The sequence below is a fragment of the Mesoplodon bidens genome, assembly GCF_964165515.1.
Source record: "Mesoplodon bidens genome assembly, chromosome: 3".
NCBI lineage: Eukaryota > Metazoa > Chordata > Mammalia > Artiodactyla > Ziphiidae > Mesoplodon > Mesoplodon bidens.
Genome location: NC_138178.1, coordinates 115972948 through 116192888, shown reverse-complemented (window position 1 = coordinate 116192888; position 219941 = coordinate 115972948). Strand labels below are relative to the sequence as shown.

The 219941-nt window shown below is 38.1% G+C and overlaps 1 protein-coding gene and 1 long non-coding RNA gene across 3 annotated transcripts; one reads left to right on the top strand and one right to left on the bottom strand.

Moving 5' to 3' along the window:
- Positions 1–6287: 6287 nt before the first annotated feature.
- Positions 6288–48152, top strand: MBIP (MAP3K12 binding inhibitory protein 1). 2 transcript variants are annotated; one of them, XM_081228825.1, is made up of 9 exons: positions 6288–6478; positions 10121–10240; positions 11977–12201; positions 12291–12387; positions 15084–15149; positions 15385–15537; positions 19099–19196; positions 25118–25156; positions 47596–48152. In XM_081228825.1, exons 1-9 carry the CDS (start codon positions 6350–6352, stop codon positions 47698–47700), a joined length of 1032 nt encoding a protein of 343 aa, XP_081084951.1. In that variant the 5' UTR covers positions 6288–6349; the 3' UTR covers positions 47701–48152. The 2 variants fall into 2 exon arrangements, with proteins under 2 accessions (XP_081084951.1, XP_081084950.1); XM_081228824.1 differs by having other exon boundaries at positions 47593–48152.
- Positions 21252–124823, bottom strand: LOC308614407. The gene is made up of 5 exons (XR_014015384.1): positions 124762–124823; positions 84771–84876; positions 52279–52438; positions 50449–50611; positions 21252–21825 (listed from the first exon to the last, which is right to left on the bottom strand). It is a non-coding gene; the product is annotated as an uncharacterized lncRNA (long non-coding RNA).
- Positions 124824–219941: the final 95118 nt, after the last annotated feature.

Sequence of the window (219941 nt, the reverse complement as noted above, 5' to 3'; positions counted from 1 at the left end):
GCTCTTCAAGCAAAGGGGAAATGAGACCAGATGGAAATTTGGATCTACCCAAAGGAATGAAGGGCACCAGAAATGATGAATATATGGGTTAATATAAAATACATTTTTTCATTTTTTTGTTTTAAACATAATGGATGGTTCAAGGCTAAATAATAATCATTATTTGTGGGAAGATATAACATATGTAGATTTTCCTGACTATTCTTGTTTATTTTTCCATATTAACTTTAAAATAAACTTTCCAGCTCCAGAAAAATGTATTTTTTGAGATTTTTATTCAAATTATATTCTTTATCCATTAATATGGGGAGAACTATCAACTTTATGATATTTAATTCTTAGCCAAAAATGTGGGAGTTCTTTCAATTTGTTCAAGTCTACTTTGTGTTTCTCAGAAGTGTCTTATAGTTTTCTTTTTTATACACTTATTTATTTTTGGTTGCATTGCGTCTTCACTGCTGCGCATGGGCTTTCTCTAGTTGCATTGAGCGGGGACTACTCTTCATTGCAGTGTGCAGGCTTCTCACTGCGTTGGCTTCTCTTGTTGCGTAGCACGGTACTAGGACTTCAGTAGTTGTGGCACATGGGCTCAGTAGTTGTGGCTCACAGGCTCTGGAGCGCAGGCTTAGTAGTTGTGGCATACAAGCTTAGTTGCTCTGCGGCATGTGGGATCTTCCCAGACCAGGGCTCGAACCTGTGTCCCCTGCATTGGCAGGCAGATTCTTAACCACTGTACCACCAGGGAAGTCCTCTTATAGTTTTCTTTGGATAGATTTTGTACATCTATTAGGAAACCTAAATCTTAAATATTAGGAGCTACTGACTTGTGAAAATGAATTAGAAATGTAGACTAACTACCTCTGAAATTAAAATACAAATCAAAGGGGAAAAGTGGGGTTGATATTGTAAAGTTTGATTTACATGATTTTCCAAAGAAAAATATCTTTAACATAAGGTGAGCATTTATAAAAATAAATGAGGTGATTAACAACTATAATAAAATGGGAGAAGAAATGTAAAACATACCTTTGTACCCTTGAATGAGCCATTTTTCTTTTAGTTGGTCTATTTTCTACTAAAATTAGCAATTTAGGTACTGTTTTTCTACTTTTTCTACCAATTACTGAGAATGGTGTTGAAGTCTCCAAACATAATTGTGGTTTTGTTTCTTTTTCCTTTCAGTTCTATCAGTTTTTGCCTAAAATATTTTCAAGATCTGCTTTTGGTGCACAAACAATGTTGTTAAGTCTTTTTGGTGAACTGTCTCTTTTAACATTACATACTGCTCTTGTGATATCCACACTGTCTGATATTAAAATAGCCATTCTGGCTTTATTTTTATTGGTACTTGCATAGTATATATTTTTTCCATCTTTTAACTTTTAAGCTTTATATTTAAAGTGGGTTTCCTTTAGCCAGCATATAGTTAGGTATTAATTTTTAATCAATCTTTAATTCTGTGTTTAGATCATTCACATTTAATTTAATTATTGATATGGTTGGATTAAAATCTATTACCTTGTTATTTTCTCTTTGCCCCATCTCTTTTTTGTTTCTTCTTCTTTTCCTGACTTTGAATTAAATATTTTTATGATTCATTCATATCTCCATTATTAGGTTATTATTTATACCTTAAAAATATTTTAGTAGTTACCCTAGAGCTTGTATTTTACATCTTTAATTTATCACAGTCTACCTTCAAATATTACACTGCTTCATGTGCATGTAAAAACCTTACAACTGAATACTTAAAATTCCTCCCTCGCAATTTTTGTGCTATTTTTGTCACACATTCCCTTATATGTGCTATAAACCCGCAATGATTTGCCACTATTTCTACTTTAGACAGTTAATTATCTTTAGAACAAATAAAAATAAGAAAAAAATGTCCATATATCACTTTATTTTAATCATTTTTTAAGATCTTCATTTTGTTGTGTAGATACCAATTTCTTTCTGATATCATAGTCCTTTTGCCTGAAAAACTTCCTTTAACATTTCTTATAGTGCAGGTCTGCTGGTAATGAATAATCTTCATTTTGTTTACCTTTAAAAAATCTTCATTTCTCCTTCATATTTGAAATGGAGATATAGAACCTAATTTCCTTCCCCTTGGGTGTGGGCCAGACATAGTAACTTGCTACTAACAAGTAGAATCAGATGGAAATGACAATGTGTGACTTGAGAGACTAGTCCTAAAAGGCCCTGTGGCTTCTCTCTCACTGCTTTTCTTCACAGTGGGTGACAGAACCACCACGCAAAGTCACTCCTGAATTTCTCACCCACAGAAACTTGGTGATAAGAAATATTTGTTGCTTTAAGCCACTAAATTTCAGGGTAATTTGTTACACAGCAGTATATAATATTGGAGTTCTCTGGGTTTCCTGGATCTGTGGTTTTATGCTTTCACTATATTTGGAAATTTCTCAGTCATCATCTTTTGAAATGTTTCTTCTGCCCCAATCTTTCTCTATTCTCCTTTAGAGGTTCCAATTATATGTATATTAGACTACATTATATTGTTCTACAGTGGTTGGATGCTCTATTTTCAGTTTTAAAAACTTGCAAAATCAGCCTCATCATGCCCCCGCTTAAGCCACCAATCCAAGCTGAGCAGCACCCCCTTCTCTGAGGGACTCCAGAGGGATGTTCCTCTAAGCTCCTGAATTTTAATAATTCCAAACTCTTCCCTTTGTTCCTGCAGCCCTAGAGGGGTTAGCTGCTTCCTGAATTTGCTAACACTGTGATAGATTATTGTTTTCTTGATTAATTAATTAACAACTTATCATAAGTAATAATTTATTTAAAATTTTTCTCTGTTCAAGTAACGGGTATGTTTTCTAAACCTTGAATGAATCACAAATCAGTATGGGAAGTCCCAATAAACCAATCCTCAAAGTTGGGATTTTGAAACTGGTTTATTGTGTCCTTGGACTTGATTGTAGTACTGAGCTCCTTGCTAATAGCTCCTTGTGATCTGTTGCATGACATGGCAACACAATTAGTCAGTTTTACTCCAACTTCTTTGACTGTGGAAACTTCTGTTGGAAGAAGCATCTTACAGAACTGGTATTCAGCAGAGCAAACTTTGGGAAATGCTGGCTTCACCATGCTTCTCTATCCAATGATCCTCCCTAAACACATCAGTGCATGTTCAAGTTGCTGCTCCTGTTTTACCTTAATTGAGAATTTGTACTCATCATTTGAACCTCAAAATCAATGTTTTACATCAAGTGTTTAGAGCTTTTCCTGACACTGAATCCAAACACCTCCCCAAAGGAACTAATAGGTTGTATTGCTTTATACATATCTCTAATATGATCATTGTCACATTATATCATAGATATTTGTTTACATATATGCCTCACCCATGAGAACTGGAGCTTTTTGAGAAATATCCTTGCCTGATTCATCTTTGTACCTTCAACATGGTCAGAGTGTCTGGCATATAGTAGGTACAATTAATTTGTATGGGTATCATTCGTGAGAAGGTTATGGAGACTAGCTGTATTTATTCATTAAGAAAAATTTGAGCACTTTGAATTTGCTGTTCCAGAGGAGAATAAATGGACATGCTTCATTATGTGAAATGAATTGTTTGTAGCATTCTTACTACATGTTACAATTTCCCCTCAAGTGTAGGAACTTCTTTTTTTTTTCCATTTTACAAATCTGTTCAACTTAGGCAAATAAATTCAGCTCCACAAGCATATACTGAGCAATTACTCTGTGCCAGAAACTATGCTAAGCCTTAAGTATACAAACATGATACATATAAATTCTCATAGCTGAGTGGGGAGACAGATTCGTAGTCAGGTAAATTTCAGTATCAATGTGATAAGTACAATCATGGAAGCATATATGAGTTGTAGGAGTTGTTTAGCGGAGAAGATAAGGTCTTTATGACAAGGAGTATGAGGAGAGACTTCCCAGGGATTTCTGAACTGGAGTTTTTGAAGGAGGAATAGGAGTTTTCCAATCGGATAGGAGGCAGGGGCACAAATAAAAACATGGAGGCAAAAAAATAGTAAAGCTTTGAAGAAGTAAAAGCAGGTTTGAGAGCATTAAGCACCAGGTGGTTTGTGGCAGAAAATGAGGCTGGAAATTTAGGCAAAGGCCAGATCATGAGAAGAGCCTTAGATGCCATTCTAAGGAACTTGGGCTTATCCATCAGGTGATGGGGAGCCAGAGAAGGCAAATTAAACTTTTTCCTTTTCTACATTAGGAAAAAGGTGTATTATACCATCTATTGAGCATGTATATCTCAGGCACTTTGCTGGGCACTGGTTTATTTAATAGGGTTGTACCTTTAAAGCTCTTCATAAAGGACATTTTTGTTGATAAGGTAGTTAGCCTAGATTTCATTTATAGTTTCTATCCTCCCAAGTGATTCTTAGGATGAACTTTCAGGACAGTATTTCTAATTCTGTTGCTAATGCCAAGACCAACAGTTTGAATTATTTCTGCCAGGCAGAAGATTTTTCAGCAACCCACTTTATAAACTGTAATTAGTTTTCTATAAAGGGTAAATTATTTCCTTTACTCTCTAAATTTCAGAGCTTTCATCATATTTTTGTTACACATTATTTTCTATATGTTTCTATTTAAAGTTAGCCCAAGGAAATCCACATCTTTTCAGCCTACAAACTTTTTTATTTAAATAAGAAAAAGTTCCAAAATGAAGGTAATAGGCATCAGGAAGGAGTAAGAAAAGTCCCTGGAAAGAAGAAATAATGCACAAAAGAGTTAAATTGCAAGTATTAGCTAAGTAAGCAATACTATGATATAAGTGGAAGTCTGCATATTGAAACAGAATATCATAAAGAATTTATATAGAGATCAAATGGCCATCAATTAATTCTATATTAGATGTTCAAGGGAACAAGTAAAACTTGAAATTTCAAAATCAGTGATGGCAAAGAAAAGAATGAGCAGTACCTTATTAAAGATGGTATTCTTATAATGTACAAAGCAAGTTCCCAAATGTGTCTCATACCACTGTCCTGAATATTTGAAAAAAACAAACAAACCTCACACCTAGATGAAAACAGATAATCTGAAACTAGTCACTAATATGTTACAAAACAAAAACTTTTAGTTACCCCATTAGAATTATTCTCTAACAAGAGAACCAGAGGCAAAGAAAATTGCTAACATTGCAAAGAATCATGAATTTAAGTTAAATATGGGGATGAGTGGCTTGAAGGAGAAGGTTGCTCAATTTGGGATTAGATATTGTGAAATCTTTTTATGGACATCTCTAGACATAGGCTGGATTATAAACTGTATATCCTGCTGTGAACAAGGGAGCAGACAAGATTACTCAAGATCCTGTCGCCTGGTGATCTTTGGAAATGAAAGCCTAATTAACAGGCTCCCTAGAGGCCGGTCAAAGGCGTTCTTTTATCCCTACTGCCCTTAATCCCGGTTCCTTGATGCCTTATTCCTCCCCCTTTCATTCAGCGTACTCTAAAACTGAATACACATTGTGCAGGTTTCCACCTCTGCTTCTTCTACTGTAAGCGCATTAGACTACTGGAATTAAGAATTTTAAATCCCTCATCTCTAAACTGATGATGTTTATTTTTTTCAAGTGTTTTGGAATAAAGTTTAACACTAAAAACTTTCTAAACTTTTCAATTGCACAACAAAATTTTTAATGTTAGACTGTAATACTACAAAGTCTTTCAAATATCTTTTACTAAAGTTATCTGATAAGTAATACTTTGTCAAATTTCAATTATGATTGATCTCTAATTTCACAGGTTGTGTTGCATGCGATTGCTTACTTAAATTCCTGTTAGAATCAGATTGACAGTGTTTCACTTCTTTGAAACAGTTTTAGGATGAGCGTCTCTACTGTAGTACCCAGGGAATAGAAACTGATTTATCAGTTTTAAAACTTGACAGAATTATTTTGCAGATTTAAAGTAATTAATATAATTCCCTTGATGGTAAATGAGGCATAAAAGTTTTTTCTTGTTTTATATCCTCTTCCTCGCATGAAAAATTAGTGATGATAACTAATTTATGTTAAATTAATGATGTTAACTAACTAATGAGGGTTCAAGAAGCTAACCCTCATTAGATAACGACTCCAATCATCTGAAATACTGTAGCTAACCTCACGCAAGTTCGCAGTCATCCGCTCAGGGTCCTCTGCGGAACCCTGTAGCTGCACCTGATTGGTGCACGTGCTTGTCAGTCACATAGAGGGGGCGGGTGCTCAAAGCTCCGCTCTAAAAGAGACGCAGTGCTTTTACATCATCGCGCAGCGACCAAAGCAGGGGAGGGTGGGGTGAGTTGTGAGGCCTCTTCGGTGCTGGCGGGGGCGGCCTACGAAAGTGTCATGGCTACTGACGCTGAGCTTAGTCGCCCGACCATCGTTGACAGGAGCCTACAGCGGAGCTGCAGCCCCAACCTCTCCCAAGAGGTGGTCTGCGAAGTCTTTCGCTCCTTGCATACCCTGGCTGGACAAGTGAGTGGTGGTCTGTGGGAGTAGGGGTCTGGGAACCGTCTAGCCCCTCCCCCCTTTTTTCCTCGAGCGGAGGCAGGGGGCAGCGGAGGCCTGCAGAGTGTGGGACCCGGCGCGAGTAGCCGAGGCCGGGGGAGGAGCTCGGGCCCAGCCGTCTGCAGTGTGAGTGAGGATGGCCGCGCGGGTTGGTTCACGGCCGGTTGCAGGCTAGATTTCCTTGCAACTCTTCTCCCCAAGAGTGAGTGAGGCTAGTGTAAGTGAAAACCCGGCTCGGAGATGAACAGGCTTGGAGAGAATGGATGCAGAGAAGCTTCTCTGAGGGTTTGGGAGGCGCCTGGCGCTCAGGCTCCTTTTACTTCCAGTTCATTCATTATAGAAATTGATAGGTTAGTACGGCCTGCGATTTCTGGAAAAGCTCTCTCTCCGCCTTTTTTGGGTGATTTCCTCTTATGAGTCACTTGCTTTTGTTTATTTCTTTTTTCTTTCTGGCCGTTGCTTGCATCTCTTCCCCTTTAAAACGGGGAGGAAGAGAAAAGGAATTAATCTAAACTACTCATAGCGTAAAGTTGGCTGAGTTATCCATGGTCGATACTGTTTGTATCACAACTGTTGTTTAATAATTTAGCTATTAACTAGTTTAATTGGCTGATAAATAGCTTTTGTAGAAATGTCATAATAAAATCGGGTTTAAATAAAGGTGCTCCTTACACTCAAGTCACTATTTCGTTTCATGATGTAAAGTGCAAAGCAAATTTTAAATGAGAAACAACTTGAAAATATGTTTGTCTGCTTTTAAAAAGCAGATTTTTAAAATCTTACACGGGATTAGGCATTTATGTTGAAGATAATGGTAACTTCCTTTATGAAAATAGAGCGTTTGACTTGTGAAAATTATTTTTAAAAGCCTTGGGTGGATGGAGAATCAGTCTCTTAAAACGTTATTTAAATATTTTTTAAAATCCTAATATTTGTTCTAACTTAAAAAGAGCATTACTCTAAGTTAAACATTCAGTTTGGTGTAATGGAACGATTATTAATAGAATCGGCTAAAAGTTTTAAACTCACCTGTTCGTCAAGGACTTAAACATTTTTTTTTAAGACTTGGGGACATATTATTTCAGTCTCAGACTCAAGACCTGTAAATGGTTTAAAAGTTTGAGAACTTTCTATGGCGTGGACATTGGAACTTTAAGGCTTTTTTTAATATCCTAATATCAAGATGAAAAAAGTTTATACTGACCTATAGTTTACACAAGTTTTTTCCCCCCACTGATGAGATACTTTTTTAAAATAACATTAAGAAATAATTTAAACATTTCTTTTGAAATAGTTTGTATACTGAATTTTTAAAACTCATTTAAAAATTTTAAACATTCAGATATTCTGTAGATAAAAGTAGAGATGTGATTAAAATTTACTTATGTCACCTGTCAAAAATGTTTAGAGCAAATATTTGGTGAGTTTTCATGGCAGAGTGAAAGGACCATTTATACAAGTGTCAAAAAATAAGATCATCTCATCAATTAAATGCTAGCCAACTTGGAAATACTCTTTATATTTCGAGATGTACTGTTTAAAGAATTAAAGCCCGAGTACTATACTTATAAAATTGCCCTTGGTGGAAATCACTATTTCCTTTCAAAACAAGTTTAAGGAATTTTTTAAAATGTATGTTGTAAAATGCCTTGTTTATTCTGTATAGTATCATTGTGTTATTAGCTCTCCTCAATAGGAAACATAAAGTGGAATGTTTAAAAAGTATTTTTTATCCCAGATTTCCAATTTTCTAATTTTAACTTTATTGCTTACCTCTGGTTGGTCCATTTTACCAAGCTGAAGAAATATTTATTGTTAGCTTGGATTTTCATATTAATTTAATAAAGTTTTTACTGAAATACATATTTTAAATAGGCCATATTAATGGCAGACTAATACATTTTTGAGTGAACGGTTTACAAGTTCTATAGTGTAAAAATACAGAGAATTCATATTACTAACAGGGAATTTGTTAATAATAGTTGGATGTATTGGGATAGTTTTAAAGTTAATTTGTGACATTATTATGTGATTTTCTTAAAAGACAAGTATCTTTAACTGCACTTGAGAGCTTACATAATTCTGCTGAATTGAAATGAGAATATGATCCAAACATTAAATTTAATTTCTATAAGTTATTATTTTCTCTAGAAAATTTGATGCTTTGCTTTGGTTGAGGATTTGCCTGCATTATCCCCAAACTGTATTCATAAATTTGTTATAATAGACTATAGATCTCTTGAGAACTGTAAAAGTATAGTAATAGTTTACTTCCATGCATAAGTTGTTCTCTAAGGAAATCTTTACAGGCATTAAATAATGTAAATTAAGATTAATGTGGTTATCTTAATATAAAACCTTAGTTAAAATAATGTAAACTAATTTTTGCTAGTGCAAGCTACACAAAACTTATTTCTTTACACTTGTCTAATATGGACTTTAAATATTTCTGGTCAAAGGGTGGTAAACTTCTGTCATATAGTGTTCATTCATATAGTGCCTTTTTTGGGAACTTTGGATCTTTTCGTTTCTATGTACATTGGTTTATCTTTTTGTTTTATTACAATCACAATTTATAAGATCTGTATTTGAACTAATGTAACACTTGTCTTTATTTTGTAGAAAACATGGCTAATTTTAAATAAATGATTTTTGAAAAAATAATAGTTAACTTGATTTTGCGATGTAGTATATCCATATAAACACGTGTCCCTAGAAAAGTTTACAGTGATTCACTTTTATTCACTCGAAAGACTAGAGATGGAGGCTTTCCCTCTAAAATCTTCACTCATTTTGATATTAATTTTATATTCAGGTTCTTGGTAGTTTTCTGTATATAATTTTATTGTAATAGGTCACGGATAGGCAATTTATAAGAAATTTCCATACAATGAGCCCTCATACTTTACTAGAAAATACTGTTTAGCAGTAAGTTTGGTCTTTCCATCCAGTCTCTGGCTATTTATTTCACTATTGTGGAAGAGTATTTGTTTTTCAATTTCAGATCTCCACAGCTAAATAATAGTTTAATTTTTATTTGAAGTAGATAAACACATTGCCATGTATCACTAGACTTTATAATATGTATGGATATAAATGTATGAACTGATTTTTAAATTATTTTTAAAATTGGTTAAAATTGAAAACAATAAAAATGTGATTCAGAAGACATCAGAGGAATGATATATTTCAGTTATGTACTTATGTGCATATTTAACAAAAAGAAATGTGTATATCAGAACTTTCATAAAGGTACCTACCCCCTCTGTTTACTGCTCTGAGCTAGAAGCAGTAGGATTCTGAGTAGGACAAGACTATTTTGACCCTTATCCAAAGTTTTTTAGATAATTATCGAAAAAGATGGTCCTGTTACACACACCCAAGAATAGAATTAGAGTGAGGTGTCATTCTATTTTTTTATGAAAATTTCACGTTTTTTGGCTTTTTAAAGTGGTAACTAGGTGTAGAGCATTTTTATGTATGATTGAAAACTTGAGAACTTTGAGCTAAATGGTGTGTTATTCTATAGAAATCTTATTTTTGGACAATCCCATGTGTACAGCTTAATCTTGTAATTTTTTGTGATGTTGCTGGTTTGCCCCTTTGAAGCTTAACATCAGAGATGATGTGGTGAAAATTACAATCGATTGGAACAAGCTCCAGAGCCTCTCAGCATTCCAGCCTGCTTTGCTCTTTAGTGCACTTGAACAACACGTTTTATATTTACAGGTAAATTTCATGTTAAAAATGCTAACTCGATATTGAGACTAGAAATTAATTGTAGTTAAATTGTAAGCTGTAGTATTTGTCAGTTCTATCTTAACACTGTATTAATAGTGGTATTAATAAAAGGTTACTTTGGCCAGATTGGATCCAAATCTGTTAATTTACATAGTGATCAGGACAATTACAGGAATATAGCCCAATAGGCTGATGTGGGTGTGAAGATTGAATGAATGCAGTTCTATTCAATTCTAGACTTGCACTGAAAATTCAATACAGTTGCATCTATGGTAGGTTATAATTAAGCAATAAGGCACGGCAGGTGTGTGTCATGCTATGATAATGATTCCATGCCTTGGGTGAGTTTGGAGGCTCATGGAGTGCTTTCAGTGGTTCAAGAAGTGGCATTATCCCAGCATGACACATCCTGGAGTGTCTATTGCAATTAAACAGTTTCAGCATAGTTCTTAAAAAGAAAGTAATTTCTGTGACATTAATGTCTCATATTAGTAAGTAGCCAGTCACTATTTTATCCTCTTTTTCTTGAGTTTGAAATAATTCATCCTTTATATTAAGTCAACACTGAATTGTTAATTTATAATAATATTGTTATATTTTTTAATATTTCAGTTCAATAACTGAACAGTATTATGACCTTGCTAGTTTCCAGTTGAACATCTCTGCAGTTACAATTGATGCAAGTTTGCAGTTTATCTCTAATCAAAGTATAAAATATGAAGTGTCGAAAAGTTTACTTCTGTTAAGATGTTACAAGGATTCAGAAGAGTATTTGGTATAGCAAATAATGGAAGCAAAATTGTAGATATGAAAAAATAATTGGAACACTGACAAGTGTTGGTGTGTTTTGATTAATGGAGTAGACATTTAATTTTCAGTCCTCTATTCAGTGACTTTATGGGAAATTTTAACTCTGTTTCATGTTAAAAGTAATAGTTAACCCTAGTTTTAAAGGGCGGAAGCAATGAGCTATAGGACTCAATTGAGGCCTAATTGTGGATGGGTCTGGGCGGGGGGAATGGGTAGTATAATTTACATTATACAACAGGGTTTTTTCCCCCTCCAGTATGGTGATAGGCATCTACCTCTTTTCAGCTTTGGCTCTTGTTCGTTTTCTTTTTAAAAATTTAATTTCATGACCCAAGAAGATATCTTGCCATGTCAGGAGAAGCTTGAGTGTTCACTCAGCATAACACCTATATATTTCATGTCTATGCTCTCTCATTTACTTCGGCCAACTGTAGTTTCAAGTGGAGAATCTCCAGTGATATAGTGATAATACAGGGCTTTGCTGAGTGAGAGCACTGGCTCTCGTGTTAAGGAGGAAAAATACTAAGCCTTAGTATTCTGAGGAGGCATTTGAATGACATGTTAATTAAGTGGCATTGGTGCCAGAGGCTGAGGCTTTGATTTGGCACAAAATAAAAGATGAGTGACAGAATGATTCCCTCAAAGAAAATTTTAAATTTCCTCAGGTTTTCTTTTTCTTCTTTTCTTTCCTTTTTTTTTTTAAACAGATTTATAGCAAATGATATTGGTCACAGTAGCAGAGAACAGCACAAACACTTACATGTGCTCAGATCTATGTATGATGTGCCAACCTTTTAAATTTAGTTAATTGATATTGAATATTGCCTTTACTTAGCAGAAATTTATATAAATATGGTGAATATGTGATTAATTTTGATCAGTTTGAACCTCAGCAGATGGAATTGTGTTCTCAGCCTTTTTTAGCAAAACTTCAGCCTCTGATTAAAGAGGAGAATACAACTGTTGTTGAAGAAATAGGAAAAACAGAAACAGGGAACAAGAATGAAGTAAATGCCAAATTTCCCATTGGCGACCTACAGGAGGAAGAAATGCACAAAGATTGTGATTTGGGAGATGTGAAAAAGACACAGATCCATTTTGATCCAGAAGTAGTTCAAATAAAGGCTGGAAAAGCAGAAGTAAGAAGTTGGGTTTTGGGGGGGTGGGTGGAATATTTTTTTTAATCTTACTATGTTTGAATTAAGACACACATGCTTATTGTTTGTAGATTGACAGACGAATATCTGCATTTATTGAAAGAAAGCAAGCTGAAATCAATGAAAACAACGTCAGGGAATTTTGCAATGTTATTGATTGTAATCAAGGTAACTACCTAGAAGAAGTTGATTTTTGTAGGATTTTAATGATCTTTCATTTGTTTTTTAAAATGAATAACATTAAGAACACAGTTTAATTATTTCACAGGTTTATTTGGAAACTAAGACAGCAGTATTTCCTTCTGTTTAATAATACAAAATGGTTTTCATCTTGGTTATCCAAAAGTCAAATAAATGCTAACGTAAAAAGGCAAATGTTTACCACAGGTGTAAAGATTGTTTTAAAGTTCCTTCAGGAAATGAAGATAAAGTGTGGGTGGCAGGGTGTCTCAGTCTCACTAGTAAGAAGGTCTAAGCTATATAAATTTCAAGTCTCTAAAGGTAGTTATGAAATTATGATATTAATACATGAAGTGAACTTAGTAAAGTTAATACTCCTCAAGAGGGAGCAGTTTTCTCACTACTTAGCTGTTTGAAATGTTTTATGTCACAATAAAACCAATTTGTCATCAAGACTATGGTGTCTTACGCTTTTTTCCTTTCTCTCATAGTGCATACATTTGCTGTTTTTCATCAGATTCTCCTTTCCTCTCCACATGATGTTATTGTATATTTACAGATCTGCAGATATGCTGCAGAATACAAAATTGCAAAGCACTAGCATAGATCATAGGCATCATACTAATAATCAGAACAAGTAGTTCTTAGAAAAAATTATGGAGAAGAGTTCCTAATTGGAATGAACATTTTTCTTGTTGCCTCTAATATCTCGTGGCTAATTATTATGAACACAATTGTCAGATGAACCTAGAATTGACTCGTATCACATTGATACACTGATTCTCTTAATAATGAAATAATATAGGCTCAAGGTGGGTCCTAAATGCAGCCTTTTCTACTATTAACGTTATACATGCGTATCTCTAGATTTGGTATATTTTACGGTTAGCTTTTCAGGTGCAGCAGTGGCAAAATCTCAGGTACTACAATCCAACTGCAAGCTACCCATGAGAAAGCGTTTGTTGAAGGGGCAAGCACATGTATCACTAATGTTATTCCTCTGTTCTCCCTGCTAACTCTATTATTATAAACCACCAGGGGATAGAAATTGACAAGAATTGAAATGCTCAGCAGGATTCCTTAGCCCATTCAATCCCTTGCTGGCTCCAAACAGTGTTGGGAAGAATTGCTGTGGAGAGTGACTAGCACTCATACATTCACTATCTTCACACCATGCTGAATTTTTCTCTAATGGGTCAGTTAATCTATATATTTGGAATATAGCTCTGGAATGGATGACAGCTTCTTTTTTTAACCCTTAGCCCCATGAAATGGTAGAAAGAGAATGGAGAGGTGATGGCCCTTTAAACATATTTTCAGGTGTTTCAAAAAGAAAAGAAAAAGAAAATGACTCTGTCTAGTATCTATATATAAAAGATAAGTGGGTTTGGAATTTTATTCACACAGTTTGATGTGTCAGCAGAACTATCTTAAGGAAACTTAGACTGAAAAAATTCAGATGTATTGTAATGTGTTAGTGTGTTCCTTTTAATACCTCTCAATTGACCAAAATATAAACAAAGGGTTTTTTAAAAAATCAAATTCCCTAGGGAAAAAAAGACTTTTCCTTCATTATCTCTTTTACCATCCATTTTTATTACAAAATAATTAAGGGGAGTTTTGTAGGAAATTTACAGCAATGCATGGTTTTACTTAATGTCATTTTAAAGATTATTTTATAATATTTGAATTGTTTATATGTTAATATCATTCCAACTTTCTCCCTTGTTTTATGATTTATTTGTTGATATATAACTTGAAAGAAACTATACTTTTCAGCTTAGAAAAAATTTGGAACAAAATTTCACATGGTATCATTCTTAAAATTGCGTTTTTTGAAAGGGCGGTCTGGAAAGAGATAGATAGCTTTTGTGATTAGGGATTTTTTTTTAGATGAGCACTGGAAATCTAGGAAAAGTATAAAAGTATGTGTTGTAGGTTTCAAGGTCTTTTTTATGTGGTATTCTGAAATAAAAATGTGTTAAAGGCATAATACTTTATATTACATGTTCACTAATTTGATCAGTAAGTAATATCAAAAATGCTGTATTGGGCTTCCCTGGTGGCGCAGTGGTTGAGAGTCCGCCTGCCGATGCAGGGGACACAGGTTCGTGCCCTGGTCCGGGAAGATCCCACATGCCGTGGAGCGGCTGGGCCTGTGAGCCATGGCCGCTGGGCCTGCGCGTCCGGAGCCTGTGCTCCGCAACGGGAGAGGCCACAACAGTGAGAGGCCCGCATACCACAAAAAAGAAAAAAACAAACTGTATTTTTAAAAAAGATATTTTAGTAAAAATACTGAGTTTTGTTTATTTCTATGCTGAAATAAAGTGAATAATGTCTCTTTAGCTTAGAAATTTTAACTATAATATATAAATTATTTTCTCCAAAGGCCCAGATGGTTTTTAGGGATATTGGTATTCATTAAAAATTAAATTATGCCACCAAATATTGAGGACTTTTCTATATATAAATCTGGAAATTAGGTAACATTAGATATAAGTTTTAGAGAGTAAAGATCACTAAATTTTATCCTGTGCATGATAGTAATTTAATTACTGTTATTTAAAATGATATTCTCTGATTATGAGTAATATGTTAATATGCATTACTGAAGGGTTATCAAAATATCATACATTTGAAGTTAAGAATATATTTAAACTTATACTCATCTGAATTCTCCTTAGAAAATAGTTGTGCGAGAACCGATGCTGTTTTTACTCCTTACCCTGGGTTTAAAAGTCATGTAAAAGGTAAGTATCCATTATATAATATCTTCATCACTGGCAGAAGCTTATTCTAGATTATAAGCAAAATGGAATAGAAATCACTTTCCTATCTAAATTTTATTTATTTTAAAACAAAAACTCTTGCCTTTCTTTGTACTTGGGTTTGTGGTTATGAAAAGAACATAAAGTACTGTTAAGGAGAGAGACTTTCTGATTTTTGAAATGTAAATTTAATAGGCTCAAAAGTTTCTTAATTTAGTTTCTAGAGTTGTGAATACATATGGACCACAGACTAGATCTGAAGGAATTCAAGGGTCCGGTCATAAACCTAACAGCATGCTCCGCGATTGTGGTAATCAGGCTGTAGAAGAACGACTACAAAACATTGAGGCTCACTTGCGATTGCAGACAGGTAAGCAGAGTGCTGGGCAGTGTCCTGTAATATATCTTTGCAAGTGGTTAAAGAAATTCGACTCACTTAGTCACCAAGTTTTCATTGAGCAGCTGTCATGTACAAAAAACATTGTTCTGATTGGTACAAAAATGAAGAAAGCATAGTCCCTGCTCTCAAGGAATTTACAGTTCATGTGTTTACGCCCTTCTTCCTCCTCTTACACTTCTCAACAATATCCTGACGCTCTCAGTTTATTAAAGTCATAGCTGAAAACTAATGTAGTTCTTTTCCTGCCATCAATTTCATAACTTAACCATGACCATCTCTCATTCGTATCCCCCACTGTGTTGGTAAAAAGTATTAATAAGTGTAACCCTAGCCCTTTAAGATCTTCCAGTGAGGATAAGCATATAAATAAATAAGTGCCATTGGGGACTAACATTTATTAAGTGACTGACTAAATTCTAAGTGCCAGTCACTCTGAAAGTATTATACATATATCAACTCACTATTTAACAGCACCCTTGTGAGATGTTGGTGCTGTAATCATTGTCAGATAAAGGAACTGAAGTTTTGAGAGCAGCATGCCCAAGGTAGTAAGTGGCAACTACAAATCAAATTTAGATCTTAACTGGCTGCAAAGCCTCAGTCTCCCAATTTAGTCACCAGATCCTGTTGATTCTATCTTCTAAATATCTGCAAAAAGCACAAAGGCATAAAATATGGTTCAGGGAATTTCTGAGTCCAGTCTATCTGGTGTATTTGTGGATGGAGGGAGAAGATGATAAGAGAATGAGTAAATCTTTGAGGATAGTAAGAGATTAGCATTAAAATTAACTCCCTTTCTCAGAACTAGATGCATTTACAATACAAACTGTATAACAGGATTGACTGGTTTATTAAATCTAATAGTATCAAGTAGTTAATTTTGAAAAGTATCTCTTGAATGCCTACTATACACCAAGCACTGTTTTAGACAGGAGGGATACTGAGATGTAGTCACAGTTCCTGGCATCAAGGACTTTATAATCTGTTTGGGAGAAATATTAATAGCAAAGGGGGATGTTAAAGGGGCTGTGAGGGAAGGGTATGGTGGGGCACAAGGAGCCTCCATGTGAAGATTCAGGCAGTGCTTTGTTGACCCAGTGAAGCTTGAAATGGTTCTTGAAAGGTAGGGAGGTGAGGCAGAGGATGTTCTAGGTAAAGGGAGCAGCAAGAGCAGAGTCAGGTGAGTAAGTTACTCATTTTACTTTATTCGAAAGCAAGAACAACCAAGATCCTAAAATTTAAAAATTCTCAAAAAAATCCCCCCATATTTCTAGAGTTTTTATATTTAACAACTTGATACTTTTGATATGAAAATTTACCTATATTCTTTAATTGCATAACGATTGTTTAATCATATATTTGTTCATTTAGTAAATATTGAGCACCTGTTCAGTCTATGCACTGATGCTTCCTAGGTTTGTGTAGTGTACAACCTGCACAGCCATACCCAATGAACAAAACATAAAATTCTGCCCTCTAAGAGCTTACATTAGAGTGGAGAAACAGGCAATAAATAAGCAAAATACACAGAATGTCAGGGGGTAGTAATGGTTTGAAGAAAAATAAGGGAAAAAAGATAGGGAGGGAGTGCTAGGTAGGGGGAGGTGGTAGTACTGGTATTTTTTAAAGTGTGGTCAGAGAAGGCCTTACTGATATGGTAACTTTTGAGCCAAGACCTGAAGTTGGCAAGTGCAAGCCTCGTGAATACAGAGGTAAAGAGAATCACAAGTGCTAAAGTTGTAAGAGTACTTGGCCTAGTTGAATAACAGAAAAATGGCTGAAATGGTATGAATGTGGGGAGAATGTCCAAATTGTATAGGATCTTGTAGACTATTGTAAAGGCTTTGGTTTTTAATCTGAGTGAAATGCGAAGGTGTTGGAAGGTTTTGAGCAGAGAACTAACACTGAGTTACATTTTAAAAGGATTGCTGGCAGCTGTGTTGCGAACAGACTTTATGTGTGCAAGGCAGAAACAAGAAGACCAGTTTGGAGGTTGTGATAATCCAGGGAGAGATGATGGTGGTCTAGACCAGAATGTTTGCATTGGAGGTGCTAAGAAATGGAAGGATTTGGGATATAATCATAATCTTGAAATTTGAGTAACGTTAATTTTACCATACCCCTGCCTAGAAAGTTTGTTAGTTAAGAATTATGGTATTTTAAAGGAACCTGCATGCTCTTTTCCACAGTGGCTGTATTAATTTACATTCTCACCAACAGTGCAAGAGGGTTCCCTTTTCTCCACACCCTCTCCAGCATTTATTGTTTCTAGATTTTTTGATCATGGCCATTCTGACCGGTGTGAGGTGATACCTTATTGCAGTTTTGATTTGCATTTCTCTATGATTAGTGATGTTGAGCATCCTTTCTACCATATGACCCAGCAATCCCACTACTGGGCATATACCCTGAGAAAACCATAATGCAAAAAGAGACATGTACCACAGTGTTCATGGCAGCACTATTTACAATAGCCAGGACATGGAAGCAACCTAAATGTTCATCGACAGATGAATGGATAAAGAAGATGTGGCACATATATACAATGGAATATTAGCCATAAAAAGAAATGAAATTGAGTTATTTGTAGTGAGGTGGATGGACCTAGAGTCTGTCATACAGAGTGAAGTAAGTCAGAAAGAGATACAAATACTGTATGCTAACACATATATACGGAATCTAAAAAAAAAAAAAATGGTTCTGATGAACCTAGGGGCAGGACAGGAATAAAGACGCAGACATAGAGAGTGGACTTGAGGACACGTGGAGGGGGAAGGGTAAGCTGGGACGAAGTGAGAGAGTGGCATGGACTTACATACACTACCAAATGTGAAATAGATAGCTAGTGGGAAGCAGCCACAGAGCACAGGGAGATCAGCTCGGTGCTTTGTGTCCACCTGGAGGGGTGGGATAGGGAGGGTGGGAGGGAGACGCAAGAGGGGGGAGATATGGGGATATCTGTATACGTACAGCTGATTCATTTTGTTATACAGCAGAAACTAACACAACATTGTAAAGCAATTATACTCCAATAAAGATGTTAAAAAAATATATGGGTAAAGCTCCTTTTAAATGTTCTTCTGGGTTAAAGGAGAAAATATGGCATGTAAGGAGAAGTATAAATTGAAGAAAATGATATGACATATTACAACCACTGAATTGAATTGTCAGTTGTCACTATGCATTTTCCTCCTCCTAAATAACTGTCAGAGTCTGTCAGAGATACAAGTTCTATACAGGAACTATTCAATGTCTTGTAAAATGAATTTAACATAAAACAAAATGCCTAGCAACATAGGAAGCATAAATGGGGCTTGGGGAGAAGTGTAGTATAATAATATATCCCATAGAGTATATTATGAAAATGTTTGCTAAAGATTTCATTCTGTCTTACTCTTGTTAACTTATTTTCTTAAGTTTAAATAATTCCCATTCTTTTGCATAAGTGTCTTGGCATGGTATTTTAAGAATAAAAATTGTAAGAAGAAAGAATTATCCATGGTATCTCAGAATTTTTTTTAATGTATTTAGGTGGTCCGGTGCCAAGAGACATTTATCAGAGAATTAAAAAACTTGAGGACAGAATCCTTGAATTGGAAGGCATCTCTCCTGAATATTTTCAATCTGTAGTAAGTATAAGTGTCTGTAAGAAATAAATGTTATTTTAGGATTCATTATCACATAATTCACTCATCGATCTGCTGTGTGCAAAACACTGTTTTAATAGTTCAGTGATGAATGAACATAGTTCTGAGTAAAGAGTTACCTAGTTCTTTAAAGATTGTGATTTTGAATATTGTATTATAGACTCAATTTTTTTTAAAGGGTTACTTTTATGGTACATTACCCAAATTCTCAAACTTAAGCCATTTTTGTGGCATAATAAATCAGCCTGAATAGTGGTGAGTCCTGTCACTCTGAACTTGCTATCTTGTAAAACAAAGACTGTCTCTGGGACCTTGTTCTCTGTTGTCCCTTCTGTCTCTTTAATCTCTCACTCTCCACAGACTCCTTCCCTCAGCTCATACACGATTACATTTCTCCCCCATACGAAACAAACACACACCTCAATCTGCCACCCTATCTTTTTCTTTACCCTAACCACTAGACTTTCTGAAAGACTAGTCTATATTTGTTTAATTTCTCAATTCTATAATTTATTTATTCATTCATTCTTATCCCTTTTACCAACAGTAAAAAAAACAATTTGTGCTGATAAGCATCTTCTTTGTCATATCAGCATGTTTAAGACAAGCCATCCTGAGCTCCTTGTGTTAATTTCCTCAGTCTTCTGGGGTGATTATACATAACACCTGCCTTTTCTGGGGCTTAGTGTTTGTTTGTTTGTTTGTTTTAAAGCAATGCCATATTAGAACTAAAGTAAAAGTGAAAAAAAATTTTAATTTACTAAATTTTTAATAAAATTTACTGAAACTCCTGTTTCTGAAATATTATGTAAGATAGCTCAGTTAGCATGGATCATTATAAGTCACTGGTGAAAATGCGCTTAGAATTATTTTAGGAATAACAGCAATCTTTCCAGTTTCAAATTGGTATTAGAGTAAGGTACAAAAGAAGGAATATTTCCAGATGAAGAAGGCAAGTTGAATAACCAAAGTGAGCAGTGAATCTTAAAGCTCAATAATTTAGAGACTTTTAGTGATTTACTTCCCTCAAATATAAAATGATGTCTATTAAAGTACTGAGGGCTGAAGCAAGGATTAAATGAGATAATACCAGTCAAGCACCTAGCCTGCTGTCTAGCACATGGTAAAACCTCAGTAAATATTAGCATTTATTTAATTTCAAAAACCATCTATGAAGTAGCTGTATAAACATGGATAAGTCATACAATTACAATTATCTTCTTTAATTTTAGAAGATTTGTTGGTTGTTTTACATAATTACAAAGGTCTTTCCACTTCTAGGATTATTCTTTGTATCTTCCTAGAAAACTTCATAGAGATTGTATGCCTTTTCCTACAACAATATACCATAAGGTTTTCCCATTCAAGCTGCCTTCATTAAGAAATCCCTAGGCAGATTATTTTTTCTAGTTCAATTTCATACCTTGTTAATATAATTCTTGTTAACAATAGAGCTCATCTTACAAGAAAGTATCATAGTATTAGATGCCTCAAGTGAGATCTTGCCCCATCATTTATCTTTTCTCTCTGATTCTGATTTTAAAAGCTTAACATACACCAATCACTAAATTTAACAAAAGAATAAGCCCTTTAAATCATAATCTTATTTTGGGGGATCCATTTTACACAGGATAGAATGTTTAGAATGTTTGATTAAGGAGGTAGAAATAGATTGTAGAGGACCTTAAATGCTGTCCCCAGAAGTTTAAAGTTTAAATGCTATTGAAATCATTTGAGCAGGGAAGGGACTTGTGCAAGTGCTATCTAGAAGATTTATCTGTTACTGTTCTGGGAAATATATGAAAAGGGAGAGACTGAAAATAAGGAGACAGTATTATACTAGTTTAGATGTGAACTGAGATCCTGAAACAAGGACATGAGAGTGAGACTAGAAAGGATTAGTGCCATAGACAGTAGGAAAGAAAAGTTGGCAAATATTGATAATTGATTGGATATGGAAAGAGACATGGAGCACGAATGAGTCCAGTTTCTGGTTGGAAAAATTATACCATCATTGGTAGAAATAAAATCTGGAGAGAGAGATTTTTGGGTGAAATGTGAACTTAGAGTCATAGCAGGATATGCAGATAGAAATATCGGGTAAGCTTTTCAAAATGTAGGACTTACACTTGAGATAATTGGGAGAGACAGTGTAGAGGTGAGAACATAGAATTGGTAAGAACACTGAGACTGTCAGAGGCCTAAGGTCTGAGACTAACTTCAGGGGCAGGAAGTGTGATAAATATAAACAGGATGGCATGGATGCGTTGGGTTGTCATATCTGTAACAAAACTAGTGCTTTAAAAGAATAGTTCCAAATATATTAAACAATCTGTATTTGATTAGAAGGATCACTTCTGGATTAGTATCGGAAATGACATACCCAAATTAATACCGAGCAACAAGCACAAAACACTGACATGGTTTAAACATTCAGATTGACTCTGTCCTTAAGGCCTATGAATATGTATGGTACAGACCCAAAGGCAAAGATTTCATACCCACCCTTCCATAACAGATGAATGTGCCATCTCTAGGAGCTGCGCTTCTCGTTCAGAATGGAGCCAGCTTTAGGGTTGTCCTTGCACGTGAGAGAAGATGAACACATACCCTGCAGACGACATAGCACATTATTCACCGCTCTTACCTTCCTCTTGCTGGGAGTACACGTATGGCAATTGCATAGTTTTACGTATCTGTTCCTCAGAAGTCTATGGAAAAGACTAGATATGTAGCTTCTAAAGTTAGAAAGTAAGGGAAAATTGAGCCCATTAAATTTCCTAAGGATTGAACTTTTGTTAGAAATTGAATTTATGAAAAGTTTTTAACTGAAATGTGTCTAATCCAGGTTCACATGTAGATGAATTCTAGACACAGTTGGATAGAGATTATTTTGGGTAACCTTGAAGCACAGCATATGAAAAGGGAAACATTAACAGAGAAAAGATATAAATTGTATTTGGTTCCTAAAAAAAAACTAGATTATGTAAAGTTCTTTTCATTTATGAAACAGACATAAAACTCCAAAAAAAGTTACTGTATGTAAAGCACGAATTAAAACAAAGTATTTGTTGCACGTTTTAATGTAGTAGTTCTAAAGATCTTTACCCATCACATTCAACATGGAAAGATTTGAATGTGGTAATGTTTTAAAATTTTTAAGGGCATTGCTTAACAGACCATTTAAAAGATACAATTTTATGAGTATTTCCAGAGAATTACTTACTGATTTTAAATTATGACCCTTGAAAACAGTAAGTGTAATGTTCTTCACAGGTATATTTCCACAGCACTTTGTTCATTTTATAGCACTTACCACTTATAATTATATGTTTACACATCTATTTTTCACACTATATTTTCAGCCTCTGAAGGGCAGGAACTGTGTCTTGTTCATCTTTGAACACAGAGTGTAGTAGGCATGGAATAAATGTGCGAATGAATGGATAGGACCTGGCTGATAGTTAATTATTGGACTTTTAAAGTATGTTAACTTTGTTCGAAAGCACTGACTAGGTGGAATCTTAACTCTAGTCGGTAATGGTTAAGTCCCGGTTCTAAAGGGAAGCGTGGGTAGAAAGGAGCCCTGAAGGCCATGTCAACTTCATGCATGCAGGCCGCTTACACGTGAAGGTCATGGTGGGCCTGTAGCATGAGGTGAACACGTGGGTCTGGCTGGAAAATTAAATTGCAAACACATTTTGGAGGGCCTTGAAGGTCACATTAACCTGTTTGTAATTCCAGTGTCATTGGGGCACAGCTAAGTCTTTGCGAAAGAAACCTAGAATGGGTTTCTGATGACATTGTGAAGTTGTGAGTTGGAGAGAGTTTGGAGTCAAAGAAAGTAGTTTAGGAAACATGTCATTGTCCATACCAGGGAGAAATGAAGGTCTGAATCAGGGCAGTGGGACTAGAAGGGAAGAAATATTTAAGGCACTCCACCTGTAACCCTTAGCAATTGGTTACCCTTTAAAACTGATTAGAAGTAAGGAAGGGGGTTGGTCATGAAAAAGGCCTCCTTAACACTGAGTTTCCTTAGAGCATGGGTTTTCTGAACCTCATGTATGTGTTTAATCACCTTCTCTTTGGGACACAGGCATTATAAATGTAGCTATAAATTACCTGCTAACTTAAAATAGTGGGAGAGTAGAGACAATTTTTAATTATCTCTGTCCAGCTGTTTAGGGTGTTGTGCTCTCAAATATTTTCTCTCAGGTACCAAGACTTGTTAAAATTTCTGCCTTTTACATTGAGATTTCCTTGTACCCAAACAATAAATGTTAAAGCTGGTCCAGTGTATCCACAACAGATATGTTTCTAAGTGTTCAGCGTGTTGAAATATTCTGCTCAGACCTAAAATAAGCCCCCAAAGGCCGCATTTTACTGTTTTTAAGTCATTGAACCACTGATGTCCTTTTTCTAATACTTCTCACTTTGGTTTCATGATATATTAATAATCTGATTGCTCAGTGACATGGAAACTGTCCATATTTTACATATTAAGCTGTTAGGAAAACAAGGGGAAGTATATTTTCATCAGGATGTAAAAAACCACCTTGTGGGAAGGTAGGCGACTGAGTAGTGACCAAATTAAACATTAAGCCCTTACCTGCCCACAGGCCCCACCACAGGTATCCAGCTCAGTTTGGCACAGGAAGGAGCATGTTTATATAGGCGTTTTCTTCCCCATATTTAATAATTCCAACACTTAACTGATTTCCCACTTACTAGAAACTACTGATAAGAGGCATACCTTAGTATTCTTTGAAAATAGCTTTTGACACAAGGAAAATCAGAATTTTTACTTTCTCTTCTAAATCTCAGTGGTCACAAATGTTCAAGAGAAAATTTTGCCACCTATGTTGACAGTTTCTTTGTCAGATGTACTAATATACTAATTTTCCATTCAAGAGCTTGTGGTTCTATGAAACTAAGAACAAAGTCTAGAAATAATTCATTACGTCAGGGTTTAAAAAACACACAGCAGTGTGTTGGTGAGAATGTTATCAGCTTCAAGTAATAGAAGTTTATACTCAAACTGGTTCTAACAGTATGCAAATAATCTTATAAAATGTGAAGTTCAGCAGAATGCAATCTTCAGGGTAAATTGATTTACTGGGCTAAATCATGATTGTCAAAGAACTGAGCTCTTTCCCCTCTCAGCTCTGCTTGGTGTTGGCTGTTTCCCCAGGCAGGTGGCAAGATAGCTACAGTGCTTTCTGGTGTCCTAACCAGATAACAGCAGTGTCCAGAAGAACTGCGTCCTTTGAGGGCTTTCTCTTAGAAGTGAGGAAGTTTCTTCTGGAAGTTCTCCCCCTAATCCCCAGCTGACTCTCCTAATTATTGGCCAGAATTGGGCCCATGCCCATTTTGGTCACTGACAAGACCAGTGGGGTGGAATCAGTATTCCTCTGAGTCACATAGAGGAGCAGTAGACAGCTGCTCACTTAGACAACCACAGTGTCCATTATAGTCATTCAAGGGTGTGTGTTTTCACCCCTTTGCCTGGTGTTCCAAATTCTGTTTCCCTCTGTCTATTGCTGCTTCACTTGTTCAGTATCCTGGGATAGAAATGTTAAAGAAAGGAAACTAAGTAGGAAATCCACAGAACAACTCTTTCCACAATCACTCAGCCTCATTAGAAGGTGGGAATTAAGGGGAAAGTGTGTGTAGTCAGGGACAAGCATGTTGCTGTGATGTTACTATTATATACCTTTAATATCATCTCTGGAGGGGAACTTCCAAAGTAGAAAAAGGCAGATATTAGTTACAGATAGTGCTAGGTGAGTTTGTGGGCTTTATTTCTGCCAGGGTTCTCCTTATTTTGTTCACTATTCTATAAAGGAAAATTGTTTAGATTTTCTAAGCATTGATTACTTATTATTTTTTTACTTTTAATCTAGAACTTTTCTGGAAAAAGAAGAAAAGTTCAACCACCTCAAGTAAGTTACTACATTTTTATTTTGTTTCTGAAATAGTTTGATTGGTTTTATACCTTTCTTATTAATAAAAGTTTCTACTGTGGTTGCAGACTTGGTTGTGGTTTTAAGGACTGAAAAAAAAAGAGCAACATAAATTAGTGTGTTGAATTAGAAAAATGATTTTATTTTAAGGGTGTGGAATGACTCAGATGGGCCAAGTAAGTATTAAAATCTATCCAGATGTTAACTGTAGAAGAAAGTATCAGTTACAAAATGCTGAAAAATAATAAATGCTCAAGTAATTTAAATCTCATCCCTTCACTTCTGCCCCATTTTTTGATTGGGATGTTTGTTTTTTGCTGTTGAGCTGTGAGAGCTGTTTATATATTTTGAATATTAACCCCTTATCAGTCATGTCATTTACAAATATTTTCTCCCATTCAGTAGGTCTTTTTGTTTAGTTGATGGTTTCCCTTCCTGTGCAAAAGATTTTAAGTTTAATAAGGCCTTATTTGTTTATTTTTGCTTTTATTTCCTTTGTTTTAGGAGACAGATCCAAAAAATTATTGCTGATTTATATCAGAATGTTCCACCTATGTTTTCCTCTGAAAGTTGTATGGTTTCCAGTCTTACATTTAGGTCTTTAATACATTTGGAGTTTATTTTTGTATATGGTGTTAGAAAATGTACTAATTTCATTCTTTTACATGTATCTGTCCAGTTTTCCCAGCACTACTTATCAAAGAGGCTGTGTTTTCTCCATTGTATAATCTTGCCTCCTTTGTTGTAGATTAATTGACCATAGGTGTGTGGGTTTATTTCTGGGCTTTCTATTCTGTTCCATTGATCTACGTGTCTGTTTTTTTTTTTTTTTTTTTTTAAAGTTTATTTATTTATTTTTTTAATTAGTTTCTGCTTTATAACAAAGTGAATCAGCCATACATATACATCTGTTCCCACATCCCTTCCCTCATGCATCTCCCTCCCTCCCACCCTCCCCATCCCACCCCTCCAGGCGGTCACAAAGCACCGAGCTGATCTCCCTGTGCTCTGCGGCTGCTTCCCACTATCTATCTACCTTACGTTTGGTAGTGTATATATGTCCATGCCTCTCTTTCGCTTTGTCACAGCTTACCCTTCCCCCTCCCCATATCCTCAAGTCCATTCTCAAGTAGGTCTGTGTCTTTATTCCCGTTTTGCCCCTAGGTTCTTCATGACATTTTTTTTTTTTAAATTCCGTATATATGTGTTAGCATACGGTATTTGTCTTTCTCTTTCTGACTAACTTCACTCTGTATGACAGACTCTAGGTCTATCCACCTCATTACAAATAGCTCAGTTTCGTTTCTTTTTATGGCTGAGTAATATTCCATTGTATATATGTGCCACATCTTCTTTATCCATTCATCCGATGATGGACACTTAGGTTGTTTCCAGCTCCGGGCTATTGTGAATAGAGCTGCAATGAACATTTTGGTACATGTCTCTTTTGGAATTATGGTTTTCTCAGGGTATATGCCCAGTAGTGGGATTGCTGGGTCATATGGTAGTTCTATTTGTAGTTTTTTAAGGAACCTCCATACCGTTCTCCATAGTGGCTGTACCAATTCACATTCCCACCAGCAGTGCAAGAGTGTTCCCTTTTCTCCACACCCTCTCCAGCATTTATTGTTTCTAGATTTCTTGATGATGGCCATTCTGACTGGTGTGAGATGATATCTCATTGTAGTTTTGATTTGCATTTCTCTAATGATTAATGATGTTGAGCATTCTTTCATGTGTTTGTTGGCAGTCTGTATATCTTCTTTGGAGAAATGCCTATTTAAGTCTTCTGCCCATTTTTGGATTGGGTTGTTTGTATTTTTGCTATTGAGCTGCATGAGCTGCTTATAAATTTTGGAGATTAATCCTTTGTCAGTTGCTTCATTTGCAAATATTTTCTCCCATTCTGAGGGTTGTCTTTTGGTCTTGTTTATGGTTTCCTTTGCTGTGCAAAAGCTTTGAAGTTTCATTATTTCCCATTTGTTTATTTTTGTTTTTATTTCGATTTCTCTAGGAGGTGGGTCAAAAAGGATCTTGCTGTGATTTATGTCACAGAGTGTTCTGCCCATGTTTTCCTCTTAGGAGTTTGATAGTTTCTGGCCTTACATTTAGGTCTTTAATCCATTTTGAGCTTATTTTTGTGTATGGTGTTAGGGAGTGATCTAATCTCATACTTTTATATCTCCCTGTCCAGTTTTCCCAGCACCACTTATTGAAGAGGCTGTCCTTTCTGCACTGTGTATTCCTGCCTCCTTTATCAAAGATAAGGTGACCATATGTGCGTGGGTTTATCTCTGGGCTTTCTATCCTGTTCCATTGATCTATATTTCTGTTTTTGTGCCAGTACCATACTGTCTTGATTACTGTAGCTTTGTAGTATAGTCTGAAGTCAGGGAGCCTGATTCCTCCAGCTCCGTTTTTCTTTCTCAAGAGTGATTTGGCTATTTGGGGTCTTTTGTGTTTCCATACAAATTGTGAAATTTTTTGTTCTAATTCTTTGAAAAATGCCAGTGGTAATTTGATAGGGGTTGCATTGAATCTGTAGATTGCTTTGGGTAGTAGAGTCCTTTCCACAATGTTGATTCTTCAATCCAGGAACATGGTATATCTCTCCATCTATTTGTATCATCTTTAATTTCTTTCATCAGTGTCGTAATTTTCTGCATACAGGTCTTTTGTCTCCTTAGGTAGGTTTATTCCTAGATATTTTATTCTTTTTGTTGCAGTGGTAAATGGGAGTGTTTTCTTGATTTCACTTTCAGATTTTTCATCATTAGTGTACAGGAATGCCAGAGATTTCTGTGCATTAATTTTGTATCCTGCTACTTTACCAAATTCATTGATTAGCTCTAGTAGTTTTCTGGTAGCATCTTTAGGATTCTCTATGTATAGTACCATGTCATCTGCAAACAGTGACAGCTTTACTTCTTCTTTTCCAATTTGGATTCCTTTTATTTCCTTTTCTTCTCTGATTGCTGTGGCTAAAACTTCCAAAACTATGTTGAATAAGAGTGGTGAGAGTGGGCAACCTTGTCTTGTTCCTGATCTTAGTGGAAATGCTTTCAGTTTTTCACCATTGAGGACGATGTTGGCTGTGGGTTTGTCATATATTTCCTTTATTATGTTGAGCAAAGTTCCCTCTATGCCTACTTTCTGCAGGGTTTTTATCATAAATGGGTGTTGAATTTTGTCGAAAGCTGTCTCTGCATCTATTGATATGATTGTATGGTTTTTCTCCTTCAGTTTGTTAATATGGTGTATCATGTTGATTGATTTGCATATATTGAAGAATCCTTGCATTCCTGGAATAAACCCCACTTGATCATGGTGTATGATCCTTTTAATGTGCTCTTGGATTGTGTCTGCTAGTATTTTGTTGAGGATTTTTGCATCTATGTTCATCAGTGATATTGGCCTGTAGTTTTCTTTGTGACATCCTTGCCTGGTTTTGGTATCAAGGTGATGGTGGCCTCGTAGAATGAATTTGGGAGTGTTCCTCCCTCTGCTATATTTTGGAAGAGTTTGAGAAGGATAGGTGTTAGCTCTTCTCTAAATGTTTGATAGAATCCACCTGTGAAGCCGTCTGCTCCTGGGCTTTTGTTTGTTGAAAGATTTTTAATCACAGTTTCAATTTCAGTGCTTGTGATTGGTCTGTTCATATTTTCTATTTCTTCCTGATTCAGTCTTGGCAGGTTGTGCATTTCTAAGGATTTTTCCATTTCTTCCAGGTTTTCCATTTTATTGGCATAGAGTTGCTTGTAGTAATCTCTCATGATCTTTTGTATTTCTGCAGTGTCAGTTGTTACTTCTCCTTTTTCATTCTAATTCTATTGATTTGAGTCTTCTCCCTTTTTTTCTTGATGAGTCTGGCTAATGCTTTATCAATTTTGTTTATCTTCTCAAAGAACCAGCTTTTAGTTTTATTGATCTTTGCTATCGTTTCCTTCATTTCTTTTTCATTTATTTCTGATCTGATTTTTATGATTTCTTTGCTTCTGCTAACTTTGGGGTTTTTTTGTTCTTCTTTCTCTAATTGCTTTAGGTGCAAGGTCAGGTTGTTTATTTGAGATGTTTCCTGTTTCTTAAGGTGGAATGTATTGCTATAAACTTCCCTCTTAGAACTGCTTTTGCTGCATCCCATCGGTTTTGGGTCGTCATGTCTCTGTTGTCATTTGTTTCTAGGTATTTTTTTATTTCCTCTTTGAATTCTTCAGTGATCACTTCGTTATTAAGTAGTGTATTGTTTAGCCTCCCTGTATTTTTTTTTTTTTTTTTTTTTTTTTTTTTGCTGTACGCGGTCCTCTCACCGTTGCGGCCTCTTCCGCTGCGGAGCAGAGGCTCCGGACGCACAGGCTCAGCTGCCGTGGCCCACAGGCACAGTCACTGCGTGACATGCGGGATCCTCCCAGACCGGGACACTAACCCGCATCCCCTGCATCGGCAGGCGGACTCTCAACCACTGTGCCACCAGGGAAGCTCTGTGTTGTTATTTTTTACAGATCTTTTCCTGTAATTGATATCTAGTCTCATAGCATTGTGGTCGGAAAAGATACTTGATACAATTTCAATTTTCTTAAATTTACCAAGGCTTGATTTGTGACCCAAGATATGATCTATTCTGGAGAATGTTCCATGAGCATTTGAGAAAAATGTGTATTCTGTTGTTTTTGGATGGAATGTCCTATAAATATCAATTAAGTCCATCTTGTTTAATGTATCATTTAAGGCTTGTGTTTCCTTATTTATTTTCACTTTTGATGATCTGTCCATTGGTGAAAGTGGAGTGTTAAAGTCTCCTACTATGAATGTGTTACTGTCGATTTCCCCTTTTATGACTGTTAGTATTTGCCTTATGTATTGAGGTGCTCCTACGTTGGGTGCATAAATATTTACAATTGTTATATTTTCTTCTTGGATCAATCCCTTGATCATTATGTAGTGCCCTTCTTTGTCTCTTCTAATAGTCTTTAAAGTCTATTTTGTCTGATATGAGAATTGATACTCCAGCTTTCTTTTGGTTTCCATTTGCATGAAATATCTTTTTCCATCCCCTTACCTTCAGTCTGTATGTGTCTCTAGGTCTGAAGTGGGTCTCTTGTAGACAGCATATATATGGGTCTTGTTTTTGTATCCATTCAGCCAATCTGTGTCTTTTGGTGGGAGCATTTAGTCCATTTACATTTAAGGTAATTATCAATATGTATGTTCCTATTCCCATTTTCTTAATTGTTTTGGGTGTGTTATTGTAGGTCTTTTCCTTCTGTTGTGTTTCTTGCCTAGAGAAGTTCCTTTAGCATTTGTTGTAAAGCTGGTTTGGTGGTGCTGAACTCTGTCAGGTTTTGCTTGTCTGTAAACGTTTTAATTTCTCCATCAAATTTGAATGGGATCCTTGCTGGGTAGAGTAATCTTGGTTGCAGGTTTTTCTCCTTCATCACTTTAAATATGTCCTGCCAGTCCCTTCTGGCTTGGAGAGTTTCTGCTGAAAGATCAGCTGTTAACCTTACGGGGAGTCCCTTGTGTGTATTTGTTGTTTTTCCCTTGCTGCTTTTAATAAGTTTTCTTTGTATTTAATTTTTGACAGTTTGATTAATATGTGTCTTGGCATATTTCTCCTTGGATTTATTCTGTATGGGACTCTCTGTGCCTCCTGGACTTGATTAACTATTTCCTTTCCCATATTAGGGAAATTTTCAACTATAATCTCCTCAAATATTTTCTCACTCCCTTTCTTTTTCTCTTCTTTGTCTGGGCCCCTTATAATTTGAATGTTGGTGCGTTTAATGTTGTCCCAGAGGTCTCTGAGACTGTCCTCAGTTCTTTTCATTCTTTTCATTCTTTTTATTCTTTATTCTTCTCTGCAGTAGTTATTTCCACTATTTTATCTTCCACATCACTTATCCGTTCTTCTGCCTCAGTTATTCTGCTATTGATCCCATCTAGAGTATTTTTAGTTTCATTTATTGTGTTGTTCATCGTTGCTTGTTTCATCTTTACTTCTTCTAGGTCCTTGTTAAATGTTTCTTGCATTTTGTCTATTCTATTTCCAAGATTTTGGATCACCTTTACTATCATTATTCTGAATTCTTTATCAGGTAGACTGCCTATTTCCTCTTCATTTGTTAGTTCTGGTGGGTTTTTATCTTGCTCCTTCACCTGCTGTGTGTTTTCTGTGTTCTCATTTTGCTTATCTTACTGTGTTTGGGGTCTCTTTTTTGCAGGCTGCAGGTTCGTAGTTCCCGTTGTTTTTGGTGTCTGTCCCTAGTGGCTAAGGTTGGTTCAGTGGGTTGTGTAGGCTTCCTGGTGGAGGGGACTAGTGCCTGTGTTCTGGTGGATGAGGCTGGATCTTGTCTTTCTGGTGGGCAAGTCCACGTCTGGTGGTGTGTTTTGGGGTGTCTGTGACCTTATTATGATTTTAGGCAGCCTCTCTGCTAATGGGTGGGGTTGTGTTCCTGTCTTGCTAGTTGTTTGGCATAGGGTGTCCAACACTGTAGCTTGCTGGTCATTGAGTGAAGCTCGGTGCTGGTGTTGAGATGGAGATCTCTGGGAGGTTTTCGCTGTTTGATATTATGTGGAGCTGGGAGGTCTCTTGTGGACCAGTGTCCTGAAGTTGGCTCTTCCACCTCAGAGGCACAGCACTGACTCCTGGCTACAGCACCAAGAGCCTTTCATCCACACGGCTCCTCAATTTAGGATGATTTGTTGTCTATTCATGTATTCCACAGATGCAGGGTACATCCAGCTGATTGTGAAGCTTTAGTCCGCTGCTTCTGAGGCTTCTGGGAGAGATTTCCCTTTCTCTTCTTTGTTCTCACAGCTCCTGGGTCTCAGCTTTGGATTTGGCCCCACCTCTGTGTGTAGGTTGCCGGAGGGCGTCTGTTCTTCGCTCAGATAGGACGGGGTTAAAGGAGCAGCTGCTTCGGGGACTCTGGCTCACTCAGGCTGGGGGGAGGGAGGGGTATGGAGTGCAGGGCTAGCCCAGGTACGTGGGGAGTTTCTTGCCTTTTGGGAGGTCTGAGGTCTTCTGTCAGCATTCAGTAGGTGTTCTGTAGGAGTTGTTCCACGTGTAGCTGTATTTCTGGTGTATCTGTGGGGAGGAAGGTGATCTCCACGTCTTACTCTTCTGCCATCTTCCCCGGAAGTCTTGTTTTATAGTTTTCTAAGTACAAGTCTTTTACCTCCTTTGGTAGGTTTATTCCTAGGTATTTTATTCTTTTTGATGGAATTGTTTCCTTATTTTCTTTCTAATAATTCATTGTTAATGTGTAGAATTCAACAGATTTATATATATTAGTTTTGTATCCTGCAACTTTACCGAATTCATTGATTAGCTCTAGTAGTTTTATGGTGGCATCCATAGGATATTCTGTGTATAGTGTCATGTCATCTGCAAGCAGTGACAATTTTACTTCTTCCTTTCCACTTTGGATTCCTTTTCTTTTTTTTTTTATTGCTGTGACTAGGAGTTACAATACTATGTTGAATAAAAGTGGTGAGAGTGGACATCCTTTTATCTTAGAGGAAATGCTTTCAGGTTTTCACCATTGAGTATGATGTTAGTTGCAGGCTTGTCATATATGACCTTCATTATCTTGAGGTATGTTCCCTTTATGCCCACTTTCTGGAGAGTTTTTATCATAAATAGATGTTGAATTTTGTCAAAAGGTTTTTCTGCATCTATTGAGATGTTCATATGGTTTTTATTCATTTTGTTAATGTGTATCACTTTGATTGATTTGCAGATATTGACAAATCCTTGCCTCTCTGGGATAAATCCCACTTGATCATGGTATATGATCCTTTTAATGTATTGTTGAATTTGTTTTGCCAGTATTTTGTTCAGGATTTTTGTATCTGTGTTCATCAGTGATATTAGCCTGTAATTTTCTTTTTTTGTAGTATCTGTCTGGTTTTGGTATCAGGACGATGATGGCCTTGTAGAATGAGTTTGGAAGCTCTGCAGTTTTTTGGAATAGCTTAAGAAGGATAGGTGTTAATTCTCTAAATGTTTAGTAAAATTCACCTCTGAGGCCATCTTGTCCTGGATTTTTGTTGTTGGGGATTTTTAAAATTACTGATTCAATTTCATTACTGGTAATTGGTCTGTTCATATTGGTATTTTCTGTTTCTTCTGGGTTCAGTATTGGGAAATTGTACATTTCTAGGAATTTCTCCATTTTGGCATATAGTTTTTCATAGTAGTCTCTTATGATTCTTTGTATTTCTGTGGTGTTGGCTGTAACTTCTCCTTTTTCATTTCTGATTTTATTGATTGGGCCCTCTTTTTTCTTGATGAGTCTAGCTAAAGGTTTACCTATTTTGTTGATTTTTTTTAAGGAAATGACATTTTATTGATTTTTGTTTCTATTTTATTTATTTCTGCTCTGATCTTTATGATTTATTTCCTTCTACTAACTTTGGGTTTTGTTTATTCTTTTTCTAGTTGCTTTAGGTGTAAGGTTTAGGTTGTTTATTTGAGGTTTTTGTTGTTTCCTGAAATAACCTTGTATTGCTATAGATTTCCCTCTTAGAACTGATTTTGCTGCATTCCACAGATTTTGGAATGTTGTATTTTCGTTATCATTTGTCGGCAGGTATTTTTTTTATTTCCTCTTTGATTTCTTCAGTGATCCATTGGTTATTTAGTAGCATATTGTTTTTTTAGTAGCCTCCATGTGTTTGTCTTTTGCAGGTGATTTTTTTGTTTGTTTGTTTGGTTGTTGATTTCTAGTCTCATAGTGTTGTGGTTGGAAAAGATACTTGATATGATTTCAATTTTCTTAAATTTACCAAGGCTTGTTTTGTAGCTTAGCTGTGATCTATCCTGGAGACTGTTCATGTGCACTTAAAAAGAATGTGTGTTCTCCTGCTTTCAGAAGGAATGTTCTCTGTATATGAATAAGTTCTTCTGGTCCATTGTGTCATTTAAGGCCAGTGATTCCTTATTGATTTTCTGTCTGGGTGATCTGTCCGTTGATGTAAGTGGAGTGTTAAAGTCCCCTACTATTATTGGGTTACTGTCAATTTCTCCCTTTATGTCTGTTAATATTTGCTTTATGTATTTAGGTGCTCCTATGTTGGGGTGCATATGTATTTACAATTGTTACATCTTTTTCTTGGATCGATCCCTTGATCATTATGTAATGTCCTTCTTTGTCTCTTGGAACAGTCTTTATTTTAAAGTCTATTTTGTATGATATAAATATTGCTACTCCAGCTTTCTTTTGATTTCCATGTGCATGGACTACCTTTTCCCATCCTTTCACTTTCAGTCTGTGTGAGTCTTTAGATCTGAAGTGAGTTTCTTGTAGGCAGCATATATAGAGGTCTTGCTTTTTATCCATTTAGCCACTTTCTTTTGATTGTAGCATTTAGTCCATTTACATTTAAAGTAATTATTGATATATATGTTCTTATTGACATTTTGTTAATTGTTTTGGGGTTGTTTTTTGTAGGTAATTTTTGTTTGCTTTTTTTTTCTTGTGACTTGATGACTATCTTTAGTGTTATATTTGGATTTGTCTTTCTTCTCTGTATGTATCTATTACAGATTTTTGGTTTGTGGTTACCATGAGGTTTTTATATAGCAGACTATATATATATATATACACACACACACACACACACACACACACACACACACATATATATACACATGATTGTTTTAAGTTGTTGATCTCTTATTTCAAATGCATTTTAACAACCCTGCATATGTCCTCTTCTTTCTCTCATGATTACTGTTTTTGATGTCATATTGTTACATCTAATTTTTTTGTGTGTCCCTTAATTGTTTATTGTGGATGTTAGATGATTTTTACTACTTTTGTCTTTTAACCTGCTTACTATCCTTTGTGCATGGATGATTTACTACCTTTACTGTATGTTTCCCTTTATTGATGAGGCTTTTCCTTTTGTAATTTTCACATTTCTAGTTGTGGCCTTTTGTTTTTGCTTCTAGACATTCCTTTAACATTTCTTGTAAAGCTTATTTGGTGCTGCTGAACTCTTAGCTTTTGCTTGTCTGTAAAGCTTTTGATCTCTCCATCAAATCTGAACAAGAGCATTTCTGCATAGAGTATTCTTGGTTGTAGGTGTTTCCCTTTTATCTCTTTAAATATATCATGCAACTCCTTTCTGATCTGCAGACTTTCTGCTGAAAAATCAGCTGATAGCCGTATAGAAATTCCCTTGTATGTAACTTGTTGCTTTTTCCTTGCTACTTTTAACTTTAATTTTTGCCATTTTAATTACAGTGTGTTTTGGTGTGTTCCTCTTTGGGTTAATCCTGAGTGGGATTCTCTGTGCTTCCTAGACTTGGATGTCTGTTTCCTTTCCCAGATTAGGGAAGTTTTCAGCTATTATGTCTTCAAATATGTTCTCAGCCCTTTTCTCTCTTTTCTTCTAGGACCCCTATAATGCAAACATTAGTGTGCTCAGTGTTGTCCCAGAGGTCTCCTGAGCTGTCCTCATTTCTTTTCATTCATTTTTCTTTTGTTTGTTCAGCATCAATGATTTCCACTGTTCTGTATTCCAGCTCACTGATCCATTCCTCTCTTTCATTTAGTCTACTGTTGATTCCTTCTAGTGTATTTTTCATTTCAGATATTGTATTCTTCATCTCTGTTTGGTTGTTCTTTATATTTTCTAACTCTTTGTTAATTTCTAACTTCTCTCTCTGTGCATCCATTCTTCTCCTGAGCTCTTTGGTCATATTTACAATCACTACCTGAACTCTTTCTCAGGTAGATTTCCTGTCTCCACTTCACTTCGTTCTTCTTCCGGGGTTTTATCTTGTTCTTTTGTGTGGAACATGTTCCTTTGTTGTCTCATTTTGCCTGAGTTGCTGTTTTTACTTTTATGTGTCTGGTGGCTGGTTATGTTTCCCAACAGTGGAGAACTGGCCTTTTGTTACATGAGCTATATGCTCTAGGGGTTCCCTCTATGAGGGCTGCATGGGTCCTTCTGTTGTGGCTGGCTATGTGGATGGTCTAGTAGGCTTTGTTGGCCCCTAGTCTGGTTGGCTGCCAAGACCTGCCTTGTGTGGAGGCTGCCAACCACAGGTTGGTGGGACTGGGTCACAAGGTGGCTGACTGCAGCACCCCAGGTAGCCCCGGAGCTAGTTTTGCCCCACTGGTGGCTGGAGTCAAGGTCCAGAACACTCCAGGGCTGTTGCCTGCACATGGTGGGTGAATCCAGGTTCTGCAGCTAGTGCTGGCCTACTGGCAGGCAGAGCCGGATCCTGGAGTCTTAATTCTATGGCCAAGGCGACCCAGAGCTAGTGTTGGATCACTGGTGGGTGGGGCCGGTTCCTGACACAGTTGAGTGTGGCATTCAGGACATCCTGAAGCTTGTGTTGGCCTGCTAGCGGGCAGGGCCAAGCTGGTCCCAGTTTAAGGTATGGCCTACTGGTAGGCAGTCTGGGTATGCAGGCTGTGGAGCCGTGGTTTTCTTGTGGTTGGTGTCTGTCCCTTGGTGGGTGAGACTGGTTCAGAGGTTACAGTGGGCTTCCAGGGCAGGGCTGGGACCCAGGGGATTCTGGGACTGGTGCCTGCCCACTTGTGGGTGGAGCTGGGTCCTAGGTCCTCTGGTTGCCAGGGCTGTGTCCAGAGGTAGCCATGGGCTGAGGAGGTCTTAAGGCAGCCTTCCTGCTGGTGAGTGGGGCTGTGTCCCGGCCCATTTGGTTGCTTTGGCCTGAGGCATCCCAGCACTGGTGCCTACAGGCTGCTGAGCCAGGAAGGGGCTGGGTCCTGGGGCTAATAATCTAGAGGGAGGATTCCACAATGCCACTTGCTAGCACCAGTGTTCTCTGCATGTTAGACCAGGCTTCTAAAAATGGCTGGCCCACCAGCCAGTGGCTGTGTAACCAGGGTGAGCTGCAACTACTTTCTGTCTCTCTGGACGACTCTGCAAGAGCAGAAGGTTGGTCTGACCCAGGCTTCTGTCAAATTACTGATTCTACTCTGGGTCCTAGAGCATGTGAAATTTTGTGTGTGCCCTTTAAGAGTGAAGTCTTTATTTCCCCAACCCTGTGGGATTCCCAAAAGCCATCCCTGCTGGCCTTCAAAGCCAAATGCTCTGGGCTGGTCTTTTCTCTGTGCTATATGTTGGTTGTCTTTTAATTTATTGATGATTTCCTTTGCTATGCAAAAGCTTTTAAGTTTGATTAGGTCTTGTTTGTTTATTCTTACTATTACTTCTTTTGCTTTGGGAGACTGATCTAAGAAATTGCTGTGGTTTATGGCTGAAAAATGTTTTGCCTGTTTTTCTTCCAGGAGTTTTATTGGTGTCATGTCCTATATTTAGGTCTTTAAATCATTTTCGGTTTACTTTTCTATATGGTGTGGGGGAGTGACTTGATATACATATAGCTATCCAGCTTTCCCAGAACCACATGCTGAAGAGACTTTTTTTCTTTTATTTTAACATCTTTATTGGAGTATAAGTGCTTTACAGTGGTGTGTTAGTTTCTGTTTTATAACAAAGTGAATCAGCTATACATATACATATATCCCCATATCTCCTCCCTCTTGCGTCTCCCTCCCACCCTCCCTATCCCACCTCTCTAGGTGGTCACAAAGCACTGAGCTGATCTCCTTATGCTATGTGACTGCTTCCCACTATCTATCTATTTTACATTTGGTAGTGTATGTAAGTCCATGCCACTCTCTCACTTCGTCTCAGCTTAACCTTCCCCCTACCTGTGTTCTCAAGTCCATTCTCTACATCTGTGTCTTTATTCCTGTCCTGCCCCTAGGTTCTTCATAACCTTTTTTTTTTTTTTAGATTCCATATATTTGTGTTACCATACGGTATTTGTTTTTCTCTGACTTACTTCACTCTGTATGACAGACTAGGTCCATCCACCTCACTACAAATAACTCAATTTCATTTCTTTTTATGGCTGAGTAATATTTTATTGTATATCTGTGCCACATCTTCTTTATCCATTCATCTGTCGATGGACACTTAGGTTGCTTCCATGTCCTCACTATTGTAAATAGAGCTGCAATGAACATTGTGGTACATGACTCTTTTTGAATTATGGTTTTCTCAGGGTATATGCCCAGTAGTGGGATTGCTGGGTCATATGGTAGTTCTATTTGTAATTTTCTAAGGAACCTCCATATTGTCCTCCATAGTAGCTGTATCAATTTACATTCCCACCAACAGTGCAAGAGGGTTCCCTTTTCTCCACACCCCCTCCAGCATTTATTATTTGTAGATTTTTTGATGATGGCCATTTTCACTGGTGTGAAGTGATACCTCATTGTAGTTTTGATTTGCATTTGTCTAATGATTAGTGATGTTGAGCATTCCTTCATGTGTTTGTTGGCTATCTGTATGTCTTCTTTGGAGAAATGTCTGTTTAGGTCTTCTGCCCATTTTTGGATTGGGTTATTTGTTCTTTTGATATTGAGCTGCGTGAGCTGCTTATAAATTTTGGAAATTAATCCTTTGTCAGTTGCTTCATTTGCAAATATTTTCTCCCATTCTGAGAGTTGTCTTTTCCTCTTGTTGATAGTTTCCTTTGCTGTGCAAAAGCTTTGAAGTTTCATTAGGTCCCATTTGTTTATTTTTGTTTTTATTTCCATTTCTCCAGGAGGTGGGTCAAAAAGGATCTTGCTGTGATTTATGCCATAGAGTGTTCTGCCTATGTTTTCCTCTAAGAGTTTTATAGTGTCTGGCCTTACATTTAGTTCTTTGATCCATTTTGAGTTTATTTTTGTGTATGGTGTTAGGGAATGTTCTAATTTCATTCTTTTAAAAGTAGCTGTTCAGTTTTCCAGCACCACTTATTGAAGAAGCTGTCTTTTTGCCATTGTATATTCTTGCCTCCTTTTTCAAAAATAAGGTGACCATATGTGTGTGGGTTTATCTCTGGACTTTCTATCCTGTTCCATTGATCTATCTTTCTGTTCTTGTGCCAGTACCATACTGTCTTGATTACTGTAGCTTTGTAGTATAGTCTGAAGTCAGGGAGCCTGATTCCTCTGGCTCCGTTTTTCTTTCTCAAGATTGCTTCGGCCATTTCAGGTCTTTTGTGTTTCCATACAAATTGTGAAATTCTTTGTTCTAGTTCTGTGAAAAATGCCAGTGGTAGTTTGATAGGGATTGCATTGAATCTGTAGATTGCTTTGGGTAGTATAGTCATTTTCACAATGCTGATTCTTCCAATCCAAGAACATGGTATATCTCTCCATCTCCTTGTATCATCTTTAATTTCTTTCATCAGTGTCTTACAGTTTTCTGCATACAGGTCTTTGGTCTCCTTAGGTAGGTTTATTCCTAAGTGTTTTATTCTTTCTGTTGCAATGGTAAATGGGAGTGTTTTCTTAATTTCACTTTCAGATTTTTCATCATTAGTGTATAGGAATGCAAGAGATTTCTATGTGTTAATTTTGTATCCTGCTACTTTACCAAATTCATTGATTAGCTCTAGCAGTTTTCTGGTAGCATCTTTAGGATTCTCTATAGTATCATGTCATCTGCAAACAGTGACAGCTTTACTTCTTCTTTTCCGATTTGGATTCCTTTTATTTCTTTTTCTTCTCTGACTGCTGTGTTTAAAACTTCCAAAATTATGTTGAATAAGAGTGATAAGAGTGGGCAACCTTGTCTAGTTCCTGATCTTAGTGGAAATGGTTTCAGTTTTTCACAATTGAGAACAATGTTGGCTGTGGGTTTGTGACATATGGCCTTTATTATGTTGAGTTAAGTTCCCTCTATGCCTACTTTCTGCAGGGTTTTTTAATCATAAAAAGCTTTTTCTGTGTCTATTGAGATGATCATATGGTTTTTATCCTTCAATCTGTTAATATGGTTTATCACATTGATTTGCATATACTGAAGAATCCTTGCATTCCTGGAATAAACCCCACTTGATCATGGTGTATGATCCTTTTAATGTGCTGTTGGATTCTGTTTGCTAGTATTTTGTTGAGGATTTTCGCATCTATGTTCATCACTGATATTGGCCTGTAGTTTTCTTTTTTTGTGACATCTTTGTCTGGTTTGCGTATCAGGGTGATGGTGGCCTCATAGAATGAGTTTGGGAGTGTTCCTCCCTTTGCTATATTTTGTAAGAGTTTGAGAAGGATAGGTGTTAGCTCTTCTCTAAATGTTTGATAGAATTTGCCTGTGAAGCCATCTGGTCCTGGGCTTTTGTTTGTTGAAAGATTCTTAATCACAGTCTCAGTTTCAGTGCTTGTGGTTGGTCTGTTTATATTTTCTATTTCTTCCTGGTTCAGTCTCAGAAGGTTGTGCTTTCCTAAGAATTTGTCCATTTCTTCCAGGTTGTCCATTTTATTGGCATATAGTTGCTTGTAGTAATCGCTCATGGTCCTTTATATTTCTGCAGTGTCAGTTGTTACTTCTTTTTCATTTCTTTTTCTATTGATTTGAATCTTCTCCCTTTTTTTCTTGATGAGTCTGGCTAACGGTTTATCAATTTTGTTTATCCTCTCAAAGAACCAGCTTTTAGTTTTATTGATCTTTGCTATCGTTTCCTTCATTTCTTTTACATTTATTTGTGATCTGATCTCTGTGATTTCTTTTCTTCTGCTAATTTGGGTGTTTTTAAATTCTTCTTTCTCTAATTGCTTTAGGTGTAAGGTTAGGTTGTTTATTTGAGTTGTTTCCTGTTTCTTGAGGTAGGATTGTATTGCTATAAACTTCCCTCTTAGAACTGCTTTTGCTGCATCCCATAGGTTTTGGGTTGTCGTGTTTTCATTGTCATTTGTTTCTGAGTATATTTTGATTTCATCTTTGGTTTCTTCAGTGATCTCTTGGTTATTTAGTAGCGTATTGTTTAGCCTTCATGTGTTTGTATTTTTTACAGATTTTTTTCCTGTAATTAATATCTAGTCTTATAGTGTTGTTGTCAGAAACTATACTTGATGTGATTTCACAATTTTCTTAAATTTACCAAGGCTTGATTTGTGACCCAAGATATGATCTATCCTGGAGAATGTTCCATGAGCACTTGAGAAGAATGTGTATTCTGTTGTTTTTGTGTGGAATGTCCTATAAATATCAAGTCCATCTTGCTTAATGTATCATTTAAAGCTTGTGTTTCCTTATTTTCATTTTGGATGATCTGTCCATTGGTGAAAGTGGGGTGTTAAAGTCCCCTACTATTATTTTGTTACCATCGATTTCCCCTTTTTGGCTGTTAGCATTTGTCTTATATATTGAGGTGCTCCTATGTTGGGTGCATAAATATGTACAATTGTTATATCTTCTTCTTGGATTGATCCCTTGATCATTATGTAGTGTCCTTCTTTGTCTCCTGTAATAGTCTTTATTTTAAAGTCTATTTTGTCTGATACGAGAATTGCTACTCCAACTTTTTTTGATTTCCATTTGCGTGGACTGTCTTTTTCCATCCCCTCACTTTCTGTATGTGTCCCTAGGTCAGAAGTGGGTCTCTTGTAGACAGCATATGTACGGGTCTTGTTTTTGTATCCATTCAGCCAGTCTGTCTTTTGGTTGGAGTATTTAATTCATTTACATTTAAGGTAATTATCGATATGTATGTTCCTGTGACCATTTTTTAATTGTTTTAGGTTTAGTTTTGTAGGTCTTTTCCTTCTGTTGTGTTTCCTGCCTAGAGACGTTCCTTTAGCATTTGTTGTAGAGGTGGTTTGGTGGTGCTGAATTCTCTTAACTTTTGCTTGTCTGTAAAGCTTTTGATTTCTCCTTCAAATCTGAATGAGATCCTTGCTGGGTAGAGTAATCTTGGTTGTAGGTTTTTCCCTTTCATCACTTTAAATATGTCCTGCCACACCCTTTTGGCTTGCAGAGTTTCTGCTGAAAGATCAGTTGTTAACTTTATGGGGATTCCCTTGTATGTTATTTGTTGTTTTTTTGTTGCTGCTTTTAATATTTTTTCTTTGTATTTAATTTCTGATAGTTTGATTAATATGTGTCTTGATGTCTTTCTCCTTGGATTTATCCTGTATGGGACTCTCTGTGCTTCCTGGACTTAACTGGCTATTTCATTTCCCATGTTAGGGAAATTTCAACTATAATCTCTTCAAATTTTTTCTCAGTCCCTTTCTTTTTCTCTTCTTCTGGGAACCCTATAATTTGAATGTTGGTGAGTTTAATGTCCCAGTGGTCTCTGAGACTGTCCGCAATTCTTTTCATTCTTTTTTCTTTATTCTGCTGTGCACTAGTTATTTCCACTATTTTATCTTCCAGGTCACTTATCTGTTCTGCCTCAGTTAATCTGCTATTGATTCCTTCTAGAGAGTTTTTAATTTCATTTATTGTGCTGTTCATCATTGTTTGTTTGCTCTTTAGTTCTTTTAGTTCCTTGTTAAACGTTTGTTGTATTTTCTCCATTCTATTTCCAATATTTTGAATCATCTTTATGCTGAATTCTTTTTCAGGTAGACTATTTCCTCTTCGTTTGTTTGGTCTGGTGGGTTTTTACCTTGCTCTTCCATCTGCTGTGTGTTTCTCTGTCTTCTCATTTTGCTTAATTTTACTGTGTTCGGAGTCTCCTTTTCACAGGCTGCAGGTTTGTAGTTTCCATTGTTTTTGGTGTCTGCCCCCAGTGGGTATGGTTGGTTCAGTGTGTTGTGTAGGCTTCCTAGTGGTGGGGACTGGTGCCTGTGTTCTGTTGGATGAGGCTGGATCTTGTCTTTCTGGTGGGCAGAACTGCATCCAGTGATGTGTTTTGGGGTGTCTGTGAACTTATGAATTTAGGCAGCCTCTCTGCTAATGGGTGGGATTGTGTTCCTGTCTTGCTAGTTGTTTGGCATGTGTTGTCTAGCACTGGAGCTTGCTGGTCGTTGAGTGGAGCTGGGTCTTCGCGCTGAGTTGGAGATCTCTGGGAGAGCTCTCGCTGATTGATATTATGTGGGACCGGGATGTCTCTGGTGGACCAATGTCCTGAACTTGGCTCTCCCACTCAGAGGCACAGGCCTGACACCCGCCCAGAGCACCAAGCCCCTGTCAGCCTCACGGCTGCTAGTGTTGGAGGGTCTCCTGCATAGGTGGGGGGCAGTTGTGGCTCACCACAGGGGCATGGTCACTGGCAGCAGAAGTACTGGGAAGTAGTCCTTGGCTTTAGCCCTCCTGGAGTCTGTCATTAGCCCCACCAAAAAAACTATTTTTTCCATTGTGTATTCTTGCCTACCTGGTTTGTAGATCAATTGACCATAGGTGCATTGGTTTATTTCTGAGTTCTCTGTTCTGTTCCATTGATCTATATGTCTGTTTTTTTGCCAATACAGCACTGTTCTGGTTATTGTAGCTTTTTAGTATAGTTTGAAGTCTGGAAGTGTTATACCTCCAGCTTTGTTCTTTTTCTTCAGGATAGCTTTGCCAATTCTGGGTCTTTTGTGTTTCCATGTAACTTTTAGGTTTATTTGTTTTAGGTCTGTGAAAAGTGTCATAGGTATTTTGATAGAGATTGCATTAAATATGTAGATTGCTTTGGGAAGTATGGCTCTTTTTATCAGCATATAGGTCTTTCACTGCCTTGGTTAAGTTATTCCTAGGTTTTTGTTTATTTTGTTTTTTTGTTTTTGACATGGTTTTATATCGGCCTTTTTAAAATTTTTCTCTTTCTGATATTTCATTATTAGTGTAAAGACATGCAATAGATTTCTTATATTAACCTCATATTCTGCTACCTTACTGAATTCATTATCAGTTCTAATAGTTTTTGTGTGGAGGCTTCAGGGTTCTCTATGTAGAGTACCGTGTCATCTGCAAATAGTGACAGTTCTAATTCTTCGCTTCCAATTTGGATACCTTTTATTTCTTTTCCTTGTCTGATTGCTGTGGTAGGACTTCTAATACTATGTTGAATGGAAGTGGTATGAGTAGGCATCCTTGACTTGTTCCTGAATTTAGCTGGAAGGCTTTGAGCTTTTCACCCTTGAATATTCTGTTGGCTGTGGGTTTGTCATAAATGGCCTTTATTATGGTGAGATATTTTCATTTTGTGAGTTTTTATCATGAATAGATGAATTTTTTCAAATGCTTTTTCTGCATCTATTGAGATGATCATGTGGTTTTTGTCTTTCCTTTTGTTAATGTGGTGTATCACATTGACTTGCATATGTTGAACCATCCTTGTGACTGTGGTATGAATCCCACTTGATCATGGTGTGTGATCCTTTGAAGGTATTGTTGGATTCAGTTTGCTAATATTTTGTTGAGGATTTTGCGTCTATATTTGTTAGAAATATTGGCCAGTAATTTTCTTATTTTATAGTGTCTTTTTCTGGTTTTTGTATCAGGGTGATTGATGGTGGCCTCATAGAATGAATTTGGGAGAGTTCCCTCCTCTTTGAGAAGGATAGGTATGAGTTCTTCTTTCTGTGTTTGGTAGAATTCCCCAGTGAATCCGTTTGGTCCTGGACTTCTGTTTGCAGGGAGTTTTTTTTTTTTTTTTTTTTTTAATTAGAGATTCTATTTCACTTTTAGTGATTGGTCTGTTCAAATTATCCGTTTCCTCTTGACTCAGTTTTGGCAGGCTGTGTTTCTAGAACCTTGTCCGTTTCTTCTAGTTTGTCCAATTTGTTGGCATATAACTGTTCATAGTATTCTTTTATTATTTTTTGTATTTCTGTGGTATCAGTTGTTATATCTCTTCAAGTCTTATTTTGTTTGGGTCCTCTCTTTTTTTCTTGGGAGCCTGGCTTAAGGTTTGTTGATTTTGCTTGTCTTTTAAAAAAAACCACCTCTTGGTTTTGTTGATCTTTTGTATTTTTGTTTGACCTCTTTTATTTATTTCCTCTCATCTTGATTATCTCCTGCCTTCTGTTGACTTTGGGTTTTGTTTGTTCTTTTCCTAATTATTTTAGCTGGTATGTTAGGTTGTTTAGGATTTTTCTTCTTTCTTGAGGAAGGCCTATGTCCCTATGAACTTCCCTCTTAGAACTGCTTTTGTCGCATCCCATAAATCTTGTAAAGTTGTGTTTCTTATTTCCGTTTGTCTTGGCATTTTCTGATTTCTTCTTTGATTTCATCATTCACCCATTGGTTTTTTAGTGCATGTATGTTCTTTACTCTCATTTTCCTGTTTTTGTCTTTGTGGTTGATTTCCAGATTCATACCATTTTCAGTAGAAAAGATACTTGAAATAATTTCTGTCCTCTTAAGTTTGTTGGGGCTTGTTTTGTGACCTAGTATATGGTCTATCCTAGAGAACATTCCATGCATGATTGAAAAGAATGTATATTCTGGGTTTTTTGGATGTAGCATCCTGTAGAAATCAATTAAGTCCAATTGGTAAATAGTGTCATTTAGTACCTCTGTTGCCTTACTCATTTCTGGTCTGGATGAGCTGTCCATTGATGTCAGTGGGCTGTTAAAGTCTCCTAGCATTATAGTTAACTTCTCCTTTTATGTCTGTTAGTATTTGTTTTATATATTTTACTTAACTGTTTCTCCTAAATTCATAGAGGCAGAAAGTTATCTACTGTGGTCTTCTTGAAGGATTGTTTCTATATGAGGACATTCCTGTGTAAACTGTATCCAGTGTCTTTGGTGCAAGGGATGGTTTTAGTATGGATGACAGCCACGTCTTTCCTCTGGGTGTGCTGGCCATTATCCCCTTAATAGGGGATATGGTTGGTGTTGGAGTATCTAAAACCTGTGCAGGGTGTGAGGCAGGGCTTTCTCTCTGCTGTTGCTGTCACTGCCCTGTCAAGGGTGGGGTCTATTTCACAGTTGTTGTAGAAGTCCAGAGGGTTGGGTTATCAGGCTCCTGTGTGCCCTGCCCCAAGGAGGTGATTGCTGAAGCAAGTGAGGCCTGTGCAGTCAGAGAGAACCTATGCACTGCCTGTGTAGGTGTTTGTGGTTCTGCTTAGAAGCAGCCCAAGGCTGCATGTTTTCCTCTACTGTATTTGTCCCAGATCTAGTGCAAAGGTATGGCATGGAGGAGTGTTGTGACTGCAGGAATTGAGGTGGCTGCACTGCTGCCTGAGATCTGGGCTGCCTCTGTGGCAATCTTCTCTTAGAATCTAGCACTAAGCTGCAGTGTGGACTGGACATTCCAGCGCACTCACTGGGAGACGAACCGCTGTGTTCCTGAGTGCTCTGACAATGGCTGCCCCTGCTCCACCCAGATCATACTCTAGGCACCCTGTTCTGTCTCTGCATCGCTAGACCAAGTCTTTTCCCAGGGTTCAGTTGGCCCAGATCTCGCAGGCTGTGGTGTGGAGTGAACAGGGCCGGGGGTGTTCACCCCTTCAGATTGGGAAGTGTAATGAGCCACCAGTGCAAGGCTCTCTCCACCCTGATTATTGTGAAGCCTGCATACGTACTCCTCCTGGGTAGAGTCTAGGTTTCTCCAGCCCTTTTCTCTGTCCCAGTGGATTTCCCAGCAGGCAAGGGCACTTCTCACCCCTGTGCAGGAACCCAGGACTGGAATTCAGGATTGTGGCCTAACCTGCTTTCTCCCCAATGCCAGGGTCCACCCATGCCAACCTTCTCTTCCTTACATATTCCTCCCAGGGGCACAGGTCCTGACCTGATGTGGATTTTTTTTTCTGTCCTACCTGGTTTCCTAGAGATCTTCCTTGCAGCTTTGGTTGTACAGTTCTTCTGCCAGGTTCCAGTTAGTTTTCCATGAGAATTGTTCCACATGTAGATATATTCTTGATGCGTGAGGAGGTGAGCTCCACATCCTCCTACTCTGCCATCTTGATCCCCCTCTACTTATTTTTTTGATTGTAAAATTTTGAGTATATTTGAGAGTATCCATTTTTTCCAGGAGAGGTAGTTGATTGCAGTTAATCAAAAGAGAATTTCCAGTTATTTTAAGCACACGTAGGGAGAGGGACTATGTAAGTTATTATTTTTTTTTACTATTGATTATGAGAATAGTCAGTTGAAAAAATGTTTTTACAATCCTTTCAGAAAGTATAAAAGTTCATATAATATATGAACATATATTTCCATAGTTGCAAACTAAACATTTAAAAGATGCAGCTACTACCCACACACTTATGATCAATTAATATAACATAGGAGGCAAGAATATACAACGGAGAAAAGACAGTCTCTTCAACAGGTGGTGCTGGGAAAACTGGACAGCTACTTGGAAAAGAATGAAATTAGAACATTCCCTCACACAGTATACAAAAGTAAACTCAAAATGGTTAAAAGGCCTAAATATAAGACATGAAACCATAAAACTCTAAGAGAACATAGGTGAAACAGTCTTTGACATAAATTGTAGCAACAGGAGAGCTTAGTCATTAGAAAAGCAAAAGTAAGAAATATTTAAGCCTTATTTTATGCCTTTAAATTTATAGTATAGTCAACATTAATGTATAGTTCAGTTTTTAACTTCTCATGAGAAAAGGGTATTTACCATGCTTTTGGGTATTTTATATATTTATAGAACTTTATCTGCATTAAGATACTTCAGCAGTTTGTGTTATTGTTTACAGCAGAACTATTCACTCGCTGAACTTGATGAGAAAATTAGTGCCCTCAAGCAAGCTCTGCTCAGAAAATCAAGAGAAGCAGACTCCATGGTGACACATCACCTTCCATGAAAAACTCCTCATTGTCATTTTACTTTTTTAGACATGTGTGTATAACTTACTTACATTTTTAGATATGTGTGTATAACTTACTTACATATCCACTTAATTAATTGCAGTGTATTTATTAATGTAGATGTCCCTCTGAAATCAAGGTGAGTCCACTTGGCAGCAAGCAATCTTCAAATATTCCAGTGTACTTTAAAATAGTTAATGCATTGAAAATAGCATTGTTGGAATTTATTCCCTTCTGTTTTAAAGGAGGTACTTTGGAAATTGAAAAACTTAATTTGAAAGTACATCTTCATGTGTATGTGTGTGTTTACCACAGAAAGGTTTATTTTGAATAGTGATATTTAAGAAGACTTTATATTTGTAACATTGATATTAACTAGTTTTAGTTTAAACCAGTACTTTGTACATAATAGGCATTCAATAAAAATTTGAAGTGAGTTTTAAATGAATGCATATATTCTTTTCTAAGTGTCAATTTAATCTAAATAGTAGATCATACCTTTTATCCCCTTATTGACTGTGTGACCTTAACAAGTTACTTAATTTCTTTGTGCCTTAATTTCCTTATCTGTAAAATGTAGGATAATATATCCTACATTTGTTATGAACAGTTGTTGAAATCATGCATGTACAGCTTTTGAAACTATCTGGCCTAAGAGAAGTGCTTAGTAAACGTTAGCTATTACTATTGACTAAAACCAAGTGTGTCTTTGGAAAGTAATTAAAATGTTACAACTTACATAGTCCCTCTCCCTTGAGAGCCTCACCTTTTTGGAGTGCCCCAGTTTTATATTAGGCAGTACCTATATTTCCATAGTTGCAAACTAAACATTTAAAAGATGCAGCTACTACCCACACACTTATGATCAATTAATCTATGACATAGGAGGCAAGAATATACAACAGAGAAAAGACAGTCTCTTCAACACATGGTGCTGGGAAAACTGGACAGCTACATGGAAAAGAATGAAATTAGAACATTCCCTCACACAGTATACAAAAGTAAACTCAAAATGGTTAAAAGGCCTAAATATAAGACATGAAACCATAAAACTCTGAGAAGAGAACATAGGTGAAACAGTCTTTGACATAAATTGTAGCAATATTTTCTTGGGTCAGTCTCCCAATACAGAAGAAATAAAAGCGAAAATAAACACATGGGACCTAATTAAACTTGTAAGGTTTGCATAGCAAAGAAAGCCATCATCAACAAAAAGACAACATACAGAATGGGAGAAGATACTTGCAAACGATGCAACTGATGAGGGGTTAATATTCGAACTATTTAAACAGCTCATAGAATTCTATCAAAAAAACCCAGTCCAATTAAAACATGGGCAGAAGACTTGAATAGACATTTTTCCGAAGACAGAGATGGGTAACAGGCACATGAAAAGATACTCAACATCATTTCTCAACTAACTACCAGAGAAATGCAAATCAAAACTACAATGTATCACCTCACACCGGTCAGAATGGCCATCATCAAAAAATCTACAAACAATAAATGATGAAGAGGGTGTGGAGAAAAGGGAACCCTCATACACTGTTGGTTGGGATGTAAATTGGTGCAGCACTGGGGAGGTTCCTTAAAAAGTTAAAAATAGAACTGCCATATGATCCAGTAATTCCTCTCCTGGGTATATATCCAGAGGAAACAAAAACACTAATTTAAAAAGATTCATGCACCCTAATATTTATAGCAGCACTATTTACAATAGCCAAGAAATGGAACCAACCTAAGTGCCCATCAACAGATGATTGGCTTAAGAAGATGTGGTATATATACACAGTGGAATATTACCTGGCCATAAAAATGAAATAACTGCCATTTGCAGCAACATGGGTGGACCTAGAGAATATCATGCTTAGTGAAGTCAGACAGAGAAAGACAAATACTTATGACATTGCTTACATGTGGAATCTAAAAAAATACAAATGAATGTAATATGCAAAACAGAAACAGACTCACAGACCTAGAAAACAAACCTGCCATCATCAAAGGTGAGGGGGAAGTGAGGAGGGACAGATTAGGGGTATGGCATTAACAGGAACTATGTGTAAAATAGATAAGCAACAAGGATTTACTGTATAGCACAGGGAATTATACCCATTATCTTGTAATAATCTATATTGGAACATAATCTGCAAAAATAATCACTATTCTGTACACCTGGAACACAATATTGTAAATCCACTATACTGCAGTAAAAAGAAATGTTTTTTTTAAAGCAGGTATAATCAAGGAGCAGATGTTTAGCTCAATAATTGTTTGGTTCCAAGAATCAGAAATCTACCTAAAATAGCTTGTAAAGCCGAATTGTTAAAAAGCATCAGAAACCTGGAATTTAATTGCAGGAAGTATAGCGTGACAGTGTGGCATCCAGAAAGTTACCAGTGGTTCGGTTCGTCTCTTTCTCTGTGTCTCTAGCTGCCTCTGGCTCTGCCTAGTTCTGTCTCTGTCCCCTACCCTCCTTGTTTTCTGCTCTCCCTTTCCCTCTGTGTCTCTTTCCCTCTGTCTTCCTCATTCTTTTTCTATTACACATAAGCATCTATGCATCTGCTTTATTCTCTCTCTGTGAACTGGTTTCTCTGAAGGCCTCTTCATTTCTGCTTCCTTACATGGGTGACATGTTAGCCCTGTCTCCATCACCTTGGCTTGTTCATGCCTTTGAACTTACATGGTGCACACTCTGAACCCAGCTCTATAGAGCCTTGCAACTCCATTGACCCCTGCTTGCTTACCTGTCTTTGTATCTTAGTTCAGGTCCTCAGAGACTGAATCTCAGTGTCATCAGGGGTCTCAGTCAGTTGTGGCCAGGATGATGGGGCAGGACCTCTTCATAGGAATATGCACTGTACACACAGTCTTGTACCATGTTTGTGGAAGCCTTGAAAATGGGGTCACCTGGTAAAAAAAACAAAATGGGGCTTTAAAATCATTCCCAAGAACTGCATGTGGACGAGTTGTTTCCACTAATGTCTTACCACTATATTTCTTCTCTGCAGAACAAACTTATCCTTCAAGATAATCTTGCCTAATGTCATCCAGTATTATAGGTACAGCAACAAATGTCTGCCCTTCAGTCTCTATCCAGTGCTTGTAATCACCATCCTGACAGAATGACCTCCTCTGGGTTCACTGGCACACTGTACTACGATCACATCAGCAATACAGTAGGAGAAACCTCAACAAAAATGATCGATGAGAAAAGGAGGATGACTTAGAGGTGGGGAAGAAACCTAGAAAACAGGATCATATACTGGTCACTAGTCTGCCCCTAAATAAATACCACATATCTGTTTCTTGGCTCTTAGCAGTAGAATATGTTCCTAAGTCATGTCTGACAGTCCTAGGATCTGGCCATTAGAAGGATTTCCTTTTTCTGTTACCCTTCAGACTTACTCTTCTGAAGGACATTAGAGAGTCCTCCTCTCTACAGTAAGTAATGTCTGGTGCCAGCATCCTTTTCTGCTTGAGTCGGAGCCTCCAGAAGAGGCCGTTGGCGTGAGTTGGTATAGTTGCTTGTTTAAGACAGGTTCTTCTGGTGATAACTACCCAGTATTTCAGTGGGCTTCCAGTCATTGTCTTTCCTGAGTGCATCACTGACTAAAAGGTGATGCCAAGAATTTCTGGGGTGGCCGGGGGGAGGGAGTAAGCTTGCTCCCTTAATCACCAGGCCACCTAATGACCACTCCTTCAGGATTTTTGTTATTCAGCTCTTCTTAGACCCCATTATTCTTAATGGCTCTGTCCTCAAGAGAATAAAGGAGGAAAAGTGACCTGAAAGAGGATTGTAGGACAGGAAGCACTTCTTCCCTAGTCTGCCCTTAAAAATCCCTCCCCTCCACAGGTTACATTCCAATCTAGGGACGTGTTTTACTAGGGTTTGGAAATTGGGGGCTGGGGGTAATAGGCATGCTTATCCTGTGGAAAAGGGCTGAACTAGTCTAGCTATCATCCTTTCAACTGCTAGGCTCCTGAGCCCTGAGCTTTTCCAAATTCATGAATAATATCTGGATCTTACCTTCAACAATCTCAGCAGAAGAGAATTCCCTTTATGAAACATCGATATGTAATTTCCTGCTTTTTCCTATCTACTTTTAGCCAGACAACCTGGTACAGAAAACTCATTGCCACTGACTTTTAATTATGTCCAAAGGCAATTAACACATTCCTACATTTCAACATTTGATTACTTAAATCTGAAGCTTTGGCTTTAGTGACATGTGGCTTGGGCCCAAGAGACTTTGGGCAGTTGTTTAGGTATTTTGCCACCTCTTACTTCTGTGCCACCCGTTTTCAATGGAATTGGGAATTCTCTCTCTCACCCCTGCCTTTACCCCATCCCTCTGCCTTGACTCGACAGCTAGTTCTACATAGAGCCTATTACAATCCTATTCCTGGCACTGATTTCTGTTTTAGGGATTTCTTGTTTCCAAGAAACAGAAAACCAATTCTGACTTAAGGGGTGTCGTTTATAAAGAACGTGAATAATTCAAATTGGCGGAAGTTCAGCCAGGATTGGTTACCCTCTTGCCCGCACTGGGGCATGTTGTCTAGATTCTGCATACCTGCTTCACTCTGTTTGTAGCTTGGCTTCTCCGAAAGATGTCTTCTTTCCTGCCTCTTTGCAGTTTGATTTTGCTCGAGACTTTGGGCTCCATGGCGCTGTTAGCTTAGACGTAGCCCTTTGGTTCCAGTGTCTCGTGTTTGTTTCTTATGATTCAAAATCTGGAAAAAGAGGAATTCATATTCTCAACTTGGGTCAGCTGTCCACACTTGGGCCAGTTATCTTTGGCTTGAGTGTTAGGATCTAGAAGAACAAGAATAGCCACACTTGCCCAGCCCTATGGGGAAAGAAAGCATGGGCTGGGAACTCTGCCCCTGTGATCTCTGCCGCTTTATAAAGTTTTTAGTTCTTTAAGAAGTACTTTTTTGCCTGTTACTTTAACTGAAAATGTTTTATGATTGTTAACCCTAGAGATACCATCTGGGTCCACTGGACAAAATTTTAGTTTTAGTTTTGTTTTGAGCAACTAACTATTTATAAGCATTGATATTTCATGACTTCTACTTTTTCTTAATATTCTCCCAGGGATAAAGAGAAAATCTACCTTTTAAAAATATAATAAAATTCATTATATCTTTCAATCCCTATGCGTGTCCATTGGACCTTTTTATAACTCTAAGATACATAATGGAATCTCAGTGACTTAATTTTATTCAATTTTTCCTACATCTTTTGAGATATTTTACTATTTCATTAGCTCAGGGATTATTTAATCATTACTAATTAATTATACCCATGTAATTATTTTACAATAAATGATCACTATTACTTCATCCTTAGTTTTCATATCACATTGCCCCCAGTATTAACATCATCTTTTGAGAAGGTATAAAATTCTGGAAAGACACCAGCTTTTGAGTCTTTCTTTTTTTTTTTTTAAAGGCTTTCAATGAGTAGTACAGTTGAGAGTTTAGAATTTTTCATTTTGACCATAATGGCAAGTAGGAGAACATTAACAGAGGAATTTTCACAATTATTAAGAGGATCAGAAGGTGAATGCAGAGGACAGGCTAAATCCTAATGATGTTGATGACACTGATCATGTAGGCAAAACCTCAGACCATGAGTCTTCAGGTACATATTCTAAATGAGTTTTCTCAAACTCAAGAATGGATGAGTGAACCATACATTTCTAAGGACAACAAGCAAATATGGTATTCTCATCCACTTACTCAACAGAAAGCGCTTCATCATGCAATATTTTACGACAAGGACCTGGACCATCTAATTTTGCTAAGTAGATAGTTTGGCAGTATTCTTTCACCTTTTATGACGTTTAGCCACCAAAATTTACTTGATATAGTTCCTACGTGAAATATGCTGAAGACAGGTATGTACACAAATGTGACTGAAAGTAAATAAATGATGTAGAAATGAAAAAATTACTGGACTTATTCTAATTTGTACTTTTAAATCAAAAAATTAAAATGTTTTCCAATCATTGCCATCCTTCTTCAAAAAATTATGTCAAAGTGTTTTAAAGTATTGCATTTTGGTAATGCACATGCAAGAAGAACCAGAGTAATGATAAGCCAGAACCTAATAGAAATGTATTTGAAATCTGGAGTCACAATTAACAAGATGGATATATTCCAGGTTCATGCATGGCAGGTAATGAGCCGTTAGTTAGCTTCAACTGACATTACTCATTTCAAGTATATATATAACTTCAAAGCCAAAAAAAATGAAAAATTGTGTTTACTGTGTTTAAATTCTTTTCAAAGTTTTAAATTAGGCTATCCCTTTATACTTCTGTAAATTATTCATGATATGACTTAAAATATATAGTTTTAAACTTTAAGATTAATGGACACAGATGGTAATGGTATTTTTCCTGGTATGTTGAGAATTAAGATATATTTTTAAAATATGAAGAGCTTTATAAAATTCATATGCCAATATTAATTTTATAATAGTAGCAAAGTAAAAAAATTATCATGGGGCTTCCCTGGTGGCACAGTGGTTGAGAGTCCGCCTGCCAATGCAGGGGACACGGGTTTGTGCCCCGGCCTGGGAAGATCCCACATGCCGTGGAGCGGCTGGGCCCGTGAGCCATGGCCACTGAGCCTGCACGTCCGGAGCCTGTGTTCCGCAACGGGGGAGGCCAAAACAGTGAGAGGCCCGCATACCGCAAAAAAATAAATAAATAAACAACAAAAAAATATCATGTATTTAGGCAAGATAAAATCACTTTCCAAGATTTTTTTTTAATGGTTTCAAGAAATTTAAAGACATGAGGTCACTTCCCCATGCAGTTTCTCTAGGAAACTTTAGTCAAGAGGAATGAATAAAGTTGTGAGAAAATCCTTGGGTTGCAAAATATTCACATGCTTATGCTTTTTAAAAAGTAAACATTTAAGTTGCTTTCTCTATGTAAAAAGTTGGTATACTTTCAAAAACAACCCATCCTTGTAGGACAAAATGCTTCAAATATTCTTTACTCATTTTTTATAACTTGTAGTTCTTGGTAAACACAGAACTGTCTGAGAAACTTATTTTATTATAAGTACTATTTTCTTGTCTTTAAATGGCCTTCCTGGGATGACCTTAATCTACACTGCTATAAATCACTAGGAAATATAAAAATTTTCCAAGTTATATTAAAATTAAAAGTTTGAATATTGATATAAGTTTAGACTATCATACAGGAGTTAAGTTAATTATAGATCTTTGCCATTCCAGAACTGTGAAATTAGCCCCCTTTTTAAAAAGTATGAACTATTTCAAACATACAGAAAAGTACAGACAATAATATATCAAACAATCATTTCCCATCATCCCGCATTAACAGGTGTTAACATTTTCCATTCTTACTTCAAGTTTTTACTTTTAAAGAAATAGGCCAAGTGGAGATACAGTGAAAATCAATCTGCCTCTCTCAGAGGGAACCACAATCCTGAAGTTGGTATGCATCATTTTCATGCATTTTTTTAGTACTGTTTTGTTTTTAACATGTTATTTTAATTGTATCTTACTTAAAACTTGCTACTTTTCACTGAACACAGTTTTTGAGTTTTAACCATATTGATTTATGTATATCTACTTTACCTATTTTAACTGTTACTTAGTATTTCAAATGTATGAATAAACTAGAGTTTCTATGTTCATTTCCCAAACAAGGGACATCTAAGTTGTTTCCACTCTTTTTACTTCTTGGCTGGTACCCTGAAGTACGGGTGGTAGCCTCTGGAGTGGGTAGATTTCCAAAACACATAGCTTCCAACCTTGGAAAACAAGCTACCCTAGAGATTTTCTGGAATGTAATTTTAAAACAGGGATGCAAATTAACCAGTCATTTAATACAGATAGAACCAGATATTTCAAACGGTAGATAGGAAAGTTTAACCAAGCCTAAAATGTATGCTCAATTTTTAACTGTGAAAATTCTGTTTCTTTCCTGTATCATCTCAGTTGATTTAAACATTTAAGGCTTAATAGCATGGGAAGTATGCTTTAAAATTCACTGTTGCTAAAGAACTTCAGCCTTCACGTGGCAGCCTATTAAATAGCTGCTATTCACCACCCTTTATTCCCCCTTGTTCTTGGAACTGTGATCTCATTCTTCTGTCTCAATAGATAGACAAGCATAGATGACCTCTCATGCCAGTTAACAAATCTGGAGAAAAAAATGTGACTGATGCTTGAAAAGTCATGGCCTCTGACCTTTATTTGCCTTTATAAACAAAATTGGGGAAAAAAAAGAATGGAATTGAAAAGGCATTCTGTTAACCTTAGTCTGCTGCCTAAGGCTATCATCCTAATGTGACACTATGGTAAAAAAGGAATTATGGAAAATTCATTTATTCACTCAACATATATAAATAACAAGCAAAATAAAGGGGCTGGGTATACAATGATACGCAAAACAGATGCAATTGCTGCCCTCAGAAGCCTTAAGCAGTATATGTCCTTATCCACAGCATTGACAACAGCCCTAGTTACTTCTTTTCAAGAAAACTAGGGGGATCTGGAAATGCCAAGAAGCATAACTAACATGACCAAGAGAATGTATGAATGAAAATAACCAGAAAAGCTCACCATTAGGATTTGTCTATCTGTAATATTATGCTGCTTTTGTATGCAAATTACAGAAAACTCTTACTCAACTGGCTTAAACAATGAGAAGTTTGTTATTACACATAAAGAGAAGTCCAAGACAGGTTAATCCACTAGTTTCATTAAAGACCCAGGTTCTTCCCATCTTTCTGCTCTGTCACCTATAAGCCTTCACGGTGGCAACATGGCTGCCACACTTCCAGGCATCACATCCAGATAAAACAATGTAGGTAGGACAGCAGAAGCTGTCTTGTGATACTTCCTCTCAAATGTCTCTTTTTTTATGAGACTTCCTCTTTTTACATCTTATTGGCCAGAACTGTATCCCATATGCCTTCCCAAACCAATGACTGTCCAGAGGAATTACATTTCCATAACTGGCTTAGACTAATTTAGTTCAGTTTAAATTATTGAGCACCTACATGCCAAATGGCCTCTACTTTTAACTGAAAAAATAAGTAAATGAACAAACCAAATAGAGGACAGATATTGTGTAAAGCTCAGGGATATACAGACAGTGATGTAAATGGGAAATTAAAATCCCTGTGTTAAATAAATTGATCAACTAATTTGTTTTTAATGTTTCCATGTGACTATGTTTTGCAACGGGGAAAGAAGGTCAATGTTGGGAGATGCCTATTTCCCCATTAAGTCTTTCTCATAATTTCTTGGTCTCAGAAAAATAATTACAAACCTGAAACTTCAAGTGGGAAATAATAGAAATTAGGCATCGCTCAATATTTAAACTCTTGTTCATTTCATCAATGAAACACCTTTACTGAACGAACATTTTCTTCCCTCAAGAAATAAAAATATGTCTCTCTGTTTTATATTGTGCCAACAAGCCAAATTTTATGTTTTATGTCAGTGACAGAGTAGAAGGAATTCTTCTTGTATTAAATAATACTGCTGACAATAAGGAAGTAATCCCTTTGGTTTATGTTTTCAAGTTACGTTCTCATACAGTAATCTGAATTGTATCACATTCTTACTCTAGGAAGGGGTAACCTGCTGCATTGATTCTTCATTTTTTTAGATGTGAGAACTGGGATGTGTTGAAAGGTAAAAGCTTTGCCCAAGGGCTTCATGGCTAAGTAGTTACAGAATCAGGATTAAAACCTAATTACTTCTCCTAACCCAAAGCTTTTGGATCAGTTTAGCAAAGTTTCATGTAACTTAAAATTATTTGACCCTCTAAAACCTTTTAAAAGAGTAAAAAAATAATTCAGAATCTCTCTTCTGAATAAATTCAAATATAACATCTTCTTTTAGACCTTATCCTTTCCAGTGTAGCCCCAGCTTTTAGGTCCCTGAAATCTAGGAACTTTAGATATATTAGGTTCAAAATCTTTCTGTTTCAAATGTTGCTATCACCTTCCCCTTATTAGAAACTGCGACATATTCCATATGAACTCAGAATGTGGCAAGCCTTGGCCTAGACACTTGTGTGAATTTAAATCCTATTTACATCTTGATTCAGAAAGAGCCAAAAGTCAAATTTAAAAAAAGAACCAGATTACCTAGAATGGGATCCTCAAGGACAAATTTGAGAAGAATCTCACTAAAAGGATCATTGTATAGGAAAAATGACTCTTCCCACTTTCCTGGACTTCAGGAGGGTTAAAAGTGAAGATGTTGTAAATCTATCACACTTCACTTCTTTTTTTCAAAAGTGAAGGATAGGTGACAGGAAACTAAACACAGCAACGGGTTCAAAGACAGATATTTTCTAAGTAAAACTAGAAGGAAGGAGCAACAATTTCCTTAAGAGGAGGGTGACAAGTCGTTTCTCCTTGGGAATGCTGGTTTACATGGAGATTACAGAGAGCACAAAACTGACATCTCCTGCTCACACCAGACTCCCCTCCCCATGACGCACTCGGATCACCCCTGAGCCGTCCTGAGTCGCAGCAAACACAGAACTTCTGAAACTAGACTCCTGATCTTTTCCTCTGACCCCTTCCTGTCACATCTTTCCCATCTCAGAGATGGCCACTCCCTTCTTTCTAGGCCCTCAGATCAAAACCCACCTTTAACCCTTACCTTTCTTTTACCCCCCCACATTTAATGTGTCAGAAAATTCCGTTGTCTCTTCAAAATATATTCAAGATCCAACCATTTCTGTTCACTTCTCCGCTACCACCCCAGTCTGAGCCACCATCATGCCAGTCCCCTGGGTAACTGCGAAATCCCCTGTGGGTCTCCCTCCCTCTGCCCTGGCTCCTTCGTCTCTGTTTTCAACCCAGCAGCCAGAGTGATCCCTTAAAGTCGGGAGTCAGTTCACATCACTTCTTTGCTGAGAGCGCTACAATGGATCCTTAGTTCACCCAAGAGAGAAAACAAAATGCTTCCAGAAGTCTACAGGGCCCAGCAGAACCTGCCTAACCCCATCCTTCTGTGACGGTCTCCTCTCCACTCCTCGGCCTCAGACACACTGGCTGCCTTGATGCCCCAGTGTGCTCACCATATGCCCACCTCTCGGCCGGGAATGCCTTCTTCAGATTGTCCCACATGCCCTGCACCTCCTTTGCTCAAACCTCACTCTCGATGACATCGACGTGCCAGAAAAAAACACCGGGCACCATTTAAATTTTCATTTCAGATAAGCAATAAATAGCCACCTACATCCCACAAATACTGCATGGAACACATGGATACTAAAAAAAAAAACAACTATTGTTTATCTGAAATTCACATTTAACTGGGTGCCCTTTTGTTTTGTTTTCTTCTAAATCTGGCAACCCTACAGTGGATTCTGTCCCCACCCAAGTACATCCTGCCTTCCCTCTACCCTCACATTCCAGATTCCTCTCACCTGCCCTATTTTTGTTCCTTCCCTCCTAACAGTTTCTTCTAACAAGCTACATAATTACTTAAATATCACATTTATTGTCTGCTCCCTCTTCTGGAAAGTCATCTCCATGTGAGCTGTTCCAGCGTAAAAGCAAATTTAATTTGTGATAGAAGAATTTTATTTTTCAGCATATTTGTTTTCCACTGTTTTGAAGGGTTGAAAGCTTTTTTTAATGAAAACACTTGGAAAAACATGGGCACTGCTATCTCTCTATCCTCGCTATTTGCACAATTTAATACATATGCACGTATGTTAATATAATTGATTTCCACTTAAAGCTAACCGGCTGCTGTAAACTGTAGAAAAGAGGTTTGTCTTCCAAAAAATACACCAGACACACAGCTGACAAAATAGAAAATTCCCATGGGGGAAAATGACCTTAAAAAAGAAATCCAAACACTGTGACTGAATTTCCCAATTATGCCTTTCTTTGATAGCCACCAATTACAGATATATATTTTAAATTAATGAACTTTGTTTCTGCAGCTAGATGGCCATCTGTTGAATTCTATAGCTTAATAAAAGCTATAAAATATGTGACCACCTTGTTCTTTGTTGATTCCTTCATGTACTTATTCATTCAACTTACAGCTGTTGTTCAGCTGCTGTATGCGGAGCACTGTGTCAGGCGGGGGGGTGGGGGGGAGTGGGAGAAAGACCCTTGAGAGGGAAGACGGACCCAAGTCCAAAGGGCCCAGTAAATCAGCTTAAGGAGCCGATGGAAGGAGCAGGGGAATGGCCCTGTCAGACTTGCTCCTTAGAAAAATTACTCTGGCTTCTGGCTAGAGCATGGGGAATAGATTACTATTGTTCGCTACATTACACTTAAGAAGTTATTATTATAAACAGGGTCTTAACCTTAAACCTCTGGGCCTTCAAGTAAAAATTTCAGAAAAGGGCCCCTTTGAAGAAACCACAGTAGATCTATTTTAAATACCTTATTACAGTCTGTCTAAATGTAGTTTTTAAAGTTATTATATCAATAGGAAACATCTGCAATTGTATTCGATTCTGTGAATTTTGACTAATGGAGAAGAGTTCAAAATGGAGAAAAAGGAAGAAAGACCTGACACGAACTAACAATTGGGAGGATTTATTCAAGCCAGACAGAGGATGAAGACCTCATGCATTATCTCGTTTAACCCTTACAGTCGGCTGAGAGGTTCTTGTATTATCATCCTCCTTTGCAGATAATGGATCTGAGATTCAGAAAGGTGAGTACGGCCTTCTGCAAGGGGCAGGGTTGGCTAACCTGCCCTCACCCTCTCTAAGCCCATGTTTTTTCTCTACAAAAAGCTGCAAATACATTTATGGTGCAGCTAAGTTAGGCAGCAGATGGATTGGGGAAAGGCTGAGGTAACCTTGAATAATAACAGAATAAAAGGGGGAAAATGGTCAGCTAAAGCAAAGGCAAACATTTAATTGGAAAAATAAAATATGTGGAATTATCCTTTTGATAAGAGCAAAGAAAGGCAAATTTTCTTCTCAAATGAAGAGATATGTGAGGTGGATAGACCTAGAGTCTGTCATACAGAGTGAAGTAAGTCAGAAAGAGAAAGACAAATACCGTATGCTAACATATATATATGGAATTTAAGGGAAAAAAATGTCATGAAGAACCTAGGGGTAAGACAGGAATAACGACACAGACCTACTTGAGAATGGACTTGAGGATATGAGGAGGGGGAAGGGTAAGCTGGGACAAAGTGAGAGAGAGGCATGGACATATATACACTACCAAACGTAAAATAGATAGCTAGTGGGAAGCAGCCACATAGCACAGGGAGATCAGCTCTGTGGTTTGTGACTGCCTGGAGGTGGGGGATAGGGAGGGTAGGAGGGAGGGAGACGCAAGAGGGAAGAGATATGGGAATATATGTATATGTATAACTGATTCACTTTGTTATAAAGCAGAAACTAACACACCACTGTAAAGCAACTATACTCCAATAAAGATGTAAAAAAAAAAACAAAAAGAGATATGGAGTAATGGAGAGTATCAACTTTGAATTTTGGGGAATATGACGAGTACAATCATAAGTATAGTTTCTATTGAATTACAGAATTCAGGAGATGGTCTTCTTGCTGAGGTACTAATATTAAAGATAAAATGCTACAGAGAAGAAATCCACTTAGTAAATCATTTAACACAACCCCTCTCATATAGACTGATATTTGTCATTGGCCAAAGAGGTTTGATCAGCATTCATATCCTCTGAAAGCCAGTTGCTTTAGTGTATTTGGCTGCCTGGCAAGGTAACATGCCTTGCTACAAGGAACAGTGGGTCTCCCATCTCCAAAAGGAGCATCCATCCAGGTTTGTGACAAAAATTCTAGAATACAGACTCTCTTTGCAGGGAGATCCCGTCGCTCTGAAAAACTCACTTCATGCCTTTCCAAAGACACAGGCTAATCCAGGGCCAGGGGGCCACCTAATGGTTACATACATACTGAGATTCCAGGAGCACAGGAAATGTCTCCTTCCTGAAACCAGCCTCCCTACTACCTGTGGAGGTCTTGGTTAATCTGCATGGTTGCGTCATGACCCACTCACCTCATGAACTGGCCAGTCAGCTACCAAAACTCCAAGGAGTGGAACACAGATTTGGTGAACTTCAACAGGGTGGGTGCAAGGGGAAAACGCTGGCCCAGGGTAACCTGCCTCAAAGATAAGGCCAGCTTGCCAGGAAGCAGGTGAGTCTACTTAGGTAAAGAGGACAGGGCTGAATATCCAACAGACCATGGACTCTTGTGACCACAGTCACTGCTCAGTGTTTCTTGAAGAATTGTTGAGGTGCTATGAAAAGTAGGGATTAGGAGTCAGGCCCCAAACTAATGCTTATTGAACAAGTTTTCCACTGGCTATATCTGAACAGGCTAAAAACTGCTCAGTTGGACAAAGTGATTATTTTTATATATATATTTATATATCCTTTGTATATATTGATATAGTGTGTATGTATATATATATATATACACACACACATACATATACATAATACACACACACACACACATATATGTACACCCTTCCCACAGGGCATAGTGTGAGCCATGTGTGAGCTTTTCTAAATATGGGTGGATGTTTTTGTGCCTTTCTACTTATTAGTAAAGCAGCAAAGAAAAAAGATGAAAAAAGGAGTGGGCGGGGAGAGAGGCAAGGCCAAACTTAGTAATTCTCTTCACCCCTATCTGGCCTCTTGCAGACAGCATCACTTAGGCAGGCAGGCCAACCATAAGTCAGCACACTGTGTCCTGGAGGTGGCCTTTATCGAGGAGTTTATTTTTGTTGAGACACTTAAAGTCTAACTGGCATTCTCTCCCTGGAAATGGAAGTGGGGGAGTCTTTGAAAATTCCGATGCAGTAAAGCAGCCACCAGTACACTGGATGAGGACAGGAGGGAAGAGAAACATTCCAACTGTCAGGGCGTTTTGCGGATAATTAAAGCGAGGACCGTGACTTGCAGCAGGGGGATTTGAACATACCTGGGACGGGGCTTGACTAGAGCTCTCTCAATGCCTCTTCCTGTGCAGTTATGCTATTAGCTTTCAGAATATCCTACATGGGGAGAAACACTTCCAGTTTTCAATTATTAAAGAGCTTTGAGTTTAAAAGTTCACCCCCAAACCCATCACGTTCCCATCTCAGGTGTCCCCCTTGTCTAATGGGTAGTAAGGAAATCACTCCTTCAGACACTACAGTCCACATTACTTAAACATCCACCTGCCCTATTTTACACAGGGAATAGGTTATGCAATAAACCTATCTGATCTTTTCTTTATTGTCTGCCTCAAGAATGTATGCAGGGTTTTCTTCTTTGCTATAGGAACAGATTTCTTCTTTGCACTGTAGAAAGTGATTCACCTCTAGGAGGCTAATTTCTTATAGTTGAGTGCAGGATCTTAATAAATAAACCAAAAAGTGAAGTGCTATTCTGAACAGCCCTCACACCAGCAGGAAGAATCAGTGAATGAGGAACCATAGAAGACTGTTCACTACATACCCATTTACTCCAAAATGTTATTTGGATCAGCATTGGATTTTTTTTTTTTTTTAGTAAAGTATAAGTGATTCTTCTTCCTGTATTAATTAAGAATGTACACTACTCCTCAAGTGTTTTAACTCCTCCAGTGCCAAGCTTAAGTCCTCTGGATTAATCCTGATGCAGGAAGAGCTTTGAAAACAGCAGTGGTAAGCAACCCAGAGTGATTAAGAAATCAAGATGTGTGTAGGTGCTGGTTAAAAAAAAAAAAATACGCCCAAAGATAGCAAATGGAAATTAGAAAGACAGCCCAGACATACTGTCAGAACAAGCTAAAAGTTTACGGCTTCAGATATGTTAGATTTATATCACATCACGCTTCAGCAGACACTGTGGGAACGACAGAGGTATGAAGGATGTGAAAGAGGCAGAGCTTTTAGCAGAGGGCCTAGCACAGAGTAAGTCCTCAAAAAAAAAAAAGCTTGCCTGATAGAAATAAAAAACATTGACAAAAGATAGGGATGGAAAGAAAATATTTTTTCTGCAGTCATTTTAAGTAGTTTTGTAGCACAGAAAGGAGATTCAAGGTATCTTTTGTCCAGGCTGGTAACATCTGATGAGGTTCTTAGGTATACGTATTAGTCAGTGTTCTCCAGAGAAACAGAGCCAATAGGACAGACAGAGAGATAGGCAGTCAAAGAGGCAGGCAGATAGATATGAGAGATTGGCTCACATGATTATGTAGACCGAAGTCCAGTGATCTGCCATCTGCAAGTTAGAGGCCTAGGACATGTGGTGGTATAGCTTCAGTCCAAACCCAAAGGACTGAAAACCAGTAGTCTCATGTCCAAGGGCAGGAGAAGATGAATGTTCCAGTTCAACAGAGAACAAATTTGCCCTTCCTACAGCTTTTTGTTCTATTCAGGTCCTCAACAGATCAAATGATGCCCACGTGCAATGGTGAGGGCAAACTTCTTTACTCAGTCCATTGATTCAAATGGTAATCTCTTCCAGAAACATCCTTACAGACAAACCCAGAAATAATGTTTTACCAGATACCTTTAGCCCCGTCAAGTTGACACATAAAATTAACCATCATATTATAACTCTCCACTTAACACAGCCCATTTCAGTTTAATCAAGCCGTCAAATCATTCCTACGGCAAGATAATGCTCCCTTTCTGTAACACAAGCCTGTTTATTCATGCATAGGCTTTTCTCATTTTGGAGAATTCATGACCAATGGCTTTCTCCAAAGCCATTCTGAGAGGATGCCACTGGGATTTTCAACCCCGATCCTGTAAATTGGAGGCTTCCCTGACAGGGGAGGGGACAACCCACATGTAGTGATGTTGAAGTGTCTTATAAGAAACAGAACCAGGACCCAAAACCCATCTCTCAGGGCTTACCAGTAATGATCTCCCCAACAGTCTCATGGCTGGAAAAGTAACCTCAATGAGTCTTCCTTTTATGGGAGAAGGACAGTCTCAGAAAAACTAAATGTTTCAGATATTGCCTTAACTTTATCCCAACATGCACGTTTTCTTCATTGATAGGTTTTTCATTGCAGTGATGCCTAGTTTAAGACTCTCTTGACAAACACCCATTAGAAAGCTTAAACAGTGTTTCCTTTGGCCTCTCTCAAGGTAAGTCCCTGCCCACAGGTTCAGTACTGATTCATTTAAACTAAACACATACTTACTTTGCTCCTAGGATAGTCAACGTTCACTTTTACCTAAGCATAACTGAGCAATTGGATTTTTTAGTTTGAGTTCGAGAGTGAAAAACAAATACATGCCAATTTTATGGAATAATCTCTCTAGGAAGGAACAAACCATATCAAAACAATCCCCTTTGTAGACCTCCAATTAAACTATGCCTGTGCGGGACAAAATACTCATCACAACCGGGAGTAGAAAGGTATTGTTTCAAACCTATTATGTACAAATCATCTAATTTTTCAAGGTCAATGAGTGTAATTTACCCATCTTTGGTTACTAAAGGGGTTATATATGATGAACAAAACTGAAGAGTTCATCCATTTCATTTCTGTTGTTGATTCACCCACATTTATTTGGCTTTTATGTCCATGTAATTGATTTATATAATTCTGTCCAAAGCACATAGGCAACTGCTCATGACCACTTGCGAACCATTGAGATTATTATTGTATTGATGTTTATTCAAGGCCAAATGGAGAGAACATAAAAGGTGTGATGTTCAACTAAGCATAACAATATCATGAAAAATCTATTTGGTCTCAGCAGTAAAATAGAGTCTCCCTACCAATCAGTTTCATAAGTGCAAGTGAATTGCTTCTGTCCATGTGGCTGGACTAGCTACCCAAATTAATTATGGCACAGTGTTCTAGTTTCACAATATACTGCACACTCTCCAAGAGCATAATAAAAGGACAGTCATCTTCAATGTTACTTGATAAATTTCACACTGAAGACTTCTCACACTTTGAGTCAGAGGATAAAAAATTATAATCATCTGTTAAAAATAAGTAAATAGATATATGTTTGATAACCCAGAGTGCCATAGTCCACTCAAATAGTTCATGGACAGCACTGATTCTAATTTTTTTCAATGAATAGCTTTTTTTCCACTTTAGTAATATACTATGTTGAATCTCACACCTTTATTGTCTTGCTTTGAATTATAATTAGTACCACTGAAATACCACAATGTCTATTCAGAACCTTTCAGTTTTCTTTTCTAGAACTTTACTATGCAAATATGTGTATGTATATATATATATATATATATAGTTTTTTCTGTATTTAGATTTGACATTTGGATAAATCTAAACAAGTTAAGGGCCAGAGTTTAGTGGGTAAATACCAAAACACTTTTTTTCTTTATGCCACCAGAAGCTAATTAAAGCTGTTTCTCTAAAATCCAGATCAGTTAAAAATGCTTTGGAAGGACTGGAAGGGCATTTTAGCTTTTCTCCTAAGTGCTAATGATCAACTCAGTCTACAGTGCAGACCAGAGAGGTCAAGACACTTCAGATGTGTGCACAAGAAGGCCAAGCTTGGGAAATCTGGATACCTGAGTGACTGGGAGAAAAAGCAAATGATCTCTAACCCGGGGTAGAGATCACTGTGGCTGAGATCTATTAGAGATTCACCAATACCATTTTCTTTCTCTGGACGTAAAGGAACACTACACTTCTCAGACTTCTTTGCAGTTAGATAGGGATCATGCAACTGATTCTGGCCAATGGAATGTGGGTGGACGTGATATAAGCCAAAGACATGATGTAAGCCATTTTCTGGCCTGGCCTTAACCCACTTGGTCTCTTCTTGCCAGATCTTCTTTGAGGTCAGTCCACATTTACATGGAAAAACTTAGGTCTACCTTAAAAATCAGATAAAATTTTAGGCTGAAATTCTCTAAACCAGAAAGCCTTGGAGCCCTTGAAGAATGAGAGCTGTTTAGGCCAGTCTAACAAAAGCTATGGGCATCACAATAAACTCCATTTTTTAAAGACTGTGTGTCTCTAAAACTGAAAGTCCCACTTATAATACACACAGTACTGAGTGCCAAGAATTAAGATACAATAATGCAAAGAGGTTTTAAAAAACTCTACCAGATGGAATGAAAGATGATCGTGCAGACAAGTCAGAAGTCCAAATGCTTCAGTTTCACCCTTCTGAACATCAGTGTTCTTTGAATAGCATGGTTGATGCAGAAGGTAAGGGTGACTTGGCTGAATCTGGAACAGCCCACAATATTCCCTAGGTTGTATTTTTTAAATAAAACCCTAAAATGTAAGATTATTTTATTGCTTGCTTCTTTCTTTCTATGACACTATCCAGACAAAACAGTTTCAGTTATTTTAACCTCCCTATTTATTCATTGCAAATGAATGGCAATTTATTACATATACATTAACTTATTCGTATCATAAGATCTATATGTTCTTCTCACAAGCATCTATCACTAGCCTCTTTCTCTAAGCAGAGGATTATTTAGCTTTATGGAAATGTAAATAATGCCATGTTTTATATATATTAATATTTAAAGCCTCAATTTAAAAGGCTACAGATTTTACAGTGAAGGGTAAGATATTCAACAGCTTGCTCTAAAGTGTACTTTACGTCTTGCATTTAAGTATAGAAGTTACTTCTTTTTTTTTTTTTCTGCGGTACGTGGGCCTCTCACCGTTGCGGCCTCTCCCGTTGCGGAGCACAGGCTCTGGACGCGCAGGCTCAGCGGCCATGGCTCACGGGCCCAGCCGCTCCACGGCACGTGGGATCTTCCCGGACCTGGGCACGAACCCATGTCCTCTGCATCGGCAGGCGGACTCTCAACCACTGCGCCACCAGGGAAGCCCTAGAAGTTACCTTCTTTACTTGAACATTTATAAACTCAAATCCTTTTAAATGTTTTCCTTCTTGTATTTAATGTAGCCCGTTCTTTTGCTTAGAAAGATATATTGCCACATTTATCAATTTTCTGAGAAGTTTCTCAAACAACTTTACCTTATAAAATGCTACTATTACAGTGTAACAATAATGCTACAATGAAATTATATATTTTTGTAACCCTTCTCCCTTAAGTGAATAATTAGTAGTTAAAGAATAGTTTCTTCCTACAGAAGGCTTTTGAATGGCATGGTTGGTCCATAATTCTACCAGATAACCTCAGAGAGTGAATAAGCCTGTCACTAGGGCATATAATCCTCCAGGCGAAGAAGAAGAAAATGTGTTAGGACATAGTTAAATACTTTTGGGGAAAATAGAGGAAAAGAAACTTCATCTTTTGTCAAACACACTTTTGTTAACCCAGACTTTGCCAGACTTGCAGCGTGTCAAAACTGGTCCTTTCCTTAGCCATTTAAGTACCAAGAATGCCCACTCATTGTTCACGACTAGTTTCCGCTTGCATGTGACAAAACAGCTAGTTGGAGAGTCAGCCTCGGTCAGTGTCTATTTAGGGCAAAATGTCAAAAAAGAATGTCCTGCATTTGGGACTCAACAATAATGAACATGGCTAAATCTGAAAATTAACAAAAGAAAGTGAACAGCTTTTTAAATTCTGAAGAACATTAGATTCTGGTGTCCTTTTTGTTCTGATTGTTGTGGCTTAACACTCTGAAAAGACCACCTGTTGGGCTGCCATTTTGTGACTGTATTAAATGCAGCGATTGCATAAAAGAACACTTTCCAAAATAACCCGGCATTATTATTCACTTATTTTATAGTAAATCTGCATTCAAAACCTTCATTAAAATATGAGGCTTTTCCCCTAAGTGAAATTTAAAGCTATAAGTTTGACATAAATGCATACTCAACCGTAAATGCTTGATTTTATGGTCAAATGCATTATCCTTAAAAATGAGTTCAAGGAAAGCTTTGATATGGCAATTAGAGAGTATGTTGAATGAAGTGAAACAGTCAAAAGTGGTGGATGACAGACAGAGAATCCCCAAGGAAATGACACAAAACTGATAGCATATAATTATTAGACTGACACAGAGAGGCATAATGTAGTTGGAGAAAATTACTGTTGCCTATTAAAAGAATATGATATCCCGAGCAATCCTGAAAGCATATTTTACTAGAACAATACCTCTGAATTCATGAATAAGAGAAAAACCATGCATGTATACGTATAGCTGATTCACTTTGCTGTACAGCAGAAACTAACACAACACTGTAAAGCAACTATACTCCAATAAAAATTAATAATAGATAAATAAATAAATAAAAGACAAAAGAAAAGCCATGCCTCAAGCTCACTGGCTTTGCAATTCACTTCTACTAAAAATCCCTCCTAGAACACAGTGGAAATAAAAATATCACGAAGTCCAACTGATGAAAATGAAAGTTTATGATGCAAGTGACAACTAAGAAAATACAGAAAGAGAATACGAAAGTGAAAAGAGAAACTCTTCCTAAGACAGAAAGACCATTTCCTGTCAAACTTTCTAATAACCTTTTTGAAATACACATTTTGCCATTGAACATGACTGCTTGTATTGACAGACATCTGTGTCGCGTGAACAAACATTTTGGACGCATGACTATTTTCAGTTTTGTGGCTACTTTAGAATAGTGTGGTGAGGAGCAATTCTGTGTTCCATGAGTTTTAATGGTACAGGAGCCTGTTAGAGTTAATGGATTTTCTGAATTTGGAAAGCATAGTATTTACAAAAATTCTTTAAAATACTACTTTAAAAAGTTTCTAAGATTTTCTAAATATTTCACATTTCAGGTTAATTCTGATTATAGTCTTTTCCTTGAGATGATTTATTTCATTTATTTTAAATTTGCTCTACTTAATGACCTAGAATAAGTTCCATGGAATGCACGAGTGTATTGTCACAAAAATAACACGTCTTTATCATTGAGGTACAGCCAAAAAGTCTTTCCCTAAGTTTTTCAAAGTTTCTATTTGCTCAAGGCTTGACTTCTATAAAATGTTTTAAAAAGTGAAAATTTATTTCTACATTGTATTAAAAAAGAACTTTTCCTTCTAAAGGAAGAAAAGTAAAAGTACTTTCCTTAAGCCTTACTTCCAAAGTAGAAAAGACCATGAAAAAAGAAATTCCAAGTTGATTAAGTTTGTAAAAATTTCATTGTTGATTCATGCAACATATATTGTCACATTAATCAATTTTCCAATAAGTTCCTTAACTTACAGAGACTCTTGTGAGGTGTAAACTCAGAATATTTAATCAAAGTGTGAGTTTAAAAAAATCCCTCTCTGAGTAGATTTAAAGGAAGACTTATATCTGATAAATAAGCACATTTGGATTTTATATCTTCTCTGACTTTATATTAGATGATGGTATTTAAAGAAAAGCCTATATCTTCCACATTCACAAGCAAACATAATCCCTGTTTTTCGAAAATATTATTTTTTCCCGTATGTTTCAGAGCATTATATAGGGGAATATAACATCAAAAAATAAACATGTGAAAGAATATAGCAAAATGCAAACATTCATGAATAGGGAGGGTACTGTAATGAGATAACTCTCATTCATAAATTTGGGATTTTCATGGTGAAAAATTATGAATGCACCCAAACGTCATGGGCGTTTATGTGTCTGGAAGAGCTCAAGATACTGAAATAACATGGCAATTTAAAATTTTAGTTGATCTCTCATAAGTTTACCTTCCTGAAGATCTGTTTTCCTAACATGAATGTCATTCAATGGAATACCCACCACCCTTCCATAAGAAAAATGATAATGAAAAACTGACAAAAGACATCATGTCATGTCTAAGACATGTCAAAATCTAGTGTCAGAGACCCTTGGAAGTCAGTGACTTAGCAAATTAATGCAATATAAAGCTGTCTGTTGAGCTGTTCTACACCCAGACTAAAATATCCTTTATTCTCCTAAGGAGAATAGCATCTTATAAACACCTCAAAAAGTAGGCAAGATTATATAACATATAATAAATTAATATGAGTTCCCTGTCTGCTAACACTGAGTTCATGGACCTAGTTAGACAGAATCATGGCTAGAAACTAGAGTTTACGTAGACAAATAGGTTAGGCTCGGAAAAAAAAAAAAAGAGAAGTGTATCATTATGAGAGTCACAATATACCTGGAATGTCAAGGGTTAATAAGAGGTAAAGGGAAAGTGAAGGGACAGGAGAGATGAGGAAATAAGAGAAAGGGAGCAGATGAAAGAAATGATTCAATGGAAGGTATTGTTGGGCACAGCTAGGTGTCAGAAACAAAACTAGAAAAATGGGAACCACTTCGGAAGGAAGATAAAAAAAAAATAATGAATGTATACCACATAGTAAAAAGAGAAAGAAAATAAGAAATAATACAAAGGCTTTCAGGCATTCCACAGAGCATATCTGTGAAAAAAAAATAAAGCAAGCAAGCAAGAAAAGAAACAGTGAAATTGAAATTTTCTCCAAAGGTATCTCATCTAGAAGCCTTCATTGTGCAGTCCTTTTCACATCAAGAATTTAATTTTGCATTCCCTTTGTCTGTCTTGAGCCACATTTCTAGTTTATTCCGTGGATTTCTTTTTTCTTTTTCTTTTTTTTTAAAGTTCTCCTTATTGGCTAAAAGAGAGGAATAAAAATCAGATCCCTGCCTAGTCTCTTTGTCCCAAGTTTAGGAAAGATGGGAATGTGTTATTCATCGATGTTTGGGTATTTGCTCATTTTCTCTCCTGTACCATAACAGCTACTGTTTTCATTTTCTTTAAGAGGGTCTCCTTACGATGCTAATACTAACAGACTCTACACTATGAATTTACCGTTAATCAATAAAGCTCCTTCTGTATGTTCATGGAATAGAATATAATAAGTTGAACTCTTCAACTCCAGGACTGTGGTTCTCAGGTGAGGATACATTTTATTTCTGGCCCTTTGGGGTCTGTCTAGGCTGCTGCAGGAGGTTGGGACCTCCATCAGGAGAGGTGGCTTATTTGGACTACTGTAAACTTCTCCCTGAATAAATACAAATTCTATATTTGACTGGAAGGAACAAAGTCCTTCCCTGACGCTTTCTGCTGGTTTCGTTCCAGGGCCACACGAGCTTACCAAACTTCTGTCTGTATTTGCAGCTTTGGGTTAATTCCGACCTGAGCTAATCAGTTATCCAGAAGGATACCTGGCCAGTCACTTCCCTAAACTACACGGGAGCAGGACTAGCACTTGGGCAACTGCATCAAGTCACCAACTGTTTCTCTAACCCTAGTCGTATTCCCTGGGCAAGAAACTTCAGTTTCTCTGTCTATAAATTCCAGGGTATCAGTTAGTTCTCACTTAACAGGCGTGTCACAATTATACAGACCCATCCTCTTCAACTGACCAACAGTACGCGACATTTGTTGAGGCCCCATGGAATGACGACGCTCCCCTTCAGCTGTGATGCCCAGCCCTACATATTCGCCTCCCGCTTTTGTCCATCCCCGACAAGGAACTTCAGGCAGCAGTCCTTATCCCCAGCTTCTCTCTGGTGCCCATGGCAACCCCACCTATTAATGCTGAAATGTGACTGCAGGGTTTTTTTTCTGGAACCTTTTTGAAATGAACTGTTGATGCTGCAGTTTTTGCGCATCCTTCAACTTGTGCAGAATTCACAGCCGGAACTTACCAGCCTGAGTCCAGTCAGGTTCACTAAGACATACTATCTAAAACCTGCCATTTAACAAAAGCCTTTTGCATTTCAGAATTCATTTTCCTCCTTTCACCATTTTCTCTTAATTGCTATAGCAGAGAACTACTTTTGAGAGGAAACTCTCTTGCAAACCCTTACTTTAAATTTAAGTCAACACACACATACATAGTCAGCATGTGTGTGTACATACAATACATGAAGGAACATGCATTTAAAAGCTCATACATATTCTACATCTAGAAAGTTCTATGTAACTTCAATTTACTAGTTCTCTGAGCTATCATACTAACCGGATTGATATTTGTTAAGGACAGAACCCTAAAAACCTCTTTTGCAGCAATATATTTTAAAAATTGCTTATAATGTGCTTATTTGCAAATTCTTTAAAATCGGTTTTTGAAAAGAAATGACACAAACATCAGTTTCTACGTAGAAGTTTGCTAGCGCCCAGGTAACATGTGATACCATTTCCTGGTTTAACTTCCTCTTTCACAGAGTATTCTGATTTACGGTACTCTCACTTCCACCGGAAACTGTACATTTACTCAGTTTATCCATTTTTGCTTCTCTGATACAATTATCATTATTCTTTTAGCTTTTTAAAAATCCCACTTTAAAATTGTATTCATTTAATGTGTCTGCCTTTAAGAGATTAAAAATCCTATTACTCCTTCATGTGTATATCACCTGTTAAGAAAACATCTTTTATAAACTGCAATAGAATGCCAAGTTAATGGGAAGAGCCAGAACTCCATCCTGGAATCACCCACCTCTGAAATTCAGCCACTTCTTGGATAAAAAGCAACAGCTGTGAGAGAGCATAGCCTTGCTAACATTGCACACCTGGTTAAGTCAGGCAAGAACTGGAAAGACTTTCTACCTGAGTTTGCAGGGGTGAGGGGGAGAATTTTAAAAGCTGAAGTGTAATGACCCCTCAAGGGAATTTAAGTCCAAACTCAGGGTTAAATCTTGCCTCATAATAAAAGATGGATAAGGTCATTATAATCAAAAAGAGGGTCTACCAAGCACCAGGCTAGGGCATGTCTTTGGGCTGGAGAGAAAGACTTCCTCCTATAGCATTACTGAGGGTCCCCAGCACAGGATGATTTCATTCTTATCTGTGCAGACCCAAGCTGAATCTACAGGAATATAGGCAAGACCCCGTGGGCTGCAGCAGTTGTGGGGAAGCGGTCAGTCACCCCATAGGGAGAAAAGCTTTCTGGCTGCTTTCAGGAAGGACTGGCACAGGCAGGAAGAGTGAACCCTGACAGGTTTGAGAAGCAAGGGCCAGGCAGTTACAGTAAGGGATGGTCTTCTCCCGCGAGCTGCTCTATTAATTATCTATATGGGCAGGAATTGTTTCTCTTGAGCAGTTACTGATACAGATATTCAAACAGTTAATGAAACTCCATCTGTATAGGGGCTTCCAAGTGGGAGTGCAGGCTGAATTCATTAGTTTCAGATGTGAGGCTTTCTTTTTTTTGTAAAGCCAGGAGAAAACCCACAGTCCAAACAAACAGCATTTGTAAAGTTCTGAAAAGACATTGCTACTGGAAATGAGGAGGGAGAAAAAGGAATGAATGCTTTTGAGCAAAGCCTACTTTCTTTAAAATGAAAAACAATGGTAAAGGTTTCCATATGTAATTAAAACCTCATTCTGAAGTTACCATTGCCACTGGCTCCCAAAGGACACAATTAACAGGAAACTGCAAAGATTATGGTATTTCTTTGAGATGCTTTAAGAAATACTACCAGGAAGACAATAGGTTGGATAGTAGCTTTTACCTCCAAATGATAAGCAATTATGGTTCCTTCCAGGGTAGAAGAAAAGGGAGTAATGCTAAGAAAAGTAGGTTTGTAATGTGAAATTAGATTTTCAAGGGTGCATACTTATCACTAGACCTATACTGAAATTCAGGCTGAAAATGATACGTTCATACAAAGTCCAAACTTAAGAAAATTCTTTAAAAATAAACCACAATCCCTCCCGTCCCCCGCCGTTCAGAATATTTCACCTGAGAAAGGAAAAGCGCTCACTCCACGCACACTTGACTGAGGTCTCCTTACCCAGACAGAGGCTTCCTTACAACTGAAGATGGTACCCAGTTCTGGGAACCATCTCGCCCCCGGAAGGAGGTTTCCAGGTGTCCCGGATACTATCAGGTTTAATTTCAAAGTACTGAATGAGGCTTCCATATGCGTGTAGCGATGGTAAAAAGAACAGAAGAGACAAATTCTGTCACTCTGCATGTTACTGAAGTTGACAACCAAGCCAGGCAGCCATCTGTGACTTGCTTAAGCCCTGCTTCAGGTGACTGCCTCTTTGAGTTGCTCACAATTGGATCTTAGAAATTCAGTATCTGAAACAAGCTGCTGCATAGCCAGGGTACGGACAGACGGGAGGCTCGCCTACCCTGCCGAAACTGGACCACCATCCACACCTGGGAAGAGGCAACAGCAGCATTGCTGTTAGAGCTAATGAGCAAAAGCAGGGACACCTGGGATGAAAAAATTAAATTATAAATAAATAAATACCAGCAAACTACCTGTTCTTCTCTACCTGGGAGGACCTTAGGAAGGCTAAACAGCGCCTTCATTTCTGGGCTTTCCCTTTGAAAAGGGAAGCAGACACTGGGAATCATTCCTTTTTTTCTTACAGGCTTTTTTTTTTTTTTTTTTTCTTGGTCCTTAATGGAGATCTTGAACTGCAGAGCCGCCGTGTCAGAACTCAGATGGTTAACATTCACTTCTTGCTGTTTTATTGCATATTACTGTGAGCGCCTGAGCAGCGGGAGCAGATTCGGGCAATTACAATCAAGTCAGGGCGCACGCCGCGGCGGAGCAACACGAGCATGATGAGGATACTGATGAGGCACTTATCGAAAACCCCACATCATCCACGCGCATCAGCCACAACATGTCACCCCAAATGAGGCATCAGCTGCCTTCAAAAGGCTCATTGCACAGTGTTTACCGCTTCCCTCGGACCCACTTTTGATTTTACGGTCAGAGCTGGGTTCAAACAGCAGCTGTCTGGCAAAGACAGGTCTGCGGCTTCTAGCAGCTTCCCCGAGAGTCCTGGGGCTTTGTCTGGGGAGATTTGGGGAGCAGGTCCTGGAAGGGACGTGGAAAGGCAGAGAAGTTTCCAGGTCCATTTCTCTCGAAGAGGAATCCCTTTTCCCAGAAGGGGCCCTTGATTAATTTCAAGCACTAGCACACAGTGCTGGCATAATGGGGGGGGAGGGAAGCCAAAGAAGGAAACTTACAGATCTCCTTAAAATAGTAACAGGGTGGGTGGGACCTCTCACGCAGACAGAAGTCCTAGAAAGGTCAATCAATCCATTTGGGAAAGACAGATCCAACCAGGAGAACCGTTGAGGTGGTGACAATTTTTAATTTTTTCATTATCAACTCATTCTTGGGTGGTTTTTGGGGGAGAGGGGCGTTTATTAGTAATTTATAGAGAGGACTTTATTTCAAAAACACTGTTTTCTGCTATGGAGGAAGGAGGTATATTCCTAGTAACACTCAAACTATTCTTGGTCACTTTGGGTCAATGCAACTTGCAGCTAAATACTTGGGGGAATGTATTTGTTTACACTGGAAAAAAAAGAATATGAAAAAATCATTTCCATCTATTTTTCAATCTATGTCATTCCTGGTAGGGAGAGACATCAGGCTGATACATTTTTGTACATTTTTTAAACGGTTGGATTAGTCAATGTTGTTTATTTTGAAGCTAAATGCTCTTAACTTTGCAAATACTCCTCCTCCGGTAAAACATTTTCCAGTTAGAGCTAGGTCAGTTGAACCAATACCAATAAAAGCCACCAAGACTTTCCATGTTTTACTCTTTTGGAGACTTTTCAGCACAACTGCACCTCCACACCCACTAGTGTGTGCCATCTCAGTCACCCAAAGCAGTGGGAAGAAACAGCAGCACATGGCTTTCAGCCTGGTATGGGGCAGGCATGGAACAAAGGTGGGCTTCCTTTCCCCCAAACCAATGATCTGTCCTGGAGACAGCACCACGTGGAGAATAAGGTTCAACAAGGTGCTGCGGGGACATTAGGTAGGTTCAGAAGGCAGTGTGGACATGGGGCAGGCCATCAAGCAGAGCCACCAGACAGAGCCACAGACTGATGAAGGTCCAGGGTCCTAGGACCTAGAAGCAACCCTAATGTACCTGACACTGGTCTAAAATATTCCTTTCTGTACTGGGTCCTGGGTGTCAGGAACTCTTCCTTTTCAGTTTAATCACAACCATTGCTACTTTCTTTTCACTGTTTTCGTCAGTGATTCTAAAGCAGTTGGCATTAGGTTTTGAATGGGATTTTAACATCTTTACAAAAAGTGGGGAACCAAACTAAATACTTTGGGAGACTTCTGAGTTTGAAGAACTCTGATAATTATGAAAAATTAATTTACTTTTCCTGGTAAGCCATTTTACCCACTCTTCAAAGTTAACATAAACCAGGGTTCCCAGAAATTTCAGGAAAGGGGCTCCTTCACCTCCACTCTGTCTCAGAGGTTGTGCTAGGTTTCTTTCCTTCTGGGTCCCTTTGTCTTCTAAACCTTCTGAAACTCCTTTTATGGCCCTTATCCAATGATATTCCAATTTGGCCCTTTCTACCCGAGCTCTTCTCTAGTTTCTGGGGGTCGTAAGTTTAAGCCCACAGGTTTGTGTTCCAAACTTGTATTCAAGGGAAAACCCCATCAGACACTGTCAGGGATGGTGACCACAAAGCTCAGAGCAGTACTCAGCTTTGTTAGCGCCAGGGGAGCCAAGGCAAAAGAAGGCAAATGTGAGCCTCATTTCCCTTTATCGTCTCAGCCCCTCAGCCTCCAGCGGGAAAGAGGAGGCTTGATGTCCCAAGAACCTGCGTTTATTAGATTATGGTAAATGAATACTAAAGGGAATACAAACTCTAAATGCATAAAAGAACATGGGTGGTTTCCATGGGATAATGGAGAATTTTTGAAGGTTAGATTTAAAATTAACTCAAGAATCTTAGGTTCATCTTAGTCCTTCCAGATTTTGCCTATGACTGATTTTCACCCAGTCCTGTCTTACCAAACTTTCAGTTAGCCTTTCTTTTTAGAGCTTTTCTAGCAGGTGACACGTATCGATGACATAGTGAGAAAATGAGTATTTAGAGTTCAGCAGTAGATTATGGAGAGGATTCATTAAGCCATCAGATGCATTTGTATGGACTTTAGCCACCTTCTCGCCATCAACAATGCCTGCCTTAGTCTTTGGTTCTAGGGGTTGCAAACACTTAACAATTCTTCAGTAAATTTTAATATCATTGGTTGTATATATGTGTATGTTTTAAATTTTTATGTGTTGATACCTTTCTGTGTCTAGAGGGGTAGGGGGAGGCAGGAGAAGGAATGCAAATTAAAATGCAGCATGATACATTCTAGGCTGTTATCCAAACCAAATGAAAAGGAATTACTCATGTAGTGAATTCAGAAGGACTCACTGGTCAGATGGCTATTGAGTCTCCTAGTTTTTGACCTCTGGTTTAGTAATCTAGAGAAAAACAGTCCTGCAGGATCCTTGCTGGGAGCTCCATAGAAGATCCAGGCAAGAAAGACGCGGTTTGCATGTGTGTATATGCATGCAGCGTGCATGTCTGGAATGTGTGTGTGTGTGTGTGTGTGTGTGTGTGTGTTATCTCTTTGTGGGGTCATCATCTAACGCTCTTTGTGATGCATATTCTAAATTAGGCAAAAGAGATGCATCTTTCAAATGCAGATCATGTTTGCGTTAGAAGAGCAGTGAGAACACTTGTCAGTTTCAGAACATTTATGTGCTAGAAGTACTGTTAGCAGAAGAGCAGTTTAGATAAATTCAAGACTTTTTTTGCTGATCACAAACATTAAGCTTCACACCTGAAGCCCTCAACCCCCTGCTGTGCTCTAATCCTAGCACCATTCACCCTTAGAGACGCAGAGTGCTGTGCCTCGGCTCTCAAACCTTTGATTGCCCTTACTTCGAATGCCACCACCTGCAAAAATGCCTTTTGATTCCCTTTGAGCCTCTTGAGAAGGAAGTAAAAATGATAATTCATGACAAACATTAATTAATTGTTTACAAGATGATCTTTTCTTTTTCCAACTTCTGTTCAGCAGACATGTTGAACTGCAAGATTCCACTCCTGACGCCAGAATTTGTCAAGAGGCCTGCATTGTTGTTTCTCACTGAGGCATAGGACCGACTGCGGACCATTGTTTCTCCAGCTCAAGTGGGCCTGCCTGGTTCTTGTTGGAAGAATGGGGGTGACATGCGTGAGTTCCCAAGTATAAAAGAACTCCCGGTTCTAGAAAGGAACAGGAGTTTAGCCACTAATGCAGAGTAAATAAACATTTTTCACCACCTCTTGCTCCATGTGATTTTTTTTTAAAGGTCAAGAGATGCCATTACAGTATTTTAAAAGCTTCAAATTATGTTTAAAGAATGTATCACTAAACTCACAGAAAACTTACCAGAATTTGGGAACCCACTGTGATTGTTTGGTCCTTGAGTTTTATCATTACTGGAAGGCGGATTGTAAAAGGAATGCAGATGCCCCATTGTTTCTAATATCCTGCAATTTGCACAAAGTGAATGTGGCTCAAATTCTTCCCCATTTCCCTCAAAATATGGAAAATGTGGAGACCATTCAATTTCAAATTTTCCTATGGTCCACACTGCAGGTCACACATTCTAGGCAGATAAGAATAAGCCTTTGGGGACCTTTCATGATGAACATATTCAAAATGCAAAGAATGGATCATGTTTCTCTGAAACCTCCAATTGTGTATGTGAAAGAGAGAGAGAGAGAGGAGTAAAAGGCAGGGGGAGAATTCTCATTCAAATTAAAGAATAAAAAGCTTACTTCAAGGAAGGATAGAGTAACAGCAGAAAGACTTCCTCAGCAACTGAGGTTTTCAGATTTCAAATTAGGAGCCCTTAGATCATGGCTGCTAGGCTAAAAATCAATTCTATATTTTCTGAGTTAATGCGAAGGATTGCACTTAACAGACACGGAGACTAATAAGGTATGCAGAAGGAGTAAAAGTAGCACACACACATGCACAGATTCAGGCCTTAGTCTTGGCCATGATCCAGCACAATGATGTTTCAACCAGATTTGAAAAAAATCAATAACATCTGTGGTATAATGGTTAATTAAAGCAGCTCTTCAGCAGAGCTCAGGAGGAGAAGCTCGGCCTGAAATTCAGACAGCTGAAGCTTGATTATCAGGAAAGAATGCTTTTTTAGCTCTGAGTGGATAGGCCAAAAGCTGCAATGTGCCGAAATGGGGAGAAAAATTGCCTTTATTTTAACTTTCTTTAAGTAATCAATACATGCTTTTCACCTGTATTAGGACACTGCTCAGCTTCAAAGCCTGTTACTCCACTTCAGCATAAATTCTAGCTACTGTCTTTTGAACCTTAGGTTTAAAAAGGAGCCCCATCCCCTGTAAAGCAAAAGCAAAAGAAGCAAAAGAAAAGAATATGCAGGTGTGGTTATATGTCCTTGAGAACAGCTAAAGCTCAGGCTCTAGGATGGTTCGAAGTGTTTAATCCATAAGCTATGAGCACAGCTGACCTGACCCTGGGGAATACAGAGGTCCTAGCCAAAGTACTAAGGTGGTACAATAGAACGACTAAAAATCCTCAAGGAAATTGTGAGGGGCAGGGTCAAATTTCCCCCTTCTTTTTGTCTTCCTATTGTTTTGAGTTCTGTGCTAGGGATGTTTACCTTTTGAAGGACAAAGGTCAAAGAATCAACAATGATGTCTCCTGGCCATAGATGGCAAGGTCAGCAGGTGACTTCTCTAAAGAAAAAAACCTTAGTAACACCCCACCTACTATTTTCTTGGCCCCTTGCTTTCCCTTCTATTTCGGATACTGTTCCTGGACAGCAGAATCTGCGTCTTCACATCACTGGCAAATTTTGAGAAGCACTTGCGAAACCATATTGCTCTCTCTAGATGACAGAAATCCTCACACGAATACCAGTGAATAATACAGTTTGTCAATCGGTCATTTATTTTTTCATTCAAGTTTTTATCAGTGCCAAGCATGTACCCACTACTGTGCAGGGTGTGAAGGTTCCAAAGACAAATAAGAGATGGTTCTTGACCTACAAAGCTCATTGCCTGTCTGAGGGATGTGTGCTTGTGAACAAATAATTGCAAACTCATTGGAAAAAGAGCTCGAATAGAAGGGTCAACAAGAGCTAAGAATTTTGAAACCCTCTCCTGTCAACTGAGCTCAGGAAGGGCAGAGTGTGGGTTTGGGAGCTTCAGCGGGGAGTGACACTGGAGCAGAATCTTGGAGGATGAGGAAGAATTTCCAGGCAGACAAGGGAAAATGAAAGGCAGGGAAGGCATTCAGAATTATGTATACTTATGTGAATTGTCAGGATTAGTTTGGAAGAATATATATAGAAGAAGTGATACAGATGTCATATAAAATCTTCATAATTAATCTTTATATTTTGCATTGGCTCTCCCCATTTTAAGAACTATCAGGATCAGAGATTCCAACACCACCCTTTAAAGCTATCACAACCTATTAGTTCTTTTTTTCTTTCACCTGACCATACTCCCTCAGTGGAGGCTGGGAAATTCATTGGTATCTTCTCTTCTCTAAATGCACTTAACGCTTCTGGCTTTTCCTCAGGGCTCCAGTTTTTCATCCTATGACTTTTCCTTTTAACCCTTCTCTGAGTCCTTTCCAGACTCCCTTTCTGCACAATTTCAAAATGTGAACTAGCTTTAAAGGCATCAAGGAGCTGGTCTGCCCATCAGTACGCTGTATAGTAAAGTATGCTTGAGAAGAACTAGTAATAATGCCGACCACTTTTCATCTTTAAAATGTTGGTCTCTGGGTAAAATCTTGCTCCTCCATCTACCGAGTGATCTTGGGCAAGACACATGAATTCTTTGGGTTTCAGTTTCCCCATTTGAAATGTGGGTATAAGTCAATAACTATCTCATAAGATTGTTTTGTAGATTTAATGAACTAATAATTGTAAAGTGACTAGAATAGTGCCTGGCACAGAAGAATTGATAAATTAGTGATCGTTAAATAAATCAGTTACCAGCACTTGAGCACATGGTTCTCTGACCAAGCTTATTTTTGTCATAATTTTGCTTGTCCATTTTATTGTCTCAAATGCTCCTCACCAGGTATGCAATTCAAACCTTCTCTACTCTGATATGGATCAAATCTCCACTATCACTTTGAATTTGATTTTGGTCTTTTAATATATTATCAACTCATCTTTAGAGCCAGTTATTTACTCCTAATTTTTATTCTATTATCCGTGTTTTTAAATAATTTTCAAATTATGTTGCCAGCTTTTCTTCCCGGCAAAGGAGTGACATTTGCCTTCACATTTCCCTGGATAACTTCTATGATTTTATTATTTGAGGACTGACTCTACCTTCTTGTATTTGTCTTTCTGATTTGGCTGTTATGCTCTTCCTTGGTAAACTGGTATAATTTCCAACTTTTACAGCCATTTATTTAGCACCACATCTTTGTTTTTGGAATAAGGCAAGTGTAAGTAATTAAATACAATTTAAAGTGCATATGTCTTGAGCACCTATCAATTTAGGCACCAGACTCTGTTGTGAATACAGAAATATGACAAGTATCGTTTAGGATTTATTTCAGCTGCTGTTAATGGAAACTTGACTAGGTGGCTCAGCACTCCAATGTATTCTCTTGTATAAAATAAGGTGGGATTTAGGCAGCCCAGACAAAGGGAACTCCAAAAAATCATCAGGGACCCAGAATCTTTCTTTCTCTCCTATTTTGATTTTCACCCTCAAGGTCATCTCATGGTCCAAGATAGTTGCTGAAACATTAGCTACTATATCTGTAACCCAGGCAGCAGGATGAAAAATGGAAGCAAAGACTCCTTCCCCTTAAGGAGTCTTCCCAGAACTCCCACTTAACAATCCTCCTCACATCTTTTTGCCATAATCTAGTCGCATAGCTAACTGCACGGAGGCTGGGAGATGTAGACTTTATTCTGGTGTCACTCGTTCAGCCAAAAATTCACGTTAAAGTAACCGGATTAGGCCCAAGATGAAGTCACTCGTGCTAAGCCCCACGTCAGCAAACCAAAACTTAACTAAGTTTCTTTGCTCCGCTCTCCCAGAAAAGGAGGGCTCAGGTCAACTAATCAGTGCTCACCTCTCAGCACAAGTCACCAGGCTCAGCTCCAAGACTTCCCTTTGCTCCATGGAAGGCGCCAACCTTGCAATAACCAATCCGCTCTGCCTCCTATGACTTCCCTGTTCCTGCTCCCTTCTGCCTATAAAAGCCTTTCATTTTGTACAGCTCCTCCAAGCTCCTTTCCATGTGCTAGAGTGCACACTGCCCAATTCATGAAACACTGAATAAAGCCATTAAGACCTTTAGAATTTACTCAGTTGAATCTTGTTCTTTAGCAGTCAGGATTTTGATGCTAAGAAAGAAGGGGAGAATGAATGTTAGTGTTCAACTAGCAGCCTCCGTCACAAACTGGTCTCTGACAATGAGGAGCTCCAAGTTTAGTGGCAGTGATAAACACACAAATAAATTATTGTGAGACAGTGAAATGAGTGCTAATCCATTTTATGTAAAGTTATTGGTATCTTTTAATTTCCATTCACTGATAAGGGTTCACTCTAATAGAAAGTGTTCCTTACTTCTTCCCACCATCAGCTTTCCACCAGCCCCTGCCTTCCTCCAGGCTGAGCTAGGCACAGTGAAATGTAGTTTGATCTGATTTCCCAAAGGACAGTCTCCATGGATTTGGGGGGCAGCTAAAGGGTAGGGAGTAGGCCTGGGTTATTTTTACAGAGAGTGATTGACTGGGGAGGTGCTCAATAGTTGCTGGTAGAATGATTTCTTGTACTTAAAAAAGTGATTTTCCAGCTCCTCCTGGTTTCTTTGCTACTGAAGAAAAATGTCCACCTCAGACCATTTCTACCAATGCAGAATGATTTTCCCAAAGTTCTCATCTCATGCCATTGACCAAATAGCTTTGGGCATATCCTTTAACCTCTCTGGCCTGAATTCTCCTAATATTCCTATCTTGAAGCTTTGAGCATGGAGAAAAATAAGAATGCTATTACAAAAAGATTAATTTTATGTTTTTCTAAAGACTTCATAAATCATGAATTGATTCTAGGATTTCTTTTTCATTTGGCAAGGAAAAGTGATATAAATATGTGTAATGCAGATATTTTTAATACAGAAAAATACACACACACACCCCAATGAAGATGAAATGAACCAAGAGATATGAAAAATGCCTTGAAAATGATAAGTAGTATTATATAAACATAAACATGAAGGGTTGTATTAAGTTTGTTATATTAATAACACTTTCACTAGGATTTTCAAGAGAGTAAAAGTGATAACTTCTGTTCTTGTAGTTAGGGAGGAAACATACACATATATGAAACCACTGGGGAATTTTCAATGCAGAATACAAGGAATTTATATTGTGCAGAGAGGATGTTCATAAATGCTCAGGATGCATTTTAGTTGAAAATTCAAGCAATACCTATGATGGAGTACAATTCATTCATTCAATGATGGTTATTTGTAGGAAATAATGGGAAAACAGTAACAAGGAGTATTAAGCTAGAATGAATTAGTGTGACAAAAATGTTACTGACACAGCACAAAATCTTGCTGCTTGAATATTCAAAGCCTGCAGATCAATTAAACTCTATCACTAAATTCAGTTCACGTCTAAGTGAAACTCATTTAACTTTTATTTTCTGGATTCATTTCATTTAGGAGAATACTATAATAGACTCACAACCACTCAGCTAGCAACATCATCAGCTAAGTGCTACCTATTACAGAGAATTTCAACCTTTTATCAGGGTTTTTTAATTTCATTGGTTTTGGGGGGTTTTTGTTTGATTTTTATTTTTGTCTTTGAGATTTAACCATCATGCACTAAATATTGCATCAGAACTAATATTGATGCCCAGCACTTTTCACCTTACAAAGTCTTTTATGCACGTTAAATTAATTCAAGTAACATTTAGCAAGGCAGGTTCTATATAAATAATTTCCATTTTACATATTGGAGAACAAGATACAATTACTTAACTCAAAGCAATATTCACTCAAAAGAAAGGTGAGGGTTCAGGTGGTTATAGTCACAATAAGATGAAAGAAACTCTTCAGTTTCCAAAATGTGTTCTGGATGATGTGTCTTTTATTTCTGAAATGCTCTTTTACCATTAGACTACATAGTAGAATCAAACTGAATAAAAATGAATTTGTCTTACCTGGACTAAGGTGCTGCTGTGCTGTGTCTAACTCAACATTAGTTATCCTTGAGCATCATAAATATGTTCTCACTTAGGACCATCTGTCTTTTTTATAACCTAGTCTCTAGCTCTCTTTACATATCATCATATGTAAAATTTTCAGAATAGTTTCATACTTATTTTTTAACCATACGTACTTACCTCCCATGCTTATATGAAATAAAGGATGTGAGTGTTTGAAAACTCAAGAAACTCCATGTCAATTGTCTTCTGCATAGTACACTCTGATGTATTCACTCCCAATCCCCTGAAAGACAGAGAAAGAAAAACTCACGCTTGACTGAAAAACAAACAACTCATTGCCAGCATCTTGGAGACATTTTTTACTAACTAGAAGACTGAGAAAGTTGTAATAATAATTAAAAAAATCAGCAAATGATATGTCTCAACAAAGAGAACAGCCCCTTCCTACCTATGGCCAACATTTCTGACTGGCTTGTATGACAGCTATATTTCCAAGTTCCTTCTCCCTTGCCCCAGAAAGACTTGTTTTCCAGAGACACCAATGCAGCCCCCTCCTCCTGCCTCATGCCTTGAATGGGTAGGTGAGAGAGCTGCCATCTTAAGACCACGTGGGGACATGCATGTGGATAAAATGCCAACATTCAAAGGACGGCAGAGCAGAAAGTTAGAAAGTTGTTAACAGTTGAACTGCCAGGACAATCCTGAAACTGCCTACCTCTGAACATGATGGGTAAATACATGTTGTTATAGTCTATTCAGCTGTTAGATTTTCTGTTACTTGCAGCTGAAAGCATTCTTAACTCAAATACCAAACAGAAAATGGTGAGCAGTACATGGTCTCATCATGGCTCTCTCCTCTCTGGCTTGGGACAAAGACATAACTGGGCAGCTTTCCACTACTGTCTAGATGCTGCATTTTAAAATAAATCATTTTTATTCTCTGATGACAGAAGTAATTAGTGTGTATTGTAGAAAATAGATAAAGTCAAGAAATACACAAAGGAAAGATGAAATCATCTAAAATCTCACCACTTAGACATAAGTAATATTTTAATTTTTGTAAATAATATTATTTTTACAATAATATTTATAATTTTTAAAATATATAATTATTTTAATATTTTAGTATATATATTTATTTTTTAATTGTTCAAAATTAGAAGTATATATTTCTAGCTTGCCTCTATGAACTTACAGGTTTGTAAACCATACACAAATATGTATACAGGTTATTTTACAAAACTGGATCATTAGAATAGAATCCATGCAATTGTATTTTTTCTTTTAAAATATGTTGAATGTATTTCCATGCTAATAAACATCTATCTGCATGGATATATATTTGGCTGTATAGAGTTTCATTGTATGCTGATAACAAAATTTATTTTATCATTTGAAATTTCAGATATTAAAAAATAGCTTTTAACATTTGATTATATATGTATGTTATAAATATACATTTGCTTATATATGTATTCCTTGGGACAAAAACATAAATATATGTTCCTTTCTATGCATAAATACACATATATCCTTTTAAATTTTTAAACAAATTTGGGATAATGATGTATATTATTATCAAAACTTACATAAGGTTTGATATCTTTCTCTACTTTTCTATATATAATTAATTATTCCTATTTATTTAAATATTTACCTATACATTATTTTAATGGCTATACGATATTTTACTATCTAGGGATATTAGCATTTATTTAATCAGCATCCTACTATTAGTCATGTGGACTATTTCCAAATTTTGTTATGAAACAATCATCAACTCAAAACAAAATCATTTGTCCAAGATTATTTTCTTAAGGTACATTCCTGAAAGTAGAATTACTGGGGTCAAAAAAGACCATTTACATTTTTAAGCTTTTAATGTGCATTTTGAAATGGTCTTCCAAAACCATTGGAATAATTTGTACTCCTGCTAACAGCATAAGAGAGTATTCATTTCCCTGAAACTAGAATGTGTTTGGAAGAAGCCAAAATATTGTCCCGCATTGAGCCCGTATTTCCTCAACTATTTACATTTAGAAAGTGAATTTGCAAGAAACCAATAAGAAAGAAACAAAGTGAGGGTTTTGAAAAGGATGAGCAGTGGTACACAGGGTCCTGGTAAGGGCACTCCCTACCTATAAGCAGTTAGGCTACGGCAGAGCTGGGGAAGTGGGTGTATCAGAACTTGCTGCAGAGTGTAGATTTCTGCAGGTTTCACAGGTTTGAAGTGTCAGCAAATCAGGCTACAGGGTGGTGGAAGATGCCATGTAAGTGTATCATGGCCAAAATAAGGCCACTACTTTGAATGAAGAATGATATCCAAAACACTCTTCCCACCCTGTGCATCTTCAAATTTAAAAAAAGAGAGGATATTCTACAGAGATGAAAAAATATGAGCAACCTCAGATTTCTGCTCTTCAAAGTAAATGCCAAAATTATACAGTGAGAGGGGACAAGGCTATGGTGCAAGAAGGTTATACTCAGTGAGAACCAAGTTGTTGTTCATATGTGAAACTGATAGAGAGTATGATGTGGTATAATGCAGTGCTGCTCTAGTAGTAATATATCCCAAATTCTATGAGCATGCATTATACTTTATAATATATGCCTAGAATCATCTTTATCAATGAGAACTTTCCTATATTAACTCTATCATGATTCCTACCAAACAATTAAACAGATTTTTTTAAAAACCAATAAAATTATAAAATTCTAATTAAAAAAAGTCTATTGAGGAACCAAGCTAGACATGATACCTGAAAGCAAGAGACATTACTGTAGTTCACCAGTGCTGGCGGCCACTGGAGGAGCTGGAGCTGGATTCTTTGGAGGCTCAGTCTAATGCTCTTTATAAATCAAAGCTTCATGTGAGGGGTTTAGGCTGAGCCCCAAGACACTGGATCCGTGCTTCTGAGCTCTCGCCTGGTTGGCAGGGGTCTCTTTCCACCAGAAGATTGTATAGCTCCTAGCCAAGGCTGATTTACCCAGTCAGCACAGTAGGCAGCACAGTAGGACCTTGGGCCCATAGTACTTTAGGGACCCACAAAAATACTAATTTCTTTTAAAATTAGAAAAAAATAAATAAACCCAAATTGGTTTGTATTCATATTTATACCCATGGAGTCATAACCTTTTTAATTTTTACTTTTTTTAATGGAGAAAGCTACTCACAAAAGTGCAAGTGTATAAAGCCCATGACAGTCATCGTAAAGCTAGAGAAATAAGCCCTGGTCAGCCAGGCAAAAGCTGCAGCTCCCCAGGCTCAGCCTAGCTCCCAACCTCAGCAATCCTCCTCTTCCCTGAGTTGACAGCTGCAGTGTCAGTCCCACTCCTATTTCAAAGACCAATTCCTCTTTCAACCACAGGAAGGGCTAGGCCCTGAGAAGAGGACCCTAATAAGGAAAAACCTAAGGATACTGAAAACTCAGACCTCAACTACCCTGCGAAGTACTTTAATGTTCCAAGTGAAAGCCAAGTCCTTCAACAGGTAGTGGCATTGCTATATAACACTGGTATTGAGGGCAAGTATTAGGTCTTGGGATTCTTCAGAACTTCATATAGACTTGACAGACTTGACAAATATTAGATGGCTGGCAGTCTGGCTCACTGGCTGGATATATGGATGGATGGATGGATGGATGGATGGATGGATGGATGGATGGATGGATGGGTGGATGGATGGATGGATGGATGGATGGGTGGGTGGATGGATGGATGGATGGATGGATGGATGGATGGGTGGGTGGGTGGATGGGTGGGTGGATGGGTGGGTGGATGGATGGATGGATGGGAGTGATAAGGATCAGAAGCCATCTTCAGAGGCCTGAACTCTTAAAGACTTAAGACGGGGGTTAGCAAAAATTTCCTGAGTCACATAGTAAATATTTTAGGCTTTGTTTTCTCTATGGTCTCTGTTGCAACCATGTAACTCTGCTGCTATAGCATGAAAGCAACCATAGACAATATGTAAATGAATGGTGTGACTCTTCCACTGAACACTGAAATTTGAATTTCATATAATTTTCACTTGTCATGAAATATTACTCTTTTGATTTTTTTCAACTATTTAAAGATAGAAGGACCATTCTTAGTTAACAGGCCACACACATAAAGAGGCAGTGGGCCAAGACTGGCCCACAGGCTGTAGCTTGTGGACCTCTGACCTGACCAATAGAACATGGCTGACCATGAAACACTTGCTCCAAATGAAAAGGCCATAGTTGCTACTGAGGAAACAGTCATTGGAGCTGCCCTGTCCATCACTCTAACAGGGCTTGGGAATGTCATCCAAACCTGCCTAGGCCACTGAATTAAGCTTTATGCTCTCTTCATTACCAAGGTTAAAACTTTTATCCATCATTCTACCGAGATTCCTGGCCTTTACACAAAGCTTCTGGCCTTTATCATTCTAAGAATCCTGAACCAACCAGACCAAATTGATGTGATGTTCTATCATTTCAAACTCAACATGTTTAAAAATGAAACCCATTACCTTTTCTTCAAAGCGAGCTCCCCATATTTTCTAAGAAACCCAGGTTCAAAGCCTTAGACATCTTTGAATCTTCCTTTTTCACCTCCCAGATCTGTTTTTTCCTCCAAGCTACAAATTTGACCACCCCCTACCCCAGGACTAGGGCAGGATCTGGAGGAAAGAGAAGAGTCATGGGTTCTAGGTCCAAATCTTCAATGAACTGGCCAGTGAACTCTGAGGTCTCACTGACTTCAAGCTCACTTTAAAGATGCTTTAGGAATGCAGAGAAGGGAGGGTTGCATCCTTGTGAACTAGGAGTGTTCAGGAAACATGAACACTTGCATGGACCCTGAAGAAATGGTAAACATCTAAGTTGGTAGCTGCTGAATGGCATTCATCTATGGCAGCGGTCCCTAACTTTTTTGGCACCAGGGACCGGTTTTGTGGAAGACAGTTTTTTCATGGACTGGGGGTGGGGGGATAGGGGAATGTTCAGGCAGTAATGGGAGCGATGGGGAGCAGCTGTAAGTACAGATGAAGCTTCACTCGCTTGCCTGCCACTCACCTCCTGCTGCATGGCTGGATTCCTAACAGGCTCAGAGGCCTGAGAGTTGGGAACCCCTGATCTACAGGGTGGTCAGCCTTCTAATTATCTGGTTTATTGCTCTTACTCATCTTCCTTTGTCAATACCTTGTCTTCCTACGTTGGATCTTGACATTACCTATGACATTATCTATGTATCTATGTATTCTAAGAAGGCACTTTAAAAATGAGGTCTTTCACCACCAGTTATTCACTAAATACTAGAGTTTAAGAATATCTCCTTTTCATTGAAAAGGAACATTCAGTTCTCTGGATATTGTAGCCTGTCTGAAATGAAGGAGAACAGACTGACAGCAAAAAGAGGTAATTTAGCCAGAATTCCTGTGCTCTGTACTTGAACTATAAGCAGGGTCTTCATAAGGGCCTTGTGCACTTTTAAACTTTAATAACTCAGGTAGTGCGTGTTAGAGAAACAATCTGTAAACGGTACTCAAAAGTAAATGTATTAAAGTTTAGGACAACTATATTATGCAATTGCACGCAATATGTACTCATTTCAGATCCTGTGATAAATGAAATATGGCCAGTAGAATTGAAGTTCATGACAGCTCTAAGAAGAAAATTGAATTTGCCTTTAAATTCCATTTACAGTTTACTATCATATCTACCTCGTATGCTTTTGAAGTTAAAAGTTTAATAATGGCACAGAGACTTTATAAAGAGCCTGTACTTGAATTCAGCGATAAGTATAGTTAGAGAGAACATCACACCATCTCTTAGCAAAGATAATATCCCTGCTTACTTTGGTGGCTTTTAAAACAGCTTCAGAAATAGACAGTATGGTGAGTCTCTGCAGTTAGTACAACTCAGTAAACAAGAATAAAACAGAATCTCTGAAACCGGAGTCTAGTTCCAAGCTTTGCCAACAGCTCGGCCGAGTGATTCAGGAAAATTAGTTCTCTCTCCTGTCCTTCAAGGTTTTTCATCCTATGCTAAAAATAGGGTTACATGGGCCACCAATTCATGGTCACATGGTTTTTATAAGCCTGTGTGTGTGTGTGTGTGTGTGTGTGTGTGTGTGTGTACACAAGGAAAGGAGGTACCCTTTATATTTTCCTAGTTAAAATACTATTCCAATGTATCTCAGTAGAGGACAAAACACTGTGAAAAAGCACAAAACAGACGGAGTGTTACTATTTTCTACTTGTTCCCCAAACTGGAGGTTGCAAAATCAAAGCCCGCAAGTCCACCCAAAAAATCTGGGCGTGTGCATTTGAGAGGGTGAGCAGGAATGAGGTTTCTCTTGAAGTTCTTGCTGAATACATAGTGCCAAGAGCTGGGACAGAGTTACACAATTTGCAGATTGCTTTGGCTGGTCTCCATGTGCTTTGCAAAGTGATTCATTTCCTGTATTTGGTCAAGATAGAGAAAAATTGGGCACACACAAATTTGATGTGGTTTTTGATTGGGATATTTTATCGGATCAGTATGTAAGGTTTCATGATAGGGATGGAGAGCATTTTACCTCTTAAGACCAAGGCTGGCTGGAGAAAACAGTGTAATCTAAGGGTGCCCATATTCCCAGCCTCCCCTTGGGGAAATGTTTTTTCTTCCTCGTTGCTTCCCTGCCTTCCCAGAGGGGCACCGAGGGTTGTTCTGCTCAATCACAACCTTCTTCATAAGGGAATCTGATAAACATCTTCACACTGAGTTGAACGTTGCTATTAACTCCCCTAGGGGTATTGCATTTTAACAGAAGCCAAGTTCAAGAAATAAACCTCTAATTGAATGATTTCAGGCAACCCTGGAGTTGGAGAAGTATTTAGGGCAAGTGAATGCAAAGAGGCAGGGTGGCTTCTGAGGGCCCTGAGATTCTGGAATGGGCATCCTCCTCCCCGTCACCTCTGCCCTCAGCCACCAGGCTTTCCCTCAAGTTGGCCAAGGGGTGCCTGCAGAGTTTTCAAGATAATCTGGAAATGCAGATTTGGGGGTGACCTGATGGGCTTCAATATTTGGAAAAATGGGATGACATTGCTCCTCTGGACTTTTTCTTGTCAGTATTTAGTGAAGGCTGTGGCAACCTGAAAAGTTGGAAAAGCACTTAATACTTAAATCACTGTTGACACCAGAACAGGCAGTGGGCTTGGCCTCTTAATTCCAAGGCTGAAACACAAGAGACCGTTGGCTCAGTAAAGACAGGATTTACGTCACTTAATAGAACTTAGTCAAACACAGAAGTATTCTATATTGGACTTTTTGGTTTGCTTATGAAAAACATACTACATTAGTTTATTCATTCAAAAATTGCTGATAGAGCATTTAGCCTACATCATGCACTGTTCTTGGCTTTGGTCAGGGCTGATCGTCAGCTGGAACCCACTGGTACAGCATCCTGACAATCATGGGCTCTGACTGGCAGGGACTTGCTGTGCCATCCCAGCGGTGACATAGTTTGAAAATCATCCTTCATGTTCAACATACAGAGGTAAACAAAACAAACATGGTCCTTTCCTCATGGAAAATACAGGCTTGGTAGTAACAAGAAAGAGCTCTCAGATGCTTTCTTTTTCTCATTTCAATTCATTTTTCTCATTACAACTTGGAAGGTATGAATTGGAAAAAGTCATGTCTGCTAGTCCTGGCTCTAAAAGATTTGTCGAAGGTTCTCCAAGATTTAGTGTAGAATATCTTTTCAAAGTAGAGATTTTAGACTCCTGAAATATGTTGTTGCCTCCATCCCATTCTGGTTCTTCATTGGGAAAATGTTTCCAAAAATGTTATATAGGTTATTATATTGTTATTCAATTTGTGGTAATGGATTTGCACACTCACTCTAAACTCTCTTGCTTGGTCTATCTTGGATGTAATTGCCCCTCTTCATGAACAGGACGGGTAGCCAGAGTGTCTCAGACAAAAAAGTCCCAGTTTAAACAGAGCGTCAATCAAAAGTGCAACAGCCAAAGCTCTTTCTTCCAGTCCTCTACTGTCATTTGGGAGAAAGAGAACACCTAATGTATCACCTTGGACGCATGTGGTCTTGCCCTCACGGGGAAAAGCTTTCAGAATGCTCAGGGCAGCATTTATAGCATTCAGAAAAAAAATTTTTTTAAATAAATTTACTCATTTATTTTTGGCTGCACTGGGTCTTCATTGCTGCACGTGGGCTTTCTCTAGTTGCAGCGAGTGGGGGCTGCTCTTCGTTGCAGTGTGTGGGCTTCTCATCACGCTGGCATCTCTTGTTGCGGAGCATGGGCTCTAGGAATGTGGGCTTCAGTAGTTGTGGTGAGCAGGCTCAGTAGTTGTGGCACATGGGCTTAGCTGCTCCATGGCATGTGGGATCTTCCCAGACCAGGGCTTGAACCTGTGTCCCCTGCATTGGCAGGCAGATTCTTAACCACTGTGCCACCAGGGAAGTCCCAGAAAAATTTTAAGTTTTAAATAAATTCAAGGTGCTAATTAGTAATCTTTTGGTTTATTTTTTATTTATGCTGGTAAACCTAAAGGCTTTTATAAGTTTGAGTGGGAAGGCGTTTGAGTAATGCTCAGAAAATGGAGATCTCATCTAGGCTCCCCCAACAACACTGGTGTCACACATTCTAATTCTTCTACCTAATCTCTCAGAACTTCAGTTTCTTTGTCTACGAAAAAATTAAGACAGAAAAACAGAGACCATAGTAATAATGTGCATAACTGAAGATAAACTCCTAATCGACAGGAAAAGCCTCTCCACACCAACATGCCCAGCTGCTCTCATGCAGCCACGGAGGAGAGACTCACCCAGACAGGGGTGAAGGCAGCGCACCTCGGCTCAGCTTTTCCTCTTTTTCTGGATTCCTCCTGGGGCATTTAGCGGACATCAACACTCCTTCCAGATAGTATGCAAAGGGATTGATTAAGGAAGAAACCACATTGTGATTACACTACTTAACTGGAAAAATATACTTGAACTAATTTGGTGCATCTCTTTAAGGAAATGTTTAGAAATACAAGGCTCTCTTAGTTCTTAAACCAAATGCAGCACATCCACAAAAGAGGGAAGAAAGCAGAGTTTGTGCCCAGGTGCCCCTGAGCCATCTGGATGCCTTCAGCTCTGGGAAAGCCCATCTCCCCCCAACATGTCTAAGGGTTATCATGGACTTGGATGAAATAATATATGCTGAAGCAGTCTGCTCACTCTCAGTTTGCAAATACGAAGTATTGTTATGACTCCACCATACCTATAGCACAGCTAAGATCATAAAACAACTCTGATTTTGTGCCTAGAATGACTTTCCTGTTATATATTGAACCAGATGTATGTGTGCTGGTACAGGAAGTCTTGAATTAGCACTTTTATTTTCATGGAGTAGTACTGAGATTGCAATAGTTTAGGAAAACTCAAGAAATCTTTTCATTTCTCTAGTACTTTCAGTTTCACATATAGGTCTCAGAATTTGAGAATGCCCTATAATCCCCCATACCTTGTTTACACCCTTTCTAAAATATTCTCAGTTGTGGTCTTCCAGCCTGGATAGTGGTCCTTGGAAGATGGGAAATCATACCGTCTGAGAGGTCCATTCCATCTAAATGTAGTTCTGACTGTCAGAAAGTGTTCCTCTGTGCTCTTAGTTAAAACCTGCCTCCTTGAAACTATTTTTAAGAATGTTAGATGGGGCTTCCCTGGTGGCGTAGTGGTTAAGAATCTCCCTGCCAATGCAGGGGACATGGGTTTGAGCCCTGTTCCGTGAAGATCTCACATGCCACGGAGCAGCTAAGCCCATGCGCCACAACTACTGAGCCTGTGCTCTAGAGCCTGCGAGTCACAACTACTGAAGCCCGCGTGCCTAGAGCCTGTGCTCCGCAACAAGAGAAGCCACCACGATGAGAAGCCCTCGCACAGCAATGAAGCACCAATGCAGCCAAAAATAAATAAATAAAATCTATAAAAAAAAATAAAAAGAATGTTAGGTGATAAAATGTATTTTTTCTGATAATAGTCATTCACACTTCTTAAAAGTTTAGAAAATATAAAAAAGAAAATAAAGGGCTTCCCTGGTGGCGCAGTGGTTGAGAGTCCGCCTGCTGATGCAGGGGACACGGGTTCGTGCGCTGGTCCAGGAGGATCCCACATGCCGCGGAGCGGCTAGGCCCGTGAGCCATGGCCACTGAGCCTGCGCGTCCGGAGCCTGTGCTCTGCAACGGGAGAGGTCACAACAGTGAGAGGCCCGCGTACCGCAAAAAAAGAAAAAAAAAAAAGAAAAGAAAAACTACCCATTATCCCAACACTCCAAGATAACCACTATTCTTTTCTCTGTCTTAGTGCTCTCTTTCGCACCCTCTCTGAATGACATCATCTCACATATGCAACATTCAATCCTGCTTTTCAAAAAATTTGACAAGGTATCTTAAGTAATTTCTTTGAAAACATGATTTTTTTCCATGTTACTACAAAAATTTTCACTGGAAATTTGAAAGTTGAAAGAATTTTATGCTGGACAGCCATATACCCAGCACTAAGATTCCACCATTAACACCTTACTATGTTTGCTTTATCACATATTTAGTCACCTATTCACCCCTCTAACCATCCGTTAATCCATTTTATCTTTTTGATGCATTTCAAACATTGCAGGTATCAATATATTTCCTTCAAAATACTTCAACATTCATATTTTAAACTAAAGTTCAATATTAGTTAATACTTTATTTCAAGGTAAAATTTTCATACAATGACATACACAAACCTTAAGTGCACATGCATTAAGTTTTGACAAAAGCAACACCTGTGTAACCCAAGCCCTTATAAAGGTATAGAACATCATCCATACCCCAGAAAGTTCCTTGATGTTCCTTTCAATCACCCCCTCCCCTCACCCCATCCCCGACCCTGTTTTGCTGAGTCTTGTTGCCTTGTCTTGAACTTCATATTGTTGGAATCATACAGTATGTGCCCTTCTGTGTAAGGTTCATTTCTTTCAGCATAATGCTTTTGAAATTTACCCGTTTTGCTACAAGTATACACACACAAATAAACAATCAGTTGTTTGTACCTTTTTACTGTTAGTCACTGTTCCATTGTACAAATATACCCACTTATCCATTTTCCTATTGAGAGGCACCTGGGCTGATACCAGTTTTTGACCACTATGAATAAATCGGCTATAAACATTCTTATACAACTCATTTTGCAAAAAGTTTTTATTTTTCAGGAGTAAATACCTAAGAGTGGAAGTTCTCCATCTAAGGTGGGGATATATTTAGTTTTTAAGAAACTGCCAAACTTTGTCCCAGCTGGTTGTACCATTTTATGTTTCTAGTAGCGACGTGTGAGAGTTCCAATTGTTCTACATCCTGTCAGCATTTAAGGTGCTTCCTCATGCTTTTAATTTTAATTTGTATTGCTCTGATCACTTATGATAATGAGCATTTTTTCACATGCATATTGGCTGTTCATATTTTTCTTTTTGTGAAGCGTCTTCTGAAATCTTTTACCCATTTTTAATTGAATTATCTTTTTATTGTTGAGTTTAGTAGGAGTTCTTTGTATATCCTGCCTAGCAGTCTTTTGTCAGATACATGTTTTGTGAATATTTTTTCCTGGTGTCTGACTTCATTTTCTTAATCGAGTTGAAAACACAATTGTTTAATAGTTGCAAAAAATTCAATTCTATGAATTTGTATAATTCATTTCACCATTTCTCTACTGTTGTATACTTAAATTTTTTCCATTTTGTTTTTAAATATTATGATAAACATTTTTGTACATCCTTATATATTTCAAATATGAACACTTTGTCACATTTGTTAAAAGTCTTTTCCCGTCATTTGCCAACTGTATTTCCATAATTTTAGAGTTTTGAACTCTAAAAATGCTGTGAGCAGAGGCTTTCCATTTAGACAAGTCTAAACCCAATAAATTACTAGAGACTTGAGCAAAATAACTTCTCTGAACCTCGATTTCCTCATATTCATGGGATTGTTGTAAAGGTAAAATGAGTTATAGAATTATAGTGCTTGACATAATGTCTAGAATACAGTATGTGCTTAATAAATGTTAGATATCTTTATGATGATTTCTGTTGCTTTTGTAGTTTTTAGCCCTTTTGTTTTGTTTGTTTTACCAATTCCAAGATCAATGAAATATTCACTTATATCTTCTAGTTTTTGGTTTCTTAAAAATTTTTTTTTTTTTTTTTTTTTTTTTCCCCGATACGCCGGCCTCTCACTGTTGTGGCCTCTCCCGTTGCGGAGCACAGGCTCCGGACGCGCAGGCTCAGCAGCCATGGCTCACGGGCCCAGCCGCTCCGCGGCATGTGGGATCTTCCCAGACCGGGGTACGAACCTGTGTCTCCTGCATCGGTAGGCAGACTCTCAACCACTGCGCCACCAGGGAAGCCCTTCTTAAAAAATTTTAATTCATCAACCCACTTCATACAATCTTCAAAAATTATTGTTTTTGTCTTCTCCATTTCCATAGTCACAGATGATTTTATGAATTATTTAATTGATTTGATACTGATTGGCTAGAACTACCTAAACAATGGCATATTAGTCAAGCACTGCTGTGTAACAAATTACCCTAGAACTTAGCAACTTAAAGCAACAAACATTTATTATCTCAGTTTCTGAGGGTCAGGAATCCAGGAGCAGATAGTTGGGTAGTTGTGACGCCGGGTGTCTCATGAGCTTGCAGTTGGGATGTCAGCTAGGGCTGCAAGTCATCCGAAGGCTTGACTGGACTATAGAATCTGCTTCCAAGATGAGTCTCAAAGAATTTATGCATATTTAAGACCATTAAAAGTGGTGGATAGTGTTAATAGTAAGCATTCTTTCCCACTCCTATCTTTTATAAAAGTACTTCTAGAATTTTTGTCATGTCCCGTAGTTTGACAGAGACATTCTCTATCATGTTAAATACCAAATCTTCCATTCCTATATTTCTAATATTTTCCTTTTTTGAATGGATAATTTTATCAGGTTCTTTTTTGACACAATCATGCTGTTTTCTTCTTTAACCTGTGCATGTGACAAGTAGCACTGATCAGTTTCCTAATGTGAGACCTTTCATGTGTTTTCAAAATAAACAGCACCAGATTAAACAATTCTTAAACATACTGCTGGCTTTGATTTGCTGGCATTTCAGTCAGGATTTTTGATTTGACATTGATATGTGAATCCATATGGAGGGTCACCTATTTTGTTTTACATACATATCTTTTAAGCAGCATGTAATTAAAATTTGATATTTGTCATATTGTCAGTATAATATATGCTTTAGTTATTAATATTTTCTGTGGCTTTAGGCCCAGATTTATGTTAAAAATCATTTTTTGAAATAGTTTTCTTTCCTAAAATATTTTCCATATTTTGTTCATTTCAAAAATCACATTTTGATCGATCATTTAAACTTAACTGTTTAAATGGTCCAGATGTTTACCGCTTGTCATTTCATAGCACAATTTCTCCTAATTTTAAGCTATTTTTGATTCACATTTTGTTAGTTGTAGTTCATTTTCAAGCAAACTTTTCAAAAAGGATGATTCACGTCTAGACATTGCTTGGCAGCACGGTGAGGAGTCTCTGGGTCAGTGAGCTCTGAAGGGCCATAACAGCTTTGGGTCCATAACACAAGGCTTTATCTTATCAATGGGTAACAACTGTCAAGTGAGGCTTTGTAGGGTATGCAGGAAGGTTCTAAATAGTTTAATTTTTGCTTGTTTGGGCAATTTTTAAAATAACTGGAGAGCATTATGCTAAATGAAATAAGTCAGACAGAGAAAGGCAAATACTGTATGTTATCACTTATACAGAGAATCTAAAAAATACAAAAAACTAGTGAATATAACAAAAAAGAAGCAGAGTCACAGATACAGAGAACAGACTAGTGGTTGCCAATGGGGAAAGGGAAGGAGGGAGGGGCAATATAGGAGTAGGGAGTTAAAAGGTACAAACTACTACATATAAAATAAGCTACAGCATGGGGAGTATGGCCAATATTTTGTAATAAGAAAAATGGCGTGTAACCTTTAAAAGTTATGAATTGCTGTACTGTACACCTGTAACTTGTATAATATTACTGTACATCTACTATACTTCAATTAAAAAATAAAAATAAAATAAAATAAAATAACTGGATGTGTAAAAATCTGAGCTTGGTGCCAGCAGGCTTTTCAGCTAACAGGTCAAAATTTTGAAATAAACAACCTAGGGGCCAATATACAGAGACCATCTTTGGCTCATTTATGTAACATTTTTTAGTGATTTTTCTGAACTAATTTTGTAAAGTCTGTATTCTTCATCATGTGTGGCCACTGAAGTCTCTGCTCAGTTGCTTAGTGGTCAAGCTAATGACTGGACAGAGATTTCCTTAAGGGCCTGGCAAAAACAAATCTCCAGCTTTTGCTTTATTTACATTCTTCTGGGTTGTTATTGTTGTTCACTATTGTGTTTTTGCTTCTACTTTCCCACTCCTGTCTCTTTGGTGATTATTTTTCATCTCTCCAACCTCTATATACCGCAGGGTGGGAGGGCTCAGTCCTTGGACCTCTTCTCTATCCACACTCACTGTGTTAGTGACATCGACTTTTACGGCTTCACATATCACCTCCATGCTGACAACTTCCCAACTTACATCTCCAGCCTAGACTCCTCTCCTCCATTTGACATTTGTATATCCAATTGCTGACTTGACATGTCCACCTGGGTAACTAATAAGCAACTCACACCAAACTCTCTCCCTTCTCCCCTCCTCTCACCCAGGCTTCCCCATTTCAGTGAATGTCAACTCTATTCTTCCAGTTACTCAGACCAAAAATTTGACATCATCCTCGGCTCCTCTCTTCCTCTTGTATCATAGTCAATATGTGAACTATCAGTTGACCCTGACCTTCAGGATTTATTCAGAATCCTGTCAGTTTTCACTACCTCCATTGTTATTTCCCTGGTCCAGGCTACCACTATCTTTTGTCTTGACTATTTCATCAGCCTCCTACCTAATCTCCCTGGCTCTACCCATGCTTTCTCCTTCCAAAATCTATTCTCAATAAAACAGCCAGAGCAACCCTTTAAAAATCATATCAAGGCACTCCTCTGTCCCAAACCTCTCAATGGTTTTCCATCCTTCTCAGTAGAAGCCAAAATTCTTTGAATGACCTGCAAGGTCTACACAGTCTAGTATTCCATTACACTGCTAACCTCATTTCCCAAATCCCCCTTTTCACACTCTGCTCCAGCCACACCTACCTCCTGGATGATCCCGGGACACCCCAGGCAGACTTGAACTTGCTGTTTCCTCTGCCTGGATCCGTTGCCCTGGATACCGTCATGGCTACTTCCGATCTTAGCTTAATATTAACTTATCAGTGAGGCTTTCCCTGGCCATCTTTTGAGAGAGTGACCTTCTTCTTCCCTCTCCAGGTGCCCTTCATCCTTCGTCTCCTCTTTATTTTCCTTTTTGTTCTTATCACTATCTAAAATACTACAGATTTTTGTGTTTATTTTCAGTCTCCCTAATCCAAAAATTAAGCTCCAAGAGAGCAAGGATCTCTATTTTGTTTACTGCTCTAGCTTTACTCTCTAGAAGAGTCCCATGTAAATATCACAGGTACTTAATAAATAACTGTTTTAAAACTGTCTTTAAAAGCACATATCTGTAAGAAAGTTGGATTTTAGAAAATAAAACCACCTCCTACCTCACCCTAACCCATGTCAGTCAGCCCCCTTTCTCTTCAGCTTGCCAGGCAACATAACTTATTTAATGTGTGCAGGTTAGTCTTTGATTTTAGCAAAAAGCAGGTGCCCAGCCTTTGTACTGCCTGGTCTCTGTTATGAGGATGTATTTAGATAGCTTTAAGATATACTATTTTGCTTGTATTTGTATACATCTATACACATAATCATTTTTTTAAGTTCACTGGCACTAATTTCCTACTTTTCGAATAACACCTTAAAATATTTTTTAAAAAGGTAAAATAAACATTTATTTTAGAAAATTTTGGAAATCAAAGAAAATATAAGAAAAAAATCACTCAATCTCGCTATGCAAGTACAACCATTGTTAGCATTTTATATTTCCTTATAGTCGTTTATCTACCCAAAGCATTTTTTTTCATGTAATCATACCTATAACTAATGCCTACATTTTTCACTTGAATATATCACAGGTGAAGGTTACATTTTCTAAGTACTGTGAAGTAACTACAATAATTTTGAGGGACTTAAACACTAGATTGGCAAACATTCAGCTAACCATTCTTTTGGAGGAACTCTGGATTGAGCAAAGTGTTTTCCCAGAAGCTGTCTCTCTAGGACAGCTGCTTAAGCCAAAGAGGCTAATAATTACATTGAAATCCATACAGGATGGTCTTGTAAAAGGGTATCTGGTTTGCCATTAAATATTATAATTGCATTAACTTCATGTTTCCGGGAGTTGGAGCACTAAGGCTGACTGTTTCCCACTCTGTATCCATACCTACCTGTAACTGTGACTTTGCAGGGACGGGGACCTGCCTCTTGAAGGTGAGTTAAGAGAGGACTCTCCAGCTGTCATGAGTGGAATTACAGGCTGTCTTCAAGGGGCCGGATGTTGTTAAAGTGAATCTGTCTGTCGTTTCTCCTGAAAGTTTGTGATCAGTTTAGTTAGTCCTGAGAATATTAATAGTCTCTTTCTTGATTCTAATTGAGTGACTAGTACCTAAGCAAAATAGCCATTAAGAGCTATGGAAATGTAATTGCTCCACCAACTGGTCAGCTATAATATTTTATGACAGCAATAGAAATGAAAATAATGTTGTTTACCTATGGGAGAATTTATTAAAAAGTAACTACACCTAAAAATAGGAGCAGGTTTTAAAAAGTAAGTTATTCTTTGAAACCCATAATTGTGAAATCAATTGCTTTTTTCCTTCATGCTGATGAATATATTTTTTAAAACTTATTTTCCTTTGCAAGTTATATTCCAAATTCCAATGTTTATTAAATCCACATTCTTGTTCCTTGTGTGAGCTAGTGACTGAGGGACACTTCCCAAGATTATTTAATATTAAAAGGGAATGGTTCTGAAGAACCTAGGGGCAGGACAGGAATAAAGACCGCAGACGTAGAGAATGGACCTGAGGACATGGGGAGGGGTAAGGGTAAGCTGGGACGAAGTGAGAGAGTGGCATGGACTTATATACACTACCAAATGTAAAACAGATAGCTAGTGGGAAGCAGCCACATAGCACAGGGAGATCAGCTCGGTGCTTTGTGACCACCTAGAGGGGTGGGATAGGGAGGGTGGGAGGGAGACACAAGAGGGAGGAGATATGGGGATATATATATACGTATAGCTGATTCACTTTGATGTAAAGCAGAAACCAACACACCATTGTAAAGCAATTATACTCCAATAAAGATGTTAAAAAAACTAAAATTAAAAAAAAGTAAAAGGGAAGCCTTAATTAACCCCAAAGTATACTGAATTAATTAATTAATTAATCTAAAAACCAAAGCAAGCTCCACCTAACAGTTTAGATATGTGTAGTCTTTACAGACATTGCTCATGGCAAATGTTCTTCATTTACAATTTAAAAGAAGGAATATTTCCGATAATTGTCTTTTTATCTCTATATTACTTTTTTTCTCAGCCCTTTAGGTCACTAAGCCTCTTGTGTGGGAAGGAAATAATCCATAAGGTGCTTGTTTCTTGGAGCTCATCCCAAGACCTTGACCCACTGTCAACACTGTGACAATCCCCCATAAGGGGTGAGCTGCTCAAAGATGACTGCACTGGGATGCAGGAAACTGGGAGACTGGTTTCTCCTTTGCCATTGGCCTCCTGTGTGGATTTGGGAGCCTATGGAACTCTTCTAGGCCTGAGTTTCCTTATCCATAACTTGGGGCCCTACTACAAATCACCCTACTTCCTATACAAAACAGTCTATGACGTCATCTTGTCCATGAGTTGCAATTACACTTATGAATGAAAAAGCATTCAATTCCACATGAAATGTGGATGCTTTAGAGCTATGTAATGAGCACTGATTATTAAAGAATTTACGTCAAATATCATAGTAATGTGAGGAATGGTTATATTTATGCGTGAATGGTGGAATGCATAGTGCATGTGCGCACGTGCACACACACCCCCATTTACACAGGCCATCCTTCTTCCCCCAACTCACTTCCCACAATGCTGACAATGAATTACAGTTACAATGAATTACAGTATACTATTTTTTTTTTCCTGCAGATTTTTGGTTACAAGAGAGTGTGGCTGAAGGTGGTGGTGGTGTTTCAAAGGTATCTAGGACACTATGGTATTTGTCTAGAAAGTAGAAGGCGATAAAATGTCACTTAAACATGAGGCACTAAGTAAATTGCTATGTCTAGGAGTCAGATGGGAGCAGTCACTAAAGAAGAATAAACCTGGATAAACCAAAAGTTAGAATAAAGGTAACTGTCCAAACACAAAGCAATTAGACCTTGAAAAATGTTATTTCATAACAGTGGAGTGTCTTAGATAGCAGGGGAGAATTCACGAAGGCTCAAGGCCCCAGTTTCTTCCTATCCTTTTGTTGCCCAACTTATTCCTCACAGAACATGAGTTTCGCATCTCCCCATCCACGCTCTCCCTCACGCCCTCTTGTAATTTCAATGTACTGGTCCGGACTCATCCTACACCTCATTTTGCTCTCAGGCCTCCCTGTACAATGCACTCTTGGCACTCTTTCAGGCTTCAGTTTAACACATATAAATCAGGCTGCTTCCATTTTCCACGTTAATCTTTCACCACCCGAGGACCCTCGCCTGCCTGCTCCTTGGCAGCCGCTGGCTTGGGGTGAGTACCAGGGCCACAGCGTGAATGATTGCTTCTCTTTCTTGCTCAGTTCTGGGACATTTCTAATGTTCCCACAAGGCTCAGCTTGCCTCCTCTCAGTGTTTTGCCACAGGGTAAAATGTTAAGCAGACATATTTCAGGAACTGCTTTTTTAGAAACCAGCACTGAGAAAGGCATGAAGCCCACTGCAAACTGCCTCAGAAGCTCCTTCTCAGGGGCCAGTGCGGTCTCTCTGAGCCCACGCTGGCCAGTGGGAAGGTGTGCTTATGCTTTTTATGCTTCTAGATGTGTCTGTATATTCTTATCTGAGCTTCGCCCTTTAAAGTAGTCACTCCAGAAGATTATACATGTATTCTCATGATGCTAAGCATACTTTTGAAATTCTTCTTTGGTAATTTGGAGAACAAATTTATATCAAGAAAATCATGATAAGTTTACAGCTGTACCCCTTTTCAAAGCTAGTCTTACTCAACTGAGCTGGCCTCTGCATGAATTTCTTATTCCATAAATAAATCCTAATTTCTCTGAAGATATTCAAAAGGAAGTGCTATAGGCTTTGAATACAATGCCAAGAAAGGGGTTCCAAAAGTTTGCCGACATTTACAGTACCTAGGTCTCCAGGGATACCGCTTTAAATCATTTGGCTGGGTTAAGTCCGGGATATTTATTTTAAGAAAATCAAGCAAACCACAATATTTGGTTTCCTGGTAGAGGGTCTCTTTTCTCCAAGGAGTGTCACACATCTTGGAAAAACCTCCCAGTTTTTTCATTGTCTCAGAATTCCTTACACTGAAACTTGATCACCAAGTAAAATGTAAGTTTATTTCTAATCAGGTTGGTTCATTTTCTAATTTGTTCAGGAACTTGACCTTTGGACTTTTGCAACTTGAACTGAACATTCATCTAGCATTTAGTCTGCCAGGAATTATGAGAGACATATAAATGAAAGTGGCCATTCTCCTTCCTTCTTTTTGATGCTGGGTGAACTGCTATTCATCCTTTGGGACTCAGTTCAAATGTCACCTCCTTTCAATTTTTTTATACTACATAGGAGAAAATTACAGAAATATCTTAAAAGGATAAAATTAATATATGATTAATGTCACAGTGATTATAGGAAAATAATTAGTACTGTGGATGATTAAACGTTGCTTCCCCCCGACCCCACCTCAAAACTAGTGTTCTCTATCAACGTATATACAGTGGAAGAAAGGCATTATTTTCATAAAGAATTATTTTATCTAGAGGCTACAGGGCCAGGTGTTGTTTCTTAAATATAACATTTAAAATGTTTCTTAAATAAAACAGTAATGAGCTGTATAATAACGTTGGTTTTGTTCATTAGCCAGAATAAGTGGGATATTCCAAAATGACAGCAGTTGGCTGATAGACGGTGTAAATTTATCTCAACAGTAATTTTTCCAACATTTGATTACTAAAATTTTCAAACATAAAACAAAGTTTTAACATTTTTACAATGAACACCCATTTACCCACCATCCGGATTTTACCATTAACATATTTCTATACTTTCCTTATCACGTATCAATTTATTACCCATTCCTCAATCCATTTTACTTTTTTGAAGCATTTCAAAGTAAATTGCAGGCATTAGTACACTTGCCTCTAAATACTTCAGCATGCATATCATTAACTGAAGTTCAATATTTATGTTTTTTCTTTTGAATTAAAATTTATACATGATCAATGCACAAATTTTAAATGTACATGCACTGAATTTTGACAAATGCAGACACCTGCGTAACCCAAACCCCTATCAAGATATAAAATACTGACCCTTCCTGCAGAAAGTTCCCTCATGTTCCTTCCTCCTTAACCTCTGCCTACATCCCTAAAGATTAGTTTTCAACATGAAGTTTAAAAAGAAATTCAATGTAATTTTAATAGCAATATATGCCTCTCCTCTTAATAATAAGGTTCCTAAAATATTTACATCAAACATGATGGGCCTTGCTTGGAATTTATTAAAGTAAGAGACTTTAAAGTTTCACTTGGTATTTTTGGTGGTGTTTGTCAAGGAAGAACAAGATTAGCTTAGTGGTTTCTGTCATTTTCTTTGCAAGATTATCTACCAAGTAAAATATACTGTCCCCATACTGCACCATGTCTATTGACTTTATTTGTAAAAATGATTGAGGGAATTCCCTGGTGGTCCAGTGGTTAGGACTTCGTGCTTTCAAAGCTGAGGGCCTGGGTTCAATCCCTGGTCCGGGATCTAAGATCCCACAAGCCGCAAAGCGCAGCCAAAACAAACAAACAAACAAGAATGACCCTGGATCTTTGTGGTGTAGCTGCTTGGGGGCCTCCCATAGTTACCTTCCCGTTGCTTGGGAGTCACGAGGGGAAAGTGAAGCTATCATATCCCTTATCCCGTTCTTCCTTGGGATGGCCCATGGCGCCTCAGTCAGCACCAGGATTTTTGCCTTCTTCCCTCATTCTTGGAAGGGAAGGAATGGACAACCCAAGGAGAATTGCCTCTCGGTTGGGTTATATGAAGGGTTCTTAGAAAGGGAAGGGCTAACATCAAGAAAGCTTCTCTAGCTGAAATGGAATGAGGGAAGGAGAGGTGAGTGTGTGCCTTGGCATGATTTGAGGCAGGTGAAACAAAGGTGAGGAAGGTGAAGTTGGCCACAGCAAAGGAGCAGAAAAGGAAAGGGAAAGAAAAAGATGAACGCTGAGAAAACGTGTGGCGAGAATTCCTAGTTGTCTCTTTACAAAGCTATCTTTCAGTAGATGATGTTCAGCCCTGAGGGCTGCTAACTGCTTGGCTCTGACTCCTAAGATGCCTCCCAGTGACCTCTGTGTTCATCCCCTTTGTGCAGGACAAACCCACTGAAGCCGGGAACTCTGGTTCCTCCTGCCACCCTCAGGGAGATGGGGTGACCTGACTGACTGAGACACAGAGCAGGACAGATAAACAAAGGAGCTGAAGCTTCCTAGCAGCGCTTGGCGCTGTAATACTGGAATGGTTTGCCTTTATGGTTGCAGGAAAAGTTGCTTAGAATGAGCAAAAATATAGAATTCTCTTATACCCCTATTTTCTATATCTTAGCTGTAACACGTATACCAGTTCTAATGTAGATAAGCAATTTCTAACTGAGCTTCGAACTGTTTGCCTTTGTAACCATTCTGTATAGACGACACCATGAATACAGACACTCACAGAAAATGTCAACATCTGAAAACACAATGGTATGACTCTTCAAGGAACTTATTCTTTATTTATAAATTGCTTAGGCTCATTCATGTGCCAATTCTAATTTCTACTTTTTCAAAGATGACAGAGACTCAGGAACAGGGATGTTACTCGAAGTCACGAAACTCCCAAGCCAGACAAGTTCAGAAACCCACTCTCTTGGATTTCCACTACTAACTCAGCCTCTGCCTATTGAAAATACAATAGATCTGCCCCTGCCTGAGGCACAACCATTGAAAATGAACACTTTCCTTTGATATTTGCCAAAATGATCCATGATAGGAAATGTTACACAGAGCTCAACAAGGCTCGCCTTAGCTCACCATCTTCAACCGAGTCCCTGATGCAAAAACACCCTGCCTTCCCAGCAAGCCTTCTCCTATCTCCTTTCCTGTCCTCTATTTCAGACTTCCCGACAAGTCATCGGAAGGAACTCACACTTCCCCACACCCAAGTCCAAAGCTCTAGAAGGCTCCTGGGCAGTGCAGGGCTTATGAAAGCAACCAAGCTTCTACTGAAAGCAGCAGGGTGGGCTCACTGCCTGGAATAGATGAAGAGCTCAATGAGAATATGAGGAATGAATGAATGAATAAATGAGATCCCCTGGGCACTTAAAAAAGAAACACAGACAATCTCTGCTCTCAAAGGGCTTATGGTCTGTTTGGGGAGATAGAAAACACTAACTGAATGGCTGAAGAATACTTATACAGAATAACTTTCTTTCCAACACATATAAACTAATTTAGTACCAACTTGGTCCAGTAAGGCCAGTGAGCAATACCAGAGTTAGATGAAGTCAATCATGAAAGATGTCCTAGGGGAAGGGGATTTTGAGTTGGGTTTGAAGGTGGAGAGTTATAATAATTGGTGAGCAGAAAGAGAGGAATAAAAGAAAGCAGGAGTAAAATGTTCAGGGCTTCCCTGGTGGCGCAGTGGTTGAGAGTCCGCCTGCCGATGCAGGGGACGCGGGTTCGTGCCCCGGTCTGGGAGGATCCCACGTGCCGCGGAGCGGTTGGGCCCGTGAGCCATGGCCGTTGGGCCTGCGCGTCCGGAGCCTGTGCTCCGCAACGGGAGAGGCCACAACAGTGAGAGGCCCGCATACAGCAAAAAAAAAAAAAAAAAATGTTCAAAGGCTTAGGAAGAACAGATTTGCTTACTGAAGCAAAAATTTCATTAAGGAATAATGAAAAGTGAGGGTGGCAAGATGAGTGACAGAAAGAAAAATGATGTATGTCTTGGAAAATCCTTGAATATGCCTCTGACAGCTCATAAGTTGGGGAGAATCTTGTGAAAACATTGTCTGAGGAAAGAAAACATTGCTATTGTGTTGGTTATCAGTAAGGAGGCAAGCCTAGGGCTGGAAAACCAGCTGGCAGCCTCTGGGATAAGGTGAGCAGCAGGGACGAGGTCGAGAGCAAAGAAACGGAGCTGGGAATGGAAAGGAGGTTCCGCTTCTAGTCACTGAAGACAGATAGCACGGGCTGGGGTTTATTTAAACCAGATCTGAAAATTACCTCTGACCTCCGGTTTGTATCACTTTAAAACTTGAAGCTTCCAGGAGAATAGACAGAGTGATGTGGAGTTTTTCTCTCTGCTTGCCAGACCTTTCTCAACCCGTCAAGAAAGGGACTTGCGTAGACTTGTGTCTGATTTTAGCCAATCCACTTTCATCTTGCATGAGAAGTTTCCTTTTGGAGTCAACCTATACAAATTCTTTTTGGAATCCCTTCTTTTTCTTTTTTTTCTTTCTGTTTCTTGATCAAGATTTTCAAACTGTCATTTTAATAAACTCAGATAATTTTAGATTTTAACATACTGAAACTTACTGAACTAACCATTTAGAACAAGACTGTATGAGTAGTTACTTAAACCAAACCAGTGTGATCAGAAATGTTTGAAGTTGTCTTTGATTATGGGCTTGTAATAATGTTTGATTCTGGCAGTGTTACTTAGTAGTTTGGGGTCAACCAACTTGGACTTGAATCCTGGCTGCACCACCTACTGGCCATGTGACCTTACTCACCTCTCTAAGCCTCAGTTTCTTTGTCAGTGAAATGGAGAATAATAATACTCACCTAATGGGGCGGTAGGTAGTTCTTCAAGTGTGGTCCCCAGGCCAGCAGCAGTATATCTACACCTGGGAACTTGTTAGAAATACAGATTCTCAGGCCACACACCAAATTTACTGAATCAGAACCTCTGCAGGCAGGGTCCAGCAATCTGTATTTTAATAGCCCTCCAGGTGATTCTGCTGCTAGTGAAAATTTGAGAACTATGATAGGGTAGTCATTACATACTTATAGCAGTTGTAATAAGTAAACATGGTAACACGCCTAAAGTGTTTGGTGCAGGCTTGGCATAGATTAAGTGCTCCATCACTGCCAGAGATGATCACGGAGGTGGTAGTGGTAACTACCTTCACGATGCAGGTTAAGAAGGTCCTTTGACGCTGGGCCACCAGTGGGAACACTGTTTTCGGAAAAGGGAACACTTATCCAGGCACCTCACAGGTAACCAAGCAAATGCTTGATTGTTTTCTAAAATTACTCAAACATGAATCTGGCCATAACTTCTGTATGAGACACAGTCATATCAACTTATGTCTGTTGATGGTTTAGCATGTTCTCTGAACACAAGCTAATTCAAAATTCCAGAAAACAAAATAAAAATAAATCAGTTACACTGACTTTTACTGGTGATTCCAGGTCACCACTCTATCCTTGACCTCCTCTAACATCTATTGTCAATTTGGGTTGCTTATTATGGTTAGTACTTTGAGAAACCTTGATTTGCCTGTTTCCATGATGGTGGATAAAAGCTTAGCTTCTCTCTCTCTTTTTTTTTTTTTTCAATAGAACTTCCTTTAGTCCATTGTGGACAGCATTCCTGCTGGAAGGGTCGAAGGCAACCATGGTTTCTCTGGTTTCTGCATGAGGGATCAAGGCAACAAAGTATAGACAGCTTCTGTGGCTTCTCGGTCCATTTACTCAGCAAATACTTTCGAGCTTCTACAATGTTCCAGGCCTAGTGCTATGGCGAACAAAACAGCCCCTCATGAGACTGACAAGTGAGGGAGAGAGGTATTAATCAAATAGTCATATAACTAGGTTAAACTTAGAACTGTGATAAATTCTGTGAAGAAGAGATGTATGGTATTATGAGAGCGTGCAATTGGGATTAGTCCCAATTCTTGGGATGGGGAAGGTTTTCCTGAGGAAGTGAGTTAGAGTTGAGATCTAGGATAGTCAGGATTCAAAGATGGGTCCATGACCTTGGCTCCCTGGTGTTGTGCTTTCATAAACTCCTCCCCTTCAGTGTGGGCAGAACCTATGACTCGCTTATAACCAATAGACTATGGCAAAGGTGATGGGAAGTTAGTCCTGTGATTAAGTTGTAACTTATTTTAGGAAGGTAGCAGTGAAAATAAAGAGAAACATGAATCTGAGAAACATTCAGAAGGCAAAACTGATAGGACTATGTGAAGGTTTAGAGAGGAGGGTATGGAAGTAGCAAAAATAATTCTTTGGTTTTTGTGTTGGTCATTCTTGAGCATGGATAACATTGAAAGATGGTCAGATCTGAAATTTGGGGTCAAAGATCATGATTTTTGTTTGGGTATGTTGAGTCTGAGACGTAAAAAAGATATCAAGTGGTTGTGTGTAGTAGTGCAGAGCTCAGAGAAAAGATCTGGTCAGAAGAGATATATTGGGGATCTCCTTAGTAACTAAAGCATTAGTGGAAATGAACTTTCTTGCCCAGGGAGAGAGACAAAGGAAGAAGAAAAGGGGCCTCTACTCAAACCTGGAGGGACTCCTCCAGTTAGTAAACTGATGGAGAGACCTGGTAAATAAACCAAGAAGACTACTTATCCATTCTCCCTCCTTGATTAACCTGGAAGCACTTGTACTCTTCGTCTTTCACTTTTGTTGTAACCCACCCAGTTCTAATAGTGTCCAGGGCACATAGGAGGCACTGGCCAAATATTTCCTGAATTGAATTATTACCTTGTTGTTCAAGAAAGGGTGGAATGAATATATGAACCCAGTTCCTTCAAACACATAAACAAATGAGCAGAGTACAGGATACTGTTTCATTTCTTAGAAGGTAAACATACAGCTATGTGACTAAAATAGTTCAAAAGCCATTTCAGTAGTTTCTGTTGCTGAAATATGTTTAATCAAATGTTTAATCTCTTGGAGATTTGAGAACCGATAACAAAACGGGAGTTTCTGGCAGTACATTGCAATCAGGAGTTAATTATTGTCATGGCTTTGGTACTCCTAGCCTCAGGTTTTTCAAAAGGTGAACTCCCAGTGGAAAAGATGTCAGGAACTATTTGTTTACTTATTCAAAAAATGCATAAAGAACTTACTGCATTCCTAATCGGTTCTTTACCAAAAACTACCAGCTGCGTACTGGACTTTGGGTTAAAACATACTGATGCCTCACCAGATGCCAACTGTGATATAATCCTAACAAACCAACTAAATCCAGACACCTCAGAAAACAACCCTAGGTAACACACACTCCCAAATCATTCTGCCACCCTTTAGAGCACTTGTGGTCATGAACCTCAAAGAATGTGCTTACGTTAGTTTCCTAGGGCTGCTGTAATCAATTACCACACACTGTGTGGCTTAATACAACAGAAATTTATTTACTCAACAATTGCGGAGTCCAGAAGTCAGAAAATCAAGGACTGAGGTTGATGAGTATGGGCAGGGATGAGCTTCCTCTGAAGGATCTAGGGGAGAATCCTTCCCTGCCTCTTCCAGCTTCTAGTGGCTCCAGGTGTTTTTTGGCTTGTGGCAGCAAAATTCTGATCTCTGTCTCTGTCTTCACATGGCATTCTCCTCTGTGTCTCTGTGTCTTCTTTTCTGTCTTTTATAAGGTCACTTGTCACTGGGTTTAGGGCCCGCCCGGATAATCCAGGATGATCTCAACTGGAGATCCCATCTGTGAAGACCTTTATTCCAAGTAAGGTCACATTCTGAGGTTCTGCAGGGGAGGGTTTACCATTCAACTCACTACACCACTAAAACTTCCTAAGAGCCCATGAAGTAAGCAAGCTCAGTTATTCCCATATTGAAGGAAAAAAAAACAGGCTTTCCAGAATGTAGTTTAAAATTATCTGGAGTAATAATCCAGCAGTCCCACTCCTGGGCACATATCCGGACAAAACTATAACTTGAGAAGATACATGCACCTCTATGTTCATAGAAGTACTGTTTGCAATAGCCAAGACAAGACATGGAAACAACCTAAATGTCCAACAACAGATGAATGGATAAAGAAGATGTGGTATAAATATACAATAGAATACTATTCAGCCCTTAAAAAAGAATGAAATAATGCCATTTGCAGCAACATGGGTGGACCTAGAGATTATCATACTAAGTGAAGAAAGTCACAAAGCGAGAGACAAATACCATATGATATCACTTTTATGTGGAATCTAAAATATGACACAAATGAACTTATCTATGAAACAGAAACAGACTCATAGAGAACAGACTTGAGGCTGCCAAGGAGGACGGAGGTGGGGGAGGAATGGATTGGGAGTTTGGGTTTAGCAGATGCAAACTGGTATACGCAGAATGGATAATCAACAAGGTCCTACTGTATAGCACAGGGAACTATATTCAATATCCTGTAATAAACCATAATGGAAAAGAAAAAAAATTATCTAAAGTAACAGGGAGCTTGACTCTGGACTTTCTGAAAGACCTACCTGAAAATATAATTTTCTGATGTCAGGTAAGGAGCTATCATAGGAAGTCCCTTCAAGAGTGGACCTGGTGCCTCCCAAGGGGCCTTCTGATCAAAGATATCTTCAGGGACTTGGAAGCCCACCATTAGCATCACTCCTTGAGCATCTCCTTAGAAAAAGGCACAGACTAACTAAGCCTGCAAAAATACATGCTTGTGAAAGATGATACTTTAGTTGGCTAATGCATTAGTGGAGATTAATTTAATTGATTAATTTATCTCCCCAAATCAGTTAACTTACTACCAAATAATAAACTATACATTTGGGACAATCTAGTTCATGCTATCACTAATAATTTTTTAATGAGATGTAAAATCTAGTCAAGACTAACTCCATTTATAAATTTCTCATGACTTTGAGACCCGCTCACTTCTTCCTACAGTGCTGTCTCCCCAACAATTAGTTTTTGTTGTTGTTGTTGTTTTTTGCGTTATGCAGGCCTCTCACTGTTGTGGCCTCTCCCATTGCGGAGCACAGGCTCCGGATGCGCAGGCTCAGCGGCCATGGCTCACGGGCCCAGCCACTCCGCGGCATGTGGGATCTTCCCAGACCAGGGCACAAACCTGTGTCCCCTGCATCGGCAGGCGGACTCTCAACCACTGCGCCACCAGGGAAGCCCCCCAACAATCAGTTTTTGCCAGAGAAAGAGCCTTGTGGTGGCCTGAAGGGGTAAGCCTATGATCCCCCCTACGAGCATAGGCTCATAGGGTGAGCCTATGCCTGTGATCCCTGAGAAGCCAAATTACCTACTGGCCTGCCATTGAACCTGCACTCGGGGCACACCTCTGTCATCCTGTGTAGACCCAACTGACAGCATGATGATTTAGCAGGCAGCTTTCAAAATAACCTGTGGGGTCAGAGGGAGAAGAATTGGCCTGAACTTGTTCTTCAGTGACTCATAACCTTTATGGCAACATCACAGCCCAGTTTGGAAGCAACAAAGTTCAGGTCTACAAAACACACCTCCATGCCCCATCTAATTGTGAAGAAGAGATAAGAGTATGCAGATCATTGCTGAAAACACCAGTTATGGGACAGTTAGTTGCCGCAGAGGAAAGGAGAAAGAATGAAACCTTCAAGCCATTATGAATGACATTGCTTGTAAACTAAGTATAATTAGGTGTCTTGGCTCCTGTAGATTGAGCATATCAGTAAGCATTTGCACCAGGGGTCAGGAGCGAGGGAAATAAGTCACTACTCTGAGCGATGGTACAGAAGGTTAGATTATAGGAGAGCAGAACGTGGGACCTTAAACGTGGGTCAAGAGCATAATCTTTTTGATCCCAGTCCAATGGGACTGGTCATGCCATCCCCCTAAATGGAAGGCTGAATGCAATAATGGGTTCAATGAGCTGAGAGCTCCATGAAAGACTGACATAATTTGAACTACAAAGGCTTATTAACTGTGGTCTGCTCAGTGCCTGGAGAGTGTAGGGCAGGGACGATGCTGTACTCCACCATCGTGTTGAATTTCTGGGGGCTCCAGCTTTCATCATGTCACTGTTTGGTCAAGGAATACCAAGCTCTTCCATTAATTGCTGTTAATATTATTAATCCACAAAATTCTAAAAACACAAAGAAAAAAATATCACCTCCAAATCCCAGCACCCAGAGAAAACCATTGTTCCACATTACATTTTTTTTTTTTTCGGTACGTGGGCCTCTCACTGTTGTGGTCTCTCCCGTTGCGGAGCACAGGCTCCGGACGCACAGGCTCAGCGGCCATGGCTCACGGGCCCAGCCGCTCTGCGGCATGTGGGATCCTCCCGGATTGGGGCATGAACCCGCATCCCCTACATCGGCAGGCGGACTCTCAACCACTGCGCCACCAGGGAAGCCCCCACATTACATTTTGGCAGATGTTTTTATGCTCCTTTGAAAAGCAGAAATGTATCCATTTCAAAGCAACAAACAAATAAATGGAAATTTGGGGTCATTTTTCATTCTTTCATTCCACGATGCTTAATGAGCACTTACTGTATGCTAACCATAAAAGACACTAAGACGACAAAGATGAGTAAAACCGTGTCATTTCCTTGATGTATTCCCCAGTCTAAAGAGAAAGATGGGGGCTTCCCTGGTGGTGCAGTGGTTAAGAATCCGCCTGCCAATGCAGGGGACACAGGTTCGATCCCTGGTCTGGGAAGATCCCCCATGCCGCAGAGCAAAGAAGCCCATACGCCACAACTACTGAGCCTGCGCTCTAGAGCCCGTGACCCACAACCACTGAAGCCCACATGCCACAACTACTGAAGCCCGCATGCCTAGAGCCCATGCTCCGCAACAAGAGAAGCCACTGCAATGAGAAGCCCACGTACCACAACGAAGAGTAGCCCCCACTCGCCGCAACTAGAGAAAGCCCGCGTGCAGCAACGAAGACCCAATGCAGCCCAAAATAAATAAATAAAATAAATTTTAAAAAAATAAAGAGAAAGACGGACATGGACAAAGGGTGATGGACTCCTATGTGAGTCTCAGGAATCAGAGATGCTAAAACTCAAGTCTTCAGAGTCCTTTTCTAGGGGCCTCTTTTCCTGATAACATTCTATGAGGTCATACATGTGCTCCTGAGCACAGGACATTACTCCATCTCTGTTCCTGCACACCCCTAGTGTGAACAGCTAAATTATGACAAATGTTACCTTAAGTCAGAGCAAAAACCCTGCCGAGCCATGGGGCAAAGCCAGTCAGGGAAGGAGGGGAAGAGACTTTAATTTTAGGTGAAAGCAAACAGCCCCAGAGGTCCTTCAGTGTAAAAGAAAGCCTTAGAGAAGATGATAATCAAATTTTACACCTACTGAGCATTTACTATGTGCTGGGTGCAGTGCTAAAGGCTTTTGATACAAAATCTCATTTAAGCTTCAGAAGGTAAGGATGGGGTTGTTATTAGAATTCTTGCTTAGATAAAATTGTTGAGGCTAGAGAGGTTAAATAATTTTCCCAAGATCATCCAGCTAAGATGTGGCAAACTTTGCCTTGAGTCCCAAATCAGTGCTCTTAACCTCAGGAAACTCACAAATCTGAAGCCGGAGGCCAGTCAAGAGAAGCAGCACCGTGTAGAGGAAACAGCAGGAGCTTCAGAATTATACAAACGACTTCACATTCAGATTCTACTCCTTCCTTGGGGTGATCCCCTAGCCTCTTTGCGGGTTAGTTTTCCCATTTCTGTGCAGGGAGCCATATCTTATTTATAATGGGACCTCAATATCTAGCACTATGTTAGCTGCCCTGTAGCATATGTCCTCCAAAACTGTGTTGAATGAATGCCAGATTAACACAGGAACTCAGGCAGGACAAGAATACTTATTTTCATAGGGCTGCAGTGAGGAGTGCATCATGCGAATGCAGGAACTCACCTGGTGCCTGCTCAGTGTAAATGCCCTGTAAGTGTCGACCTCGTTATCCTACAATGAAGGCTTGGCTTGGGGGAGGGTGAACCAAACCAGTGGGCTGTTTCTCCCCTTAATCTGAAACCTCAGTGAATTCCTCCCCTTAAGACATATTCCCGAATGTGTGAGCCACTGAGAGAAATAAAAAAGAGAGAACTAGACAGGAACAAACTCCGTTTGGGAGCCTGGCATAAATTATCATACTGTGATGAATTTCCTAGACTATAAAGACTCTTGCTTTGATGCATGTGCACCGTATCACTAGTTCCCTAAAGCATTTTCAGAGCTTAATGCAATGCCAGGCTCAGTGTTTGCTTGCCCGTTTTGTTCTCCTGAGGCAGAGAGAAAGACCTTTTTGATACTTGCTTCATCCATAGGAAAGGAAAAAAAAATACATGCTAAAGAAATCCTCAGTGGAAACCGCATTTTCACCAAGCATAATAGAAACATTTTAAAGATAAATTTCTTTTGATTGCTGTGGTCTTTTATCTGGCAACTCAGAGAAGGGTGTTAACACTGATAAACAGATTTCTTTGCAGTTCAGTAAAATATCAGAGACTGTATAGAAAGAACGAGCACACTCATGTTGTCTAAAATAAGATCTGGCTTTTGTAAAGTGTGGTCTACTCAACATATCACTGTTTATCTCCTACAAGGCTGATTTAGTTGTTTTCTCACCTTTTCACAATAATCTCATAGAAAACCCTCAGTTTTCATTCGAATTTGGCATGAAATCTGGCAGCAGCTCAACTGGACTTCAGGGCGGAGGCCCTCCCTGGCCTATGAGCCCCTTCTAATATCCAGTCATCGGCTGCTTTACCTTTAAAACAAGGTCATCGGTATAAACAACTACCACTGTAGCCAAATTCAAGTCCTCCTCTACATGGCGGTTTCCAAGTAAGCTGCTGCTAAGTCACTTTCAGCGGACCTGAATCTCTTCTTCATGCCCAGGAGAGTTTGTTCTTTTCTCCTTCCTCTTTCCTCATCCCTGCCTGATCACATAGAGGAAAAGAATGGCCCTCGTCTACCCCTCACTCAGAAAGCACATCAGCCAAAGTCAGAAGGCCAAATCCTCCTCCAGAGGGGCTGTCCCCAACTACTCTGCTGAAAGCCCACTTCTCGTGGCAATTCATTGGCTGTTTCCACACGCCACTCCCCAGGACAAATTCCACCTGGAGGACTTAGGGACAAAAAGGTTATTTCTCTTAAAGAACCAAAACAATGTTTATGATTAGCCAAGGAGGGCTGTGTACTTCATAGGGTTTCTCTCTTTGTCTGGCTGCTGGAAAGCTCAGAGCTGGAAATTGTACTTGTTTCGGGCCAGGTTTTCTTGATATAAATTTTTCTTCAACTACCACTTCATGTTTGTTTGTAGTCTCTTCTAGCTTCTATTAATGAGTCTCTGTTTTATTAGAACTCCATTTCTAGTGTAACTTGCCTCAATTTCTTTTCGAGAAGCAGATGAACTATGAATAAATGAACATTTTAAAAGTGGCTGTCATCATTCTAATCATGCTGGTCCTCTCACCTGGGCAACAGGAAAAGTAACCCAGGAAAAATAATTTAAAATCATCTTCCCAATGAGCGATTTCTACCTAGAACTTTTGGCCTCACCAAGACCAAAATAAAGAGGATAACTCATTCATTGATGTAGAAAAGTTCTCATCATTACTACCCATTTATTTATAGGCTCAAAACAAATTCATTACGCTGCCTCCTCTCCTTCTCTGCCCCCCCCCACTTAAAAAAATAGTGGAGAGTAAAAAAGCAGCCCATTTTAGATGGGTAAACTGAGTCACAGAAGTCAAAATAATCAGACTAAGAAAATATACTAAGTTATAGGACAGGTAACAACCGGAGATGCTATAGTCTATGAAATCTGTGGAGACAAAACTAGCTCAAAGTCTGCAGCCTGGAGCCTTACAACCACATCCAACACAAATAATTTAAACTGGGCGACTTACAAAGTTAGGTCTCATTCCTCCTCTATAGGGATTTTTCTATAAAAATGACAATATTTCAAATCTTTTAACATTTTTTCGGAGAGGAGGATATCTGTTCTTGTTTATGATTTAATAAAATAATCCTAATTAGAACTTTTCTGCTTAGGGGAGGGGAAGAAAATTTGCTTTTGATAAATCAAAACCAGATAATGTGATTCACTAAAAATATCCTCCAAATTAATTAAGTTCAACACATAAAGAAGTACAAACAGTGTGAAAAAGTTTAATCAGAGAAATCAAGGCAGAGGTCAGCATATGCAGAATCGATTTACAACACAATGACTGCATCTGCAATCCATAAGTGTTGCCAGTGTAAACGCCATTTAAAAGAAATACACATATACATTATACTAACCTCCTCAGGGATGGGGGGAATTCTGAAGTAGGTAAACTGAGGCAGTTTTGGAGGCAGTAGATGAGTAGGATATACTCCTCTTCTCCTGTTATCTGACCCACAGAACCATCCTGCCCCTTTCAGCTTAACTTCCACCAGACATTAGAACTGACACAGCTAAAATCATGGTGCTTGAACTCACAGACAGGGAGAACAGACTTGTGGTTGCCAAGGTGTGGGGGAGGGATGGACTGGGAGTTTGGGATTAGCAGGTGCAAACTATTATATATAGAATGGATAAACAATAAGGGTCTACCGTATAGCCCAGGGAACTATGTTCAATTTCCTGTGATAAACCATAATAGAAAAGAACATGAAAAAGAATGTATATATATATATGTATAACTGAGTCACTTTGCTGTACAGCAGAAATTAACACAACATTGTAAATCAATGATACTTCAATAAAACAATTTTTAAAAGTCATGGTGCTTGATTTGGTCAATAGGAATCAATATAGCCCAGAACCACGTTAGGGGAGGTGAACCATGTATGTTCCTGACGTAGGGCAGGGTTTAAGGCAGTGTCGCCACCAACCCAGCAGCATTCTCCCTTTATTTGTGCCTACATATTTGAAAAAAGGGGTGGGGGGGGACATACCCCAGTTTACTTTTTTAAAACTAAATAACATTGCCTTGTGGCTCTCATATTGTATCCATTACACATTTCACTTCAAAACCTCATCTCCCCTAAACCCTCTTCAATGCGCTTGAAGTAGCACAGCCAAAGGAAAGGAATTTTCTATTTAACTAGAGCACTGACATTCTGTTACACAATTCGATCTTGTCTATTTACCTGCTCTCAGAAACACAAGACACTAAACACAAAATGCTGAATGCGTTGAGTCTGCAGTGCCATAGGTGTCTGAATTCATCTGTAGCTTCCCTCTCGCTCATCAGTGTAATTGTTGCCATGTTATTCCATTTTTTGATTAGTCTAGTCCCTCAAGCTCAATGCTTTTTTCTGGCCCAATGTTCTTCTGCTGGTTGTCATGGTGACTGAATTGTTAGCGAGGAGAAAGGCTCTGTTGTCTGTCATTGTTCTGTTGTGGTTTAGGTAACACAGGAGGCAACACAAGTGAAGTGGATGGACCTTTTTTGCTCTGCATCATTTCATAGTATTGAAAAATCTCACATAAAAAAGGAGCAAATAGGCCCAACCAAAGAAATAACCAAGCTCCTTCTAAAGGAAAGTGCACATCATTATAAAGAGGCAAAATGGCACTAATGATGAACTGAGTAATCTGTGAAAAATGTTGCTGAATATTACATTTATTACTAGAACAATCACTGCAACTTAAACATCACATACAATACCTACCATTTTGCAATTTAGAGTAAATATAGTTTTTAACTATACAATTGTAGCATCAACTCTTTGATTCTCAAGCCTCTGCTACTTTAACCTTACATTCTGTTTAACCCAAAGATAGCATGTTGGAAGTTAGGACTGAAGCCAAATGAAGAGTTGGGCAAATTTTCTTTTGGTGGTAAGATAGTGTTAGGGTCAATTTCTACTTTGGGAATGTGGAAATGATTTTTTAAAGATTAGAGCTGACTACAAAGGAGAACTTTTAATTCAAATGGTAAAAAATGTTTTTGAAATTAACCAAAATGAATATAAACGTTCCTCAATTTAATTTTTAATTTTCCAGATTTTTCAACCAGAAAATGGAGAGATATAGCATAGATATACGATAAATGAAAGGATATATCATAGACAATGACCAAATTAATAATAGTTCCTATAAAAAACTGCTCTTAATCTTCTTTCATCATTGTGTTGGTAGACATATATCTGCCCTAATCAGCAATTATTTTCATTAGTATTGGTATAATTTTTTTCACTGTGAACTTTTTCATTTGTTTTATTTGATTTTGAAGTGATTTAATTTTTATTTAACTATTTCATTTAATTTTTAATGATACAAAGTTTTAAGTAGGTAATATTTTGTAAAATATAACTTAAAAAAGATTAAAAGGTTTAGTATGACAAATCTCCCTCCCACCCCTGAAATCTATCTAGTTCTCTCTTAATCCTCCGCAGCTATTGTTGTTAGATTCTTTTGTAGTTTTCCAGAATTTCTTTATGCAAATATTAGAAAATACTGACAGAGATTCTTATTTTCCCTCTTGCATACACAAATCGTAGCTTGTTATTCACACTGTTCTGCACTTTTCACTTAACACTATATCTGATTATCTTTCTGTATCAGAACATAAGAGATCTTCCCCCTTCTTCTTTTTACAATAGCACAGTATTCCATTGTATGGCTGTTCTATAATTCATTTAATCAGTCTCTATTGATGGACATTTACGTTATTCTCAATATTTTGCTTTTATAATAAATAAACTTGTGTATGTGTCATTTTATGTTTGCAAATATATGTGAAAGATAGAATCCCAGAAGTGAAATTTCTAGGTTAAAAAGTATATTTCCATTTGTAACTTTGATGAATATTGTCAAATTGCCTCTGTAGGAGTTGTTCCAATGTACACTCCCATCAACAGTGTACAAATGTACCTGTTTACTCATATCTTCCCAACAAAAGGTAATGTTAAACTTTTGAAATTCTGCCAATCTGATAGGCAAAAAATAGTGCCACTCTACAGTTTTAAGTTAAATTTCTGTTATTAGTGAGGTCAAATATCTTTTCATATGTTTCAGAACCAATTGTATTTATTTTCCTGTTAATCCTCTCTTGAGATACTTTGCCCATATTTATATTAGGGTATTGATATTTTTCTTATGGATTTCTAGGATCTCTTTTATGTTTTTGTGAAATTTATGCTCTATTGTGTTATGAGTTACAAACATTTTCCCCAACTTGTTGTCTTTTGACTCTGCATATGGTGTTTCTTCCATGAAGAAGTTCTGGTTTATATGTAGTCATACAAATCTTTTATGGCTTCTGCTTGTCTTTTCTCTCCCATCCCCACGTCAAGGCTGTAAAGAAACCCTCCCATGCATTTTTGTAGTACTTGTCTGGTCTCTTTCCTTTTTTCTTTTCTTTTCTTTTCTTTTTTTTTTAATCTTCACCCTTTCTAACTTTATCCTTGATCATGGTATGAGGGATGGATCCAACTTTAGATTTTTTCAGATGGCTATCCAGTTATCAACAATAAATCTCCTCCCCCCGCCCGCCAACACACACTGATTTGAGATGCTTCCTTTTCCAGATGTTTAAGTATATTGGGTTTTTGGTTTATTTCTGGACTTCCTTTTCTGTTACCTTGGTCTATGTGTCTGTTCATACATGGAGCCCTAGCACATTTAACATAACAAATATACAGTCAACAATACACTACAAGAACTGTACTTAGTCTGTAAATGCTCTTAATTATATCTGTATTTTTACACTGCAAAATGTATCTCTGTATTTAGAAACTGCTCAAACTCACTATCTAAACATAAATTCCTTCCTTGATGGCCCCAGGAAGTAAATCCATTACTATGTTATACCAAACTTTGATTGTCACTCAAGTTCTGGGAAAATACAGCTGAAATATCATCAGTTTTTCAACAAAAACTAAAATTCAAGAATAGATGTGTGGCAAATACACTACTGTATATAGAACGGATAACCAACAAGGACCTACTGTAGAGCACAGGGAAGTCTACTCAATATTTGTAATAACCTATAAGGGAAAAGAATGTGGAAAAAAATATATTTGTGTATAACTGAATCACTTTGCTGTACACCTGAAACTAACACAACATTGTAAATCAACTATATTTCAATAATAATAATAATAATAAAAAGAATAGATGTGGCAGAGGGCTGTTTTCCCTTTGTGAATATGCCTTTAAGGCATATTCTGTAGAGTGCGGGGTGTTCATAAATCTCAGCGCACTTTCATTCAGCACCTCATGGTGGTTTACAGCCACAGAAATCTGCAAAACATGCCGCTCTTGCTTTCTAAGGGTGCTCCACGACGACTTTAAAGCCTAGCCATTAAAGAGCATTTGAAAGGGCACTTACTATTTAGTACGCTGTAAACATATATTTTGATTTTCTTTCATACTGTTTAATGATATAACATTCAGCAAGGATCTGTGGAAACCAGCTAGCAATCACAACAGACACACTCCAAGGAGGAGTACCAGCCCTTCCCAGGCTGTGCTTCTCTGCCTGCCACAGCACGAGGGCTGCAGCCGATTTCATCATCGTGCCAAATATTCCCAAGCTTGTTGTCTGTTATTGGTTTAATGTAGTGCATTCACACAGCAGACTGAAGTTGATTTTCAGTAAAGGTCTATAAACAATGCTCTTTGGCTGTGATCTTGAGGCTTTCGAGATCATTTTTCCCGCTTCCACCCCTCCTTCTTACCGAGCATTTCACCACTGGGGAGAAGATTAATGTCTTCACAACAAAAGATGACTTTTGGAGCAGAACCTACCCAACAATCAGAAGTGGCAAGTGAAAGAGGGAAGGTGGTGACCTCTCTCAGTGACATGAACAAGAAGAAACTGGAGGGGCCTCTTCCTTTGCTTAGAAGGTGCCCAAACCACTCATGGCAGGAAGCGTTTGGCTACTGGTCACTTCTCCGAGGCCCGCTATAAAAGGTGAGCAAATCTCAAAGTGCTCCCCGTCTCCTCCCCAATTAGTTCAGATGGCGACTGAACTTCAAAGATATCCATTGTGGGGGTGTTTTCCTGGTGATGATGCTGTGAAAATCATCTTCTTTTTGAAGGGCTTTCTTTCTATTCTCTCCCCACGGCAATTTTTGAAAATTTGTTAAAACGCGCACACGCACACCAACCTCTCAGGCTATCCAGGAGCTCTCTAGGTGAGTGGAAACAAACGGCAGCCTGTCCAAGACATGCACCCAGGACAACCACACCATTCTGATCATTTCAGGATCTCACTGCACTGTCAGGAATTTTTTTTTTTTTTTTTTAAGTACAGAACGAGAGAGTAGGTTGAGACCACGTTATTTGTTTGTTTGTTTAAGCAAAAAGTTGTTCGGTCCAACTGTTTTCCAAATTGGCAAGAGAGATCTCCTACTGAACCAGTAGCTGCAGAGCAATAGATGAAAAAAGCTACAGTGTCTAGACCTTCAGGGCATCTGTGCATTGGTTACAGGGCTGAAATGAATAGCGGATACTGGAAACCAGCAGGAGAGGAAATTGGTGGAAAAGATAATCTCAAGGGTTTAAGAGAACCCTGGATGCTTCAGGACTGTTGGACAGTCTGGTATTAGTCACAGCACTCAAGTCATGGAAAGACTCACCGTAACAACAGAAACCTCCCGCAGATAGACTCACATCTCACTGACCCCACGTGGTGAAAGAAATCAGGCACACCTCAGTTTTGGGTAAGCGCTTGCCCCATTTCAAGCATCTTAACTTCCCAATGATATCCTTTTTCTGGGGATCCTTATTTTAAAACGCTCTTTAAATTAGGTATAAATACAGAAGAAAACAAAAGCTACATTATACGTAAGTGTAGTATAATTTCTGGCAGAGAAAAAATAAACAGCTGTTTCTATTGTATCTTTTCTGCCTCATCACAAGAGAGTCATGCCGAGAGTTATGCTGGGGCCAGGATTTAATGGTCATGCCAGGAATTGGAAGCAGCACCTGTGGACCAGAATTTAAATCCCATGGCTGGTTTCTCTTGATGCTTTCATAGAGCATGAATGAGGATGTAATTTAAAAATAAGCCCTGCGTTCTATTTAAAAAGATAAGAAGGAGCTGGATGTGTGTAAATGTTTGGATTAAATATGACCAAAGACTGAACTGTATTTAAATGGCTTGGCACTTTGAAAATGATGGAATCAGGCTTCATAATGGTATAAGCAACTACCTAACGGAACTAAATTTGCAATATAGGTGCATACTGGAAAAAAAGGGCAGACAAGTGGTGCTGAGAATCTAAGTGAGACGGCACCAAAGAATGAAACATATTGAGTTTAATGATTGACCTTATCAGAGGCTTTCTGCTCTGACCGTGAAGATGTGAATTATCCTATTATTATTAGCAGACACATCATCTTATTAATGCACCCTAGCCTTTCACAGTTTTATTTAACTTTAAATTAAATTGAATGATTTCAGTAACATTCTCCCATCCCTTAAAGGAAACAGAAGCTGATGTCCCCACATATTTTCTGCGTAGCTTTATATATTTTTTCTTTCCAGAGACACACTTTCAGCGCCACACTCTAATGCTCTTTGGCTTTCATTTGGATATAGCTGAGGTGTCTGGAAGTTTCTCTGTAAATTCCTTCAAATCCGGAGAAGCTAAAGGAGATTTTAGGAGGCTGTGCTCCTCTTAATGACTCCACATGGAACAGCATCTTCTGATTCTGACATCGTCAGCCACTTGAAAGGCACCGCTACAAGAAGCAGCAGATGCGCCATCATCAAATGTTTTCTGAATTCATCCCTAGTACAACTCTCCCCTTAAACCAAAATTAGGCAGTGAAGTAATATTTGTTTAGAAACACTTACCAGGCACCTGCTTAATACTATAAATGCTATCCTGTCAGAGCCTTCACACACAAAGGAAATATTTCACTGGAAGGTCAATATCTGCAGCCACTGAAAGGAACGGAGCTATTTCAAACTCACCAACAAAGGCTTCTGTCTCAGCCCCCATTCCACTCTTTTTTTTTTCTTTCTTTTTGGTTTTGTTTCCTTTCAGCATATTTCAGGAACTAATCAGCTTTATAAAAGGTACCACTGTTAATCTACTGTTTGTCTTGGTCTTCATTGCAGCTCCTTAAAAGATAGAGTGCAAACAAAGCGAGAATTAAGGTCATTCCATTTAAATCCTTCAGAGAGGAAGACAAGGGCTAAGTTATTGCTGAGGACTGCAGAGAGGAGGGCTGGAGGAATCCAGGACAAAAAAAAAAAAAAAAAACCCTCATTGTTTATTATTTGCCAGCCTCAGAGCAGCCCCCATTCCCATATTTGTGAAGGGATTACCCTTCCATCTTCAGAGATTAATGGGAAGCCCAGACAAGTCCCCAGCCCACAGTTACTGTGCTCCAAAGCACATTCTCCGGGAAGGTGGACCTCAAAGTGCACTCACTCTGGGGGTGGGGGGACATGAGTGAGACACGGCTCACACCCCATAGCCTGATGTGATTCTTTCTCCACTTGCTAGAGATGCATAAGCAAACATAACTGTCAAGGGGATTCCACGCTCATACAGACGCAAGCCCGCATCTTAGAAGGTGGTAGCTACGGACATGAAAATCTTAGTGTGTGTCAGATTTAAAAGACAGAGGGGAACAAAAAACAAAAATCATAACCTGTGCAAAAGCATCACAGAGGCGTGTGATACTGGCCCCTTTCTTTCTTCTACAATCCCGATTGCAACACTACTTACTACCCATGTTTTGAGACAAGTCAGTTGAAGTGTACTTGAATTTCTTTATTTGTTGTTGCTGTAGCTGTTCATTAAGCATAACTAAAATACACGAGTCTCAACATTTTTTAATGTGGCAATGGGTTGATCTGTAAAAGTGGATGGTGCACCATAAAGTGTTGCCTTTAAAGTAAGATCAGGAAGCAGAAATTGACATCTGTGGCCAACAGAGATGCAGTCTTGATTCCCAGTCTCCAGTAAGGTTTCACATTTAGTAAACGCACAATTAGTATTTGTTGCACGAAGAAAAGTTTTAGTGTTTTTGACTGTTTTAATAATAATAGTACTAACGATTGTTAATGTTCATCGGGCGTTTACAATGTGTCATGCGGTGTGCTAAGCACTTATATGATCTCACTTAATCCTAACATCAACACCATGAGGTTATTATCCCCATTTTACAGATGAGAAAAACCAAAGCTCACTGAAATTGAGTCACTCACAAATTCACTTAAGCCCAAGGGCACACAGGTAATCAGTAGCACAGCCAGCCTCTAGGCTTACGTTGTCTTACTCCGGATCTTCTCTTCTTGTTGCTATCCTACTGCCCCACTTCAAAGCAGCATTTCTTAGCTTGAGTTTAGAGAATACTCAGTGATTGTTCAAGATACAAGGCCGTTTTTTCAGATGAACAAATTCTCCTCAGAGAGAATAAGAGTGTCACCTTTAGTCAAGTATGAGGTGAGAAGAGGCTGTCTTCATTTTGGCTTCAAACTTTGTCTTCAGCTCCCAGAAGAATTTAGCTACTCACAATACAATGACAACTTTGGTGATGCTTTGTTGAAAGTCATAGGAACAGATCTTCTGAAAGGAGTGATGATCCTTCCTTAAGGGATATCTTACCTCCCCCAGTTACCACACACACACACACACACAGTGTCAGGGAGGACGAGATCTGTTTGCAAAACCCTTGGCATATGGTGAGTCTGCCTGGTTTTCTGCAGTGTTTGATTATGATTGGCCTAGTTAATTCATTTCATTGTATGTTCACCCCTCTTTGGAAACTGAACAGGATTAAACTGCATTTTTAAAGCCTTAGCAAATCACCATGTGATTTAAATTAGAATAAAGACAAACATTCAGATCGCTTTTTTGAGGAAATTCTGACAGCATTCCTGGCCCAACAAGAGTGCTTGTCCAAAGACTCTTACATTTTCTCTTGGTCATTGGGATGCCCAGTTCTAAGTATACTGAACACTCGGTAATAAATGTAGAAACCATAATCAAAAACTAACCAGAGTGAAATCCATATGTGAAAGTGTTATTTCCTCAAGCATAATCCTAAAGCCCCATTTAGCAAATAATTCAACTTATTCTCCCTCCAAACTCTATCTTACAAGCTAGGCCAATGTGGACTGAGTTATATTCATGTATTTAATAACTTCCTTTCCTCTGAGGAAAGTGCTAGAAATATATTTTTAAGTCAGTAATAGTAAACTAATAGGTCCTGGAACTAAAAGCTAAGGGATATTAGCAATTATTTTTAAGTCTGTTGTACTGAGCTATTCAATCATTTCTAGCCTGACTATTTTCTCAGTGCCATCTGCATCATAGGTTATAATACTACTGTCCCTTCCAAATAAAATAAGTAGATGAATAAAGTAAGTAGAGAGAATTAAGAAGGTGTTCTCATTTGTGGAATCTTTGGCAATACTATATTAGAAAAGCTTTGAATTATAGATGCCGTTTAACTTTACTAATTTCAGGGCATGGTGTTTTGCTTAGAACCTTTGGATGCTTGTTTCATGTGGCACAATTTTTTAGCATTTTAATATGATGAGCATCAAGTTTTTGAGGATGAGAAAACAGAGCCCACCATTGAAACAAGCATGTTTCATCCCTTTTTATTTTCAAATATAATTCTACACATTCTGCCATGAGTTTATGGTGATGACAACTTGATCCAACATTCCACAGTAAACAAGGAAGTTAGTCCTCATTTTGCAGTGAAATTTATCAATCTAGTGATTAGATGAGCTTCCAGGGCTTTCTTGCTGGACAGGCAGTCACCTCTGGAAGTAAGCTGAACATAAAATAAAATATATTGCCATGATAATATAATAGCTTCCTTTAACAGACAATTTCATTGCTGAAGAAAACAGAAAAAATTCTTCTACCCCCATCCGAAAGAAAGGAAAAGAAAGAACAACAAAATACAGTAAATTGAACTTCTTTCGATGATTCCCGGGCATCAATGTTATTTAAACATCACGTTTAGGAAATTTTGTATTGTCAGAAAATACCTACTTAAAAAATTTTTTTTTAAAGAAATTGTCCCCAAGGGGGGACAAGCACACAGAATGCAGACAAACACCAATTTGGGGTGGGGGAAAACACTGAGAAATATTGAATTGGTGCTTTAAAGTATCAACATTTATTTCTTCGAAATAAAGCTTAAAAATGCATCATTATACATCAAGCTGACAGTGGTTTGGGGGTTGTTTTTGTTTCTCTGTGTTTTTTTTTTAAGAAAATTGGCTAAAAATTGAATTTTAGAGGTGCATGAGATCTAGATATAGAATATTGAAGATGAGGTTAGATTATTTTTTTTAATTGAAGTACAGTTGATTTACAATGCTGTGTTAGTTTCAGGTGTACAGCAAAGCAATTCAGTTATACATACATGTATATCTATTTTTTCAGATTCTCTTCCCTTATAGGTTATTACATAATATTGAGTATAGTTCCCTGGGCTATACAGTAGGTCCTTGTTCGTTATCTATTTTATATATAGTAGTGTGTATATGTTAATCCCAAATGACATTGTTTTATTATTGAAAGATTTACAAAGTACAGAACGGTTACTTAACAATTAATCACCACACAGCTGTATTTTGTTTGCTTTGTGAAGGAGAGCCAATTGGCCACATGTAAATGATTTCCTAAGTATCTCTCCAGAGAAGTGTGGATCAAGATGGCAGACCAAACACATGCATCTACTCCTGGCCACAACCCCTGAAATATCTAAAAAACAGATATTTTAACAGAATACGTTCATTAGCATACTAAAATATAAAAGAAATTTTTGTCAGCAGACAAGAAATTCTGAAGAATCCTAGAAAATAGAAAAGCAAAGGAGATGGATGGTATTGACTAAGAACAGGATCTGAGGGAAAGAACCACAGCCCAAACCAGGAGTAGGAGAGAAGTATAAATTCAGAGAAGTCTCACTCTTAAGAGGAGGCCCTGGAGGGGACTTGAGGGTTCACTAAAGAACTGCCCTTGGAACAGCAGAGGCTGGCAGGTGTCCCTTTTCTCCTTGTTTATGCAGTTGTTGGCAGCAGCTGCTTTTAACCCCTGGCTAAACCCTCCGAACATCTCTCTTAAGAAATATCCTGACTGTGGGCTTCCTGTGTGGGTGCAAGGCACTGAAAAAGGAGGAAGGTGGAATGTAAGTAACTACAGACCTTTAGAACAGACGGGGAAGGGGAAGGTGTGATGGGGAGGTAAATGCATCGCTTGCCTCAGCATCAGAACTTGGCCCTCCTCATTTTGGCCATGGGGAGTGGTTGAAGGGGCCGCCCATAGCCTGCTGCTCCAAGCCTGTGCACCTCAAACAAAGCTTGCCAGTCTTGGTCAGCCCCCCAGGCAGGGGAAACAGGTGGATACTTCTTCAGAGGAGACCTGTATTAGCTGCCTATATTAATGAACCTAGTCTTTCCATCATTATTTATGTTAAATAAACAACTGAGATTTACCAGATACTGAAGGAAAACTAATAGCATTTCACAACAGAAACAACGATGAGGAGATTCCCTGAGGATTAAAGATAATTAAAGGAATGAAAGAAAACAGAAAAAAATCATTCTGATGAAAATCTTCAAAAAGACTTAAAAGGCGATTGCACCCATAAGACGAAAATCGGATACTTCCCAGTACAATAAGAGCAAAAAGAAAAATATATTTAACACAACATTGTAAATCAACTATACTCCAATAAAAAAATTTTTTTTAATACAAAAAAACCCAAATATTTTTAAAAATGAGGTACAGCTCCTAAAAGGAAGAGACAGACTGTCAGTAGACATACAAACTTCTACCTGGACAATGTAAGGGAGTCAACTGAAATGTTCTTAAAATTAACAATAATGTTTAGTACAGCAGCTGATATAAGATCAACAAACACAAAGCAATAGCTATAGTACAAGCCAGGTGTGGAGACACTGTTTTTTGGCCAACTTAACCCTCATTCTTACCCCCCTTGGCCCCTATAGCCTCCCTTGCCACCTGGAGGTGGTGGAGTGACACACGTGGCCAGTGAGAGGTGAGCCATGTCTCTAGAGGAGCTATGCATTCCTGATACAGACTTCACAACTTACCCCTCCCTTCTCCTTCTTGTCAGAATGCTGACGGGGGCTAGCGCTGCAGTGGGCATCTTTTGAAGATAAGGGCACAAGATGCAAAAGAGACAGATCCCCTGCTATCATCAAGCTGCTAAACCAACACTGGCAACTGCTTACCTTTGGCCTTTTTGTTATGTGACTAAAATAAACTCCTGTTTCTTTAAGACGCAGCTGGTTTTCTGTTGTTTGCGGCCAAACGTATTCCTAACTGGTACATTCATAACAATCAGTGCAATGGAAAAAGATTTTCATACACAGAAGAAGCAAAAACTATAACATCAGAAATAAATACAACAAGAAATTTCCAAGACCCATATGAAGAAGACTATTTTTTAAAAGCCTTCAAGAAAATGGATAGAACAGTTTCTGATTGGGAAGACTTCCTAGGATAAGGATTTTAATCTATGAGCTAATGTACCATCAGTTGAAATTCCAGTAGGATCTTTAATGGAACGTGACCAGCTGATTCTAAAACTCACGTGAAGCAGAAAATGAGCAAAAATAGACCTTTAACACTTTTGAAAAGAAAAGTAAAAATGAATATTTATTCTATCAGATATCAAGCATACTATGATGTTCTATTATTTAAAAGTGTAAACATAGTGCGGGAACAGGCAAATATAGTAACGAAACAAACAAAAATATCTGAAAACAGACTCTTGTATATATGTAATTTGGTATATAAAAAAGTTGGTGTTTCAAACCATTAGAAAAAGAAGAAATATTTAATAATGATACTGGATACTTTAGTATACATTTTACAAGAATAAAGCTTGTGCACTATACTATGTCACATATATAAATAAATTCCAGATGGAATAAAGACCATATGTAATAAACAAAATCTTTAAAATACTGGATTAAAATAAATGAGAACATTTAAAAAATTCTGTAAAGGTAAAGATTGAGGGACTTCCCTGGTGGAACAGTGGGTAAGACTCTGCGCTCCCAATGCAGGGGGCCTGGGTTCGATCCTTGGTCGGGGAACTAGATCCCACATGCATGCCGCAACTAAGAGTTCACATGCTGCAACTAAGAAGTACACACGTCACAACTAAAGATCCCTCATTCCACAACAAAGATCCCTCGTGCCGCCACTAAGACCCAGTGCAACCTAAATAAATAAATAAATAAACATTTTTTTTAAAAAAAGATTGACATATACGATAGTCATAAAGGCACCATAAACAAAGTTAAAACACAAACTACAGCCAGGAAGAAAGTGTTTTCAACATATATGGCAGAAAAAGGATCAATATGAATAAGCATAAAGAATTCTTACAAATTAATGAAGTGACAGACTCAATAGGAGAATGGAAGAAGATTATAAACAAGAATGAAGAAATACAAATGGGGGCTTCCCTGGTGGCGCAGTGGTTGAGAGTCCGCCTGCCGATGCAGGGGACACGGGTTCGTGCCCCGGTCTGGGAAGATCCCACATGCCGCGGAGCGGCTGGGCCCGTGAGCCATGGCCGCTGAGCCTGCGCGTCCGGAGCCTGTGCTCCGCAAGGGGAGAGGCCACAACAGTGAGAGGCCCACGTAACAAAAAAAAAAAAAAAAAAAAAAAAAAAAAAAAAGAAATACAAATGGCTAAAATTTATATATGGAGAGATGTTTAACTTCATTAATAAACAGGAAATTGAAAATTAAAAGAGTTAGTTTTTGCCACCAGATGAGCAAAAGTTAGAAAGCATGCTACTATACAGTTGTGAAGGGTTAGAAAATTGCTTACTCTCATACACAACTGTAGAAGTGAATGATATAACCTTTTGGGGGGAGGCAATCAGCTATATCTCTCTATACCAAAAACAGACATGCGTTTTGACCCAGCTAAACCATAAATTCTCTATCACTCATCTTACTGTCACAGTCAGTGTCCTTGGAGGAACAGTCCATAGCCACTTTCTCATCTCCCATCCACTCTGTCTTTCAGTAGTGTGGCTTATTACCTTCACCCACCCCCAGTTCCATTGGAACTCTTCTGGCAGGAGTCATAAATACCTAATTGTCATCTACAATGAAATCTTTTAAATACTTGTCCTCTTTGTCCTTGAAATATTTGATGATGTGGACCATTCTTTCCTTTATATTATTTATTCCTTTGGCTTTTAAGACTCTTCACTTTCACTTCTCCTTCTACCTCTCAATCTCCTTTGCTTGCTCCTCTTTCTTTGACTGATCCTTCAAAGTTGGTGTTCCCCAAGGATTATCACCTGGCCTCCTCTTCCTTATGCTACATGATCTCCTTGGGTGAGCTCAACTTATGGGTTTAATTTCTATTTACAGATCTGAGATTCTAAAATAATCAGTATCTTTAGTCTAAACTCCTTACTAAACTCTAGCTCCTTATTTATACCCATCTTCTAACATCTCCACCAGGATATTCCAAAGTATTCCAATAATCTCAAAAACATACTCCTCTCTCTGCTGTATATTATTTGTCTCCATCAAAGCTCTACTGTCCATCCAGTCACCACAGCTAGAATCCTGGGAGTCATGTGAGACTCTTTGCTGTCCCTTACTCTCATATTCAATCTGTCAAACAAGTTCTATAAATTCATAGTTATACCTCTCCCATCCACTTGCTTCTCTCTATCTTCATGCTACTGCATTAGTTTATTCCCTCATTATCTATTCAAGAAGTTCTTAACATGGAATTCACGGACTCACATGAATCCATGGATGGATTTCAAGAGATCTGTGAGCCACTGATGTTATATGTAAAGTGTAGGTGTGTGTATACATATATGATTCTAAAAAGGGGTCTCAGGCCCCAGAAAGGTTAAGAACAATGAGCTCAGTCTAGTTGCTGTTATAATCTCCTAGTTATTCTTCCTGCTTCTAGTCTCACCCTTCTGGCCTATCCTCCATTCTGCTTCCATAATGTCTTTCCAGTCTATAAATCCAATCATGGCCCTGCTATACAAATGTTATAATATCTTACCATTTTAAGATAAAACACAAACTCATTTGCAAGACCTTTCATGATCTGGTTCCTGCTGACTTCTGCAGCCTTTTGTATACCAATTTTCTTTCCTCCTTACATCCCAACTCCAACTCATGATAAAATTTTAATACTTAAATTGTCCCTAATGTCCTGTTGTTCTATTTCTTCACCTTTGCTCATATTGCTTTCTTTGCCTGGATGCTCTTCTTCACAAAGCCTTTCCTGTGTTCCCTTTGTCTCCAAGCCCATTAGACCATCCAGCCCAGGTAGAATTGACCACTTCTTCCTCAACACCCATAGTATATTATACAGAACTTTATCATAATCCCTATATTCCTTCATGCTACTTATTTGAGTTTACAGGTCAACTCATGTTCTGAACTGTGTATTCTCTGAGAGCAGGGACAGCATCTTGTTTTGGTCCCTTCCAGCAAATGGCACAGTGCTTGGCCCCTCAGGCTACTCCATAACTGTTAATCGAATGACTTTAAAGGGAATACCAGTCTGGATGTTTTATCACCATTGACTCCCTTTCATGTGTAAAAAAAAAATGGAAATAGGGATGGAAAGAGAAAGAACATTTCAGATGAAATCAGTAGAATGTGACTGGAAAAATTTGCTAGGTATAAACAGAATCTTATAATATCAAAACCTCCTTGCAAAGGCCAAGAATTCTAAAATAATGTGAAACAAAGGAGATGATAGAGAAATTTTCAACTTTTGCTGAGAGCTCAACATAACTTTCTCTTGCCTTCATTCAAATATTAATTTTATAAGATTTATTTCTCATATCCTTTGAGTAATGTTAAAATATGTATGAGCTTGAGGCCCATACTAGAAAGTAGAATCAAGACACCAGTGTTTTGAGTTTACAAATCAACTAATTGAAGATTAGAGAACAGAAAATAGGAATAAAACAAGCAGCTTCTGTATTTAAGGTATAAAAATAAATCTAAGATTTTGACATATTGCAGGCAAGATTCCAACTTCATCAAAATTCCTTTACATATAAATCTTGAAAACTAATGTGGACTCCTCAAGAATATGTATCATGTCGCATTTGTGTATGGTGAAATGTTGAAGGCAGGAAGGAAAAATGGAGAGAGATGAAAGAAAATATGCCATATATGTACCTGAAGGGGGGAGTGGAGAATTTCTAAAAACTACACTAAGTTCTTGAAAAGGAAGTTTCCTACTTGCTTCAGTGAAATAACAATCTAACATAAAGAAGGCATTATCATTGCATCATGCAAATATTGACTGACTTAGCTAATCAGGGCTGTATATCCACAGTCTCTTTTTTCCCTGGAGTCTGCAGCGACAGCTTTGTGTACTCTGTAGTCTCTTGTGCCTGAGCCAACAACTGATAGAGTAGTAGATCAAAGCCCTGATACACAGATGCCAAGCAATTTGGTATTAAACAAGCGATAAGAGTACAAAAGAAGTCTCAATGTACTTTCACCACAATTTGAACAGCAAATAGTTAATTAGGTTGATAACAGATGTCAACATTTCATGTGATGTCATGGTTCTACAAGGTATAAACTTCTCCTGCCCCGAGATGGAAAACTAAATTATTTTATTTTTTAAAAGAAGCAAAGATGAAGTCCATTTCCTATTTATGATTTTTCTCATCTGAACCGTTTAGTTAAACATAGTTTTAATTATTTCTTTCAGGCTTTTTTATAAAGGGAGAGAATATAATTTTTATCTGCATAATTTAAGTGGGGTGTTTAAAAGGTATTATGGTGAGCCAGTAAAGTTTGCATTCAATGCAAATAATCAAGGCCTGAATTCATCAAGGATTATGGAGATGATGTTATTTCCAGATTTTTTTGAGGTTTCTTAGGTGTGTGATTTATAAATTATCTTACCCACTTGCTCTAAAAAAAAACAAACAATGGTGTTATGCAATATAAAACACATATCTTCACGATATTTTTTATCTAAATGAAAACTACCAACTATCTAGTTATCTTAAACTAAAAATCAAATATTTAAACTCAATAAAACATCAGGAAAATTGAATACATTAAAAATTTTTTCTATGTAAGCATCATATAAACAGGTCAAAGGTATGAAATGCTCTGAAGTATATTTCTTTAGCTAAGAAATATATAAAGGTTATTAGAGAGATCATATATATTCCCAAGTTGCCAGTATCAAGGGTGAGGTAAATAGTAAAAGCCTCCCCAATGCCAAATGGATTACTAAACTCTTGGAGCAAAGTTTAAACATTGCATTGTTTGTGGTGCCAAAACAAAATGAAACAACAAACAAAAAACGTCAAAACCTCCACAGTTAGATCATGTTAGAGAAGAATAAAATAAACATTAGAGAGATCATAGAATTGCTGGAACTTTACCAAGTAAGTGAAGTGTCACTAACTTTAGTTGGAACAACCACATAGTAAATCTCTGGAATACTACTTCCCTTTTCCAGATTTTATAATGAAATCAATGTATATTAACAGTGCCATCTACTGCTTGGCAGTAACACTACAGTGCCCCAAAGTGACCCAATGAATCCAAGGTAGTTATTTTTATTTTCATCAGGGACATCATCATTGGAACTGGTCCGTAGTGCTATTCTGAGTGCACTATGTAATATGTTATATAGTTATTGACTAACCACTTTCTTTCTTTCTTTCCTTCTTTTAAAGCCAGATGTGCTTCCAAATAGTGATTAATGGGAACAACGGTGTAGTGAAAAAATATTACAGTAAAGGTCAGGAGAGCTCGGTTCTTGTTCTTCTTCTTGTTCTACCACTGTATGACTTCATTTTCTGGTTAGCCTTCACAATCCTGCCTGTCATAATGTTAGCGAGGTGATCTTGAGGGTTCCTTTCCTTCAGGAAAATAAATACATCATGTGGGCTCCTGCATGAAGGCATCTGAATCTTCTTCAAAACACTTTCCAAATACTTTACAAACTTACTGAGATTTCCTTATTTGAGAATAGAAATAGTTATTTTAAGGCTCTCTAACATGCAAATAAAATTATTTTGATGAAAACTAAAATATATAGGCAACCAACTTATTTAATCTAGAGAATTCCAGTATCTGGGTAATTTAGTAAATATTTCTATTTGTTTATAGTCTTGTAGATAGATCCCAAAACCAATGAGAATGGAAAAACTACTCCACTCCATTAAATTTACATCTTAAAATTTTTTTGAACTTCATAGCATCATGTACCTCCTGATATGACGCACTGAGAAGAACACAATATTACTGAATGTAGTATTCCTCCCAAAGAGACATAGCCTGAATCTAATCATGAGGAAACATCAGAAAAAATAGATTAAAAGACTGTACAAAAAAAAGTGTCCTGTAATTTTTGGAAACGTCAAAGCCATACAAGGCAAAGAAAGGACTGTTCTAGATTCAAAGAGACTAAAGGATATGACAACTAAGTGCAATGTATGATCTTGGATTAGGTCCTGGAGGAGGGGAAAAATCGACATAGAAAATATTATTGGGCAATCGGCAAAATTTAAATATGGGCTATTTATTAGATCATAGTATTGAATAAAAGCTAACTCTCTTGAATTTGATAACTCTATTGTGGTTATGTAAGAAAACATCATTGTACTTGGAAATTATTTCTGAAGGAAATTCTCAACTAATGCAAATGTTTCAAAACAATTATATATATACACACATATATATGTATATATATAGATGTATGAATGGTGAAGCAAATGAGGCAAAATGTTAACAATTGGAGAATCTGAATGAAGGGTAAACAGGAGTCATCTGGTACTATTCTTGCAACTTTTCTGTAAGTTTTAAATTATTTCAAAATAAAAAAGTAGAAAAAGAAATAATAGCAGATACATTTTAAAACATAAATTTTAAAGCCTGAAGAGACTGAAGAAAACCACTTAGCCTAAGCATTTTACTTTATCTATTAGTAAATTGTAGCCTGAAGTGCTGAGGAGAACTTAAGATCCCAGAAGCAATGAAAGAACTCCTATCTCCTGACTCCCCATCCAGTATCCTTTCAGCAAACCACACTGACTCTAAAAAGATAGCACATCACAGGTGCAAAAGTGCCCTTTCAACAACGTAAGACATTACTGCCCAAACCTCCCAAGTTCCTCATAGTACAAACAATTCATCCTCACATACTCTGTGCCAGCAGCTTGCTGGGCATGAGGAGATGGTAATGAAAAAAACTGGTGCTTTCCTTAGGGAGCTCAGACGGTGGGGGAGGTCACTGTGCAGACACAACCCAAACTGTGGCCTTTGATCTTATTTTAAGCCTGAAATTACATGTAAAGGGGTCAACTCTTGGGTTAAAAAAACAATTATAGGTATTTTCTGTAGATAGTGCGTTCTGTTGGTTTTTATGTCTTTTGTTACATGATAAAAGATGATAGAGTCAAAAGTACAAATGCTGGGGCTCTTAGAATCCAACATTAACACTCCTCTCCAGACTATAGGTTTTCTTACACTGTACAATCAAAGCTCGTTAGAAGATAAGATGAATGATTCTATTTTCTACATTAAAGTGCCAGCAGTTACAGAGAAAGAAAAGAGAGAAGGGAGAAAGAAAGAGTGGAAGAAAAAACACATCAGGAAATAAGGGAGAAGTCTGAGAGTTTTTTTAAGTAATCCACATGCTTTAATTTTTAAAAAACTTAAAGATTAAAAAGTGAACTATAAATAAATTGGTAAAATCTTTTTTAATGTGTGAATCGGTCACTCTTCTTGTCTATACCATAATAGCATATGTATTTATGTTACCTATCACAGCCTCTCGTGAAGTCTCAGTTGTTACTTTCATATTAGTTTATCCATTTGAAGGGCAATAAGTAACTGTTAAAGGAAAATGACTGTTTTCATAATGCTCAAATGTCTGATTAATGTAGTCAGAATTCTGTCAATCAACCAAAGTTTCATCTATATTGTTTCAGCAGCACTAATGCTCAAAGCCAACTAATTCCAAACAATTTGAACGATAACACCCCAACCAAGTGATTTTTTTCCTCCTGAATTGGCTAAAACTTTAATCAATGTTTAAATCAAAAAATGGAAAAGCAGTAGAGTGGATCATACCCATGTTTCCATCTGCTAGGGGTCAGCTTATAATCTAGAAGTGTGTGCTATGTTACGGACCTGCCCGTTGGTGCCCCACAGGGCTCTAACACCACAACTCCATTTCACAGTCTTTGAGGACTTTCCATCTGTATTTAAATCTGAATAATAACAGAGATGACAGTGCTAGGTAGAATTCCTGGAAGCATCAAGTTACCACTTCGTGAGTATCTACTGAAAGCTGAGTAGAAATTGGAGAGGCAGGATAACGTACGGTCAAGAGAGTGGACAGTGGATCAGACCACTTTGTGCTGAGTCCTGGCTCTGCTATCAACACATCTCTCCATGTCTCAGTTTCCTCATCTGGAAAGTGGGGTAATAAGGTGACCTAAATCATGAGTCTGGGGCAGAAGCTGCTCAATAACTGTCAGCTATTACTATGCAAAGTTTACTAACAATTAAAATTTTCTTTTTCACATGTTTTACAAGACTCACGCACCCAATGCTTCTTAAAGTAAGATCAATGGACCTTTTGCATCGAGCGCTTGCATTCGTTAAAACGCAAATTCCTGGGCCTTAACTCCAGGCTGAATAAGAATCTTGGGTCGGGGGCAAGGAGATATAGGGCCCTGGACACTGTATTTAACATTTCACTCAGGAGTTGGAGAACCAGAATGTTATTCACTTATACATGTTTCACTTATTTTGCTCATTTATAATTTTAATTCACTGCCTCACAAACCATAATGCATAATGATAAGAAGACAAAATGTAAATAAACCATCCTTGCCAAAGAATAGTGTACCCAAACCTAAAAAATGGTGCCCTGGCTGGTCAACATTTAGATGATAGACTGGTTAAAAAAAAAATCAGATAAATCTGTTTCTGTGGAGCTCTGCACCGGGCTATATGAAGAGTTGGTGTTTACTGCCCCAAATGAAATTCTTCCTCAACGTAGTTGTGTGCTGCCCACAAAGTAGCAAAGCTACTCTAAGGAATGTGATGCTGCCAGTCCCCAACAGAAAGTAACAGAATTACATGAACTACAGAAACCCAGAAGCCTGGGCTCTGGCTCCTTGGGGGCACATTTCATGTATCTTGCAAATAGGATCCATTCGTTCATTCATTGAGTAAGTGTTTCTTGAGCATCACCTATATATGAGGTACTAGTCTTACAGATGGTGGATTCCTAAATTTTTTGGTCCAGGCCTTCCGTCACCACGTTTGTAAATGCAACTTCAGTTCTATATGAGAAGTTTGGGGGCGTAGGGAGGTGGTGAGTAGAACAGTAGATAGAATATTATAAAAGAAAGCATTTGCAGAACTGAAATCCAGACCTGTTGTAATAACATGTACTCTCTGGTGGGCTCTCATCCTTTCTCCTTAACTGTGAAAGAAAGCGAACAGAGATACCTGGTGCTACATGGAGGGTGCACACCTGCAACTTCAGAGAGGATATAGTGGGATTCTGCTGCTAGCATCCTCGGGCAGGAATGAGGACAGAACTCCAACGGGGATGTGTATCATGTCTGACCTTTCCACATTTTGACCGGATTCTCCTGCTGGATTTCCCTCATTCAAACAAGGACTCATGAGACCATTCTTGTTAGTCAGAAACAATAGTCTATCCAGCCCCAAATTCTGACTCTGACAGTGGCACCAAGGGATGTTTGAAGGGACACCTATACTGACCTGGTATAGACCCCAAGTACTCTAAGTTCTTGTTAAGGGCAAGTTTAACTTGTTTTTAGAGAATAGTTTGCTCAGTCTACAAGAAACAAACAATATCAGGCTTTGATTGCTTGCTTGTGATTTTCCCTAGGTAAACTCATTTGTCTAAGCTTAGAGTGCATTGTCTTTGTTCCTTCAAAAACACGAAACTGTGGTGGTTTCATTGAAAGGATGATTTAGATTCCATTTACCACAAACATTAAGTACTTTTCCTATCTACTTTTTTCAGCTGTATTTTTAGCTGTCACCGTAAATCACCAGTGTTGCCCAAAACACTGATGTGCCTGCCCATAAAAAACAGAAACCACAGTCCAGATAACTTAAGGTTCATGAATTTCAGAAAACACATTGGAGAGGTGACATTTCCCTCCTGTCTCAATTTCTGAACTCTTCTGACAAATTTTGCTCTGGAATTAATAGCAAAATTCCAGAAGGGTATGCTGCACTAACCTTGTTGGAAATAAGAGGGTTAAAGATTATGTAAGAAAAGCCAGTCTCCGTATTTAGTTACCACATAATTCTGTCAGGGGGTATTTATAATCCAGACCATGAGCTCTGAATTAAGCTCATGGTTTTTTACCCCTTCCAAATTCATAGATTAGTCTTTATCTGACATCCATTTCATGCTTTTTTCTGTAAAAACTGGCAGCCAGTGCTTACTCTCATCACCATGTGGTATGTCACAGAATCACCGCTTGACACATGGCAGCTTCAGCTGTATTTGTTCCTCTTGTCTCATTATTCTTTAAGGAATAGATTTCACCTTCATTTCACCATCTCAGTTTGCTCATTTCTTTATTAACAACACTAAGGCATTTAGTCAGATCATGATTCATAGTAGACTATCTTGTTTTGCGAAAAGGGTATAGGAGAACAGTAGGATTTTAGAGATAAGCCAATAAAATTATAGAATTGAATTTCCACATTTTAAAAGTGTTATTCTCTTTGTATTAACAAAATGAGATTTTCTAAAATTTATATTTGAAAAATAAAAGAAGTTGACAATTTAATTAACCTGTTAAAGATATGATTAAATCCTTCACCAGCAAACTGGTGGGATCTTCACATAGAAGGGGTCTTCCTTCACCTGTCTAGGAAGACATGACCTAGAGTCTGTCTCTATCGTTATTAGCTGATCATTAGCTGATCATTGCCAGTGCGGAGAATATAACTGACTTGCTCATGCAAGTCACCCTCTTCTCCAGTATTCAACGGTCAAATCATACCCATTTGCTTGGAGCCCAACTCAAACCCTTCTTTTCCATGAAACCTCCCTTGATTATCCCAAGCAACATGCCTTCTCCCTCCTTTGTAGTCAGATTTATTGGCACCTATTAGCAAAGTGTTCCCAGACTTGGTAAAGGCCTGCAGGAGACCAACATCAAAGACTCTGTGAGAAATCATTCCAGGAAGAAAGATGGCAGCAGAGAGGTCCCCACTCTCAGCAAAACAGCCTCAAAATATGCCATCATTTTAAATCCTAGGAGTCAAGCCTCCACTATGGAGAACAGAGCACTGTGGTACTGGGCACATTCACAAGGCACACATTTCTGAACCCACAATAACCATGGTTTAGCTATGGATCTACATAGCTGACTTGGTTTCTTTTCCTCTCTTCTATCTAGCCTGTCAAAGATAGCTCTTTTTCTGGTCTACTTGGAAATCTTACTTTCTCCCTTATCATATCCCTCCCCCATTTCACGTCCAAGGAGGAAACAAAGAAAGGGCTCCAGCACCTATTCCTCCTCTCCTGATCCACAAAGAGTTCAAGGGTATTTTGTCATGTCCTGGCAGAGCACTGACTGACAGAAGGAACCTGCTCCTTCATACCTTCATGTATTTTTCTGTTGGGGACTGGATACAATAGGGGCATGTCCCACAGACTGTGAAAACAATGGGGAAAAAAAGGTGAAAATGTCACCCATAAGTACCCCAAGGAGCTGTAAGATCTCTGCTTTAACCTATTTCTATTCTTATTCCAAAACACTTGATGTTTGTTGAAGATGTTTTTCAGTTATACCTCAAAGGAGATGCGACAGTCAACCGCCCTGCACCAGGTCCAGCCTAACTGCAAGAGCAGCGCCTGGCAGAGGAAACCTCGAAGTGTCCAAAAGTTGCCTTTGCTTCATTACCATGCTAAGATCTCCACCCAAAGTGGGGACTTGCACCTTTCTAGGCACAATTAGTACCGTGTGCAAAGGAGCCTGAGGGACTGCGCATGCCCCAGCTGTTCTTGGAAATCTCCATACCTTTCCCCAGTTTCTGATGATGCACCTGCCTCTTACCCCTTAAGAGTCCCCTGCTTTCCTCCCTTTGGGGAAAAGGTGTCTTTAGAGCACAAGCTCTCCCTTCTCCATTCCTTGATCAACGAATAAAGTTTCTCCTCTGCTTTGCTGAACCTGGTCTTATTCAATTGACCTTAACAGCACCAGGCAAGGGAAGGACCCAGCTGGAGTCCACTGGATCCAAGAGGGTCAGTAACAAAAAGAGTGATAGAAACTGAGGTTTCCTAGCCTAGGGTATGGAAGATCAAAGAGTAATTGAAACATAAATTTTAAATATTAAAAAAGTACATTTAGATCATTACTCTCCATCAATATTAAAGCTAGATCAAAATGAAATAAGTTGAAACAGTGGAATAAGAAATTAAAGAAGTAATTTTCATAACTGGAATAGAAATAAATTACCCAAGAAGGTAGAACGACCTTCATTGTTGGTGTTCAACAGGGTGAGTTTTCATCTGCTGGAAACAGTTTAAATAGAGCAATGTGCCTGACAAAATTTTGAGATTAAAATCTATGATTCTCTGATGACAGACTAATCAGAACTTTAATATCTAGTTCAACATATCATGCTCACAACATTAATTCTAAAGCTGAGATTAGGACTAAAAGCATAATTACTTCCCTGCCAAATGGAGTCCGTCTGTATATCAAAGTTATGGCTTTGACATAAATGGGAGTGTCAACTAATTCTATCTTTATTAAGTTGAAAACTAGTACCTTCTATTACCTGTTACCTGTTATCTTTATACAGGATAGAAAGCAAAGGAAAATGCTTTTAAATATATTGATGTGAAGTCCTTTTGGACATCAACCAAATACCATTTTCAAATAAAAATGAAATTTATTGTAACGGTCTTAATAAGCACATTTTATGAAATGTAAGGAGTAAATCAGTATAGGAAAGAAATGATGGTTGCCATAAAACTAGTGTACAGAAAGTTCCAACTAATGGCTTCTGAATAAGCTTGGCCAACAAGTATATCTGACACTTTAAAAATGTACATCACTATGAGTTAGCAACTAGTTTTTCTTAAAGTCCCTGACATTTATTATTTTTATTTCCTTCTGGCTACATAAGTAATAGGCTTATTGTTAAACTTGGAGAATAGAAGAAAGTACAACAAATAAAATATCACCCATATTCCTATTACCCAGAGGTAACTACTGTTAGCATTTTGGAGTCAATTTCCTCCCTGTCTTTGAGATCATGTTTCATCAGCAGGTGTTTTTTTCCTTTTAAAATCTCATTCCTCTTTTTCTCCCATGGTATAAACATCCATATCATTACACTTCCTTTCAAAACATTATTTTTAATATCTGCAAGATGTTTTATCAAAGGCATGCACTGCAAGATATTTAACCTTTCATTATTACTGGAGATCTTAGTCAGTCCTAATCCTAATCAAGACTCAGGAGACAGAAGCCTCTGTTAGGCAAAAAGGCACTTGATACAGGGAATTAGGAGCCTGTAAAACTGTATAGATTTGAAAGAGTGGACTCTAGCCTGGATCCCAGGAATGATTGCTAGAACACCACCAATGCATGTGGGAAAGCAGGAGACCCCCTGCCGGGACTGCTGACTTCACACTGCCCTGGCTGTGATCCAGGAAGCAGGACTATTGCCACCACTGCCACAGTCTCTCTTGATACTCCCCAAATGAGTGATGGACACTGGTTTCTTCTTCAGGAAAACCCGGTGTTTCCACCACCATGTTTGCCAAAAACAAAAACAAAAAACCAAAAAATCAAACAACAACAACAAGACCCTGGGTCAACAGGAAAATGAACTCTGCTTCACTTTCACTCTCTATATATCATATGAGTGTGTCTACCTGATTTGCATGTGGATCCTATATGTAAGGAATGCTAGGCTGTGTTGATTTTAGCTTTCCAGGCCCTGCAGAGCAGAGAGGCCAATAAAAATAAGCTTGGAAGGACGCTGAGCCTTAATCCACCACATCAACCACAACTTTTGTCAATAAGGTGGTGAGGAACATCTTTGACATCAACCTTTGTCTGAATCACAGTTTGCCTCCTTAGGGTAGATTCCTGGAAATGAAATTACTAAGCCAAAGAATAGAAACTTTTTAGACACTTGATAATATATATTGTCAAATTGATTTCCAGAAAAGTCCTATCACTATACAAGATGTGAAAGTGCCTGTTTCACCATACCTTTTTTTTTAAGTGAAAAGCAAGTTTAATTAAAGAGATACACATTCCATAGACAGAACACGGACCATTTCAGAAGGTGACAGTGGTCCCTGTCTCTCCGTACCTTTACCAATATTGACTATTGAGTCTCTTTTTAAAATCTACAAGATCACCATCAGTGGTGGAAATCTCCTCATGACAATCTGGATATCCCTGTGTTAATAAGAAAAACTGAGAATATCCCTAGACTGACCAAGAGATTTATAAGATTATATCCATCCCTAAAGATCCATTACAAATGAGGTCCTCCACAGTAATGGGCTATTCATATTGTTTGCGTTCAGGAGAGGTACATCACAGAGAGCCTGTTCAGGGCCTCTGAAGTAGGAGGACCCCAGTGTGGGATGGCAGCAGACGCTCTGCAGGAACGATAACTGCTGAGGTAAAAGGCAAGGGTAGATATTTGAAGCTGTTTTCCCTGCTAGAAACAAATGGCAGTGCCCAGGTGTCAACTGGGGCTTCTTCTTTATCCATCCACCTGTAAGTTCCATCAGCACTTCTAAGTCACACCTATTAGGCAAACAATCGAAGTAAAAAGTCTCTTTCTAACCAAATATTTCACAGAAAATCCCTCTTGCTCTTCCAGTTCTATTCAGACTGTCGCCCTGAAGCCCTCCCTATATATAAATTCTGTAGCTGGGCTCTTGGAACCCATGTTACCACTTCTACCCCCTTCACAGTAAGAGTGAAAAAGGAGATGTGAAAAAGATTCCTTAAAGAACCCACATCTCCAGCCCTGGGTGGGTTCCAATAGCAACAAATATATGCAGTGCAGAGAACTAACACCATTATCCTGAAAAACAATAATTATCGTTTCTAGGTAGGGTGGGTTCATTTCGTTTCATGAAAGCCCCTCAGGTGTGCTTGATCACTCTCTCTCTCACTTTTCTCTTGGTGTCCAGACCCTATTCTCCTCTTACTAATCATTGGCTAATCCCCTCTCTTATATATCTGCCTCTGGGTCAATCAGAGGCCACTCCTTCCCAAAGGAAGGTCTACCACTGCTTCTGAGCTGAGAGCTTGTGGGGAGTCTGTTCAGGTAGAACAGTGGTTCTCAAACTGTGGCCCTGGGCCAGCAGCTGTGGCATCTGGGAACTTGTTAAAAAAGCAAATTCTCTGTCCCACAGCAGATCCACTGAATCAGAAGCTAGTTGTGGCCCTGCTCTCTGTGCTTTAACAAGCCGTCCAGGTAATTCTTATGCACACCAAAGTTTGAGAACTACTGGGCTAGAAGATATTGGGGTGGGTGGCACTGTACAGGTGCACATGGTACAGTATCTCAGGGGGAAATAATTTAGCTTGGATTATATGATCAGGGAAATGGGCCCAGGGAAAAAGTCATCTTAAAAGAGAAGAATAACATGCAGCAGATTATATAGCTTAGTGGACTTCGGGTTCAGCACATTCTTCTCACCACAAAAGTAAAAAAAGATTTTGACATTCAAGAGCCAATGCCAGTAGCAGTGCAAAAAGGGGAACAGAGTTCAGAATAAAATGTTAATGTGGGGCTTCCCTGGTGGTGCAGTGGTTGAGAGTCTGCCTGCCGATGCAGGGGACACGGGTTCGTGCCCCGGTCCGGGAAGATCCCACATGCCGAGGAGCGGCTGGGCCCATGAGCCATGGCCGCTGAGCCTGCGTGTCCCGAGCCTGTGATCCTCAGCAGGAGAGGCCACAACAGTGAGAGGCCCGCGTACCGCAAAAAAAAAAAAAAAAAAAAAAGTTAATATGGAGTTCCATTTTTTAAATTTGTAAAATGGTGAGATGGTACTGGGATTTTTACGGGACAATAGAAGCTGTCTTTAATGTTTTAACTACTGTCTGGTGTGGTAGAAAGAGCCCCAGATTGGGAACAGAGGACTGAGGTTCAAGTCTCAGCTTTTCTGGTTGGTTATTATATGACCTTGGGCAAGTCAGGACCTCAGTTTCTTCATTTATAAAATAAGTAGTAATTACGTCTTCTCCATGGTCACATCCAGTTCTAGAAATACTCTATCATCCTATGATACTCTTTGAAATGGACCTAAAACTACCCTGATGGTTTCCTCTACCCTTGAGATTTTGTGGTTTTAAATAGGGGATGGAGCGCATCACGTGGACATAGGGCATGGACTGTGTGAAGCCATGACTCTCAGAAAGGAACATTTTTAGGAGACAAGACAAGGTGGTATTAGGAAAGGAAAGGCTGGGGATAACCTAGGTTATTAGGCAAGTCTGGGCAGGGCCCAAAGAAGAGACAAAAAAGAAATTGCAGACAGAAGGAATCCCAGTCTAGGCTTTACATCTAGAGCTTCAACTCACTAGTGACTAAGCCTGGGTGAAGATGCCCTCAAGCAAAGCTCAAGGCACCAACAGAAGGTGGAAAGAGCAACAAAGCTAAGGGAAAAAACACAAAAAATCAAGCATTAACTATTTCAGTCCCAGCAAAGCAAATGGCTTCCTGCTGTGGAACTCTGAACAAGTCACATGTTCCCTGAGCCCATGTTTCTTCCTATCAAAAAATGGGAAGTCAAGGTCAAAAGATGACAGAGCTGAAGTTTCTAGCATGGTTCTTGGCACAGAGTATCCCCTTTCCCTGCTTCCCAACCAACCCTATAAAAAAGTGACCTGTCCACAGTCATAGGCAGAACCAGGACCCAATGCCAGCCTCAGGACTCAGAGAACTCCTCTCCAACAGCACCGGCCTACACCCATCTTATCTTCCTTTCCATTATCCACTTGACTCAAAACATCAACCGCATCTGATCCCTGTTTTTGTATAGAAACAAAATGCACACACATTAATTCAACCTTCTTGGTACCATATAAAACAGAAATGCATACATTGGCTTTTCCCAGTACCAACCTGGCTCCTTAAGGAAAAATTCATATGCCAAATTTTCATCATTGTCCATTGTAGGAAGAAATACATTTTATTAGTGTTTATTGTTTACGTCAAGGTTTGAGATGACTTTTTAAAGACTGAATTTCCTCCGAGGAGTTTGCCTGGATTAGCAATTCTAAAAAGTTGCTATGCATTTATTTTAATCTCTTGCCTGAGAGAATAATTTCTGCAGAGATAAAAGCATAAGTGAAAAGCAGCTATTGTGTATGCACAGTAGCATATTTTTAAACGCTGTCCTATTTAGAAAGAGAGGATAACAACAAAATGTGCCCTAACAATCAAGGTCCATACTTTAAATTACTGTGAGTTACACTGTTAAATCAATGCATGCTGGGTGAAAACTTTTCTCCTCATGTGTGTACAATTTTACAGGTTCCTTGACTACAGAGCAAAATGCACAGGTACTGTGAGGCTTCTAAAGTCTATAATTCTTTAATAGCTTTTGCTTTTAATGTTTTATTCCCCATTTGTTCACTAAATGGTTCATTTTACATTGAAAGTCAAATATGATTGAGCAAGAATGCAGTGACTCAGTATTCTTTCTCTAAGGGTTAATGACCAATAGGCAGCAAGTTGAAATTAAAGTAGGTGAGATGGAAGAGAGGGAGATGCTGGGCTGTAACTTAAAAATGGCTTCCATTTTGGGGAATATTAATTGACTTGTGACTGGTAAACTCTGAACCAAAATCAATATTAATATTTAATGTTGGAAAACAGACCCTGGCAAGGGAGGCGTAATGTCTTTCTAGTCTCTATCTTAAGGGGGTCAAGGGGACCTGGGAGAGGTTCAATGTTGAGCAACAAAGATGATTTAAGCATAGAATAAAAGGAAGAGCCCCAAAAGGCTTTATAATGAAGATGGAGAACCAATGTTCCTGTTTCTACCTAGGAAAGGAAATTGCATGGCCCAGAGCTAACATGATACTTCCTAAATTTGGTTGGAAAACTGGCTAAATTAAATCTGATGCAAGAAAAGGAAAGAATAGTCAAGGTAGCAAAAATCATGGAGGTGAGGTAGAAAAAAAAGAGCTAGAGATTCCTATTGGAAAAAGAGGTGCTGTCAAGGTTTTCAAACAGGAGAGATGTTCATCTTTAAACTGCACACACTTCCCCACCTGCCAAATGGAATTTTCATAATCATGACAAACATTTCCACAGATGCCTATAAATACAGCATATCTGTAAAATGATGTCTTGACAAACCGAACACCTAAAGGGGTTTCTCTTCTCAGAGATCTAGGGAGAATTCTTCTTGGTGTATCTTCTTTTTTTTTTTTTTTTGCGGTATGTGGGCCTCTCGTTGTGGCCTCTCCCATTGCGGAGCACAGGCTCCGGACACACAGGCTCAATGGCCATGGCTCATGGGCCCAGCCGCTCCGCAGCATGTGGGATCTTCCCAGACCGGGGCACAAACCTGTATCCCCTGCATCGGCAGGCAGACTCTCAACCACTGTGCCACCAGGGAAGCCCTTGGTGTATCTTCTTGAAATGTCTAGGTATAACCAATCCAGAGCCGCAGGTGTCTGAGAGTTGAAGAAGCTTCAAGAAGCAGGCTGAGTGCCTTTGCAAAGGCAGCTGTGATGACTTGCATCCTTCAGTGGCCTGCTTACCCACCAGGCCAGACAAATCCTTAAGGAGACAGACACACATTCATTGTTGGAGGAAGGGGAAGAAATCCCTCAAGGCAGAAATGGGGAGTTTGAGCTTTGTGTTCAATTAAGATACTTATCTGTAAACTCTGAGAACTAAAATGAGATTGCTTTTGCTTTACTCTCCTTACTCTTTACTCAGAGTTTATTTAAAGAAAAAGAAAATTAACTAGATAATTCAAGAGAAGCAATCTGCCTGTCAACATTCTTCAAATGCAGACCAGTGTTATTGTTTTCTTATGTCCAGTTAAATCTAAGAATCCCATCTATAAATTGGGAATTTGGGATTGATATATACACACTACTGTATTTAAAATAGATAACCAACAAGGATCTACTGTATAGCACAAGGAACTCTGCTCAATATTCTATAATAATCTAAATGGGAAAAGAATTAGAAAAAGAATAGGTATATGTATATACATAACTGAATCACTATGCTTTACACCCGAAACTAACACAACATTGTAAATCAACTATACTCCAATATAAAATAAAAATTGAAAAAAAAAGAAGCCCCATCTGTGTGTTCAACATGGTACATGTTTTGCAACCCAAGATGTATTGTGGGAATGAATGAATCTACCAAGCAGGCCTTGGGAACTGGAACATAGTAGACAAAGTTATGAGCCCGGGGCCATCCTTAGTTCTATTCTTGTCTTTGGTTCTGTCTTTATGCCTATCCTTGCATTAAAGGCTCTATCCCTGGATTTTGCCCCCTCTTGTCTGGGCAGGGAAAAGACGCCAGAGGGTGGCCTACATGCAGAGGTGGGGCCAAAACCAAAGCTGAGGTCCAGGGGCAGTGCGACCAAAGAAGAGGAAGGGAATTCTCTTGGTGCAGCTGCAGGAGCAGTGGTCAAATCCCCGCAATTGGCTTGGTAAACACTGCATCTGTGGAATATCTGAATAGATAAAGAATGTTCCCACAATGAGGCTATGGATATTGGGGGCAACTGTGGACTTTGGAGTTTTTAGTGTCTGTTTTCATTTTTGTGTTTGTTTATTGCTTTGGTTGCTCTCTTCTTTTTTGTTTTCTCTCTTTTTTATTTTCTTTTTTGTTATTGTGTGTGTGTTTCTTTGTCTGTTTAGTTTTGCGTTTACCATTTTTCTTGGGGTTTTGTTTATCTGTTTGCTTTTTCTTTTTCTTTTTTCTTCCTTCTCCTCCATGCTGTGAGCCTTGTGGGGTCTTGGTGCTCTGGCCAGGGGTCGGGCCTGTGCCTCTGAGGTGGGAGAGCTGAGTCCAGGATGTTGGACCACCAGAGAACTCCTAACCACATGGAATATTAATTGGTGAGAGTTCTCCCAAAAGTCCCCATTTCAACACTAAGACCTGGACCCACCCAACAGCCAGCAAGCTGCAGTGCTGGATGCCTCACACCAAACAAATAGCAAGACAGGAACACAACCCCACCCATTAGCAGACAGGCTGCCTAAAGTCATGCTGACTCCCAGACACCCCAAAACACACCACCAGACACAGTCACCAGTCCCCTCCACCATGACGCCTACACAAGCCACTGGACCAACATCACCCACTGGGGGCAGACACGAGAAGTAAGAGGAACTACAACCCTGAAGCCCACAGAAAGGAGATAAAAAACACAGTAAGTTGGGCCTCCCTGGTGGCGCAGTGGTTGAGAGTCCGCCTGCCGATGCAGGGGATACGGGTTCGTGCCCCGGTCCGGGAGGATCCCATATGCCGCGGAGCGGCTGGGCCCGTGAGCCATGGCCGCTGAGCCTGTGCATCCGGAGCCTGTGCTCCGCAACGGGAGAGGCCACAACAGTGAGAGGCCCGCATACCGCAAAAAAAAAAAAAAAAAAAACACAGTAAGTTAAACAAAATGAGAAGACAGAGAAATACGCAGCAGATGAAGGAGCAAAGTAAAAACCCACCAGACCAAACAAATGAAGAGGAAATAGGCAGTCTACCGGAAAAAGAATTCAGAGTAATGATAGTAAAGATGATCCAAAATCTCGGAAATAGAACGGAGAAAATACAAGAAACGTTTAACAAGGACTTAGAAGAACTAAAGAGCAAACAGAGATGAACAACACAATAACTGAAACTAAAAATACTCTAGAAGAAATCAATAGCAGAATAACTGAGGCAGAAGAATGGATAAGTGAGCTGGGAGATAGGATGCTGGAAATAACTGCCACAGAGCAGAATAAAGAAAAAGAATGAAAAGAACTGACAGTCTCAGAGACCACTGGGACAGCATTAAACACATAAACATTCCAATTATAGGGGTATCAGCAGATGAAGAGAAAGAGAAAGGGTCTGAGAAAGTATTTGAAGAGATTATAGTCAAAAACTTCCCTAACGTGGGAAAGGAAATAGTCAATCAAGTCCAGGAAGCACAGGGTGTCCCATACAAGATAAACCCAAGAAGAAACACGCCAAGACACATAATAATCAAACTATCAAAAATTAAATACAAATAAAAAATATTAAAAAGGAGCAAGGGAAAAGCAACAAATAGTATACAAGGTAATCCCCATAAGGTTATCAGCAGATTTTTCAGCAGAAACTCTGCAGGCCAGAAGGGAATGGCAGGATATATTTAAAGTGATGAAAGGGAAAAATCTCAACCAAGATTACTCTACCCAGCAAGGATCTCATTCAGATTCAATGGAGAAATCAAAAGTTTTACAGACAAGCAAAAGCTAAGAGGATTCAGCACCACCAAACCAGCTCTACAACAAATGCTAAAGGAACTTCTCTAGTGGGAAATACAAGAGAAGAAAAGGACCTACAAAAACAAACCCAAAACAATTAAGCAAATGGTAACAGGAACATACATATGGTTAATTACCTTGAATGTGAATGGATTAAATGCTGCAACCAAAAGACACAGACTGGCTGAATGGCTACAAAAACAAGACCCATATATATGTTGTCTACAAGAGACCCACTTCAGACCTAGGGACACATACAGACTGAAAGTGAGGAGATGGAAAAAGATATTCCATGCAAATGGAAATCAAAAGAAAGCTGGAGTAACAATACTCATATCCGATAAAAGAGACTTTAACATAAAGAATGTTACAAGAGACAAGGAAGGACACTACATAATGATCAAGGGATCAATCAAAGAAGAAGATATAACAATTATAAATATATGTGCACCCAACATAGGAGCACCTCAATACATAAGGCAAATACTAACAGCTATAAAAGAGGCAATTGACAGTAACACAAAAATAGTAGGGGACTTTAACACCTCACTTATGCCAATGGACAGATCATCCAGACAGAAAATCAATAAAGAAAAACAAGCTTTAAATGACACAACAAACCAGATAGATTTAATTGATATTTATAGGACATTCCATCTGAAAACAGCAAATTACACTTTCTTCTCAAGTGCACATGGAACATTCTCCAGGATATATCACATCTTGGGTCACAAATCAAGCCTTGGTAAATTTAAGAAAATTGAAATCGTATCAAGCATCTTTTCTGACCACAACGCTATGAGATTAGAAATCACTTACAGGAAAATAACTGTAAAAAACACAAACATATGGAGGCTAAACAATATGCTACTAAATAACGAAGAGATCACTGAAGAAATCAAAGAGAAAATTTAAAAATACCTAGAGACAAATGACAAAGAAAACACGACAACCCAAAACCTACAGGATGCAGCAAAAGCAGTTCTAACAGGGAAGTTTACAGCAATACAATCCTACCTCAAGAAACAAGAAAAATCTCAAATAAACAATCTAACCTTATATCTAAAGGAACTAGAGAAAGAAGAAGAACAACAACAACAAAAGCCCAAAGTTAGCAGAAGGAAAATAATCACAAAGATCAGAGTAGAAATAACAGAAATAGAGAAAACAATAGCAAAGATCAATAAAACTAAAAGCTGCTTCTTTGAGAAGATAAACAAAATTCATAAACGTTTAGCCAGACCCATCAAGAAAAAGAGGGAAAGGACTCAAATCAATAAAATTAGAATTAAAAAAGGAGAGTTATAACGGACACTGCAGAAATACAAAGCATCATAAGAGACTACTACAAGCAACACTATGCCAATAAAATGGACAACCTGGAAGAAATGGACAAATTCTCAGAAAGGTATAACCTTCCAAGATTGAACCAGGAAGAAATAGAAAATATGAACAGGCCAATCACAAGTAATGAAATTGAAATTGTGACTAAAAATCTTCCAACAAACAAAAGTCCAGGAGCAAATGGCTTCACAGGTAAATTCTATCAAACATTCAGAGAAGAGCTAACACCCATCATTCTCAAATTCTTCCAAAAAATTGCAGAGGAAAGAACACTCCCAAACTCATTCTATGAGGCCACCATCACCCTGATACCAAAACCAGACAAAGATATAACAAAAAAATAAAGAAAATTACAGACCAACATCACTGATGAATATAGATGCAAAATTCCTCAACAAAATACTAGCAAACAGAATCCAACAACACATTTAAAGGATCATACACCATGATCAAGTGGGATTTATCCAAGGGATGCAAGGATTCTTCAATATATACAAATCAATCAATGTGATACACCATATTAACAAACTCAGGAATAAAAACCATATGATCATCTCAAAAGGTGCAGAAAAATCTTTTGACAAAATTCAACATCCAATTATGATAAGAACTCTCCAGAAAGTGGGCATAGAGGGAAACTTCCTCATCATAATAAAGGCCATATATGACAAACCCACAGCAAACATCATTCTCAATGGTGAAAAACTGAAAGCATTTCCTCTAAGATCAGGAACAAGACAAGGATGTCCACTCTCACCACTATTATTCAACATAGTTTTGGAAGTCCTAGCCATAGCAATCAGAAAAGAAAAAGAAATAAAAGGAATAAAGATTGAAAAAGAAGTAAAACTATCACTTCAGATGACATGATACTATACACAGAAAACCCTAAAGATGCTACCAGAAAACTACTGGAGCTAATCAATGAATTTGGTAATTTGGTTGCAGGATACAAAATTAGTACCCAGAAATCTCTTGCATTCCTATACTCTACTAACAATGAAAGATCAGAAAGAGAAATTAAGGAAACAATCCCATTCACCACTGCAACAAAAAGAATAAAATACCTAGGAATAAAACTACCTAAGGAGGTAAAAGACGTGTACTCCAAAAAATTAAGACACTGATGAAAGAAATCAAAGATGACACAAAGAGATGGACAGATATACCATGTTCTTGGATTGGAAGAATCAATATTGTGAAAATGACTATACTACTGAAAGCAATGCAATCCCTATTAAATTACCAATGGCATTTTTCACAGAACTAGAGCAAAAAATCTTAAAATTTGTATGGAGATACAAAAGACCCTGAAGAGCCAAAGCAATCATGAGAGGAAAAAAACAAAAAAATGGAGCTGGAGGAATCAGACACCACGACCTCAGACTATACTACAAAGCTACAGTAATCAAGACAATATGGTACTGGCACAAAAACAGAAATATAGATCAATGGAACAGGATAAATAGCCCAAAGATAAACCCATGCACCTATGGTCAACTAATCTATGACAAAGGAGGCAAGGATATACAATGGAGAAAAGACAGTCTCTTCAATAAGTGGTGCTGGGAAAACTGGACAGCTACATGTAAAATAATGAAATTAGAACACTCCCTAACACCATACACAAAAATAAACTCAAAAAGGATTACAGACCTAAATGTAAGATCAGACACTATAAAACTTAGAGGAAAACATAGGAAGAACACTTTTTGACATAAATCACAGCAAGATCTTTTTGACCCACCTCCTAGAGTAATGGAAATAAAAACAAAAATAAACAAATGGGACCTTATGAAACTTAAAAGCTTTTATGCAGCAAAGGAAACTATAAACAAGATGAAAAGACATCACTTGCAAATGAATGAATGGACAAAGGATTAATCTCCAAAATATGCAAACAGCTCATGAAGGTCAATATCAAAAAAAACAAACAACCCAATCAAAAAATGGGCAGAAGACCTAAATAGACATTTCTCCAAAGAAGACATACAGATGACCAAGAGGCACATGAAAGGCTGCTCAACATCACTAATTATTAGAGAAATGTGAATCCAAACTACAATGAGTTATCACCTCACACAGCTTAGAATGGGCATCATCAGAAAATCTACAAACAATAAATACTGGAGAGGATGCAGAGAAAAGGGAACCCTCTTGCACTGTTGGTGGGAATGTAAATTGATACAGCCACTATGGAGAACAGTATGGAGGTTCCTTAGAAAACTAAAAATAGAATTACCGTATGACCCAGCAAACCCACTACTGGGCATATACCCAGAGAAAATCATAATTCAAAAAGACACATGCGGGGCTTCCCTGGTGGCGCAGTGGTTGAGAGTCCGCCTGCCGATGCAGGGGATACGGGTTCGTGCCCCGGTCTGGGAAGATCCCACATGCTGCGGAGCGGCTGGGCCCGTGGGCCATGGCCGCTGAGCCTGCGCGTCCGGAGCCTGTGCTCCGCAACGGGAGAGGCCACGGCAGTGAGAGGCCCGCGTACCGCAAAAAAAAAAAAAAAGACACATGCATCCCAATGTTCATTGCAGCACTATTTACAATAGCGAGGACATGGAAGCAACCTAAATGTCCATCGACAGATGAATCGATAAAGAAGTAAGTCAGAAAGAGAAAAACAAATATCGTATATTAACACATATATGTGATATCTAGAAAAATGATACAGATGAACTGGTTTACAAGGCAGAAATAGAGACACGGGTGTAGAGAACAAACATGGACACCAAGGGGGAAAAGGTGTGGGGTGGGATGAATTGGGAGATTAGGATTGCAATATATACACTAATATGCATAAAACAGAGAACTAATGAGAAACTGCTGTGTAACACAGGGAACTCCACTGTACAGTAGAAACTAATACAACATTGTGAAACAACTATACCCCAACTGAAAAAAAATGGCTCTATCCCTTAATTTCTTCACTGGAAAAAAAAATATATATGGTATAATTTTCTTCCCTGCCTAACTACAGAGATGTTGCAAGATTATTAGAGCTATTATTCATGAAAGCCTTTTAGCTCTTGATAAAAAGGCACTAGATAAATTCAATATTACAGTTATTATTTTCATTATTCACATCTATCCTTTGGCCAAGGCCTATGTATAACACATTATTATTGTCTCTTTAGGTTAACAGGAGTTTTGTTCTTTTTTCCCCCACTCGCTCTTAGCACCCAATGCAGTAATGATAAAATGCTTATGTATTTTTAACATTTTTCCTTCCAAATGCCATTAGGCTATTTCAGGTGTATATTTCATTCACTAGATCACATACAACAGTATTAGTATAACATAGAACTGGCAATTACATTAATCCACTAATGAAAATAAAATTATACTGCTTATTTTCTCCATCTCTGATCAAGAAGGTAATTTTTGAGAATAATATCCTGATTATAGATACCCCAAAATATGAATTTTTTCTCTTTTTGAGCAGTTTCTCAAATAATCTTTCTTTTGGAATTTGGTTCAGATCATCCAGATTTTCTTATTCTACATGAAACAATGTATTCATCACTGAATCCTCAATTTTTTTAGATTAAAACTTTAGTAAATAGAATAAATGTTTTATTAAGCATGAAAAGTGCCCAAACACTTCCATTGGAAGAAATTATAGCAGTTCTAGTTGCCATAGAGAAGTGAATGCACACTGATATCAGATATCAAACATCTGTTTGGCAGCTCCCAGAGGGCCAGCTCCTCAGAAATGGTCAATGAAGTACATTCACCAGAATCTCCAGGGAGCTTGTTAAGAGGCAGATACCTCAGCCCTACCCTAGACGTACTGAATTTGAAACTGTGTTGGGGCTTGGCTTGACAGATTTAACAAATAAAAATACAAGTACAAAATATACAAGCAAAAGTGCCCTAGTTGGAGCCCATGAGTCCATAGTTCAATAAGCATTCCAGATGTGTCTTAAGCACACCAAAGTTTGAAAGCCACTGACCTAGGAAATGCAGATTAGAATTCACAGTGAAATATCACTACACACCCTCCAAAATAGGTAAAATTAAAAAGGACTGACAACACTAAATGCTGCTGAGGATGTAGAGCAACTGGAATTCTTACACACTAGTTGTGAGAGTATAAATGGTGCAAGCACTTTGTAAAAAGGTCTGACAGTGTCTTCTAAAACTAAACATATACCTAGTCTATCACTCAGCAATTCCACTCAAGTACTCAGCCAAGAAAAATGAAAGTATTATGATCACAGGAAGACCTGTACAAGAAAGTTTACAGCAACTTTATTCATAGTAGCCAAAACTGCAAACAGCCCAGGTATTTGTCAATAGCAGAATGGGGACCAACAAACTGTCAAATACTTATTCAATGGCAATATAACTTGGCAATAAAAGGGGATGAGGTACTGATACATGCAACAACAGGATGAACCTCAAAAACATGCTCAGAGAAAGAAGACTTATATACAAGTGTACACACTGTATGATTTCAATTACTCGATGTTCCAGAACAAGCAGAACTGTTCTATGGTGAAAAAATTAAAACAATGCTTTCCTCTGGCAGAGAGGAGGTGTGGTTTGACTGGCAATGGGTATGAGAGAAATTTCTGGGGTGATGGTAATGTTCTGTATCTTGCTAAGCATTTGAGTTACTGAGATGAATGCAGTTGTCAAAGTTTGTTGAACAGTATACTTAAGAGTTGTGCATTTCATTCTTTGTAAATTTTACCTGAAAAGAAAAAACATAACGCAATATTCAATTCTAGTTTATGATGTATATGCTGAAGTATTTTAAAAGTATATTGATGTTTGAAGCTTACTTTGAAATGCATCCAAAACTTTTTAGGTGAATAGAAGGTTGGACACACACACACACACACACACACAAACACACACACACACGATAAAACAAACATAGTAAAATGTTAATGGTAGGACCTAGATGGCAGGTGTAAGAGAGTTTACTATAAAATTCTTTTACCTTTTTTACGTTTGATATTTTTCAAAATTAAATATTGGAGAAAAAAGTCACTGACCTAGAGGAACCACAGTTTTCTGACTGGGGACACCAGTTTTGAAGAGGCTTCTTCTATCTCCATCTTTAGGCACTTCTCACCAATACTGCTGAGGAGAAAGGAGTCATTCTGATCACCCTCAGCACCTCAAGGTGACTACACAGATCAGGGATGCTCAGACTCATCTTCTATGGGAAGAACTTGTCCTTGTTGTCACAGTTCTCCCTTCACCCTCTCCTGAACACTGATTTTGATTCTCCTTTTCCTTGTTGCCGTGGACTTCCTGCACGTCATTTTGTTTTCTACCAAGGAATGCTTTTTTTCACTTGTCTAAGTCATGGTGTTCTTCAAACACTTGAATCTTCACCTTTAGCATGGTAACCAGCTTGTGTTTAGCACACATCTGAATGATGCTTGCTTCAGAAGAGACAAGAAATAGCTCACACTGCTTCTGCTCCCAAGGCTCTTAACTCTGGGTTCTCAGATAGCATCACACTCTTGGAGGTAGCTCCATGGCTCTCTCAGGGAATGGCTTTGGTGAACCATCCTTTGTACTAGTCACACTCTGATGAACACAGGAAATGAGCGTTTGTTTTTAAGTTCTGTTCGTGATTTGCCTTACCTGGTTTCTCTCTTTCAGATCAGGCATAATTTGCGAGCAATTGCCAGCAAGATACTAACAATTATCAGACAGTCTGCTATCTTCTACTCCTTAATAGCCACACTATGGTGATCCATTAAGCAAAGAGGGTTACTGAATTCCTAAAAGAATCACTTCTTCCTGAATGGAGACCCAGCTAGGTCTGTTGTTTACTTGAGATTCTGATCTATCATTCTGGGCTAAAAGATTATTCTAGTGGGTGGGAGCTAGAAGAGTGTAACTGTACAACAAGGGCAGCTGAAGGTCAAGTTCATGCTTTTATATCTTTGGAAGATGCATTCCTGGTTTAAGACAGATCAGCACACAGGGAAGAGTAGTCTTATTTGAAAGGTTTCTCATTTTCTGCTTACATTTGCAACATTTACACTTTAGATTTCCACCAGATTAAAAAAGTATTACATACTCAGTGCAGAACATTTGGAAAACACAGAAAAGCATAGAACAAAAATAACAAAATTTACCTATCATTCCACCAGTGGAGATAAGCATTATTGTCCTTTTGACATATGTCATTTTTTGTTTGTTTTCTTTCAACTACTGCTATCTAAAACCCATTTCTACATATAAGAATTATTAACTATTTGCATTTATTTTATATATTTATATATTATATTATTATATTACTGTTATATTATGTTATGTTATTACATTATGTTATGTTATGCTGTGCTGTGCTGTGTTATATTCCTATTCCAGGAAGTATTCAAGGCAACATAAGTCTCTAACTACATTCATAATTTTTTATTGAATATTATTTCTCAGTGATTATAAAATAATAAGAAGCTCTGTAAAATATTCAAATAATTAAAAGTATACTTAGCAGGAAAACATGTCTCCTACAGTCCCACTCTACAGCAATATCATCATTAGCAGATTGACATATCTTTTTAACTATCTCTTTCTGCTTATAAAACTATACAACATAATTTCCATAAAAAATGAGATTATGCTATACATGTTCTATAATTAGCTTATTAGTAGACATTTAGATTATTTTTAATTGCTGGCTATTACATTTAATGCTGCAATGGCTATATTTCAACACAATTAAATTGCATGTATATCAGCCTGGGTAGGATAGCCATATAACAATCAACCTCAACATATCAGTTTTTTTTTAAACATCTTTATTTGAGTATAATTGCTTTACAATGGTGTGTTAGTTTCTGCTTTATAACAAAGTGAATCAGTTATACATACACATATGTTCCCATACCTCTTCCCTCTTGCGTCTCCCTCCCTCCCACCCTCCCTATCCCACCCCTCGAGGTGGTCACAAAGCACTGAGCTGATCTCCCTGTGCTAGAGGCTGCTTCCCACTAGCTATCTATTTTACGTTTGGTAGTGTATATATGTCCATGCCACTCTCTCACTTTGTCACAGCTTACCCTTCCCACTCCCCATATCCTCAAGTCCATTCTCTAGTAGGTGTGTATCTTTATTGCAGTCTTGCCACTAGGTTCTTCATGACCATTTCCTTTTTTTCTCAGATTCCATATATATGTGTTAGCATACGGTATTTGTTATTCTCTTTCTGACTTACTTCACTCTGTATGACAGACTCTAGGTCCAACCACCTCATTACACATAACTCAATTTCGTTTCTTTTTATGGATGAGTAATATTCCATTGTATATATGTGCCACATCTTCTTCATCCATGCATCTGTTGATGGACATTTAGGTTGCTTCCATCTCCTGGCTATTGTAAATAGAGAGGCAAAGAACATTTTGCTACATGTCTCTTTTTGAATTATGGTTTTCTCAGGGTATATGCCCAGTAGTGGGATTGCTGGGTCATGTGGTAGTTCTATTTTTAGTTTTTTAAGGAACCTCCATACTGTTCTCCTTAGTGGCTGTATCAATTTACAATCCCACCAATAGTGCAAGAGTGTTCCCTTTTCTCCACACCCTCTCCAGCATTTATTGCTTGTAGACATATATATACACATATATATATATATATGTGTATATATATATATATATATATATATATATATATATATTTTTGTGGTACATGGGCCTCTCACTGTGGTGGCCTCTCCCATTGTGGAGCACAGGCTCCGGACGCACAGGCACAGCGGCCATGGCTCACAGGCCCAGCCGCTCCACGGCATGTGGGATCTTCCTGGACTGGGGCACGAACCTGTGTCCCCTGCATTGGCAGGCAGACTCTCAACCACTGTGCCACCAGGGAAGACTGCTTGTAGATATTTTGATGGTGGCCATTCTGACCAGTGTGAGATGATATCTCATTGTAGTTTTGATTTGCATTTCTCTAATGGTTAAGGATGTTGAGCATTCTTTCATGTGTTTGTTGGCAATCTGTATATATTCTTTGGAGAAAAGTCTATTTAAGTCTTCTGCCCATTTTTGGATTGTTTGTTTGTTTTTTTGATATTGAGCTGCATGAGCTGCCTATAAATTTTGGAGATTAATCCTTTGTCAGTTGCTTCATTTGCAAATATTTTCTCCCATTCTGAGGGTTGTCTTTTCGTCTTGTGTATGGCTTCCTTTGCTGTGCAAAAGCTTTGAAGTTTCATTAGGTCCCATTTGTTTATCTTTGTTTTTATTTCCATTTCTCTAGGTGGGTCAGAAAGGATCTTGCTGTGATCCATGTCATAGAGTGTTCTTCCTATTTTTTCCTCTAAGAGTGTGATAGTGTCTGGCCTTACATCTAGGTCTTTAATCCATTTTGAGTTTATTTTCGTGTATGGCATTAAGGAATGTTCTAATTTCATACTTTTACATGTACCTGTCCAGTTTTCCCAGCACCACTTACTGAAGAGGCTGTCTTTTCTCCACTGTATATTCTTGACTCCTTTATCAAAAATAAGGTGGCCATATGTGCGTGGGTTTATCTCTGGGCTTTCTATCCTGTTCCATTGATCTATCTTTCTGTTTTTGTGCCAGTACCATACCATCTTGATTACTATAGCTTTGTAGTATAGTCTGAAGTCAGGGAGCCTGATTCCTCCAGCTCCGTTTTTCTTTCTCAAGATTGCTTTGGCTATTCGGGGTCTTTTATGTTTCCATACAAATTATGAAATTTTTTCTTCTAGCTGTGTGAAAAATGCCACTGGTAGTTTAATAGGGATTGCATTGAATCTGTAGATTGCTTTGGGTAGTAGAGTCATTTTCACAATGTTGATTCTTCCAATCCAAGAACATGGTATATCTCTCCATCTATTTGTATCATCTTTAATTTCTTTCATCAGTGCCTTATAATTTTCTGCATACAGGTCTTTTGTCTCCTTAGGTAGGTTTATTCCTAGGTATTTTATTCATTTTGTTGCAATGGTAAATGGGAGTGTTTTCTTAACTTCACTTTCAGATTTTTCATCATTAGTGTATAGGAAAGCAAGAGATTTCTGTGCATTAATTTTGTATCCTGCTACTTTACCAAATTCATTGATTAGCTCTAGTAGTTTTCTGGTAGTATCTTTAGGATTCTCTATGTATAGTTTCATGTCATCTGCAAACAATGACAGCTTTACTTCTTCTTTTCTGATTTGTATTCTTTTTATTTCTTTTTCTTCTGTGATTGCTGTGGCTAAAACTTCCAAAACTATGTTGAATAGTAGTGGTGAGAGTGGGCAACCTTGTCTTGCTCCTGATCTTAGTGGAAATGGTTTCAGTTTTCACCACTGATGATGATGTTGGTTGTGGGTTTGTCATACATGACCTTTATTATGTTGAGGAAAGATCCCTCTATGCCTACTTTCTGCAGGGTTTTTATCATAAATGGGGGTTGAATTTTGTTGAAAGCTTTCACTGCATCTATTGAGATGATCATATGGTTTTTCTCCTTCAATTTGTTAATATAGTGTATCATACTGATTGATTTGCGTATATTGAAGAATCCTTGTATTCCTGGGATAAAGCCCACTTGATCATGGTGTATGATCTTTTTAATGTGCTGTTGGATTCTGTTTGCTAGTATTTTGCTGAGGGTTTTTGCATCTATGTTCATCAGTGATATTGGCCTGTAGTTTTCTTTCTTTGTGACATCATTGTCTGGTTTTGGTGTCAGGGTGATGGTGGCCTCGTAGAATGAGTTTGGGAGTGTTCCTCCCTCTGCTATATTTTGGAAGAGTTTGAGAAGGATAGGTGTTAGCTCTTCTCTAAATGTTTGATAGAATTCGCCTGTGAAGCCATCTGGTCCTGGGCTTTTGTTTGTTGGAAGATTTTTAATCATAGTCTCAATTTCAGTGCTTGTGATTGGTCTGTTCATATTTTCTATTTCTTCCTGGTTCAGTCTCGGAAGGTTGTGCATTTCTAAGAGTTTGTCCATTTCTTCCAGGTTGTCCATTTTATTGGCATCTAGATGCTTGTAGTAATCTCTGATGATCCTTTGTATTTCTGCCATGTCAGTTGTTACTTCTCCTTTTTCATTTCTAATTCTATTGATTTGAGTCTTATCCCTTTTTTTCTTGATGAGTCTGGCTAATGGTTTATCAATTTTGTTTATCTTCTCAAAGAACCAGCTTTTAGTTTTATTGATCTTTGCTATTATTTCCTTCATTTCTTTTTCATTTATTTCTGATCTGATCTTTATGATTTCTTTCCTTCTGCTAACTTTGGGGTTTTTTTTGTTTTTCTTTCTCTAATTGCTTTAGGTGTAATGTTAGGTTGTTTATTTGAGATGTTTCTTCAGGTAGGATTGTATTGCTATAAACTTCCCTCTTAGAACTGCTTTTGCTGCATCCCATAGGCTTTGGGTTGTCGTGTTTTCTTTGTCATTTGTTTCTAGGTATTTTTTGATTTCCTTTTTGATTTCTTTAGTGATCTCTTGGTTATTTAGTAGTGTATTTTTTAGCCTCCATGTGTTTGTATTTTTTACAGATTTTTTTCCTTTAATTGATATCTAATCTCATAGCATTGTGGTCAGAAAAGATACTTGATATGATTTCAATTTTCTTAAATTTACTAAGGCTTGATTTGTGACCCAAGATATGATCTATCCTGGAGAATGTTCCATGAGCACTTGACAAGAATGTGTATTCTGTTGTTTTTAGATGGAATGTCCTATAAATATCAATTAAGTCCATCTTATTTAATATATCATTTAAAGCTTGTGTTTCCTTATTTATTTTCACTTTTGATGATCTGTCCATTGGTGAAAGTGGGGTGTTAACGTCCCCTACTACGATTGTGTTACTGTCAATTTCCCTTTTTATGGCTGTTAGTATTTGCCTTATTTATTGAGGTGCTCCTACGTTGGGTGCATAAATATTTAAAATTGTCATATCTTCTTCTTGGATCGATCCCTTGATCATTATGTATCAGCTTTTTTAAGTCAAAATAATGTATTGCTTGTTCACATCACAGCCTAATACAGGTTGGTGAACAATGGTGGTGATGGGCTCTGTTCCACACAGGCATTCAAGAACTCAAGCTCCTTCATCTTATGACTCCAGTCTTCTGTTGATCCTTTCCCTTCTCTGCATTCTGCCCGTGGTTGGGGAAATCAAGAGACCATCGAGAAGGCTCACACATCCCCTTACCGTCACTTTAGCCTGGAGGTGACCTACATCACTTCCATTCATATTCCATTGGAATAACTAGCCACATGGCTCTATCTATATGCAAGTCCAGGCACATAACAGGAAGGAAAGAAGAGCAGAGGCACTGGCCAGCACTAATAGCTCTCATGGCACATTTACTAAACTTTCACCATAGGATAAATTCATAAACATAGAATTGCTGAGTCAAAGGTTAAGAACACTGTAATTTTTATGTCAAAGTATTACCTATGAAAATCGAACCAATTTATACTCTACCAATAGTGGTGTTAAGAGTGTCTCATGCTACACATTTTGTCAACACAAAGCATTTTCATTATTTTAAGTATTTTTCAATTTGAAAGATGAAAAGTACTATCTTGGAGTTTCATTTTACATTTATTTTTTTTATCAGTGAGGGCATATTATCTTTTCATTGTGTTTAAGTCATTTACATTTCTTTGCTAAATGCCTGTTCCTGTCCTTTGGCATTTTTCTTTTGGGTTGTTCATCTTATTTGTTGCTGTATAGTAGCTATTTATGAATTATGTCAATTTTTGTCATATATCTTGCAAATATTTCCACAACAGTTATTAGTTATGTTGACTTTATTGGATCACTTAGCATATTGAATTAATATTATACATGAAGTTTAATGTGTGAGTTTTTCCATTTATGGTTTCTGACTTCACTGTCATACTTAGAAAGGCCTTCCCAAACAAAAGGTTATAAAAATACTCACTAGTGTTTTCTTCTAGTATTTTTATGGCTTTATTTTCTACACTTGAACCTTAGTCAATGGTCAATGTGCAAAACTTGGAAAACAAAAACAAAAGACAATGGAACAAAGAAAAATCACTGGCAATGCACCACCAAGGATAATCACTGTAAACATCTGGTGTATGTCTCTTTGCCTATTTTTTTTTTTGCCACTATGTAACACCAACCAGCTGAAAAAACAATATTCAAATACCAGGTTACATTGTGATATGTTATAGAAAAGGCAACTAGACTAAATATGCGTTATGAGTGGACTTTTTGAAAAGTTTGAGCTTTGCTTGGCTTTTTTTAAATCTAAAAAAATATTTATCACATTGTAGAAATACACAGAAAAGTAACTCAGCTGACAATATATACAAAAGTGAAGCTGTAAGTAGAAAGTTTTTTTATCAGTGATGTGAGAAATGGGAGAAAGTCAACTCAAAACAAGAACCATGCATATGACTTTACTGTTATTGAACAGCCTATCTTCACTAAGACAAAAGTTTTTCTACTCTGATTCCAAAAGGCTTTTTACAAACCTTTTACTGTTACATTCTATTTCATATCTACTTTTAAACCAGGCAGTGTATACAAAACACATCGTTATTAAGGCAATGTTTAAATTTATTAGGAGACTATACCTAAAAGTGTATACATACATTCTTTTTATATTTCTAACAGTTATATGTTTTGTGTAAGCATCATTGCAAATTTTCATAAGTTTCTGAAGGTAAGTTATTTAATAGAATATTGCAGTGGGATATATTTCCCTTTCCCAACATTCCCAGGATCCCTAAAGTACAGAGTACTCTTCACAGTTATGTAAATCGTTGTAATAAACTGAATTTAGTATTTTTACTAAATAACATTGAAGATGTAGATGACCTGCAGCCAAACCTCAGCCTGCAAAACCTACTCCCCTGCCCACCCCCAGGGCCATCATTGTCCTGAGTGGAGTCCTAAGGTGACACTGGGAGTGTGCTTACCTCTGAGAGCAGCCTTTCAGCTCCCTAGGCCTCAACTGCATTCCTGGATATGAAAAGTCACCAGAAATTCCTTCTTATCCTCCCTAGCCTCAGATGAAGCTTCATCTTTGCTTTGTAGACACTGATTCCACAGTGACAACTTTGAGATCACTTTATCTTCTGGGCTGAGAAGCTGCACACTGGTAGACAACTGTTGCTGCCTGTCTAACCCATCCTCTTCCACACATTACTGAGGTCACTGAAGGAAAGAAAGGAATCACAAAATCTTTCTCTTCTCCTATGACTTTTCTTGCCTCAGTTAGAATCGCCTTCCTTGACAACTGGGCCATCCATCCTTATCTATCACTTTATTAAATCTCCCATCAAATCACTTTATTCAAAATATTATGCAAATTTATTTTCAGAGAAATGTTCACTATAACTTAAAGAAATTCTTTTAAGCTGATAGCTATTTTCATTGGTTGCTCTAGGAGAGCAACAGAGTTCCTCTGGAAGAGAAAACTGCTCTTTTGTTTGGGAAAGCATCTAATGGGCTTTCTTAAGGACCCCAGGAGAATCTGGATGGAGAGGGTGAACCTAAGGGAGAGCCAAATTTCTCCACATCACAAAGTTTCAGGAATTTTGGAGTGGGTTCCTCCCACCACTGCAGGGCTGAGGAGTGTCAGACCATTAAAGAGGTATTGAAAATAAAAAGCTTTCTTAGAGTCTAGAGAGCAGGTCTCAGAAATGCAGAGTGAGAAGGCTGCCGATAAGGATTCTTCCAGGTAGAGATTTCAGGTAACTTTAGCAGTAGTGCTGCCCTGGTGTTCAACTTTAAATGGCTCCGTCTTGTGCTAGAATTCCTCTGTATTATGCTTACAAAACAATAAAATGTAATGAAACCCTGCTATTCACAAAAGCATCATCATGAAGAAGAGAGTGGTGAGTCCACATTTTGAAGAAAAGCAACTAGAATGGCCTGGAGCAGCATGTATGAGCCATGGCCGAGGGAGAGAAGAAATCAAGAAAAGTCAGAAGCAAGAGTTTGGAGGAAGGAAACTAGGAAAAACTAAGTCTCAACTCCAGAATCTGCAGAGGAATCAGAGAATGTGTTGGACTTCCCACAATATATAGAATGGTTATTAAATAAAAGGGTAGCCTCAGAAGGATAGAGAAATTAAGGACTTTGGGCTACATGGAAATTCATAATATGGAACATTATATTTTCTCACTGCTTAAAAACAATAGGCTTGAACATTTACTGGCAATGACCCATGCCAGAGAAATGGACACAGAAAGTGAGGAAGGGCCTTATCCTTGTAGCCTGTCCCATTATACTATGACAGTGAATGCAGGAAGCCTTACGTATATAATGTAAATGAAAAATATTGCCTGCCATATCAGTACACAAAGGATGTTGCAGCCATCAAGCCATCACATACAGCCACCCCAATGGTGAGCCCTGAGGGAACTCAGGATAGAAACACGATGCCCCCCATCTAGCAGTCAACTGCTACAGCCATCCCCCACAGTGCACCCTGAGGAGACTCAGGATGAAAAAGCACAGGATACTGGCCCCATATAGCTGAGGTGCATATCAAAGGAATGATTTTGGTGAGCCCAGACTCTTGCATCTGCCCATACATAGAAAAGCACTAAATTCCTTAACTTGAGATATCTGGGTTTTTTTAATTAACAGTAATCTTCTGATGTTCCAACTACCTGATCTTTGTTGCAAAACTTCTATATATCCTGGCTCTCCCTTGGCCTCTTCGGAGCAGTCTTTCAGAGTTATCTGAGATGCTGTGTGTCCCAGGCTTAAGTCCTCAGTTTTGTCCGCAGAATGAAACATAACTCTCAACTTTTAGGTTGTGTATTTTTTTTCCAGTCAACAATAATGATGAGAAAATGCTCAACAGAAAGTAATATGTAACATTCAGAACTTATGTAATGCCCAGTCTTTATTGAGTTGGTCCACTTTAACATTATCATTTGCTCCTTTATTTCTTTGCAAGATATTTGTAGGCATAGACACCCCATATCCCATTTCTGCATTAGTCGAGAACAGCCATGCAGGCAGTACCAGGCCCAGTTCCAGAAATTTCTCGGGTGAAATCTATAATGTACATCCATCTTCAAGCATGAAGGAATAGTTTATTCAGCAGAAATACCAGAGGTCAGGGCTCCAATACAAATGCCCACTTTAGCCTTCTCAGTACCCAAGATATTTTAAATTTTGAGCACTGAAGCATACAATACTTGTGGGGCAGGATAATTTGTAGTGATGACTGAGGAACAAAACAAGGGGACTGTATTTTTTCCAGATAAAAACAGGAATCATAACTAAAGAAGGAATGGGGAAAGAGGAAAAAAGTGATATGGGATCTGATGTACTAATTTTCCTCCTACTTTACTCTCTCTATGAGAGAAGATTATTCTGGAAAAGTCAACTGGAGGCACCAGGTCAAAGACTGAGCAGAGCAGGTGTCAGGCTTAAGGCTTTGCACTGAGGGAACACTCAGCCAGGTTGGTAAGCATTCCCTTTTAATCTGCTGGGTCTCTTTTAGATAATGGCATTTCATCTTGTGTGGTAGCCTACTTTGAATCCTTTTTTTTTTTTCACATCTTTATTGGAGTATAATTGCTTTACAATGGTGTGTTAGTTTCTGCTTTATAACAAAGTGAATCAGCTATACGCATACATATATCTCCATATCTCCTCCCTCTTACATCTCTCTCCCACCTACTTTGCATCCTTGATGTTTCATCCAAAGGTATAATTATATTGCATCAGTATACCATTTTGGTCCATTGAGACTTTAACACTGTTCTCTAGAAATGTCACTCACTTGACGTTATGCATATAAGTATGTATTTATATCATTTTCCTAATTGAAAGAATTCTTCCCACATCCTTGATACTACCAAACTGCCATTTGTTACCCAGATTTTTCTTCTATCATTGGTTTTTTTCTTTCTAGATGAATTCAATGTAATTATGAGAGTAAATCTCCTTCTGAAACTAGGAAAGCCCTCCAAAGTTATCATCCCAGTTGCCAAATTTAAAACCTGTTTAATTCTGTAACAAAACCACAACATTGTTTGATCTCAGAAAGTATCTTTCAGAGGATATAATCAAGACAAATTAGACATATAAATTTACTCCTAGATTTCCTTAGTTTTAATGAGGTTTCTCCAGTGATTCCAAACAAAGACATGTTAAATATAGTTGTACGCCCAAGATCATAGAACCAATTGGTAGATAAGTCATAACTCTAAGAATTGAGTTCTTCCACTTTCTTTCTACTCTATCCAGCAAACAATTTAATAATGCATAAAAGACCACGTTTGTGCTAGGTACTCTGCTAGGCATGGTCTATGTGATTTTCAGTTTGAAATGATTTAATAGGAATCTTTACTTGAGTTTTTACAAATGGGGTGGAGATTATTTAATGACATCTCATAGCAAGTGTCATGGTGCCTGTGTTTCTGCCCAATGTGGGAATGTGATTTTTTAGGTAGTATAGAAATTAAGAGATGACTCTTGAACTTCTATTTCCAACCTTCTTGGGATGCCTGATACTGGACTAGCCTGCCAAAATTCTAAAACTGGACAAAATAAATGAGGCAGCTGAATTCAGGCATTGGCTAACAAGCAATATTAAGTCTGTGATCTGTGAGAGAAGGGAAACATATGAGGTGAGCTGCACAATGCCCCCAGCCTTCTACCTGGAGACAACTTCCTGACCATGGTACAGATACCTGGAGTCTGAGCAGAGCATGGTGTCCTGTTGAGCTAAGGAAGCAGATATCAGTGTTCAGATTGGTAGACACCGTTAGAAACTGTGGAGGAGAGAGCAGTGCAGAGAAGGGACCCCAGAAACTTATGTAGGGATCTCCTGAAAATCCATGCCTGAGAGCTGGACTGTACACGTGCAGGGTGAGGCAACATGAGCCTTTAGATATAAGCTGCAGTGGAGTTTAAAGTAGAACCAAGATACTAGAAGTTGAACAGTGCTTGGGGAAGAGCAATGGCAGGGGATGTCAGAGCCCTGGTCCTGCCAGAGAGGAGAGATTTATTAACACCACATCAAAACTCCTGACATCCAGATGACACACCACAAAGTCCACATCTTGGGAATAAGGGATATGCCCTAGAGAGATACCTACTCTAGACTCACTCTAATAAAGTGTAAAAACAAACCTCAAAAGTATTTGTATGGAAGGTACAGTTTGCAGAGTGAGTACTTGGAAAACACCTTGGGCTTTCCACAGATCTACACCAACAATACAAAACACTAAGATTACTCAAATTAAAGTGATCAGCCAGTAAATGAACTGCCCGTTTAAATAAGAATCAAGGCTCTTCAGAGGAAGGTTACAGAACCTAGAATCTCCACAGTGTGTTATCCACAATGTCTAACAGTTAGTCAAAAATCACCAGGATACAAATAATTAAAGGATTGTTATGTTAAAAGAATCAAAGAATACAAATAATTAAAGGAATGTTATGTTAAAAAAATCAAAGAAAAATTTGTTTTCAATTGAGTGATCAAATAGGAAGTCTCAGCAGAGAAGTGGAGACTATAAATACAATCAAATGAAAATTCTAGAACTAAAAAGTACAGTAATTGCAATAAAAACTGACAGGTTTAACAGCTGGTCACAGTCAGCAGAAAAAAAGTCAGTGAAATTAGACACAAATCAACAGAAATTATCTAATCTGAAGACTAGAGAGAAAAATCATCAAAGAAAAATAAACATTTAAAAAATGAGGTATCACTACACCTATTAGAATGGCCAAAATCTGGAACACTGACAACACCAAACACTGGCAAGGATGTGAAGCCACAGGAGCCCTCATTCATTGCTGGTAGGTATGCAGAATGGTACAGCCACTTTGGACAACAGTCTGGTGGTTTCTTACAAAATGAAACCTCTTGTTACCATATGATCCAGCAATCATACCCAAAGTTGTTGAAAACTTATCTTCACAAAAAACCCTACACATGGATGTTTATAGCCATCTTTATTCATAATTGCCAAAGCTTGGAAGTAACCAAGTTGTCCTTTATTACGTGAATGGATAAATAAACCGTGATACATCCAGACAAGGGAATACTATTCAGCAACCTAAAAAATTAGGTAGCAAGCCATGAAAAGACATGGAGGAAACTTAAATGCATATTACTAAATGAAAGAAACCAATCAGAAAAGGCTCCATATTGTATGATTCCAACTACATGATGTTCTGGAAAAGGCAAAACTATGGAGGCAGTAAGAAGGTCAGTTGTTGCCAGGGGTTAGGATGGATGAGGAATAAATAGGGAGAGCACAGAGGATTGTTTTAGGCAGTGAAACTACTTTGTATGATACTATAATTGTGGATACATGTCATTATACCTTTGTCCAAACCCATCAAACATATAACACCAAGAGTGAGCCATAATGTAAACTATGGACTTTGGACGGTTATGATGTATCAGTGGAGGTTCATCAGTTGCAACAAATGTACCCCTTTGGTGGTGATATTGATAATTGGAAGACAGTGCATGGGAGCAGAGAGCATATGGGAAACCTTTGTACCGTCTGCTCAGTTTTGAATGAATCTTAAACTGCTCTTAAAATAGTCTGTTGAAAAAATAAAATATAAATAGAAAGAGCCTCAGCGACCCATGAGACAATATAAAGCAGGCTAGAAAGAGAGTAATTGAGTCCCAGAAAAAGAGAATAATATAGGGACAAAAAATTGAAAAATAATGGCCTCAAACTTCCCACATTTGAAGAAAAACATTCACTTACAGATATAAAAATTTCAATGAATCCATACAGGATAAATATAAAGAAAATCACTCCAAGGCACATCACAGCCGAACTACTAAAAACCAAAGATAAAGAGAAAATCTTGAAAGCAGCCAGAAAGAAAAAAAGTCACTTTCTATACAGGGGAACAAAAGTAGAAATTATCACTGCCTTCTTATCAGAAATAATAGAAGCCAGAAGACAATGAAATGACTTCTTTAAAGTGCTGAAAGGAAAAACAATTGTCAACCCAGAGTTTTATATGCAGCAAAAATAGCCTTCACAAACAAGAATGAAATAAAAACACTTACTGAAGATTGAAAGCTGAGAGGATTTGTTTAAAGCCTGCCTCTACTATCTAAAGGATGGCTTTCAGACCAAAGAGAAACTTGGATTTATAAGAGAAAAATGAAGAACAGAAAGAGTAAATAAGAGAAGATGGGCAGCTGAAATATGAAGAGATGGACAAATTTCCTCAGGACCATGCTAAAGAAAGAGGTAATTATGTAATTGAAGTTCCCACAGATTTTAAATTTCATGTTACCTCTACCTAAGAGTTAACTGTCTTAATATCTGGCCCTTGTAAACAGGATGATGCCAAAAGGTAGCTGGAATTTTTTTCTTTTTATAAAACATTCTTTTCCACTCCAATGTTGTCTGGGAATTTACCATTTAATTTAATTTCATTTAACATTGAATATGAACAGTTCAGAGTCCAGTTTCAGAGTTTCCATATATTTTCCTTTGGAACAGGGGCTCTAATTCAGATTTAAATTGTTGACTGCTTCTACAAATACTTAGTAAAAGAGTCTCACTCTTGTAATGCATGTACAGTTTTTCATTATCCATCTCAGTACAGTTTTGAAAATTCTTCTATAAGCTTCAAATAGTCATGAGATATTTTAACTTATAAAAAGAAATGTAGAGGGGAGACCTTCAAGATGGCGGAGGAGTAAGACGTGGAGATCACCTCCTCCACACAAATACATCAGAAATACATCTACATGTGGAACAACTCCTACAGAACACCTACTGAATGCTGGCAGAAGACCTCAGACTTCCCAAAAGGCAAGAAACTCCCCACATACCTGGGTAGGGCAAAAGAAAAAAGAAAAAATGAGACAAGAGAATAGGGACAGGACCTGCACTTTTGGGAAGGAGCTGTGAAGGAGGAAAAGTTTCCACACACTAGGAAGCCCCTTCACTGGCAGAGACAGGGGGTGGCTGGGGGGAAGCTTTGGATCCATGGAGGAGAGCGCAGCAATGGGGATGCAGAGGGCAAAGCGGAGAGATTCCCGTGAATTGGATGAGTGCCGACCAGCACTCACCAGCCTGAGAGGCTTGTCTGCTCACCCTCCAGGATGGGTGGAGGCTGGGAGCTGAGGCTCAGGTTTCGGAGGTCAGATCCCAGGGAGAGGACTGGGGTTGGCTGCATGAACACAGCCTGAATGAGTCTAGTGCACCACAGCTAGGTGGGCGGGAGTCCGGGAAAAAGTCTGGACCTGCCTAAGAGGCAAGAGACCATTGTTTCTGGGTGCACAAGGAGAAGGGATTCAGAGCACCACCTAAAAGAGCTCCAGAGATGGGCGCAAGCTGCGGCTATAAGCACGGACCCCAGAGGCGGGCATGAGACACTAAGGCTGCTGCTGCAGCCACCAAGAAGCCTGTGCACAAACACAGGTCACTATCCACACCTCCCCTCCCAGGAGCCTCTGCAGCCCACCACTGTCAGGGTCCCGTGATCCACGGACAACTTCCCCGGGAGAACACACGGTGCACCTCAGTCTGTTGCAACATCATGCTGGCCTCTTCCACTGCACGCTCGCTCTGCACTCCGTACCCCTCCCTCCCCTGGCCTGAGTGAGCCAGAGCTGCTCCTTTAACCCTGTCCTGTCTGGGTGGAAACAAACGCCCTCAGGTGACCTACAAGCAGAGGTGGGGCCAATCCAAAGCTGAACCCCGGGAGCTGTGAGAACAAAGAGAAAGGGAAATTTCTCCCCACAGTCTCAGGAGCAGCGGATTAAATATCCACAATCAATGTGATATACCCTTCATCTGTGGAATACCTGAATAGATGACGAATCACCCCAAAATTGAGGTGGTGGACTTTGGCAGCAACTGTAGACTTGGGGTTTGCATTCTGCATCTAACTTTTTTCTGGCTTTATGTTTATTGTAGTTTATTATTTAGAGTTTATTATCATTGGTAGATTTATTTATTGATTTCGTTGCTCTCTTCCTTTTTTCTTTTATATATATATATTTTTTCCTTCTTCTCTTTTTCTGAGTGTGTATGTGTATGCTTCTTTGTGTGATTTTGTCTGCATACCTTTGCTTTTACAATTTGTCCTAGGGTTCTGTTGGCAGGATTTTTTTTTTTTTTAGTATCGTTTTTATCGCTTGTTATCATTGGTGGATTTGTTTTCTAGTTTGGTTGCACTCCTCTTTCTTTTTTTAAAATTACTTTTTAATTTTTTTATTTTTAATAATTTAGTTTTTACTTTAATAACCTATTTTATTGTATTTTTCCTTTCTTTCATTCTTTCTTCCTTCCATTCTTCCTTCCTTTCCTTCCTTCCTTCTTTCCTCCCTTTTTTCTGAGCCATGTGGCTGACAGAGTCTTGGTGCTCTGGCCCAGTGTCAGGCCTGTGCCTCTGAGGTGGGAGAGGCAAGATCAGGACGTTGGCCCACCAGAGACAACCCGGTCCCACATAATATCAATTAGCATGAGCTCTCCCAGAGACCTCCATCTCAATGCTAAGACCCAGCTCCACCCAATGGCCAGCAAGCTCAAGTGCTGGATGCCCCATGCCAAACAGAGAGCAAGACAAGAACACAACCCCACCCATTAGCAGAGAGGCTTCCTAAAATCATACTAAATTCACAGACACCTCAAAAGACCACCAGACACGGACCTGCCCACCAGAAAGAAAAGATACAGCCTCATCCACTAGAACAAACGCACCAGTCCCATCCACCAGGAAGCATACACAACCCACTGAACCAACCTTACCAACTAGGGGCAGACACCAAAAACAATGGAAACAACGAACCTGCAGCCTGCAAAAAGGAGACCCCAAACACATCAAGTTAAGCAAAATGAGAAGACAGAGAAATATGCACCAGATGAAGGAGCAAGGTAAAAACCCACCAGACCAAACAAATGAAGAGGAAATACGCAGTTTACCAGAAAAATAATTCAGAGTAATGATGATAAGGGTGATCCAAAATCTTGGAAATAGAATGGAGAAAATACAAGAAACGTTTAACAAGGAAATAGAAGAAGAGAAAACAAACAATGATGAACAACATAATAAATAAATTAAAAATTCTCTAGAAGGAATCAATAGCAGAATAAGTGAGGCAGAGGAACGGATAAGTGACCTGGAAGATAAAACAGTGGAAATAACTACTACGGAGCAGAATAAAGATAGAAGAATGAAAAGAACTGAGGACAGTCTTAGAGGCCTCTGGGACAACATTAAACACACCAACATTCGAATTATAGGGGTCCCAAAAGAAGAAGAGAAAAGGAAAGGGACTGAGAAAATATTTGAAAGATTATAGTTGAAAACTTCCCTAAACTGGGAAAGGAAATAGTCAATAAAGTCCAGGAAGTACAGAGAGTCCCATACAAGATAAATCCAAGGAGAAACATGCCAAAACACATATTAATCAAACTATCAAAAATTAAATACAAAGAAAAACATTAAAAGCAGCAAGGAAAAAACAACAAATAACATACAAGGAAATCCATATAAGGTTAACAGCTGATCTTTCAGCAGAAACTCTGCAAGCCAAAAGGGAGTGGCAGGACATATTTAAAGTGATGAAAGGGAAAAACGTACAACAAAGATTACTCTACCCAGCAAGGATCTCATTCAGATTTGATGGAGAAATTAAAACCTGTACAGACATGCAAAAGCTAAGAAAATTCAGCACCACCAAACCAGCTTTACACCAAATCCTAAAGGAACTTCTCTAAGCAGGAAACACAAGAGAACGAAAAGACCTAAAACAACAAACCTAAAACAATCAAGAAAATGGTAACAGGAACACACATATTGATAATTATCTTAAATGTAAATGGATTAACTGCTCCAACCAAAAGACATAGACTGGCTGAAAGGACACAAAAACAAGACCTGTATATATGCTGTCTACAAGAGACCCACTCCAGAACTAGGGACACATACAAACTAAAAGTGAGGGGATGGAAAAAGATATTCCATGCAAATGGAAATCAAAAGAAAGCTGTAACAGCAATTCTCATATCAGACAAAATAGACTTTAAAATAAAGATTATTACAAAAGACAAAGAAGGAAACTACATAATGATCAAGGGATGAATCTAAGAAGAAGATATAACAATTGTAAATGTTTATGCATCCAACATAGGAGCACCTCAGTACATAAGACAAATTCTAACAGCCATAAAAGGGGAAACTGACAGTAACACATTCATAGTAGGGGACTTTAACATTCCACTTTCACCAATGGACAGATCATCCAAAATGAAAATAAAAAAGGAAACACAAGCTTTAAATGATACATTAAACAAGATGGACTTAATTGATATTTATAGGACATTCCATCCAAAAACAACAAGATACACTTTCTTCTCAAGTGCTCATGGAACATTTTCCAGGAGAGATCATATCTTGGGTCACAAAAAAAGCCTTGGTAAATTTTAGAAAATTGAAATCATATCAAGTATCTTTTCGACCACAACACTATGAGAGTAGATATCAGTTACAGGAAAAAATCTGCAAAAAATACAAACACATGGAGGCTAAACAATACACTACTAAATAACGAAGAGATCACTGAAGAAATCAAAGAGGAAATCAAAAAATACCTAGAAACAAATGACAATGAAAACACAACAACCCAAAACCTTTGGGTTGCAGCAAAAGCAGTTCTAGGAGGGAAGTTTATAGCAATACAATCCTACCTCAAGAAACAAGAAACATCTCAAATAAACAAAATAACCTTAAACCTAAAGCAATTAGAGAAAAAAAAACAAAAAAAACCCAAAGTTAGCAGAAGGAAAGAAATCATAAAGATCAGATCAGAAATAAATGAAAAAGAAATGAAGGAAATAATAGCAAAGATCAATAAAACTAAAAGCTGGTTCTTTGAGAAGATAAACAAAATTGATTAACTACTAGCCAGACTCATCATGAAATAAAGGGATAAGACTCAAATCAATAGAATTAGAAATGAAAAAGGAGAAGTAACAACTGACACTGCAGAAATACAAAGGATCATCAGAGATTACTACAAGCAACTACATGCCAATAAAATGGACAACCTGGAAGAAATGGACAAATTCTTACAAAAGCACAACCTTCCGAGACTGAACCAGGAAGAAATAGGAAATATAAACTGACCAATCACAAGCATGAAATTGAGACTGTGATTAAAAATCTTCCAACAAACAAAAGCCCAGGACCAGATGGCTTCACAGGCGAATTCTATCAAACATTTAGAGAACAGCTAACACCTATCCTTCTCAAACTCTTCCAAAATATAGGAGAGGGAGGAACATTCGCAAATTCATTCTACGAGGCCACCATCACCCTGATACCAAAACCAGACAAGGATGTCACAAAGAAAGAAAACTACAGGCCGATGAACGTAGATGCAAAAATCCTCAACAAAATACCAGCAAACAGAATCCAACAACATTTTAAAAGGATCATACACCATGATCAAGTGGGATTTATCCCAGGGATGCAAGGATTCTTCAGTATACACAAATCACACAATATGATATACCATATTAGTAAACTGAAGAATAAAAACCATATGATCATCTCAATCGATGCAGAAAAACTTTTGACACAATTCAATACCCATTTATGATAAAAACTCTTCAGAACGTGGGCATAGAGGGAACCTACCTCAACATAATAAAGGCAACATATGACAAACCCACAGGAAACATCATTCTCAATGGTGATCAACTGAAAGCATTTCCCTTAAGATCAGGAACAAGACAAGGTTGTCCACTATCATCATTATTATTCAACATAGTTTTGGAAGTTTTAGGCACAGCAATCAGAGAAGAAAAAGAAATAAAAGGAATCCAAATCGGAATAGAAGAAGTAAAATTGTCACTGTTTGCAGATTATATGATACTATATATAGAAAATCCTAAAGATGCTACCAGAAAACTACTTGAGTTAATCAATGAATTTGGTAAAGTAGCAGGATACAAAATTAATGCACAGAAATCTCTTGCATTCCTATACAAAATGATGAAAAATCTGGAAAAGAAATTAAGGAAACACTCCCATCTACCATTGCAACAAAAAGAATAGAATACCTAGGAATAAACCTACCTAAGGAGACAAAAGACCTGTGTGCAGAAAATTATAGGACACTGATGAAAGAAATTAAAGATGATACAAACAGGTAGAGAGATATACCATGTTCTTGGATTGGAGGAATCAACATTGTGAAAATGACCATACTACCCAACACAATCTACAGGTTCAATGCAATCCCTATCAAATTACCAATGGCATTTTTTGCAGACCTAGAACAAAAATATTAAAATTTGTATGTAGACACAAAAGACCCTGAATAGCCAAAGCAGTCTTAAGAAGGAAAAACGGAGCTGGAGGAATCAGGCGCCCAGACTTCAGACTATACTACAAAGCTACAGTAATCAAGACAGCATGGCACTGGCATAACAACAGAATACAGATCAATGGAAGAGGATAGAAACCCCAGAGATAAACCCATGCATATTTGGTCACCTTATTTTTGATAAAGGAGGCAAGAATATACAAAGGAGAAAAGACAGCCTCTTCAATAAGCGGTGCTGGGAAAAATGGTCAGCTACATGTAAAAGAATGAAATTAGAACACTCCTAACACCATACACAAAAATAAACTCAAAATTGATTAAAGACCTAAATGTAAGGGCAGCCACTATAAAATTCTTAGAGGAAAACATAGTCAGAACACTCTATCACATAAATCACAGCAATATCCCATTTGACTCACCTCCTAGAGAAATGGAAATAAAAACAAAAATTAACAAATGGGCCCTAATGAAACTTAAATGCTTTTGCACAGCAAAGGAAACCATAAACAAGACCAAAAGGCAACCCACAGAATGGGAGAAAATATTTGCAAATGAAGCAACTGACAAATGATTAATCACTAAAATTTACAAATAGCTCATGCGGCTCAATATCAAAAAAACAAACAACCCAATCCGAAAATGGGCAGAAGACCTAAATAGACATTTCTCCAAGAAGATATTCAGATTGCCAACAAACACATGAAAGGATGTTCAACATCATTAATCATTAGAGAAATGCAATTCAAAACTCCAATGAGGTATCCCCTCACGCCATTCAGAATGGCCATCAACAAAAATCTACAAACAATAAGTGCTGGAGAGGGTGTGGAGAAAACGGAATCCTCCTGCACTGTTGGTGGGAATGTAAATTGATACAGCCACTATGGAGAACAGTATGGAGGTTCCTTTAAAAACTAAAAGTAGAACTACCATATGACCCAGCAATCCCACTACTGGGCATATACCCTGAGAAAACCATAATTCAAAAAGAGTCATGTACTGCAATGTTCATTGCAGCTCTATTTACAATAGCCAGGACATGGAAGCAACCTAAGTGTCTATCGACAGATGAATGGATAAAGAAGATGTGGCACATATATACAATGGAATATTACTCAGCCATAAAAAGAAACGAAATTGAGTTATTTGTAGTGAGGTAGATGGACCTAGAGTCTGTCATACAGAGTGAAGTAAGACAGAAAGAGAAAAACAAATACTGTATGCTAACACACATATATGGAATCTAAAAAAAAAAAGGTTCTGAAGAACCTAAGGGCAGGACAGGAATAAAGACGCAGATGTAGAGAATGGACTTGAGGACACGGGGAGGGGGAAGGGTAAGCTGGGACAAAGTGAGAGAGTGGCATGGACATATATACACTACCAAACGTAAACTAGATAGCTAGTGAGTAGCAGCCACATAGCACAGGGAGATCAGCATGGGGCTTTGTGACCACCTAGAGGGGTGGCATAGGGAAGGTGGGAGGGAGAGGCAAGAGGGAGGAGATATGGGGATATATGTATATGTATAGCTGATTCACCTTGTTATACAGCAGAAACTAACACAACAATGTAAAGCAATTATACTCCAAAAAAGATGTTAAAAAAAATGAAATGTAGGAACTAGTATAGAAAGAGATTTTTCTTCAATGTTCACTCAGAGTTGAGTTACCCCCTTTAAATACCTAATTCCACCTTAAATAGAAAACAAAATTCATCAAAGAATTTTGTTTTCCTTTTAAACAAAATTTTAATAGAATCAGTAGAATCTAATAAATTCAATAGAATCTAATAGAATCAATAGAATCTAATAAAAAGTCCCATTGTAAGAGTTTAATATTTTTATTTCATTGTTTAAAGCCCCTACAACTTCTTTTGTTTTCTTTATTCATCCTAGTAATTTCAAAATAATTTTTCTGTTCTGGCAAAAAGATTGGCAGAAGCCCTAGAACTACTTTATTAAGGATATAACCAGACTTAAACAAAAAAACTCAAAGCACATCTTATGTTTTCTTTATATTAATGAGAGCTGATTATTTTATGATAAGCATAGAGGTATTTTGTAGCTAAGACAAATCAAAACCAAATGTCTGATAGATTCATTTAACTAGGAGGCTCCCTGAGATGGGAGAATATAAGAATTGACAGGAATCTTAAGTTACTTGGTTAGTGTGATATTGATGGCCCGGGAGGAGACTGCATAAGACCAAACAGTTTCTGAGGCATGAAAAAAATGAGCACCAGAAATGAATGGGGTACAGATGTCATAAATAAGGAAATCAAAACACATACTTTATGAGCCACTATAAATGCAGTACTTACAAATGCAGTACTTAAAACGTAGTTGGAAGTCTATCAGGAGATCATTTGAAAACAAGGAACATTAAGCAAATGTTCAGAAATGGGGGAGGAGTGAGAAACCTCTTCAGATATTACCATAATTTTCTATAAATTTCTGGTAGCCCTGGTAGTTACAGACTTATTTACATATTTTTATGCTCTGGAAATTAAATGATACCATTTTTTTAATTTTCCTGTTAATTTAAGAAAAGAACTAATCAAAGATCATTAGAAATTTTTTGAGCTAGACACTGATACAAATTTTTAAAATTCTAATTACTAAAGATCAAAATCAAAATCCTCTATACTTTTACTTGGCAGAGCAGATGAGCACAGTAAACAGCTTCTACATTTTCATGGGTTTGTATCTTAAAGAAAAAATACTAAACAAATGTCTAAGCACCTATACTTTTAAATATAGTTACACGTCCAATTCAACCCTGGAAACCCACTAAAACAAATGCAGATTGCAATCCAGTTACACTGCAAGCCAGGCACAAAAGCCTTCTAATGATCTTTGATTAGTTCTTTATTAAATTCATCAAGGGAGCAAAGGAAATTTCATAATCTTCACCAGTTGTCATCTTTCTGATTAGAGTTTTGATTAGAACTTTCAGCTTTTATTTTTCTCCTTGCTAGCCTTTTGCCAGAGCTTTGCTATTGCTTCTAGTTAGACAGGAAGAACAAGGCAGAGGGAACACGATGAATACCCCACATGTGTTCATATTACCTCAGTATGCATGTCAGGAGTGTACTGAGAGAAGAAGTCAGGAGTTCTCTGACCCTGCCCTCTCCACTACCTAGCCAGCCTCTTCATGTGACAAAACTTTTCTTTTTCTTTTCTTTTTTTTTTTTTTTGAGGTCAAGGGCTACATTGTACTCCTCTTTATACTCCCTTGGTACCTAGTACAGTGCCATGAACAGAGCAAGAGCTTGTTAAAATATTTATTGAATTGAATAGCTTCTGAAATGGAAATCCATGTTAGTGTTTCTCTTCCTAAAATGTTGTTACTATTTTATTTCATGAGAAAGTGACCTAACAGAGCTTCTAAAATATGACCAAGTTTTCTCTACTAATATATGTTTTTTTCAGTGAAATCACAGCAAAGTAGCACGTTTTTAATGCTGGCTATTAAAATATCACTTGGTGATAGTTAATAGTCCTTGAACAGTGAACTTCCTGCTTTTACCAGCTTCTTGTCCAGGAATGCATTTTTCTTGCCTTTGAAAGTTAGTTCCCCTGGGAGGGGAAACTGATTTTTCCAGCCTGTTAAATTTACAAATAAAAATCACATTGGGGGTTGGTTGTGATACTATATATTTCATGTGTGAAAGCAATGGGATTACAGGAGCTGTCATCCATAGGTATTTGAGAAATGCCCATTAGATTGCTCAGAATAAAGGACTCTGAGAGGTCACTCAGTCTGGGATAAGAGGATTGAGATAAATAATAATGATGTTTACATTTTTCTTCCTCATACAGCATGTGAGAGAATAATGACATTCAGATTTCTATATAGCACATTTCTTCCTAGTATTCACAAATATTGTCTCAATTATTTTTCTATCATTGCTGAAAAGTAGGAATTGTGTAGCTATTACCACCTCTGTTTCGTATTATATCACATCATGCTATTTTAGTATTCACTACCTGAAAAGAAGAGCAGCGAGGTAGTGAGTTTATAATCACACTCAATCACCTTTAGACCTCAGCAGTGGAGAGAGACGATAGGGATGAAGGTAAAGAGAAATAATAAAAATGCAAACATACGAAATTCCTAACCTACAAAAAGTCTGTGTTCCAAAAGTTCATTTATTAGGCTATTGTGTGAAACACAAACATCTATATTTCCATAGAAACAATGTTATTATTGATGGTTAGGTTCCTAGCCTAGCCCATCACAGCCTATTTATTTATGTAGTTGAAAACACAAGTGCTACAGAAATTACAGTACCAGAAGACTATTCAGTTGGAAATATATGGTATTTTAACTGCATAGAAGGGTAAATAAACTTTTATAGAATAACCTATTAGCCAAATCTCTCTTTACAGCCCCAATTCAGTACTTTGGACACTGCTAACACTTAACGATGCTGTAGCAACTACTCCAAGATCTAGGAAACTCACAATCACAAACCTACAAATTCACAAGCACAGGACCCCTCAGAAGGAATTCACTGACAACCCATCAAATAGGCAATTTCCCCCTTTCTTGATTTCCCAAAGCCAAAATAGACATTGGGCAGCCTGGGAAAAGGCATCTTGGCATCAAAAATTCTTCAATCCAGGATCCCAGGGGAAGCTCTCTTCCTCCTCATTTCAAACATGGGACAGGTTTCTGATTCCAATGGCCTCTTGCCAGTTGATTAAACTCAAAATTATTATAAAAGTATACTGGGTGCTTATAACATGACAGGCAACACTGTACTGAACAGAATACTAAAAATATTAATTTTGAGACCTAACAACTTATCATTTAAATGCAAAACATGTGAAATATATATAAATATATTACAGTACATAATATAGTAGGATTAGGGTGTATTTAAAGGGTATCAAAACTAATGTCTAGTTTCATCAACTCCAGTGAACAAATGAAAATCTAATTAAAAGGAATTGGTTCAATCATTTGTGAGACTAATTGGAATTCTTGTTCAGAACACTGAACTGAGGACATTCTTTGCTTGTTGCTGCTGAGAATTTGGTTTGAACTCAAAACGTCAGTCATTCAATATGTATTAAGAACCTTCTATTTGCAAACAACAATAGAAAAGATAACACATTTCCAAAATGAATAAGCATAAATAATACCCTGCCCAGCATCAGAAAATCTCTAGCATTTTGAAGACACAAACATAAAGCTAAGCATCTCAAAAGACACTTCCTATTCCCCGGCAAACGCATCATCATTTCCAGGAACAGTCAACATTCTAGACATTATGGTCCTAGATTTTGCACAATTCTCTTACAGCAGTTAATGCATAATATCATAAATATTTATTATAAATCTAGTTCATCTACTTGCCTATGAGCTCTCAAAGGACAAGGACTGCGTTTTACTTATAGTTGTATCTTCAGTGCCTTGCATAGTGCCTGGACCATAGTAGGAGGTCAATCAAGTGGAGAAGAAGTGGCAATGCTTTTCTAAACTCTGTAAGTTTCCTGCCATGGGTGTAGAGCTCCACCAGCTGTAATGCTCCTGGACACTGTTCCTCTCTCATCTGGCTCTTCTAGTTTATTTATTTTGTACAGTAACTGGAAGGACAAAGAGGTGCTGGTGCTATTTATTGCTCCCCCAAATACAAGCAGATCTGTAGGTAGAAAGATGACTAGAACAAATAGACCAATTAACCTGCCGCACATTCCTACTTCAGTTTAAATTGCTCATTGGATATATAATCACCAACTACGGAAAGAGAGCAAACACTTCTAAACTTCAAAAAGCTATTCTGGTCAAAGCAAATGCCAGAAATAGACAAAAGAATTTGGGAGATTATGATTGTATCTAAATCCATTTGCTCCACCGTCTCTCACAAAGGAATTTGTGTATTTACATACACACACACACACACACAGCAATTCTCATTAGAGACCTAAGACACCATTAATAATGGTAATACAAATTCAAGAATGTTTTTTAAAGTATACCATTTGTGCAATCGGCATAAATAGACCTTTGGGTGCTTTTCTAAATTTATATTACAATCATATATTTAGGACACATTACCCACAGATTTAAAAATTCAAAACAAAAAAATTTAAAACACTGTGTTTGGCCCACAGCTGAGTTTTAAAATGCTGCATCCCAAATTCAACATGTAAAATTGGAGGATATCTGACTAAATCAAACAACAGGTTCAGTCCCTCTACTACTCATCCAGGTATGTGATTTGGGACAGACCTCTTATTTCTCTGTGCCTCTATTTATTAATGTGTAAAACAAGGGGTCAACTATAACAGATGATCTCTCAGGTCCCTGTTTTACCTCTAAAGTTTTATAATTCTAATATGGTTATGGTAATTGTACTTTTTTCTTACTGCTATCCTAAACAATTCTTAAAACCTTCCTCCTTTTTTTTTTTTTTTTTTTTTTTTTTTTTGCGGTACGCGGGCCTCTCACTGCTGTGGCCTCTCCCGTCGCGGAGCACAGGCTCCGGACGCGCAGGCCCAGCGGCCATGGCTCACGGGCCCAGCCGCACCGCGGCATGTGGGATCTTCCCGGACCGGGGCACGAACCTGTGTCCCTTCAATCGGCAGGCAGACGCTCAACCACTGCGCCACCAGGGAAGCCCCCTCCTTCTTTAAAAAAAAAAAATCTCTGGGTTTCTGCTAACATTTCATTCGTGTGGACAGTGCTGTTGTTATTCTATTTACAAAGTTTTGGAAGGGTTCTAACTCTAGTGTATGATGAGGATAATAGCAAAGAATTCCTGCAGCCATGTAAAAGGTAGAAAAAATTAATATAGTGACATATCAGAATGAATAGCTTAATTAACCTACCAATAATAGGTTTCAACGGAAGGAAAGTAAGGGCATGATGGTTTATTGAAGAAGAGGGGGCATCATGTTGTATGGGTAAAAATAATAGAAAAGGGACCAACAGTCCCACTTTCCAGAACATAGACAACATAGATGAAACTGGCCTGACCAAAAGTGGTCCATTATGCCAAAGCCGTACAGAGAAAATATCCTGATAGAAAACAAGCCTTTCAGAAGTAATAGTTCGGAGCATCGTGCCACAATATTACTGGCATGAGCTTTACCGCCATGCTCCCAGCCTCACTGAAACTTCAAACTTACACAATTCACATGCCTGGGAATGTGCAGGCCATCAGCAGGGCAGGAGGGGCTGTCTGTGAGAAAGCATGACATGTTTTAAGGTACATTATGAAACGGCTAGGCAGAAGCTTGGCATGTAAATACTAAGGTTAGTGTATTCTTTGTTGTAGCTCTACAGAACGTTAAGCACTGCATTTTTAAAATCTTAACATTTTAGAGTGCTTAAAATGAGTACTCTTCCCATTTAATTGGGGCCTTTTTTCCCCTCTGATGGGCAGACTATGAGGTTTCCTAAGTGCTTTCCCTAAGTCTCAGAATCAAAGAGGTTTGATTGGTTCTTTCCTTCACCAGCTTATTTTATTGTGTCAGATGATGACTTGGCTTTTCATGTAACCCTGAGAGCGAGGGATTTGTTTACACTCCCCTGGGCTGTGGGAGGGGACTGTCTCTGAGGAAGAAGGCAGCTTTGGCTAACACTGAGAAGCCAGGATGTGGTGTTGAAGTTGCATAATGAGACCACATTCTACCCAGGACTGAACACAACTGGCGAAGTAACTAACTCCGAGCATTTGATGCAAGAGTTAAAATTGCTTCAGTGTTCTTTGTGAATGAAAAGGAATTCATCTCCCTGTGGTTCCAGAGGCCCAGTTATAATATGCCATTTATAATGACATAATTAATCAGGCCATCTAGAGAGGTTATGCATCAACATCTTTTTACCAGAGTGCAAAGCAGGCAAGAGAACTAACAAAACAGAAGGATATGGGTCAGCTAGTTTCTTTCATTCTTGGAAATTTATTAGAAAATTATTAAGATTTCAATATAAAATATATTTGTGAAATAGTAATAGGATTAATCATCCTGAAAAGAGGAGGAAAAGTATTGAAATAACTGCACTCAGCACTGCTGAGTTCCGAACGGTCTCTTTTACTGAGGCACTTGTTCTGACATACATGAGGTTAACCCTCTCAGCCACAGAGCTAATCAGCCCTGAAAGTCATTCCACAAGAGGGTCTGAATTGTCTGTCCTAACCTGACTTGTCAGTCATTATAAAGTTCAGATGGGGGTTTTCCCCCATGACAACTCTATCAGGAGAATCGCCATTTTAACCTTTAAACAAGGCTGACATTTTTGTCTATGTTAACTCTTCCACTCTTCAGTAAAGGGGCAGAAACTTAGGAAACCACCAGAAAACTGGCAACCCCTCCACAATTGCCTCACAATATTCACTATTAAAACAAGATGAATATTAAATAGTCTCTCTGCCTAACACATGAATATGACTATTAAATCAAAGATAAAAGTACATTCCCTAGTAACCACAGAGAGATCTGGGGAATGACTGCAATGATCAAGGAAATATCTCGTGGATGTATTACACGCAAAAGGCTGGATACAGCACATATTATGAGTCTATTGACATATGTCTATTGACATAAAAACTATGAAAAGGTATATATTTCCATCTGGAAGAATAGGCATCAAACACTCAGGCTTGGGAAGGGTACTTCTACTTTGTCGGGAATATTTAAACTTTTAACAATTAATGTAGTTACTTTCATTGAAACAAAAACAACTTCTAACATATAGCACTGAAAATTCAGACACAGTTGAGACTTAATAACTCATACATATTTTGCTCTGCTTTGGCAGGACTATGTTTAGTCATTATATTCTCTGTAGCATATTTTATTGAAAAGGCATCAAGGACTTGTGCCATCTTAAGTCAAAGGAAATTTGTGAGCATGCTGTTGCTTTACAGTGACTAGAATACTCTAGTATCCCACCGAGCATTAAATCATGCAGACAATAGACAGTGGCTGGATGAATGCAGAGATGGATGGATGGATAAATAGAATGGATGGACAAAGCAATAACACCAAGACCTTTTGAACCTACCATTCATCTTGGCTGACTGACAAGAGAAACAAACATTTTGGGATAGCTGTTCTTTTGAGCAATTTTGATTTCGCGGTAGGTTTAGAATAGCAAGTTTTTAGAGGGCCTCTGACTGCCTTTGAAAGAGAATTTCTCATCCTGTTCACTGGTAACTTTTCAATATTTGATATGCTCCATGAGTCATAAAACCACTAAGCAAAGTTTTAAGAGTTTTCAAAAGCAGAAAGTCCTACAAAAATTGTATTTGCCTCACCAAATGTGAAACTTCCTCCCATGGGTTCTCCTACTGCCCCAATTCAAGAGTTTCATTATCTTCCTGCAGCAGCTATTCAAAGACTCCATCAGTTCCTACAAAAAATCAAAGGAGGAAATAAATACATCAGGGAACACTTGTCTAAATGTTTCATTAACCCCCTCAGCTCAAACCACGGTTGAGTTAATGGAAAGGTAATCAGTAAAATACCTAAAATGTTTTACTGATAACTTTTATTTAAATAATGGTGGTAACATTCTTTCTGACCCATCCTTAAATTTGAATGCTTTCTTTTGAGATTAGAAGCAAGGAATTTGTTTATTTGTTTTAAATTTTATTGCGGTAAGAACACTTAACATGAGACCTACCTTCTTACACAGACTTTTAAGTGTACAATACAGTGTTGTAAACTACGAGCACATGTTACACAGAGTTCTAGAATTTAATCATCTTGCATGACGAACTTTATACCTGTTGATTAGCAGTTTCCCATTTTCTCCTCTCCCAAGTTTCTAGAAACCACCATTCTACTCTGCTTCTATGAGTTTGCCTATTTTAGATACCTCATAAAAGGGGAATCATGCAGTATTTGTCCTTCTGTGCCTGCCTTATTTCACTTAACATCATGTCCTCTAGGTTCATCCAAGTTGTCGCATATTACAGGATTTCTTCTTTTGTTTTTAAACTCTCAATCTGTTGCCCTTATGCTGGAGGTAATTGAATGAGGGCAATGGTCAAAATGTAAGTAATCTCTCTCTCTCTCTCTCTCTCTCTCACACACACACACACACACACACACACACACAGCCTTTAAGTCACCAGAGAGGTCCTAGAGCTAGAAAGATGGCAGGACTTGGGACGAAGGCGTAGCCGGGTGCTAATACTGGGGAGGGACAGCCAGGCACGATGTGGCAGGGCAGAGGCATGGACAGAAAAAAGGCCCACGCTCTGACTACCTCCTCTGAGTGCCACGCCTTGTCGCTTTTTCACTGCTTCCTCTAATGCCCTTTCATCACAGTCTTAATAAAGTCTTGTGAACTGTCCCATCTACTTCTCACTCCCTCTTTCAGCCACGCTGCTTTTGACTTGGGATCCTAGAGACCATTCCCCCCCTGGCTGTGTGATCGTGGAGTAGTCAGTGAACAATTTTGGCTCCTTGCCTGTAAAATAAACATATTAGCCTGGATAGGCCAAGGTTACTTCCAGCTCTAACATTTGATATTTTCATACTTTTGTAGAAGAATTATTAAACAGCAAGACTTATCACTGTTTAGTGTCCTATTTCTTATCTTGCTGATGATCTCCCTGATAACTACTGGCAGACCTCAGACTGTCCCCACAAACCCTGTCTCAACCACTCAGAAGCTCTGGAGTGTCTAAGGATGATTGACTCCCATCAGGAAAACATGCCACTGGCTTATGGTCACAAAGATGAAAGCATAACATATGTGAGCATGTTATAACACACTGATGTTACTGATAAATGTTTACATTAATTACATCACCATTAAAACAATAATAGCAATAAAGGGTTGGTAAACATTATGTAGTCTCAGAATTGTGTGAATTCATCTAAGACAGCTTTAATTATAAATCTTTAAGGGTTGTGATTCAATGACAAGAGTGAGCTGGCTGGGACTGGCTTCCACGTTTTGGTCAAAGGAAGATATGATGTTACTTGGAGAAATAACTTGTCCTGTGCCACTAATTTCATCAACATTAAATACCAACATGATGGGAATATCATCCTTCCAGTTATTTATGTTGTGAAAATACTGTCTGATGTCTCTGGCAGCAAAGCAGAACTACTGAGCAATTTAGTTAAAGGGGTGGGGACAGGGAGTACAGTGGGGAAATATATAAATTGTAGTCACCAGGGTTTTTTAATTATCTGTCTCGATCTGAAAACTGAGAACCAATAAATTTACAAATGTCTAAGTATGGATAGTTGTTGTATAAAAATACTTCTAATTTGAAACCTTTTACTGGAAAATGTTCTAATTTAACAGGATGAAAAGAATGACTGGTTTTTAAAGTGCACTTGAACAGGCAAATTCCCTTTATAAGAAAATAACACACAAATGAAAGCCTAGTTCAGGATGGCAACTTGGAAATTGTTTGAAATCTTTTCTACCAATGAACACTGAAATTCATCCATAACTACTTACATTCCTCTTTTCAAACAAATGCTTTAACCTTAGTGTCTTTTTTTGTTAGTCCCTTCCTTTACATCTTTGCAAATAAAATCTCTACTTCCATGACAGATATTTAGTAAAAACACAATTCATCTCGCCTGTCTCATTCTATCTATACGGTCTCTGAGTCTTAAGCGTACAGGTGGAAATTGTCCATAGTAAATTGTTCCTGTCTATAGTTCCCCGAATATTTCAGTGTTCAATTAACCACAGTTTAAATTAATCAGAATATCCAGGAAATGAGCACTGGTGAGACTGAATGAGGCAGAAACTTTGATTGTGTTATACATGAAATTCAGCTATTCAGTGAAATTCTCCAATTGTGGTAATTTCACTGTCCTGATTACAATTGTTTCATCTATGTGATGCATATATATTTTAATCTTCTCCTGACACTGCCTATTGTTATAAATGAATTTGTCTTCCCAGCTATTCACAAACACATTTGCATTATTGAGGTCATGTCTGACTATAAGGCTTGGTTCCACGATTTAAACAATACTTAATCTTAGCTCCTGGGATTGTTTTTGCATTAGACGGAAATTGATTGGAAATTCACTGACAAATAATAAAGATACTTTCTGTTAATGAGCTTGACAAAGGATTCATATCCTTATTTAAAAAACAAAACAAAACATTTTTTGGATTCCTGAGGAAGATGGCGGAAGAGTAAGACGCGGAGATCACCTTCCTCCCCACAGATACATCAGAAATTCATCTACACGTGGAGCAACTCCTACAGAACACCTACTGAACGCTGACAGAAGACCTCAGACCCCCCAAAAGGCAAGAAACTCCCCACATACCTGGGTAGGACAAAAGAACAAAGAATAAACAGAGACAAAAGGATAGGGACGGGACCTGCACCAGTGGGAGGGAGCCGTGAAGGAGGAAAGGATTCCACACACTACAAGCCCCTTCGCGGGCGGAGACTGCGGGTGGCGGAGGGGGAAAGCTTCGGAGTAGCGGAGGAGAGCACAGCAACAGGGGTGCGGAGGGCAAAGCGGAGAGATTCCCACACAGAGGATCGGTGCCCTCAGGCACTCACCAGCCCGAGAGGCTTGTCTGCTCGGCCGCCAGGGCGGGCGGGGCTGGGAGCTGAGGCTCGGGTTTCGGGCTTCAGTCGGAGCGCAGGGAGAGGACTGGGGCTGGCGGCAGGAAGAGAGCCTGAAGGGGTTGGTGCGCCGCGGCTAGCCCGGAGGGAGTCCGGTGAAAAAGTCTGGAGCTGCCGAAGAGGCAAGAGACTTTTTCTTCCCTTTAGTTTCCTGCTGCGCGAGGAGAGGGCATTAAGAGCGCTGCTTAAAGAAGCTCCACAGACGGGCGCGAGCCGCTGCTGAAGGCACGGACCCCGGAGACGGGCGTGAGACGCTGGGGCTGCTGCTGCCGCCGCCACGAGGCCTGTGTGCGAGCGCAGGTCACTGTCCACCCCCCCTTCCGGGGAGCCTGTGCAGCCTGCCACTGCCAGGGTCCCGGGACCCAGGGACGGCTTCCCCGGGAAAGAGCACGGAGCGCCTCGGGCTGGTGCAACGTCACGCCGGCCTCTGCCGCCGCAGGCCCGCCCCGCACTGCGTGCCCCTCCCTCCCCTCGGCCTGAGTGAGCCAGAGCCTCCGACTCAGCGGCTCCTTTAAACCCGTCCTGTCTGAGCGAAGAACGGACGCCCTCCTGCGACCTACGCGCAGAGGCGGGGCCAGGTCCAAGGCTGAGACCCGGGAGCTGTGAGAGCAGAGAAGAGACAGGGAAATCTCTCTGTGCAGCCTCGGAGGCAGCGGATTAAAGCTCCACAGTCTGCTTGATGTGCCCTGCGTCTGTGGAGTGCATGAATGGACAGCGATTCATCCCAAATTAAGGAGGTGGACTTTGAGGACAAGATTTAAGATTTTTTCCCCTTTTCACAATGAATTATCCCAAATTAAGGAGGTGGACTTTGAGAGCAAGATTTCAGACTTTTTCCCCTTTTCCTCTTTTTACAACGAATTATCCCAAATTGAGGAGGTGGACTTTGAGAGCAAGATTTTCGAATTTTTTCCCCTGTTCTCTTTTTGTGAATGTGTATGTGTATGCTTCTGTGTGAGATTTTCTCTGTATAGCTTTGCTTCCACCATAGGTCCCAGGGTTCTATCCATCCATTTCTTTTTCAATAATTACTTTTTTATTTTTAATAACGCTACTATATTTTATACTTTATTCTATTTTACTTTATCTTCTCTCTTTCTTTTTTTCCTACCTTCCCTTCCTCCCTCCCTCCCTCCTTTTTTCTTTCTTTCTTCCTTCCTTGCTTCCCTCCTTCCTTTCTTTCCTTCTTCCTTTCTCTCTCTCTTTCTTTCTTCTACTAATTCTTTCTTTCTACTTTTTCTCCCTTTTATTCTGAGCCGGGTAGATGAAAGGCTCTTGGTGCTGCAGCCAGGAGTCAGTGCTGTGCCTCTGAAGTGGGAGAGCCAACTTCAGGACACGGGTCCACAAGAGACCTCCCAGCTCCACATAATATGAAGCGGCGAAAATCTCCCAGAGATCTCCATCTCAACACCAGCACCCAGCTTCAGTCAACGACCAGCAAGCTACAGTGCTGGTCACCCTATGCCAAGCAACTAGCAAGACAGGAACACAACCCCACCCATTAGCAGAGAGGCTGCCTAAAAACATAATAAGGCCACAGGCACCCCAAAACACACCACCAGATGTGGACCTGTCCACCAGAAAGACAAGATCAAGCCTCAACCACCAGAACACAGGCACTAGTCCCCTCCACCAGGAAGCCTACACAACCTACTGAAACAACCTTAGCCACTGGGGACAGACACCAAAAACAACAGGAACTACGAATCTACAGCCTGCAAAAAGGAGACCCCAAACACAGGAAGATAAGCAAAATGAGAAGACAGAAAAACACAGAGCAGGTGAAGGAGCAAGATAAAAACCTACCAGACCTAACAAATGAAGAGGTAATAGGCAGTCTACCTGAAAAAGAATTCAGAATAATGATAGTAAAGATGATCCAAGATTCTATTTCCATGATCCAAAATCTTGGAAATAGAATAGACAAAATGCAAGAAACAGTTAACAAGGACCTAGAAGAACTAAAGATGAATCAAGCATTGATTAAAAACACAATAAATGAAATGAAAAATACTCTAGATGGGATCAATAGCAGAATAACTGAGGCAGAAGAACGGATAAGTGAGGTGGAAAATAAAATAGTGGAAATAACTGATGCAGAGCAAAATAAAGAAAAAAGAATGAAAAGAACAGAGGACACTCTCAGAGACCTCTGGGACAACATTAAACACACCAACATTCGAATTATAGGGGTTCCAGAAGAAGAAGAGGAAAAGAAAGGGACTGAGAAAATATTTGAAGAGATTATAGTTGAAAACTTCCCTAATATAAGAAAGGAAATAGTTAATCAAGTCCAGGAGGCACAGAGACTCCCATACAGAATAAATCCAAGGAGAAATACACCAAGACACATATTAATCAAACTGTCAAAAATTAAACACAAAGAAATCATATTAAAAGCAGCAAGGGAAAAACAACAAATAACACACAAGGGAATCCCCATCAGGTTAACAGCTGATCTTTCAGCAGAAACTCTACAAGCCAGAAGGGAGTGGCAGGACATAATTAAAGTGATGAAGGAGAGAAACCTGCAACCAAGATTACTCTACCCAGCAAGGATCTCATTCAGATTTGATGGAGAAATTAAAACCTTTACAGACAAGCAAAAGCTGAGAGAGTTCAGCACCACCAAACCAGCTTTACAACAAATGCTAAAGGAACTTCTCTAGGCAAGAAACACAACAGAAGGAAAAGACCTACAATAACAAACCCAAAACAATTAAGGAAATGGGAATAGGAACATACATATCAATAATTACCTTAAATGTAAATGGACTAAATGCTCCCAACAAAAGACACAGATTGGCTGAATGGATACAAAAACAAGACCCATATATATACTGTCTACAAGAGACCCACTTCAGACCTAGAGACACATACAGATTGAAAGTAAGGGGATGGAAAAAGATATTTCATGCAAATGGAAATCAAAAGAAAGCTGGAGTAGCAATTCTTATATCAGACAAAATAGACTTTAAAATAAAGACTATTAGAAGAGACAAAGAAGGACACTGCATAATGATAAAGGGATCGATCCAAGAAGAAGATATAACAACTGTAAATATTTATGCACCCAACATAGGAGCACCTCAATATATAAAGCAATTACTAACAGCCCTAAAAGGAGAAATCGACAGTAACACATTCATAGTAGGGGACGTTAACACCCCACTTTCACCAATGGACAGATCATCCAAAATGAAAATAAATAAGGAAACACAAGCTTTAAATGATACATTAAACAAGATGGACTTAATTGATATTTATAGGACATTCCATCCAAAAACAACAGAATACACATTTTTCTCAAGTGCTCATGGAACATTCTCCAGGATAGATCATATCTTGGGTCACAAATCAAGCCTTGGTAAATTTAAGAAAATTGAAATTGTATCAAGTATCTTTTCGGACCACAATGCTATGAGACTAGACATCAATTACAGGAAAAGATCTGTAAAAAATACAAACACATGGGCCTCCCTGGTGGCGCAGTGGTTGAGAGTCCGCCTGCCAATGCAGGGGATACGGGTTCGTGCCCCAGTCCGGGAGGATCCCATATGCCGCGGAGCGGCTGGGCCCGTGAGCCATGGCTGCTGAGCCTGCGCATCCAGAGCCTGTGCTCTGCAACGGAAGAGGCCACAACAGTGAGAGGCCCGCGTACCGCAAAAAAAAAAAAAAAAAAATACAATCACATGGAGGCTAAACAATACACTACTCAATAACGAAGTGATCACTGAAGAAATCAAAGAGGAAATTAAAAAATACCTAGAAACAAATGACAATGGAGACACGACAACCCAAAACCTATGGGACGCAGCAAAAGCAGTTCTAAGGGGGAAGTTTATAGCAATACAATCCTACCTTAAGAAACAGGACACATCTCGAGTAAACAACCTGACCCTGCACCTAAAGCAATTAGAGAAAGAAGAACAAAAAACCCCCAAAGTTAGCAGAAGGAAAGAAATCATAAAGATCAGATCAGAAATAAATGAAAAAGAAATGAAGGAAAGGATAGCAAAGATCAACAAAACTAAAAGCTGGTTCTTTGAGAAGATAAACAAAATTGATAAACCATTAGCCAGACTCATCAAGAAAAAAAGGGAGAAGACTCAAATCAATAGAATTAGAAATGAACAAGGAGAATTAACAACTGACACTGCAGAAATACAAAAGATCATGAGAGATTACTATAAGCAAATCTATGCCAATAAAATGGACAACCTGGAAGAAATGGACAAATTCTTAGAAATGCACAACCTGCCAAGACTGAATCAGGAAGAAATAGAAAATATGAATAGACCAATCACAAGCACTGAAATTGAAACTGTGATAAAAAATCTTCCAACAAACAAAAGCCCAGGACCAGATGGCTTCACAGGCGAATTCTATCAAGCATTTAGAGAAGAGCTAACACCTATCCTTCTCAAACTCTTCCAAACAATTTCAGAGGAAGGAACACTCCCAAACTCATTCTACGAGGCCACCATCACCTTGATACCAAAACCAGGCAAGGATGTCACAAAGAAAGAAAACTACAGGCCAATATCACTGATGAACACAGATGCAAAAATCCTCAACAAAATACTAGCAAACAGAATGCAACAGCACATTAAAAGGATCATACACCATGATCAAGTGGGGTTTATTCCAGGAATGCAAGGATTCTTCAATATATGCAAATCAATCAATGTGATACACCAAATTAACAAACTGAAAGAGAAAAACCATATAATCATCTCAATAGATGCAGAGAAAGCTTTCGACAAAATTCAACACCCATTTATGATAAAAACCCTGCAGAAAGTAGGCATAGAGGGAACTTTCCTCAACATAATAAAGGCCATATATGACAAACCCACAGCCAACATCGTCCTCAATGGTGAAAAACTGAAACCATTTCCACTAAGATCAGGAACAAGACAAGGCTGCCCACTCTCACCACTCTTATTCAACTTAGTTTTGGAAGCTTTAGCCACAGCAATCAGAGAAGAAAAGGAAATAAAAGGAATCCAAATTGGAAAAGAAGAAGTAAAGCTGTCACTGTTTGCAGATGACATGATACTATACATAGAGAATCCTAAAGATGCTACCAGAAAACTACTAGAGCTAATCAATGAATTTGCTAAAGTAGTAGGATACAAAATGAATGCACAGAAATCTCTGGCATTCCTGTACACTAATGATGAAAAATCTGAAAGTGAAATCAAGGAAACACTCCCATTTACCATTGCAACAAAAAGAATAAAATATCTAGGAATAAACCTACCTAAGGAGACAAAAGACCTGTATGCAGAAAATTATGAGACACTGATGAAAGAAATTAAAGATGATACAAATAGATGGAGAGATATACCATGTTCTTGGATTGGAAGAATCAATATTGTGAAAATGACTCTACTACCCAAAGCAATCTACAGATTCAATGCAATCCCTATCAAACTACCACTGGCATTTTTCACAGAACTAGAACAAAAAAATTTCAATATTTCTATGGAAACACAAAAGACCCCAAATAGCTAAAGCAATCTTGAGAAAGAAAAATGGAGCTGGAGGAATCAGACTCCCTGACTTCGGACTATACTACAAAGCTACAGTCATCAAGACAGTATGGTACTGGCACAAAAACAGAAATATAGATGAATGGAACAGGATAGAAAGCCCAGGATAAACCCACCCACATATGGTCACCTTATTTTTGATAAAGGAGGCAGGAATGTACAGTGGAGAAAGGACAGCCTCTTCAATAAGTGGTGCTGGGAAAACTGGACAGGGACATGTAAAAGTATGAGATTAGATCATTCCCTGACACCATACACAAAAATAAGCTCAAAATTGATTAAAGACCTAAATGTAAGGCCAGACACTATCAAACTTTTAGAGGAAAACTTTCAACACTCTATGACATAAATCACAGCAAGATCCTTTTGGGCCCACCTCCTAGAGAAATGGAAATAAAAACAAAGATAAACAAATGGGACCTAATGAAACTTCAAAGCTTTTGCACAGCAAAGGAAACCATAAACAAGACCAAAAGACAACCCTCAGAATGGGAGAAAATATTTGCAAATGAAGCAACTGACAAAGGATTAATTTCTAAAATTTATAAGCAGCTCATGCAGCTCAATAGCAAAAAAACAAACAACCTCATCCAAAAATGGGCAGAAGACTTAAATAGGCATTTCTCCAAAGAAGATATACAGACTGCCAACAAACACATGAAAGGATGCTCAACATCATTAATCATTAGAGAAATGCAAGTCAAAACTACAATGAGATATCATCTCACACCAGTCAGAATGGCCATCATCAAGAAATCTAGAAACAATAAATGCTGGAGAGGGGGTGGAGAAAAGGGAACACTCTTGCACTGCTGGTGGGAATGTGAATTGGTACAGCCACTGTGGAGAACAGTATGGAGGTTCCTTAGAAAACTAAAAATAGAACTACCATATGACCCAGCAATCCCACTACTAGGCATATACCCTGAGAAAACCACAATTCAAAAAGAGACATGTACCAAAATGTTCATTGCAGCTCTATTCACAATAGCCCGGAGATGGAAACAACCCAAGTGTCCATCATCGGATGAATGGATAAAGAAGATGTGGCACATATATACAATGGAATGTTACTCAGCCATAAAAAGAAACGAAACTGAGCTATTTGTAATGAGGTGGATAGACCTAGAGTCTGTCATACAGAGTGAAGTAAGAAAGAGAAAGACAAATACCGTATGCTAACACATATATATGGAATTTAAGAAAAAAAAATGTCATGAAGAACTTAGTGGTAAAACAGGAATAGAGACACAGACCTACTGGGGGTGGGCTTGGGGATATGAGGGGGGGGCTGTGACGGGGCGGGGGAGAGGCATGGATGTGTATACACTGCCGGGCGTGGGGTGGATGGATGGTGGGGGGTGGCCGCGTGGCGTCGGGGGATCGGCTCAGTGCTTTGTGGCCACCTGGAGGGGTGGGATGAGGAGGGTGGGAGGGAGGGAGACACAGGAGGGAGGGGATGTGGGAACAGATGTATATGTATGACTGATTCACTTTCTTGTAAAGCAGAGACTAATAAAAAATAAATAAATAATTATTCCTCATTTAAGACATATCAAATATAATTACAGTTGTTTCATGGGGTAATTTTTATTTTGTTTTTAATAAATCATAACATATTTTTCATAAAAATTCCTCTTTTCCTTCTAAAAGTTATGCCTTTTATATCTATATTTTATATCTTATGAATTGGCCTGAATATTCAGAAAATGTTATCTAATATATGAGATGGGACTTTTTTTTTTTAATTTTAATGGAGACGTCTATGGTGTTTCACCCTTACACAAGATGTTAGCTCTTGGCTAAATAGAGAAATTACTTATTCAAAGTAGTTGAATTACCTTTTTTGAGTCAAAATTAAAAGAATTAAAAAAAATAACATTTTTTGACCTTGAATACATTGCTAAAACTCTTTTATATCATTAAATAGTCACAATAGAATGTTAACCTTTATAGTTTTTAGTCAAAATCCTCTCAAGGTATGGACAGAATTCCTCTAAAATCAGGGCCCAAATATATTTTCAGCCCATGTGACCTTGAGCTCTGGAAGTTAGTCCACTTCTGTTATATTCTGTGTCCAGATTTTCCCTCCTACCTTCCCTCCCTTCCTTCTTTCCTTTTCTCCTTCCCTCCCCCTCTACTCCATTTCCTTCCTTCCTCATTTCTTTCTTAATTACTTAATTTCTTTGTTTGTTCTTCCTTTCTTTCTTTACTGGGTATCAGAATTGCTTCTTCCACCATCCACTGTTGAGGCTGGATTCCACAGGAAAAAAGGGAAAAAGAAGTTGAAAACTGCAAGCTGAGTAGAAGACCAGGAAAGACATGGGGTTAGCGACATATTCTTTAGTGTCCCCTTTTAACTTCTCCCCACTTATGCTTATTTTTAATTTGTATTTCACTCAATTTGTACAACAAATTGTGGACATGCACTCTTGCTCTAGGTTTTAACCTTGTTTCATTTTTAAATTCTTAAACAACTATTTGTGTAAAGGCTGTCAAATTTTTCTTCCAAAAGAAAAAGCCTGCCATCATTTCTACTTTATTGAAATTTTGGAAAGCTTAAAAACATTTCTCTTAGAGAACTGACATGGTCTTGAATCAAGACCTAGATGGTCCCAGTACCAGTCCGAATTCCATTACTGATTAACTCACAACATGGTTTTAGAAAAAACTTCTTTACTAACATTTTTGCCTAAAGCAGGGACAGTGATAACATCCTAACAAAAAAGTACAAGGTGATCTGTTATGGATTGACTATCTAGGAATACAAAATGCTTTCACCAACAATTTGGTCATACATTCAAACTTAACAACCAAGCTCTAACTGATATGGCCATCATCCTGGTCATGCAAGTCTAGGGATTATTTTGTGAAATTGCGTGGGACACTGAGAAAGAGAGGAAGAGATTTTCAAGCAAGCAAATCTAGCAATAAGATTTAGCAGACTCAACTGTGAAATGGGTTGATATTTGTACTTCTATTATTAATACATTCTTTATTCCTGTGTCATCTAAAGACAATGGTATATTCAGATTGCCTCTTATGCTGCAAATGATTGTGATTTAAAGACTAAAAATATATAAAAAATAATGTATGTGTTAAAGAGCCACTCGAACTCCTTGGGAATTGGGGTAGCAACCAGCTATTTATATACCTAAAGGAGTTCATATATCATCATCTTACTAAATAAAGAGAAGTTTATTTCTCTTGATAAAGAGAAGGTTTTTTGTTTGTTTGTTTGTTTGTTTGTTTGTGGTACGCGGGCCTCTCACTGCCGTGGCCTCTCCCGTTGCGGAGCACAGGCTCCGGATGCACAGGCTCAGCGGCCATGGCTCAGGGCCCAGCCGCTCTGCGGCATGTGGGATCCTCCCGGACCGGGGCACGAACCCGCGTCCCCCGCATCGATAGGCGGACTCTCAACCACTGCGCCACCAGGGAAGCCCCAAGAGAAGTTTTTACTGTGCAATCTCAGAATTGTTGTTAAGGCCTTTTTCTTCTATCTCAATATCTTTTTTCTTGATTCACATTGGGTGTACAGATAGATAAGGAGGGAAAATACTTCTTGGTCATATAATTACCTCTTAGCTCCAACTGTACAATTCTTTTGTTTTTGAACTCCAGACTCTTTAATGATGATGCACTTGTAGCTATCAGCCAATTAATCTTCATCTTCTATAGTTCTATAGTTCTTGCAAGAATGTGTGCCTTTTTTCTGAGGGGTAATTTATGCCATGAAAATTAACCTTAATGGGGATAAAGCACCAGTAGAGAGCATGATGCTTATTAAGGCACTTTATTCTCATTTATATGATATTAAAAAAACTTATTTGTGAATACATAGGGCCAGGAAGTGAAGGAAGGTGTTACAGGTAAAATTATTTCATTTGCTGACTCACTTTATTCAGTTAGATTGAGTAAACTATCAAATGATAAATGATTGGACATTTTAAGTAACAACTTGAACTGTTTGCAAGGTATCTCTATCTGGATGTGCCAAAGCGAACCCAATCCCAACATGTTTCAAACTGAACCTCCTTACAGTTTGAACTCCTGCTGTTCCTCTTGAACTCTTGTTCACCACCCTACCTCAGTTCAAGCCCACTTCACCTGTCACGTGGCTATTGCTAATGCCTCCTGACCCTCCAGTCTTACCACTCCCCAACCCATCCTGCACACAGTTTCTACAGCAATCTTTATTTTGAGTAATACTTAATAATATTTTCTGATCACAAAAGGAATTTGGTTCATTGAAGTAAATTTGTCAAATGCACCACCACCAACAAAAAAGCCCACAAAAATGAAAATCCTATCGTGCATCAATACTTATTGTTAACATTTTGGTGCATATCTTTCCAGTGTGTCTGTGCTTGTGTGTGTATAGTTTTGGAGAACACTTTACACATTATTATATAACCTGTTTTTTAAGTAAATTTCATATTGAAGTATGACACGCATACAAATCATAAGTTAACATCTTGGTTAATTTTTACAAAGTGAATACATTTGTTTAACTACTACCCAGATCAAGAAATAGGTTATTCACTCACTAGAAACACTTCTTTTGTCCCCTCCCTCTCATTACCTCGGGTAACCACTATTCTAACATTATTATTTGTGCACACATTTCAGTTTAAATACATGGAATTATACAGTGTGTTTTCTTTCTTTCCTATCTTCTTTCACTTAATACTATAGCCGTAGTTTGTTCATTTTCATAAGAGTATTCCATGTACAAATATAACAAAATGTATTTATCCATTCTACTTTTATTGGAATCTAGGTCTTTCTGTTATCAGCTATTACAAATAATCCTGCTATGAACATTCTTGGTTTTTTTTTTTGAATATTCTTGTCTGTATCTTTGGTGCACATGTAGATGCATTTATGTTGGGTGTATAGCTAGGGGTGGGTTTACTGGGTCAAAGATTGCATATGTTAGCTTTAGTAGAGTTTGCCAAACAATGTTCCAAGGTGGTTGTACAAATAAACTCCTATTAGTAGCATATGAGAGTTCCCATTTCTCAACATCACTGTCAACACTGCAGGCTTTAATTTTTATTTCTAAATTTGCAATTCTGATGGGTACGCAGAGTTAGCTTATTGTGTTTTTAATTTGTGATTCCCAAATGACTAGTGTTGTTTTCACAGGCTAAATGGCTACCTGGATGTCCTCTTTGGGATGTGACTGGTCAAGACTTTAGGCTGTTTTTTTAAACTGAATTGTCTTTTTCCTTGTGATTTGTAACAGTTCTTCTCACATTCTGAATACAAGTCTTTGATGTAGGACTTCTTTAAGCATACTGGATATTAATCCTTATTTGTACTGCAATATCTTTTCCTAATCTGGTTGTATTTCCACTATCTTAATGATGCATATTTATGGACAGAAGTTTTTAATTTTAATGAAGTCCAATTTATCCATCTTTTTCTTTCCAGTTAGTGCTTTTTTTTCAAACTGTTTAAGAATATTTGTCAACCACAAGTTATTAGATATATTTGCATGTGATTATTATAGAAGTTCTATTATTTTACTTTTCATATTTAGGTCTAAAATCCATGTAGAATATGTATGGTTTTCGACTCCAACATGTTAGCTTTGAAGTCACTACTTCCTCACCAGAAGAAGAAATCTGAACAAACTGAAAATCAATAACTCTTCTTAGATCCATCAGAAAATTGTGGTCCCATAGCAAACCACTACATCAAATACTGGAGTCAGGCAAATATAGAGAACCACCCCTTGCCAGGAGCAGAAGCTACTGTCTGGATCCAGCACCCACAGAAACACTTAAAGTATAATTTATGAATTGCTGGAGACTCAGTGTGAACTAACTCTGAAAGCTAAAAATGCTAGGGGTAGGACTTCCCTGGTGGCTCAGTGGGTAAGACTCCAAGCTCCCAATGCAGGGGACCTGGGTTCGATTCCTGGTCAGGGAACTAGATGCATGCCACAACTAAGAGGTTGCATGTCACAAGTAAAGAATGTGTGAGCCACAACTAAGCAGCACATATGCCTCAACTAAGGAGCAGGTGAGCTGCAACTAAGGAGCGCACATGCCACAACTAAGACCCGGTGCAACCAAATAAATAAATTAATTAATTAAATGAAAAAAAATATGCTAGGGGGCCCAGTTTTAGAGAGACCCTACACTTTCATGAATTTCACCTCCAAGAGACCCATCAGGTTGTTATGGTGAGGATCTGAGAAAAATCCCCTCCTGCTTCTAGCAAGGAGAGCAGGAAAAGTAATCATTTTGAAATATACACAGGGAAAAATTACCCCTTTTACAATATGCCTATGGCATTCTATTCTTCTTTCTATTCTTTGCAACAAAGGCCAGCTCTCAAGGGAAACTACTTTGTAAAAGCCTTAAAAAAGAAATGTCATGAAGAACCTAGGGGTAAAACGGGAATAAAGACACAGACCTACTTGAGAATGGACTTGAGGATATGGGGAGGGGGAAGGGTAAGCTGTGACAAAGCGAAAGAGAGGCATGGACATATATACACTACCAAACGTAAGGTAGATAGATAGTGGGAAGCAGCCGCAGAGCACAGGGAGATCAGCTCGGTGCTTTGTGACCGCCTGGAGGGGTGGGATGGGGAGGGTGGGAGGGAGGGAGATGCATGAGGGAAGGGATGTTGGAACAGATGTATATGTATGACTGATTCACTTTGTTATAAAGCAGAAACTAATAAAAAAAAAAAAAGCCTTATCTGACCCGGGGGAAGGACAATTAGCCAATGCCAGCCTCCGATAGTCTTTCAGTCACGTAAGGGGAGGGGGAGAAAAGCTTAAGAAATTCTTCTGAAAGTTACAGCCCAGGGACTCTCACCCATTAAAAAAAATAAAAAAGATATCTAATCATAAGATAATAGAACACTTTCCCTTCCCAATATATTACCACCTATCAATGGAGCTCCAGGATGATAACAGAGGATTACAACTGAGAGAGCTGCAAGATACAGACAATTTAAGAAGTTTCTAGGAAAACCCAAATACATCAGAGGTGCAAAAACAAAGATACTAGAAGAACTTGAAGCTTCTGATACCTACAGCTACAGCAAACAGTAAACACAGCCTAACTTCTGGCCAGATAAACAAAATCTCACACTTAAAAGGCCTATTTACATGAGTTCCTATTTCCCAATACATTTTGTCTATATTTTTCTGAAGAGACAAAGCAAGCTTCACAACCAGACTCAGAAAGGACATGATTTTAGAATTATCAGGACAGGAATTTAAAATAACTATGATTAGTATGCTAAGAGCTCTCATAGGAAAAGTGGACAACAAGCAAAAACTTATAAGTAATGTAAGCCAAGAGATGGAAACTCTAAGAAAAAAACAAAAGGAAATGCTAGAAACCCAAAATGCTGTAAAATACTTCATCCAATAACAAAAAACATTCTTCTTAAGCTCAAGTGAAACATTCACCAAGATAGACGACATTCTGGGCCATCAAATACATCTGTACAAATTAAAAAAAAATAGAAATCATAGAAAGTATGCTCTCAGCCACAACTGAATTAAAATAGAAATCAGTAATACAAAGATACCTGAAAAAAATCCATATATTTGGAGATTAGACAACACACTTCTAAATAACATACTGGCCAAAGAACTCTCAAGAATATTTTAAAAATATTTTTAACTAAATGAAAATGAAAATATATTTATTAAAAGGTGCAGGACACAGTGAAAGCAGTGTTTAAAGAAAAGTTTATAGCATTGAATGCATATAATAGAAAAGAAGAAAGTTCTAAAATCAGTCATTTCCACCTTAAGAAACTATAGATAGAGGAGCCACATAACCCTAAAACAAGCAGAAGAAAATAACCAATAAAAATTAGAGCAAAAATCAATGAAATTGAAACTACAGAAATAACAAAGAAAATCAACAAAACTCAAAGTAGCTTCTTTGAAAAAAACCAATAAAATTGATAAAACTTTAGCCAAGACAACCAAGAGAAAAAAGAGGACACCAATTACTAATATCAGAAATTAAAGAAAAGACATCACTACTCATCCCATGGCCATCAAAAGGATAATAAGTGACTACTGTGAACAACTCTTTGCCTATAAATTTAATAATTTAGATTAAATGGACTAATGCTTTGAAAAATACAATCTACCAAAACTCACACAAGGAGAAATAGATCATCTGAATAGTCTTATGCCTATTTTAAAAATTGAATCAACAACTGATAAGCTTCCAAAACAAAAAGTACCTGGCCAAAATGGCTTCACTGGTGAATTCTTCCAAACATTTAAGGAAGAAATCATAATGACTCACTACTATCTCTTCTCAGAAATAGGAAGCAGAGGGAACACTTCCTAAGGCATTCTACTAGGCCATCATTACCCAAATACCAAAACCAGACAAAGGCATTACAAGACAGGAAAATTACAGGAGCAAAAGCAACCCAATGGAGAAAGGATACCCTTTTCAACAAATGGTGCTGGAACACGTGTTTATCCAGATGCAAAAAAATAATAGTAATAATAAAAACACAGCCCTACAGCTTTCACAAAAATGAACTAGGGCTTCCCTGGTGGCGCAGTGGTTGAGAGTCCACCTGCCGATGCAGGGGACACGGGTTCGTGCCCCGGTCTGGGAAGATCCCACATGCCGCGGAGTGGCTGGGCCCGTGAGCCATGGCTGCTGAGCCTGCGTGTCTGGAGCCTGTGCTTCGCAGCGGGAGAGGTCACAACAATGAGAGGCCCACATACCGCAAAAAAAAAAAAAAAAAAAAAAGAACTAAAATTGGATCATAGACCTAACTGTAAAATGCAAAACTATAAGACTTCTAGAAGATAACAAAGGAGAAAATCTAAGTGGCCTTGAGTTTGACAATGAGTTTTTAGATACAACTCCGAAAGCATAATTCATGAAGGAAATAATTGATAAGTTGAACTTCATTAAAATCATAATTTTCTGCTCTGTGAATTTTCTGCCTGTGACACTGTTAAGAGAATGAAAAGATAAGCCACAAACTGGAAAAAAAATATTTTCCAAGCACTTATTTGATAAAGGACTTGTATGTAGAATGTACTAAGATCTCTTAAAATTCAACAATAAGAAACAACTCAATGAAAGAATGGACAAAAGATATGAACAGACACCTTACCAAAGAAGATATATAGATGGAAAGTAAGCATTTGAAGAGATGTTCAATGTCATATGTCACTAAGGAATTGCAAATTAAAACAACAGTGAGATATCATTACACACCTATTGAATGGCCAAAATCCAAAACACTGACACCACCAAATGCTGGATGTGGAAAAAGAGGAGCTCTCATTCACTACTGGTGGGAATGCAAAATGGTACAACCATTTGGCAGTTTTTTTACAAAGCTAAAGATAGACTTATCATACAAATACCAATGTGTTCCTAAGTATTTACCCTAAGGAGTTGAAAACTTATGTCCACACAAATGTTTATAGCAGCTTTATTCATAATTGCCCCAAACTGGAAGCAACCAAGGTGTCTCTCAATTGATAAATGGATAAACCAAACTATGGCACATCCATGCAGTGGAATGTTATTCAGCACTAAAAAGAAATGAATTATCAAGCCATAAAAAGACAAGGAAGAACCTTAAATGCATATAGCTAAATAAAAGTAGCCAGTCTTAAAAAGTTACACACTCATTTCAACTATATGACATTCTGGAAAAGGCAAAACTATACAGACAATAAAAAGATCGGTGGTTGCCATGGATTCATGGAGGGGAATGGGAGACATGAATAGGTGAAGCAAAGGGGAACTTCAGGGCAGTAAAACTATTGTGTATGATATTGTAATGGTGGACAGGTGACATTACGCATTTGTCGAAACCATAGAACTGTACAGCACAAAGAGAACCCTAATGTAAACTATGGACTTTGGTTAATAATAATGTATCAGTTATGGTTTATCAATTGTAACAAATTACCATACTAATACAAGATGCTGAAACTAGGGGAAACTGAGCAAGGAAGAGGGGTTGTAAAGTACTCTATACAATCTGTTCAGTTTTTCTGTAAACTTAAAGCTGCTCTAAAATATAAAGTCTATTAATTTTTCTAATCCACATAGAATTGATTTGTATGTATGCTCCCAACTAGGGACCATGATTCCATATATACATGTTGAATACATATTTATATAAAGATTCTATACACACATGGCATGTATATATATGTATATATTCTGTATATATTCATGTTAAATTTACTCAGTACTACAGTAAGGGACATTTATAATGAAACAAGTGACAAGTGTCATATATATGTAACTCTGTACTCTTTATTCTGTTCCATCAGAATATTTACTCTTTGCTTTTCTGTAATGTTTTTGGAGATACTGGTTTTAAAGTAATGCTGAATACATAAAATAATTAGGAAGGATTCTCTCCCATTTTGTTCTCTGGAAGATTTGTATAAAAGTTTTTTTTTTTTTACCATAAATGTTTGGAACAATTAAGCATCTGGGCCTGTAGTTCTTTGTTGAAAAGCTTTTAATTATGAATTAAATTTCTCTAAAAGTATTTCTTTAAACACTTTAAGAGTGTTTCTTAAGATGCTTTCAGATTTTGTTTCTTCTTATGTCAATTTCAGTGTGTTTTATAGAAATTTATCCATTCAAATCTATTTTTCATAATTATTGGCACAAAGTTAATAACATTTTCCTATTATGTCATTTTAATAGCTTTATTGAGACAATTTCCATTTGATGAAATGCACACTACTTAAGACTACATTTCAGTGAATTTTGACAAAAGTATAGACTCACATTAACCACCACTACAATCAAGATATGGAACTTATTTTTTTTTTTTTTTGCGGTACGCGGGCCTCTCACTGCCATGGCCTCTCCCATTGTGGAGCACAGGCTCCGGACACACAGGCTCAGTGGCCATGGCCCACGGGCCCAGCCGCTCCGCAGCATGCGGGACCCTCCCGGACCGGGGCACGAACCCGCATCCGCTGCATCGGCAGGCGGACTCCCAACCACTGCGCCACCAGGGAAGCCCTGGAACATTTTTATTATCCCAAATAATTTATTCATTTCCTTTCATAGTCAACCACTCTCAACCCTCATCCTCACCTCCATGTCACAAATAACCACTGATCTGCTTTCTGTTATTATAGATTAATTTTGTCTGTATTAGAATTTTCTGTAAATGCAGTCATGCAGTATATTCCATTTTATGTTTGGCTTTGTTCTTTCAGCATGTTTACAGAGCTCATCCATGTTGTTTCACGTATCAGTAGTTTGGTTTTTTTAATTGCTCAGTAGTGTTATACTACTTGGGTATTCCACATGTAATTTGCTTTGGGTTATTTCCAGTTTTTACCTATTATGCTATTATAATAAATAGCATGATCATGATCTATGATCATTCACATACAAGGTTTTGTGTGAACATATATTCATTCCTTTTGGGTAAATATCTATAAGTGGGTTTGCTCGGTTGTACAATAAGTGAATGTTTAACTTTATACTGAACTGTCAAACTATTTTTCAGAGTGATTGTACAATTTTACATTCCGAGGTGCAATGTATGAGAGTTTCATATTCTCACCAAAGGTTGGTTGTGCCAATCTTTTCAATTTTAGCCAGTCTAGTGGGTGTGTAGTGTTAGCTCACTGTGGCTTTAATTTGCATATCTTTAATGACTAATGATTTCTATCATCTTTCCATGTGTCTATTGGTCATTCACATATCTTCTTTTGTAGACTGTCTAAAATTTTGCCTAATTTTTAATTGGGTTGTTTGTCCCTTATTGAGTTATACAGTTCTTATATATTTGGGGTATAAGACTGTTGTCAGTTATATGAACAGTAAATAATTTGACAGCCTGTGGCTTGCCCTTAACAGTGTCTTTGAAGAGTAAAAATTTTAAAAATTTTATGAAATCCAATTTATCAATTGTTTTCTTTTACCCATTTTGTACTCTACCTAAGAAATCTTTGGCTACCTTAAGGACATGAAGATATTCTCCTGTTTTCATCTAGAAGCTTTATAGTTTCAGATCTGATGCTTGGGTTCATCTTGAGTTAATTTCATATATGGAGTGAGTCAAGGGTCAAGATTTGTTTTTTCTCCACGTGGATATTCAATTGGTCCAGCACCATTTATTGGAAAAACCATCCTTTCCCAAATTGAATTACCTTGCCACCTTTGTCAAATAGCAATGGACCATATATATCTATATCTATATCTATATCTATATCTATATCTATCTATCTATATCTATATATATATATATATGTAGGTCTATTCCTAAACACTCTACTCTGTCCCATTACTCTTTATTCTATCTTAATACAAATTCCATGTTGTCTTGACTACTGTAGCTTTATAGAAAGTCTCAAAATCAGATATCCTAAGTCCTCCACTTTTGTTCTTAATTTTCAAAATTGTTTGGCTGTTCTAGACAACTTTGCATTTTCATATACACTGTAGAATCAATCTGTCAATTTCCACAGAAGAGACTGCTGAAATTTTCTTTGGAATTGCATTGGAAATATAAATCAATTTGAGAATGATTGACATCTTAAAAATACTGATTTCTTTCAATCCAAGAAAACAGTGTATCTATTTATTTAGGTCTTCTTTAATTTCTCTCAGTAGTGTCTCTTCTGTGTACAAGTTTTTCACGTATTTTGTTAAATTTATTCCCAAGTTTTTCATATTGTTTGTTGCTCTTGTAAATGATATTTATAAAAATTTCATTTTCTACTTTGGGATGTGTGTGTGCACATGCATGTACTATATATGTATGTATTATGTATGTGTATATATTTACATACACATGCAATTTTGTACATTGACTTGTTTTTCTGTACAGACTTTAGTTCTAGTAGCTTTTTTGTAATTCCTTAGAATTTGATATGTACATAATAATATCTACTGAGAATTCTTATCTCTATGTTCATGAGGGTTACTGGTCTGTAGTTTTCTTTCCTTATAAGGTCTTTGCCTGATTTTGGTATTAGGATAATGATGGCCTCATAAAATAATTTGGGAAGTGTTCCCTCCTCTCCTATTTTCTAGAAGACATGGTGTAGAATTGGTATTATTTCTTCCATAAATATTTGTAGAATTTTCCAAAGGGCTATCTGAGCTGGTCAGAACTTGAACATCTCCCAGTCCTGTGTGAGCAAAGGGAATTGTTCAGTTTACAGCACCCTGGTATTTTTTTGCCCTGCCCTGTGGAGTTTCACCTTATTCACGCATAGTTCAGCATTCAGAAACACACTCAAGAACCAGGCATCTGGTAACGTCTTCTTTGTGTAGTTCCCTTCTCCCTGATACACTCTGCCCCATGGTTTCCAGCTGCCTTAGAATTCCCAAACTTTAACCTCAGTCTCCTGGGTGGGATTTCCATGCTCCTTTCATGTTGCCCCTCTCTATGCCACAGCATGGAAAGCTCCTCCAGTCAGAAGGTGGGGGTGATCATGGGGCTCACCTTGTTTGTTTTTCTTCACTCAAGGATCAGAGTCCTGTGCTATGTGTAGTTCAATGTCTAAACACAGCGGCTTCATAAATTGTATCCAAGTTGCTAATGGCAGGAGGACCAGTCCATCATCATTTATTCCCTGTGGGTAAATTCCTGTTATGCTTTTAATGTCTTTAGAATTTGTAGATATCTCTTTTTTAGTCCCCATTTTGGTAATTCATGCCTTTTTTTCTTTTGTTCATTATAATTTTTGCTAAGGGTTTATCAATTTTATTAGTCTTTTCAAAGAACTAACTTCTGGTTTTATTGATTTTCTCTGAAATCTGTTCCATTACTCACTGCTCTAGTCTTTATTTCCTTTCTTCTCTTTCCTAGGTTTAATTTGCTGTTTCTTTTCTAACTTCTTGAGATGGGTACACAGGTCATGGATTTTTAGCTTTTCTTCTTTTCTAAGCAAGACTATAATATTCCCTTGAAATGTTATCTAAGCTTCTTTGGATAAGTTTTTAAATGTAATGTTTTCAATATCATTCAGTTAAAATATTTTCTAACTTCTATTGTGGTTTATTCTTTGACCCATGGAATTTTCTACTTTATATTTCTGATTTCTTAATTACATCCACTATGGTCAGAGAACATGCTTTGTACTATTTTAATCCTTAAAATGTGTTGAGATTTGTTTTATGGCCAAGCACATGGTCAGTTTTGCTAAGTGTTCTATGTCATTTGGGAAGATATATTCTACAGCTGCTGAGAGCAGGGTTCAACAGGTGCCAATTAAGTCAAGTTTGTTGTGTCAAAATTTTCTTCCTTTTTTTTTTGTTGGTCACTTTTCATCAGTGTGTTAAAAATATTCTTTCAAAATTGTGGATTTTCCTATTATTCTTTTTAGTTCTGTCAATTTGCGCTTTATGTATTTTGAGGTTGTACTATTAAATTTATACAGGTTTAGAAATACTGTTGGCCCTTGAAACTTGAACTGTGTGGGTCCACTTACATGTGGAATTTTTCAGTAAATATGTACCACAGTACAACACGATCCATGGTTGGTTGAATCCATGGATGCAGAACCACAGATTTTCAACTGCACAAGGGCCAGGCACTCCTAATCCCCACATTGTTCAAGGGTCAACTGTAGTATATATTTCTGTTTGATTAACACTTTTCTCAATGTGGAATTCCTCCTTTGCCTTTCATCAACCGGCAGGTGAGCTGGTGGTTGGCCTCAGTTACATGACTGTTGGTTGTCAGGCTGTTGGCCAGATACTGGATGATTACTGGCTGGGGCATTTGGGTCTCCTCAACAGGGCCTCTAAACCTTCAGCACATGGCAAACTAAGAGCTTCCATACAGCAAAGCTCAAGCACTTTTCAAGCCACTGCTTAGTCATGTTTGCCGGTGTCCAATTGGCCAAATGAAGTCATGTGGGCAACCCAGTATCAAGATAGAGTAGATGTCACCTTCTGTTGGAGGAACTGCAAGGCCACATTGCAATGGGGCATATATTCAGAAATGGAAAGAATTTGTGGGCATTTTTGTAATCTACTACAACTTCTAACCCCAAATAACAGGATACACCTGCACACACTCTCTGACTCCACTTCTTCTTCCCTTCTCTCTCTCTCTCTATCCCTCCCTCTCTCTGTCAAACAGCAAATGTATTAGACTTCTAATTTAATAAGAGGTAGAACAGATAGGTTACTGAATTGCTATTGAAGATATCTTGTTTTATAAATACTACTGTATACAAATCAGGAAATTGCCTTTCTTTTTTTAGTATTTTATTTTTTATTTTTTAACTTCTTAATTGGAGTATAATTGCTTTACAATGGTGTGTTAGTTTCTGCTTTATAACAAAGTGAATCAGTTATACATATACATGTGTCCCCAAATCTCTTCCTTCTTGCATCTCCCTCCCTCCCTCCCTCCCTCTCTATCCCACCCCTCTAGGTGGTCACAAAGCACTGAGCGGATCTCCCGTGCTATGTGGCTGCTTCCCACTAGCTATCTATTCTACGTTTGGTAGTGTATATATGTCCATGACACTCTCTCACTTTGTCCCAGCTTACCCTTCCCCCTCCCCGTATCCTCAAGTCCATTCTCTAGTAACTGCATCTTTATTCCCGCCTTGCCCCTAGGTTCTTGTGACCATTTTTTTCTTTTATTTTAGATTCCATATATATGTGTTAGCATACGGCATTTGTTTTTCTCTTTCTGACTTACTTCACTCTGTATGACAGACTCTAGATCCATCCACCTCACTACAAAATAACTCAGTTTCGTTCCCTTTTATGGCTGAGTAATATTCCATTGTATATATGTGCCATATCTTCTTTATCCATTCATCTGTTGATGGACACTTAGGTTGCTTCCATGTCCTGGCTATTGTAAATAGAGCTGCAATGAACATTTTGGTACATGACTCTCTTTGAATTATGGTTTTCTCAGGGTATATGCCCAGTAGTGGGATTGCTGGGTAATATGGCAGTTCTATTTTTAGTTTTTTAAGGAACCTCCATACTTTTCTCCATAGTGGTTGTGTCAATTTACATTCCCATCAACAGTGCAGGAGGGTTCGCTTTTCTCCACACCCTCTCCAGCATTTATTGTTTGTAGATTCTTTTTATGATGGCCATTCTGACTGGTGTGAGGTAATACCTCATTGTAGTCTTGATTTGCATTTCTCTAATGATTAATGATGTTGAGCATTCTTTTATGTGTTTGTTGGCAATCTGTATATCTTCTTTGGAGAAATGTCTCTTTAGGTCTTCTGCCCATTTTTGGATTGGGTTGTTTGTTTTTTTGATATTGAGCTGCATGAGTTGCTTGTATGTTTTGGAGATTAATCCTTTGTCACTTGCTTCATTTGCAAATATTTTCTCCAATGATGGGGGTTGTCTTTTCGTCTTGTTTATGGTTTCCTTTGCTGTGTAAAAGCTTTGAAGTTTCATTAGGTCCCATTTGTTTATTTTTGTTTTTATTTCCATTTCTCTAGGAGGTGGGTCAAAAAGGATCTTGCTGTGATTTATGTCATAGAGTGTTCTGCCTGTGTTTTCTTCTAAGAGTTTGATGGTATCTGGCCTTACATTTAGGTCTTTAATCCATTTTGAATTTATTTTTGTGTATGGTGTTAGGGAGTGTTCTTGCATTCCTATACACTAATGATGAAAAGTCTGAAAGTGAAATTAAGAAAACACTCCCATTTACCATTGCAACAAAAAGATTAAAATATCTAGGAATAAACCCACCTAAGGAGACAAAAGACCTGTATGCAGAAAATTATAAGACACTGATGAAAGAAATTAAAGATGATAGAAATAGATGGAGAGATATACGACATTCTTGGATTGGAAGAATCAATATTGTGAAAATGACTCTACTACCCAAAGCAATCTACAGGTTCAATGCAATCCCTATTAAACTACCAGTGGCATTTGTCACAGAGCTAGAACAAAAAAATTCACAATTTGTATGGAAAAACAAAAGACCCCGAAGAGTCAAAGCAATCTTGAGAAAGAAAAATGGAGCTGGAGGAATCAGGCTCCCAGACTTCAGTCTATACGGCCAAGCTACAGTAATCAAAACAGTATGGTACTGGCACAAAAACAAAAATATACATCAATGGAACAGGATAGAAAGCCCAGAGATAAACCCATGCACCTATCATCACCTTATTTTTGATAAAGGATGCAAGAATATACAATGGAGAAAAGATAGCCTCTTCAATAAGTGGTGCTGGGTAAACTGGACAGCTACTTGTAAAAGAATGAAATTAGAACACTCCCTAACACCATAGACAAAAATAAACTCAAAATGGATTAAAGACTGAAATGTAAGGCCCGACACTATAAAACTCTTAAAGGAAAACATAGGCAGAGGAATCTATGACGTAAATCACAGCAAGATCCTTTCTGACCCACCTCCTAGAGAAATGAAAATAAAAATAAACAAATGGGACCTAATGAAACTTAAAAGGTTTTGCACAGCAAAGGAAACCATAAACAGGACCAAAGGACAACCCTCAGGATGGGAGAAAATATTTGCAAATGAAGCAACTGACAAAGGATTAATCTCCAAAATTGACAAGCAGCTCATGCAGCTCAATATCCAAAAACAAACAACCCAATCCAAAAATGGGCAGAAGACCTAAACAGAAATTTCTCCAAAGAAGATATACAGATTGCCAAAAAACACATGAAAGGATGCTCAACATCACCAATCATTAGAGAAATGCAAATCAAAACTACAATGAGATATCCCCTCACACCAATCAGAATGGCCATCATCGAAAAATATACAAACAATAAATGCAGGAGAGGTGTGGAGAAAAGGGAACCCTCCTGCACTGTTGGTGGGAATGTAAATTCATACAGCCACTATGGAGAACAGTATGGAGGGTCCTTAAAAAACTAAAAATAGAACTACCATACGACCCAGCAATCCCACTACTGGGCATATACCCTGAGAAAACCATAACTCAAAAAGAGCCATGTACCACAATGCTCATTGCATTTCTATTTACAACAGCCAAGACATGGAAGCAACCTAAGTGTCCAATGACAGATGAACGGATAAAGAAGATATGGCACATATATACAATGGAATATTACTCAGCCATAAAAAGAAATGAAACTAAGTTATCTGTAGTGAGGTGGATGGAATTAGAGTGTGTCATATGGAGTGAAGTAAGTCAGAAAGAGAAAGACAAATACCATATATTAACACATATATATGGAATCAAAAAAAAAAAGGTTCTGAAGAACCTAAGGACAGGACAGGAATAAAGATGTAGACATAGAAAATGGACTTGAGGACACAGGGAGTGGGAAGGGTAAGCTGGGACAAAGTGAGAGAGTGGCATGGACATATATACACTGCCAAATGTAAAATACATAGCTAGTGGGAAGCAGCCGCATAGCACAGGGAGATCTGCTCAGTGTTTTGTGACCACCTATAGAGGTAGGATAGGGAGGGTGGGAGGCAGACACAAGAAGGAGCAGATATGGTGATATATGTATCTGGATAGCTGATTCACTTTGTTATAAAGCAGAAACTAACACACCATTGGAAAGCCATTATACTGCAATAAAGATGTTTAAAAAAAAAGAAATGAAACAAAATATTTAAGAAAGTAATCATCCCTGAGTAGTTAAAATATAGGTCATTTTTATTTTCTTTATTATATTTTTCTGTATTTTCCAATTTTCTATGTTTTTCATGTATTGTTATTATATATTATAAACAGAAGTTACCTATGCTATCTTTAAAAAGATTTGGAAATTACTAAAGATATTTTTAATAGTAGAGCAATAAAGATGATAATCAAAGGTAAAAAATAATAATAATAATTCTGGGAGATTTAAAATATAAGCCCTTTCCCCAACTATCTTGTCAAAAACTTAAGAGACATTTGGAAAGAAAGCATCAGTTTTAAGTAATATTTCATAATAAAGTAGAACTTGACATGGAGTTCCTTGTGGTTAAGCAGATACCATAGTGCAACTGTCACGTACAGTCCCTTAACCAGAGCCCAACTGTCCCCTCTCCATTAAAAAAAAATTCTGTTTCTAATTTTTCATCTGTTAGATCTCTAAATCTCAGTTTTTCTAATGGTTCTTCTGCCATTAACCACTTCTCTATTCGCCATGCCAAATATCCTTTTAATATATTTCTGCTTAACCAAGCATTTTGTAAAATTTTCTTTAAGGACTTTACATTCTCCAAAGTTATTCCACAGGAAACTACTCTTGTCCAAGGGCTGCGGCTGGCATTTCTTCATCTCACATCCATGGCCATTGGCATGATGGCTGCAAAGACCTCCTATTCTCTCTTGGACCTAATCCAGTTTGGCTTTTGTCCCCATAATTCTACTAAAACTATTCTAGTCAAGGTCAAGAATCCAATGGAGAATCCTAAATACTCACATTGCTAGACAGATCTGAAGTGTTTGACATAGTGAATTCATTTTATTTGATTTGATTGGATTATAGTTGATTTACAATGTTGTGTTAGCTTTGGGTGTACAGCAAAGTGATTCAGTTATACATATACACATATATTCATCCTTTTTCAGATACTTTTCTCATATGGGTTGTCACAGATATTGAGTAGAGTTCCCTGTGCTATATAGTAGAATTCATCTCTTGAAATGCTTCTTTTTACTTGGCCTCTGTGACAGGATTCACTCTTAGTATTTCTAATTCAGTGGCCAATTTTCCTGATTTCACTTTTACCATGTTTTCCTCATTATCTCAGGCACTAGATGTCAGAGTGATCCAGGGTTCATACTAAAGCCTTTTTTGCATCTTCACTTACTCCCTAGGAGGTCTCATCCCAACTCAGGACTTTAATACCATCTCTACACAGATGACCCCCAAATTCATTTCTTCAGCGCTAATTTGTACCCTGAACTCTAGGTTCATATGGCCAATTAACTACTCAACATCTCCACCTGGATGCTTAAAAAGTAGACATCTAAAATGTAATATATTGAGACACAAGTATTAATTCCCATACCTCCCCACCACACCTGCTCCTTCTGCAACTGTCACCATAAGATTACACATCAACCTTACAGTTGCTCCATGTCAGAAACCTTGGATTCATCTTTGCATCTTCACTTTTTTTCACATCCTGTACCCACTCTAACAGCAAATCCCCAAGGCTCCAATTTTATGCTACATCCAAAATCCAACCACCTCTCATTATGTTTGCTGCTACCACTCAGATCCAAGCCATAATCACCCTTCAACTATATTACTGTGATAGCCTCCTAACAAGTGTCCCTGCTTCCATCATCACCTGCTCCCCTCTCCAGTGCACCCACAGTCTGTTCTTTACCCAGCAGTGTAATCACATCACTCTACTCAAAGCTTTCCAATGATTTCTCATCTTGTTTAGAGTACAATCCGAAGTTCGTACATCAGTTACAAGACTCTCCATCATACAGACCCTGATATCACTATGACCTCATATTCTGTTGCTCTCCCTCATACTTGTTTTGCTTCAGCCACACTGGCCTCCTTCATATACTTAAAACCTGGCAAGCATGCACCTTCTTCTGGGTCTTTGTGCTTGTTGTCTCCTCCACCTGCAGTGCTCACACGCCAGATATCCACACAGCTTGCACCCTCATCCTGTCATTTTTCTGCTCAAATGTGATCTTCTTTATGAAGCCATTCTTTTCTATATATATGTGTATATATATATATATACACATATATATAAAAGCACCATCTATTATTTTCAACTCTTGTTATTCTTCTTTATTTTTCTCTACGATACCTATGAAGGAAAAGGAAACACTGTATATGCTAAGTTCCTCTCTTCCTCTTCCAGAATGAAGTCTCCTCAAGAACAAAATCTTTGGGTTGTTTAATGTCATATTCCCAGAACAAGAAGAAAGCCTGCCACGTAGTAAGTGCTCATTAAATACTTATTGTCTAATGAAAATCTTGTATGCATCCTTTAAAGACCTCTTTCCCAGAGTCTTCCCTGACATACTCCAGAATAACAAAGAACTTTCTTCTTACTCTGGACTCCCATAGAATTTTATTTTCATCTCTTCTAGAAAACCTATATGATCTCTTTTCACTATTTGATGATATCCTATTTGTATTTGATTCCTTAGCACCTAGCATAATATCATTTAACAAATATGTGATGAATAAATGAATGAATGACTTGACAAAAGTATGTATTAAGAATATAATTATTGCATAAACAGGGAATTCCCTGGTAGTCCAGTGGTAAAGAATCTGCTTTCCAACGCAGGGGACGAGGGTTTGATCCCTGTTCGGCGAACTAAGATTCTACATGCCGCAGGGCAACTAAGCCCATGTGCCACAACTACTGAGCTCACGCGCCTCAACTAGAGAGCCTGCGTGCCACGAACTACAGAGCCCACACACTCTGGAGCCCACACACCACAACTAGAGAAGAGAAAACCTGCACACCACAACTAGAGAGAAACCCGTGCATCACAACTAAGACCTGACTCAGCCAAATAAATAAATTTTAAAAAAAGAATGTAATTATTGGATAAACAGAATAAGTCCTCCCTTCTCTCCCACCCTCATAGTTCTACTCTTATTCTTCTTCCAGCCACCTGAACCCTGAAACTTATTATTACCCTCTCCCTTACCACGCAATCCTATAATCACATCTTCTTACTCCTGCCTCTTATTAATCCTAGATAAGCAATCACAGAAACTTATTTCTAAAGTACAAATAGAAAATTTAAAACAGCACTGAAATTAACCTAATAGTTAATCTTTATCCTGTCTTTTCTTTAGGGAGACAATGTTCTACAAAGAATATCAACAATAAAAATTGGAGACAAAGACAGTGGGTGTCATGAGTAGGTTATTTCCCAGCAGCAGCATTTCTTTTTTTAAATTGAAGTATAATTGACTTACAATATTATATTAGTTTCAGGTGTACAACATAATGATTCAATATTTTTATGCATTAAAAAATGATCACCAGGATAAGTCTAGTTACCATAGGTCATCAAAGTTATTATTATTGACAATTTTTCTATGCTGTATATTACATCCCCATGACTTATTATTTTATAACCGGAAGTTTGTACCTCTTAATCTCCCTGACCCATTTCATTAATCTCCCCACCCTCTACCCCTCTGGCATCAACCACTTTGTTCTTTGAATCTATGAGTCTGTTTCTGTTTTGTTATGTTTGTTTATTTGTTTTGTTTTTTAGGTTCCACATATAAGTGAAATCATACAGTACTTGTCTTTCTCTGTCATTTCATTTAGCATAATACACTTTAGGTCCATCTATGTTGCTGCAAATGGTAAGATTTCATTCTTTTTTATGGTTGAGTAATATTCCATTGTATGTAGCACATCTTCTTTATCCATTCATCTATCAATGGACTCTTGGACTGCTTCCATATCTTGGCTATTGTAAATAATGTTGCAATGAACATAAGGGTACATATATCTCTTTGAATTAGTATTTTTTCCTTTGGAAAAGTAGCCAGAAGTGGAATTACTGGATTGTATGGTAGTTCTATCTTTAATTTTTTGAGGAACTTCCATATTGTTTTCCATAGTGGCTTACATTCCCACCAACTTACATTCGCACCAACAGTTCACAAAGGTTGCCTTTTCTCCACATCCTCACCAACACTTTTATTTGTTGTCTTTTGATGATAGCCATTCTAACAGGGGTGAGATGATATCTCATTGTGATTTTGATTTGCATTTCCCTGATAAATAATGATGTTGAGCATATTTTCATGTAGCTATCGGCCACCTGTATATCTCTTTGGAAAAGTGTTTATTCGTGTCCTCTGCCTTTTTTAAACAGGTTGTTTGGTTTTTATGTTGTTGAGTTGTATAAGTTATCTGTATATTTTGGATATTAACCCCTTATTAGAGATATTGTTTGCGAATATCTTCTCCCAGTAACAGTATTTCTTAAGACATTCTTAGAAGGCCTCCTAATAAAAGAGATTTCAAATACAACAAATATTCAAGCTCATGTACTCTCAACTTAACTATCAGCACTACTTTCATCACTAAAAATTATTATTAAAGCCTATGACACATCATGAGCAGCAGACAGAACATTCTGAGGTCAGTGCCTCTGGGGATCACAGTTTAGAAGGAAGCATCACAGTTGTCAAGCAGTTATCCATAAGTGAGACACTTCTCCAGTGGGAACTTATCACCCTGCTTCTTTAAGCAAAGAGAGCTTGCAGAATTGTGGCATATTAGAGCATGAAGCCCAAGAGACAAACTGACTTGCCTAAGGTCATTCAACAAACGGCCAAACCAGAACTTGAGCTCATACTTGAACCTAACTTCTGATTCTTTAAAATACATGCTTTCTACAATCAAGGTCTCTCTAAGGAAAATTACCCATTCTCCCCCCCGCCCACACACACAAATGTAAATTCTATCCGAATCAAGGTGTGTTTCCTTTTTTCCCCATCCATGATGGTAATAACAAGAAGTAAAAGCTCTTTCATTATAAACTTCCATTTTTTCATTCTTGATAGGTTTTCATATTTTTCTCTAAAAGTATTTAAAAGTACTACTCAAGTTGTTCTTAGTTGTCTAAAATGGCTTATACTGCCATTAGCTTCTATAGCACCATCATTAGAAAAATGGGCTGTACTTCTTCTTAACCTTCCACATGCAGCCAAAATTGGGTTGCTTTAAAGGGCAAGATGTCAAAAGCAGATAAAACCTTTGTACTGTAATGAGCATAATGATGAATAATGGCACTTATGTGCAATAAATGATGCCCTGCCCATAAACAGCCTTTCCACCCAGATAGTCTATTTAATTCAGTAATATATTCCAGGTAATTTGTGGAGCTAGATGAGAAATTACCTTAACCAAGAAGACTAACT

Excerpts from the sequence above, each read along its gene's own strand:
- MBIP (XM_081228824.1), top strand. The coding sequence starts at position 6,350 with ATGGCTACTGACGCTGAGCTTAGTCGCCCGACCATCGTTGACAGGAGC. Across the intron at positions 12,388-15,083 it reads TGTTATTGATTGTAATCAAG|AAAATAGTTGTGCGAGAACC; the intron begins GTAACTACCTAG and ends AATTCTCCTTAG. Across the intron at positions 15,150-15,384 it reads GTTTAAAAGTCATGTAAAAG|TTTCTAGAGTTGTGAATACA; the intron begins GTAAGTATCCAT and ends TTCTTAATTTAG.